General features: G+C 38.3%; 1 protein-coding gene across 1 annotated transcript; it reads right to left on the bottom strand.

Moving 5' to 3' along the window:
• Positions 1-91,161: 91,161 nt before the first annotated feature.
• VWC2L (von Willebrand factor C domain containing 2 like) lies at positions 91,162-243,126 on the bottom strand. Its single transcript, XM_068543789.1, has 3 exons — positions 242,737-243,126; positions 220,072-220,201; positions 91,162-91,310 (listed from the first exon to the last, which is right to left on the bottom strand). Exons 1-3 carry the CDS (start codon positions 243,124-243,126, stop codon positions 91,162-91,164), a joined length of 669 nt encoding a protein of 222 aa, XP_068399890.1.
• Between the last annotated feature and the right edge of the window lie 667 nt (positions 243,127-243,793).

Raw genomic sequence — 243,793 nt, forward strand, 5'->3', positions numbered from 1 at the left:
TTATTGAAATTTTTCTTTAAAAATTATTTCTTTTTTACCAAACACTCTCTAGATTGCTGGGCTGGCTGGACACCCGTGCTCTTAGTGAAGGCCACAGGGTCCGAAGTAGGTGTAGCTTGTCCCTTTCCCCTGCTGCCCTGCTTGGTATCTTCCTGCTGTCACTGTATTATTACACCTGGAATCTCTACAGTCAGCTCTGCTCTTAATTGCTCCCTTGACCCTTTACTGTGTTCATCTGTCTTCTTCTTTCCTACTTTTTTTTTTTAAATAAATTTATTTATTTATTTATTTATTTTTGGCTGTGTTGGGTCTTCGTTTCTGTGTGAGGGTCACTATCGCGGCCTCTCTTGTTGTGGAGCACAGGCTCCAGACGCGCAGGCTCAGCAGTTTTGGCTCATGGGCCCAGTTGCTCCACGGCATGTGGGATCTTCCCAGACCAGGGCTCGAACCCATGTCCCCTGCATTGGCAGGCAGATTCTCAACCACTGTACCACCAGGGAAGCCCTTCTTTCTTACTTTTTGTGTTGTTCTTCCCACCCATCTGGCTTTGGTGTTGAAAAGGCCTGATTTTAACCATTGCTATAAGTGTTTGTGGATTTCCTTCCTTATGGTTCTTGAACCAGCCAGCCACATGTCATCTTTTGTGGTGTTCCCATGTTTAACTTTAGCAGCGAATATCACCGATGATACTGGTTCATCTTTTGGCCATACCACTTTCTGCATGATGGATCTTGCTTCATGCTTGCCCCAGCATGGACAAAGATGGCTGCAGCAGCTCCAGACATCACACAGCAATCTCCCGTGTCTAGAAGAGTGTCTGTGCCTTTACAAGAGCAAAGAAGACTCCCCTACAAGTTACATCAACAGAATTGCTTTCTCATCTCAGTGGTCAGAACTGAATTGTTGGACCAATTCTGAAACCAGTCACTTGGGAGAGGAATGGAATTGCCATGATAGACTTATACTAAACAAGATTTTCCCACAGATCTGGGGAGGGGCCCAGCTTCCACTAAAGACGAGGATACAGATTCTTGCACAGAATCAAGACTTTGTTAGCAAGAAGTCAGAGATGGGATTGGCTATTGATTAGGCCACAAGTACAACTGCTATAGGAATGAAGATATTTGATTGAACATGTATTGACTGGAACCAAATAACTGAGATCAGACTTGAGGAAGTATTCTATCCAAAAGGCTTTTTGTCAGGCCAAACCACCAGTGTCCTTTTGATTTCTGAAGCAACAGTTGATATAATACTCACTGACAGCATATCTGAACTTTTGGAGTTAATTATCCTCTCATGTCTATGTTCCGTTTCCCCAACTAGATAATGGTGGTGGATAATATTTTGACATGTGGAAATCAGCAAAAGGACAATTTAGGGTTTAAGGTTATGACCTTGTTCCTAATCCCAGTCACACTTCCATGTACAGAGGAGAGCTTGGCCCTGAGCACTGAATGTCTCCTCTTGCCTTCTCATTCAGGGGCTGCAGACTGCCAGCTGTGGGTGTGTCAAGTTCACAGACATGCTTTGTTTCAGTATTACAATGTTTTTGAAAAAAATTTTCTGAATAGTTATTAATATTTACAAAATGAGAGATGTTATATAAAATCCTGATTTCTCACTTCTTTTGAAAGATCTGATGCTATGACACCACTGGGTCTGCATCCGTCAGGGCCGCAACTGGCTCGGGCTGCCCAGTGCTGGCCTTTTTAGAAGGGAGCCTGTGGTCTCCTTTCCTCCCACAGCTGGGTTCTCTTTACACTATGAGCATTTCATTCACTTAAGGTAACTGATTGGCCCCTAGACCATTTATATTTGAGACTCCTATTCCAAATCATTCTGTACAATACTGTCATATTGATTTTTAAAAACACTCTTCTGTTCTACACTTTTGATTTCTTCTAGTTGTCTTTAAATAGTTTTCAGCCTCCTTAGTAGCATTTTGTCCTACCACTTAAATGGAGATCTCCTACCTCCATTGCATAAACCCTTACCTCACCATTCCTCCAGTGGTGGTATCCCCACCTGCTTCCGTGCCTTTCGTCGGAAAACTTCTGTGGCCTGGAACACTTTCGTGGTAGGCTGAATAATGTCTCCCCTGCCCCAAAGATATCCACATCCTGATCTCTGAAACCTGTGAATATGTTACCTTATATGGAAAAGGGAACTCTGCAGATGTGGTTTAGTTAAGAATTTTGGGATGGGAAGATTATTCTGTATTATCCAGGTGTGCCCCATATATGCACAGGGTCCTTATAAGAGAGACACGGAAGATCACATTGGGAGAAGGTGATGTGAAGACAGAAGCAGAGATTGGAATGATGCTATTATGAGTTAAAAAATGCCAAGGTAGCCTTTAAAAGCTGGAAGAGGCAAGGACTGGATTCTCCTCTGGAGCCTCAAAAAGAAACCAGCCCTATTGACAACCTTGATTTTAGCTCTCTAATACTTAACGGTAGATTGCTGACTTCCAGAACTGTATTTACTTTGAGACAATATTTGTTTTGTTTTAAGCCACTAAGCTTGTGGTCATTTGTTACAGCTGCAACTAGAAAATCACTGTAACCTTCTTTTCTATATTTGCTTATAAATGTTACCTTCTTGAAGCACTTCTGGGTTTTCAAAACAATGCACAATCTCTCATTGATTTTGTGTGTATATATTTCTTAGTTCCCCTTCTGGGTTCCAAGCTCATTGACAACAGGCCGTTGGTGATTGAGTGCTGTGTTTTTCCCAGGACTTACTGACTGTGTGAACACAGTTAATAGTTAAGGACTATTTGTTGAGTGAAAGGGAAGACTAAGGATGTCGGTGGCTAAAATGGTCATGAGAAGCAATTGTCGGTGAGCGAGTCGATTAGGATGCTTAAATAACAAGAGTTTATATGCTTTAGTATCTTGAAAGGTTAGTGCATCTAGGTTACTTGCATTGGCCTGATGAACCTGAAGGAGAGGAGAACACAATTAAAATGGAGTGATTTCCTCTTCAGTTTGGGTGTGGTATGGATCCTGAAAAGCCTACGTTGCCTGTTGGATCCCAGGAGAAGAAATTTTACTCACTGAGTTTTAAATTCAGCTTCTATCGAGGGCTCCTCCCAGATGACATGGATTATGGATTGCTAAAGCGTTTTTTCCTTGTGGGAGCTTTGGTCTAGAAGGCTACTCCATGCTAGAAATTGTAGATTCCCTTAGCAAATGAGGTCAAGATAATTTTTATTTGTTTTTCTGACACAGTAGAGTAGGTTACAGCTATCTAAGTAGACAATGTGTTATTTCAGTTATACCTAGACAATGGCATCCAGACAGAATTTCTCCAGGGAAGGTGACACATTTGCATAATGTCACTGAAGGTTTGTGTTTCTGTATTAACTGACAGAGATGGGCAATGACAGGATGTCAGACGGTTGCAGTGATGACAGAGCCCTTGAAAATAGAGACTGCGTGTTCCTTCAAGATGACATCACTCTTCTGTTACAGGAAGGTGGGAGGACACCCAGAGGAAGGAGGCAGGGGAAGGTGGGAAAAGAGCTGCTGAGGACTTGAGAGGGTGAAGAGTAGTGTTTGATCACTGAAGGAAGGAGGGAAGCAAATGTTATAATTATGTTTGGCTTTTGATAACAGAATGCGAAATTTGGCACAGATGAGTTAAGCATTTTATATAACTAAAGTGTTAAGGAAAGAGGAGAACAAATAGATTAGGATAAGACTAATATATTGCTGTTGTTTTTCCATTCCGTCTGTTTGTTACAACTTAAAATCTTGTATTTTATATGTGTAACCAGAGTGAAATGCACCCTAAATCTCTGGACCTGTATAGGTTCACAAGAGCAATTTCGGCATTTGTTTTTTGCCTCTCCTAATGAGGAACTCAGCACGTGGTCAGTTCTTCAAAAGAATCCACTCATGTGTGTGAACATGTTAGTGTGTGACATAGACATTACTTGATATTTTACAGAGGAGATGACTTGAATATGTGTGTATGTGGGGGAGTGGTTATATCACACAAATACCAGCTCTGTCTCAGCAAAATTTAAATTCTCAAATCCACTGAAAGAAAGGGCTCTCCAGTTAATAGGCTCTGCCAGTTTCAGAGGGCAGATTGCCTTTTGTTACCTATGCATCCTTTTCTTGTTGCAGCCAACACTGAAGTGGCTCACTGTCTTAGGTTGGGTTCTCAGAAGCAAACCTTCAGATGAGAAGTCAAGTGCAAGTGATTTATTTCAGATGCTCCCAGGAGAAATTGGAGAAGTGAGGGAAGCAGAACATAGAAGAGGAAGAAGCCAAGCAAAGGTGTAACCTCAGGCGAAACCCTACCCTTGACATGATGCTGTGTGATACAAACTACACCTCATAGTTTGTGACTTAAGGCAAGAAGACTGGGCTTCCATGCGCTGGCACCATCGGTCATTGGCCAAGGGCCAACCTAAGGGTAATAAACTCTCATGTATTTGAGGCTCTCTGTATGTGCAGGCAAAGGACTCCAGGAGCCTAAGTGCAGTCCCTCAAAGAAGAGGTACTACCATGGGCCTTGAGGGGCAAGTGCACGTGGAAGCTGGGGTGAAGGTGCACAAAGAAACAGAATGAGGGACCCAAGAAGATGTAGGCTGGACACCAACAGTGTCTGCTACCCTATCAAAGTATTCTTTCCAAATAGTGACTGCCCTTTCCAAGAGGAATTCTTGATGACATCTTTCTCTCCTATTTTATCCTTATTGCCCTTCACCAGAAGACTTCCCTGCTCTTGAACATTATGATGGGAATTGATCAAGGCATATTGCCCTTTAAAAGTGGCATAGAGAGAGGGATGGGCTATATGGGTCAAAAATTTTCTTTCTACATGAGGTCTTCATTCTCTTGATTCCATTTGAGTACTCTGTCTAAACTGACTTTTTGGGCTCTGGTCCAGCACCCCCAAGTGACTTAATTGTGGTGCTTCTGCTGGTTTTCTAGCTAATCTAAAGCTTCACTGGTTTTGGAGTGACATCTTGACAAAATGCTTTCTTTCCATGATCTCTCTAGGTTTTAACCCTGCTCTGAATTACTGAGGTTCATTCCTCCCTTTTTAATGATCATGATGATGATAACAATAAAAGTGACAGCTACCATTTATTGAGTGCTTCTCAGGCAATTTAGATATAAATTCTCACTAAATTCTCACATCGGCCCTGAGAATGAGTAGTATTATCTTCCTTTTATGGGTGAGAAAACTGAGGCTAAGTAGGAAAAACAAAGACAAGAACAAAAAAACAACTTTCCCGAGGACCTTTCTACTCTTTCCACATGGTACACTGGGTTTATTATATCTAACAGCTCTTCTCCCCTCACACAGCCACTCAGTGTTCTCTCTTGGGCAAGTGACTTTTGAATTTTACATACTTGAGGCAAATTAAAGGCAAATACGTGTTTTTTCAAGATCTGTGGTAGGTTGTCTTCTTTAGATGAATGACAATCTATTGTTCAACCCCTATGCGTGGGCTGTAAACTAACAGCAGAAAGGATAGTTAGCTGTTCCTTTAGAAGCCTAATGTTTTTTGGAATTGATGGTTTCCTCGTTAGAGGCTCTCAGCATATAAAAATGCTGTTTTAAAAATCACTCTGAGAATCCAAAGAGCAAACACAAGCACATTTTGATGTATTCATAATGAGGTGAGCAACTTCAGTTAATAAACAGGCCACAGCACTATGAATAGAAGGGCCCCCACAGTGGTCCACACAGATGAATCTAGTGATGTGAAAGCCCCCTGAGAGCTCGACATTTCTACTAGGCTGGGACTCCCATGACACCACTAAGAGGTAAGAGCAGGGAAAAGACCGTCTGCACTGGGACCAATCTGGGCAGCTTTTCTTTTCCTTTTAAAGTCTAGATTAAACCAGTTTTAGATTATTTTTGTTTTCTTTTCAAAATCTAGACTGGGATTTGATTCATCTGTCTCTCAAAGCTGCATCCTCATTTGCCACCATCTCATGACGATCTGGTTATCAGTTGTTGTGTAGTGAACCAGGCCAAAATTAGCGGCATCTTTGAGAAAAAAATTTATTATATCTCACAATCTTGTGCATCAAGGATTAGGTCAGAGCTCACCCAGGTGATTCTTTTACACCATGTGGCATCAGTGAGGGTGAATCAGTGGTCCTCAGTTAACATTTAAGCTGTTGAAATAACTCAATGAATGAGATGAAGTGAAGAAAAAATGCAATCGAAGTAGGAATTAGTCAGTTGGAAGATCCGATTGAGGGACTTTCTTTTAAGGCATCAGAAAAGGGTTTTAAAAAAAATGGAAAGAATGAAAGAAAAGAGATATGAAGGCTAGATGTAGAAATGCCAAAACTTCTTTAATATTAATCTCAGAAAGAAAAAAAAGGGAAGGGAGAAAATATCTAAGTAAATAATGATGGATACAAGCTTCACATACAAAAGTCAATAACTTTCTTCTGCAAAAGAGAATAAAAACTAAGTAGAAAATATAAGAAAACAAAATGCCTTTCATAAGAGCAACAGAAACTATGAAATACTGAGGAATAAAACTAACAGAATGTACAACATCTTCAGTAAAAAAAATTTTTTTAAGCTTGTAAAGTTAGTAAAAGAAGACAAATAAGTCAATAGATATAATGTATTCAAAGATGAGATTATATGATATAGTAAAGACCTAGTTTCTCCCCCAATTAATCTTAAATTCAATGCAATTCCAATTAGAATTCCTAGAGGATTCTTTTATGAAATTTGAGAAGCTGGCTTTCTAAAATTTATGTGGAAAAATAAGTCTACGAATAAACAAACTTTTTTTAAGCACAAAATTGAGGACTATGTCCTATTAACCCTTGGGATCTAGTGCAAAGAAATAAAAACAAGATGGCACTGGTTCAGGAAAAGAGAATTGACTAATGGAAGAGTGTAAAGATCCCAGGGTTAGATCCACATATATATGGGTATTTGGTATATGACAGTAGGTATAGGGTGGATTATTAATAGATGATCTTGGAGAAACTGTCCTTCTATAGAGAGAAAAAATAAAATTGGATTACTACTTAATACCATATGAACCTCAGATGAGTTAAAGATTTAAACTGGTAAAGATAATTTTTTTTCCAATCCTTATTATTGAAATCACCAGCTTTTTTGTCTTTGTTTTCAATGTATTTATTTTTTTCTTCCAGTTTTATTGAGATATAATTGACATACAGCACTGTATAAGTTTAAGGTATACAGCATAATGATTTGGCTCACATACATCATGAAATGATTATCACAATAAGTTTAGTGACGTCTGTCATCTCACAGAGATACAAAATTAAAGAAATAGAAAACAATTTTTTCTTGTGATGAGAACTCTTAGGATTTACTCTTTTGACAACTTTAATATATAACATAGAGCAGTTTTAATTGTATTTATCATATTATATGTTACCTCCATAGTACTTATTTATCTTATAACTGGGAGTCTGTACCTTTTGACTGCCTTCATCCAATTGCCCTCCTCCTACCCCCTGCCTCTGGTAACCACAAATCTGATCTCTTTTTCTTCGAGTTTGTTTTTGAAATATAACTGACATACAACACCATGTTAGTTCCTGGTGCATAACATAGTGATTCCATATGTCTATAGGTTTCAAAATGATCACCACAATATGTCTAATTATGTCACCATACAAAGATATTACATAATTGTTGGCTGTGTTCCCCACACTGTACATCTCATATCTGTGACTCATTTATTTTGCACCTGGAAGTTTGTACCTCTTAATTTCCTATTTTTAATTTCACCTGTTTCTTTCCTCTTCCTACCTCACTCGCCTCTGGCAACCACCTGTTTATTCCGTGTATCTATAACTCTGTTTCTGTTTTGTTATGTTTGTTCATTTGTTTTTTTAGATTCCACATATAAGTGAAATTATCCAGTATTTGTCTTTGTCTGACTTATTTCACTTAGCATAATACCCTCTAGGTCCAACCATGTTGCCTAAAACAACAAGATTTCATTCTTTTTTTTTATGGCTGAGTAATATTCCATTGTGCACGTGCATGCACGTATGTGTGTGTGTACACACACATCTTCTTTATCCATTCATCTATTGATGGGCACTTAGGTTGCTTCCATATCTTGGTTATTGTAAATCATGCTGCAGTGAACATAGGGGTGCATATATCTTTTCTAATTAGTGTTTTCATTTTCTTAGGATAAATACCCAAGAGTGGAATTGCTGGATCATATGGTAGTTCTATTTTTAATATTTTGAGGAACCTCCATACTGCTTTCCATAGTGGCTTTCCAATTTACATTCCCACCAACAGTGCCTGAGGGTTCCCTTTTCTCCACATCCTTGCCAACACCTGTTATTTGCTGTCTTTTTGATAATAGCCATTCTGACAAGTGTGCGGTGATATCTCATTGTGGTTATGATTTGTATTTCCCTGATGATTAGTGATGTTGAGCATCTTTTCATGTGCCTGTTGGCCCTCTGTATGTCTTTTTCAAAAAATATTCAGATCCTCTGGCCAGTTTTTAATCAGGTTGTTTGTTTACTTTTTCTAGTGTTGAGTTGCATGAGTTTTTGTATATTTTGGATATTAATCCATTGGATATATCATTTGTAAATATCTTCTCCTGTTCAGTAGGTAGCCTTTTCATTTTGTTGATAGTTACCTTAGCTGTAAAGATAAAATTTTAAAGTTAATAAAACAAAACATATGAGAACATCTTTATGACTTTGGATTATGGAAGGATTTTTGAAAAAATCAGATTCCTCAAAGCATTAACCATCAGGTAAAACTTCATGTTTGACTTTTATCATAAATCAACTTTTTTTGTTTAACAAAGTTCACCATAATGAAGTTAAAATATGATGGTAGATTGAGAGAAGATATTTTCAATTTCTAAAATATAAGAAGGGATTAAAACCTAGAACATAAAGGAAATGTCTGCAAATTAACAAGGAAAAGGAAGGAAACCCAATCAAAAACTGGGCAAAGACAGTGAATAGGTAATACAGAGACAGGGAAACCAAACGGCTAAGAAGTATATGAAAAGATGTTCACTTTTTTTCAGTAAATAGAGAGACGCAACTTAAATTTATGAATAACACTACTTTGACAAACATCAAAATTGAGGAAGTCATGATGAGAGTGGGGAGGCCCTGGGTCAAGGGAAGCATCACATACAGTCATTTGGGGAATGTCCTGCCTGTGCTTAGTGACGTTAAATACAGATGTACTTGTAGACCCCACAAGCCCATTCCAGTGTATATACCTCAGAGAAACTGGCACAGACCCATGAGGGAATGTGTTTGACGAAGCTCACAGCTGCATTTCTATTGGGCAAAATTTGGTCCTTGATACATGATGTTCTTTAGGGGAATCAGACTCAAACTGTGGTAAAACCACATGGTGCAATATTATACTACCATCACAATTAATTAACTAGATTAACAACAGTGTGGGTTAGAACTCAAGAAAAGTGTAACCAGAAAAATTTAATAAATACTAAGATTTAAATCTAATATTATTTATGAAATTTTATAAAACACAAAAATATTTTAAGGGTACCTGTTTATCTAATATACATAAAGATGGTATATTAGGGGTATATTTTAGATACAGTAAAGTAGGTGACTGGAGACGAGAAAGGGAATGGGATGGGGACAGAGACAAAGCAGATATGTAATAAAATATAATGAAACAAAGTGAATAGCTAGTGATGACGGTGGGCCATGAGGAGAGCCTCATTATCTTAATTGTGTGTACCTGCGATAAAGGAAATAAAGACCAAAAAAAAAAAAAAAGGAAAATAAAGAGAAAAGACAAGAAGAGCAGAAGAGCAGGAGAGAGAATGAAACAGCATGAAGGGACCTTGTGGAGTGGGGACTTTGAGTCAAAATCCAGATACTGCACTGACTGGCCCAGCAAATCATCAGTTTATAATTCCCTAAACTTCTACAGTCCTTTCAATTCATTCATTCAATCCATAGGAAATTTCCTTCAAGCTTGTTGTTGATGAAATTGGGAACAATGACAACAGCTACACTTGGTACAAACAGCATTAGAAATATTGACAAAACAGGAAATAAACCCAATACTCTTGTTACTAGAGCCTCTAAAAAAAAAATCATACAATTCTGCTGACTATATTCCAACTTCTATTAAAAGTGCACTGTTTTTGAATTTTTTAAAATTAAAGTCATAGGCAGAAGAATCTATTTTCTAAAAACTGTTCTTAATCTAAATGTTGATTTAATCATGGGCACCAAGAATGGGTGTTTTATTTTCTCTGTGTTGCCCATCTTCACTTTTCACTGTCTTTAATGTGCTATCAGATGAGAAACTGAAAAGTCACTCGAGTGTGAAGTCACACCAAGTGTATTTTCTCCTAATGACTCTGCCATCACCTTGAATTTGGAAACTTGGGTATTGACTGACATGTGCTCAGAACCTCTTCTGGTGAAAGCCCATTGGCGACCGTTTTGGGAAATGTGAGATGGTAGATTTCTTTCCAAATAGGAAATAGACAAAGAGCATCAGTTGGAAATATTCGAGATTTTCAAAAACAAAACAACATGGCAAAAATCTGATGATTTTTTATACAGTTGTTTGGCTTCAAATTCTAGAGTCTAAGGGAGTCAGACCAAAATAGAAGACTGTGAGAATTCTAGTCTTGTTTACTTTTTTCATGAGATTATAATGACAGGAACTTCATACAGCTCCTGTAGCATATTTCTTTTAAGGATAGTTACATATAAAGAGGGAGGTTTGGGGACCAGATACGTAGACAGCAGACACCCAGAAACACTTAATGTAGCTCCTGCCTTCAGAGCCCTTTAAATATTCCACACTCTCACCTCTGCCTTAATGGGGTTCTGAGAAAGCATTGACGTCTGGGGTTTTCTTACTGTCCCTCATAATGAAGAACTGGACTCCATAAGGAAGACAAATAGCGCAAGTAGCAGAATTATTCTCCCTTAAAAAAGTCCCTCATTTTGTTCTTGGATAGCTGTGTATTTTGAGTACAAAGTGACATTAAAAACACATCTTAAATTGTTCCCAAAGAGTCTATGTATCTGAAATGGTGATCATTACTAAAAAAAAAATACATATATACATGTGTATATACACAAGTATATGTGTATACATATACACACGTATGCATACATGTATGCACGTATAGATGCATATGCATATGTACATATATACCTGTATATACATATATGCATACATAAGTATATGTACATTTATCTGTATTTACACATACATATATACACTCAAACTGTCGTGAACTGACCTAAGCCACTTGATCTGTCAAAAGTCCTTTTTGGAAGCTATCTGTGGCATCCAGTAGATAAAAGAAGGTGAGGGGCTATTGGTTCAGTTTGCTTGGACCAGATTCCATCAGTGCCTTTTATTCTAGTGTCCCATTCAGTTTAGTAGTTTAGCACTCTTAAAAGTGCCCTGCTTGGATGATAAATTATATGGTTACCCTGCTTTGGTCTCCTCCCCGACAACCTCCTTACCAGGTAGTATATTATATTGGAAACAAGTCTTGGGCCCAATTCTGTCACATATAAAAACTTTTATTAGCAAGCAGGCACAAAAACAGTCATGCAGCCTGTTCTGAAATCTTGATTGAGAGCCATCTCTGTTCTTACAGGCCCTCGGGCAGCACCTTGCTTAAAGATCGTGTGTGGCCCAAAACTTAAATACTTCTGAAAGCTCTTTTTTACAAATTTATTTATTTAATTTTTGGTTGCGTTGTGTCTTCGTTGCTGCGCGTGGGCTTTCTCTACTTGCAGCGAGCAGGGGCTACTCTTCATTGTGGTGTGCGGGCTTCTCATTGTGGTGGCTTCTGCTGTTGCAGAGCACAGGCTTCTAGGCACGTGGGCTTCAGTAGTTGTGGCACACGGGCTCAGTAGTTGTGTCTCACAGGCTCTAGAGTGCAGGCTCAGCAGTTGTGGTGCACAGGCTTAGTTGCTCCGCAGCATGTGGGATCCTCCTTGGACCAGGGCTCGGACCTGTGTCCCCTGCATTGGCAGGTGGATTCTTAACCACTGCCTCACCAGGGAAGTCCCTGAGAGCACTTTTTAAGAAAAAAATAGTACAAAACTCCAAATTCAAAACTACAGGTAAAAATAAGTATAGATTTAGAAAGAGAAAAGAAATCGCACAAAAAAATTATTCAGTTTTTGTGGAGCTGACAGATATCACAAACAGTAAAAAATTCAGACAAATAATATAATATCTTGCCTGACTCTTTGGACATTTCTTCATACGTAAATTTATGTTATATAAGTATATAAATTATAAATTATTTAAATTAATAGTATTTCGCTTTTTAGATTTATGGCTGCTGAATTTTTAATGGCTATTATAAATTGTATTTACTTATTTATTTTTGAATCGTTGAATATTTTATTTATTTTTTTAATACAGCAGGTTCTTATTAGTTATCCACTTTATACATACTAGTGTATATATGTCAATCCCAATCTCCCAATTCATCACACCATCCTTGTCTTGTTCGTGATCTTAGAGGAAATGCTTTCAGTTTTTCACCATTGAGAATGATGTTGGCTGTGGGTTTGTCATATATGGCCTTTATTATATTGAGGTAGGTTCCCTCTATGCCCACTTTCTGGAGAGTTTTTATCATAAATGGGTGTTGAATTTTGTCAAAAGCTTTCTCTGCATCTATTGAGATGATCATATGGTTTTTATTCTTCAATTTGTTAATATGCTGTATCACATTGATTGATTTACGTATATTGAAGAATCCTTGCATCCCTGGGATAAATCCCACTTGATCATGGTGTATGATCCTTTTAATGTGTTGTTGGATTCTGTTTGCTCATATTTTGCTGAGAATTTTTGCATCTCTATTCATCAGTGATATTGGTCTGTAATTTTCTTTTTTTGTAGTATCTTTGTCTGATTTTGGTATCAGGGTGATGGTGGCCTCATAGAATGAGTTTGGGAGTGTTCCTCCCTCTGCAATGTTTTGGAAGAGTTTGAGAAGGATGAGTGTTAGCTCTTCTCTAAATGTTTGATAGAATTCAGCTGTGAAGCCATCTGGTCCTGGACTTTTGCTTGTTGGAAGATTTTTAATCACAGTTTCAATTTCATTACTTGTGATTTGTCTGTTCATATTTTCTATTTCTTCTTGGTTCTGTCTTGAAAGCTTATACCTTTGTAAGAATTTTTCCATTTCTTCCAGGTTGTCCATTTTATAGGCACAGAGTTGCTTGTAGTAGTCTCTTAGGATGCTTTGTATTTCTGCGGTGTCTGTTGTAACTTCTCCTTTTTCATTTCTAATTTTATTGATTTGAGTCCTCTCCCTCTTTTTCTTGATGAGTCTGGCTAATGGTTTATCAATTTTGTTTATCTTCTCAGAGGACCAGCTTTTAGTTTTGTTGATCTTTGCTATTGTTTTCTTTGTTTCTATTTCATTTATTTCTGCTCTGATCTTTATGATTTCTTTCCTTCTGCTAACTTTGGGTTTTGTTTGTTCTTCTTTCTCTAGTTCCTTTAGGTGTAAGGTTAGATTGTTTATTTGAGATGTTTGTTGTTTCTTGAGGTAGGTTTGTATTGCTATAAACTTCCCTCTTAGAACTGCTTTTGCTGCATCCCATAGGTTTTGGATCATCGTGTTTTCATTGTCATCTGTCTCTAGGTATTTTTTGATTTCCCCTTTGATTTCTTCAGTTATCTCTTGGTTATTTAGTAATGTATTGTTTAGCCTCCATGTGTTTGTGTTTTTTTACGTTTTTTTCGCTGTAATTGATTTCTAATCATAGCATTATGGTCAGAAAAGATGCTTGATATGATTTCAATTTTCTTAAATTTACTGAAGCTTGATTTGTGACCCAAGACGTGATCTATCCTGGAGAATGTTCCGTGTGCACTTGAGAAGAAAGTGTAATCTGCTGTTTTTGGATGGAATGTCCTATAAATATCAATTAAATCTATCTGGTCTATTGTTTCATTTAATGCTTGTGTTTCCTTAGTAATTTTCTGTTTGGATGATCTGTCCATTGGTGTAAGCGAGGTGTTAAAATCCCCCACTCTTATTGTGTTACTGTCGATTTCCTATTTTGTAGCTGTTAGCAGTTGCCTTATGTATTGAGGTGCTCCTATGTTGGGTGCATATATATTCATAATTGTTATATCTTCTTCTTGGATTGATCCCTTGATCATTACGTAGTGTCCTTCCTTGCCTCTTGTAACATTCTTTATTTTAAAGTCTATTTTATGTGATGTGAGTATTGCTACTCCAGCTTTCTTTTGATTTCCATTTGCATGGAATATCTTTTTCCATCCCCTCACTTTCAGTCTGTATGTGTCCCTACGTCTGAAGTGGGTCTCTTGTAGACAGCATATATATGGGTCTTGTTTTTGTATCCATTCAGCATGCCTGTGTCTTTTGGTTGGAGCATTTAATCCATTCATGTTTAAGGTAATTATCGATATGAATGTTCCTATTACCATTTTCTTAATTGTTTTGGGTTTGTTTTTGTAGGTCCTTTTCTTTTCTTGTGTTTCCCACTTAGAGAAGTTCCTTTAGCATTTGTTGTAGAGCTGGTTTGGTGGTGCTGAATTCTCTTAGCTTTTGCTTGTCTGTAAAGCTTTTGATTTCTCCATCGAATCTGAATGAGATCCTTGCCGAGTAGAGTAATCTTGGTTTTTAGGTTCTTCCCCTTCATCACTTTAAATATGTCAGGCCACTCCCTCCTGGCTTGTAGAGTTTCTGCTGAGAAATCAGCTGTTAACCTTATGGGGATTCCCTTCAATGTTGTTTGTCGTTTTCCCTTGCTGCTTTCTGTAATTTTTCTGGGTCTTTAATTTTTGCCAACTTGATTACTATGTGTCTCGGCATATTTCTCCTTGTGTTTATCCTGTATGGTACTCTCTGTGCTTCCTGGACTTCGGTGGCTATTTCCTTTCCCATGTTAGGGCAATTTTTGACTATAATCTCTTCAAATATTTTCTCGGGGGCTTTCTCTCTCTCTTCTCCTTCTGGGACCCCTATGATGCGAATGTTGTTGCGTTTAATGTTGTCCCAAAGGTCTCTTAGGCTATCTTCATTCTTTTCATTCTTTTTTGACTATTTTGTTCCGCAGCATTGAATTCCACCATTCTGTCTTCCAGGTCACTTATCCATTCTTCTGCCTCAGTTGTTCTGCTATTGATTCCTTGTAGTGTATTTTTTTTGTATGTTTTTTTCTTGTCAACTTTAAATATTGCAATTATGTTTTTCAAGTTTATAATCTGCCCTGCATTGAGCAGAAATTCTTCATTTTGATATACTTAAATTCATCACATTTTCTAACCTTTTGATATGTGGGGTTTTAGCCTTTCCTCACCACTGTATCACAACTATTCCCCAACATTTTCTTTCATTAGCTTCCTAGTTTTTTTATACTTATATCTTGAATTCATGTGGAGTTCCTCTCTAAGTTGTAAGGTAGGAATTCTGCTTTATTTTTCTTCATATTTGAAGCCATTTTTCACCAATCTCTCTCTCTCTCTTTTTTTTTTTTTTTTTTTGGCTACACCTGAACGGCATGTGGGATCTTAGTTCCTCAGCCAGGGATTGAACCCGAGCCCCCTGCAGTGGAAGCGCAGAGTTTTAACCACTGGACCTCCAGGGAAGTCCCACCAATCGCTCTTAAAAAAACCTGTCCTCTAGTGTATTTTTCATTTCAGTTACTGTATTGTTCATCTCTGTTTGTTTGTTCTTTAATTCTTCTAGGTCTTTGTTAAACATTTCTTGCATCTCTCAGTCTTTGCCTCCATTCCTTTTCCGAGGTCCTGGATCATCTTCACTATCATTATTCTGAATTCTTTTTCTGGAAGGTTGCCTATCTCCACTTCATTTAGTTGTTTTTCTGGGGTTTTATCTTGTTCCTTCATCTGGTACATAGCCCTCTGCCTTTTCATCTTGTCTATCTTTCTGTGAATGTGGTTTTTGTTCCACAAGCTGCAGGATTGTAGTTCTTCTTGCTTCTGTTGTCTGCCCTCTGGTGGATGAGGCTATCTAAGAGGCTTGTGCAAGTTTCCTGATGGGAGGGACTGGAGGTGGGTAGAGCTGGGTGTTGCTCTGGTGGGCCGAGCTCAGTAAAACTTTAACCCCCTTGTCTGCTGATGGGTGAGGCTGAGTTCCCTCCCTGTTGGTTGTTTGGCCTGAGGCGACCCAACACTGGAGCCTACCTGGGCTCTTTGGTGGAGCTAATGGCGGACTCTGGGAGGGCTCACGCCAAGGGGTACTTCCCAGAACTCCTGCTGCCAGTGTCCTTGTCCTCACGGTGAGCCACAGCCACCCCCCGCCTCTGCAGGAGACCTTCCAACACTAGCTGGTAGGTCTGGTTCAGTCTCCCCTGGGGTCACTGCTCCTTCCCCTGGGTCCCAATGCACACACTACTCTGTGTGTGCCCTCCAAGAGTGGAGTCTCTGTTTCCCCTCAGTCCTGTTGAAGTTCTGCAATAAAATCCGGCTAGCCTTCAAAGTCTGATTCTCTAGGAATTCCTCCTCCAGTTGCCAGACCCCCAGGTTGGGAAGCCTGACGTGGGGCTCAGAACCTTCACTCCAGTGGGTGGACTTCTGTGGTGTAAGTGTTCTCCAGTTTGTGAGTCACCCACCCAGCAGTTATGGGATTTGATTTTGTTGTGATTGCGCCCCTCCTACTGTTTCATTGTGGCTTCTCCTTTGTCTTTGGATGTGGGGTATCTTTTTTGGTGATCTCCAGTGTCTTCCTGTCAATGACTGTTCAGCAGTTAGTTGTGATTCCAGTGCTCTCACAAGAGGGAGTGAGAGCACGTCCTTCTACACTTCCATCTTCAACCAATCTCCCTATTATAGAATTTATAATACCTATTTTTAGCTTATCAGAGTCTAACTTAAAATAATATTATAGTACTTCATATGTAAGAGCCTTAGAGTTATGTCCATTTCTCTCTCCTGTCCCTTTTGCTATCATTGTTTCATTATATTTTTTCATGTGTTATAAATCCCACAATATATTATTATTATTTTTAATAAGTCAAAAATTTGGAAAATACAAGTCATATATTATCTACACATTAGCTGTGTCTAGCTGTCTTCATTCCATTATGTACATTTGCATTTCCATGAGATATCCTTTTTTTTCAATTTGAAGAACTTCCTTTAGTGTTTCTTGCACACAGGTCTGCTAGTGATAATTCTCTCCCTTTTTTTGTTGTCTGATAAAAGCCTTTATTTTCCCTTCATTTTTAAAGTATAATTTCACTGGACATAGAATTTGAGGTTGATAGTTTCCTTTCCATCACTTTAAAGATGTCATTCTATTGTCTTTTGGAATGGCTTCCTTAAAGTGATATGTCGTTTTTCTCTGGTCGCTTTTAAGACTGCCTTCTTATCACTGGATTTCAGCAATTTGATTATGATGTGCCTGCTTGGGGTTTGTTGAGTATATTGGATTTCTGTAGGTTTTTGTTTTTCAATAAATTTTTAAGAAGTTTGGACATTAGTTCTTTAATTTCTCTTCCTTTGCCCCCTGCTGATTCCTCAATTTCGATATTTAAATTTCATGTATATTTTAAAGTCTTGATACTGTCCCGTAACTAACTGTTTGCTAATTTTTAGGTTTGTTTTTTTTTTTCCTTTCTGTGATTCAGTTTGGATGGTTTCTTTTGCCATAACTTCAAGTCAGTGTATGTGTCTTATCTGATATTAAGCACATATGGTGAATTTTCATTTCATACTTTTCATTTCTAGAAGTTCTTATTACTTCTTTTTTACAGGTTCCATCTCTTTCTTCATTTTGCTTGTGTTTTCCTTTAAATCCAAGAACATATTTATAGTAGCTGTTTTAAAGTTTTTATGTACTAGTTTCATTATCTCTGACATTCTGTGACTTTTCCTTTTGATTGATTTTTTTTCTTGGTTATTGATCACATTTTTCTGCTTCTTTGCATGTATAATAATTTTTAATTGGATGTCAGACATTATCATGTTAAATTATTGAGAATCAAGATTTTGTTGTCTAAGAAAGAATGTTGAATTTTGTTTGGCAGGCAGTTGAGATATTGTGATACTTTTGAGGCTTGTTCTTAAGTTTGAGTGAGTCTTGTGTAGCCCCTACTATAGGACTGGTTTAGCCCCATTACTAAAAGCATGGCCCTTCTGTGGTCTCTACTGAATGTGTAGGTGCTTCAGTGATGTCTCTACTTTGGCTCACTGGAACTTGGATGTCTCCCAGCCCTGTGTGAGCAGTGAAAGCTATTCAGCTTACAGCTTATAGTTTTTCTGACTCAAGAGGATGCCTAAGCAGGTTTCTTTGAGTTCTTTCTCTGTGTAGAAACTTTCTCTCCAGTGCTCTGCCCTGCAAATTTCAGCTGCCTCCATGACTCTGATCTTTGTCTTCTCTAGTCAGCAAGACCACTGTGGTTTGTTAGGGGTGCCCAATTTCTGTGCTACTGGCTGGAACGTGACTCCAGGCAGAAAGCGAGGGAAACATGTAGGGTTCACTTTATTTGTTTACCTTCCCTTAGGGTTCACTGTCCTGGGTTCCCTGTTTTTCAGTGTCTGTAAACACTTATTTGTATTGTTTAGTTTTCCGATTGTGCTGGGGGCAGGGCAAGTCAGGTACTATTTAATCCATCATGGCTGGAAGCAGAAGTCAAATCCACTAATCTTACCAAGAAAAAAAATTTTCAAAAAATATATTAGATCCCTACAAGAATATAAATCTCTCTTTTTTAAAGTGTTGTTGTTGTTCACTGATTTGGACCAAGTGCTGAAAATGCCTTTTATCATGTAGTTGCTCAATAAATATTTCTTTTTTTTTTTTTTTAATTAATTAATTACTTTATTTATTTTTGGCTGTGTTGGGTCTTCGTTTCTGTGCAAGGGCTTTCTCTAGTTGCGGCGAGTGGGCCTCTCACTATCGCGGCCTCTCCTGTTGTGGAGCACAGGCTCCAGACGCGCAGGCTCAGTAGTTGTGGCTCACGGGTCCAGTTGCTCCGTGGCATGTGGGATCTTCCCAGACCAGGGCTCGAACCCGTGTCCCCTGCATTGGCAGGCAGATTCTCAACCACTGCGCCACCAGGGAAGCCCAGTATTTCTTAAATACATAAATAAATCAATAAAATCTATTTTTTTTAAAACTAGCATGACCTTTGCTATTAATCAGAAAGCAAGATTGATGATGTGATATATTAGCCTATTTGTGGGATGCAGGCTTTTGATTAAATACTTTTAAATACAAGTTATTAATAATAATAGTTACTATTAATAATTATTTAAGTGTGTATTCCTGATTAAGGCACTTCAAATATTAACTAACCCCCCCAGGGTACAGGGATAATTTTAAAATATTGAATGTACACATCTATACCACACTATCTATGTTAAAGTCTTTTAGAGAAAAGTACAGAAAACATCCAACAGAGAAAAGGTAAAAATTCTTCTTTCTGCCCCTAATTCTTATTCTCTCTCAATTCTTTTCTGCATGATTATTATTTTTTATTACCAACTTATGCATAGACAAGTTATATATAAATATCTAATCCCTTTTTTGTCCCAAAAATGATTGTGTATTATATACAGTAAACTGCACCTTTTTAATTTCATGTAATTAGATCTGTTAAGGAGAATTTCATAAATCACTTCATTATTTTAACATTTACCTAGATTTCATTAAACAGATATGTCATAGTTTATTTAAAATATTTCCTGTTGATAGATATTTAGTTTTTCCCCATTTATTTTTGGTTACAAACAGTGCTACAATCAAAAGCCTTGCATGTATGTCATTGTGCTTTCATGTGCCACAGATTCCATCATATGATTGTACAAAGCAGGAATAAAAATGTACCCCAAACCAAGTAATGAACAAGTAAACCTTAAGTACAATAGCCTTTTATTGCTGCATAATAATTGCATATCCCCAATTCAAATTATTCTAATAAGGAAATTTAGGTGCACAAATTTCCACAAAACGTGAACACTACTTTGTAGTACACCTCTGCCTCTTCTCAATGGACTCTGTGTCATAATACCTGGTATTACTATGGTAAAAGTGTTCTTTTACTAAGAAAAAAATTACATGCTTCCACTTCTTTGGTCTCTGGATTAGAAAGAAACAAATTTGAAACTCTGAGCCTTTTGTGTGTGTGTGCAAAAAAAAGAGAGGGGGTTTCACATAAATCGAGTCAATCTTGTTTTCATTTTCATTTTTTGTCTACTGTGTAATTCATTAAATTAGCTGTTTGCAGTCACAAGAGAACTGCATGTTTCTTGCTTTATTTTCTCATTATGTTGTCTTGGGATGCTACCTCTGACAGAGGAAATTCTTTTTTGCAATTCTAAAACACACGATAGCCTCGTGCAGATAGAATTATGGCTACAGCAAGTTATCCCTAAGAAGATGAGGCACAACTATTTTTTTCATATGTTAACGAAAAATCCAAGTCTCCCCCCAAATAATTGTAGGGCATGAAGTCCTTCACATACGTTTCTTGTTCGCCAATTAATATCTTTGTGTATTGAAGAAATTCGCAGTGGAAGCCTAAAGATGTTATTAAAACAAAGCAGAAGGTTGGATTTTGTAATGTAAAGATTCTAGATAGACACATGAGAGCCTAGATGGGGAATAATTCTAAACTATTCCCAATTAAAGGTCATTTGGTAGGACACTGGAAAGGTAGTTTCCTTAAGGCTTTGATCCTTAATTGTTTTTTCCTTATCAACACCTGGAGGGTTCCCCAGACCTTGCATACTTCAGAGTGTTCCTTTTACAACAACTACCCAAAATGTTCAGAGCAGGTGAACTTAGAAAAGTCTTGTTAGGAGGGAGAAGAGCCAGAGGGCGATTTCTTTGGGAGACAGTCTGCTGGGTTATTCGTTCAGGTCACAGCACGTGCTAGCATTGGGGAGGGTTAGAGGGTGCCTGCAAGATGGGAGGGGAGAGAGACCCAGATTTTCTGGAAAGCCAATGGAGCCATGCAGTTGTGGGAAAAATAAGGTGACACTCCAGGAACCGCTTCTGTTGACATTCCACTTGTACCTTCACTGCCCTGGGGTCTATGGTAAACTCTGATTTGACTAGCACTGTGGTGTTCAAATAATTGGAACTTGCTGAACAAAACCTCTCCCCTGATACCCAGCTTTACAGTAATGACAACTATTAAAAAAAAAGAAAACCTGACAGCAAACCATTGTTATTATTTAGCATTTATAGAATGTCAACAGCATGCTTGGTGTTGTGAAAAATGAGGACTGCAATACTGAGATAGCTTGATGAGTTTATGTTGTCAAGAAAACAGCAGCAGTTAGAGCACTTAGGTTATCCCCATGAAAGGGACAGGACAAATTTGTTGAATTCAGTGATTTGTTTTTCTTTGCCTCTTTGCTCCTTCTTTGTTTTTCTTGGATGTCTCATATCTCACAGCTCAGTGTTTCTCAAACTTGGCTACCTATAGGAATCACCCAGTGAGCTTTTAAAAATAAGATGGTTCTCTAGAAAAATGGTACAGATGAACCGGTTTGCAGGGCAGAAATAGAGACACAAACGTAGAGAACAAACATATGGACACCAAGGGGGGAAAGTGGCGGGGGGGAGTGGTGGTGGTGGGATGAATTGGGAGATCGGGATTGACGTATATACATTAATATGTATAAAATGGATAACTAATAAGAACCTGCTGTATAAAAAAATAAATAAAATTCAAAAATTCAAAAAAAAAATAACATGGTTCTTGCTTCTTATGCTTAACGACATTGAGGTAATAGATCTAGGGTGTGTTCTGGGCAACAGGATTTTTAAAAGTCCCCTACATGATTCCCATCTGCAGCTAAGGTTGTGAGCCACTTTTGTGGTTTTGTTTTTGTTATCGTTGCGTGTTCATTTTTTTTAAACATTTATTTATTTATTTATATTTATTTTTGGCTGTGTTGGGTCTTCCTTTCTGTGTGAGGGCTTTCTCCGGTTGTGGCGAGCGAGGGCCACTCTTCATCGCGGTGTGCGGGCCTCTCACCGTCGCGGCCTCTCCCGTTGTGGAGCACAGGTTCCAGACGCACAGGCTCAGTAGTTGTGGCTCACAGGCCCAGTTGCTCCGCGGCATGTGGGATCTTCCCAGACCAGGGCTCGAACCCGTGTCCCCTGCATTGGCAGGCAGATTCTTAACCACAGCGCCACCAGGGAAGCCCCGCTTGTTCATTTTTAAATCAACTGCCCCTGATAGCAGCACTTTAGTTAAAACCACCTTGGTCTTTATTCTAGTTTTTTTCTTTTCTCTTTGTGCCTTTTGCAAAAAAAAAAAAAGAAAAAAAAAAAAAAGGAAGTTAACTGTATTAACAACGCCACCCTACTTCTGCCATAATATTAATGGAAGAGTGTTCTTGCTCCTCTCCCATGTGGCATGTGCATTTTAACTGGAGTCTTCTGGAGACAATGTCTTATTTCTATCCAAAGCTGTGGGTCTAATGGTACAGATTTTAAGTGAATTATTTGGTAATAAGCCTCTACTTAACTCATGAATTGTGTTCCAGCCCTCAGTATGTTTGCTTGGAACAAATATGTAAGAAAGACCTCTGTTAAAGTCTACATTTTGTGCTTCTCAACCAGCTTCAGGTATTTGTTCTGGATCAGAGGGATGTCCTTCCCTTACGCAGCATCTTTATACAGACCCAGAGAGTCCAGATCGAGTTACAGCTGCACTTTTGCCCACCCCACATCCTTCTTCCTTTTCTTCTATCATCCAAAGAGCATACTGGATCATCTTTAGGTTCTGGGATGCCATCCCAGAAGTAGTTCTCATGTTGGGGTGTGGATATCCTAAGACCGCGTATATACAAAATGTAGGCAATGTCTAACTCCCACGTTTCAGGAGTAGGTAGGTGTATTAGTTACCCTATTGCTGTATAACAAATTACCCCACAATTTAGCAGCTTAAAACAACAGACATTTATTATTATTATCTCACTCAATTTCTGAGGGTTAGAAATTCAGAAGTGGCTTAGCTGAGTGGTTGTGGCTCAGGATCTTTCATGAGGTTGCCGATAAGTTGTCATCTGAAGGCTTGACGGGCTGGAGTATCCTCGCTCACATGGCTGTTGGCAGGCCTCAGTTTCTTGCTGGCTGTTGGTCAGCTGTCTCATTTTCTTACCACGTGGGGTTCTCCATAGGGCTGGTCATTATGTGGCAGCTGGCTTACACCAGAGTGCCTGTCAGAGAGATAGAGAGAGAAATAAAGAGAGAGATCAAGATATAAACAGAAGTGACTGTTATAATCAGTATTGGAAATGACATGCCAAATTTCTGCTGTATTTTACTGTTCATACAGGTTAACGCTGGTATAATATGAAAGAAGACTGTATAAGGACGTCAGTACATAGAGATGGGATCATTGGGGGCCATCTTAGAGTCTGGCTACACAAATGGGCTGGACCAAACACAAGAGAATTGTATGAATTTTGTTGAGGTTTACCACCTATTCTCATTAAGCATTCTACCCAGTTGTCTAACTGTTCCAGTCCTGACCAATGAAAGGGGGCAGGCGAAAGTCAGTACTCTCACAACTGGGCATTTCTTGGAGGTGGCTCTCTAGGATCCAGAAAACCCATTCACACTGATGGGCACTTGCTAGGGCCTTAGTTTGAACAGCAGACTTTCCCCCCAATGATAGATGGATGAAGTGTATGTTCATCATCTCTGTACGGCTTTGGTTTGTTTGAAATATAAAGAAACACCTTGTGCCTTGTATCAAACCCTCAGAACTTGGACTCTGAATCTTCCATATAATTCTACTATATTATTTTCCATCTTAAGTGGTAATATATCATGCCTTGCCAGGGATTATGCTTGGAAAGGAAATGTTGATTATCAAAGAGATCATGATGACATTCTAAAGCTAGATTATGGTCCCTCTCACAAGCATGATATTTTTGAGTTAGAGAGGATTGTGAAGACTTCGTCTCATACCATAGGGACTTTTTTGTCATTGTCATTTGTCATTGTCATTCTCCTATTTCTACTGTTTCATTTAACCACAGTGTCTTGAGGGCTCTTTGGAAACAAACTAATTTGTGTGTCACAGTACATATAACACTCTATAGAAGCAAGGACTCTATAAAAAATATAAATTAGATGACACGGTTTAGATTACTTGATAAACATGTACTATATATTTTCATAGATTTTGCAAAATGAATGCAAATACTAGTATTTTAATGTTATACAGACTTGACCTTCGTGGTAATCTTGCAAAGTGAACTAGACAAATATTTTCATGTCATTAATATAGAACAGTCAGTGAGTGAAAATGCTAGACTCAGAACCCAAGACTTTTGACTCCTGCATTGTCTAATACTCTGTATACTACCTCCTTGGACAATAAAACATTCACTCTCAGAGACTCTTCTGATCAGGTAGCCTGATGAAAAAGATCCCTGTGGGATAAATGTCAAAATAATTATGTGAAGGAAAGAAGCCAGACAAGAAAGAGTATGCACACACCATGTGATTTCCTTTGTATAAAACTCTAGGACAGTGGTTCTCAATCAGAGCCAATTTTGCCCCTAGGAGACATTAGGCAATGTCTGGTTACATTTCTGGTGGTTATAACTGGAGCACAGGTACTACACACACATCTGATGGGTAGAGACTAAGGATGCTGATAAACCCCCGGCAATGCAGATAACAGCCCTCTACAACAAAGAATTATCTGGTCCAAAATGTCGATAGTGCTGAGGTTGAGAAACTCTGCTGTAGGAAATGCAAACTAATCTATAGTGACAAAGAGGAAATCAGTGGTTGCTTAGGGATGGGGGCCAAGGAAGGATGGGAGAAAGGGATTACAAAGACCACCAGGAAACTTTCAAGAGTGATGGAACATTCACTGACTTGATTTTAATGATCAGTTCATGGGTATAAACATACATCAAAAATAATCAATTTGAAAAGTTAAGTGTGTGCCATTCATTATTTGTCTATTATGCCTCAATAAAGCTGTTTCTTTAAATACTTGAAGAATGTAATGATTATATTTGGAGAATGTAAGTAGTTTAGAATTGATGTAGTATGAAAGAAGAGATTGGATCCAGTGGTGGGATATGAGCAAAAAGCAAGAGTCAACAAGAAGGAAACATTTTATCTTACTGATTAGTTTGGACTTTTGTTTTATAAATGGCAGGAAGTTAGTAAAGTATTTTAAGCAGGAAACACAAACTTGTTAGTATTTTGGAAAGACTGCTTTGGTGCGGGTGTGGAAAATTGATTTAATGCCTGTTCTCATTACTGAAGTCTAGAGATTTTTATTTCATCAATATTTTATTATTTCATTGTCATAAATTAACATTGATTTGTGCAATTATGTTTCATTACTAAGTGGCAAAAAATGACTCTTTAAAAAAGAGAAGTAATTCCTTAACATAATTTCAATGTAAAGAGCCAGATAGAGAATTTTTTTTTCTTTTTTTATTGGGGTTTTAGTTCAGTAATGACAGTCTGAAACTACTCTCTGCCCACATTAAGACATTAAAAGTCCCCAGTGGCTGAAGGGTCAGTGGGAGCAGGAGACAGGGTAAGCAAAACCGCTCCGGTCGTGATGAACAGCAGGAAGCCTCCTCTCAGGAGAGGGAAAGGGACATGCTGCCCTTTAGAAAAAATGAGACTCTCAGCCTCTTCTGTACTGAAGAGGGAAGCAGGATTTACAAGCCACAAAACTCTGTCAGTTTCAGAAAGAAAAAATTCTCAGCTAACAGAGATCATTAATATTTTATCCTCCTGGACAGATATTGAGACCCTTTTATAAATCTGCAATGTCCTCTTGTCCTGGACAAACACTGTGACCCTTTATAGATCCTAAATGTCCTCTTGTACAATCCTGTGACCTCCTTCCGATGTATGTTATTGGTACCCCTTTCATAAAGCTTTTGTGTTCTGTGCTAACGTTTAAGTACACACTGCATCCTTTCCTATTGAATGCCATGGTTTCTCATCTTTTTTTTTTTTTTTTTTTATAGTGGGTAATGTAAAGACTTCAGATGAAATAGATTGAGAAACTGATTGGAAATTGAATGCAAACTAAGACCACTTGACTGTTACTGAAATGAATAGCCCAGTTTGCTTTTTTTTTTTTTTTAAAAGAAATTCACGTTCTTTTATTTATTTATTTATTTATTTATTTATGACTGTGTTGAGTCTTCGTCTCCGTGCGAGGGCCCCCCCCCAGCTGTGGCAAGTGGGGACCACCTTTCATCGCGGTGCGCGGGCCTCTCACCATCGCGGCCTCTCTTGTTGCGGAGCACAGGCTCCAGACGCGCAGGCTCAGCAATTGTGGCTCACGGGCCCAGTTGCTCCGTGGCATGTGGGATCTTCCCAGACCAGGGCTCGAACCCGTGTCCCCTGCATTGGCAAGCAGATTCTCAACCAGTGCGCCACCAAGGAAGCCCTCTCATCTTTTTTTAACTGAATATCATGTCACCTCCCTGCCCTGCTGACTACAAAGCAAATCTTGGAGGGTCTTAGACTGTAGTCAGGTACCAACCAAAGCCTATCATGTAGATGTATTAGGAAACTGGATACGTTGGTTCATTCTTTCAGTGCTCTTTACTTCCTGCAGGACAGTTCGTATAAATAGCGAAGTCCTGTTTTTATATTCTTAGCCCTAATTGATTTTTTTCTATAACAGTATTGATTTAGCATATCATGTGGGGGGCCATTTATTCTCCCGGAATGGAAAACTGGATATTGGAAAACTTAAGACCGGAGGAGGAAAATCAGAATGTGAGAAAAAAATCTGGGTATGTAGGAATGAAATTTAGCCAGGCCCGAATCCTAGGCTTGCTGGGGAATGTTCCTGGAAACTTGACTTTTTAAAAGTCAGTCTCACAGTAAGCACTTAGTAAACACAGTAAACACTTAGGCTCATGCTACATTATTTCTTTGCACCTGTTGAGTATATAAACAAAGACTCCATCATAGGCAGGTTGAGAAGAGGCCATGAGGACATAACGTTTCCCCAAGAAAATGCAAAAATGAGTTTATATGCCTGGCAGAATCCTCACTCTGAGAAGAGGGGTAGGTGGTATTCACACCTATTACTTCCATGCAGAAATTTGGAGACCTGGAAAGCTCTGTCGCCATTCAGGAGCACATAATTTTGTCTCTATAAATTTTTAAATATGTGCTGTTAAAGGACTTCTCAAGCTCCTAACCAAAATTGTGGCTACTTTCCATTGATCATGTCACTATTCTGTTGAAACACACATGAGCATGTCATAAAATCTATAGGAAAAAATGGTACTCTAGGAAAACAGAAAAAATATGTGAGTGTGAACAAGAAAACATGATTAATGTCTTCAAATATTTGATGGGTTATCATGAGCTAGAAGGATTAGATTGTTCTATGTGGTTTCCAGTAGTAGAACTAGGACCAGAAAGCAGATATTGGGTCAAGACAGGGAAGATTTTTTTATATTAAGTGATTTAAGCTGGTCACAAGCAGCTTTTTACCATTGGATGTATTCAAATGAAAGTCTAATGACATCCTGTTAGGTCCAAATTGAGTCAGACTAGATATCTTCTATGTCTCTTGGAAATGGAATATTCTAGAATTCAAACAATATGATATGCTTAATGTTAAGATTGTAAACTATGATCTTCATATAATTTTTGTGTCATTTGGGATAATCAAGTCACTACTTGTTTTTGTTTGCATCATAAGATGTCCTTGTTTCTCTTCTGTGACTGTTACTTTTTGTATTCAACAGCTATTTAATTTGTTCTTTCATTTGTTTATTTGTTCATTCAATCACTTATGCAACAAACACTGTTGACTTCCTCATCTATAGTACTAGTTACTGTGTTAAGGACCCAAAGATGAAAAAGACAGTATATCTGCTTTGACCCCATGAAGATATGAGTCTATGCTCAGCTGCTATCAAACTTGGAGCTTTAACTTTAAATGTATGTGATGCTTTTAGTTTTTTTTATTGTTTGTTTAGACCCTTAAAATAAAATATCATCCATTCAACCTGATGGTTCCAAGCAAGGATGAACTGAAAACAAATGTTCCATGAGTTAAATGAGAAGGCATATGAGAGACATTATTCAGTGGCATATTTTAATACTTTCTCCTTGACCATGACTGGGTGGTTGAACTTGTTGATGGTCAGTGCTTAAGGGCAAAGGCAGGGTTCAAACAGCACGATTCAAATTCTGCTTCCTCTGTGGATTAGCTGTGAAACTTAGCTACCTAACCCTTCTCTGTCTTGATCTTTTCATCTGGCAAAGGGCATTATAATAGAACCTACCAATGAGGGTTCTTATGGGCAATAGAAATAATGTTTGTAAACTGCTTACCACAAGGCTTCACAGATAGTAATTTCTCAATGACAATAAGCTATGATTATGGTACCTTAGAGGAGGCTCTCCTCTGTGCTTATTTCTATTTTAGCGTTTATTGCATTGGATTTTAGTAACTGCAGTGGACCCTTGAACAACACAGGTTTGAACTCATGGGTCTACTTATATGCAGATTTTTTTTCAATAGTAGTTTAACAGTTTCAGTAACTGTTCTGTTGATTTTTTTTTCTGTTTTGAAAAGACTTCTACTCTCTAGCTCCATTCTTGTGCTTTAGAATTTAAATATTCTTTCTATGTTTTCTGCTTTCCAAATGTAAATCCTATGTCTTGAAATCTTGAGCTCCTTTCCCAAAATTTCCTTCACAGGAAATATGATGCCTGTCCAAATGCCTTGGAGTTTACAAGCTGGTTTAGGTTCTCAATTTCTCACTTAACTACCAATCACTTGCATGTACACACTAGTTTTATAAAGGATCATCAGGAGCAAGACATAAGGATATCTAATGTCTAGGTGAAGTTTCTATTTACTGTAGTTTAAAATTTCATGGCAATTGTTAGGGGGAGTTGCTTATTTCTCTACTTCTCTGTAGTCTATGGAAAGGGTTTTTTCTTAAATCTCTAAGCCTCTTGCCTCAATCATTAGTCATGGAGGTGAAATAAGCTAATTTGTTGCTGGGTGAAAGGCACTGATTCACAGCTTTCGATTGGGTGGAGCCAATATATTAAAAGTTCTCAGGCATAGAGGATCCTGTCCCTTGTAGCTGTCCTATTTTCCCCTAAACAGTGCTAGGCACTGATCCTCAGGAATTGCGTATACTCTTAGACTCCAACTTTTTCTTACGTAGACTGTTCCAAAATACAAACCAGAGTGGGGGTGGGGCAGGATGTTTTAGCGGATCTATTTGGCTCTTACACTAAGTCATTCCCTCCAAGATGGCTTTATCAGAAATCAGGTTGCCATTATGGCTTTCACCTCTCTGGTTTCTGTATCTGTATCTCAACTGGTTCTGAATTCAGGCAGAAAAGAGGATTGTCATTTATTAGGCCTTCCAAAATGCCAATCATATTCAATTGTTATTTATTGGTATTCAATTTGGATTAAAAAATAATCCTGAAAATAGAAGTGATATATATAGATGGTAAGACATTCCAACCATACACATGAATAAAGTGAAACATGAAATTCTCTTTGCTTCCCCTTGTCCTTCCCTACACAGTTAATCACTGTTAACTTTTCTGTGAATCTTTAGAGAAGAAAGCACATACGCTCACATACGTTTTTATGTACTCTAGAAAATGTAGACAAAACCTTGGGTTAGGCAACAATTTCTTAGATATGACATCAAAAGTACAAGTTATTTAAAAAAAGGAGATTGATAAGTTGTACTTCAAAGTTAAAAACTTTTGTGCTTTGAAGTACATCATCAAGATAGTGAAAAGACAACCCACAGAATGGAAGAAAATATTTGCACATCATATATGTGTTTAACGACTTGTATTCAAAATAAATGAATAACTCCTATAACTCAATAATAAAAGACAAATAACCCAATTGAAAAATGGGCAAAGGATCTGAATTGACATTTTTCCAAAGAAGATATATGAATGGCTAATAGCACATGAAAAGATGCTCAACATCATTAGTCATTAGGAAAGTACAAATTAAAACCAAAATGAGATGCCACTTTATACACAGTAGGATGGATGTAATAAAAAAGATGGACAGTAACAAACGTTGGTGAGGATGTGGAGAAATTGGAATCCTCTTACGTTGCCGGTGGGAATGTAAAATTCAGCCACTTTGGAAAACAGCCTGACAGTTCCTCAAAATGTTAAATATAGAATTACCATATGACCCAGAATTTCCATTCCAACGTATATAGTCAAGGGGAATAAAAATATATGTCCACACAAAAACTTGTACACAAATGCACTTAAGAAGCATTATTCATCATAGCCAAAAAGTGGAAACAACCCAAATGTCCATCAATGAACAACTGGGTATATAAAATGTGATATATCCATACAATAGAATATCATTGGACCATAAAAAAGGAAGGCAGTACTGATGTATGGTACAATGTGGATGAATCTTGAAAGCACTATGCTAAGTGAAAGAAGCCAGTCACAAAGGACCACATATTGTGCGGTTCCGTGAATATCAGATGTTCAAAATCGGCACATCCGGAGAAACTGAAAGTAGTTTAATGGTTATCTAGGTCTGGGGGTAGGGAGAAGGTCAGGGACTGTTAATGGGCGCAGAGTTTCTTTTTAGAATAATGAAAATGCTCTATAATAAGATTATGGTGATTAGGTGTACAACCCTGTAAATACACTGAAAATCATGGAATTGTACAATTTAAACAGGTAAACTTATGGTATGTAAATTATATCTCAAAAAATATGTTAGAAACAAAAATGTCCACATATATAGTTATGGTATACACACTGCCACCTTACTTTTTTCATTTAACACATCTTAGTGTGTTTTTTTCCATATAAGAACATATAAAGCTGCTTATGTTTTTTTTTTTAATTTTTTTTCTGATTTAAAAAAAATAAATTTATTTATTTATTTTTGGCTTTGTTGGGTCTTCATTGACATGAGGGGGCTTTCTTTAGTTGCAGCGAGTGGGGGCTACTGTTCTTCACAGTGTGCGGGCTTCTCATTGCGGTGGCTTTTCTTTGTTGCGAAGCACCGGCTCTAGGCGCACGGGCTTCAGTTGTTGTGGCACGTGGGCTCAGTAGTTGTGGCTTGTGGACTCTAGAGCACAAGCTCAGTAGTTGGGGCACACGGGCTTAGTTGCTCTGTGGCATGTGGGATCTTCCCAGACCAGGGCTCGAACCCATGTCCCCTGTATTGGCAGGCGGATTCTTAACCACCGCACTACCAGGGAAGTCCCAAGCTGGTACGTTGGGATTTTTAAACGTCCCATTTACGTTTTTAAATGGTTATATAATATTCCAAATTATGGGACACTTGATTGTTTCCTATAATTTAAATTTATATCACAGAGTTTCCTGAAGTTAAAAAAAGCTCCTTGTTCTTGGCCTGTCTGTATCCTACAAATGACCACAATTAGGGGATGAGAAGCATTTAGAACCAATACAGCAGAACATTAGGGCAAAGAGGTGAATAGGTTTTGTTGCTGTTGATGAGGCCAGGAGTACTGGAAAAGAGGCAGAATGGCTGCAGGCTGCTCATTTCTTTCTGAGAATCTTTCCTTGTCTGACCCCATAGTTTTCCAGATATTAAAAATGGACCACCATGCCTGCCCTCAATAAGATGAACTTCATCAGAGTAAACTCAGTGCACCGGTATGGCAGGTGATTTTGCTTTTTGGTTACACCTGTTTTGCATTTCTTTGTGGCGGTCTATAGGTTTTTTAATATTTTATATCTTATTTTAATATTTTTGCCTCCTTTCCCAGCTCAGGTCTGTCAGTTTATTTTTATTCATAATTGAGTCCTTGGAGGTAGTAACTATTCTTTTATAAATATTTAGAAATATATTTTGCTGTTGGTTTCTGATAAGTCCTTTTATCAGGTTAATGATGTTTTCTTCCATTTCTTGATGAATAATTTTTCTTAAAAATCAGGAATGGATGTGGAGTTTTACCCAATTTGAGGGGATATCCATCATAATGGTTTATTTTTTTCTCCTTTAATCCTTTCATGTGATGAATTGCATTAGTGCATTTCCTAATCTATTTTCAATCATTCATTTGGCATTCATTTCACACATATTTATTTAGTGCCTTCTACATGGCAGATGCTGTGCTGAGCACCAGTGATACAGTAATAAGCAAAACAGACATTTTTCTTTAAACACCTTGCTAAATGCAATCTGCTAACATTTAACTTTTCTTGCATTTAGATTTTAGAATCTATCTCAAGAAATATTCAAATATACACTCACAGATATATTATAAAGCATGGTTATGACAACATTGTTTTTAAATGTTAATATGTCCATTTATAGGAGAATGTTGAAATATATTTTAGTTTTTCCACAGTGTAGAATAATATATAGTAGTTCAAAAGAAGTTAGCTTAGTACACACAAATATGGAAAGATTAAAAAAAATCAAGTTGCAGGATTTATGTATATGTCATTATTGTAAAAATGAAAAAAAAAACCCAAACCCTGTGTGTTCATAGTTTCTATAGGCATGAAAAAATAACTGGAAGAATATGAAACAGCAAACTAGTAAACATGGATTCCTTTAGAATATAGGATGAAGGGGTAGGGAGCGTGAGGAGAGATTTTTATTTTTCAGTGAATAACCTTTGTATTGCTTGATTTTTTTAATTTATTTTTTTTTTACAACAAGCAGGTATTATTGTTTTTTCAACATCTTTATTGGAGTATAATTGCTCTACAATGGTGTGTTAGCTTCTGCTGTATAACAAAGTGAATCAGCTGCACATATACATATATCCCCATATCCCCTCCCTCTTGCAATCTCCCTCCCACCCTCCCTATCCCACCCCTCTAGGTGGTCACAGAGCACCCAGCTGATCTCCCTGTGCTATGCGGCTGCTTCCCACTAGCTATCTATTTTACATTTGGGAGTGTATATATGTCCATGCCACTCTCACTTCGTCCCAGCTTACCCTTCCCGCTCCCCGTGTCCTCACGTCCATTCTCTAGGTCTGCATCTTTATTCCTGTCCAAGCAGGTATTATTGTTGTAACTACAAAAGGAGAAAAATTAATGGTGGCGCTTAAGGACAGGAAGGAGGGCGAATGGGAACATTCTGAGCAGGACTCCATGGGGCAGGGCCCAAGTGTAAGCAGCAGTACCACTGGAGCTAGTTTTAAGCAGAATGGGGTTTTTTTTACTATGGATAAGACAGCTTAACGATATTCTTGGAAAAGCTGAAGGAACAGGTGGTAGGTGGAATTTCCAGGAGCACCTCCAGAATCACCCTGCCTCCCTTGTGATCAGGGCAAGTTACTACCACTGCGGCAAGAAGCTAGAGAGTCAGGACGCTGCGGAGTGGGGACCTCAGAGCCGCACAGCTTCTGCTGTGACCTGCTTCAGTCTGTGCCCCAAAAACTGCCTCCCTTCCCATTCAGCTCACTTTCAGATTCTAGCCTCACATGACGGTGTCTGATTGGCAGAACCCAAGTCTCATCTGGAACCCTAGCCGCCAAGGAGTCTGAGTTATAATTTTCAGCTTTCCAAACATTGCAGTGTAGGAAGCTGTACTAGAAAGAGGCTGGAATGCATATTACTCAGGCAAGCTGCACAGTATCTGCCACAATGAACAAAGAGCACCTTGCTTTTCAAATACAATAAATGGCTATTTTCCCGCAAAGGCTGGGAAGATCATTGATTCACTGGCAAAATCTTTTTTTTGCATTATATAAAAATATATTGATATATTCTTATTGTAGAAAAATGAGGAAATAAGCTAGCACAGGTCAGAAAAAGGTAAATAAAGCATCTGAAATCTCACCATAGAATGTTAATATTTTGATGTATGACCTTTCAAACCCCTGCATACGCCATCCCCGCTCCCCCACCCCACAGACGCACAGACTTAAAACAAATAGGGACTTCGCTGGTGGTCCAGGGGTTAAGACTCCGCCTTCCAATACAGAGGACGCGGGTTCGATCCCCGGTCGGGGAACTAGGATCCCACGAGCCACGGGGCTACTGAGCCCGCACTTGCCACTACTAGAGAGCCCCTGGGCTGCAATGAAGAGCCTGCACATCTCAATGAAAAATCCCTCGTGCCGCAACTAACACCCGACACAGCCAAAAAAAAAAAAAGGATAATCATATCACACATCGACAGAATCTGTTTTAAATGTGTAGGAAAGCTTGATCCAATGTATAAAAAGTAAAGTTAATTAAAAATCATAAAACACACATTGATGTAACAACTTGATTTATAAACTCATTGAGGTAATAGACACTGAGTTTTTTTTTTTAGACACTGAGTTTTAAAGAAAATGAAATTCACTTTTAGATCACTTTCATCAAGTCAAAAATAGGTTATCTTTTCTTCATTTTTAATGAACTCTAATTTTCAATCTAATCAGGTTTTGTTTTCAATTAACTTTTTTTAAAATTTGAAAAACATCTCCCTTCATACCTTGTTTCCTCCAGGATTGGGGGAAATTCTGTACACTGTCCAGTTTTGGTTTTTTAAAAAATTTATTTATTTATTTTTGTCTGTGTTGGGTTTTCGTTTCTGTGTGAGGGTTTTCTCTAGTTGTGGCAAGCGGGGGCCACTCTTCATCGCGGTGCACGGGCCTCTCACTATCGCGGCCTCTCTTGTTGCGGAGCACAGGCTCCAGACGTGCAGGCTCAGTAGTTGTGGCTCACAGGCCTAGTTGCTCCGCGGCATGTGGGATCTTCCCAGACCAGGGCTCGAACCTGTGTGCCCTGCATTGGCAGGCAGATTCTCAACCACTGCGCCAGCAGGGAAGCCCCACTGTCCAGTTTTAAAACAATGGAAAGAAATACCTCGGTCAGTTGTTAACTATCCACATGACCCACACCAGCCATAAAACCTCTCTGTATCTTTGTTTCAATGTCTGTAAAGTGAAGAGGTTAAACTGTACTCTCAGGTTCAGATCTACGAGACTGAACATTCTATGAAGAAATTTCCATTCTTGGGTAAAGGTTTCAGTCTGCAGAATCCTGGCTTTGATTTCCAGGCCTGCTTTTTATGGACCAGGTGACCTTGAGCTCATTATGAACTGCTGGATGCCTGAGTTTATGTATCTGAGCCCTGAGATTAAAAGTAGTTCCTATTTACTTCCTGGAGTTTGACAAGGGCTGCCAGCTCCCTTGCAGAGAATTCCTATATACATATTGTAACTAATTAAAGTAAAGACAGTAATGTGGTCCAAGAGACAGCTAAACAGAATTCTTTAATTTCGGTGTAGATTTTAATTTTGAGATGGCTCTGCGAGAGGTAAAAGCAACAGTGACAACATTTTAAGATAACAAAAGAGCACAGGAATTTGTTTCAGCTAATGAATGGATTAGATGATCACTCCAAAGGAAGAGTTTACCTAGCAACATATATTAGTCTACTGCAACTACCAATCTACTGACTTATATTCCATATATCTACACATATCTATTAGAAAGGCTTTTACTAATTAAGTGTGCTCTTCTCTGGGATGAACTTGCAAGTGATTTTCTGAATTTTCCAAGTTATTAATTAAATTATTTACCTTTAGTGAACAGAGGATATTTTTGTATCTAGAAAAAATATAATCAAGTATGTTTTTAAAATGTGTTTTAATGAAAAAAGTTGTGCTTTGCTGCATATATTCTAAGACTGCAGCAGGTAGTAACAAGGGAAGGAAGAGAATATACCTATTAAATTATTCTTCTCTGTTACAAGGAGACAGTGAGAGACCCAGTGGGTAGAGAGTTCCAAGGTCCTTTTAGTCATTCGTGACCCTAACTCCTCACCTGTCAGATGACCTTAAACTTTCACCTAGTTTTAGATTTATCTGTAGGAATCAATGTGGTCCTCTCAAAACTCATTTGTCTTCCTCAAGTTATATTTTCCAGTCTTTTACCAGAACTGGACTCATTCACTCTCTCCCTCATCTTCTTTATTCAACAATCATTTAATCCCATCCTTTTAGCACTTGTAGAGGTGGGTTCTGGGATTGCTAAGGAGCAGGGTGACACCGTCCCAGAGGAGCCTTTCTGCAGATGTCACCAGACTATTTCAGTAGACTCCTGTTTCTCACTGTCTCCAGTCCCTCCCCTAACCATTTTACAATCTCTTTCCCATTATTTTCTGAAGCACAGCTCTGATAGTTGCACTCCCTTGCTCAATAATCACAAGTGCATTCCCAGTATAGGAAAAAAACCAACTGAAACAAAAAAAACCAAACACAAAAAATACACAAAAAACCCAACAACAACAATCAACCAACCAAACCAAAAAACACCAAAAAAAAATCCTCCGAAGTATTTTTAGGTGGATTTTCAAGGCCTTCTCGTCTGTCCCAACCTATCTTTTCAACCTATTCTTTCTTCATTCTACAATCCCTCCCTCTCCTGCTCTTTGCCTCTGCTCTTGCCAGTTCCTTGGACTGCCCTTCTCCATCACCTCCACACATCCATCTCCTTGTCATTTAGGATTCAGCTCAAACCCCCAGGAAGCCATCCCCAATTCCCTTCCTTGAACTTCTCTATGCTTGCCTCTCTCAACTCCCGTAACAGTCCACTGTCTCTTTCCTTGGGCACTTGCTACCTTCTGCTGTGTATTGTGGTTATTTGTGCTCTCTGGGAGCCCAGCCATAAACACTCTGTCTCTGATCTGACTTGGTATTTTCTATTGAAGGCTTGTAATAAATATATGCTATTAAAGAATTGGATCCAACATTATTTCTGGGTTAGATCCCACCAGGGTAGCTATACAGTGGATGCCTATTGAGCTTTTGAAAAAAAAAATGAACTTCCCCAGGCCACAGAAGCACCATTTAGTGCATGAGGGTTACAATTTATTAAATGATCCAGACTTAGTTATTTTCTTGATGATGAATTGCCCATGGTTAACAATACACTGTCTTTTGAGGGGTTGTGAGCTCTTTCTTGGTACTAGCCCCTAAATCTGCATGGGTGCCTCTGAAACTAGAAAACGGAAAAGTCATTTATCACGGCTTTTGAAATCACAGGCAATGGAGTAAATTTTAAACTTATCACATTTTGCCCACTTTTCCTGCTTTGCCTCTTGCACCTCTGATTTATTTGTTTATACTTTTCTTTCTCATACAGTTTGGCTCTAGGCTATTTTTTAGAGTGATTCTGTTGGGGTAGCTGCCAACCTCTATTAATGACAACGTGTGAGTGCTTGAGGAGGTGGGAGCGAGTTTGGTGAGAAAGAGGCAGGGAAGGCTTTTTTTCTGAGGAAGGGGGTGTTTCATCAAGGACAGTGGAAGACCAGATTGCCCCACCCCGGGTTATGTAAGCCATCCACCCCATCTTGTGTGGATATCCTGAATCCATGAAGGTGACCCGAAATCAGCAGATGATCATGAAATGACCAATATTAAATTTCTCCACTCAGGACTTCCCCGTTGGCACAGTGGTTAAGAATCTGCCTGCCAAAGCAGGGGACATGGGTTCGAGCCCTGGTCCGGGAGGATCCCACATGTCGGAGAGCAACTAAACCCCGTGCACCACAACTACTGAGCCTGTGCTCTAGAGCCCATGAGCCTCAACTACTGAGCCCATGTGCTGCGACTACTGAAGCCCACGCACCAAGAGCCCGTGCTTCGCAACAAGAGAAGCCCATGCACCGCAATGAAGAGTAGCCCCTGCTCGCCACAACTAGAGAAAGCCTGCGGGCAGCAAGAAGACCCAATACAGCCAAAAAAAAAAAAAATAATAATAATAAATAAATTTAAATAAATAAATAAATAAATAAATAAATAAATGAGTAAATTTCTCCACTCAGCAACATGATGTTTCAGAATAGAAGATTAATTCAGATAGAGAACATAAAGTAACATTTCTTGAACAACTAGGTTTACGATCTGAAATTTGAACCCATTACATAGAAATCATTTGTCACTTTCAGATGATTTTGATTATTCTGAGTCTGAGAAATTCTGGAGTCCCTAATCAAGTTGATTTTCTAGACTGTGAAGAGCCGTGATTAAGTCCTGGATAATGGTGACTTCACCAGAGATGTGGTGTTCTTGAAGTCTTTCCTTTGTAAGCCTTTGACCTTATCACCACAACTCTTTAAATTACTACAGAAAATATTAATGGGGAGAGGAGAGGAGTGGCATTGATGTGGGCATGGTGACATGTTGTAGAGGTGGTTTGTTCTGGTTATTGATGCGGCAAAATTCTAAAAGAAGCTTGTAAATATTTTTATAATTATAAAGGGAATGATTCTATACTTTAGTTAAAAATAATATTTAAAATGTGTGTTGAACAAATATATGTAACTGCTGCTAAATTGTTTTGACAAAATTAGCCCTGGATACGCTTTTTAAAAATACTCATTTCTTTCTCTGATAGTGAAGTAATTCACATGAATATAGGAAAATTAAAAGAGAAAAACATACAGAAGAAAATAATGCAGCAATATGGTTAAAATGGTACTTTTTAAAAAAAAATCGTTAAGTGTCAGCAGAAACTCCAAAGGCTAAGAATAATACAATAGGTTTCAGGTACCCCACATTGAAAAGTGAGATGTGTATCACCTGTGCAGGATGCCTGACGAGATGGAGGGACTGGGCAGAGTGATCTCCCACCTGGAGAGCATTGAAGAGGTAAGAGCATTGAGAAGGTGAGTTGCTTCTTCCTCACCTTAGTCAAGTGAGACGAGGGATTTCAGAAGATTTGCTTGGAGGACTTGATATTCATCCCCTGGAGTCTGCTGAACTCAGAACTGGGGCCTGTTTCTTTCCAGGAGAAATCCTAAGGTAAGGACTGACCAGGGGATGCTGGGAGTGAACTGCGCTTCCTCTGAAGGTGGGACAAAGGTGTTTCTTTCTTGGGGACCAGACCCCATTGGAAGGAGCAGCCTGTCCAGAATACTATGTGTAAGGACAATAGGACCCCAGCCTGGATGTGGAGTGCTGGAAGTCCAGGGGCCCAGGGAGTGTCAGAAGTGTATTAGAGGAGAGGAATTGAGGGTGTAAGAGGAAACGGTAATCAGGGGTATCCAGGGATGAATGTCTGAGGAATTTGCAGAAGATCCCTATGAAAGAAATAGTCAGCTCTGGGCTGCCATTTCCAGGGCACCAACACCAGATTATGAGTGTGTCATTCTGGAAAGCTCTTCCCTGCACCTTTACCTCTCCACACGCTTCATCCTCAACCAACCCCCAAGAAGCACATATTTCAGTTAGCAAGCTGTGGAGGATGCAAAGGGAGAGGCTGAGCTGTCATCCCTTTTCCCCTGTGCAATCTTTCGTCAAAAGAGGGCCCAAGCAGTGGGACTGCTCAGGATACGTAAAGAGATACACTGAACATGAATTTGGAGCTTTAATAGTACGCCTGACTGGAATTGCGTGATTCATAGATTGTACCAGACTTTGTATTAGCTGGGAAAAGACTATTCCTTTATTATTTGAGTCACCATAAAAAAATATGGAAACTCTGCGAAATTTCATCCAACGGCGGGGCATAGCAGATTCGTAGAGTGGATTCATAGAAGCAGCACTGAGAAAACATGGCTGGTTTCTGTGTGCTCTTAGAGTACCAATCACCCGAGATAACAACCACCACAGATAACCAGTGCATCTCAGTTTCTTTCTTTCCAGCTTCTTTTCTTTGCCTACATACATTTTGTAAAAACAAAATTGGGATCGTAATCTGTTGGTTACAGTTACATTTTCCATCTGTTTTCCTTAGTCCTTCACTAAAGTTTTTTTAAAAAGTTAGACAACAATAGCAAAATCTTTTAAAAAAAATAAATTGGGGTGAATCTGGAAGAGGCAAGGCACTTTAATGCCATCAATTTTCCGTAAAGTTCAAGGCAATTGTGTAATTGTGGAATGATTATCATTAAGGACTATTACAGTGCTTTGCAAATCGGTTAGTTTTACTGGCTGAATCTTGTTGGCAGAAGTGAGGCATCACCGTATCTGAGAGTTTTACCCTCCATTTCTGTCCTGTGTCGAACACAGAGTGTGTGTGTCCCTGGTCTGCCCCCTTCACCACGAGTTATCAGTCTCTGTTGAAGTATCAGAAACACCTGATAATTGCAGCAAGACAATAATTTTGGCACTATTTCATTAATTATGTTTCCTTCCCAGCTGGTGTTTTTATTTCCAGAATTGTTTTTTCTTTCCTGTGTAGACTTCATGCCCCTTGGGCAGGGGCCACATTTTGCATTTTGTCTTGTCTTCTGCTATTGCCTAACAAACGCTGAAATATAATTTAAAAAATGGATTTGATTCACTTAGTTAGGATTCATCTACAGAGACTGGCAATGCCACAGGTGTTTTTCAGCCTTGTGTCTTATGCTCCAAAGTTTTAGCTTTTCCAGCACCTTCTGTCGTCAGGTGCACATGCGCAAAGGATTCATGACTTTTTTGTAAATGAGGATGCCAGATATTAAAGGTGTTCATAATCAGAAGGGACTACCACTTTCAACTAAGGTGTGACATTGGCGAAGTTGCTGGTTTTTTTCTCTATCACAGTTGTAAATTGACAGCCTAGGATAGGCTTGTTTTATTTGCTTTACACATTTTTTGTATAAGTTGAATTAATTGATAATATATACAAATCAAGAGGCTCACATAAATGTTTAAGATAAAACAAAACAAAATTGCTGGCAACTCAAGGCTCACTTCCTGCTTGACAACAATCAACCGAGTACCTATTTTGCTTGTGGATAAGGCTACAGTCTCTGCTACTCTGTACTGTTACCAACTCTGTGGCAATATATTTATCACTTAACATTGCTTGCATTTTTTTCTAGGCACAGCCCACTTCAATCATTCAGATAGCTTGCCTTGTCCCTGTATGCATTTTACCTTTTGGCTGTGCAGCGCAGCATGTGGGGGTCTCAGTTCCCCAACGAGGGATTGCACCTGTGCCCCCTGCAGGGGAAGTGTGGAGTCTTAACCACTGGACCACCAGGGAAGTCCCCTTGTTAGCATTTTAATTTTCTAAGTTCTGCTCCTTTCCTTGTCCAAGCCACCATCCTTTCTAGAAAACCCTCCTAACTTGTCTCTTTGAATGTCTGTTGACCTTCTCCAGGCAAGGCTTGGACAACAATGGCTTCCCATTATCTTCAGGACAAAATCCACTGTAATTAACATCTCTCCAAGACCCTCCACCTTCCATTCCAGCTGGGCTCTCTATCGTCTTTCCAGAATCCTTGTCTTTTTTCTGCCACCTCCAGCCTCCCTCTCCTAAGGACATCATGCATGCTCTTTGCTTGTCCTGGAATACTCTTACCCCCTCAATTTACTTTATGTTTACTTTTCATCTTTTTTTTTTTTTAATAAATGTATTTATTTTTGACTGCACTGGGTCTTCATTGCTGCTCACAGGCTTTCTCTAGTTTCAGCAAGCGGGGGCTACTCTTCGTTGTGGTGTGCAGGCTTCTCATTGCGGTGGCTTCTCTTGTTGCGGAGCATGGGCTCTAGGCACGCGGGCTTCCGTAGTTGTGGCACGTGGGCTCAGTAGTTGTGGCTCGCAGGCTCCAGAGCGCAGGCTCAGCAGCTGTGGCGCACGGGCCCAGCTGCTCCGCGGCATGTGGGATCTTCCTGGACCAGGGCTCGAACCCACATCCCCTGCATTGGCAGGCGGGCTCTCAACCACTGTGCCACCTGGGAAGCCCTACTTTTCATCTTAAACTTCCTTTCTCAGCCAGTGCCTCTTCATAATCGTGGGTACTCTGCTAGTATCCCACCATTGCCCTTTTGAAACAGCTTTCACATTTCAACTTCTTTGTTCAATATCTTGATCTCCACTAGGCTGTAAGGTTTATGATTCTATTTGTCTTATTCACAGTTGTAACTCCAGTACTTAACTCAGGGTCTAGTACCTGCTTTTTGTGCTCAAATACATGAAAGGAACCAAACATGAAGCCGTGAGTCTCTGTCAACATAAGAATTATGTATGAGAGGTGAAACACCTGAGTGAATTGGTTATTTAGCACTAGAAAATTGTGCAGTTTTGTTACAGGAGTCAAGTAGAAAAATCATATGATGCAGAAAAATAAAGATAATAAAAATCACTCCAAATCCTCCTTTCAAGATAAATGAGAACTGTAAATATTTCTGTATAAATCATTCCTGTGTTTGATTCTAGGCACATATAGATATAGGCATAGGTTGGTAATTTGATTTTTTCTTGAACGTATTATGAAACTACTCCAGTGCCATTAAATATTCTTTAAAATGTCATTTAATGCCCATGGTATATATGTTTCACAATTGATACCCACATTCTTGCCTATTATAGGATTTTTAGATTGCTCATATTTTAATTTTTGCTTTTGTTTATACCTTAAGCATTTGTTTATTGTATGTCATGTCATGGCTGTGCCCTCTGCTTTCAGAATACTGGGAAGGACAGTATATTTTTGAAAGGTCTTAATATTGAGAAGTCCTACAGCAGAATGGTCAAGAGCATGGACTCTGGAACTACATTTCCCAGACTTGGATCATGACTCTGTCATTAACCAGTTTGTGTGACTTTGAACATGTTACTCAACTTCTGAGTGCTTTTGTTTCCTTATCTATAAAATGTAACATAATGCTGAATCAGGCTTTCACTAAATCTCACTTGGGCTCTTTCAATGGACTTTTTTCCTACTTTCCTTTGATCCTTCCTTCCATTCCAATTTATCATCTGTTTTCTATTGACTCTTGAAGTACAGCTCTGATATTTTCATTCTGTTGTTCACAAATCACCAGTACCTTTCTATGTGGAAAAAAGCTGTAGACCCCTTTAGCTGAATAGTCAAGGCTCTCCAAGTCTGTGCTCCCACTCTGCCTCTTCACTCTTATTCTTTGTTTGTTTCTTGCTCTTCACCTTGGCTCTCGTCAGCGCCTTGGCTTGGCACGCTCTTCCTAGCCTCTACTCATCCCTATTCTTATAACTGAGGACTCAGCTCAAACTTCTAGGAAGTTCAAAGTCCTTATTTCCTTCCTTTGAAGTGCCCTCTTCCCTCCTCCACATGTGCATTACACTTTATCTTTACTTCTCCTTGGTCACTTTTGTTTTTCTCCAGTTGCGTTTTGGTTATTTGTGATTTGGGGAGCTCAGCATGTGGTAACATGTGCACCATCTGTCTCTGATCTGGTTTGATTTTTGCTACAGGACTATGCCTTTGTAGGCATGCAATAAATATGTGCTAAATTAATAAAGGGATTCCAAAGTGTCTGGGGACTCGATCCCACTTTGCTTTAGGAAAAAATTAACTTTTCCAGCCCATAGTGTTTAAATCATGCGGTTAAAACAAGAATTAGAGCAACAATACATGCAAAGCACTTTCATCTAATTTAGTTCTGCTTTATGCATCTTTTCCTATACCCACTATATTTTTCTCAGATATTCTATACCCATGGATTAAAAAAGCAGTATTTTTCAGCAGGGATTGCTAGCAGGTTTTGTCCTTTCATCACCTCCACATACAGTACTTTTGTTGTAAACAGGTCAATGACTATTTGTGGCTCTCCTCTTTGCTCTTTCACTATCACATTTGCTGCTGCCTGGCTGCATTCTGGAATATACTATTTGTCAATTCATAGTAAAAGATGAGGGTGAGGATAGGGTCATGAGTATAGTGTTTCGTTTGTCTTGAAGAACAGTACTTTCATGCAGTTGAAGGGTGGTTGCCCAGGGTTTTGGTTGGCATAAACTATAGAACTCTCGTGTCAGGAAACAGTAAAGGAAATCAACATGTCTTCTTACCTTAATTCATGCTGCCTGTGATTCATGAGGCACAGCCTGGGTCAGTTTTCCTGAGCCCATCATCATCAGCAGCATCTCACTCCACCTGCCTCAAAGTTAGGGCAGAGACCACTCAGATTCTGGCACTGGGCTATCCAATAGTCTTCACTGTGTTACTTGTGAACACTGAATTTAAGTGGAAAGTGGGAAGTGTGTACTTCAGGTGTTCCTTGGCAGGTGTCTCTGTCAATTGGAAATCATGCAAAATAATTTTTTAAAAAAGTTTAATTCTTTTCTATAATTGAAAGCGTGTGTATGTAGCTGGTATGACTCATTATGCCACAATAACAGCTTGTAACACCGTTTAAATGCCAAAGTCACGGCAACGGTCGGTGAAACTCCCTGTACAGATGGCATCCCACTTACTTGGTGGCATTTGGATATATATCCAAATACTTTCCACGTGGGGTAGCTTTGATCAGGATGAAAATGAGCCTTGTCAGTTGCATTTGGGAGGGAGAGTTCCCCTTCAGTTTGACATCGGATATGAAAGCCAGAAGGAAATGGGAGGAAAGAGAAAAGTTTGAGCCCAGAAGCTTAGGTCAAGCTCACCAAGCTTTCAGTGGTTCTGCTGGTGGAAGCCTAAGGATTGATGCAGAAACCAGGATTTTTCCGAGAAGTCAAACACAGAACTCCAGGTATCTATGCGTATATTTTTATCAAGACCCCGTTTGTCGACACAAAGAGAATGAAGGGAGGACACACATTGGTTTTAGAATTCAGGAGTCTGGATTTATTTTCTCTTAATTATTATAAGCCCTGAAACTTGCTTATGCTGCACTTTGTAGGATCATAAGACATACATACATTTCTCATGGCATAAATATTTCTCAAATATTAGCATATTGACTAACTGATGGTACTGAGTTAAAATTTTTAAAATCAAGCAATCAAGAGAAAAAAGGAAGTTGACATTATTGCTTCATAATGAGGGTTTGAAACTAGTAATTTAATCATTAGCTGGTTTGTGATTGCCAAGCAATCAGAAAGCATAAAGTTCTTGGAAGAAACACAGCGAAGTCAGACAGTGCCTTTTAAGTACATCATAAAGCAAATGCACAGATGTGGCTTGCAATTTTTTTTTAAATAAAGGAATAATTTTGGAAACTCTTAAAATATTGCCTGTTTAGTATAGAGCTTTATCTTCTGCCTTCCCTGGCTTCCCCGTCCAGGCATGTGATTTTGAAACTAGTGAACAGCGGCGGGTGGAAGCTGGCAGAAACAGCAGCGCCAGTCCTCTTGAGGTGTGAGAGGCATCTACGTGGTGCTGTGTTGCAAGGATCGCGAGGCCTTTCCTACCACACCGCCCAGGGCAAAGACACCCAGCTACTCCTGAGGCTGGGGCTTGCTCCTTTGGCCTCAGGCTGTAATTTGCAAATCCTGTTTGGCCACAATCTATGCCGGTATCTCTGGTTTGCATCTGGGTTTCCCTGGATTTGGTCAGCCTTCACCCAAGTTTGGTGTTGTGCCATCTACCCCCTCATCCTCTGTGGAGCTAGTGAAAACGAAGATTCCTGGTCTCCATTCCAGACCCACAGAATCAGGATCTCTGGATCCTGAAGTGAGGCCTAGGAATCAGCATTAGCAATTCCTTTGGAAAGATTTAAAAAACCCAAGCAAGTAAAATTAATATTTATCAAATACACGTATATCCTCCACCAGAATTAACAGACTTAATTTTATCACTTTTGTCTTGAATTTTTCAAAAAAGAGATAGCACATTTCAGGTACAATTTAAGCTTCTATTTCTCTCTCTCTACTCAACCCCCTGCCCCTTTTAGTTGTAATCACAGTTGTGAATATGGTTAATATTTCTTGCATCCAGGTTTTATATGTAGATTATGGTTTCCATGTGGGAATTCCTTGTTAGCATTTTTTGGGAAATTTATATGTATTTTTTAAATCCCAAATCTTGAGAAGAATCAGCTGAGAAATTGGGAAAATAGAATTCTCAGAGACATTGCTGATTGGAAGGAATTCATTCAAGTCGAAGGCAGAAGATACTGACAAGTGTTGCTGAAGGTTAAGGTTGACGCCTTCAGGAACGAGGACAGGAGTGGGTAGGAGAGAAGTGGTTGCCATTTGACCAGATAGCCTTGCTTCTGACTGTGGCCATATTAAGAGTGTGTGAGTATGAGTTTTCTCCCCTTTCTTAGTATATCAGTTATACTTCTTTTTATTTTATTTTTTACATTTCCTTGGGGTGCCTGAGTTTACAATATACATTTATAACTAATCAAAGTCCACTTTCAAATAACATTATACTAATTCATGGGTGTTGTGGAGTACCTTATCATAACAAAATAATTCTAATTCCTCCCTTCCATTCTGAGTATCATTGCTGTCATTCCTTCCACTTATATAAACAAGCATATATAGCATGCACATATATATATATATATGCATATACATATACACACATATATATATACACATAAGCATACATAATTGAATACATTATTGGTATTATTATTTTGAACAAGCTGTTATCTGTTAGGTCAATTAAGAATTAGAAAAAAAAATTTGTTTTACTTTCACTTATTCCTTCTTCAGTGTTCTTTCTTACTTTCTGTAGATCTGACTCTTTCCTTCTCTCTAAGAACTTCTTTTAACATTTCTTGCAAAGCAAGTCTACTGGAAACAATTCCTTTAATTTTTGTTTGTCTGAGAAACTCCTTATTTCTCCTTCACTTTTGAAGGATAATTTCACAGGGTACAGAATTCTAGGTTGGGGGGTGCTTCTCTCAATACTTGAAAATTTCATTCAATTCTTTCCTGCTTGAATCATTTTTGAGGAGAAGTTGGATGTAATTTTTATCTTTGTTCTTCTATAGGTAAGGTATTTTTTCCTTCCGGCTTCTTGCAAGTTTTTTCTTTATTGTTGATCTTCTGTAGTTTGAAAATGATATGCCCAGGTGTAGATTTTGTTTGTTTGTTTTTGTTTGCATTTATCCTACTTGTTCTCTGAGCTTCCTGGATCTGTGGTTTGGAGTCTGATATTAATTTGGGGAAATTCTCAGTCCTTATGGTTTCAAATATTTCCACTGTTGCTTTCTCTCTTCTCCTGGTAGTCCCATGATGTGTACGTTACACTTTTTCTAACTGTTCCACAGTCGTTGGATAGTCTATTCAAGTTTTTGTAGTTTTTGTTGCCTTTGCTATTCAGTTTTCAAGGATTCTATTAATACATCCTCCAGCTCAGAGATTCTTTTCTTAGCTGTGTCCAGTCTACTAATAAGTCCGTCAAAGGCATTCTTCATTTTATAGCGTTTTTTATCTCTAACATTTCTTTTTGGTTCTTTCTTAGGATTTCCATCACGCTGCTCACATTGTCCATCTGTTCTTGCATTGCTGTCCATTTGATCCCTTAGAGCCCTTTGCATATTAATGATGCTGTTTTAAATTCCTGGCCTGATAATCCCAACATCCCTGCAGTGCCTGGTCTTGATGCTTGCTGTATCTGTTTATGTTATGTTTTTTGCTTCTGGTATGCCTTGTAATTTCTTTCTCGTAGCTGGACATGATGTCCTGGGTAAGTAGGGCTTCAGTGATGTGGTGGTGAGGTGTTGGGGAGGAAGCATTCTGTAGTTTTATAATTAGGTCTCAGGCTTTCAGTAAGCCTGTACCTCTGCACTGTGTGTTTCACAAGTGTTTCTACTTTTTTCTATCTCCTTAGGTGGGAATGGATGCCTAGGACTCACTACAGTTGGGTATTTCCCTTCCCCCAGGGTAGTTAGGCTCTGATATTATCCCAGCAGGTCAGGCTCTGTTAATTGGTTTCTGCTGAAACCAGGCCTTATTTAAGAAGAACAGAGGGCGCTGATGAATTTCAAAATGGTTCCCTTCCCTTCCGCTGCTGGAAGCTTGACGGGACTTTTCTCCAGTATTTACTGGCTCTGCTTGAGCTCCTGCAGGTAAATCTCACTATATTGTAGGAGCCCCCCCCCCCCGCCCCGTGACTGGGCTCCCCTGTGACTTGTCTGCCCTGAGCCTCCAGGAATTCATCAATTACAGTCCAGCGTTTCCTTCCTGGAGCTGGCTCCCCCGCGGTTTCCCCTCCTTGAGAGTCTCAGCTCTGGTAAGTCACAACTCCCTGTGTTCCCCTGTTCGTCTCCTCAGTCTTGGGGGCTCAGGTTTGCTCTGTGTCCTCCCCTCCGTTATGAATGCAAGAAGAGTTGTTGATTTTTTCAGTCTGTTAAGCTTTTAACTTGTTGTTTGGACGGACTGGGGACCTTGCAGGCTCCTTAAACGGGCAACTGGAAACCCACCATTCCTATTCCTCTGTTGATGGCCATCTGTTTCCAGTTTTCCACTTTAGGAAATAATGCTACCAAGACCATACTCATATAAGTCTCCTGTAAGATACTTAGGTACATATAACTAGAAGTAGTATTTCTGGTTTATAAGATGCTGTGCTGTCAAGTCTACTATACTTTACCAAACTGTTTTCAAAGGTAAAACCAAATTACCCTCCCATGAGCGAGCAGTGCTTGAGTGTTCTTACTCTTCATTTTCTCCATAATACCTGGTATCATCAGGTTTTTGTCTTTGCTGGTGTGATAGATGTGAAATGGTATCTTATTGTTGTTTTAGTATGCTGTTATCACATTATTCTTATTTTAAAAATAGAGACTGTAATGTACAACAGAATTTAATAACTTAAAGTCATAGACCTAGAAGAGATTCCTGGAGCATAGAAAAGGAAAGTTTGGGCACTGATGCCTGTTGATAATTCTTGACTTGATAATTGACTTGACTTATATTCAACAAGTTATAGAAAAGAAAGTTGGCTAAAAGTAATCTGACTTTTGGATCACATGGACTGCAATCTGGCCACAAAGTGGCCTCCTAAGAATATGTAAGTGTTGTCATTAAAAAAAAAAAAAGTACTGGGCTCTGTAAAAGGTTCGGGTAGTACATCTGATTTTACCACCAGATAATTGCAGAGTTGGGTAAACACTTAATCCATCTGGTACTTAGTTTCCTCACCTGTAAAAATGAGGGAGAAGGACCAAATAATTTTCTCATTTCAAAAATGAAATTTTGGGTTTTTCCCCCAACTTATAAAACAGATAAAAGCTGAGCAACTTTGGTTAAAAAGGTGGGGGAGGCCTGCTTAGGCTTCACCTCTTTCTCTACATCATTTATGCCATCTCTCTGGAAGTTTCCCAGGATGCTAGGAAATACAGTTTTAAAACCACTGGGCAAAGTGGTCTCTGAGGCCTATTCCCAGCACTAATAAACAGCAAAAGTGCATATAGGTATTCTCAAAAATGGCTCAGTGTTGTCAAAAACAAATGTTCCCTCAACTTGTGACTGCTTTTATCTATGCTCTAGGCCGTGAGTCAGTTTGCATCCTTTAAATGCACGATGGCATTTAACAAAACTCATAATGCTGGTATTTATCCCATTGTCAGTTTTTAATTTACACTGGTAAAAGCCTTGGGGCAGGTGTTTTGAATTAACTGACCCATGAGAGATGTGTTTTCATACACATGAGGTCATTCTCTGGATTTAAACATTGGTTACCACTTCTTTACCCAAATAGCTATAGCTATAATGTCTAACCTCAAAATGTAGTAGATGGAATTCCAGAAGCATTTTTAGTACCAAATATGATGGTCGGTTCTAGTCTTTCTGTGCTAACTACTTTAAATGGTTCCTTCTTCAACTCTTTATTAAGAAAAAAAATGAATTTAAGGAAGCCAATTAGAATATATTTTGCTTTCTTCTGCCAATTTTCTTTCAGCTTTCATGCTACCTTTTCTTGTGAGAATAAATCAGTTTACATTTTGCATAGAGAGAGATCTTTTGCATTTTTAACTTTCAATTCGTAGCAAAATGCTCCTCCGTGCAGTAGAAAATTTATAATAATTAGTCCCATGGATTTGAAAAACATTCATGCGATTAAACCTAGTGATCAACGCGCAGGCACACATATTTATTAACTGGTATCTGAAGTATTATGGAACAGGAAAAAGTATATGTGGAACTGATAGAAAAAAATTACCCAGGGATTTAAGACTAAGCGACATGAAGAATAATTTACTGCCTTTGGATAATTTTATTTTTTTTAAGTTCATGAGAGCATGAAAAATTAAGCCCTGAACTATTTGCCTCCTGCTAAGGGAAAGAAAACAACCAAAGCCATTAATATCACATCACTTTAAGAGAATTGGACCTCAGCTGGAAGTGCTTGAATTTTCTAAACCAAAGCTTGGAATTTTATTGAGAGATGATTGTGGACTCTCAGACTAGGCAACTGAATGCAGAATGGTACAGTATAAATCTGTTTGTGTTAACTGGAAAAGAAGAGACAGTAAAATAATGAGAGAATAAGTGTTGCTTTTCCGAAAAATTAGATATTTTCTAGTCAGCTATTTTCAGTGTCGGAGGACACCCTCACACAGGAAAAATAAATAACTGTAAAAAACAATACATTGGGGAGGGCTTCCCTGGTGGCGCAGTGGTTGAGAGTCTGCCTGCCGATGCAGGGGACACGGGTTCGAGCCCTGGTCTGGGAGGATCCCACATGCCGAGGAGCAGCTAGGCCCGTGAGCCACAATTACTGAGCCTGCGCATCTGGAGCCTGTGCTCCGCAACAAGAGAAGCCGTGCTAGTGAGAGGCCCGCCCACCGCGATGAAGAGTGGCCCCCACTCGCCACAACTAGAGAAAACCCTCGCACAGAAACGAAGACCCAGCACAGCCATATATAAATAAATAAATAAAAATAAATAATTTTAAAAAAATACATTGAACAAGGAAGAGATTTAAAGAAGAAAATAAAGTTGTTACTTCATACAAGGATAAAAAGTAGAGAGAATACTATTTAGTCATAAAAACCATATTTTGGAGATGATCTTGGGATTCTAAGTATCAGAGAATCTCTTCAGTAAATTTTCATCCTTTTCTTGCCTTGAATAATTGAAAAAGCTGAAGTATTTTATTTTTGCTCTAGGACCTTCCTAAGGTTTATTAAAGATATTGTTTTATAATAGAAAAAAGTTAATAGCATAAACATTAAGCAATTGGGGAATAATTAAACTATTTTATAGCTTAACCATATGCTAGAATGTGCTCATTAAAATTACATCCAAAGAGCTACTAAGAATCATTTTTTAAAATAATATTTAATGATATGGGAAATGCTCATCTACAATGTTATGTGAAAAAGGAGCAGACCACAGAATGAAGTGGGAAGTATTTTCTCAGTTTTATAAGAAAATGCATATTTACATATTGTGTGTATAGAAAAAGGACAGGCAAGAAATAAACCACAATTCATTTTCCAATCAGTAAATATAAACATTACAAAAGTAGACAAGCAGTTTCTTTTGATTATGACTTTATTCTTTTATGATAAAATCCCTTAGACAAACTTTTTTTTTCCTTTTCTCTTTTTTCCCCTTAATTCTTTGTCCCATAGCACAGTGCCTGATATCTAGTAGATTCTTAATAATTACTTACTGAATATGGAAGTGTATTGTCATGAGTTTAAGACACTGGAAATTCAAATGAGAAATAAAATGTGATTAATTTCTTGGTCTTGCTACTGCGTTATCTTAATGAGGGGTTTATTAATTTTGTATGGACTAGTGCTTAAGAGTTCAGGCTCTGGAATCCAAATGCCTGGGTTCAGATCCAGTGCAATACTTTGCTGTGTGACCTGGGACACGTGGCTTAACCTCTCTATTCTGATTCACTTTTTTTATGGGTGTATTGGAATTATTGAATGAGATGGCCCTTGTAAAAGTGCTTAACATAGTCTCACACACTGTAAATGTTTACTATATGTGAGCATTGCTTTTATTATGAAAACAAACATAAATTCAGAAATGATTTAATTTAAAATGAAACTGGAAAAAGGCTAGTTCACAAAGCATAATAATTTTTTTTCTTTTTTTTAAATTGGAGTATAGTTGCTTTACACTGCTGTGTCAGTTTCTGCTGTACAGCAAAGTGAATCAGCCATATGTATACATATATCCCCTCTTTTTTGGATTTCCTTCCCAATTAGGTCATCACACATCACTGAGTAGAGTTCCCTGTGCTATACAGTAGGTTCTCTTTAGTTATCTATTTTATACATAGTAGTGTATATATGTCAGTCCCAATCTCTCAATTCATCCCACCCCCCCACTTGTTATCCATACATTTGTTCTCTATGTCTGTGTCTCTATTTCTGCTTTGCAAATAAGATCAGCTATACCGGTTTTCTAGATTCCACATATATGCGTTAACAAACGATATTTGTTTTTCTCTTTCTGACTTAACTTCACTCTGTATGACAGTCTCTAGGTCCATCCACGTCTCTGCAAATGACACAGTTTTGTTCCATTTTATGGCTGAGTAACATTCCATTGTATATATGTACTACATCTTCTTTATCCATTCCTCTGTTGATGGACATTTAGGTTGCTTCCATGTCCTGGCTATTGTAAATAGTCCTGCAATGAACACTGGGGTGCATGACAAAGCACAATAATTTTTAATGAGATGCTTTAAGGGGCTACAAGATTATTGTCACTAATATTTTAAGAATTTGACACATAGTCATTGCTCTCTTGTAAATATAAGAAAGATTTGTAGTATGTACATGTAATCCCATTTATATAAACTCTTAAAGTTATCTATCTTGTCTTATCACCCTCCATCCACCCACCCATTCATCCATTCATCCTCCCATCCACTTATCCATCTGTACAGAGATATATCTAGGGTGATGTTAATACTGGTTATTTCTGAGTGGTGTGATTTAAGTGATTAATTGCCTTATTCTTTATACTTTCTGTAATTGTTGAACATTTTATGAATATGTACAATTTTTTGGTAAAAACTATAAAGGTATTATTTTAAAAATCATAGAATAAAAATGAATGTCGGGCTTCCCTGGTGGCGCAGTGGTTAAGAACCAGCCTGCCAGTGCAGGGGACACAGGTTTGAGCCCTGGTCTGGGAAGATCCCACATGCCATGGAGCAACTAAGCCCGTGCGCCACAACTACTGAGCCTGTGCTCTAGAGCCCACAAGCCACAACTACTGAGCCTGTGTGCCACAACTACTAAAGCCCATGCACCTAGAGCCTCTGTTCCACAACAAGAGAAGCCACCGCAGTGAGAAGCCCGCGCACCACAACGAAGAGTAGCCCCCGCTCGCCTCAACTAGAAAGTCTGCATGCAGCAACAAAGACCCAAAGCAGCCAAAAATAAAATAATAAATAAATTTTTAAAAATCATATAAAAAGTGACTAAAAAATGAATGTCAATCCATCCTGTGTTACAATAATTATAAATCTAACTTAGTGGAACAGAATTAACAAAATTTTACTGTAGTTGTACCCTATAGGCAAAGAAGTGGTGGAATTGCATATGTGCTATTATCTTTTCATGGTGCAGAGTAGAAGTAGAATAAATTTAACAGAGAATTTGTAATAAGATGTAACTTTCACACACACTTTTAAGGCTTCATTTTGCATCAGAAGAGAAATATGCCTTATGTTCTGGAGGGTTTGAGCAAATATGTCCTAGCTACACATCAATCTAGAGAGAGTCTATTACAAAAAGATATTCATGTTGGAAGGAATTATTTGAAATTATTTCTATGCCATTTGTAACACTAATAATATTTTTAATACAAATGAGAAAGAACCACCTCATAATTACTGAGTGACCTAGGAAATATCTACATGACAAAAATTCCAATTATTGAGTTCCGTTTATATGAGCTCGGAGGTATGAAAGACAACTACAGCTGCTCACTGTAGTGGATGCTGTGGTGCCACGCCCACATCCCCTCCAGGACTGAAGTTCTCAGTCCCCAGCTGCTTAGCAAGGATTTGCCTTCGGCTCAAGAGCTGCTCTTCCAAAAAAGGTCCTGCCCCTAACTGGGGGGCAATAGGATGGATGTGTCTTGGCCTCCCTTCCCATTCCTACCTCCTCCAAAAGTTGGTTACCTCAGTAATGCTAAATGGCATACTTCTAAACTTATTTCTTGATTTGATGACTTTAACCTCTATATATTTACCACTGGAAAAACTGAGGAATTTAGTGTATATGTCCTATCCACTTCTCCCTTCTGGATTTTTTTAAGTTATGTTATTCTTTTTAGTTCTTCTAATTATTACTCTAGAACTGTAAATTACCTAAACCTCTGGTTTTTGAGCCATTAATTTTAAGCAGTGTTTAATTATGTAAAATTAGGAAATTAACATAACTACACTCTCTGCCACTCTTTTTCACTCCTCTGGTCAGCTATTGGTTTTTTGTTTTTTGTTTTTTTGCTTGTTTGTTTTATAGAGGAGAGGTGTATAAGGATATAGACATACATAGTATATACAGGTACAGTATGTGTTTATGTGTCATTTGTGCATGCATAGGTATATGGAAAAATGTATTTGTGTGTGTATATATAGGTATATATATACACATGTATATATATAATTTGAGAGAGATTTATTGTAGGATTTTGAGATCTGCCATAGGTTACTTATAAAAATTAAAACAATGAACATTACATATTATATTATGATTCTGTAAGTTGTATTCATTGTAAAACTAAACCAAGATGTTCACGTCTAGATCCAGAGAGAAGGAAATATAATACCAGATTTACCACCCTCTCTGGAGACTTTTAGAGCTTTCTCTTTAATTTCAGACCTCCAAAATTTCACCCAAGACCACGAAGTGTGAGCCTTTTGTCATTCAGTCTTCTTGACATTAGGTGACTTTTCCATCTGAAAATGCTGTATTTTTTTTTTAGTAACTTTTTCTTTTCTTTGCTCACCTTTCCTTTTTAATTCTCTCTGTATTTTCCTTATGGAATGCCTAGTAGACAGATGTTGTGCCTTCTGGATTGATCTTCTGTGTGCTTTAATTTTTCTCTGCTTCATCATTTTGTCTTTTAGCTTTAAATTTCAAGTGATTTATTTTTTTGTTATCTTTTGGATGTCTAACTTGGTCTTCAGCCATATTCATTCTAAGATTCAATCTCTTTAGTGAATTTCATATTTTGATAATTATATATAATTTCCAGGAATCCATTCTTGTTCTCAGAATCCTTAAAAAAAAAAAAAAAAAAAGCAATGCTGTGCTTATTTTACCGATGTAATAATATTCTCTTTATTATCTTTGGGGGTATTTACAAATTAATTAAAATAGAATTAAACTTAGGATGGAACCAAGTTATTTCAACTATTTGTATCAGTTCTGATTCCCTCAGCATTATCTGGTTTGTGCATCTTGGTCATCCACTTTCCTGGTTGGTTTTCATCCAATGTCTGACAAGAAGACTAGGTTAATTTCTGTAGATGGCTAGCATAGGTTTCCTTTGCCATTGAATAAATCTCCTATTAAAGAGGCCTTGACTGGGAAGGTGTGTTGGATTAAAAATGGCTGCAAATTCTTTGGTGTTCCCTTCCTCAAGAGGTGATGGTTGATGTCTCTGCCCCTTGATTCTGGATAAATTCTGTTACTGCTTCACTAATAGAATACAGTGGAAGTGATGTTGTGCCAGTTTCTGAGACCAGGCCTTAAAAGATCAGCTACTTCTACTTCCTGTCTCTTAAAAAACTAGTTCTTGGAATCCAGCCACCATGCTGAGAGGAAGCCTGAGCAGCCATGAGGAGAGGCCTATATGGTGAAGAACTAAGGCCCCTGACTGATAGCCCTGGGCAAGCTCTCAGCCAGAAGCCAGCACTATCTGGCCAGCTATGTTAGTGAGTCATCTGGGAAGTGAATACCTCCAACCCCAGATGAACTGCCCCACTGATGCCATGTGGAGCATAGATAAGCTGTTCCCATCAAGTTCTGCCATTTGGCTGACTCCTAAGGAAAATAAGTGCTTATTGCTATTTTAAATTTAGTTTTGGGGTGGTTTTGTTGCACAGCAATAGATAACTGGAACAGAGACTGTGAAGGTGGGCAAGCTCTGTTAATGGAGGAGTTTCCTTTTGATGTACATGGCAGGGAACGGCAAGGCAAAATCAAGCTCAAGAAACTGAGTGAGTTGAGCCAGACACAAAAGAATAAATACTATATAACTCCATTTATATAAATTTGCAGAACAGACAAGATGTATCTATAGTGATAGAAATCAAATCAGTAGTTGCCTGGGTAGGCAGTGGAGGGGCTGACTGGGAAAAGTCATGAGGGAACTTTTGGGGTGATGGAAATGTTCTATATCTTGATCAGGATGGTGGTTACACAGTGTATACTTTTGTCAGAACTCATCAAACTCTTAAAAAAACAGGTGCATTTTATTGGATTTAAAGCATACCTTTATTAGATTGATTTTTAACATATGATAACTTTTCTCCTGTACCATATATATTCAAGGGCTCCATGCTGCTTAAATATTGTAAATATATCCAAATTCTTCTCTCTGGGATTCCAGGCTTCCATGATCTGGCAAATGCATTTTCCGTGGCAATTCCTGATTCATCCCATGCTTACGCTTACCAATCTACTCACCATTCCCAAATATGAGTGTTCCTTCCTAGCATACACAACTTAGCTCTCCCTAGTCTCCCCGCATGAAAGGCTTTCCCACTATCATTTCTTAATTTTCAAAATCCTATCTTTTAAGGCTAAAGTCTAATAAGTCTTTCTGGATTCTACATTCTGAATTGTCTTTCTCTTTTTGGACTACCACAAGTTACTTGCCCCATTCCATAGAATGCATATGAGGATGCCTTACATTATAATTAGATTGTCTGTATGTTTGGCATATTGGTCATCTACGCCACCAGACCTAAGCTCCTGAAGGGCAAGGATGTTTTCTTGTAACTTCCACGGTTCTCTGTCTATGGTAAATGCTCAATAGTTGCTTGTTAAGTTGAATTATCTCACCAGTTCTAAAATACCTGGTTTTAGGATAAGTCTGATGGCTAATTATGATTATACTCTTCTTTTGTATAGCAATTGTTTTTCCTGGCATTTCAAGTTAGCTTTGTTTTCAGCTTGTCATATACACCTCTATCTACCCTGTAGGCTGCCTCATTTCTCATTTTCTTTACTGTTATGAGTTTATATTGAATACTAATATTTTAGTGGTATAAAGAAGAGATAGAAATGAGTGTTTAATCCATTATTTTAAACAGAAAATTCTGCTATAATATTCTAGCTATCCCAATTCTGTACAGTTATATACTATGTTCTGTTACTATGTTATCTCTGCAAACCTCTCTCTTTGGGACTTCACTTCCTCATCTATAAAATGATTGGGGTAAACAACATGAACTTTCAAACATTTCAGGTTTAACATTTTAGTGCATTGGGGTTCTAGGCAGATAGTTATTTTTCCAATATTGAGAATTATTTGTGCACGCCTACCATAAGATACAATTATAGGAGAGAAGAAAAGAGTGATGTAGATTTAAGTTAGTTTACAATGATCATTATTCTAGCAATGACTCCTGTTAGCAGCTTTTGAATGAGATAGGAGGACATCCTGTCTTTTTACATAGAAAATCCTTGTGTCTGTTTTTGCACAGAGATCTGATCGTCCTTCAAAAAGCCAAAACGGACGCTAGGAAACTGACTCAGTCTCTCATAATCCCAAATGACCCTATGTGTGCTGTGGCAGCTCTAATGTGTAGGAGTAGCTTTTTAGAATGATTTATTTATGGTGTACAAAATGGGGTGATCTTAACTGTTGTTCATTGAAATGCTTTACAAATAAACACTAGTAGTAACACATAAAAATCTACCATCCTGAACAAGCTGTCTCATATTATTTGCCAGTAATTATAACATTTACATTATTTTCTCCAGATTTCCAAAGATGTGTACCACTAAAACAGAAGTGTGAGGTACAAAACTGTGCTCATGAGAGAGGAAATCTGATCACGGTGAGTAGAATACATTTTGTTTTCTGGTGGGTTGTATTTTTCTGGGAACTTCATATGTGCACTTAGAAGATATTACTTTTCAGTTAAATTTAATTAAACCTACCTCCCATAATTCAAGGATGTAGGACTGTTACTATTGGAAATGTTACTATTGGAATTCAGCATAATACAAAGATGGGGGAAATAGAAGGAAAATAACCCTTCATATAGGGAGGGTGGAGGAAGGGAAATCACTGGGTAACTATGGAACGAAGTCTCTATTTCAGTTGAAGGCTGAGTCTGGGCTCCTTCTGACCTGTAAGGAAAGGGAGGAATCTGCAAGAAAATGCTAACATCCTGGTGCCTGAACTTCAAAGTCAGGAAACAGAATCAGAACCAGGGGGTATTGTCAGTGCTGTGAGAATACTCTGGGGAGAAGAGTTGCTTGCTAAGCAAGCACAGCAAACTCACTGTTAATATTAATGCCTTGGTTATATAGAAACAAGATCACATTTCTGCACCTTGGAATCCCCTTGAGGTGTGTTGTAGCTTGCCTTTCATTTTCCATAGAGACTCAAGAGATTAATTTAGTATGTAAACTACTCTGGTTGAGGACCCCCAGCCTGGAACAGCTAAAAGGTAAAATGGTAGCCAGTTCCCCTTTTGGAAAAGAGAACCTTAGAAGCTATTCTTTGTTTTTTTTCATTTTCTTCAAAATGACACAACAGCAAACAAGAAGGTCAAAAGGAATCCATCAAACACATCCACACATGTAACTTACTGAGTGTACAGTAGCAACATGAGACACATGCATTCTGAAAACTCACCCTACAACGGGAGTTGCAGTGAAAATAAAAAAAAATGCCGCAGCAGACATCTGAAGTTCATAACAGATGCTCTTTTGAGCTTGGTGAAGTAAAACCAGCAATCACCATCCTCAGGATCATTTCACTCAGAATCCCTTATTTTTCTCAGATGCTACTCAAGTATAACATGACACGTACAGTGAATAAACAATATATTCCCTTAATAGATCAAACGCTTCATTTTCTCCTCAGGGAGGTCTAATGGGAACCATGTAGCAATGGTTACCCTCTTTGTTCTTCCAAACCTCTAAATGTAAATTTTTGAATGCAGTATCATTCAGTTTTCAGAGTTCAAAACCCACTTTCAAAATGTTGTTCAGTTCTTGGATTGGAAGAATCAACAGTGTGAAAATGACTGTACTACCCAAAGCAATCTACAGATTCAGTGCAATCTGTATCAAACTACCAATGGCATTTTTCACAGAAGTAGAAAAAATTTCACAATTTGTATGGAAACACAAAAGACCCCCCAATAACCAAAGCCATCTTGAGAAAGAAAAACAGAGCTGGAGGAATCAGACTCCCTGACTTCAGACTATACTACAAAGCTACAGTAATCAAGACAGTATGGTACTGGCACAAAAACAGAAATATAGATCAATGGAACAAGATAGAAAGCCCAGAGATAAACCCACGCACATATGGTCACCTTATCTTTGATAAAGAAGGCAAGAATATACAATGGAGAAAAGACAGCCTCTTCTATAAGTGGTGCTGGGAAAACTGGACAGCTACATGTAAAAGAATGAAATTAGAACAATCCCTAACACTGTATACAAAAATAAACTCAAAATGGATTAAAGCCCTAAATGTAAGGCCAGATACTATAAAACTCTTAGAGGAAAACATAGGGAGGACACACTATGACTTAAACCACAGCAAGATCCTTTTTGACCCACCTCCTAGAGTAATGGAAATAAAAACAAAAATAAACAAATGGGACCTAAAGAAACTTAAAAGCTTTTGCATAGCAAAGGAAACCATAAACAAGGCAAAAAGCCCTCAGAATGGGAGAAAATATTTGCAAACGAAGCAACTGACAAAGGATTATCTCCAAAATATACAGGCAACTCATGTAGCTCAATATCAAAAAAACAAACAACCCAATCCGAAAATGAGCAGAAGACCTAAATAGACATTTCTCCAAAGAAGATATACAGATTGCCAACAAACACATGAAAGGATGCTCAACATCACTAATCATTAGAGAAATGCAAATCAAAACTGCAATGAGTTATCACCTCACACCTGTCAGAATGGCCATCATCAAAAAATCTACAAACAATAAATGCCGGAGAGGGTGTGGAGAAAAGGGAGCGCTCTTGCACTGTTGGTGGGAATGTAAATTGATACAGCCACTATGGAGAACAGTATGGAGGTTCTTTAAAAAACTAAATAGAACTACCATACGACCCAGCAATCCCACTACTGGGCATATACCCTGAGAAAATCATAATTCAAAAAGAGTCATGTACCACAATGTTCATTGCAGCTCTATTTACAATAGCCAGGACATGGAAGCAACCTTGTCCAAGTGTCCATGGACAGATGAATGGATAAAGAAGATGCGGCACGTATATACAATGGAATATTATTCAGCCATAAAAAGAAACGAAATTGAGTTATTTGTAGTGAGGTGGATGGACCTAGAGTCTGTCATACAGAGTGAAGTAAGTCAGAAAGAGAAAAACAAATACCGTATGCTAACACATATATATGGAATCCTAAAAAAAAAAAAAAAAAAGGTTCTGGAGAACCTGGGAGCATGACAGGAATAAAGATACAGACATAGAGAATGGACTTGAGGACACGGGGAGGGGGAAGGGTAAGCTGGGACGAAGAGAGAGAGTGGCATGGACATATATATACTACCAAATATAAAATAGATAGCTAGTGGGAAGCAGCTGCATAGCACAGGGAGATCAGCTCAGTGCTTTATGACCACCTAGAGGGGTGGGATAGGGATGGTGGGAGGGAGACACAAGAGGGAGGGGATATGGGGATATATGTATACATACAGCTGATTCACTTTGTTATACAGCAGAAACTAACACACCATAGTAAAGCAATTATACTCCAATAAAGATGTTAAAAAAAAAAAGTTCAAACCTCAGCAGTAAGACTCATTGTGTTGGTGACTAAGACATGTTTCCTAGGTCACATGGGTTTTATTTGTGAATGTCCTCATGAGATTCATGCTTTCCGAAGTAGAGGTGTTTTTTAGTGATTATTAAAGAAATGAAGGCAACCCTGCTTTTCCATGTTGGTATCATGATACTGCTGCTAATCACAGTTTCCAAGGCATACAATCACCTTCAGCTCTCCTACATATAACAAGAGAACTCAGGACCTATTTACACACAGGTAAACAGAAAGGAGCAGTCTGGTGAGGATAACTTAATGGCAGAGGGCAAGCTGAGAGCTCTTTCAATGCTTAGAGATCAATCACCTTTCCACGTAAGATGAAGTGGGCATATTTCTAAGCATTTTCTCAACAGCTTCATTACATCTCTATTTCCACCTTGACTGCACATGCCCTATTGGGTTTCATGGGGATGATAGCATAATTTCTAAAAGAGCCTTACAAGTCAAGATGTAGGTGACTCAGGGTTTTATAGGAAATCTGCTTTCAAGAGGGATGAAATGACTATGAGGGCCTGTTTCCTTTCCAAATTTATCACTGCCTAGAGAGCTTACTGTATTAATTTTATGCATGAGTGCCTTATTTGTTTCATATGAGATACAACATGAGGCTTCCGGAGCAAAATATCATTAGGTCTGGAAAAGGATTGGGTCATTAATGCTTTGTCAACAAGGATCATTGGACACAGATTTTGTGTAACTTTTCAAGTATTAAGTAATAAGTATCAAATGAAGTGTATTGGTATGTTGTACAAAGGAATGACACTTGAAATCTGTTAGTAAAGTGATATCCCACTTAAAAGCAAGGCACAGGTGCAGCTGTGTTTGTTACCAGTCTACGCCAGGGCACCTGTAACGATTGGTCTTCCTCTTCTAGTTTTGACTCTGCCATTGGTGGAAAACATAATCTTAGTCCAATTTCACTGCTGAGGATATTTTCTCATGGGTCTAGGCCTAAAGGCCTACTTAATACTTTGAAGAAAAGGGAGGGGCAGGGTAGGGTGTGAGGGATAGTTACAGGTGCTTCTGGATGTCTCTGCCTATCTATAGAGATAAGTTATTTTCATATATAATGTATATTGTTATAGCTTTATGTAGTAGTTAATAGCAGATTCAGATTGCTTGGGTTTGGTTCTCAGCCCTACAGCTTTAAGACCTTGGGTAGGTTAATCAGTCTCTCTGGTTCTCAGTTACCTAATCATCTCGCAATTCTACCTTATCTCGATTTTATTAATGGAGACACTCAGGTACAGAGGACTTAACAGTTTTCCTGACCTCATACATTTAATAAATGGTAACGCTGAGGCTTGAACCCAGGTTGTCAGTTTCCAGGTCCATGTTTTTTACACTACATTCTATTGCCTTCAATTTTTGTAAGCATTTAGAACAATATCTGGGACTTAGAAAATGCTTATTATGTGTATGAGAAAGTTAGCTGCTGCTATTAAAATTTTTGCAGAGCATTGTTATATGCCAGTCACTCTGCTAGATGCTGGGAGTATAAAAGTGAACTAAAGCTGACACTATCCCCGTGGAGATGATGGTGAATTTGCAGAGAATGATAATTAAAAAGGAGGCAAAAGTCTAATTATAAACTGTAAGAAAGGCTACAAAGTGAAGATACTTGAAATTCTAGTAGTATATAACACGGGAATCTGACACAAACCAACAGGAAGGGAAAACCTTCCCCAAAGAAATGATGTTTGAACTGAGATCGAAGAATGAATAGACATTAACTAGATAAAGCCAGTAGGTGGGGGAAAGAAGTGCGGTTGAAGGGCTGGCCTTTCAATCAGAAAGAGAAATAGGAAGCATAGCCACTTTGGGGAAACTGAAGATGGCTGGTGTGTTTGGAGGGTCATGGTCGTAGGAGGTGGAGGCATAACATGGGACGGGAGATGTTGGCAGGGAACAGATATTGCCAGACGATGCGGACAATGTTAGGGAGTTTGGATTTTTCCTAAGCGTAACGGAAAGTCATTGAAGTGTTTTAAACTGAGGAGTAACAGGTTTGACTTATAAAAAGATGGTTCTGACATCAAGATCTTCATACATCCCAACCCCCTATAAGACTTAATCTTCCTCATCCCTTTCTAATAATAAACTTTAAAACAAGTTATTTGCTCCAGGTTCTGCACATATCCTATGTACAAATTCTTGCCTATCTTCCAGAGAACTCTAAGCTTATGAGTTATAACCTGCTTACTCTAGTGTTGGAAATTTTTTTATATACTACATAGTAGTATTGCTGCTGCCTTTAGATGGTTTTCTTCCTCTTGCAAAGTATAATTTGTAGGTGTTATTTAAGGTTCAGTGTTTGATCCATTTCCTTAATTTCTACATCATTATACTTTGCTATCCTAGTCTTTTCCATTGGTTCAGCTATAATCTTTATTCTTTTATCGAACAACTATTTTCCCCCAGCTTTACTGAGATATAATTGACTTAAAACATTGTGTAAGTTTAAGGTGTACAGTGTGTTGATTTGATACACTTACGTAATGCAAAAAGATAACCACCATAGGTTACCTAACGCCTGAATCACGTGACATAATTACCATTTCTTTTTTGTGGTGTGAACATTTAAGATCTACTCTCTTAGTAACTTTCAAGAATATAATACAGTATTGTTATCTACAGTCACTATGCTGTACATTAGATCCCTAGAACTTATTCACCTTGTAGCTGGAAGTTTATACTCTTTGACCAACATCTCCCCTTTTCCCCACTGAAATATTTATTAAGTAAATACTCTTAGTAGTTACCAGATTATGTGTTGAGTATTCAACAGTGAGGAAAACAGACACAGTTTCTGTCTTCATGGAACTTAGGTTTAGGTCTGCAGGTGACTACCGAAGTCCAGACCTGTTCATCCAGTGGTCTGCTGGCCCGGTCTCTAAGATCAAGGCTTGGAAATTACACAGCCTATTCTCAGCAAGCTTTACTATGATGATTCCAAATTTCAAACTTCAGAGCTTTCTTGGCTCACTCCTTCCTGATGCCCTACTCTCCCATTGACCCCTGATCACAAATTCTCTCCCTTGAGACATTTGGCAAAACCTTCCTCTACCTTGTTCTTCAAATTCATTCCCTTCTTATTTCCAGAGCTGTCATCCTAGTGAAGGTTTGTTCCTTTGTACCTGGATCATTGCTTAATAAACTAGCTGATCTCGTGGATCTGTGGTCATTCTCTTCTCTAGACCATGATACTCCTGTGATGGCAGAGTCATTTTCTAGATGTACAGTTCTGATATGTCACTCTCCTTGTCGCAGCTTTCTGTGGTGTCCACATTCCTACTAAAAGAAACCCCAACTGTCTAGATGGACCCTCCAGATCCAAAGGTTCAGTACATTTTCCTCCTCTCCAGGCATCTTACATTGCAGTTAAACTGTATTACTGCTCTTCTCCAACACACATCATGTTTTCTTGCTTTTGTGTCTTTTGCTAATGAGGTTCCATCTGGAATATCTTCCTGAAATATGTCACCTGTCAAATTCTTTCAAGACCCATCCAAAATGCCATCCACTTCATTAAACTGTTCTTGAGTTCCCCAACCAGATATGTTCGCTTTTCTTTTTTTTTAGCTCGTCAGCAGACAAATACTAATAAAAGACAGCTTGTAAACATGTGTTCACTTTGGCAGCTATTTATTAAACTATCAAAAGAAAAACACTGTACCAGGCACATTTTTTTTGTTATTTCACATGTATGTACTTATCACATTCTATCTTATAATCCTGTAAACTAGAAGCTAGCTCATCCATCCATTCATCTTACAAATATTTGTCGGGCACCTGCTATGTTCAAGGTACTCTGCTCCTGAATGGGCTGAAATGGAAAGCCCCCAGGTGCATAGAGCAGATGCGTGTAAGGAGAGATGTCTCAGTGCTGGCCTGGCAGGAATGTTAGGGAACTGGACATGTGTTCCTTTAAGTGGCAGAATTGTTTTTATATAGTAAATAAGATGTGTCTGGGTGCTAAAGTGGGCAGGGGTGTAAGAGACAGCAAGCCCACTCACCATTCGAGCTCCTCTTAAGTGGTGGTTAGTTCACACTGCGTCTCAGCTGGTGGCACCCTGGGAGGTGATATAGGAAGCCATGCTATTCCTTTGTATCAGTGGTTGTATCTTTGTCCACTGTCCATCCCATGTTCTGCTTATTTGACAGTGAACCAAAGTAAAAACCCATTTTGAACTGTGTCCTAGTGATAATTCTCATGCAGGAGGTATCTGATAAGGTCTTGAATACTCTAGTTTTCAACAGTCACCCCTCACAAAGTAGGAAGCAGGCTTTGGTTTTCAACACTGTATGCATCTTGGCCTTACTTCATTATCTACAAAATTACACTAGACCCCCATGGGGCCTTTCTAGCTTCAGATGCTATAGCATCACACTTTTTAGAGCAGTAGAGGGAAGGGAGTCTGGCCATGTGACCTATGTAGACTGCACACATTTCTCCATATGTAGATAACCCCGAAGGCTGCCCTTCTTTTTCAGGAGAGCAAAGATTCTCCTCATTTAGTTTCCATCAGAAGGGATTTTTCCTAAAGTCTTCAGCTCTCTGTACCATCACCTTCTCCCACAGAAGTAGAATGAGTTACCTAGGTTATGGGTTGACTGGACAAGTTAATTTATCAAGTCTGTGCAAGGTGGATTTAGCAAGAAGTAAAAAAAAAAAGCCTTAGGCCCCTCCTTAGCACAGACCACTTCCAAGGCCCTGGTTAGGGCCTCTTCAACTCAAAGGGTGATTAAGATTAGTTGCTGCAATGAAATACTTAAAATGTCCTAAAATCCTACAGCTCATATGTGAATGAAACTTGACAGAGGTTTTTCCAAATTCAAGCCCGAAGACACCTTATCTAAACTCTCAGTTAAAAAGATCATCATTCTAGAGAAAAGAATGAATTATCATTTTTATCTCTGTAGAAATATTATAAAATTTTTATCCTATGCAAAGGCACCCAGACAAATCAGTGGAAAAAAAAATGGAGAAAAAGAGGGTTAGAGATGAATCCTAGGAAATCAATTAATAAAAGTATTATGTTATCTTGTAGTTTTTGATACTTGTTAGAGTTAAATTTTTGTTGAATTTGTTTCTCTGATTCTAAATGAATATTTACTTGCTACCTAACTTTGTATTTTTTTTTTTCCTTAAAAAAGACCTTGAAATTGTGTTGACTTCAAGTTCCCCAAAGCCTGGATCTACCCCCGCTTTCTGCACTTTCCACTACAGACAAGTGAGAGGTGGCGACTCTAGGTAAGTGTGTCTGCCCTGCAGATCCACACTTTCTCTGTTTGTGCTTCAAATCAGTGGTTCCTAAACTACAGCATTCATCAGAATCACCTGGATTGTCGGTTCCACTGCCCATCTCCCCCAGGGGTTCTAATTCAGGAGGTCTGACCCTGATTTGCATTTGTAACAAATCCTAGGTGATGCTGAGGTTGCTGTTCCAAGAACCCCACTTTGAGAATCACTGCTCTAATCCAGTGGTTCTCAACTTTGGCTGCACAGTGGAAGCACCTGGAGGGGGTTTAAAACTACTGATGCCTGGGGCAAGTCCTTAGTGAGTCTTCTGATTTCATTGGCCTAAGCATGGGATAGTTTATAAGTTTTCCAGGTATTTTTAAAGTACAGTCAAGGTTGAGAACCAGTGGTCTAGACCAGCGGTCCCTAACCTTTTTGGCACCAGGGATGGTTTCGTGGAAGATGATTTTTCCGTGGACGGGGGGGATGGTTCAGGTGGTAATGCGAGCGATGGGGAGTGATGGGGAGCGATGGCGAGCGGCAGAAGAAACTTTGCTCACTTGCCCGCTGCTCACCTCCTGCTTTGTGGCCGGGTTCCTAACAGGCTGCGGACCAGCACCGGTCTGCGGCCCAGGGGTTGGGGACCCCTTGTCCAGACTGTGCGACAGGAGTCAACCCACTTAGGTAGCAGATCTAAGCTATGCTCTCGCATTATCAGTAACAAGGGTGACATTTTACACATCGTTTATTGTGCCCATGGTAGTCCAATGATGATGACATATGAAGTCTATTAACTAAGAAGACTTTGTGATATGAAACAAGTGTACATAGCATTACGCCACCTATAGCTTTTTATATTTTTAAAATATAATGTCAATATATATATATGGAAAATCAACGATTAATATGTTGGGGAGATCATGATAGAATTCATTAAATGGAAGACTTTATAAGAACTCAGAAAATGAACAGTCTTCATCTTGGACTAGAAGTTGGATATTGTAGACTTTGGATTGGTGTACATATCACATGCATAATTTACCATGCTCTGGAAATCTGAACTAGCTTGAAGTTTCTCAGTAACATTTTTTGAATTATAATTTTATCTTCTTAAGTAATTTCATGTCATTTCTCGATTTGATCTGGCTTAGCAGCTCTAAGAAAATGTATTGTAATAGTTTATTTAATGCTCAATTTATAATTTTTTCTCACTGGAAACGAAATCTCCTATGATGGTATCTCTAAAACATAGCTGTTAGCCTCATTCACTAAGAACCAAAAGGATTATGGCATCTCTAGGTTTCTTTTTAACAAGGCCCTAAAACAGCTGGCCATTGATCCTCTAGTGAGCAGTGGCTTGAGAATGAAAGTAATTTCTTCCTCTGAATATCTGTGCCTCATGGAGATGGGAAGTCTTGAACTACATACTACATCTCTATACTTATTATCATGCCATTTGGAAAAACATGTCACACAGAGCCAAAGAGATCCAGTTAGGCTGTGGATTCTGCTTAAATGAATACCCGATGAAGTGATAAACCCGTCTGAAAATGAATTTACTGCTCCCATCAATTCTTTGCGACTCTGAAAAATGTATCAAATAATAAAACTTGATAATCTGACCCTGCTAAAATGCTGCAAGCAATGTCCCAGGCTGCACATATGGTGAGCTCTTTATTTATTTAATTCCTAAAAGAAAAAAAAAAAAAAACCTCTGTAAAGGAATGTCTTTTCCATCTTCCAGATAATGCATTAAATCTGGCTACACATGAAACTTAAACAAATTGTATTGGGTTATTTGGACAAACATGGAATTAATTTGCATTAAGTGCAGGGTGACACTGTCATTAATTATGATAGAACAGAGTGTTACAGTGGGAGCAAAAAATGCCTGATTCTTGTGGCCGACTTTACCACTGGACAGGTCATGGAAGGAGGTCAAGTTTCCAACAGGGGAGTTACCCTCATTGACAGTGGAAAGAGCACACCTAGTGAGGTTATCTTCTCTTTCACAGGCTTTTGGACTCCATGTGAATAGTCTTTGGGGTGAGGGAATGTATCTTGATCAAAAATCCATTATTAGGGCTGGAAATTCATGCATCCCAGAAGTACAACTTTTATCCAAGTGCCTCATTTTATCCCGGTGAGAGATTAGCGAGTCTCGCAGGAGCACTGAAACTAATTGTTACAACAAATTAATTAATGACATGTACAGAAGGAGTTATTCTCTTGCATGGAGAGGCCTAGAAAGGCAGCAGATATCATTTTTCTTAATAATTTAATTATAACGGAATGACTATGATAGCACCTTGTTTCTGCGGGTCTTCGAAAATTGAAGGCTTAGGTGTGATTTTATCGCTGGTTGGGGATGTGTTAAAGAACCTTTCAGTGTCACTCTTCATTTGCTGCTTTCCCATACCTACAGAGCAGCTTCCAAATGATAACTACTACTTACCATAATTACTTGTCTATATGACAGTGTAGTGTTGACCCTCCTGCAGTAGAAAATGGATTTTTAATTAATTTTTTTCCAGTTATAATGATGAGTTCGTACTGGGCTTGCCATGCTTCTTGACTTCACCGTCTTTGTGATTAATAGTGTTTTTTTCTGAGATAACAACTTAAGCCTTTGATGACTATCTCTTGGTTTTGCCTGTCATTTCCCCTTCTGATAATAACACTCCAGTGTTGGCGGGAGAACCAGCCCTCACCCATTTCAATCCATTTGGTTGAGGTGGTTGGTCCCTCTCCTAGACTCCGGGGGTGGGTACATGGACCAGACATGGGAGATGAGAGCCCAGCATGTGCTTAGATACACTGATTGGTTCAGGGATAGTCATGTGATCATGAAACCTGGGATACTTGCTGGAAATTTTAGAAAAGAGAAGTTTCATGTTTTTCTTCTGGTGTTGCTAAGCTAGTAGTATGTGATTTGAGAGCTCCTGTTGGACCTTTGTGTCATTATTTGAGGAGAGCCTATCTGAAGAAAGTAGACCTGAGAGATGGAGGGGGTGTGGTACAAATGCCTGAGGTTTGAGCACCTGAATCCAGCTATGCCTGAAGCAGACACTTGAACTCTTGAATTGTGAGAGGTTAAAAATCCTTCTTTTTGTTGGGTTGAATTGGGTTTCTATTACTTGCAACCAAAAGAGTACTCTTATACACATGTTCTGTGGTCATCATTCTGAGAATACTAACAGAGAGAAAAGTGCAAATAGAGTCCTCCCAAGTTATACCTGTGTAATGAAGAGTCTAAGGTATGGTGTTTCTAGCCAATTTCTCTGCATTATAATCCACATCAATTCTAAGTCTCAGAGTTCCTGAGGCGGGAGGGAGCTAAGAGTTTCTCACTTTAAAGTGGACAAACTTGGAAATCTTGAATGCTTTCATGAGAAATCGGGAACGTTGTTACTATCTTCTGCATCTGAACGTGAAAGCCCTTGTCTTTATTTACAACCAAGATTTGACCAAACCAAGCAAAAAACGAGAGGATTCATTTCTTTTTTGTAAAGTTTAGAATAGCTTTTTCTGTAGAATTCCCAGTCTTTTACAGAAGGGAAAGCTAGAATGGTTGATAAATGGTGATAAAATATTTGTGAGTAATGATTATTCAGTTTAAACTTTCCTGTAATTATTTCATTAGGTACAAAAGAAATAGTCACATGAGAACAGAGTTGTTAACCCCAGGCTATGATACCTCCAGATAGTTTTATTTGCGTTTGTTGCGCCTATGCATCAGTTTGTGTAGACTGTTCTGTTCTGTGAAGATTTTGTGGTTTTTTTTTTTTGCACAGTGTTAACCACATGGTCATGGAGGTCTGAAATAACATGGGAGAGTCTGTTTGAACTGGGATAAAGGTAGCCTCCCATTGGCTCTTTCCCGCTATTAGGCTACAGATTCTGGGACTCAGAAGTCAAGGCTTTGTGAACAGCCAGTGCCCTGTTTTTTATTGGCTTCAGTTGTTCCGTGGGTCAGTCGGCAACAGCTAAGTGGCTAATGATGTGGAGGGATGAGGGCACTAATGAGCTCTGACGGGAATCACGCGTAGGATCTTGGCGTCGCTAGCCTTATCCTCCAAACCCCTGAGCACACTGGACATAGAGTGACAAATGAGAAGCTGGCAGGTCCAGCCTTTTGTTTGGCCACAGAGCTCACCAACACAGGTGCCATAGCGCATCTGAAAAGGAAGAAGCTGAATTTAGAAACCTCATTCTATCATTCCTCAGCCCCCCTCCTAATATTTGACCGATGAATTAATATCAATAAAATAGTGACTTTAGTTGGGGATGAGCTTAAACTTCTTAAAGAAAACATTTTTTTCCTTTATATATTTTAAGTATTGACTATGGGCAGTAGGTGTTATGGGTTGAACTGTGTCCTCCCCAAATTCATTTGCTAAAGTCCTAATGCCCTGTATCTCCAGATGTGACTTTATTTGGAGGATAGGGTCTTTACAGAGATAATCAAGTTGAAATGAGGTAATTGGTGTAGGCCCTGATCCAGTATGCCTGGCGTGCTTATAAAAAGGGGAAGTTTGGATACAGACATGCATAGAGGGAAGACGATGCGAAGAGATACAGGGAGAAGACAGCCATTTATAAACCAAGAAGAGAGGTCTGGACCAGCTCTTTCCCTCACAGCCCTCAGAAGGATCTAATCCTGCTGACACCTTGATTTTGAACCTCTGGTCCCCAGAACTGGGAGACAATAAAAACCTGTTTTTGAAGCCAGGCAGTCCCAGCAAACTGATAACAGTCAGCCAGTATCCAAGGCCCTATAACTCAGGATATCTCATTTAATCAGCCCCTGTGACGTAGTCATTACATATCCATTTAAAAGTCAGGAGACTTGTCCACGGGAACACAGCTATCTAGTAGAAGAGCTTGAATTATAAACCAGGCACTTGATTGCAAGTCCAGTGGGTTTTCCACTCCCAGAAAAACAACTTCAGGAAGCTAAGGGAAATATATTGCTTTTCTGAAAAAGGCAAAAAAAACAAAAATTTAAAAGGGCACAAAGAATACTGCTTATAAACACCCATTTAGGTGCCATCCAAATTTAACAAATGTTAACATGTTATTATGTTTCCTTCAGACTTTTTTCTTCAAGATATAAATCATTATGAATATTTTTCTTGTGTTTCTCTTTATAGAGCATTCCTTTTTCTCCTCCCTATAGGCAAACAGAGCCATTAATTTAGTTTATATTCAGTCCATATTTTAATATTCTCACTCTATTTATTTTCTAGTAAAAATAATTCTGCGCAAAGTAATGCTTCAGTGGAAATCATTGAGCATGTCCCTTGTGTATGTTTGCAAGAGTTTTCTTTAGATTCATATAGCTGGAAACCAAATTGATGGGTTACCAGGTAGGCACTTCTCCATTTTTACTAAATATTGTCAAATTGATCTTCAAGTGGGTCATACCAAATCATACTCCCACTTACAGCATGTGAGAATTAGTTCTCCATGACCTTGGTATTATCAGACTTTAAGTTTTTAGCAATCTGTTGTAATTTTAAAATGTCATATATATACACATATAATATATGTATATGTACATCTATACATATATATTCATAAATAACATAGTATTGTTTCCATGTTTTAAAATTTATGCTAAATATATTATACTTTATGTATTCTATTGGAACTTGCTTTTTTTCGCTCAATGTATTTGTGAGATTTATCTAAGTTAATCTAAGTTGATGCTGTCCTTTTTTACTGTTCCAGTTCATTCATTTTCACTGCTATATAATATGCCCCTGTGTAAACATATCCCAGTTTATTTATTCATTCTCCTCTTGATGGCTATTGAGGATGTTTCTGACTTCCTGGCCATGGCAGTCAACATTGCTCTGAATATAGTTATATATGTCTCCTTGTACATACATGTGAGGATTTCTCTGTATGCCCTAGGAAAGAAATTGCTGAGTCATAGGATAAATGTTAAGCTGTTTAATATCATTATCACCATCATTGTTATTATACCTTGCCTTTTAAAAATATTTCTCTGTGCTTCAGTCCGGGTGAATACTTTCATACCTGCCTTCAAATGAATTATTTCTCACTTTGTATCCAGTGAATCATTTATAACCTATATTGAAATTAGTATTTTTAATTTCTAGGAATTCTAATTGGCTCTTTTTTATTCTAGTCTACTTATTCTTTTTAAAAAAAATTAATTAATTAATTTGTTTTTGGCTGCATTGGGTCTTTGTCACTGTGCGCAGGCTTTCTCTAGTTGTGGCGAGTGGGGGCTACTCTTCGTTGCGGTGTGCGGGCTTCTCATTGCGGTGGTTTCTCTTGTTGAGGAGCACAGGCTCTAGGCACGCGGGCTTCAGTAGTTGTGGCATGAGGGCTCAGTAGTTGTGGTGCACGGGCTTAGTTGCTTCGCAGCATGTGGGATCTTCCCGGACCAGGGCTCGAACCCGTGTCCCCTGCATTGGCAGGCAGATTCTTATCCACTGCGCCACCAGGGAAGTCCTAGTCTGCCTATTCTTGATTCATACCCGACTGCTTTGGTCTCACAATTTTTGTTCTTATTTTACAAAAGTTATTTCTTTATTTCTTTGAAGATATAAAACATATCTACTTTAAGGTCATTTTTGACATTTCCTATTTGGATTTTCTTCCCTTCGCTCTGTTATTTATCACATACTTGAAATTTTAGTTTGCAAGTTCATGTTGAGTGACAGTTCCTTTTCACACTCTGTGTTCATTCCTTCCTGTCTCTGGTTTTGTAGAGGCTTCTACACTGACTCTGTTTTCTCCTATCTCAAGCCAGGCTCCATAGTGGCGCCTCTGTGCTCTTGTCCCATGGTGATGCTGGAGAAAGTTCAGACCCAATTGTGAGCTTTTGGGCAGCCTGGCTGGGGTCCCACCTGCACGGCTGTCTCTGCTTCCTTTAGCCCCACTTCCCCCAGCAAAGTATATTGCTTCACATGAACCAATGTCCTGAGAATTTGCATAGCTTTCCCAACTTCTTTTTAATGCTTCTGATGCCTTATTTCAGGTCCCTGGTTTAATACAATTAGTCTGGTTCAGGCATTTCCCCACATTCTACAGTAATAAAAAAATCTCAGCTGCTGTTTCCAGTCTTCAATTCCCCATTAATTTATGTGTGTGTGTGTGTGTGTGTGTGTGTGTGTGTATAGAGAGAGAGAGAGAGACTGAACGTTTGCCCCCCGCCACCCCATTCATATATTGAAGCCCTAACCCTCAATGTAATGGTATTTGGAAATGGGGTCTTTGAGAGGTAATTAGGCTCAGATGAAGTCATGAGGGTAGGGCCCTCTTGATGGGATTAGTGCCTTTATAAGAAGAGGAAGAGGCATAAGAGCTTTCTTTCTCCAAGAGCATGCACTGAAACAAGGCCGTGTGAGATGCAGCAAGAAGGTGCCAAATGCAAACCAGAAAGAGGGTTCTCACCAGGAACTGAATCTGTTGGCACCTTGACCTTAGACTTCTCAGACTCCAGAACTGTGAGAAATAGAGTCCTATTGTTGAAACTACCACTCTACAGGATTTTGTTATAGCAGCCTGAGCTGTCTAAGACATGTACAGTGAATAACTCTGGAATCTGGTTGATCTGATTGGCTGTAGCCCCTACTTATCTCTGTTTCTGTTCTATTTCCAACTCTTGTGCATATTTATATATTTTTAAAAATGTCTGTGGTTTTAATATTTTTAAAAGTATCTCATCTATCAGTACTGTGTGTGTGTGTGTGTCACAGAGAAAGTTGAGGTATTAATTCAAGGCACCATTTTGAATGGAAGCCTTTAGGCTATTTCTCTAGGAAGTTCTGTTAAATAAAAATGTAAGCTCAAACGATAATACGACAGAGATCGAGGTATGGATTAAGATAGAGGTAGCATGTTTAGGACAGACGCTCATTATCCAAGAAACCCCTGGCATTTGCAGATTTAACATTTGCAGTTTTGAGTTTTCCCAAGTGACCTCCAGAGGGCCCTGGAATTTTGCTGCTCCCAGCAAGTGCATCTCAACGTGACTTGGTGGTCCTTTGTTCTTTATCAAGTGATCTTTACTGCATGTCATCATCAAGTGCTCACAACTGATTTTTTTTTTAATGTGTGTAAAATAGAGGTGAAATAAGATATATGACAATAAACAATTAAAAAGAGGTAAATTTATTGGTTAGATATGGAAAGGAAACAGGTGATTTTCAGTAGAATGTGGTTATGGAGAAAACTAAGATACTTTGCAAAATGTTTTGAAATAGTGAATTTAAGGATATGTAGAGGACCCTGGAAGTATTCATAATGAATGTTGGATGTCCATGGTAAATATTTGTCCATCGAAATACTTTGAATTTGTCTTGGAAGTTGCCTATGTGATATGATTTGAGAAACAATAGGAAGACTCCATTGTCCCTGAATTCCTCCCCTACTATCAGTGTCTGATATTCCATTGTGTGAGATTCATTACTTTGTGCTTTGACCTCTCTCCAAAGATCTCTTTTAACATTTATATCCGTTATTGTGAAAGGAGCAAGTACATTGTTACCAACACTTTAGGCTATAGGTTTTCAGATCCACAGACCCAGCATCTCTTGAATGTCTCTTATATGCAAGACTCTTCAAGGTACTATGAATGACACGAAGACAAAGCATAGATACTTGTCTTTTGGGAACTCATGGTCCAGTGGAAAAAGGGATAGAATGAAATATTAAACTATGATATAATGAGTGACATTAAAATGTATCAGTAAAGCTATCCTCTGGTAGCTTAGAGAAGGGAACAATGAATGATTCCAGGAGAAATAAGGACAATCTTTAGAGAGGAGGCCACATTTGTGTCTTATGAAGGACAAGGGGTATTGGCTTACTAGGAAGAGCTGGGAATGATTCTTCCTATGAATGAGAACCTTAAGTCCAGATCTGGAAGGTGAAAATATGGGTAAAGAAATGGGGCTCTGGGGGAAGGGGTACGTATGGCGTAGACAGAGTTCATTTCTCAACTGTATTGTTATCTGTTCCAGCCAGTTAAGAATCCTAAGAAAAATGCTTTATTCCGTAACACTAGGTGCTCTTCATAGTCTGAGTAAGACCTCAACGATTTTATTTTATGTATGTATGTTTATTGCATGCTTGGGGTAGAGTAAAGACAAAAGTTTGCCTAGAAGTCTGAAGACTTAGCTTCTAGACCAGTTCCACCATTTACTAATCATGTAATTCTGTGCAAACCATTTAACCTTTTGGAGCTTCAGCTGCCCCAAAACGATAATGCAACACTAAGAGCTGCTCTGTCACTACAGTGAGTTCTTGGGATAGAAAGTTAACTAGCATATTTGAAAATACACTGGAAATTACAAAGTACTACACAAATATAAAATTAAATATGAAGTATTCAGCAAGTCAATGGATCAGACTAATGCATGGATCACCAGGGATAAAGTGTTGGTAAAGGCTGAGTTTTTAAGGCACACAAGCTATTAAAATAGTATAGAAGATTTTTTGCCCAAAGATATTTTCTGTATTGTGTTTGAGCTGTTGCCAGAATGAGCATACTCTACACTTGGTTAACCCAACCCTAGTCCTATTCCTAATCTGCCATTTTGCAAACGAGGATATAAATATAGCTGGGCAGTTGCACTCTTGGGCATTTATCCCAGAAGAATGAAAACTTATATTCACACAAAAACCTGTGCATGAATGTTCCTAGCAGCTTTATTTATAATACCCCAAACCTGGAAACAGCCCAAATGCCCTTGAGTGGGTGAATGGTTTGTTTTAAACTGTGGTACATCCATACCATGGAATACTACTCAGCAAGAAAGAGGGACTAACTATTGATACATGCTACAGCGTGGATTTAATCTCCAGAGAATTATGCTGAGTTAAGAATGTCAACTGTAAGTGGAACTATACAGTTCCATTTACATAACATTCTTGAAATGACAAAATTATAGAAATAGAGAATATATGGTTGCTAGGGATTTAAGATGAGAGGTTGAGGGCAAGAGAGAGGTGAATGGGTGTGGTTATAAAAGGGCAACAGGAGAGATCCTTGTGGTGATGGAAACGTTCTATATCTTGACCATGGTGGTGGCTATAGGAGCCCACATGTGATAAAGCTGTATAGAACATTGGGCAGAGTTCCAGTTTTGAAAGATGAAGAGTTCTGGAGATTGGGTGCACGACAGTATCAGCGTATTTAACACTACTGAACTTTGCCCTTAAAAATCGTTAAGTTGGTAAAGTTTATATTGTGTGTATTTTACTAAACAAAAATTTAATTAAAAATGCATGGGACTAAACATACACACACTCAAGCACAAGTAAAACTGGAGAAATCTGAATAAGAGCTGTAGATGTAGCCATCTCAGTATCTTAGATGTGATTTTGTACTATAATTTTGCAAGATGTTACAGTGGGGGGAAACTAGGTAAAGGTTACGTGAAATCTCTCTGTATTATTTTTTTTTACAACTGCATGTATGTCTACAGTTATATTAAAATAAAAAGTTTATTTGAAAAAAAAATATAGCTGGGGATATGCAAACTCACGTTTAAGAATAAGGACCAGAGGGGCATCCCCTTTGTATACAGACAACCACCTCTTTAGTCACGAGGAAAAGTGAGTTGAGCTGTTCGTTCTTTAGCATGTAGTTGTTCACTTAGCAGAAACTGGAACCCACATCTCCCATCACACTGTTGTCTTTTGTATTTTGAGGAAAACAGCATTCCTACTCTTGTTTTTTGTACGTGATACAAAATTAGCTAGACTAATAAGCTAAAGCAGTAACCTTGAATTTTGTGAAAGTTAAGGAAAACCGAATGTTGAGAGTTACACATCCGCAACTGAAATTAGTCAGGACCCCCTTCTCCTCTCAGATTCTGGGCATACCAATAAAATACCCGAAGACAAGCAATACAGTGAAAATTGGTTCTTTGGGTATCGTAGCATCTTGACTTAGAAGGGCTTTAACCTTGGCCTCATGCTTCCTGGGGGGCCTGTTGCCGATGCTGTGTAGATGCTAGAATTATCAAGCAGCACTCAGAATGTTTCATCTGAGTAAAATTAAAAATGAAACCTTCAAAGTCCTATTGATTCTAGACATGCTCTCTGTGCATTAAATTGAACTTAATGGACTGAGAAATGAGCATTTCAGCACATATAGGTAAAAATTATTTGTATGAGAATCAATTACTCACATGCCCTTTATCCAGCAATATATGTATTTATCTACATAGGTAGGTAACACCAAAGCATCATGTTGAATCTATCTGAGATAACTGAGAATCACTTTTCATTCAAGCCACTTAAATTTGGCTCAACATTAATCCATCATTAGCTCTTGGCTTTGCTTCTCTAAAATATAAGCGACAAGATTTTATGAATATTTTGACCATTGGAAACACTGAGTAAGGGCTTTAGCGTGAATAGAATACAGAAGAATGTGTGGCTGTACGGATGGATGACCTCCTGATCATCGTCCCATGTATCTTCATTTGGCTTCTTTCTATGTGTTATAACTGATATTTTCCCAGCTCTATAGTCTTTACGTGTTCAAGCTTATCTGCTTCATGTCTTTTATGTTGTTAGGACTCTTCACCCTGTGTTCCTATTTTAAGCTTGGCCTTGAACTTCAAACTCATATATCCAATGGTCTGCTGGAGAAAGTGACTTAGAAATCTCACACAGTCACCTGTAATTTAACATGCTTAAAGTTGAAAGTCCTATTCCTACAAACCCAACCTCTTTTTCCCCTTGTAATTCAGCTCTCACTTAGACTACACTGCTTCCTCCTTTCAACTCCCATATTCAATTCTCAAGTCCTCATTTTACTGCCTAAATTTAGCTCAGATGGATCCATTTCTCTTTATCCCTATAAACAGTGCTCTAGTGTAGACTTCTGAGTACAGCTGCCCTCTAATCCTGCTTCAGTAGAGTGTCACTGCCCCAGATGCATTTTCACGGTGTAGCCAGGACCAGAATCCTCTCTCCAATGTGCACATTTGACCACATAGCTCCCCTCTTGAGAATCTCCCAGTGGTTTCCTAACATCGACCAACAGAAGTTTAAGTTCTTAACAGAGCTCACAAGATCCTTCCAGACTTGGTCTACACTTGTCTTATTAGCTTCGTCTCTCAGTCCGAGGGTACCATGGATTTGGTCGTAACTCTCCACACTTGCAGTGCTGCCTCACATTGCCTGTCCTTATTCGTGGTGTTTCCTTGGCTGCAACAGCCTGCTCAACCTTTTTGCGTCCAGTTAGCCCTTGTTCATCTTTCGAGACTCAGATGCAGTATCCTTTTCTCCAGAAAGACTTCTCTAAAATACAGTGTGAAGTAACCCTCTCTCATGCTCCATCACCTCTTATGCAAACCTCTGTATGTTGAAATTTTATTGACAGTTTTGTGTCTCTACTTCTCTAGGCTATAAAGTTTTTTGAGAAAAATACTACTTTGTATTCATCTTAGTACCCTCAACATGAAGCCCAGTGCCTTCCATTTGGTAAATGATTCAAAATGCTCATTAAATTGTCTTTGGGTAAAATTAACACATTTTAGAGTTTTATATAAGATTTCCTTTGGCTGAAAGTTTTAGGTAATTGGGTAGATTATGGAAAAGAACTTTGGAAGGATTCTTGATTTAGATACTCTCTGTGTCACTTATAGGTTGGAAACTGGTTTTAAGAGCAAGCATTGTGTTAAGAAACTCCCAAGGGATATACACCAAAGTTTCAGCTTAGTGTTTTAAGATACTGGCTAAAAGTTTCTGGGAACTGGTGGCACGGCCAGGATTATAGGATTGTTGCTATTGTGTAGTAACATGTACTATGAATGCATTTTAATTCTTAGAAATGTGAGTACCTTTATGTGCAAATTATCCGTAATAATTAATGCCCATTAGATTAAGGAATTCACAGCCTCTGAGGCCCTTCCAGTTTTGGAGTTCTAGGAATTCCTAGAACTCACCCCTAAAAAAAGTCAGAATAAAAATTGTTTTAACTTTATTGTACCTGCCAAATCAGACTGTCACTTGGTTCTGTTGGTTATCTATAACTGCAAAAACTGAACCCATCATGTGACCATCTGAATCACTTTTGAAGAAAGCACTTTGTATTAACATGCTCTCTTGGTCATTTTAATCAATTTCCTCACAGTCTAAGAGTCTTGAAAGAAGAAATCAAAAAGTCTAATTTCTCTGAAGAAACAGGAGGTTAACATAAAAACACACAACACTTTAACTGTCTCCTCTCTTTGCCAAATACTTCATCCTGAATGGATCTACTAGCTGTGAGGAGGGGTATGCACATTACAAGTTTTTTTTAAAGATGTCATTTAATACTCTCCATGGATCCATTTGTCTGAGATGGGGTAATATGCTTCTTCTTAAGCAAATGTGTTTGCTCTCCTGATTTTCCGTTCATTTGGTGGGTTTTGGCACCAAAATGCTGAGCAGTTGGACCTCTAATTTAAGGAACCTATAATGCACACATTCCTGGAAATGAGGAAACATTTTGTGTTTGGAAAGAAGTAGATTTATTCGACACTCAAGAGTTTCTGGTTTGTTTGTTTATAGAGAGACTTACATATTTCTCCTGACATGAGAATACCAAGAAGAAGGAAACAAATCATAAAGTTTAGGGATAAAATTGATTTTGTATCTTGAGGACTTCTGCAATATTTAATTTTGTTCCTTTATTAATTCACCCATTCAAAAAATACTAGATGAAAATCTGCTATGTGCCAGGAACACTGCTAAATGCCTCATCAACTTATAGTCTGGTGGAAGGGACAGCTAAAAAATGTTACTTATGGGGTCATAAATATTCCAAAAAGAGAAGTCCAGAGGGCTAGGGAAGAACATCCTGGGGACCTGACCCAATCAGGGTGAGAGGCTAGTGCCCTTTACACTGAGAACTGAGGGCTGGAAAAGAGAAGGAGTGGGGGTAGGGTGGGTCCAGGTGTGCCAGGCCAAGATTACAGAGCACACAGTTCCTGCTAGGATGAGTTGTCCCCCTTGGGAAATATTTGACACTCTCTCTAGTCTCCAGTGACCCCAGCTTGGATGTCATGCTGCTTGTTCCTTCTCTATTTCAGAGCTAACCTTTCTGAGCTCACTTTCTAAGCCAGCGTAAGACTCTATTGATGAATGAAGGGAGGTGGTGATAAATGACAAATTTGGTTAGAAGTGATGAAATACTACAATGAAGGACAAGCCCTCATCTTCAAAAATAGAAACTGACCTTGACTGCTGGTGCTTTTTAACATTTATTTCTGCTTTGAAGCAGCTCCCTATGTAGGAGTCCAGTACATTCATAAATTAATGTATCTTATTAAATCCGTAGAAGAAGAAAAATAAGTTTATAAGAGATTTTTCCCCCATCTCTGATCTCTGGGTGAGATTTTAGGTTCTTTTAATATTAATGATTACATTTCTCCCAGTAAATCGAGGGATGTAGCTCTGGCAATGAAATCAAATCTCCTTTTCATAAAGAAAATAAAAGAATGTAATAATATGGATGAATTTCACAACAAGATGTGGAATGAAAGAAGCCAGGTTCAAAAAATACATTTTGTCTGATTCTATTGAGTTTCAAAACAGGCCAAAGTGAGTTGTGCTGTTTGGAAGTTCACCATTCTTAGTGGGGGCTATCCTTGGTGGTGGTGAGGGCATTGACTGGAAGGGGGCACATGGGGACTTCTGGGGTGCTAGTGATACACCCTATATATCCCATGTCATAAGTATTATGTGTGTGCTTGAATGTATGTATAGTGGAAGTCAATGAGAAGCTTAAAAGATGTTCACTTACAATGAATCCTTTATACAAAGGAAGAAAGCATTTGGCTTTGCAAACGTGGTTCTGGGAATATCTACAGAGCCATTAAGAAGTGGGCCTTTACAAAGATACAGTTTCTTTGGTTCACCTCAGTAGCCATAAATCAGTTCTCAAAGAAAATTATTTTGGACTAGATTATTTAGTTCAACCCCAAGTCCGCTGATGCTAAAGATGCAATTGCTCAAACTAAGCAAAGAGTTTAAAAAAATCTGTATCTCATTGTGTGTCAGAGCTGAGGGTAAAAGAACATGTTTCTAGGTTGTATTTCACCACATGCGTGCTGCATTTCCAACATGCCCTTTTATTTCTCCGGAAGACAGCTAAAGAAGACTGTATGGTGCTATATACCCAGTCTATATACAGTGGATTTGTATGTCCTGAAATATAGATTTTATGGTAAACAAAGAATATTTTTCTGAGTTGACATAATTTCAATAGGCATGTGAGTTGGATGACTGACCTTCCATCTTCTGTAAGAGCAAAACAATGGGATGGAATATGTGATTACAGATGTACATTCTGGTTTTACTTCCACAAGTGCAAAGAAGGAATATATCACTGCACGCTACATTGGTGTTATGAAATATCATAATTCTGTGCATTCCCCTATTTTTTTTAAGTTACTTTATGCTTTTTGGATGAATCATTTCACAACTTTGCTACTGTGACCCTAGCCATCCCTGCTCACTGGAGGATAGCTAAAGGTTTTTTTTTTTAAAAAAAAAAAAAAAAGACCCAGTCAGAATCTCTTAATAAAGCTATTATAGGCTGCTGACTCTGGAGGCTGGGTAGCCAGTGGCCTGACTGCTGATAAAAAGCACATGCTGGAAGAAAGGGAGTGGGGAATGGACCGCTGCTGTCTCTGCTCTCATTCATGACTGATGCTGGGGCCTCTCCCTCTACTATTCATATCCAAAGTGGCCTGTGTAGAGCTGTTCAATCACTCATGAGCTGGAAGATACAAGTGGGTATCTAAAGCAAACTCAGGCAATTAAAGTCAACATTCCTGCCGTCAGAATACTTGTCAGGCTGAGAAACAGGCAGTTGAGTGGTGAGAACCTCCTGGAACATTGCTGAGTTCTCTGGAGAGCCCAAAGTGGCATCCAGCCCAGCCAACAGGATAGGAGCGTGCTTCATGTAAACAAGTGAAGCAGCCTGGAGGACGTTCTCCTCTGACCGCACGCAGGTATCCCCTGCATATCTGGATACTCTGGGGAGTCCTTCTCTGTTCATCTTATAGCAGTACTGCCCTGCAGGGCCGCAAGAGATAGTAAACAGAGCAGATAAATGGAGGATATGTCCTCTCGAGCAGAAAAAATGACTGCCTAGTTGCAAAACAGAAACAAACAGAAAACAACCCCAAAAAAGCAATCGAACAAAAAACCAACTATATGTTTATGTTAATATTTTACACATTTAATACGAAACTTTTCTTTTTTATATGTATAGCTCATTGTCACTGCAATGATTTTAGGTTCCACGCACCTTGATTTTCATTCCCCTCTGCAACTCTCCTTTGCTCGTGTTCAACCTCCCTCTGAAATCAATGTACCACATGAGACACAAATGATTAGGGATGGAAAATTAGATCTATGAGCAAGCAGAACTAATGAAATGCTTCACAGAAAGGCAAAGGTGGGATAAGAGTTACTGTAGGCTAAACAAGCCTGCAATTGTTAGGCACAAAAGTGGGAGAATGTTCTAGCTCTATGGAGACATAGCAAGTATGTGATCTTAATGACACAGCCATCAGTCCACCGTAATGTCTATAGCTTTTAAAATTTCTATCGATATACAGTCCTGTACTATTAACACATGGATACAAATACACATATGCACCTTAGACATTTTCTACTTGCAGTTTAGAAATCGTATGCCTTATATTTATATATCCAGTAACCACAAATCTTCTTTATAAGATGTTGCCTAGCATCTTTTTAATTATCTCTTTGTAAAATTTTAACCCAGGAAACTTATTGACAATTGGTTTCAAGGCTAGTCTTATGAGTTTATAGAGTGCGCGGTCATCCTTAGATTGTCATTTCTGAACATTTGGGAAGGGCTCCTTGCTCACCAGTATGTCTCCTGCTTGCTTTCTGATGCTTTAATAGGGGCCGCAGTCTTCCATTCCACAGTTGAGCCTGGTACCAGGTAGGACAAGTCAATAGGTGAAGCCAAAAATGTAAATACCATGGAAGGATGGCATTACCCAAATTCCTACTGAGATGCAAGGACAAGTTTTGATAAAAGGCAGTGTACTTGGTACCCCAGTTGGGTAGAGGACAGTGAATTCCACCGGTCAGTAAGTTGACTATAGAGCAAAGGACAGATGGCACCAAGATAAGTAAGTGATTCCTTCACAATAGGAAGGTGACGTTTATTTATTTGCTCAAAGTCCTTGGTTTAGTGTCAGGCACATATTTACTGATTTGGATGGATTTCATTATGAGCAACAGGGGGGCAGTTACATGGTCTGAGCTGTATCAGTAGAAAGTTCACCTTATATATCAATACTACACGAGGGCATTGGATACTTCCTCATTCTTTTGTCTAGTCGTTTCCTCTTTTAAAACTTATATTGCACATTCCATCTCCCAGGAAGCCTTCCCACAGGCCTGGGATGATGCCTTGCCTTGTGCAAATATTCCCAGTATGCCTGTTCATACTTGGAGCACAGCACGCCCCTCTCTGTCATTGTGGACTTGCCTCGCTAATTTGCCCCACCAGACTGTAAGGTCCTTGAGAGCAGGAAAAAATGCCTCATTTAGTTTTTTTTTTAATTAGTTATTTACTTATTTATTTATTTTTGGCTGCATTGGGTCTTTGCTGCTGCTCATGGGCTTTCTCTAGTTGCGGCGAGCAGGGGCTACTCTTCGTTGTGATGCGCGGGCTTCTCATTGCGGTGGCTTCTCTTGTTGCGGGGCACGGGCTCTAGGCACACGGGCTCGGTAGTCGTGGCACGCAGGTTGTGGCTCACGGGCTCTAGAGCGCAGGCTCAGTAGTTGTGGTGCATGAGCTTAGTTGCCCCACGGCATGTGGGATCTTCCCGGACCAGGGCTCGAACCCATGTCCCCTGCATTGGCAGGCAGATTCTTAACCACTGCACCACCAGGGAAGCCCTGCCTCATTTAGTTTTAACCCCAGTGTCTAGTTTCCTAGCTGGAACATTATTTATTGAATAATTGAATAAACTTTATTGAATATGACAAATCAAAGGAAAAGTCTGGATGCAGTGATTGGGTTAGCCACAAGGCAACATGGAGAAGAACCAGGAAACTTGAGCATTTACTTTATTAACATAATGCACTTTAAAAGGTCAAATCTATTTTTCTGAATTAAAAAATGACTTTATAGTCTTTTTGTCAGAGTTTGCTTGCATAATGAATTTGCAGTGGAGGAATCAGATAAGAGAGTCTGGATAAACTTTTCTGTGATAATTGAAAGGGCCCTAGAGAACAGTGGCTTCTGAAATGGCCACTAAGTCATGAGAAGAGTAGGTGGGTGAGGGCAGCTACTGCCTAGAAGCTAAATAACCTGTGAGTGTGCCTACCTTTCCCTTGAGATGGTAGCTACTGGGAGCTGGAGACAGACCTTTCAACAAGATTAAAGAGATGTTATTAATTGCTATCGATCATGGGTCAACAAATTAAATTGCATCTGCAACTGCATCTCTGAAAGGTCTAAATGAGAAATGCAGTTAATGGGTCTAGCTGACCCAATGTTGTGATTAATTAAAAAGTTTATGAAACCAAAAAACAAAGGCTAAGAAAAATGTATTGGGAACAGGGTGGATATCCTTGGAAATCTCAGATCAAAAGGCTCCCCCAGGAACTACTTTGTCACCTAATCCTGTATGTTCTGAAAGAAAAAAAAAAAGAGAGAAGGCCACAGCGGATGGTTGAAAAAGTTCTTTCTTTTTGAATTTCCAAAACCCTGGTGAATGATAATGTAAAAATAAAACTGACATTTATATTCTGAAGGGGCATGAACAGAGAGAGGTGTTGGAAATTTATAAGCAGTTTGTATCATACTATGCAAAAGAAATTATTTCACCATGGTGTGAGATTAATATTTACCACAAATTAGTAAAGAATTCTGTTGTTCTTTCGATGCAAACCTTTGACTTCCATTTTAAGAATACTGTGAAAACATATATGACCAGTGGAGGACTTTGGCTCTTCAAACTGCAATTATTCAGACCAGGATGAAAAAAGAATTGGCAAATAGAAACAGAGTGGGCTGCCCTGTAGACAAACATATCTGAGGTTAATCCTAAATACTTTGGTATTATCAGCATCTTCAGCGTAGAGTCTAAAGTGGGGTATGTGCCACCCCCAAAGAAAGCATGAGCTCCATGCTTTTGGTGGTTGTTATTAGCATCAATATCCTGCTAATCACCTGAACTAGAAATGTGGGCTATTTTAATTATTGACTCCCATTTGTTCCTCCATGAAGTCTTGTCCCAACCAGTCTGTTCGAGGGTCGCCACTACCAGATCAGATCCTCATTATTCCTTCCTGGACTCTTGTAATTGCTTCTCCTTAGCGTCCCCACTTCTCTCTCACTAGACCCCATCCCGTCCCTCATTCTGCTGTCAGAATTGTTATTCTAAGACTTACATGTGGCCGTGTCACCCTCTTTTTGATGTTAATTAATCCACAGTATCAATAAGAACCAAGTCCAATTTTCTGAGCATGATTTTCCATCACCCGACAGCTAGGTTTCCTTCCTGGACACATCTTTCACCATGTCCCACCATCTTCAACCTCACACTCAAATCACACCTGACTGCTTGTCACACTCCAAAGATACTATTTATTTTTAAATATGCCAATAGCAAACCCCAAATTCCTGCCTGTCTTTTACTCAAGCTTCACGATCCAAACCTAGGGCTACCTTATCCATGAGATTTCTTTTATCATACCATAACCTCATAATGATAGCTGACACATAATAGACTCTTCTTATGTGCCAGGCTCTATTCTAAGCTATTTTATGGGTAGCATTCTGTTTAATACTTACAGCCCTGATATGAAATTGGGCGAGCCTGTGAAAATGACTGAACTTCTCTGAACCTCACTGTTCCAGTCTGCAAAATGGGAATGCTAGTGCATGATTTCATGATAGTTATCAGAACGGTTGAGCTGATGAATGTAAGTCATTATCTCTTGTAAAGTAGCCAATATAGTATCTGATGCACAGAAGGGGCTCAAGACGTGGTAGCTGAATAGCTGAACTTTATATCCGAATTCCTCCGCCACCTCACATAACTATTGATTTGAAAGGCTTTAAAACTGAAAATTAATTTTAAAAGTACAGCTTTTCATTTTTATTTATTTATATTTTATTTTTTATTTTTTTTAGTACAGCTTTTTAAAAAGGGTCCCTACTCAAAGCCAGGGAGTAAGGTAAGCACTGGGATAAATTAAATTGAAGTTTGGGCTTCAAAGAACTATGAGTTCAAGATTTTCAAATTTAAAGAGAAAACCATTAAGTCATTACCACAACTGAAAATGCTTGGCATATAAAACAAATTTTGAATCCTTAACATTAAAGAAGCTCCTTTAACTCAATGTGTGTAACTCTTATTCTGTGAGAGGCACTAAGGCACTAGCTCATCAAAAGAACAATATGCCTTCTGGGTCTATAAGGTTGATCAGGGCGAATCCGGTGTTCATACCAGATAGTACAGTTTGAGGCTCACTGATAAGACTATCCCCCCAGTTGGAGGTATAAATCCCTTATAAACAGAGTAAGAAAGTATAGGTAAGGTTGCCAACTCAGAGATAGCATTTGTCCTTCAACATCATGAAGGTACCTTTCTTTAAAAGAGTAATATTACCAACATAAACCCTGAAATAACAACAAACCCAGGACTGTCTCAGTTCATAGCTTTCTCTCCTATGCTTTGAAGTGCCCTTCCATGAAAGTTGAATCAGAAATGAACTGTAAACAATCCTTTGCAAGGGGCATAGGGGGAAAGAGAGTTGGATGGATGGGAAACTGAAAAGCACGATAGTCTAATCTTGTTTTAAGAAAATGTTGGTGGAGCCGGGGGTGTGTAACCGTGTATGTGGGGATGCCATGCTTATGTTTTCTTAGTGGTTGGCTTTTTTCTTTCTTCCTCCAACAATGCAGTAGATGATGGCAATTTATAAAGTATTGTTCAGCTTTACTCTGTTAGGCCGTATGTTTGTCTCAAGGAGAAGGAGAATAACAGTTTGCTCTTACTCCGTAAGGAAAGCAAGCTTACACATGTATAAAAGGCAGCGTCCTCTGGGTGCTGGTCATTGGAAATGGTTCTCGGTCTGGGGCTTTGTTGCCCCTATTGGTAGAAAGCCTCTTGCCTACTGCTTGCCCTGCTTAGAGTCTAAGGAGGAGTTTAACATGGACTTTAAAAGAGTAATTTTCCCCAGCACAACCCCTCTGATAACAACAACAGACCCAGGCGTCTGTCAGAGTTCACAGCTGTGTGTTGGCAGGGTTCATATCCCTACTGTGGACTTAGGAGGCATAACGACCAAATGCAATGTTACAGATGGTTTGCTTTGGATCATGCAAACACCCCTCCTCCCCTGTAGTTTAGAAAAATCTAAGAAATTTGAATATAAACTGGATATTGATGATATTAAGAAATTATTAATTTTGTTAGGTTTGGTAAAAACTATCCCTTTTTTCAAGGAGATGATTACTCTCTTTGATGATGTAGGGATGAAATGATATGCCGGATGTTTGCTTTAAAATACTCAAGGGAAAAAAACAGATGAACTATTATGCAGAACCTTGAGAACTGTTGCATCTTGGCAATGGGTAAGTGGAGGTTCCTTATACGATCTTCTCAATTTTTGTGTATGACGGAAAACTTCTACAGTAAAAAATTTCTGCTTTGCCACTTAAGATCCTGTGACCTTGGGCAAAGCATTTAACCTCTTCGTATTCTGGTTTCCTCAACAGCAAAGCAGAGATAATAAGAGTCCCTGTCTCGTAGCTGTGCTGTGTGGATTGAATAGAAAAGGTTCAGGGCACAGCACAGGGCCTGCCACAGAGTAAGCCTTCAAAAATTACAGATTATCACTAGTAGTGTGCATGGATCTGGGTCAGGGAAATATTTTTCCTATCACTTACCCTCTCACTGCTGGTTTGGGTTCCTCTCTGATCCCTAAATCAGCCTTGCCTTCTATTATGAAAAATGAAAATATACTCAGACAAATGCTAAAGCTGATGCCTAATTCTAATTGAATATAGCTCTAACAACACATGTATTTTCAGATGATAGAAGTCACTGAGAATTAGTCATTAAGTGAAGAGTATGGAGAAGGGAGAAATTTAGGAAGGAAAATATACCACAAACCGTGTTTGCTGGTTAACACACTTTATATTTAACAAAATAGTTTTTTAATAATATATTCTTTTACACATCAAATATTGTTGCTAGAATCCCCTTTTTACAGTTGAGTGTTTAGTGTTTTTTTTTTTTTTTTCTCACTAGTTTTTCAGGCACACCATTTTTCAAAGATTTTAGAAACTGAATCGTTTTTTTAACAGGCATTAGCTGACAATCAGGATGTTGATCCCTTATTTAAACAGAGCTGTAGTTAAAGCCAAGAACCAAAGGCGGAGGAGATGTAGGAGGGTAGAGGTGATGGGGTAGCTGCAAACAAAGCTTTCAAAAGAAAAAAAAAAAAAACAACAACAGATGAAACCAGAACTCTGTTGTTCAGAGTTTGGAAAGGATATCTCAATGACGTGGGTAGAAGGAAGTTGTAAAGTGTTTATCAGTTTATGAGAAATTCTGTCACAGTATAGGTTCATCTCTCCCTAAAGGGGGAGAAATGTCAGTGCTACAAAGTCTTAAAGGAAACAGCTTGTAGTGAGATTCTGAGAGGGAAAAAAAAATCCAAGGACAAGAATAAAATAATCCCTCTCTGTGGCTGGTAACAGAGGCTGCTGAACAGCCTTCATTCTGCAAACTCTCTGAAGAGAGTTTCTTGGTGGGTATTATACTCCATTCTCGAAAATCCTTGTTGTGACTCTCACTGTGCCCAGCCTTTGATGCAAAATTTCTGTACCCTGGCTTCCCAGTTGCTCTCGCCTTCTGTTTTCTACAAAGGACATAGTAACTCCTTAATAATAGATAGGGTACTATGAAACATGGCTCTATTAATGATGTTTTCTGGGTTTCAAACCTTATTCCTGTCATTATTATTCTTTCTTTCCAAGAGTGAAGATTTTTGAGGCTGGCAGTAGGCAACCTCAGGGCAAAGAAAGCTCTATAATACATCTCTGTCTAGAAACAAGCTGAAGTGTGGAGTGCCTTTACTTTGAAGTGCAGGAATAAATCATGCAGAATTGTTCATGAATGATTCATGACTGTCTTTATGATGTATCCAGGGTGGCAACTGAAAAGCACCACCCTTGCTGCGAATTGGTGTTCTAAGGGAAGGCAGCTTGATGTTCTCCCTCGGATGGTGCCGGCCTGACTATGGGTATCAGAACACAAGCACAGTGTGTGTGAGAAGTGTCAGGTCCAACTCGTCAACACATTCATTTTGGAAATGGCGACTCTTTGTTGATGACGGGAGGAGCTTCCAGGGAGGAGAGGCTTGACGATTTTAAAGGAAAACCCAGTTGATGAGACTAAAGAGATGTGTGTCCTGAGGGTGGACCTGTGGCGGTGAAGCATCACTCCCTTTGGAGGAGACGGACCCATCCCCTCGGGGCTGCTGATGTGCCTGTCTGCAAGGGCTCAGAGGCTCACCAAAGCCACAGCCTCAGCCAGACCTTGCCTGGTACTTCCCCCACCCCCGGTAGAAAACCACTCTGTACTGATTATTCTAGACCAGTGCTTCTCAACCAGGTGAAATTCTGCCCCCTTGTAACACCCTGGGGACATTTGGCTACGTCCAGAGACATTCTGTTACTATAGTTAGGGTACTGATCTTGGCATTTAGTGGATGGAAGCCAAGAATGCTGCTAAACATCCTAAAAATGCACAGGACAGCTCCCAGTGACAATTAATTGTCTGGCCCCAAATGTCAGTAGCGCTGAGGTTGAGAAACCTTGTACAGGAATGCGGCAACTCCACTGGAGCTATGGCCAAGCCCAGGTGGGAGTGGGAGCAGGAAAAGAAAGAACATTGGTAATGAAGACAACCTTCAAGGTTCCTCAAGGACCCTACCAGATCTGTGCCAGGGTTTTCAAGACAGGAGAGTGGAATAAGTGACTAGCTATGCCATGTGGTTTCAGAATTGTTAAATTTGCACTTGAATAGAGGTGGCATCAGATACCCTGTGTATTTTATTTTTTCTGTTACTATACTAGCAGCATTACCAGGGCAACCTTGAGACTCTTCAAAGGTTCATTTGAATTGTTCAGTGTCTAATATATACATTTTAAAAAATGTTCAACAAATGGAATTGTATTGTGCAAGACTCACTCTACCCTAATCTTTAAATCAGCACTTGAGGTGGAAAGAGTGTCCTGAATCTATGTTTTAGACAGAGGGCTGAGCGGTCGTTACTGTAACATGGCAAACACAGTCCCGAACTAGAAAAACTGCCTGTGTATGTGACTGGCTTTCAGCCAAATCTGAACTCAAAGGCCAGAAGGATTCAGATTCACAGTGGGGCTATTCACCCTGGTTCTGGTATTTATCGTGCCAGGTGACAGAGTGGGTGTAGTGTGTTTCGTTATAAGCCGAACTTAAATTCAGCATCATGAGAAAGTCTGGTGATTGATGCTGCAATTTTGAATACCTGTCTCCCTTTGGATTCTTTAGTCAAGCTCATGGTATTCGTCACATATTAGTTTTTGATTGGCAGTTTCAAAATTTTGTGAATGAAATGTGTGGTTTGTAAGAATCAAATTGTGAGTCCCCGCGTAATTCACTGAGCCCCAGTTCCCCACCCAGCCCAGCAGTGGGTCCATATATGTGCACGTCTCTCTTCTGACCCTGCAGGGCAAGATTCACTCGAGGGGAGTGATTGCTTGGATGCTTTTGCATCTTCCTAATCAGGAGGGTCCTCACTCCTGACACTGCTTTACTGAAGCTTATTTGACACAACTCAAAACCTTACTGTGCAGTCAAATCTGGCCCCTTAGACTCTAAGGAGGAAAAAATAAATCACTCCAAGAGAAAAATGCCAGGTTTACAGAAGAGTAAAGATGGAGAAAGTCAGTAGATGGTGAGCTGGCAGGCCAGAGGTGTCACCAGAGAAGAAACCTGTACAAGGCTATTTCTTTCTTTTTGTTCCAGAAATCCAGCTGTCAAGTCACCATCAAGCATGGATAATTACAAAAGCAGTTTTGATAGCTATATGCTATATATATATTTTATATAGCAAGAAAGAAAGAGAGAAATTTCCTCTTAGTAAAATATTCACTTTTGTCAACCCTAAAAGGTTTTGCTGGTGACCCTGTTGTAGTTGGCAGGAGTTTGTTTTGTTTTCTCTTGTTTTAAACATGTGCGGTGTAGAAGCCATAGCAGCCTCTCCTAAGAGCTCGTCATCGGGTGGGAATCTTCTACACAGTCTGCTTGCCTTGGCATTCGCGTTTTGAACACTGAGCGGGCTTCCACCAGTCCCCGTTGTGACAGTGACAGATGTTACATTCATCCACTTTCACTTCAATGCCAGCCGGAATGATCGTAGTTCCTGCAAAGCAGTTTGGACCTGGAACACATACATAGGCTGATTAGTTGATTAAGTCTGAGAGGCTCCCTTTCTTTCTTCCCGACCCCAATAAAAAGAATCCAACCCCCAAAGCCATGAACGAGTAGGTCAGACTACTCTTAACAGTGTATCTTTAAGGAATTTTCCAGTCATCTCCCTTAAATGCAAACTTTTAACTCCTACTGTCTTTTGCATACAGCTCACATTCCCCATGTATGTCACGCATTCAAAAGAAAAAAGATCCAATGCTCAAAATGTCTTATGGTCTGTTACTAAGTACATGCGATTTTCTAAAGCAAGGTAAGGATTAAACTCTATTTGCTTTATGCTCTGGGGTGTAAATGCTGCCGAAGTGTCCCCTGAAACCATCTAGGATGGTCAGCGTCACTTGTCAGTACCCTGTGGCCTGTCCTCTCCCTTCCCATGGTGGGTTTGAGGCAATGAACTCACTCCCTCCCTGGTTTTAGCACTTCCCTAAGCCCAGTTCCTGGAATCCCAGCTTGTTTCTTGATAACAATGAATAATTCATGACCAGATGATTTATTCATGTCCCAAACAAGCTTTGTTAGAGGTTCATTTGATTTTTGTAAATGGAGTTCCTTTAATCTGCTGGCTATCTGTTTTTTTTAAAGAATGACCCAAAGGTTTGGCTTTTGAAAGTCAGCAGGAATTTTATTTTACTTTTTCAGATTCAGAAAAGCTTTACTGAAAATGTCACTTGCTCGTTAAAGATGGATGATTTTTAAAATTCACCAATCTGTTGTTTACTTCTTGTCTTTCTCCCCTTTCCCTTACTTTCCTTTTATTTTCTCTTTTTTTTTTTCCTTTGGTTTTTGTTTTCTTTTAACCTTCCCAATGTAGAAATGCACATGTTCGGTATTGGTGATATTATTTCTCAAATTCAAATGAGATAAAGTTTTCTTCCCAAGGTGCAGTGGATTATAGCAGAGTGATGCAAATTGCTGTTTCTTAGAAACGATTTGGTATAAGTCTCTGAGGTACGTATTTAGATAAAGGGAGGGAGCACTGAGTTGTGTCTACTAGTGATTTATTCATCCAGCATTATTGGCCACTTGCCATTACCACTACAAAGTAACATGGCAACATACATTGACATCAGTGCCCTACTTTCATTTGCTTACCACTTGATAAGAATTTACGAGACTATCTTTACCATGAAATAAATGAAATCGGGGTGGTTTGTAGTTCACTTCATAATTGGAATCTTGCCTTTCTAAAAATGGTAATTATTACATTACAATGACGATTTCTCAACACACAACTATTCAATATGCTACAGCTTTAATCACCATTGTTTCAGAGCTCCCGGAGCTCAACTGTGCATTTATTTACCAGCTGCGTTTGTATACCTATGCCTTTCCTTCACTCAGGTGGACAGACACCTGGGGCGTGTGCCTGGGCGTGAAGAGCCAGCAAGAATAGGAGGGATATAATGGGTCCACACGGATAAATTAAACAGCTTAGTGAACTGTCTTCTTTCGCCCAGGAGGTGCTTCTTCTTAAGATGCTGTGGTTATAAGCTCTTGGCCATCTTAATTGCCGATTATTTAAGGATCACTATATCAATTCCATAAGTCTTAGCGTTTAAGTCATTGTTTGATAGACTGAACTGTCTTTGGGTCTACACCTCCCTGAGAAAATTCCACACCAAATCATGAATTTGTTCTGTTATTAGAGAACTTGGCAAGGAGTTTTTTTCAGAATGTAGCTGGTTCTCCCATGGCTGCTGTTGACAGGACCTCTCTCAGCCCTGCTGGTTCTCAGCCAGACAGGGTCTGACCACAGCCATACTAGCTTCAGAAATTGAACTAGATGAACACTAACAACTGTTTTCCCAGAACTAGCCCAGAGAAGGCAATAGTTTCTCTCTTTCCACTTCTCCATATCCAACCAACTGTTTTTACCCTAATTGTATACTTTTAACTTTTCCAGATGGGAAAATAATTTATTTTTTCTAAATAGTGGCTCCAAAACAAAGAAGTCCCTGAAACAGAATATGTAGAATGTTACCCAGAAAGAGTTTTCCCAGCTTCTTGAAAGCATTTGGAAATGTGTCAGTAGAATCTTCACACACTCTCTCTCCTCTGTCTGTCTCTCTCTCTCTCCCCCTCTCCCCCTCTCCCCCCCCTGCTCCTTTTCTCTCTGTTTTTCTCTCTTTGTGTGTGTGTGTGTGTGTGTGTGGCACACTACTGGCTCACAGGGGGCAGGTTCATCTTAGTGGAACAATAAGAGAAAAAGGCAGGGAGGGATCTTGGTAAAAAGAGATTTCTAAGTCATCATACTTATCTTGAAGAGGGTTTTTACTAGAGCTCTGGTTTTCGTATCTGCCCCTTTTGGCATATGTTGGTACCATACAGTGATCAGCATGTATTTGATCAGCCTCTGTACATCATTTCTTAAAACTCATTTAGAATTCCTGCACTCTCAGCTCAGGAAATATTAATTTCTATTGATTGACAGAATGAAATGAAAGATCCTTTGCACTTTGCCAGGATTGACCAGTCAAAGGCGCTGCCTGTAAATGACATAGTAACCTCTGGACAGTCTACTTGGCAGCCAGAGGTATTGTACAGAATCAAAAACTCCTGTTTGATCTCATTAACAGTGATTTTATAAGCACCCGTCTGAGAACTTCAGGTGTAACTAAAGCAAGCCCCAAATTTGCTTGTTAATAGCCTTATCTGCTTAAAAGTAATTTAGATAATTGTCAAGCAAAATGGTTGGCACTGTTTAGAAATTCTTCTGGTCTTGGCCCTTTTTCCTTAATAGTGGTGACAATAAATGCTATTTGCTTGCAGCGTGTGAGTGTCCTACATGAATTCCTTACATAGGAAATCTGTCCTTCTGTCTACTCTCTTCCTTTTATTTGGGGGCTGCTTTCCTTTTGTCTGGGTTTACGTGAAAGAATAAGTTGCTTAGAAGAGTGAGGTCAATGGCAAAAGCAACAAATTTTAATGCTGAAGACTTGGAGAGACTCCAGAGGGTGCAGTGAAAATGATTAAACTGAAGGCTGGCAAATAGGACCTCTGAGAAAAGGTTAAAGGGATTGGAATTATTTAATCTAGAAAGAGAAGACAAAGGTATAACTCAATAACTCTCAGGGAGTGAAGGCTTATTATGTGAAGAATGGTGACCAAATGTTCTTTCTTCTGACACCCAGAATAAGAGGAAATGGAGATGCATTGATTCTCAAGGAATTAGAAGCACACACACAAATTACTCAGCGAACTGAGAATTGAGTGTGGCAGTTGCCAATAGTGTGGTGAGGCCTTCTCTCTCAGAGACCTTTCAGAACACAGGAGGTCTCCTTTGTCAGGTAGATTGAAATCATCAGTTCCTTGAAAACAGGAACGGAGTATCTGTTATTTCTGATGGTCCAGGCCTAATACTGTGTCTTGCAAATATTAAAAACTCAGTATGTGTTTGCTTAACTGAATGAAATAGTATGAACTAGCTAGTTATATATTGGAAGCAAAATTATTTTCTGAACTTATAGATCCAGCCTTACATATATATAAGGCCTAGCCCTAGTAATATAGAAATATTTGACCCATTGGGGAAGTTGGAAGTTGAAAAGCCAATGGGTTTAGAACGATGAGTGTACTGAGAAGTGGCTGGGAAAACAGGGGTGTTCTGGAACTGGGGGCTCCTGTTGGCTTGAGAGAGCCATTATTAAATATTCAGGAATTTTATAACCTTGTTGATATTATTTTGGTAGCTTGAAATTAACATTTGGGAAGTATTTATGCCACTAAAATCAGCAAATGCTACAAATCAGGATTTTTAACTGCCCCTCCCCCCACCTGAGAGCCAAATGATATAATCATTTATATCACTAGGTTAAGGCTCAGGATTCAGGGCATTACTGGGTATGTTAAAGATTTTGCTCCTCATTCTAAAAGCAATGGGAAGCCAATGAAGTATTTAGGTAGGGGTTCGTGTGTGTGTGTATGTATGCGCACACATAAGCATCTGTGTATATGCAGGCACGTCTATAATCATGAAGTAAAGACTGATTCCATAAACTGCACCAGGGTCACCATGTGATTGGTCCACAATGCACCCATCTTTGGACTGTCCATGATGTCTCAGTGGAGGTAGGACCTTTGAGATTGCAGACAAAGAGTAGAACCCTCACAGGCCCTGGCCACTGTGTGATTCCTTTCTCCTTTGCTCTGAGGCATTAAAAGTATCTGCGAAAATGCTGGGGTAATATTAAATTAGCATCAGCAATTAACACATCGGCTTGAATTAACTGATCAGATTACCCCTTATAGAAAGTAAGGTCCTAAGGGAAAAAGCACCAGGAAACGTCCAATTTGATCTGGGAAAAGGAGAAGGGTTGTTGGGGGGGAGCAGCTAATTGCTAGGAAGACAGTTTAGCTGGAGTCTCTTAGGGGACCAGGGTCACTTTTAATCTGATGGAGATACTGGGCTGTTTGGGGAATTGGAGGATCCTATCAGTCAAGCAACAAACCAGTCCTGGATAAGTCAAGCATAAAAGCACTAATTAAAGTTGTATCTAGAGAATATCCAGAATAGCCCAAAGAACCATGCTCGGAGGTAATACAATCAGGAGCAAGGGCCAATATCATGCCACAGATAGGACCCAGTGAAGACACACCTTGGGTGCAGATATAGCAGCCTGCTCCATCAGTATTCCCAACCCAGGACCCTGGATGCGGCTATGAGGACCATCAGCAGCGCTAGCTCCCTGACCAGTCCTGCCAGGATGAGGATTGTGTAGTTCTTCTTGAAGTCACTAGCTTTCAGCGGAAAGTGTGCAGTGGGTGAGCCTGGGGACAGAGCCCAGTCAAATTCCTGCACCCTAGCTGCAAGGGAGGCTGGGAGGTGGGTACCTGGCATTTGTAGCTTCTCTAGGGAGAGAGAGACTTTCTTCGTACATAGAGGATTCCCCAGTCACAGGAAGGAGGCAGTTGTTCATTTCGGATGCTAAGATGGATGGGGAGAGGGGTCAATGAGGGCAGATTTCATCTGCTTCAAAATGTTTTCTCTGGGGCTGACTGCCAGTACGCTTGTCTAGCAATCAGGTAACAAATATTCAGAAAAAGACCACTCTAAGCGTGAGTGATACAGCTGTTAAGACAGAGTTCCTGCCTTCGGGGAGTTGACATTCTAGTGGGGTGAATCAGACAAACAGTAGAAAAACAAACAGGACATTTCAAGTCATTCTGAGCTATGAAGAAAATAAACAAGACAGTGTAGTTGAGGGCCTAGACCCAGGGAAGGAACATTCGTTAGAGTTTAGAGAACATGTTCGTATATGTTTTCTTGTTTCATATTCACCGTAATGCTGTAAGGTGTCATCATGAATCCCATTGCATACATGAGGAAAGTAAAGCTCAGAGAGATTAAGGGACTTGATAAAAGGCAGAGAGCTAGATAATGGGAGAGCTTAAATACCAACCGTCTTATTCTGACTACTTTCCTCGAGGAGAGGCTTTTTTATGTGTCCTATCACTCCAAATGTCAGCCAGAATGGTACCCTTTCCTGTTCCTGACTCCCCAGCTTGCTCTTGTAGGAAGCTCAGATGAGATCCAGATCCAGTTGGCAACAACGAATTCAGTGAACACCTTGGGAGTTCTTTTTAAGAATTTTCATGCACGACCTTATTTCCTCCTCACATGAGCTACTATTTGCTGTGTATTATAGGTCAGACAATGAGACACAGAAGTGTCAATGACTTTCTCAAAGTCACACAGCTAGTGAGTGATTGAGCTGGGACCCAGAGCCATTTTTCTAGGCTATGTCCCAGAAGTCAGTCTTCCTGTGAGTAGGAGCTACTTTTCACTTCCTGCAAGTTTTAATAGCACCTGGGATGCTATGGGATGGATTAGAGGGAAAAGGTTAGGATGTTTAAATTCCTGTTTAAGTGTGTGTGTTTGTGTATGTGTGTGTGGGCATGCACACATGTGTAAGTAAAGGGAAGGTCTGGCTACACAGTCCCTGTGGGGCAGAGAATTGAGCCCCTCCAGCAGCATTATTCAGCCTCTTCTCCGTAAGTGCAAAGCAGGAATTGCTCCCAAGAAGCAGATGGAGCTGAGAAAAAGTGTGGCTCTAGCGATCGTCTCCAAAGGCCACCAGGCTGGCGCTGAGATCCTCAGTAGGAGAAGCCCTGTTCTTGTTGCCCCACGTCTCCTTTACAGCCAAACCTCCTCCTTCCCAGAGACTTGGAAAGCCAGGCTGGTCATGACCATTTTATAGGCGCTTCTGGATTATAAACTGGTATATGGTGTCCCTGAAAACCCTCCTTCTGACAACAATTTCATATTGCTTGACAGGCCTTTTTTGAGTATTGCAATTTCTGGCCTTGATTTGAAAATTTGTTATTGATGCTCGGTGTCTTTTAGAAATTGGCTGTAAACGATCTTCCTGCTGCATAAATGAGGCAGATTCCTATTGTGTTAGGCTATAAACATCCTATATTTATTTGGCAGGGCATCTAAATCATTGTTTCAGCAAATAGGAGGCTTGCAGGCATCAGTCTGGGATTGAATTGGATTAGATTATGTTCATCCTTTTAACTGATTTTAATTCTCTGCTTCATGAAGTCTGACAGATGTTATTGTGCTACCAAAAAGCAAATAGGCTTCCGATCAGGTGAACCCATTTCCGACTATTAAAATCTTGGAGAAAATGTTTCTAGCAACCAGTAATTAGAGCTGATTGCAGTGAAAATTGAACTAAGTGACTGAAACCTCCCCAGTAACACATTCCAATGGCCTTTTTAGGCCTGGACGGAGAGCAGAGATGAGGTTCAGGTTGCTAAGGGAGCTTGCAGACTGGAGAATGGGGTGCCGCTCTCTATCTGCTTCTAGACCCTCATCCCTACGTTACTTTCCAACTATTTTATTAAACTTGAGAACAAAAAGCTTCCTCGGATTAAGGTGGCAAGTCAGGAAGGATTGTTTTCTCAGAGGCTGCCCTAGAGCAGCCTGTTAATCAGCCTGTTAATCATTTTATTTGAAAATTCAATACTGCTGAACTCCCACACAAATTGCAGTGTGAGGGCTCTGGAGAGTTTTTCGGCCCTTAAGTATGTAAGATTTATAGCATGATGCTCCTATTAAGCCAAGTCCGAAGACTGGAGCAGAGAGAGGAAGGACACGGTCAGTCTACACAATAGAAGTAAAGGTTGGCTGCTTTTTTCCTAATTCCAGGCAAATCAGCAGCTGTGAGAATCTGGCGTCATTCACAGTCTGCATTAGCTGGCCCTGTATGTCCAGTCTCACCTTCACAAGAATATGTGTGGTCAGAAAATGGCTTGGTTTGCTGTTGTATAAAACACTATCTGGTTAGTTTTTGCTTCAAATGATAAAATAGTCTCAGCCCAATTTTCCAGCCTTAAACCAGATGACCTCCCCTTGTTAGAGCTTTCAGTGTTTTTCATGTTTCTTCTCAGCAATCCTAAAGGTAGGAAGAGCTGGTATTACTCTACCCATTTTACAGCTGAGGGCACTGAGTTTCAAACAGAGAGGAGGTGAGGTGATTTACTACTTACTTATTTCCCAGGTGAGGCGCTTTATTTTGAAGTGAGCAGATAGAACTCTGGAGTCATACTGTCTACATTTCAGTCCTTCTGCCATTTACTGGAGGTATCATCTCGGTGTCCTCAGCCATAAAGTGGGAATAATATTAAAATAATAAGAGTATTTACCTTATAGAGATTTTGAAGAAGCAAATGAATTAACATATGTAAAGTACTTAGAACAATGCCTATCATGAACTAACAATAAATGTTAGTTGTTGCTATTTATCATTCTCATTATTATTATTACTTGAGTTACCATCTGTGCTACTTTGGGTAGCTTATGGATTCCAGGACCTTTGATTCCTAGTCTGTGTTTCTTTTTTTAATTTTAAAATATCAGTGAAGAAATTAATATGGTTAATGTCAACCAATATTTTTTGCAAAGTGAGTAGATGTACAACAAAAAAATCATTCCTATGTGGATTTTCCCCAACTTTGTTTAGTATTTACCAGGAAGCCAGACAGTTGAAGAGAACAGCTGAGTAGAGAGAGCGTGACTGGGGAGAGTTAAGGGGAGATATATTAGTCTGAACCAGTTGTTGACTGTGGAAGAATTCATTAGGAAATTGATTTAAAATGATTTGCTTGGATGGTACAGACAACTGGTTTCATTTGTTGGAGAGAAAGAGCCCAGATATGGTGGGAGAATATCTAAGGTAAAGGCTAACAAAGAGATTGCAAGCTAACTTATTTATTTATCTATCTATCTAGTTTTAAATTTTGTTTTGTTAAATTTATTTATTTATTTATTTTTGGCTGCATTGGGTCTTCGTTGCTGCACGCGGGCTTTCTCTAGTTGCGGCGAGTGGGAGCTAGTCTTCGTTGTGGTGCACGGCTTCTCATTGCGGTGGCTTCTCTTGTTGTGGAGCATGGGCTCTAGGTGCGCCGGCTTCAGTAGTTGCAGCACGAGGGCTCAGTAGTTGTGGCGCGTGGGCTCTAGAGTGCAGGCTCAGTAGTGGTGGTGCACGGGCTTTGTTGCTCCATGGCATGTGGGATCTTCCTGGACCAGGGATGGAACCCACGTCCCCTGCATAGGCAGGCAGATTCTTAACCACTGCGCCACCAGGGAAGTCCCTGCAAGCTAATTTAAAGAGAGAGTAGGCAATGATAGCTATCTATGGATTGATCAATTTATCTACCTATCTATCTAAAGGTTTCTGCTTTTCTATAGCATTTTTGTAGTGCTTAAAAAAAGGATAAGGTGTAAATGCCCAGCAATAACAGAAATAATGAATGAATTATGGTACTCCACTTCATAGACTCTTCTGTAGCCATGAAAAAGAATGAACTATAACCTCTAGCTGACTTGCAGGGATTTTCATGAGTTATTATTGAATAAGAAAGGAATTATGCAGAGAAGTGGGTATAATATCCTATTTTAATAAAACAAATATAGACAAACTTCTGTGTGTGCATTTGTATAGAATTATATGAGGATGGAGGAAAAATAAAGAAGCACAAATACTAAGTTGTTAACGTGGATTATCTTGCTGGAGGAAAGGATTGCTGATGGGGGAGGAGATGGGGATAGGACACGTAGCAGGAGGAAAACAAGTGCATCATGAGATATTTAGTTCTATGTGCAAAAATAAAGAGAAGTTTTAGACTGACATGCATTTTAAAATCAATGTGTACATTTAATGCTGTAATTGTTCCTTTTTTCCTTAAAATCTGTTAAATCGATAATGTGTCTGACAGTCAGGTACATCTTAAAACTGAGAAAATGTAGTGGAAGTCATAGAAGTGGGCAGACCATGAAGAGCCCTCAATGCCCCAGTTTTCTTTCTTTTTTTTTTTTTTTTAATTTTTATTTATTTATTTTTTATTTATGGCTGTGTTGCGTCTTCGTTTCTGTGCGAGGGCTTTCTCTAGTTGCGGCAAGTGGGGGTCACTCTTCATCGCGGTGCGCGGGCCTCTCATTATCGCGGCCTCTCCTGTTGTGGAGCACAGGCTCCAGACGCGCAGGCTCAGTAATTGTGGCTCACGGGCCTAGTTGCTCCGCGGCATGTGGGATCTTCCCAGACCAGGGCTCGAACCCGTGTCCGCTGCATTGGCAGGCAGATTCTCAACCACTGCGCCACCAGGGAAGCCCGCCCCAGTTTTCTTGACTCTAAAGTTCTATGGCACTGCTGCCCATGATAGCAGCCACTGGCCATATACGCCTATAGAGCACTTGAGCTATGGCTAGTCCAAAATGAGATGCTCTGTAAATGTCAGAAACAGACATCAGACTTCAAGGAATTAGTAAGTCTTTGAACGTAAGAGAAAAAGAGTAAAATTACTCATTAATATCTTTTATATAAAGTATGTCTTGGGTGACAATATTTTGGATATATTGAGTTAAATAAAATGTATCAATAAAATTAATTTCATCTTTTTACTTTCTAATGTGGCTAATTTAGAAAATTGAATTTTAGAAAATTTACTTAAATTTGAAACTAAGTTTAGAGAATTTAAAACTCAGTGTACGTCTCACATGATAATTCTATGGGACAGTACTGGCCCTAAGGAATTACAAAAGGATGAAGAGGTCTTAGGAATGGCCAAGAGGAAACTAATTTTTACATAATTTGGGAGGAAGGAATGCTAGGTATTGTGGAAAAGGGCATAACTTTAAGACAGGGGTTCTCAAAACATGCGCCCTTGATCAACAGTATCACTGAGAATATCTTTGAAATGCAAATTCTCCAGCCCCACCAGACACCTACTGATCAGAAACTATGGGTATGGGGTCCAAGATCTGTGTTTCTGTGTTTTAATAAACATTCTAGGTGATTTTGATGCAGGCTAAAATTTGCTTTAGGATAAGGCAGAGCTTGGTTAAAAGCTGTAGAAGATAGCGTGGTTAGTCTGAGTTTGAGAAGATGCCTCAAAATAGGCTAAGCTTATCCCAATGGCAGTGAATTCAGCATGCTACATAGGCTTTTAGCAGTGGGTCATTCCTGAGGAGAAACTCTGAGCAAGAAAATGGTGGTTAAATGGTTCAATTACTTTCAGGTTTCAGCATCGGCCTCTGAGCTGTCATTATTGTGTTTCTTTGATAAGTGTGATTTTTATCCACACGATAGCTTTGAGAATCAGAGTCATGTGTGAAACTTGACATTTGAAACCATTTCGGATGCTTTAATGACCTCACTTTCCAAAACCAATTTGGTTATCACTGGAAAGAAAATAATATATATTTATCTTTGGGATAGAAGCAGGTTAGAAAAGATTGTACTACTCAGTTTTATCTAACTTTTGTATAAAAGATAGAATTTCTTTAAGCAACAAACTTTCTATCTCTGACAACGAATTTAGTATCATCTTTAAAACTGCCTACCTCATTGATGAAAAGATTGCAAACCTATTTTCATTTCCTTAAAATGCTTGAGTGAACGTACTAGAATGGAAGTAGCATCCTCACTGTGGGGGAGGGGCATGGGACGTGGGGTATGCTTGTCAACAAAGTGGGTACCAACACACACACACACACACACACACACACACACACACACACCCCATCCACACAGCATACTTCATAGCGGAGATGAAACAGAAAACTTTCCATTTTCATTTTCTATGTTCAAACACACAAAATGTCTTGCAACTGAAAAAAAAAAAAAAGGTGGTGAGCAGGTTAGTTCATTAGTGGATCATATGACCAAAGGTGCCCTATTGACATTTCCATGATTTTCATGGTCATGAATTATTAGACATGCCATGGGTAAATTAAGAAACAAAATGACATTTTCTTTAATGTTCATCTAACAATGCCTGTAGATAGCTAATAACTGTGGCACAGAAATGAGGACAAGATTAGTAAAAATAAATGTCCACACACTGTATACTGAGTCTAGTCTAGGAATATTTCTAGTCTAGAAATATATGTTTAGTAGGTGGGCATATTTCCTTCCTATATGGATGTGGCAAAAGTAGATACTGAATGTAAATAACAATGGGATAAAATTTGTAAAAAATAAAGAGTAAACATATTAAGGGGATTTAATTTGGTCTAGAAGTCAGAGAAGATGCCTTGAGGAGGTGATAGATGATAATGAGAGGGAGGAGGCAAAGGAGCTACATGTGAACATCTCCTTAGTGCAACAGAAGCTTGGCTCTTAGGGAAGCATTTAAGGTACTGCAGAGTAGAGAGCCAGTGGAAGGGGGGAACCAAAGATAAAAGAAGAGATCTAAGTATGAGCAATTTCTTAGTATTTAAAAAAAACTATATTTGGAGTTTTGGATTGCTTCTAGAGGGCCATTGAAACCATGCCATCATCAGATTTACTTTTCAACTAGATTATGCTGGCTTCAATGTAAATAATGAGCTGGAGCAGGGGTGAGGGCCCTGCTGCAGAAAGTAGACCAATTGAATCAGTTCTTACATTAGTCCAGGCAAAGGTAAGTGTGGCCTAGTCTAGGGTGGTGGCCATGGGAATGGAGAGAAGTGAATGGATGTGAGCAGCATTTAGATTGAATCAACATGATTTGGTGGTGGAGCGAATGTGTGGAATGAGGTAGAAGATGGTCCTCAAGTTCCTGATGCAAGCAAGGATATGGGACACTGATGAAGGAGCAGGATTTGGAGGAAAGAGAATGCAGTTAGTGTTAGAAACATTGAATTTATGCACACGAGTCATCTAGGTGGAGATGAATAGCAGAATAGAATTGACTGAGCTGCCAGGAAGAGTTGGGTGTCCCTGGCAAACGAGTGGTAATTGAAGCCAGGGGAGTGGATGAGGGGTCCCTGGAGCTTTTGCTGTAGGGCAAGAAGAAAGAGGGCCTAGGACAGCAGATGGGACAGTTGGAGCCAACTAAGGTGACTGAAATGAAGTCTCCAAAGGGGAAGGAGAAAAAATTAACAGTACATGGCGTCAGAAAAGCAAAGGAAGGGAAATGTTTCTGGTAAGGGCAGTGACAGCAGTGTTGAATGCAGCTGAGATGGCAAATGAGATATGGGCTGAGAGAGGTTTATTGGTGACTCACAAGAGCACTTTCTGTGGAGTAGTAAAGGCAAAAGCCCAGAAGGCTGAGGGAGGGGTGGACATAAAGGAAGCCGGGTCAGTAGCTGAATGAGGCCAGAGTTGAGGGAGGATATTTAAGATGAGAGAGAGAGAAATATGTTTAAATGCTGGTGAGAGAGTCTCAGGGAGAAAGAAGAGCTGAATGTAAAAAGGTGGGATGTGGGGGGAAGATAATTGACAGAACAGAGTCCCTGAGAAAGCAGGAGGGCACGGGATTCTGTGCTCTCAGATGGGAGAGGGGGAACTTCTTCCATTGTAATAGGCAATAGGAAGCTACAGGAGTTTCTTTCTGATAATTTCTATTTTCTCTGGGAAGTAGGAGGGACACTAATCTGCTGAGAGTGAAGGGAGAAGATGAGGATGAGAGAGGGTTGACAGAGTCATTCCAAGAATGAAAAAGATAGCAGCCTGGGGAAGCATAATGGAATTGTCGAACAGGGGGAGGGTCCAGATGAGGATGCTGACCATAATTTGCAGTGGTACCCATTTGATTGCTCCTGTGATCTTCCCACTGGAGCCCAGCAATATTGTGGAAGAGTGCCCCAGGCAGAGAGCATCATTGAATAGCCTCGTGACCTTGGGCGAGTCACTTATTCTCCATTTCCTCATCTGTGAACTGGGAATAACAAGAGTACACATCTGATAGGATTGCTGAGATTATTAGATGAGTTAATACACATAAAGTACCGAGAATAGTTAGTAGATAGTGTACCCTGGATATTAAGTGGTTAGCTATTCTCCAGCTTTGGGGTTTTGACAGGCATGAGATGATAGGAGCAAAGGAATGGGAAATATTAACAAGAGAGCGGTTGAAATTGTAGACGAGGAGTTAAACTGGAGAACAAGGGAAGTGAAGCCATAGATTCTGAAAATCACTAGATTGTTTTGTATTTACTGGAAGTCCTCCTGGTATGGATTCCTGGCCTAAGATTAGAATACACTAGTTTTGCTGACAGAATTGGAGTGTTAATGGAAAATGAATAACAGTTTCTGAGCTCTGTTATTCCAGCTCCCAGTCTATACTTTGGCTTTGGTACCCAATTACACGAGGAATTTACATCAAAAAGATGTCGCTGTTTTGAGAACTTTAGCTTGAAGCAGATCCTGTGTGTGATACTTTTCGTTCTGAATTCCTGTGAAATGGGAAAGTTCTTAAGAAAAGAAAAAAATTTATAAGAAGCAATATTAAGGGAATCCCCTCAAGGTAAGGTAATTTTGTTTAAAGGCTGTAAATTTGCCAACTCTTCCTGTTCTTTTCCTTGAGGTCCACAATGCAATTTAAGCCAGAAAAACAATCAGTTTGGCCCAAGCTTGAATTGCTGCAGCATATCAGCCTCCAAAAGTGAAATTTAAAAGGAACTCTCTGCATCGCTGATGGGCCTAGACACTCACAGGTGTTATTTTGTCTCCAAGAATAGATTTTGTACGGTCACTCAGATCACACACTGGGACCCTGGCCTTTAATCATAAATGTAAATGGACTTTAGACACCAACATTTATTTCCAGGTTGGAAAATGATTGAGGTTTTATATGGTAAAAGTATTACTGACAAGCCTAGTGAGCTCTCTGAAAATAGTTTCATGTGCTAACTAGCAAATAAATAAAATACAATTATAGACTAGGGCCTGCCCCCCTAGGAGTCTAGAAATCTTGATTTTATTCTTGCCCGGGCAAATGATTTTTTCTTAATTTAGAGGAGACATTTAGAGGTGGGGAGGGTGGAGAGAGGAGAGATCAGGGTGGTCTATCTCAGGTGCAGATACCACCATTCTTATCTCAAAAATACCCCTTAATCTGTTGCCTTCCCAGAAATTGCCAATGGACAGATGCCAGTTTGGCAAATAAACTATTAAGGATAGTTTATTTATTCATTTATTCAAAAGCATTTATTGAAACCTTCCTGTATGCCAGAGACTGTGCACATCCCTGGAGATACAGTGAGCACAAGACATATTCCCAAGTCTCAGTGGGGTATACTCTAGCGGGAGTGAGGCAAGTACAAAGTTAGAAATAGGATTTTACAGGAGGATGTATGAGGGAACCCAATCAAAACAGAGGAAGAAGGAGGCTTCCTGGAGATGCAAAGACTGAGTGGATCATGAGGGGTGAATGGGAAAAATTTTGGTAAAGAATCAGGACGGTGTGGTGGTGAGTGGGGAAGTTAGTGGCATAAGCAAAGAAGGGGTTATGGCCCACTGGAAAAATGTAAGAAATTGTGTAGAATTGGAGCTTAGGGTCCCAGGAGGAGAATAGGGAGCTGAAACTGGAAGAGAAGAAAGGGCAGTGGCCAGGTTCTGGAAGACCTTGTAAGCTGTACTGAGTAGAATGGACTTTACTATTACAACACTGTGGGGACACTGAAGAATTTTTAAATGGCGAGGGCTGTAACCATACTTACGCTTCAGCCAGATTGCTCCTGCTGCTGTGTGAGGTGGGGTTGGAAGGCCCCCAGCCTGGTGGAAGCAAGAGCAGTAATTGCTCCAGGAAAGAAATGGGGAAGGTCCACACGGAACCAGTGGCTGTAGGAATGGAGAAGAGGGGATAAATTGGGGTGATCTTAAAGGGAGAATTAATAGAATGTGGATGTAAGTGATACGGAAGAGAAAGGAAATAAAATAATGTCCATATTTTTTGCTTATGTACTGGCTTAGCAGGTGGTATCTTCCACGGAAAGAAGAAATATAGGAACGAAGGCAAGTTTAGGTGGAAGGTCCAGAGTTCAGTTCTAGATATATTGAGCTTCAAATGTCTTTAGCTTATAACAAGTGGAAAGCTTAGAGTAAGTAGTGGGATTTATGGCTTGAGATCTCATGGGAGATATTTGAACTGGAAGCACCAATTAACTTAAAAGTCTTCAGGATATAGATGGTGATTGAATACATGAAAGTGGCTTCTTAGGAAGAGAGAGAGTAAATAATGGGAAGATTACTATTGACAGAACCCAAGGAACTAACGTTTACGTAATGAGTAGAGGAATGGAACTCTGAGAGTGGTGTGTGAATGAATGGTTATAGAGATGGGAGTAAGACGGTATAACAGAAGTTAATGGAGAAGAAGATTTCAATAAGGAGTCAGTGCTGCTGGATGTTAAATAAAATAAGGGTTGGACATATCCATTAAATTTAGTATCCAGCAGGCCCCGGATGGCCTCGGCAAAAGCATTTCCACGTCATTGTGGGGATGAAGCTGGATATCAGTGGGTTTAAGGTGACGTGTGCACAAAAATATGTCAACTACACATACAAGAAAACTTGTTTTGAAAAGAAGGTGAAATGTAGGGCTAAGTGATGAGAGAGAGAGAACTTACTGGGCTGGAATTTAGTAATTCAGTCAACTTCTGAGTTTTGTTGTTGTTGCTGTTTTTACCACCAGGAGATGTGCCCATCTATGTGCTTAGAGGAGAAAGCCCCTAGTGAAGGGAAAATTGCAGGTTCAGAGAAGAGGAAGTTCTGGATGTTCTGGCAGGGATGAGTTCTAGGAGTTGTTCATCGAAGTACCATGATCTTAGGGCCAGCAGCAAAGACATCAGCAGAGAGCTTGTTAGAAGTGAGTAATGTCGGGCCCTACCCTAGATTTATGCAACCAGAATCCACCTTTTAACAAGAAAGCACATACTCCTGAGACAGGAAGATAGGAAGATAAGGACAGATAAGTTTCTTGATGTTGGCCAAGAAGGGAGTTAAAATGATGTGATGTCATTTTGCTGTGAGGGAGTGAAGTGATTTACTGAGAATAAGTAGGGGGCAGTGCATGTAGTAAAAGAGAGCCGGCTAGTGGGGTGTGAACGGGTAGCACGGAAAGTGACGGAGGAAGAAACCCTGAGCTTACTGTGCTCTGCACGTGAACGTTTGTGTGGATGTCTCTAACAGCCTAGGGCTGGTATAGGAGCGGGCAGACCCTTAGGTTGATGTAGGTTTGGAGTTTTAGCAAAAGTGGGAGTCAGCAAGAAAGAGGGTGAATGAATGAACCACAGGGTCTCTGCTGGAAAGAGAAGTCAATGAACATCAATGGGAGCTGATAGACTGGAAGGAAATGGGCGTCAATCATAGTTATTTATAGTAATGAGCACTATTACGCTGCCAGCAACAGGGGCCACTCATCCAAAAAAGCTCTTCCTTCTCACTGCAGAGTGTTTTTGTTTGTGTGTTTTACAAATAACACATCTAAAACATTCAGTATTCTCTCTCCCCTGGTCACCTATCGAACTAGAGTCTGAGCCTTTTCCAGGCACTGAAACTGCCCACTCAAATGGCATGCTCAGTATGATGTCGACCATGGCTTCTCAGTTCTTTAAACGGGAATAAGAAGACTCGTAAGACCTGGCTGAGGGCTTTAAAAGACCAGAATGATATTCTTTGCCACCTTGAATGCCCTTTTTGAAATAACTATTTGCAAAATTTATACTGGAAGTATGTTTTATGAGTATTACACTGATTCTTCACCCAAATGTGTTTTCTTTAACTTTTGAACCCCAAAGCACTTTGTTCTTCCCTTATGACACTATTTAACCATACAGTTGGCCCTTGAACAACACGGGTTTGGACTGCGCTGGTCCACTTATATGTGGATTTTTTTTCAATAATAAATACTATTGTACTTACACGATCCATGGTTGGTTGAATACAGATACGGAGGAGCTGCCTATATGGAGGGTCAACTATAAAAGTTATTTGCAAATTTTTCACTACACAGAGGGTTTATGCCCCTAACCCTCACGTTGCTCAAGGTTCAACTGTGTGTGTGTGTGTGTGTGTGTCTCTCTCTCTCTCTATTTTTAACATAGCTCAGTAGTTTCATCCCTTCTAAGAGACTGTAAAATTGTGAATATCAGGAGCTGTCTTGCTAATTTTTGTTGCATTGCTGAGCAAAGAGAAGGTTTTCTAGCTGAATCACAGGGTTCAGGAATAGGGTAGAGTATGCTAGAGAGACGACTGGTAGAAGATTATGAAATGCCTTTTGTACCAAAATTAAATGTTTGTATTTTAACCTCTAAGATAGGCAGTCACTAAACAGTAAAGTAGGGAAGTGATATGATATGCATCTTCTGGAAGCTCATGCTGTCCAGTCCAGAGAGTGGAGTACTGAACAGAGATGTGTAAGACGAGAGCAAGGACATGAGTTACAAAACCATTGTGTTCGTCCAGTTGAGAGACAAGGGTCTGAAATGAGGCATAACTTTAAATATGGACAGGAAAGCTTTCATATACTACATTGTAGGATTTAATGACCTTGGAGGGGGGATGAGACAGGGGAAGAAGCCTGTAGCTCACTCTGGGTTTCTGGATTGGGTGACACAGGTAATGCCATTCACTGAGATGGGCAGAGAGAGAAACAGGTTCAGGGAAGAGGAAGGGGATGGTTGATGATACGTGGAAGGTGGGGAGTGATCAATTTTGGAAATTCTAAACTACTTTACTTATGGTAATAAACATTGGTTGAATACGCTAGAAGAAAAATGAATATGAGACTGTTTTGAACTTTAAGGAAGAGCCAAGGTTGAAATGGAAACATGTTATTAAAAATGTTTACATTTATTTCCCCCAAGTGGAATTTATAAACCACTCCTACTGCCAAGTCTGTGGTGGGGAAGCAAAACATCTGGTTGAAATTCCACTGACCTTTAGATACACCTGAGTTTTTCTGTGATGCTCATTTTCATTCCGAATGGTACAGCAGAGCCCTAGGGACTGTACTTCTAGAGCATTTCACCAATAAAGAGCATTTGTGCAGCACTTGCATTTCACATGCAGGTTTTTGAGCCAACTTGGTTCTAAACACTGAATTGGGCACTTTTAAAACATTTATGTATCTGAGTTTGTTACTTCTTCACATCAGAAAGTTTGCAGAGTGATTGTGAAAGAGGTTAGGAAGTAAAGTTTCTGATCTAGTCAGTGTTTTTCTCTGAGCCTTAGCAGAGGCACAAAGATAAGGCAGTAGAAGGGGCATCAAGGATGTCCTGATCAGGAATCAAGAAGGAAGATTCAAGAAATGCACCCTGTATTTCTAGACAGGTCCCAATTTTTCACAACATAAATATGTGGCTAGGCCAACTTCTTAATACAGCTTGTTTCCAGTGGCAGAACTTAATGTTGTCCTAATTGCTTCTTTTCATTTGTGATTCTCTGATGCTTTTGAGGGGGGTATAATGTCCTAAGTACGTGGAGCTGCTGTTTTTGTGTCCTCTTTGCTATACCACCTGTGGTAAGCTGAATAATGGCCTCCTTGAAATGTTCACATCATAATCCTGGGAGCCTGTGAATATGTGACCTTATGTGATCAGAGGGGGTTTACAGATGTGATTAAATTGAGCATTTTGAGACAGGGAGATTATTATGGATTATCCACATGGGCCCAACATAATAACAATTGTTCTTGTACGAGGGGAACGGGCGGATAAGAGACAGTAGTAGGACATGTGATTAGGGAAGCAAGAGATTGGAGTGATGAGAGAAAGGGGTCATGAATCAAGTATGCCGGTGACCTCTAGCAGCTAGGAAATGCAAGCAAGCAGAGTCTTCCCTGATGCCCAGGGGAATGCAGCAGCCCAGCCTACACCTTGATTTTAGAACACCACCCCTTGAGTCAACTTGCGGATGATGCTAGAGCAGGAAGGGTCGATTTAGATATCAAGCAGTATTTCCCAATGGATTTTAAAAGAATTTCAAACTGTATATTGATTACTAATGCTGTTATTAGTGCTCTTAAAAAGAATCTCTGGAGGGGTACAAGTTTGGTCCACCCTAAACACAGAAGGTCAAAAAAGTTGCCCTTCTTAAGCAGGTTATTGTGGTGGCCACTTGACAAATTGTCTATGTTGACAACGTGGTTAGCTTTGACTGAAGCATTTGTTGTCTGCCCTGACCTGCTTTCTGTGTACTTAAACCAAGGATTCTTCAGTGCTCTCAGAATGGGACTTTGATCCACTGGATTTGGTTGAATTCCCTGCTCAGATCTGAATTTGCAGGCAGCATTTTAGAGTATTTATATCCTGTGGGGAAAACATGAAAATTTATCTATGAATTTAAGTCCTGGCTTGCCCTGTTCATTTTCAGAAGTCAAAAGTACATCATCTCTGCCAAATGCAGTTTTTTAAAAAAAATTGCCCACGCAGATCCTAGAGAATATTGGCATAACATTTTTTACAAATTTGTGTAAATGTTTTAAGCTTATAAATGACAAGCCTTGTGTTGTCAAGTAGTGATGAAACACCCATAACACAAGGAGAGACGGTGAGTCACATAGCTTAACAGAACTAACAGGTTCTGAGTAGTACAAGTGACTAATTGCTCTGCTAGTGTACTCCAGGCGACGAACCCCAGAGAGGAAAACATTCATGAGTCATAGGATTTTTGTAGATTTAATGACAACCCTAGAATTACGTTAGCATTGCCTCCAAATTGAGAAGACATTGAAGAAAGCAGAATTCAAATGAACTGGTGTGACTCAGTGTGAAACCTAAATCAATGAAAAAGAAGCTGGAAGAAGAAATAAAAACTCTCATGCATACAGAAGAGGAAAACCTTCATGTATTTATGGATTCACTCAACAAGCTCTACTCAGTGCCTACTGTATATCATGCACTGTGCTTTTTCAGGACAAAATGATTTGCTTCCAATTGTGAATATGGGAGAATGGTCATACTAAGCTGAGAATGAATGAGGTCTTGGCAAGACTGTTTTCCACTAAAACCCAGGTACTTAGAGGATGTGCTTTTACTTATTTGCATCCCATGAATTTCTGTACTTTTGGGTATCTGTGACTTTAAATGTACTTAGAACACTTTAATGATTGAGTCCTGTTACTAGGGGAGAAAGCTAGGTCAGATTTTGCTGAGTTTTGTTCTGCATGATCTTCAATGAGTGCTGCTCAATTGGTCTCTTACTCCCCAGTAACTTTCATATTGAGGCTGGTATTTATCATTAAAAAAATTAATTGTAGCATTTATTTTTAAATAAAGCCAGGAGCACAGATGTTAAGAATCACAGATCACTTGGTGAAAAATCTTTGAATATCTCCTCTGCTGTCAGCCCTCGTAAATTTTACCTTGTCCCAGATTGTGTATGTAAAACGTTCTCCAGCCTACTCTAGGCTGGATTCATCTACACCTGTCTGTTTTGTGCTACTCTTGCTTGAGTTCTACTGTTGATTCAAGGATTTTAGGACAGTGTAAACTCAAAGGTTTGAGGATGTAACCCCAAGAGTTCTATTTGTTTTCCTAGAATTTACCCAAGCCCTCAAATCACTGCTGGATACATATAGTGGCATTCAAGGGATTCTTCAGACCCCAATTAACAAAATGCCACCAGTTCCAACTGTCCATCCTCCCGATAGGGCCTTCCCTGCCCTGGGTTCTGTTTTCTGTTGCGGCATCTGTCACAGAAGGGTATTTATTTACAAGTTCATGTCCATGCTAGACTTTGAACATCACAAAGGCACTCAGCACAGTGTATAGAAGGAGTTCAGTAAATGATTGTAGCATTTATCTAAATGTACTCCTGAAAGGAGGTTTTGCCTTTGGTATTAAAAATAGGGTATCATTCTCCTTGGGATTCCTTCTGTGACTCTTGGTTTTGGCAAAGAATCACTTGAACATGCCAACTCTACCAATGAAAACCCTTCTCACTCAGCCACTTACATGGTTTGTGACATTCAATGCTCTCAGTGTTTGCTAAAAATGATGTTCATAAAAACTGGAGCTTCAGGGATGGAAGGATGACATTCATTACAAATGTGCCAACATGATCATGTGTCAAATGACAAGGTTTCCAAACATGGCATGAATTCTTCTGTTGTTAAAAATCTGATATTTGCAATAATTACTTGGCCTGCCTGTAAATGCTACACTTCATTTTTATGAAACTAATGACATCTGCCGCGTAGAAGTGCACTATTACTCCTACTGTGGCCATTTCTAGAATAAAACAGAGCTTTTGCATGTTCCCCACTAGAACGTTACTGAGAAAGGAAGGAAAATGTTAGAATTCAGGAGAATCTAGGAGATGCTACAAGATTCAGCAAACAAGATCTAGAGAGCGTTTGGTTGAAAGAAAAATAGCACAATGAACATATGGTAATCAAACTGAAGTTTTGTACCTCTTAGTACCTTTGTGCCAAATGCCACAGCGATTCCTTCTCACTGCTTAGTAAATGGGCCCAACCATAAGAGGAAATGAAAGATTCAACATCACGAGAAAGAAGAGATGAGATTAAGGCTTAGCTTGCTAGATGGTTTTAGGGGCAGTTAATTTCCTAGAGCTATGCTAGGGTTGTTTCTCTCTTGTTATACAAATTACCTCCCCCATTCAACCCCAAGCAGGCTAATATTTATGCTCTGGCATGGGATTGCAAATCAAATCCAAAAGTTAGTGAGTAGGGTTAGAGATGGAGGTGAGAGGAGAGTGAATATAGAAATAGCTTACAGGAAGAGAATTATTTTTGGTGAGCATCCCTCAGTTATTTTTGTTAGTTCCAGTGTAAAAAATTCGAATCAGTTGATGCTGAATGATTAAGTGATTTCACGGATTATTTTCCCTCTAAGGTGTAGGAGTATGGAAAATCAGGTATTCCTCAAATTGTATCGTGAGGACCAGCGGGATATCACAGTTGTCTTTGTGGTGAGATTCTTGGAACATAGTTGTCAAGGATGTTTATGGAATTTCTTGTTTTCTCTGATCATCTACCAAGAAAATTTTTTTTTAACCATATTTTCAATTTGGCTGAAATTTAAAAAAAAACAACCTTATAAAATTGCCACAGAGATAAATTTTTTTCAGGAGAGGTATCAGTGCTTTTAGCTTTCTGCTAGCTCTGAAACAGAAATATCACATTATTTTAAAAAATGTTTTGTTTCATGTAAGATGCAATGTTTGTTTAGACTTAGTATTACTGTCACAAATACGTTTTGTGTTTTGAGCAGAACGATGTCTTGTTCAAAACACACCCTTTACGATGATCGTGTGCTACTATGGTACTTGGTTAAATATAAGTTATGTCATTAATCCACCAGGCAACAGCCATGGATCATTCTATATTTTCTACAACAGCTTGGATAGCACTGTTATTCAGCGTGTTGGCAGAGATATTACTTAAGAATGAGCAATTAATAATAACAGCTTTCAAAGTGAGAGTATACACAGATATAGCACATGCCAGTGCATCTAAAGTACCTGGTAGGTTTTTTTTTTCCTATTTAACTAATCTTTACAAAATACCTGTGCTGTAGGTAATTTAGCTTTCCAGACTGACTTTGACTATTTTACTACTTTGCTTTTATCGTCTATTTTATAATTCTCCAAAGTTCTATTGAAGAATGCATACATCCCATACTCTTCATAGCAGCTACCCTATCATTGCTAGAAGATGCATTTAGCGATGAATTCCTGGAGACTGGGCATTTTACATCCTGCTATCCAGAGTAACAAACATTATTTTACAGTTTAAGTCACATGGAGTATGTGAAAACTCAGGATAATTGGGAAGCAGCATAGCATAGTGAATTTGGGAGCCTGGGTTCAAATCTCAGTTTTGCTACTTACCTAGTTGCATACTCTTGATCAAGTTACTTACTTTGTCTATGCTGTAGTTTTCTCGTCTTGCAAAATGGCATAGTACTAGTACTTACCTCATAGGGTTGCCAAAGGACATAAAATAATGCCTGACCCATAGTATAATCTAAGAGATTAGTCCATTAAAGTTCTGTAATCTTCTCAGAAAATTTGCAAAGAATGTAGTAATATCTCCCATTATAGACAAGAAAATTGGAACTCAGAGAGGTTAAAAGACTTCCCAAAGGTCCATGTCAGATCCCTGCACCATTCACCATTATTCAGTCACCTGTTGGTTACCAAGTCTTGGCTCGAGAGTCTTTACCCAACTATGAGGATGGAGTCGGGGGTGGGTCAGGGAACATCAGGGGCACCAGTCTTAGGCTGGAATGTCCTAGGAAAGACAGCCAGGTGTAAGGGGGGTTCCTGGAAGGTTACCAGGCCTAAGGAACTTGTAAGTTACAGAGGGGCTAAAGAGAGGCACGGTGCTATCCAGTTTGGGTCAGTGGCTCCAACTGGCTGCTTGCTGGTGGCAGCTACTACCTTCTTGAAGGCTTTACAAGCCAGATCTTCTCACAGCACTGGGTTCTAGCTACAAAATGGACCAGCAACTCTGAGGATACATCTCTATGCCTGTGCAGGCACATGCCCCGGAATATTCTGAATGCTAGGCCTTGGCTGTTCATGCCTGGAGTCCCTCCCCTGTCCCCTTAAATGAACACAAAGCAACGGACTTGGAATCAGAGGCCAGGAGCTCTAATTTCGGTTCTGTGTCTTTTCAGCTATATAATCTTTCTGAATCTTAAATCCTCATTTTTAGACAGGGATAGGAATATCATTCCTGTATTTTTATCCTCATAGGGCTGCAGGTTTATCAAATAAAATAAGTAAGAAAACATTCCCATAACTTGCAGAGTGCTATGGTATTCTTATTTCCATAGTCACAATATTGGCAAATAATCACACTTTCTGGGTGCACCGTAAAGACTCCAGGTTTTCCTCTTACCCAGAAACACAGTGAAACTGAAACCATTTGGCAGGTATGGCTGAAAGCCAGGATTTCTCAATGCCCTGTAGGAACCACTTAGCACTTTGGAATTAGCCAGACTGGTTTGGATTTGAGAGGGCATGTAGGACACTATTTGGAATTCCCTTGTTTATTCAGTTAAGTTGAGACCTTGCCAACCATCTTTATTTTCCTCTCTCTTATTTCTCTTGCTTTCTTTGGTCAGTGTATTCTGCTAGAGGATGACTATAACCTATAAGTTTTCTGGGAGCAAATACAACATAGTTTGTATTTCTGGAAAGTGCTCTGGATAAGACAAATACTTTTTGTTGGTTATTCAATAACTATCTTGAAAAGCCCCTGTTTATGAAATGAGAAGGGAAGACCCTGATCATATTGATTTGGTTCGCTTGATTAACTTTTTAAGTTGTGAAATCGAATTAGGTTTTCCCTATAATTTCTATTAAATTGAACCACACCCACATGAAATTACTGTCATGATCGGTATAGTTTTTGTAGTTAAACCAAATATATTTCAAGGAAAACTCCCTGGAGAATTGAGAGGCCTCAAAAATGAATCAAATTTTGGCTCGGTAGGAAATTATGTTTGAACACATCTGAATGAAATAATTCCTGTTCAACCTTTTCAAGAATTCTGGAGGAACATGGGGAGGGGTCTTTTTGTAATTTAACTTGGAAGTCAAATTTTCACATTAACCTCAAAGGGCTGCTGTCACGAGGTTGCTCGTGCTACTGAATATCTGTCAGAGAGATGCACGCTAAATACTGCATTCTCTTAGGTACGAGTCATTCTATGAGCAGGATTTAGAGTTTTTAATGAGAGCCATCAGGAACTTACAAAGAAAAGGACTTAGTGTGATACAGTGACAGTCTAACGCGGGACGGGTGTGCAAGAAATGTTTGCTGAATAAAGGAACCTCAAGTTGGCACATGGTTTCTAAATTGTGCACATGTTTCGGTAATGGGAAGGTTTATATAAAACCTTGTCTTGGATGAAAGTGTACGAAAATTGTACAGCCATTAGCTATAATCACCCCTGGGATAAATCCATTCCTAGAGTGGGAAAGGCAGACAGAGGATGAAGGTTGAAAGATTGGAAAGGGCATAAGAGAGACACACTAGGGGGATAATCAGATGCAGGGAGCTTGTTTTGATGGATGCCCGCAGCAATTTTCGCTTGCCTGGGGCACCCGGTCACCCCGTGGTGGACACTCGCTAAAATAGGAATGGCCTCCGCAGCTCTAGCACCGGCATCTGGATCTTGCATTAACTGCACGTTTCTGAATGATGTCAGGGTCAATCGGAGCCAGGCAGCAGCAGGAGAAGTTTTCAGTCACTTCAACTTTGCTCCCACCCCTGTGTTAGGACCATCAAGTCTTGTCAGCGGCAGTGATTGCTCACTGATGCGCCAAGCGTGGAAGTTGGAAAGGCACTTGGTGATGCTTGTCCCCAGACAGGCTCGTCCCCTGAGAGGTACTGCGCTCCTGGTCGGGTTTTGAAGGTGCTGATGTTATTTTCCAAGCTGCCTGGAAGCTTGGGGTGGGTTGTGTACAAATGATCAGATGCAGATCGTCCCCAGTGATCACAGCTTGTTTTCCCCAGATTTTACTCTGCTGCACTCAAGGACAAGCTGAAGGGACTGTTACTAATCTACCGCCAGAGCCACCTAAGATGCCGGGAAGCCATTAAAGCCAGACAGACTGTCATGGGCATTCTGTTCGCCCCCGGGAGCCAACACTGGCCCATAATGAATGCCCTCTCCCACCCGAGCAAAATAAAACAACCACACAGCTCTTCTGCAGCTGAACTTCCCTTCTGGTGGCTGTTTATTATTGTTCTAAATTAGATGGAGCACTTCTACCTCAGGAAAAGGAAAGACTCAGCAGTGCTTACTCTTCCCCAGGACGCTAATGCTATTCTAAAATTCACCTAGAGTGTAGGAGGGTCAATGACTCATATTAAAATCTCCACATTATGAGGGTTAAATGCATTAACTGTTTACCACCAAAAAAATAAGCAGTGCTATTATTGTATATTTGCTTGGTGTCAGGCACAGAGCTGAGAGAGCCTGGAACAAGCTAATTGTCCCAGTTTTAGGGATGGGGAAGCCAAGGTTTGATGGGGTTGAGTGACTTGCCCAAGTCCCCAGCAAATGTATAGTAGCGCAGGGATGCAAGATGAAGACTGCCCTCCCCCCAAAGCTGGAGTCCTTCACCACGATGCATGCTGTTAGTTTTATCCGTGCACCACTCAGAAAATTCTTCCATTATAAATTGCAAATTCATTCAATTACTTCCTTGACAAATGTCGTTTGAGTTCCTATTCTACGCCAGGAGCAAGCTCATCCATGAATCACCACTACCTGGAGTAATGAGGCAGCTCTCCTGGGGATGGGGATAAGCAGCCCCCAGGAGGACATGTGCCTGAGACGCTCGGCTTGATGTGGAAATAGCTAAATGTCACTCAGAGACACGAACAAGGAGAACACACACAAGGGAGAGTTTTGGTTTTTGTTTGCCTCTTAGGGTGGTACCAAGACTGGAAACAAAATGAGGGAATTAAAAGGGATGAAGAATAAGGTATGTAAAGAGCCAAATGGCCTTGATAGGTGATGGCAGAATAGAGGACATGTAGCTGTCCATCCGAACCCAGGTAGTTGTCTTTCACAGCATCCCACCACTCTGAGCCAAAGTGTTTCTGAAGTTGGTCTGAACAGAACACTGAATTTTACTAGCTGAAGTGCCAATTTGCTGTGATTTTATCCCAAGTATTATCATCTAACTAGCATGTTAAAAAAAAAACTAAAAACAAACAGAAAAACCCAACAACGACAAAGTGCCACCTGAGATGGGAGAGGAAAAACTAAATTTTGAGACATGAGGAGGTAAAAGAAAGTGAAATATTTGGTGGCGGGGTGCGGTGCTTTATTGGCTTCTTTCCTGTGTTGTCTAAAGAAAGGGGTTTGGTCCCATTTGCTCACTATCTGGTAAAGGAGAGGACATTCTGACAATGCTGAGGGCGCATGTTACAGCATCATAAAATCTACCCCAGGTCTCTCCCATCTTGCTTTTCAGTGTGTTGTTTACAGATGCTAGGCATTTGAGAAGAAAAGCTCTCTTGTTTACCACACATTTCTCAAGGGGCAAATTAATTTCCCTGGGATTCCTCTAACACAGATGAGGTCTGGGTTCCTCTCATGCAAATATTAGTGAAAGTTTAATGTTGAAAAACATGGAACTCTGAAAATAAATGTCTTCCATCCAGGTACAGAAGATGTTGGTTATACACAAGAAATAAAGACACCAACTCTCCGATATGTGCCCACCATATATAAGGAGAAACCATCTCTTCTGGGAAAAAATAATGTTTCATTCTTAGACGGTATTGCACACTGGTTCCCAGTGGGGGTCATAGGGCCACAGTGCTTGGGTTTGGATCTGGCTCCAGAATTTGCTACCTGTAGGATCTTGGCCAAGTTACCTCACTTCTCTGGGCTTCAGTATACTTAGTTGTAAAATGGGATGTCCTGCTCTTAGGTTATTGAAGATTCAAGAGATAATGCACATAAAGATTCTACTAAGTGCCCATTAAATATTGTTTTTGTTGTAATAATCTATTATCTTTCTGATTTTTTCCGACACAGGTGGCTTATGTGGTATCCTTAGGACATGTAGATTCTATTCAATAAGCATTAGAGATTATCTACTATTTCATATGAGCCTCTCACCAAACAGGTGTCAACACTTCCAGCGAGACACTCAATTCTAAGTAGGCTTTCTTAGGAAGGATGAATCAGAAGTGGTAGGTTCTAAATTTTGTACCTCATTCCTTTAGCTAATTTATCTGATATTTTGAGTTTTCTGTGAATTCTGCCAATGCAAAACATACACCAAAAGCCCTAGGTAGCATTAAAAAATATATACCCCGAATCAAAATTGTTTTAGAGGTGAAATTTAAACTGTTTTAATTAAATTGTGCAATACGTTGTATTAGCCAGTATCAGTGATGTTTAAAAGTTGTAGTTTATTTTCAATGAAGATAAAACAGTCTGTTCCAGGAAACTTAGTATCTTTGTTAAAATACTAGCTGGAAAAAGTTTAAGCAATTTAATCACAAGTTGCCTATCAAAAAGAAACAGTACACCAGGAGAATACAGAATACAAAGCAAAACCCTCAGCTTATATTAGCTACTTTTAAACAAGGTCAGGATAACTTCGTTATTCATTAACAAAGTTTGTGGATAAATATGGAATTTAGAGGGTCTCGATTTAATGGTTCAGAATAATAAGTAGTCAGACAGTAATGGACCTAAAAGGTCTCTTTCATTCTTATTGATCTTTTTTTCCTAATTGGTACAAGGTACACACAAAGATTTCAGCTGGCAGTGACAACTTTACTAACAGTGAACTAATCACAGCATTTATTTTGCATTTGCATTTTGATTGTGGCAAATTTTGGAAAAAGGAATGAAAGGGCTACTGAAATAATTTTATAAGCTTTTCAGCAATTGAACTGAATACATTTAAGGAACAAACAGTTTTCCTTGATGCCAACTGGGCTATGCTTTTTTGCACCTCTAAGTTGATTTACATCTCCTTTGCAGTGTTATCAAGTGTTTGTTATAGTTCTTAGCCAAGCATGGTAGTCCCCAAACAAATCAGAGGCAGTATGGCCGCCAAGGAGAGCACTGTCACACTGCCTTTTAAAAAATTTAATTGATTGAATAGTTGCTTCATTTTATGAGGAGGCATTTACAGCAAAGCATTGCTAGATATGAAACCAGAGATCCATTCAGGCAAGGAAGATCTATAGATGCAATTTAAAAGTGCTCAGTTTAGAAATCATGAGGGTTTGTCCCCAGTGGAAATTTTAACGTGTGTTGTGCAAATAGCCTAGATAGCTAATTCCTCTCTCAAATAACTGAGAACTGAGGGTTTTGAGAGAAGTGATCCTGCATTCATCCACTTAACGTCTACCTCTTAAGTAACTTAAAGTTGACAAAGCAGAGTATTAAAATTAAGGTAGCAGGAAGTAAAATATTTTATAAATGTACTTGGGAGAAGGTGGAGAATGCATTCCATTAAGGCATTTCTTTAACTAAAAGTATACTGTTACACTAAATTATATATACTAAATATCATATATACACTAGTATATATACTAAATTATACTAAAATTATACTGACAGTGAACTCTAAGGATCTGTTTGAATTTTTGAGCTTGCATTGCAATAGTCACCCAATAAAAAATATTTACTTTAGTCAGAATATTTTTATTTAGAGTATGTCCTCAGCCACAGCATTTGAAGCCACAAAGTTACTTGCTCAACACACTTTTGATGAACTGATTGAATCAGAGACGTTTGTACGTGATAGTATTTGTTTAACTTGCATAAAATAGGCTAAGCATCTCACAGTCTTTCTACTCGTACAAGGAGCCAACTGTACTTACCTCCAGAGTAGGAGGCTGTCTATGGGTCTAATCAAACTGATAATTTTCTAGAGTGATAACAGCTTCCAAGTATGTGAACAAATTAGTAGTTCATGAGGAGCCATTCAGCAATAGTCAATGAATAGTACTCAGTCTGTCTCTCAGTCTTTTATTTTGTCTCTTGTGGTCATTCTGATATTGGGATATATGCTTCTCACGTTGTTTGCCGCATCTTCTTGCAATCCAGTTCTGAGCAAAATCATCGCATTTCCTACAGTACTCTCATGTAAAATGGCAATAAGAATACACTTGCCCCCCCAAAGGAGAAAACTGCCTGGGGAGAGGGGATGGGCATGCATGATTACATACAAATTTACCCAGTGTCCAGTTCAAAATCCTATCCATAGCAAGCTCACCAGAAAGTCCACCACCAATCCATTTGGAAGCAATCTGCTTGTCCTTGGTTGGTTGTTTGGGTTTATTCATTGAGTAAATAGGTTCAATAAGAAATCCATGTAGAATCTTTCCGGGAGGAAGTATAAAATTAAAAAGGCATGGATATATTCCTTTGTTCCATGAAGTTTTGTTAAGTTTTGATTATAATAATAAGTATTATATTGGAACCTGGGGCTCCAAAGACATTAAGACTCAAACCCTGCCTTCCAAGAACTTACAGACTACTAGGGAAGGGGTGAACTGGCAGATGAGTTATGATAGTGAAAGTTTTCTTTAAGAGGGCCACCCAACCCAGCTTATGGGAACGTGTGCTGGGTGATGACTTGTATGTGCTTCTGGAAGACTGATCCCTGAGCTAATTAAAAAGATGAATAGAGATTAGCCTGGTGTGTGTCTCAGATATGAGTTTGTGGGTTTAGGAGAGAGAGGCATTATTATACAGAGAGGACAAGAGGGAGAAAAAAGAAATATGTATTTAGGAACTTGAAGTATTACAGATTTATTTTGGGGGTGGTGGCGGTTACTGTTGGGAAGAGTGCTAGGGCATGAGCTTGCAGAATAAGCAGGGGCTGGATCATCAAGCTTTTGGTAAGTCGTACCATGAATCTGGATGTTATGCTGAAGGCATTTGTGGGAATTTTAAGCGTGGAATGAGAAGATCAGGTACATATTTTTAGAAAACTCTCAAGAGGCAGTGAGGGTAAAACGCTTTTTTAGGATCATAAGAACAATGATAATAATTTTTGTTCTGTAAGAAGAGGTATATATTTTTTTCTATAAAAGAGATAAATGATAAATCTTTGTTTCTTTTTTCTATTTTTACCCACAAATTTTAAGTGTTTGAGCCTCCGTTGGATGTCACCAAAGTTTGAAATTTCCCATAATGGTTTAAGTAGGTACTGGCCAGGAGGAGGCAGTCTCTTAGCTGGCTGAAAAGAATACAAACAGTACAGGAGGTAGCCAAGGCCATGAAGTTCACTCCTACTCATGGTGATCATGGGGAATATAGAAGGCACTGCTGGTCTAAGAACTGATTTCAAGTCCATCTAAGGTATTTTCTCATCCTGAAAGCTGACCTTGAATTGAAAGTGCACTACAACTTAGATACATGTTTATTGAGTGCTACTATAGGCCGGGAAGGCCCTGTGGCAGTTACTCAATAAATGTGTATTTCATGAAAGAAAAGAAAAAAATGAACTCTTTTTTTCAGTAATCCAAAAAATATTTACTGAGCCTTTGCTATGTATCATACAACATGCTAGCCAATGGGACTCCAAGGTGGATGAAAATAGGTTGTGGGCTTCCCTGGTGGCGCAGTGGTTGAGAATCTGCCTGCTAATGCAGGGGACACGGGTTCAAGCCCCGGTCTGGGAAGATCCCACATGCCGCGGAGCAACTGGGCCCATGAGCCACAACTACTGAGCCTGCGCGTCTGGAGCTTGTGCTCCGCAACAAGAGAGGCCGCGACAGTGAGAGGCCCGCGCACCGTGATGAAGAGCGGCCCCCGCTCGCCGCCAACTAGAGAAAGCCCTCGCACAGAAACGAAGACCCAGCACAGCCAAAAATAAATAAATTAAAAAAAAAAAAAAAAAGTTGTCACGGGAGTCAGAGTGTAGTGTAATAATGAATGGGTAAGAAAACAGAATAAACACATCTCTTTTCTTATACCAATAAAGGTACTGGAGAGTATTTAAATGAGTGTGCCAGGAGGACTGTCCAGGGCAAAGATTAGCCTTGGATGGAATGCCCGAGAAACTGAGACAACGTATGCCCATTCTCTTATAGAAAAGGGCATAAGTTACTCACTTTGTAAGGTCAGAGCCCTGTCTTCTCTCTTGGATGTTCCCAGGTATAAAATATCGTGTGTGTGTGTGTTTTCATTTTTGTGACTTATGTTTGAATTTCTATGATGATTGTTAACTTCTGTTATAAAACTCCATTTACCAAATTGAGCTCAGTCCTGTGTAGCTGCTTCCAGCCTGAGTTAGGCTGACAGCCTAATACCTAACGTTTCAAATTGGGACGACTTGCACAATTTTAAGAATCACCTTTCTGTTTATATTTCTAAGATAAAAACACATGGTTTATAAGCAATCCTAGTGCCACTTAGATTATGGTTTTTAAAGTGGATCCTAAGTCTGTTTAAATGCAATAAACCTGGTGTTTTCCATCAGGAAACCAAACTCGGCTCACATTTCAATAGGCCAATGTGGATACAAGGGACTCTTGATTGGGAGGGGTGGCCTCACGCAGTGTGAGAATCTTGGACCTGAGGAGTTGAGAGGGACATGGGAAATTTTACAGAAAACGTATCTTCAGTATATCTATTTCATAAATCAAATGACAGACTGTAAAGCTCAGTAGAAAATTTGGATGGTGGTGTGCAAAAGTTAGTTTGAGAAAATGGGAAAGAACAGAGTTTTGTATATGTGTGTGTGTGTGTGTGTGTGTGTGTGTGTGTGTGTATGTGTATTTCACTCTCCCAAATCAGGGATGTTGCTTTGTTTGTGTTTGACTTAAAGCAGATTTCATTATTTAGCTCAAAGAATATACCTCCAGCTTGGGGGAAATGAACCTCCTAAAATCATTTTTGAAATACTGCCTATACTACTTCAATGAAACTTTTCTTTATGATTCCATTTTGTCTTTAATTTTTATGTAGTATTTTCATTAGTTGTGAGAGAAACTAAACTGGTCAGCTGTCCAAGGATTTAACCTCTTGCCAAAGGCCTACTTCAAAACAAACACGATGATTGGGAATTTCTTCCTGTTTTCAGTAATATGACACTAGTTACAAAAACACTGCTTGAAAGAGGGAAACATTTGCATCAGTCCTATTACTTGATGTTTATGAATTGATCTTGACTCAGGATATGAGTCTAAGAGCTGGAGTTAATACTGGAGATGATCTCATGTAACCTTCTTGTTGAAAATGAGAAAAGTCAAGACCCAGAGAGCAGAAGAAGCGGCACCTTTGTCTCCTAAATGGACATTTCTAATTTATTTGAGTCAGTTTTTCTTTAGGAGGATTTCCCTAGGGATATCTGTGAACTTGCAGGATTTCTTCACAGCACAACTCCAGGGGGCACTGTTCACATTGTGATCTGAGTGAATGGTGCCCCTTAGGGATATGCATCAACTTGAAGTCGTATACTCTCTGCAACCCCTACCACTGCTTTCTCGGTGGTGGTGACGTTATCTCTGTTTAAGTGGAAGGTGCTCAAAAACAGTCCCTAAGACTCCATCCGTATCACAACTTCAGTTTTGAAATGTTTCTGTCAGAGGATCCAGGGGTACTAGGCAGTGATCTGGAAACACAAGGAATGCAACAATTTCTTTTAACTCCTAAATTTTAATTGCAGCGTGTGCAATGAAAATGTATAGCACCCAGGACAGTGGTGACCTGAGCAGGATGCAGTGCTGTGAGATGGGCGTTAGGATGCGACATGGCTTTTCAGTACAGCTCAGTGTTGGCTCTATTTCACCATCTTGGCTGCAGTATTATCAGTACCTCGGACACTTACCACACATCTCAGAGATACACGGTGTGAATCGGAGGGTCCGATTTGGCCCTAAGTATGTCACCTCTGTGAACCTTTTCTGGGGCTTGGCCCTTGATTTCAGCCACCAATATCTGCAACTGAAGGGAATCAAGACGCGCTAGGGTTCTGAAGCTACGACCAAGAAAGAGAGAGAGAATTGAAAGCGTTCCATCCATTTTATTGGCAATGAGTCAAGGAAAACAGCTTAGAAATCTTTGTTCGAAGAGGTACTCAAGAAGTCATGGTTACGTGGAAGGTTTATGGCTAAACTCTGCCTGCCGTTATCCATGGATAATCCCAACAATTTAAATTATAGAAGCCTCATACAGATGATTCAGGGCAAAGTTATAGGCAGTCCCTAAAACCTCCTGTTTTTCACTTAGTTGGTTAAAACCAGAAAAATATCTGTGACTTAATAGACAAATGCCCTAAATCAGAGAATTCCATGTGATTTTACTCTTGGGCTGAATTTGCATTTATATGAACAGAAATAACAAGTGTGCATTTGAGGGATATAACCTGTCTCTTATCTGTTTTTTTCAATTACACTTATTAAATCCCTTGGCTTTTTTTCTTTTTCCCCTCCCTAGCCTTTTAAGGGAGTTCATCACTCTAGATTGTTTTAAGGATGCGTGTTGAGGCAGGGAGAATCCAGAGTGGAAGTTACACAGTGCAAGTCGGGGGTGAGGGTAGAGACCTGGCAAGAAAAGCTCTAAGTCAACTGCTCGGTACCAACAGCCTCGTGTAGAGCAGACTGTGACAGCTGCAGGCTTATTCAATTATTCTGACTTTATCTTTAAATATTGCTACAGCATCTGATAAAGCTAGTGCTTTAAATATATATGTATGCACACATATACATATGTATTTATAATGACTGCTCAAAACAATCCCATGAGGTAGATTTGCACATTTCTGTGTTTCTGGGTTACAAGAGAAACTGGAGCTGGGTGAGGTTAAGTGGTTTATCAGGTAATTGTGAGCAGAGCTGTGAATCAGGTATAGTGAGGCAGGCAGAATTCTATTCTGCTCGCTTGTAGAGTTTGTGGGCTTTCCTGGGTTTTGTTCTATAAAAAGAGCCATGACTCTGGAAGTTGGTATATGTATCAGAAACTACTTTGGGTTGAGGGGAGGGGGTCATGAAAATGAACATGGAAGTCAGCCTACCAGGGACCAATGCCTCCAGCACAAGGTCACTGGCTCTGGCATCTAGTTCCCCAGGCCAGCCTCATGGGTTTTAATGGGGTTGCCTCTGGCTCTTCCCATCCAGGCTCAGGTGGCAGAGACTCAGGTGGGAGAAAGTTTGAGGTTTGTAGCCTGACATCTGAAGTGAACGCTGCCTGTTGCTCCCCACCCCACCTTCTATTCCCAGTTAGTTGAAACCACCAAACAGATAAGGTTGCCATTGTCAGTCTCTTATGTTCAGAAACATGTGACTTAAAAACAAAACATACAGCAGCACACAAAAAATTCGATCGTTTCGTAAAAGCCAGTAACATTACCGTGGAGTTAAAAATCTCCTTCTCTCCTAATTTTGGTACCAACAGAATAGAGATGGATTTAAAAGACATTTCAACATATTCATAAAATTTTTATTAGACCGTTGGAAGAAATGGTAGGAATTTGGTTGATCCTACATGTCAGTGGAAAGGCTACTCATGTCGCATATGTGGGGTCTGTTTCTTAGTGTGGATCCAATGAAGTGAGTTATAATTTTTTTTTCCTAGTATACTTATCGAAAAACGCACATTCTTACCTCAGTATCCATGTGAGTAAAGCAAGAAATCAGATTTTATTGCCAGTTTTTACATCTAGAATCTGAAGTAATGATGATACGCCTAATATTATTACTACCCTTACTGTGACATCTGGCTATTTATTGCTTCCCTACTATGTACCAAGTGCTCTGCAGGTGTTTCACTGTGATTGGAAGTGGATTATGTCAATCATAGAGCAGGTTTTTGTCAGTCCCTGGTCTGTTTCCTATCTCCATGGCTGCCTTTGCATTCTGTGATCTAAAGGTTTATAACCATGCTTTGTGGAAATTCCCAGAGAATTAGATTTCTTTTTCTTCCCCTAATCTTACTGAGCCTACAGAGAAATAGCAAGTATTAAGGATAGCTCCTTTTGGAGGAAAGACTGTGCATTGCAGAAATATAAAATTAGTGTGTAAGGGGAAATATAATAATATTGCAACTGAGTATGTTACTATAGTTTTCATTTCTTTTTTTTTTTCTTTTAACATCTTTACTGGAGTATAATTGCTTTACAATTGTGTGTTAGTTTCTGCTGTATAACAAAGTGAATCAGCTGTACATAAACATATATGCCCATATCTCCTCCCTCTTGCGTCTCCCTCCCACCCTCCCTATCCCACCCCACTAGGTGGACACAAAGCACAGAGCTGATCTCCCTGTGCTATGTGGCTGCTTCCCACTAGCTATATTTCTTACATTTGGTAGTGTATATATGTCCATTCCACTCTCTCACTTCGTCCCAGCTTACCCTTCCCCTCCCTGTGTCCTCAAGTCCATTCTCTACGTCTGCGTCTTTATTCCTGCCCTGCCCCTGCCCCTAGGTTCTTCAGAACCATTTTTTTTTTTTTTTTTTTTAGATTCCATATATATGTGTTAGCATATGGTATTTGTTTTTCTCTTTCTGGCTTACTTCACTCTGTAGGACAGACTCTAGGTCCATCCTCCTCACTACAAATAACTCAATTTCATTTCTTTTTATAGCTGACTTATATTCCATTGTATATATGTGCCACATCTTCTTTATCCATTCATCTGTTGATGGACACTTAGGTTGCTTCCATGTCCTGGCTATTGTAAACAGAGCTGCAGTGAACATTGTGGTACATGACTCTTTTTGAATTATGGTTTTCTCAGGGTATATGCCCAGTAGTGGGATTGCTGGGTCATATGGTAGTTCTATTTTTAGTTTTTTAAAGAACCTCCATACTGTTCTCCATAGTGGCTGTATCAATTTACATTCCCACCAACAGTGCAAGAGGGTTCCCTTTTCACCAAACCCTTTCCAGCATTTATTGTTTCTGGATGTTTTGATGATGATCACCATTCTGACCAGTGTGAGGTGATACCTCACTGCAGTTTTGATTTGCCTTTCTCTAATGATTAGTGATGTTGAGCATCCTTCATGTGTTTGTTGGAAATCTGTATATCTTCTTTGGAGAAATGTCTATTTAGGGCTTCTGTCCATTTTTGGATTGGGTTGTTTGTTTTTTTGATATTGAGCTGCATGAGCTGCTTGTAAATTTTGGAGATTAATCCTTTGTCAGTTGCTTCATTTGCAAATATTTTCTCCCATTCTGAGGGTTGTCTTTTCATCTTGTTTATGGTTTCCTTTGCTGTGCAAAAGCTTTTAAGTTTCATTAGGTCCCATTTGTTTATTTTTGTTTTTATTTCCATTTCTCTAGGAGGTGGGTCAAAAAGGATCTTGCTGTGATTTATGTCATAGAGTGTTCTGCCTATGTTTTCCTCTAGGAGTTTTATAGTGTCTGGCCTTACATTTAGGTCTTTAACCCATTTCGAGTTTATTTTTGAATACGGTGTTAGGGAGTGTTCTAATTTCGTTCTTTTACATGTAGCTGTCCAGTTTTCCCAGCACCACTTATTGAAGAGGCTGTCTTTTCTCCATTGTATATTCTTGCCTCCTTTATCAAAAATAAGGTGACCACATGTGCATGGGTTTACTGGGCTTTCTATCCTGTTCCACTGATCTCTATTTCTGTTTTTCTGCCATCATCATACTGTCTTGATTACTGTAGCTTTGTAGTATAGTCTCAAGTCAGGAAGCCTGATTCCTCCAGCTCCGTTTTTCTTTCTCAAGACTGCTTTGGCTCTTCGGGGTCTTTTGTGTTTCCATACAAATTGTGAAATTTTTTGTTCTAGTTCTGTGAAAAATGCCATTGGTAGTTTGATAGGGATTGCACTGAATCTGTAGATTGCTTTGGGTAGTAGAGTCATTTTCGCATTGTTGATTCTTCCAATCCAAGAACATGGTATATCTCTCCATCTGTTTGTATCATCTTTAATTTCTTTCATCAGTGTCTTATAGTTTTATGCATACAGGTCTTTTGTCTCCTTAGGTAGGTTTATTCCTAGGTATTTTATTCTTTTTGTTTCAGTGGTAAATGGGAGTGTTTCCTTAATTTCTCTTTCAGATTTTTCATCATTAGTGTATAGGAATGCAAGAGATGTCTGTTCATTAATTTTGTGTCCTGCTACTTTACCAAATTCATTGATTAGCTCTGGTAGACTTCTGTAGCATCTTTAGGATTCTCTGTGTATAGTATCATGTCATCTGCAGACAGTGACAGCTTTTCTTCTTCTTTTCCGATTTGGATTCCTTTTATTTCTTTTTCTTCTCTGACTGCTGTGGCTAAAACTTCCAAAACTATTTTGAATAATAGTGGTCAGAGTGAGCAACCTTGTCTTATTCCTGATCTAAGTGGAGATGGTTTCAGTTTTTCATCATTGAGAATGATGTTGGCTGTGCGTTTGTCGTATATGGCCTTTATTATGTTGAGGTAAGTTCCCTCTATGCCTACTTTCTGGAGAGTTTTTATCATAAATGGGTGCTGAATTTTGTTGAAAGATTTTTCTGCACTTATTGAGATGATCATATGGTTTTTCTCCTTAAATTTGTTAATATGGTGTGTCACATTGATTGATTTGCATATATTGAAGAATCCTTGTATTCCTGGGATAAACCCCACTTGATCATGGTGTATGATCCTTTTAATGTGCTGTTGGATTCTGTTTGCTAGTATTTTGTTGAGGATTTTTACATCTGTGTTCATCAGTGATATTGGTCTGTAGTTATCTTTTCTTGTGACATCTTTGATTTTGGTATCAGGGTAATGGTGGCCTTGTAGAATGAGTTTGGGAGTGTTCCTCCCTCTGCTATATTTTGGAAGAGTTTCAGAAGGAAGGGTGTTAGCTCTTTGCTAAGTGTTAGAATTCCCCTGTGAATCCATCTGGTCCTGAGCTTTTGTTTGTTGGAGGATTTTTAATCACAGTTTCAATTTCAGTGCTTGTGACTGGTCTGTTTATATTTTCTATTTCTTCCTGGTTCTGTCTCGGAAGGTTGTGCTTTTCTAAGAATTTGTCCATTTCTTCCAGGTTGTCCATTTTATTGGCATATAGTTGCTTGTAGTAATCTCTCATGATCCTTTGTTTTTCTTCAGTGTCAGTTGTTATTTCTCCTTTTTCATTTCTAATTCTATTGATTTGAGTCTTCTCCCTTTTTTTCTTGGTGAGTCTCGCTAATGGTTTATCAATTTTGTTTATCTTCTCAGAGAACCAGCTTTTAGTTTTATTGATCTTAGCTATTGTTTCCTTCATTTCTTTTTCATATATTTCTGATCTGATCTTTATGATTTCTTTCTTTCTGTTAACTTTGGGGGATTTTTATTCTTTCTCTAATTGCTTTAGGTGTAAGATTAGGTTGTTTATTTGAGTTGTTTGTTGTTTCTTGAGGTAGGGTTTATTGCTATAAACTTCCCTCTTAGAACTGCTTTTGCTGCATCCTATAGGTTTTGGGTCATCGTGTTTTCATTGTCGTTTGTTTCTAGGTATTTCTTTATTTCCTCTTTGATTTCTTCAGTGATCTCTTGGTTATTTAGTAGTGTATTGTTAGTCTCCATGTGTTTGTATTTTTTACAGATTTTTTCCTGTAATTGATATCTAGTCTCATAGTGTTGTGGTCGGAAAAGGTACTTGATAAGATTTCAATTTTCTTATATTTACCAAGGCTTGATTTGTGACCCAAGATATGATCTATCCTGGAGAATGTTCCATGAGCACTTGAGAAGAAAGTGTATTCTGTTGTTTTTGGTTGGAAGTTCCTATAAATATCAGTTAAGTCCATCTTGTTTAATGTATCATTCAAAGCTTGTGTTTCCTTATTTATTTTCATTTTGCATGATCTGTCCATTGGTGAAAGTGGGGTGTTAAAGTCCCCTACTATGAATGTGTTACTGTCGATTTCCCCTTTTATGGCTGTTAGAATTTGCCTTGTGTATTGAGGTGCTCCTATGTTGGGTGCATAAATATTTACAATTGTTATATCTTCTTCTTGGGTTGATCCCTTGATCGTTATGTAGTGTCCTTCTTTGTCTCTTGTAATAGTCTTTATTTTAAAGTCTATTTTGCCTGATATGAGTATTGCTACTCCAGCTTTCTTTTGATTTCTCCTTGCGTGGAATATCTTTTTCCATTCCCTCACTTTTAGTCTGTATGTGTCCCTAGGTCTGAAGTGGGTCTCTTGTAGACAGAATATATATGGGTCTTGGTTTTGTATCCATTCATCCAGTCTATGTCTTCTGGTTGGAGCATTTAATCCATTTACATTTAAGGTAATTATCGATATGTGTGTTCCTATTACCATTTGCTTAATTGTTCTGGGTTTGTTTTTGTAGTTCTTTTCCTTCTCTTGTGTTTCCTGCCTAGAGAAGTTCCTTTAGCATTTGTTGTAAAGCTGGTTTCGTGGTGCTGAATTCTCTTAGCTTTTGCTTGTCTGTAAAGGTTTTAATTTCTCCATCGAATCTGAATGAGATCCTTGCTGGGTAGAGTAATCTTGGTTGTAGGTTTTTCTCTTTCATCACTTTAAATATGTCCTGCCACTCCCTTCTGGCTTGCAGAGTTTCTGCTGAAAGATCAGCTGTTAACCTTATGGGGATTCCCTTGTATGCTATTTGTTGTTTTTCCCTTGCTGCTTTTAATATTCTTTCTTTGTATTTAATTTTTGATAGTTTGATTAATATGTGTCTTGGCGTGTTTCACCTTGTTTTTATCCTGTATGGGACTCTCTGCACTTCCTGGACTTGATTGACTATTTCCTTTCCCATATTAGGGAAATTTTCAACTATAATCTCTTCAAGTATTTTCTCAGTCCCTTTCTTTTTCTCTTCTTCTGGGACCCCTATAATTTGAACGTTGTTGTGTTTAATGTTGTCTCAGAGGTCTCTGAGACTGTCCTCAATTCTTGTCATTCTTTTTTCTTTATTCTGCTCTGCAGTTGTTATTTCCACTATTTTATCTTCCAGGTCAATTATCCCTTCTTCTGCCTCAATTATTCTGCACTGATTCCTTCTAGAGAATTTTTAATTTCATTTATTGTGTTGTTCATCATTGTTTGCTTGCTCTTTAGCTCTTCTAGGTCCTTGTTAAACGTTTCTTGTTTATCCTCCATTCTATTTCCAAGATTTTGGATCAGCTTTACTATTATTACTCTGAATTCTGTTTCAGGTAGACTGCCTATTTCCTCTTCATTTGTTTGGTCTGGTGGGTTTTTACCTTGCTCCTTCATCTGCTGTGTGTTTCTCTGTCTTCTCATTTTGCTTAACTTACTGTGTTTGGGGTCTCCTTTTCACAGGCTGCAGGTTCATAGTTCCTGTTGTTTTTGGTGTCTGCCCCTAGTGGGTAAGATTGGTTCAGTGGGTTGTGTAGGCTTCCTGGTTGAGGGGACTGGTGCCGGTGTTCTGGTGGATGAGGCTGAATCTTTTCTTTCTGGTGGGCAGGACTAAGTCTGGTGGTGTGTTTTGGGGTGTCTGTGACCTTATTATGATTTCATGCAGCCTCTCTGTTAATCGATGGGTTTATTTTCCTTTCTTGTTAGTTGTTTGGCATAGGGTGTCCAGCACTGTAGGTTGCTGGTCGTTGAGTGGAGCTGGGTCTTAGTGTTGAGATGGAGATCTCTGAGAGAGCTTTCACTGTTTGATATTACGTGGCGCCGGGAGGTCTCTGGTAGACCAGTGTCCTGACATCGGCTCTCCCACCTCAGAGGCTCAGGCCTGACACCCGGCCGGAGCACCAAGACCCTGTCAGCCACATGGCTCAGAAGAAAAGGGAGAAAAAGAAAGAAAGAAAGAAAAATAAAATAAAATAAAGTTGTTAAAATAAAAAATAAAAAAATATTAAAAATTAAAAAATTAAAAAGTATTAAAAAAAAGAAAGAGGGAAAGAAGATAGAAACCAAACCAAAAAACAAATCCACCAATGATAACAAGCACTAAAAACTATAGAAAAAAAAAAAAAAAAAGACAGAACCCTAGGGCATATGGATAAGCAAAGCTATACAGACAAAATCACACAAAGAGGCATACATATACACACTCAGAAAAGGAAAAATATATGTAAAAAAAAAAAAAAAGGAAGAGAGCAACCAAATCAGTAAACAAATCTACCAATGATAATAAGCTCTAAATACTAAACTAAAATAAACATGAAACCAGAAACAAATTACATGCAGAAAGCAAACCCCAAGTCTACAGTTGCTCCCAAAGTCCACCGCCTCAATTTGGGGATGATTCGTTGTCTGTTCAGGTATTCCACAGATTCACGGTACATCAAGTTGATTGTGGAGATCTAATCTGCTGCTCTTGAGGCTGCTGGGAGAGATTTCCCTTTCTCTTTTTTTTTTTAATAGCTACTTTATTTATTTATTTTTGGCTGTGTTGGGTTTTCGGTTCGTGCGAGGGCTTTCTCTAGTTGCGGCAAGTGGGGGCCACTCTTCATCGCGTTGCGGGGACTGCTCTTCATCGCGGTGCGCGGGCCTTTTACTATCGCAGCCCCTCCCGTTGCGGGGCACAGGCTCCAGACGCGCAGGCTCAGTAGTTGTGGCTCACGGGCCCAGCTGCTCCGTGGCATGTGGGATCTTCCCAGACCAGGGCTCAAACCCGTGTTCCCTGCATTAGCAGGCAGATTCTCAACCACTGCATTAGCAGGCAGATTCTCAACCACTGCACCAGGGAAGCCCCCCTTTCTCTTCTTTGTTCACACAGCTCCTGGGGTTCAGCTTTGGATTTGGCCCTGCCTCTGCGTGTAGGTCGCCTGAGGTCATCTGTTCTTAGCTCAGAGAGGACGGGGCTAAAGGAGCAGCTGATTAGGGGGCTCTGGCTCACTCAGGCTGGGGGGAGGGAGGGGTAAGGAATGCAGGGTGAGCCTTCGGTGGCAGAGGCCTGCATGATGTTGCATTAGCCTGAGGCATGCCATGTGTTCTCCTGGGGAAGTTGTCCCTGGATCACGGGACCCTGGCAGTGGTGGGCTGCACAGGCTCCTGGGAGGGGAGGTGTGGATAGTGACCTGTGCTTGCACACAGGCTTCTTGGTGACTGCAGTAGCAGCCTTAGCTTTTCATGCCTCTCTCTGGTGTCCGCGCTGATAGCTGCGGCTCGCGCCCGTCTCTGGAACTCATTTAGGTGGTGTTCTGAATCCCATCTCCTCTCGCACCCCGAAAGAATGGTCTCTTGACTCTTAGGCAGTTCCAGGTTTTTTCCCGGACCCCCTCCCAGCTAGCTGTGGCGCACTAGCCCCCTTCAGGCTGTGTTCACCTAGCCAACACCGGTCCTCTCCCTGGGATCTGACCTCTGAAGCCTGAGCCTCAGCTCCCAGCCCCTGCCTTCCCTGGCAGGTGAGCAGACAAGCCTCTCGGGCTGGTGAGTGCTGGTCGGCACTGATCCTCTGTGCGGGATTCTCTCCGCTTTGCCCTCTGCACCCCTGTTCCTGTTCTCTCCTCCGTGGCTCTGAAGCTTCCCCCCCGCCCACCCCCCATCTCCACCAGTGAAGGGGCTTCCTAGTGTGTGGAAACTTTTCCTCCTTCATAACTCCCTCCCAGAGGTGCAGGTCCCATCCCTATTCTTTTGCCTCTGTTTTTTCTTTTATCTTTTGCCCTACCCAGGTAGGTGGGGAGTTTCTTGCCTTTTGGGAAGTCTGAGGTCTTCTGCCAGCATTCAGTAGGTGTTCTGTAGGAGCTGTTCCACATATAGATGTATTTTTGATGTATTTAGGGGGAGGAAGGTGATCTCCATGTCTTCCTCCTCTGCCACCTTGAAGCTATCTCCTAGTTTTCATTTCTACTCATCCTTTTAATCTGCTAGTAAGGTAACTGAGGGAACCTGAATCCTGACATTTAAACTGGCTCTGTTTCACTAACAGAGTATGATAGTGGGAGCTTCCACTGACGTATTCCTGTGTGGGCTCTACCCCCGACAGTCAGTAACATGAGAAACTGCTTTGGTTGTGGTGTCCCATGGGCCACTTGTAGCTCTGACTCTGCCTTAATGTGAAGCAAGCCACTTCTGCAAAGAGCCCACTTAAGAAATGGCTTTGCTCGGCATCTGCCTAGTGAAGAGTTCACCCTCCCCCAAAAACAGAACACTTCACTCCCAGGAAAGTTGATTACCTGCAAAATGGAGCTAATACTCCAATATAGAGAAAATGCAAAACTGCTTCTTTTATTTCCACATTTTTCTACTGTGCCAGAACGAATTACCTGTTCCTCTATACATTTGGAAGAAGGAAGGGCAGACTAAGGAAAAAATAACTTGATCTAAAAGGCATTTGTTACTTCCAAGTAATAATTATTTGGCACTGTTTCTTCACATCCTCAACAGAAAAATAGGTCCTGACTAACACAATCAGAACGTGTTGACATGTGGAAAGTCCTATATATATTTGCTGGAGAGAGAGAGCATGCTAGTTGTTTTGCTTGTTTTCCTGCATTGCTTGCATTTTTTATGTTTTCTGTGATCCCAACATGATCCAAGATTTGTAGAGGTGTCAGTTGGAAGGCCCTTGGGGAGTAACCACTTTGCTTTTCAATCTCATTGAGTCTACAGAGAAGTAGCAAGATCAGTGCCAAAACACAGCAAAGTTCACTTAAGAATGAGATCAGAAATATCCTAGATTTGGGAAACACTAAAATTACTTTGTCGGTGGCAATATTAAACCACCCCTCTTGCAGATGCTACTGTAGCTTTCATTCTACTTATTCATCATAACATGATTACCAATGCCTCTAACTAAAACACACAAAGTTAATATGGCTGTTTAGGCAATGGTTTAGAGATTTGGGGGTCTCCCTTTTATACAGGTGCCATGTTTTATTTTGTGTTTAAAAATTTAAAATTTTATTTAATTTATTTTTTTTATACAGCAGGTTCTTATTAGTCATCAATTTTATACACATCAGTGTATACATGTCAATCCCAATTGCCCAGTTCATCACACCCCCACCCCCACCCCCCACAGCTTTCCCCCCTTGGTGTCCATACATTTGTTCTCTACATCTGTGTCTCAATTTCTGCCCTGCAAACTGGTTCATCTGTACCATTTTTCTAGGCTCCTCATATATGCGTTAATATACGATATTTGTTTTTCTCTTTCTGACTTACTTCACTCTGTATGACAGTCTCTAGATCCATCCATGTCTCTACAAATGACCCAGTTTCGTTCCTATTTATGGCTGAGTAATATTCCATTGTATATATGTACCACATCTTTATCCATTTGTCTGTTGATGGGCATTTAGGTTGTTTCCATGACCTGGCTATTGTAAATAGCGCTGCAATGAACATTGGGGTGCATGTGTCTTTTTGAATTATGGTTTTCTCAGGGTATATGCCCAGTAGTGGGATTGCTGGATCATATGGTAATTCTATTTTTAGTTTTTTAAGGAACCTCCATACTGTTCTCCATAGTGGCTGTATCAATTTACATTCCCACAGACAGTGCAAGAGGTTTCCCTTTTCTCCACACCCTCTCCAGCATTTGTTGTTTGTAGATTTTCTGATGATGCCCACTCTAACTGGTGTGAGGTGATACCTCATTGTAGTTTTGATTTGCATTTCTCTAATAATTAGTGATGTTGAGCAGCTTTTCATGTGCTTCTTGGCCATCTGTATGTCTTCTTTGGAGAAATGTCTATTTAGATCCTCTGCCCATTTTTGGATTGGGTTGTTTGTTTTTTTTAATATTGAGCTGCATGAGCTGTTTATATATTTTGGAGATTAATCCTTTGTCCGTTGATTCTTTTGCAAATATTTTCTCCCATTCTGAGGGTTGTCTTTTCGTCTTGTTTATGGTTTCCTTTGCTGTGCAAAAGCTTTGAAGTTTCATTAGGTCCCATTTGTTTATTTTTGTTTTTATTTCCATTACTCTAGGAGGTGGATCAAAAAGGATCTTGCTGTGATTTATGCCAAAGAGTGTTCTTCCTATGTTTTCCTCTAAGAGTTTTATAGTGTCCGGTCTTACATTTAGGTCTCGAATCCATTTTGAGTTTATTTTTGTGTATGGTGTTAGGGAGTGTTCTAATTTCATTCTTTTACATGTAGCTGTCCAGTTTTCCCAGCACCACTTATTGAAGAGACTGTCTTTTCTCCATTGTATATCCTTGCCTCCTTTGTCATAGATTAGTTGACCATAGGTGTGTGGGTTTATCTCTGGGCTTTCTATCTTGTTCCATTGATCTATGTTTCTGTTTTTGTGGCAGTACCATATTGTCTTGATTACTGTAGCTTTATAGTATAGTCTGAAGTCAGGGAGTCTGATTCCTCCAGCTCCGTTTTTTTTCCCTCAAGACTGCTTTGGCTATTCGGGGTCTTTTGTGTCTCCATACAAATTTTAAGATTTTTTGTTCTAGTTCCATAAAAAATGCCATTTGGTAATTTGATAGGGATTGTATTGAATCTGTAGATTGCTTTGAGTAGTATAGTCATTTTCACAATATTGATTCTTCCAATCCAAGAGCATGGTATATCTCTCCATCTGTTGGTATAATCTTTAATTTCTTTCATCAGTGTCTTATAGTTTTCTGAGTACAGGTCTTTTGTCTCCCAGGTAGGTTTATTCATAGGTATTTTATTCTTTTTGTTGCAATGCTAAATGGGAGTGTTTCCTTAATTTCTCTTTCAGATTTTTCATCATTAGTGTATAGGAATGCAAGAGATTTCTGTGCATTAACAGGTGCCATGTTAATGCTGTTTTTTTTTTCTTTGTAACAAGCTTTACTCATGAATATGCATACATTTTATGTATCCTTACATCATTAACTTGCTACAGGATGGAAACATATAACAGCTTCTTCTGAAACTAATTTACTTTCAGAACTTGCACAAGTTATGCATAATTTACTGAAGTTGATTTCAATCCCTAATCTCCTCTTTATCCTCTCACTACCTGAAAGCTCCAGATTGGATTCCCCAAGTGGCTCCTCTTCTGGTGTTTTTCTCTTTACTCTCGCAGGTGGTCATGAGCGCATGAGCCAGGAGTGGGTGGCCAGGTGTGCCTATCTTTGCAGCTTCATCTGTGCTAAGAATGTGCTTATATTAAAGGACCAGCTGCTATGGCATTGGGGCAGAGATAAATGTTACCTCTTGTATATTATAAACAAATGGCTAAGTGGGGATCAATATTAATATTAGAAAATGAGGACTCTGCCATCACTCACAGCTGAACTCAACAGCAATCTTGACCCCCTCCCCCCTGCTTTTGGCATTAACTTGCCCTTCTCATGGAATAATTGCTGGTTGTCTGTGTTACCCACACACCATGAGCCATGGGAATGATGCTGTCATGACTTCCGCATTTTAACTAAGGAAAGGTGAGCTGTGAAGGAGAGAAGGTTTGGCTTGAGCCCCACTTGGCAGGAATTCATTTTAAAAGTACTCCGCAAAGAAAATAGAGACCTAAGTACAGAGTAATTTCATTTTTTCCCCCATATGGTTAAGTTATTTTCTGAGCTACTGTAATTCTCATGACTCTGACATGGTTATTGCTGTTTCAACTGCTGGTGCTGTGAGATCTGAAGAACTACCGGTTGGGAGGAAGCTTGTTTTTTTAAATTTACGATGCTATTGAATTTACTGAATTGTATGACTTTATAATGGAGGCTCCTGGAATGCCAGTCCGTCACCTGATAGAAGATCAGGGATAAAACTGTCAAATATCTAAGCTTAAGCATGAATCACTTTAATAGATGCACAGACACGATTTGGTAATTCCATCTATCTGAGAGAAATTAAAGAAACCTGAGTGACTGTTTGACTTCCTCACACATGGATGCCCTATGCAGGATCCATGCAATAATGGAAATGACTCAGCACTTTCCCTCTGAACCCAGTTTGTAGAAAACTTTCATAATTTAGATGTAAACCTGCGATGGAGCAAAACCTGAACCTGGCGATGGCTTTGGTACAAGTGCTTTGTGCCCCACAAGCTTTTTCAAATTATCTCCATGGGTTCAACTGCCTAAAGATGTAAAACAAATAGGCTTTCTTGTGTACTTGGAGGGAGAAATGACTTATAAAAAAACATACATTAAAACGAGAAAACAGATTTTGGTCATTTTGCTCCTATTGACTTTTTCAAGTTAAAAAAAGTCAGGAAACCCCTCACAACCAGGAACTATTAATAGTAAAGGCGAATGGTAGCAGTGAAATAATGAAACTGTCACACTTAGTCAGAGCCCCCGTGTTTCAAGTCCCAGCTCCCTGATTTGTGATTTTAGCTAAGGTAATAAACTTCCCTGAGATTCAGTTTCTACATTTGTTTAATGTGGAGAAGATGATGGAATCCGCCTGGCAGTATAACACATTCACTTCGTCTCTAGGAATCCGAAGGGCTGCCCTCAGGTAGAGACTGTGTGATACGGTGACAGCAGCATTGGCTCAGGAGTCTGGCTTCTGATCCTGTTCTTGTCACTACCTGGCTTGTGATCCCGGGCAAGTTACTTACTCCCCACTAACTAATTTCTTCACCTGAACAATGTTGATAGTGTACTTTGTTCTTATATACATGATATAGTGGGTCGAGTTCTGAGAAATCACTATTTTTTCCAGCTTTATTGAGATATAATCAATATATAGCATCTTGTAAGTTTAAGGTGTACACCATGCTAATTTGGTACACTAATACATTGCAAAATAATTACCCACGTATCGTTAGCTAACAACTCTATCATCTCACAAAATTACCATTTCTTTTATGTGCTGTGAATATTTCAGATCTACCTTTTTAGCAACTTTCAAGAATATAATGCAGTATTGTTAACTCATCGCTACGCCCTACGTTAGATACCCCAAACTTATTCATCTTGTAACCGAAAGTTTGTACCTTTGGACAAACATCTCCCCATTCCACATACACCCCCTTACCCTCTATCCGCCGCCCCTGGTAAACACCATCTGGTCTCAGTTTTTAGATTCCACATATAATGATATCATACAGTATTTGTCTTTCACTGTCTGACTAATTTCACTTAGCATAATGCCCTCAAGTTTCATCTATCTTGTCACAAATGGCAGGATTTCCTTCTTTCTCATGGCTGAATAATATTTCATTGTGTGTATATATACATATACACATACACTACATCTTCTTTATCCATTCGTCTACTGTCAGACACTTAGGTTGTCTTGGCTATTGTGAACAACGCTTCAGTGAACATGGCAGTGCAGATATCTCTTCAAGATCCTGATTTCATTTCTTTTGAATATATACCCAGGAGTGGAATTGTTGGATCATATGGTAGTTCCATTTTCAATGTTTTGAGGAATCTCAATACTGTTTTCCATAGCAGCTGTACCAATTTACATTCCTACCAACAGTGCACAAGGATTCCCTTTGCTCCACATCTTTGCCAGCACCTATCTCTTATCTTTTTGATGATAGTCATTCTAACAGGCATGAGGTGACAGCTCATTGTGGGTTTGATTTAAAAATTGCTATTTTTGTAAGTTAAAATAACCACATATTGGCAATTTCATGTAATTTGAGCTAAGTAGGATTTTTTATCTTTATAAATTTAGAGAGACTGTCATAGTGATCTCCAATTTAATTGCAAAAAAAGGAAATAGAGAGACAGGAAATGATTAGAGAGTGGTGGAGGTTTGGGGGGTAAAAGGGAGGCCAGTATTTTCCAGATTCTTTCCTTTTATTGTTTCCCTTCTCTGTGTTAAACTCCTAGGTGGTTTTATATATTTTGTTGTTGTTGTTTTGACAACATGAACATAGGTTTCGACAGATTGTTTTATTCTGCAGTGCTCAGGTCACTTGTGGCAAGAGGTTCGTTTCTGGGCTCCACCTGCTAAGAGGACTCTAGAGACAGTGGTGTAAATTAAGAAGATTGCCCCCAGTGAGAACTTGAAACAATGGCATGTTAAGAATAGTTGAAAGAACTAATGATGATATCCCAGAGAAGAGAAAAGTTAAGGGGATATTACAATTGTCTTCAGAAACATAAAAAGCTATTGTGTTTAAGAGAGATTAGGTTTATTCCACTGAGATTTAAGATACTGAAATCAGACCAATGGGTAGAAGTTAATGTGATCCTGTCTCATCTCATCTTTTTAGATTTTCTAAAAGTCAGACGTCTCCAAAGAAGAAAGGGTTACCTTAAGAGGCTGTGAATCCGTTATTAATGGAGGACAAGTACTTTGTAGGAACATTATGGAAGGGATTCAAATATTAGATGACTGGATGGTTCTAAGGCTTTTTCATGGTTTTCTAGTGCTGAAATTGTATGACTTCATAAAATTTTGATCCTTTCAGGGTTGTTACAGGATCAACCAAAAAAGCAGAGAGGCCCATTATTTGAAAACTGTAAAACACTTTGCATATGAACTATGTAAACTTTAGTTTCTTCTATGTGTTACCATTATTCCTACACCAAAGGAGTGTTTTAAAATTAATGTTGAGATATATACCTTGCAATTTACTGTGAGTCATAAAAAATGAGTTAATGTTTATCTTAGTGGCTGGGACTTATAGGTCAATAACAATAACTAAATAACTTCCATAAAGTTAGAACAGATGAAAGATTTCCCTTGTGCTAGTATTAATTTATTAATGTCAAATAAATATTGGTACTTTAAGGGAAATAAAACTGGTGGTATGATAGACTTAAGTAGGGAGAGGAAGAGTAGGAGGGCTACCTTAGATTGAGTGGTCAGGGAATGCCTGTTGGAAGACATGTCATTTATCATCTCCTACCAGCTCAGATGGTAAGATGAAGTCAGGTCAGGCTTGATCTGGGGGATAAACATCCAGGCAGAGGCAATGGCAAGTGCAAAGCCTCCGAGGCAGGAAGGAGCTCGGTTCAAGGAACAGAAAAATAGCAGGCCAAGATGGGGAAGAGTGATGTGAAATGAGGGGTCAGAGGCAGCAGCAGGCCATATCATCTGGGGCCTCATAGACTGAATTAAGGATTCCCTTCTAAGCATAATAAGTCACTGGAGAGTAATAAGTAGGGGAACAAGCTGGCTATCATGTGGTAAGTGGGCTTTAGTGACAAGCAAAGCAGTGGGAAAAGGGAGACCAGTAGAAGGAAGAAGAGACTTTCCCCAGTCCCTTCTAGTTGGGTTTATGATAATGAATCAGGTCAAAGGAGAACTGAGTAGAACTAAGTAGACAAAGCAGAACTAAGCTAGGCTTGAGTCATCTGTCATCCTTATGCTTTTTGTCCTTATATCAATAATAATGACTTTTTAAAAAAATTGTGGGCTGTGGTTTTGCCATTAAATACCTCAGACCCTAATTGTGTCATCTATTTCATTTTACCCTAAAAAATTAACTAATGCAAAAGAACTGTCGTATGAAGATGGGGCAATGCTGGCAGGAAGATTGATCTGTCTTTATTGCGTCTTTAACCAAGTATCTAAATGTTGATGTAGCTCTGCGTTATCTGTACAGAACAAAATGGAAATGTATCCAACTCTCTGGATAGAAAATGGATATTTTCCCAAATATCTGACTTTCTTCCCCCCCCCAAATATTTCAGTTTATATTCAGATACTCTGAGAAACAGTAGCCACTGCCTGCTTCTGAAAATACTAATACTTATCACCTCTCTCTGACTATATAAAATATTCTGAGCCGATCGAGCAATACTTAAGCAGCAAAATATATTAATGTAGCCACAGAAAATAAAACTTATAGCTAATATTTATTGGGCACTTCTCTGCTGGACACTAACTGAAGTGCTTTATGTGTATTAACTCATCTAATTCTCACAGTAATGGCATACATAGTAGGTACTATTTTTCACCCATGTTTAACTTGTGGGAAAACTGAAGACGAGAGAGGCTTGCTTAGAAACATGCTCTAACCACACTCACGTTACGTTTAAAAGGCCAAAGGTTTCGATGAACAGTAAAAAGTTCCATCAAAATAAGGGGACACTTACCTGTTTTTAATACCTACGTCTCAACATTCACTAGTAGTGTTATTGATTGACTTTTTCTCATAGGAGATGATCTCCTTCAGCCAGATTCATTGATGGATCTAGGAGTGTGGTAGGGACATGAGGAATAACTTATTTCTCAGTGTTTCGTAGACCACCAGTTAGAAAAGGCAATTCAAGGGTGGCTGTTGAAAGGGGGTTCCGTGCTCAGAGCACTCAGGGAACGGCTCCACATACAGCATCTTTTCAGGGAGGTGCGGTGAACGTTAATTTACTAAAGCATTTTTAAAAATTATTTTGAAGACTCATTTTAAGTCCAGAATTTTCCAGACTCATTCACTATGGAGACATTTTCCCTTCAAAGTAATAGTAATACCAGTTTTTGTAGAACACACATAATGAAGTGCAGTCTTTTGTAGAATATAACTGTCAACTTGATACTCTGATAGGAGTTGATTAACTTGGGATCCACGAACTTCCTAAGACTAGCTGCAAAATGGTGTATATATGTGCTTATTGCACATATGTACTGCCCACCTTTTCTAGGCCTCCCTGCCTCCCAGGTCTCAGGTTCATTGCCTTCCTCTGATTCTCAAAGGGACCTCTGACCCTCAAAGGGATCTCTGACCCCCAGAATGGTTAAGAATCCCAGACAGGGATTTTCGCTACAGAAGAACATACTTGATAGAATGAAATCCTTTTTAGCTAGTGTAAAAAGAATGTATAGAGGGACCAATGAGCTCACTGTTTATTTAAAGTTAAGAAAATGAAAGAGAGAATGCTGCTCTCTCTGACCCCTTCCAATTCCAGGCTTTTAAAAACACAAATCAATAAGTGTATGGCTCTGTCTTGTACTTGGCATTGCTAGAAAGCATAAAGTCAACTGCAGTATGCTTTCCTCTGAAGCCATCAGTGAAAATATGAAAATGAAATCTCTTTGTGTTCCTCTAAACCTTTGTTTGAGCCAAGATTACATGATAACTGTCTGTAATATATATATATTTAGTTTGATGGTCAGATGGTCTGTGAAAAGTGGAGTCTTGCTCTTGAGGAGACCAGGACGTGAGTGAGAGAACAGCGATAGTGGAGGTCACAACACAGCATCACATTTCCCTCACAAGGGGGTAAGTGAGGTGCAGGCTGGGACCCTGTGCTGTGCTCCCCACTGTGTTGTTGGTACTTAACACAGTGCCTGGCACGTGGCAGTGTTCACTCAATATTTGTGTAATGAATAAACAGAGGGGCTTAGAAACAGAATAATTTTCATTTTATTGCCCAAAATGTTCAGGGAGTCCTTCTGGCTTAATCCTTTCATTTTTAATATATGAGAAAACCTAGGCTCTAACTCAGACTAAGGGAGAAAAATTCTCAGAACTTGGTGGAGATCTAATAATTTTACAGAAGGTAGAAACTCTCAGAAAAAGAATTTCCAGAACCAGGTCTGGTTACCTTTAGAAAACTGAGATACTGTTCGTTCTACTGTTAAGGTGACATTATGTGATTGAACTTCAACATTTAACAACTGAGAATAACTTGGATGGATAGAGCCAGGAAACTGAGAGGTTGACAAGACACAAATCAGACAAAGAGGGACCAATATAATGTGAATTTTATTGCTGTTAGGTGAAAAAGCATGTATTATGATAACTTGCTTTTTAAAAATGACTGTATAACAGGATGTGGTATGGTTCAATCTATTTGAAATTTTCTTCTTTCATTTTGCTCTCCTGTAATGAATAAACAATGATTTACTTAAAATAAGCTTATGGCTATATGAACAATGAATTTCTTAATTTTCCTCCCCAAATTAACCTTAAATCATTCCATCCACCATGCTTTCCTTCATAAGCATAGCTAACCCCAGGAAGTAATTATTACCAGTAAAGGCAGGCAATTTGGCAAAACTTGAGTCTCTTCAAGACTTTAACAGTAATTTCATATTCATTTCTCTTTGGTGTCTCAAATCATTTCTTTTTCCATCTTTGAAAAAAAGATCTCAGCTTCTCAGTTAAAGGAAGTAGACGTTAGGATTTCTAAAATACTTTTCTTTTCTAATGAGGAATCCTCACATTTAAAATGCAAAGGATACCGGCAAATTAGAAGCTTGTCAAACTATTGTAAATGTGTTGGACATCGTAGGGAAATGGGAAAAGCAAAAACTTATCAGATTCCCAGGCTTTTACTGGCTCTTGGAAAATGAGAAATAGGTAACTCAGACCCATAAAAAAAAAAAAAAAAAAAAAAAAAAAAAAAAAAAAGGAAATAGGTAACTCCGTGGCACTTTTCTCAAGAATGTGAATGCCCCAGAGGCTTCTGTGCTTTGATTCCTGTTGTCATAGAGGTCAGAAAGTTAGGACATGACTGGAGTTAAAATGAAATGAGGTGATGGTGTGAGACCAGGAGAACAAGGCCTGGACATTGACACTGTAGCCTTAGACAGAAGTCACTGCTAAATGATAGAATTATGATGAAGTTATTCCTTTTCTGACAAAAGTCAACAGAAGATGTTCACCTGGTTCCTTTCACCTGAAAGTTTATTAACAAAGTCTGATTTGTTAATGCTTATTTCTATATGGATATAATGTATGACGATGTGTCTGAAATATATTACATTTACAAGCAATCAGTGTGTTTCTTGAATATTAAAAAAGTTAGCTTTGGGACTTTTACCTTGCATACAAATGTTCTTTATTTCTTTTTTATTGTTCTGTGTGTTGTGTCTTCACTATAAATATTTAACGTATCAAGATTTAATAAAACCCAAAACAGAGATAACATTTGGAAAAGTAGCTTCTTAGTCTATAAAATAGCTATGGTATTTGTCTATGTGCAAACTTGTATTTTCATAGCTCATAATGATCATTAAGTAAAATGTTTTTAAAAATTTACTCAAACGTTAGGGGTGTTTTTTTGTTTTTTGTTTTTTTAGGTAGGTAATATATATTTAAAATACTGTGTGTATGTTTAAGGACTACCATAAAAATTGTCTAGTCGTTATCTGGATTTTAACAAAACTAGAGGCGAACTTGCCATTTATAAACACGAGAACATATCACATTTACATCATTGTTTCCTGTCTTCTATCTTCTTAAAATTTATTAAACTCAATACTAATACAGAGAAAGTACAATCATCCTATTAATACAGGAAGGACAATAGTTTGTATTTTTTTTGGGGGGGGGGCGGATAAAGTCTTTATTGATAAATAGGTTAAATAGAATAAATAGAATGGTGGTTTGTTAGGGAATAAAAATGCAAGCAGAATCTCAGTGTTTCTCCACCTTGGCCTCTAGCTCTTGGCTTCTGCTTCTTACTGGACCCTTTGGACAGTGAGGCCTTGCTGGGCAAGCCAGGCCTTCTTGGGCCCTTGGGGTCTCTATCTTCCTGGCCAGTGATACTAAGCGCCATCTTGGACCCACTGCCCTTAGGAGGAGCAGTAGCCTTGGCTCTTGGCCTCCTCAGCTGCTTGGATAGTGACCTCTTTAAGGACCTTGGCTTCCCTCTTTTTTTGTCTGGGGAAGCAGCTGCATTCTTGCCCTTGGTGACCATGAGTTTTGAACTCTGACTCTCAGCTTTTGTTTTCCTGTGGGCCTTGGCATCTCAGCGGCTCCTTCTGCCTTTGACCTTTGACTTCCTGCCTGGTTTGTTGGCACTGGGAGGGGCCTGGGTAGCCTTGACTGGCTGTGGGGAGGCCTTCCTGGCCTTGCCCAAGTTTCCCTCGTGGTCTTTGGTCTGGCTGCCTTTCCTGGGGGTCTTCTCCTTAGGTACTCCTGGTTTGGAGGGAGACGTCCTCACCTCTGCTGGCTTCTTTTTTTTTTTTTTTTTTTTTTCCACACGCACACTGTATTTTATTTTTACAAGCGATAAACAGACTGACTTTGTCTCCCTAATGTAGCCACTTTGCTCACAGAGGTGGCGTTTCTCATGGACAGAGTACAGTGTTAGACGCCAAGGCCCGGTTAATGCTTACTGAGATAAGCAACTCCCAATGTAGTGTAGTTTCAGGGGTGTCAGGAAGTGATGCTTCAAGTTATAACAATGCTGATCCCTTGCATTTGGGCAACCCACGGTCATTGTGGGACACCCAGAGTATCTCATCTTCATATCTTCTTGAGCTAGAGGATAAGATCTTTTTCTGGGAAAGCTGGTCAAATTTTATTGACAACGGTTTTGGTAAGGAACCCTTTTATTTCAGAAGGGCTGTAAAAAACGTTTACTGCTTTTTATGATTTTTTAAAGGGTTTTTTAAAAAAATTAATTTTTATTGGAGTATAGTTGATTTACAATGTTGTGTTAGTTTCTGCTGTACAGCAAAGTGAATCAGTTATACATATACATATATCTACTCTTTTTTCGATTCTTTCCCCATATAGATCATTACAGGGTATTAGGTAGTGTTCCCTGTGCTCTACAGTAGGTTCTTATCTATTTTACATATAGTAGTGTGTATATGTCAATCCCAATCTCCCAATTTATCCCCCCCTTTCCCCCTTGGTAACCATAAGTGTGTTTTCTACATCTGTGACTCTATTTCTATTTTGTAAATAAGTTCATTTGTACCATTTTTTAAGATTCTACATATAAGCGATATCATATGATGTGTGTCCTTCTCTGTCTGGCTTACTTCACTCAGTATGACAATCTCTAGGTCCATCCATGTCACTGCAAATACTCGTTGAACAAACACTCATTGACAAAAAAGCAAAAATGCGGTAAAGTAGGAGGAAGAAGAGGAAAAAGCAGGATCTGTGGAATTAGTTTAGCTTGGGTTTAAATCCTGGCCTGGCCTCTATCTAGTTTTCTTGCCTTGATTATGCTCTTCTGTAAATGGCATATTAAAACTTTCTAGGGTTCTGAGGATTAAATGAGATATACTGCATGTCAGTTACCTAACATGTTTCCTGAAACATGCAAGCTTTCGAATAAATAGTACATATAGTATTATTAATATTATTACATGAAAATAGCTGTAATTTAATATTCAACCACCAAGTGCTGACAATTCTAACATTTTCATTTATTTCCTTCTGTTCATTTTTTTTTTTTAGAGTTTTAAAGTTTTATTTCTTTGTAAAATGCTTATCAAGAGTTCAAACAGTGCTTGCATTATTCTCATTGTATAACTTATTTTTTTTTAGTATATCTTTATTGGAGTATAACTGCTTCACAATACTGTTTTAGTTTCTGTTGCACAACAAAGCGAATCAGCCATATGCATACACATGTCCCATATCCCCTCCCTCTTGAGCCTCTTTAGGCATACATTTACATTGTTGAGATCATATTGTATATACAGTTTTTTATACTTTGTTTTATTTAACACAAAAAGAGATAGTTTTTCATGTATCAAGAAGAGATAGTTTTTCATGTATCAAATTGGCAATGGTGATAAAAAGATAACACTTGAGACTGAGAGTTACAAGCGCTGTTGTTTATCATCGGTGAGAGTATCAGCTAGTATAACCTTTCTGAAAAGCAGTTTAGGAAACATATTTCAAGAGCATTAAAAATCATTTTTGTTTGACCTGGTAATTTTACTTCTATATAGCCAGTCTGAGGAAATAAGTGAATGTATGAACTCATGGTCTCATGGTCAAGGAAGTTCCTTGAAGCGTCATTTATAACAACAGGAGGATAAAAATCATCACTTCCTACCATAAGGAAACTGCTAGATAAATTATACTACATTAAAAATATAAAAATAAAATGTACAAAGACTAATTAATAACATGGAAAGAGTTCTTGATATGATGATGCATGGAATGAACATAATGCATGCTGCAAGACCCCAGTATTTTGATTCAGTTTCTAAAAAAGCAAGCATGTACAGAGAATGGCCTGGAAAAATATATGCCTAAATGTTAGTAATGATTATCTCTGGCTGTTGGGATTATATATGATATTCATTGAAGTATTTAGTTATTTATTGTATTTCTCAAATTTTCTACTTTGAGTGTGGGCTTATGTAAACATAAAAGGTGAACAGATATGTATGTGTGTATATACACACACATACACATATACATACATGCATGTTTACACACACATATTCACCTTTTATGGTTACAGGTATTCAATGCCAGTGTTCAATGCAGAAAATTTGAGAAAAATACACATGTACACACACACGTATATACGTATAAATGCACATATACACACATATGAAACAGAAGCAAACATCATATCCTGAGAATTTTCCCATGCCATTAAATAGTCTTAAAATTTCAGAACTATGTATTTTTAATAGCTTTATAGTGTTTCATTTTGAAGATATACCATAATGTCCTTAACTTTTTTTTGGTATTGTTTAAAATGTGTAAATAATGGCAATGTACGTCTTTGCCTATAAATATCTTTGTTAGCATTTCTAGGCCATTCGCTTTGTGGTGCAAAGACATCGTTGGGTCACGTAAGCAAACCTGGGGGGAGTATGCTTGGGCGTGTGCATACACACACCTAGACGTGCACCTCCAGGAGCAGGAGGGAGGAAATGAGACCAACCCTTCAGAGAGTGGAGAGAAATGACGTGGCATTGCTGGGAAGGAAGGAAAAGGCTTTTCTAATTGGAGACCGGGATATTCTGAGGATGACCTGTTTCTTGGCAGAGAATTTAACCAGCAGGCTGCTGTGGCCGCTTCATGTTTTTAATTTTTTTAATTTTTTCTTTTACATTGAACTTTCCTTGAAGATTTCTTTGCCTGGCTAGACTCTTATCTTTCAAGACACACTTGCGCTCTAATGGTTTCCAATGTGGGCTGAGGGCAGGGCTCTCACAGCACCCTGTGCCCACTTCCATCTTTGCAATTTCTCTTCTATGTTGAACTGATCTATATACTTAAGTGGTCTCCATACCCTGCTCTCTTGCATGCATCTCAGGGGCAATCTCAGGGGTAATGAGGCAAATTCTTACTCATTTTTATGTCTCCAGTGCCCTGAAAGGTGCTTGGCGCATAGTGGGTGCTCCATAAATGTTTTTTTGGGACCAGCAATACATTGGTACGAAGTGGAAATCCCAAATGGAAGGACAGTGGAGAGGGACACGTGTAACCCTGTGTTTCCTCTCTGCCCTTTGCTCCCTTATCACACTGATTAGGAATAAATCAGCATGATGTTCATGTTAAGCCTTTCTAAAAGAACAGAAACTTTCCCAAGCTACGTGCAAACCCGCTTTTTGCCACGATGCTCACTGTAGCTTATTGCGGTCACGTGTTTTTTCTATAAGCTTGCATTAATGTGCCGCTAGTGAGGAACATTGGCCTTCCAGTAAGATCCAGTATTCTCTTTGCCGAGCATGTGGCAAATAAAGCAGGATATTCCCCTAAGGAACTCAAGGGCTTTGTAGAAGTAAGTTATCCAATGTGAAGGTTAATATTTGTACTGCAGTTTATAAATTAAAAGTGATTTCATCTACATTATCTCACTTAATTTGCTGATAGCTAATATTCCTTTGAGAATAAAGCTGTTCATGCCACAGTTTCAGATAAAACTTTAAGATAGAGTCCTACTGGGAAAAGTAATCCCCGTAATGGTACTGTTTTTGCGAGTGGACAAATCCTGGTCTTGAAGGACAGGAAGGGGGAAAATGACATAAAAGAGAATAAGCACACCAATCAGAGAGAAGTTTTTCATGATTCACAGTGTTCCTTGCGGTAGCTCAGGTTGGAGGAAGAAAACCCAGCTTAGCATCTATCATGGTTCTCTTAAAATTGAAAGCACAATCATAGGCCAACTTCTCAACTTAATTCCCCTAACTTTTGCAAAGGCCTGCATCATCATCGTAATCATCATCATCATCATCATCATCATCGTAATCATCATCATCATCATCGTAATCATCATCATCATCATCGTAATCATCGTCATCGTCAAATGTGTTTGCTATGTGTCAGATGCTGCTCTAAGAGTCATATATGAATTATCTAAATAAATCTTCTAAGAAATTTATGAGATACGTTTATTGTTATGTACATATTAGAGATGAAGAAACTGAAGCACCTTGCCCAAAGTCAAAGAAAGTGGTGAAACAGGAATTTAAATCCAGCCAATCTGACTACAGTTTCCTTATCAATTGATACACAGCACTACTTCTCCTCATTTTTATCTTTATATTCATCATGAGCCCAAATCATCTCTATTTGCTCTGAATCTTTTAAGTACTAGTACTTTATAAGTATATATTTTATGGCATCTTTCAAATGATATTGTCTTGTATTATAGCCATTGGTGTACAAATATTATATTCTTACTTTCTTTGCTCCAATATCACTAACCTTTCTCCTCTTTGGTATTTACTTATCTCCTACCTTCCCCATGGAGCCTTTCTATAAACTGTTTCCTCCCCTTGGGATTTGATTTGACTTCACCTTCTTCATCTAAATCAGTGTTCCTCAGTGTTGGTTGTACATTGTAATCACCTGGGGATCCTTAGATAATACTAATGGCTGGGTCTCACCCCCAGAGAGTCTGATTTACTTGGTGTGGCCAGGATAGCAAGATATCCAAAAGCTCCCCATGTTATTTAAATGTGCAGCCAAAATTGAGAAACACTGGTCTGAACATTTACTACTCATTTTTCATATCTTAGTTGCAGCATTTTCACCTCCTTCACTAGGGTTCAAGGTCCCTATTACAATCTGTCATAACACGATGTAGTTATAGCCCATAGACCCCTGGAATCGCTAGTGCCCATGGGGAGGAGGGGAGCCCTGAGAGTCTGGGGTACCGAAAGCAAAGTGAAGAAAGTATATGAGCGAGGAGGGGTTGATTAGCTGTATCACATGCTAAGTCATGTAAGATGAGAGCAAAGACTTGACCAATGGATTTAGTAACATGACGTCACTGATAGTCTTGACGAGATCAACAGAGGCCATTGGAGTGGTGGGAAATACAACCCTGAGTGGAAAACAAAAAATTGATGATGCAGGAGAGAGAGGGAGACAGTCGCCAGGACAATATTCTTGGGTAGGCGGGAGGGATGGGGTTTAGTGCGCTTCATCTCATTTAATCCTTGCCACAGTACTAAGAGGCAGATATTATTTTTATTTCCATTTTACATTTGAGGAAAGCGAGGCTTAGAGAGGTGTCTAACTTGTCCAAGTCCACAGAGCTCACAGTTGTCAGAGCTGGGATCAAATGTAAGTCTACCTGCCTACAAAACCCTTAGCAACTATATCCCCTTGTCTCTTATTGGTAAGAAATATCCTTTTATTTGCAGCTAAGTCAGCTGCATATGGATTTCTTCCTGAGCTTATTATTTTCAAGAACCTGTTTCTCCTAAAGCAAAATTCTGCTTAACGATACACTCTATACAATCTATATAAACTAGATACCAGTGTACTCTTTAGATTAAAAGAAAGAAATCTTTGGGACCTGAAGCTCTGACGAAACTATTGAGCATATTAGCTTTCTCTAAGTCAGTGACAAAACTGCCTGTTCAGGTATCTCCTGGCTTCAGGAGTCCTGGTAGAGCCCTGATCCCCTGACACAAGTAATTCCCAAGATCTCTTACACTCTTGAAGGAGCCTCATAGCAGCTTCCCACAAGCTGGGCTGTAAATGACTGAGAGTCGGTAGCTGGAGACTGAGGTAGAGGATGAGTGTTGGTAGGCGAGAGCAGTATTACACCTAATCCTTGATGAGCTAACTCCTGGGGTGATACAGTAAGAGTAACGTGCTGATAAGTATTTAACAACCAGCTCTAGGAAAAAGAAGAACCCTGATTTGTAGTACTTGCCCACTTCTGTGGTGTAAATACTCTCACCATGGCTAATTTCAGGCTATCAGCTTGAAGTCACTAAATGGTAGTCAGGAAGAGATGAGAACAATAGACCATCAAGAGTCTGTACAAAACTGGCTCCGGCACAACCATCAGATAAGAAAAAGTTTTCCCCTGTATCGCTCAGTGGACATTCTTGCTTCCTGAAGCAGCATAAAGTGAAGCAGCATGAAGAGACAGAAAGAACATGGTATTCACATTTCCAGAGAATGGCAGTCTGGTTCTGATTCAATGATTAGCCATGTGACTTTTGCCAACTCGCTTAGCTTCTTTGGACTCTGAGAAATGAAGCAGCTGGCCCTTTAAGGCTCTTGAGAGTTTGAATATGCTGTGATGCAGTAGCACATAGGATGCTGGAAGTCAGCCCTCTCCTCCGTAGAGGTGGAGAAAATCTCCCGTAAAACGGTGTGCTACATTGTGCTTTTGGGTTTCAGATGAAACCTTGCCTTTCCTCGGTAGCTTGCCCATGCTGTTCTCTATCACTGTGGTCGTTGAGATTTCTCAAAGAGACCAGCAGGGATGTTTGAGGCTGTTCAGTGAGGCTGTCTAAATAATGAAAAGGAGTATGCAGTCACACCAGATAACTTCTCATTCTGGGGATAGATAGAACTGCAGTCTTAACCTTTAATTTTACGCCTTTCCCATCTTTTGCTAACCCTTTCACATTATATTAACAAAAGATGGACTGGGCAGGAGCAGGGAAGGGCTTAATGCTCTTTATGATCTATTTTAACATTTTTATCTCTCTTAAAACATAAATTTGCCGTAAGAATTAAAACTGTATTTTATCCTTTTAAATGTAGCCTTAGATGATGTAGATGACTGTGCTGGCAGCCAGTCAAGTCTACACAAAGTCCACATTGAATCTTCCTTCTGACTACAGCTGTGCGTGATATTTTATGCAATTTTTTATGCGGGTCATAAATGAGGTGGAAACCGTGATTATGCCAATTATGGAATAATACATCTCCACCAAAAAAGCAACTGCCGGTTTTCAGACGTGTGTATGTATTTACAGGATCCAGCCCTCCTTTTCTCATCACTAGATGGCACGTTGTTGACCTGATAAAAGATTTCTGGGTGAAGTTCTGTAGGCACTTACTAACCTATCGCTATAGAACCTAGGATTGCAAAAAAGTATCACGATTTCCTCTTACAGCACTATCTATTTGGTAAAATGTAGCCCTTTAGCCACTGATTATTCTGAAGTAGGGGGTGGGTTTTAGCTGTAAAAACCTATTCCACTACATATGTAGATGGATCGGTCTAGCTATCTTAACTAGACAAAGACCAAAAATGAATGGGAAGGGAAGTTTAAGAATACAGAAATATCATATTTCACTGTGTTACATGAAATGGGGTCAAGAAAGAAGAAGAAAAGTATTCCCTAAAGATGAGGGATTGATGCTTTTCTGCTTCTCTTGCCTATGCTTGACACAGTATAGATGCTTTCTATCTGCATCTAGTATTAACACAGAGATTATCTTTAAACAGTTTAAATTGGAAAGTTTGAGAGGGAAAAATTAAAATGTTGAGTAAATGATTACAGAATAAAATAAACCTTGGATGTGAACCTTAACAACTGTTTATCCAAATTAACATGGCATTACATTTCAGGCTGTAAAGATGAAGCTATTAGCATGAGTGTGTGTATATGGGCTGAACCATCAATCAGTTCTCACTGACAAGTAAAACCCAGAGCCAAAGATATTTGCTCCACCAGCACTTTGCTGTCATCCTGCGGACCACTTCTGGCAGAATGACAGCCCTTCAAGTTGCTGGCTGAACTGAGCCTGCCATGTGACCAGCAGAGAGCACTGTAGCTGCAGGCGATCATAGTAGGGGGCAGATTTCCTACATTTGAGAATTTGTCTTTAGAGCTTTCTGGAAGGTTTTAACCAGAGACTGGATGACCACTTGCTACGGGTGCTGAAGATGATACTATTGCATTGGATAGAGGGTTCTGTTGTGTAACTTACGTGTTTTTTTCCCCCAACTTTGTCCTTTATTCCATAAAAAAGAGAGAATGTGTCTCATTAAGACCATCAGTAGCAACTTTTGTTTGGCACTGAGCAGCTCTCCAAAATTATATGTTGAATATTTGAATGAATGAATGAATGAATGAATGAATGGCAGATCTGGCCAGATACCATGTTGAATTCTGTGCCACTATGTCATACTTCCGAGGAACGTCAATAGTGAGAACCTTCTCTGCCACATTATGAGTGTTCATATGTAATTCTTGAACTGCAGATAAAATGTCAGGTGTTAAGGCCTAATGTCATCTTGGCCTAATGTCATCTTGGCCTAATGGAAGAATGGATTGGGATTTTGCACATCTTCAGAAACATTACTCGGGATTGTAATTTTGGCATCTTAGGCATCATTTAATAATCAATTCACAGACACATTAGCCTGGCTTGCATAACGTTGGATGTTCCTGATTGGGAAGGCTGACTGATTAAATTTCAAGATAAAGGCATTAAAGCTTGAAGGTCAGATTAAAGGTCTAGTGTACGTAATGATTGGGGAGATACTGATGGCTTTCCTTGACCTTAAGGGAATCACTTGTCTGACCAAAATGACATTCATTTTTAAGATGTTAGCATCAGTTCTAGGACAATTCTAAGATTTCCCTTGTTTGTAGTTGTGCAATAATCTTTTATCTAACTGAGTTTAATGACCAAGATGCAGGCTTCTTCTTCAAAAGGGCTTTGCTGCCTTTGTCCACACATTATAGGTAAATTACCACTACAGTGGATTCTAGGAGCATTCAACCTTGAAAATCATATGTCAGTAGATTCTGTGAGGAGTCAGCCTTGAAAACCACTGATGTTTCAGGAGGAACTTTCTAGCACATATTTTACTGAGGTACTGTAGTTTATGTGATCATCTTCTAGCTATGATTCATCTTGCCAACCTTCATACATAAAGTCATAAACAATTCAGTTTCCAGTTATGTTCACATTATACATTCTTCTTATGGTCTATCACTGTTGTACGGGGAAACTACCTCTTTTGACAGCCTTTAGATTTGAAATTCTTAGGTGTTGGATTTAATGCATCTCCTCTTGAATTTTGTATTTTGACCTGATGGCACTGGCTTTCGGCTTGCAGCATAAACCCTATTATTCATCAGCAGGTACCTATCACATTGATAACAGAATTTTAGAAGGGGATAATGATTGATTTTGAAATGCATATGACTCTTATCACACTTCAATAGAAGAGGTGCCGTAAAGATGGAGTAAACAAGGCAAACAAAAGACCTGCTGACCTATTTTTGCTTGAACAGGTAGAATACAGTTTCTTCCCAGCTAATTTGTTGTAAAAAGAAAAATTCATTTCAATTCCTCTTGCGTGCATTACACGAAACCATAATCAAATGAGATCAAGGCTATAATCAAATGAGATGAAGACTATAATCAGATGAGATCAAGTGAAATGGATGGTCTATTTGTGAGAGAGGGATAGTTTGTAAATAACGTATCTCAAAAACAGAAGTGCAAATGGCAAGGATAAGGATTAAGTTCATCACCCCTTGGGAGCAAGACCAAAACCATCATATATATATATATATATATATATATATATTATATCTTTTATTTCATCCAATTCAACATCCTTACATCTTTAAATTATGCAGGATTTCACCAGATTATGTACATCTTATGGAGAAATGCCATGTGATGTCTTTTCCAGGTGTGTGTATTAGTCTGCTTGGGCTGCCATGACAAAATACCATTGACTGGGTTACTTAAACAACAGAAATTTATTTTTCACAGTTCTAGAGCTGCGAAGTCTGAGAGCAAAGTGCTGGGGGAGGTTTCTGGTGAGAGTTCTCTTCCTGGCTTCTAGTAGTGTTCTCCTGTGGCAGAGAGAGATCTCTCCCTTCTTTTTATAAAGCCACAGTCCTATCAGATTAGGGCCCCATCCTTATGACCTCAGTTAACCTTAATTACCTCCTAAGGACCCTTATCTCCTGTCCCACTGGAGGTCAAGGCTTTAACATAACAGAATTCAGTCCACAGCAGCAGAGTTATGGGTTTTCATTTCCTGGCCACTTTAACAAATATTTACATATAGGTTCAAGGTGTTATGTTGGTGCGTAAAAATATAAGTAAGACAGGATTCTTAACCTCGAGGATCTTACGGTAAAGCTTATTGGCTTCTTGCTCTCGAGGGACTTACAATGCAAAAACAGGGTAAGAGACACAAAAGAAACATCAAAATAGGCCATAAAAATTTATGAAAAGGAAAGATCAGTTCATTTGGCGAGGAGGAGACGTGAAAAGGTTTCATGTGGAAGTGGCATTTAAGATGGTTGCTAGAGGATGGATAGACTTTTTGACAAGCAGAAACAAAAGTGAGGATATTTCAGGCATAGAGGCCAAAGACATTATTTTCTACTGCTGCTGAAACAAATTACCATAAACTTAGTGACTTACAGCAACACAAATGTATTAAATCACAGTTCTGTTGGTTAAAATCTGTCACACTTGGCTAAAATCAAGGTGTCAGCAGGGCTGCATTTCTTTCTAGAGGCTCTAGGGGACAATCCATTTCCTTGTCTTTTCTACCTTCTAGAGGGCACCAGAATTCCTTGGCTTATGGTCCCATCTTCCATCTTTAAAGTCAGCAAGATTGCATCTCTCTGACTTTAGCTGGGAAAAGTTCTCTGCTTTTAAGGACTGATGAGTATATTGGGTCCAAATCAAGGGTAGTCTCCCTATCTCAAGGTCAGTGACCTTAATTACATTTGTAAAGCTCCATTTGCTTTGTAAGGTAACATATTCATAGGTTCTGGGGATTAGGATGTGGCTATCTTTGAGGGAGCTATTATTTTGCCTAGTATATGGGCCAAGAGTAGAGCTATTCTAGGATTCATTCTTTTATTCAGTAATTATCTGTTAGGGAATGAGTGCATGCCAAGCAATATACTCAGTGGGTGCATACTTAAATGGCTGAGGGTGGAATTCCAACTGAGTAGAGGAGCCATTAGAATGTGTCTACAAGGATCAGTAAAAGTCTCAAGTAAGATTAACCTTTCTTTCAGTGTTTTATATTACATTAAGCAGCCCTTCCCAGAACTATGAGAGTGGATACTAGGAGGAAGTTAATTTACTACATGACGTCTCCTTTTAAATAGAGGGGAAAAAAACCTCGGAACCACAAATACCTTGTCTGCTTCACCTAGAAGGATAAATTGAAGAATAAGATGTGGAGGAGAAACCAGAAATAATATAGATCTCTCAGGAGACTTTCTAGAACTAACTGAAAGCAGCTCCAAAAAGAAGAGTTAGATAACATGTGAATGAATTAAGTACTTAATGCATAATACTTAATGCATAAGAGGAATAAATTAAAATTTCTAAACATTTCAGCAGAGCCATAGAGAGCACCCAGAAATATAAACATAATTGATCATCACAATCTCTGATAGTCAATTCAGCTTACATCTGGATCCCATTAATGAGTTATTAGGATTCAGAAGTTTCCAGAATGAGTGTCAAATGGCTTTCTGATTCTGAAGAAAGAGAGACAAAATTATAATAAAGATTGGGATATAATAGAGATTTAATTAAAAAGTAAGGCCCATCAAAATTGAGCCAGGTGCTTTCTGCACCAAAATTGTATATATTTTATGATCCTCTAGTCACAAATGGGATCTTATTTTAATAGTTCATAGTTATATAAGGTATAAAGTACATTTTGCTGATAACTTTATTAATAAAATGCAAACAGCTAGCATCTATTTTAATATGGCACTCTGATCACATGCATTTGTTTCCTTTCCTTCAAGAGGCCATCCTTAAATTGATCATAAAGTGACTGATATAAAAATGTATAAACCTACAGTCATGAGAATAGGAAATGAACCATCTTCAGTAGGAAATTTCAGCAATGATCTGGAAGAAGGAGAATAAATGAGCTTTAAAGTGGAGCAGAGAAAGCTATTGCTGAAATTATGCAGTAAGAGGTTAAAGCCAAGCAGAGTCACTATGCCCTGCAGAACCCCAAAGCAATTCAGCTCTCAGATACACTGGGTAGAGCAGAGGAGACACTGAAGAAGTAGGTAACAAGGTCGTCTTCAAATCAATTGTATCCTCCTTGCCACCTCCCTCCCCAACACCAACCCCACCATCCAAATCTGCAACATCCAGAAGTGAAGACGTTTACCTCCCAGGCAAATTCAACATCAGCAGCTAACGAACAATTGTTTTTAAAGTAGTATATTTTTTCTTTAAAGAAAGAAAACTCAAATGTCTTGGCAGTGTGTGGGCAGTGTCTTAGGAACTAGAGGCTATGACAGGTAGTAAGGGTATTCACGCTTAAGAGCAAAAACATCTAAATTGGTTAAGTAGGAATCCTCCAACAAAATGAATGCCTTATGACAATTTAATCAATTACTTTACAGTTAATGTGAATGAACAGTCAAAGATCTGACACACTTTAGAAATTTACTGTCTTTGTTTCAATGCAAGTACAGTCGGGCCTTGGTATCCATGCGTTCTGCATCCACTTGGGGTGAATCCGAGGATGCAGAACCCGCAGATACCGAGGGCAAACTGTACTATGTGATTTTATGTAAGGAACTTGAGCATACGCAGATTTTGGTATCCATGGTGGTCCTGGAACCAGTCCCCTGCGCATACTGAGGACTGCAGTTTATTTAGGAGGTGATCTCTAGAAACTCTAGTGGGAGAGTAGGGGAGTGAGACAAGGAAAGGAAGGAGGTGATAAAAGCCTGTGTACAAGTGGGGCCCAATCTCACTGAGGACCTCTGGGACACTGAAAACTTGTTACAGAGTGATCAAACAGAGGGCAGGGATGCTGTGAGCTGTTATACCCAGAAAGTGAAAGAGAAAGACAAGAGAGGGAGGGAAGAGGAAGAAAAGAAAGGAAGGAAAGAAAGAAAGGAAAGGCTTATGACTTCATGTCTCCAAGGCTGTTCAATACAAAAAAAGTTAGAACTTCCAAACTAAAATTCAGATTAAGTTCTTAAGTAGAGCTGAGAAAAAAAAGAAACTTCATTAGTAAAAGAAAAAGAGTATACTACATAAAAAGTAAAATCAGAAAACTTGAAGAGTTTCTGGAAAGTTAAAAGTGATTATGATTGGGGCTTCCCTGGTGGCGCAGTGGTTGAGAATCCGCCTGCTAATGCAGGGTACACGGGTTCGAGCCCTGGTCTGGGAGGATCCCACATGCCGCGGAGCAACTGGGCCTGTGAGCCACGACTACTGAGCCTGCGCGTCTGGAGCCTGTGCTCCGCAACGAGAGGCCGCCACAGTGAGAGGCCCACGCACCGTGATGAAGAGTGGCCCCTGCTCGCTGCAACTGGAGAAAGCCCTCGCACAGAAACGAAGACCCAACACAGCCATAAATAAATAAATAAATAAATAAATAAATAAAAAAAAAAAAAAAAAAAAGAACAGATTCGCAGTTACATCACCACATGCAAGGCAGGTTCAAGTTAGGTTTAAAAAAAAAAAAGTGATTATGATTAAAAAGAAAATCCATGGAAGTATTAGAAGAAAAGTCAAAGAATTTTATGAGAAAAAGGAAAAATAGGGGGAAAAGGAGATGGGAAACTCCAGGTCAAAATGAACATATACTAGTTATGCAGGAAGGGAAGTGGGATTATAGTAAACTACTTGGTTGTTAGTGAAAAAAATATTATGTTGTCAGTTATATTGTTACCCTATTTCTAGTTCCATCATTTAAAGTCACCCTATGAACGAAGCTTGACAGACAGATTGTAAATGTCACCACCTTTGATCATGTAAAAGTAGAGATGGCAGTCATAAGAAGTAGAAAGGGAAAGGTAGGGTGAAAAGAAGGGGGAGACACACTGATCATCTTACCAAATGAGAAATCCACAGGTCATTTCTATAGTTTTGGAAAAATAAATAAAGGTATATCACTTAAAAGTTCAAAAAAGTAGTGATAATTTAAGCCCTTACATTAATTGGCTTTTTAAACAATGTTCATGTAATTATCTGTTAAGATTTTGATTACATTTAAAAATGTGACAAATTGCTGCAAATTCTTTGAAACCCACTCATCAGGCGAGAAGTAGGCTGTATGCCATCTAGTGGAAATCTGAGCCCACTTCAGGCTCGTGACTGTCTCCAAGGCTGTTCAATACAAATATGTGTTGTTCATCAAACTCACCGGTTACAGATGATGATATACTTAACTTTAAGAGCAAATATTTTTGGTAGAATCACATGAGTGGATAAGAGAGAGTGATTATTTTAGGGTGCCAGCATGGAATATTGGCACAAACCGTGGACTTTGGTCCAGGATTAGAAATCAGAGGAACAAAGTCAAAACTTGGTTCTATCACTGATTTGCCAAGAGACTTTGGGCAACTTCCTTAATTTTGCTCTAACAAATTTCTCCATATCTCTAATCAGAAAAGCACTATTCCTATTTATAAATATAAGGGTAAGATATAGTAATGTATATGAACATGATTATTAATGACTATTAATCTTTCTATGATCATTTTATACCTGTCATTATTCTATCTGATTCACTAATTAGTGGATTTCCAAATTATTTAGCACAGAATTAAGGAATCCAAATAAAGTTCAATTTGAAATTAAACTCTATCTGATTATGTTGGGTAGATCATGACATTTGTCACTTTAAATTTATTAGTGAATTCCTTAATAATGTTAATATATCTATGGTTTGAATATTGTGCCTTTATGGTCTTTAGATACACAGATTAAATATTATAAATATTTTCAGTTACATTTAATTGTGGCAGGTCTAATTTTAAAAACATGTTTCTGCTCTAGTACTTATTGCTTCAAAAAAACATATTAATCCTGACCTTGTTTTTTAAAATAAATTTCATATTTTACAATCATAAAATAGAACTTATTACTTGTAGGGCATTTTACAAAAATTAGAGAAGAAAATTTCCAGTGATTTCAACCACCTAGGTATAATTCCATTAATATTTTAATATATTTCTATTCTTCTCTCTGTATACTTAGACATAATGTTTAAAAAAATTTGGATAATATAGTTTTATATTTTGTTTTCCACAAAACATTATATCATAAGTATTCTCCATGTCATTATATATTCTTCAGAAATAGTTTTATTGGCATAATATTCAAGTAAATGTGTGATTAATATATATTTCAAATTTTACTGTTGACATTAGATTATTTCTATTTTTTGATGTTACAAATTTACTGTGATATTTGTTATGATAAATAACTTTTTATGTAAGTCCTTAACTTCATCTTTGAAAATAATTTTAGAAAAAATTCTTAGAAGTAAAATTACTAAGTCAAAGCATGTGCTCATTTCCAAATATCAGTTTTACCCTAGCCTCTCCAAATATCGGGTATTATGATTTTAAGACATTCTTAAAAACGATATAGGAGTTAAGGGTTATTTCATTTTTTTAAATTGCAGTATAGTTGATATACAATATTATATGTTACAGGTATACAATATAGGGATTCACAATTTTTTAAAGGTTATACTCCATTTATAGTTATTATAAAATATTTGCTATATTCCTTGTATTGTACAATATATCCTTGTGGCTTATTTTATGCCTAATAGTTTGTACCTCTTAATCCCCTTCCCCTATGTTGCCCCTCCCCCATCCCTCTCCCCCCTGGCAACTACTGGTTTGTTCTCTATATCTCTAAGTCTACTTTTTTTGGTTATTTTCACTAGTTTGTTTTATTTTTTAGATTCTGCATGTAAATGACATCATACAGTATTTATTTTGTCTGACTTATTTCACTTAGTATAGTGCCCTCCAAATCCATCTATGTTTCTGTAAATGGCAAAATTTCATTCTTTTTTATGGCTGAGTAGTATTCCATGGTGTGTGTGTGTGTGTGTGTGTGTATATATATATACACACACACACACACACACACACACACCACATCTTCTTTATCCATTCATCAGTTAGGTTGTGTCCATATCTTGGCAATTGTAGGTAATGCTGCTGTGAACACTGAGGTGCATGTATCTTTTTGAATTAGTGTCTTTGTTTTATCTGGATATATACCCAGGAGCAGAATTGCCGGGTCATACGGTAGTCCTATTTTTAGTTTTTCAAGAAACCTCTATACTGTTTTCCACAGTGACTGCACCAATTGACATTCCCACCAACAGTGTGCAAGGGTTCCGTTTTCTCCACATCCTTGCCAACATTTGTTATTTGTGTTCTTTTTGATGATAGCCTTTCTGAAAGGTATGAGGTGACATCTCATTGTGCTTATGATTTGCATTTCCCTGATGGTTAACGATGTTGATCATCTTTTTATGTGCCTGTTGACCATCTGCATTTCCTTTTGGAAAAATGTCTTTTCAGGTCTTCTGCCCATTTTTTAAACAGTTTTTTGGTTTTTTTTTTTGATGTTGGGCTGTATGAGCTGTTTATATATGTTGGATATTAACTCCTTATTGGTCATATCATTTGAAAATATTTTCTGCCATTCAGTAGGTTGTCTTTTTGATTTGTTGATGGTTTCCTTTGCTGTGCAAAAGCTTTTAAGTTTAATGAGCTCCCATTTGTTTATTTTTGCTTTTATTTCCTTTGTTTTAGGAGATAGATCCCAAAAAATATTGCTCTGATTTATGTCAAAAAGTGTTCTGCCTATGTTTTCCTCTAGGAATTTTATGGTGTCCAGTCTTACTTAGGTCTTTAATCCATTTTGAGTTTATTTTTGTATATGGTGTTAGACAGTGTTCTAATTTCATTCTTTTACAAGTAGCTGTCCATTTTTCCCAGTATCACTTATTGAAGAGACTCTCTTTTCTCCATTGTATATTCTTGCCAAGGGTTATTTCATTTTGATTTGTATTTCTTTGATTACTAGTGAAATTGACCTACTTTATGTTTATTAGTCATCAGTATTGTTTGTATGTGATTCTGTTCATGCCCCTTGCCTGCCTGCATTGGTATTTTTGTATTATAGACTTGTATAAGCTTTTTATATGCTAAACATATATGTCATTAATCTGTCATACTTGTTATAATTGATTACTATTTTTTGGCCAAATATAAACTATTATACATCATTTAAAGTAGAAGGATAAAGTTTATGCATGTCCATAGAAAACAGTCTTGTGAAAGACTAAAGATGGAAGCATGAGATAATCTTTTCCAAATTCTTTATTAAACTGCCCTTCATGAGACCTTGTTATTGTTAGAATTAACCATATGTATAATATTTCCATATATATTATTAAGCAATAGAGTCAGATTGCTCGGTGTGAAAATAAGTCATCATGTTTCCAACACTTTTTGCTGTTCCCTATCCACACCCCCCCACCCATTATCTGTAAGAGATTTGGAGATTTAAAAAATCTCCAAAATCTAATGTCACAGCTGAGAGATTTGATCATTTTAAACAATCTTACTGGAATATGGATTTATACCTCTTTCTGCCCTTCCTCTCCCACCATTCTTATGCATTTAAAAAAATATTAGTGATTGGGAATGTCATTGAATTAAATACAGTGACAGAACATGATCTACAAAAGAAGATAGTTTTATAAGACAGTTAAGATTTTCTCATTGACATTTTCTATTGTAACTCACATTGCCAATTAATTTCTTAATTCATTATCAATGTAACAGAAGAAAAGACTTTGAAAACACTGTTCTTTGTGTAGATGTCTTTTAATTATGGCTAATTAAATACTGTGGAAGGACCTGATTATAACTTTGAGTATTTCTTAGTCTGAAAAAAGGAAAAGAAGAAAAAAAAAAAAACCACCAAGACTTGTAATCATGAATACATTGAACAAAAGCTGAATTCAACAACTCTTTTTAAAAAACAAAAACTTCAAAAAAAGGAACAAATTATAGAGCAGCACTGGGGGAGTATCCTCTAAATATGCAGATTCTCTATGGAGGCTTATGCACCTCTGTTTGTTTTGGTTATTGGGCAGAATCTCAAGTAAACCCAAGTAGAAATCACACTGATTCTGAAAATGAAGAGCAGTGCCAGTGGGTAAACAGTTTCAGTGCAAACTGAAGCAATACTCCTTGGAGTTAGGAACAGATTTTTCCAGATGGCCACTGTGCATATGGCTGGGGTACTGTGGTAGCCAAAATAGGAAACGAGAACATGATTCTTTCCAATTAAATCAACACTGTCCTTGAGAAAAGAAATTTCACAGACCATGTCCAGGGGGATGCGGGCAGATAAGAAATAGCATTCAAGTCCATCAAGACATCTTTAATTTAACTAATTATACTATCTTTTTAAATGTTCAGAACAGTCAAATCTATTTTGGGATTTTAGGCGAGCAAGGCAATGAGCTAAATGATGCACTAGAAATTCACAGCTCAGAATTCGACTTGTCTATCCTCTTTCAATCTGGAACATTAGGTGAGTTACTTAATCTCTCTGTGATTGTTTCCTCCTGTGTAAAATGGGAATCATATCTCCAGGCTGCCTAACAGGCTTGTTGTAAAGATAAAATAATACATGTTATTAGGCACTTTGGAATCATGAAACACTGGATTGTATTTTCCAGGACTTGGAGGGAATAACCAATGACTTCAGTTTATGCTGTGGCTCACATCATGGTCTCTCTTAGGGAAGATGTTACTATTTATAATGGGGTAGGATTTCTAGCTTTATTTAGGCCCTGACCCCTGACAAATTCTTTGGTGGTTATTCAATTCATCTTAATTAAAGAATAATTTACCAGCCTCTGTATAATCAGCTTGGCTGGAAGCTGACTTTTGCTGGACAATCTGGTTGAACTTCTTAATAAATTTCAGGTCCCTAAACCATCAGCCACATATGCTACTGTTACACACCCTGTCATAAGTGAGTAATCAGGGGGAGACTCTAAATACTCGTACACGGAAAGCAGCCCATTCTTGCAGGACCTTTGATACATCCAATGAGTGCAGGGATCACAGGTGGCTAGTTTCCACACCAGTCATTCCAACCCAACTATCTCTTTTTTTCTCTTTGCCTTGTACATCTTGATTTCACCCTTCTCTTAGGGAATCATTTAAAGCTATTTAAAATGAACAAAAAGAAACTTTCTCTCTTCTTGCTTTGAAATGTACATTTTTTTCATTTTTTGCTTAGTATTTCAATCTCTACCCAATTGGTCCCATTTGTACACAGACCCAGCTACAATTTGTATAATGCACTGGAATCTCAGCTTTTTTCAAGGCTAATCTGATATATTTTGTTTGCCAGTGTACAATAGAAGTGGTTGTCTTGTAGTCAATAAATTGTGATCCTCTTCTGTAGAATAATCTACCCACAGATAGAATTTCAAAGGAATATCAAGTAGTTGCTGATCATGGAGCCAACAGCTTAATATTTTCCATACGCACGTGGTGAGAACAAATCAATTAGGACAGAAAAGTTATAAAGCAACATACTCATACCTTATTTGTCCCATGCCTCAACTCTGTTCCGTAGAGACAAAAACTTTCATCATTTCTGGCTTTACTTCGTTAGTTTTCCTCTAATTCAGTGTGTAGTAGAATTACCTAGATTGCCCATTAAGAATGCAGATTCCTGAGATTTATTCTAGCCTTGCTTAATGGAATCGCTGCTACTGTCTCTGAAAATCCATAAGAGAAAGATCACAGGAAATTCTAATGCCTTCTAAATTTTGAGAACGATTAGCCTAATAAAGCTTAGGCCACATTATGACTTTCTTGGGCTCGAGGCACTTTTGCCTTCATGGGTCTCTTCCTCCATAAAAATATTTTAAATTATATTTTACTACTGTGTTAGTATATGGATGAATATGTTAATATTATAATATTAAAATTTTTTCTTCAACCTAAGTTCATTGTTTCTTCTGATTGGAAAAAAAAAAAATTTTTTTTCATTGGCCCCTAAAAGTATTGTGGGCATTAGACATTGTGCCTCCTGTTTCTCCTACAGCCCAGAATGAATCCAAGAGTAGTCAACCTAGAAAACTGGCAATCAAATATTCTGAAAATTTAGATCCTAAACGTATCTTTGACATATTACAATGAGATCCAGATCAAAATTTGTTGGAGTTCAGAGGATACAACTTTGCATGAAGAAAATTTGCAGGTTGTCTTTTTGCTCCCAGCTGGATGCCTAGAGATGAAGGCAAGCAGAAAGCTTTCCACTGACTTCTCAATACTGGCAGATGCAAAAGGGGAGGAAATACTGGGTCACCAGTTTGCCCAAGTATTACCATCCTACTTGTTAATACTAACAAATGCATTCGACAGCTACATAAAATACAAGTTTATGGAATATTAAGCTATAGGAATAGCAACTATTAGGGCCCAGTGGCTGCAGTCTAGAAAAGCTTCTTATCAGAAGCAGCAGAATGGGGGGAAAGAGAAAGGGAAGATGAAAAACACAAGTGTAGATAAGAAGGAAGTTCATAATATATGATAGCACTCATGAGAACTTCTAAGAGGAAGCAAATAAGAAAGACCGCCTGATGTTGTACAGAAATAGAGGGGAGACTGCAACTGATAGAAGACCATAAAAATGACAATCTTGGATCCCTAAGAAGACTGGGTATCATTTTAGAGTTTCGAGAAGACAACAACAAACAGTGCTTGAAAGTGGTTATTACTCTGAATATTTACACTTACTCTTACATTTGCCATTTACAAAGTGACTTACAAAATAATAGCTAATATTTATTGAGAACTTGCCAATATTTCAAGTTCAGTGGGAATACACACTGAAGCCAAGACTAGATAAGGAAACAGTATAAAAATTATAGAAGAAGAAATAGCAGGGTGTAATTGCTTTGGTTATTGATTGTTCTGTAACAAACCACCCCCAAATTTAGCAATCTAAAACAACCAAGACTTTATTTGCTTCATTCTTGCCATCTGGGCTGACTTAGGTGAGCACTCCTGCTCACCTCGTGGGTGGTCACTCATGGGGCTGTAGTTAAGCAGGTGAATCAGTAGGGACCTGGCTTAGCTGAAACCCTGGGACAGCTGGATTTCTCTTTCTTCCTCTGTAATCTCAGGTCCCCTCCCTCTCTAAATGGCCTTTCTGGAAGGGTAGCTTGATTCTTACAAATTGGCTCACAGGTTTCAAGAAAGCCATCGAAGCAGCAAGTGACCTTTTTAAGTTTTAGGCTTAAGGCTGATGCATTCTTTTGGTCCAAGCAGATTGAAGGGAAGGGTATACACAAGGGCCTGAATTCTGAGAAGAATGACTCCCTAGGGCCACAAGTAGGCTAGATACCACAAGTGTCAGGGAGAACTTTTCCCCCACACCTCAGATTTCTTTCCAGGTGGTGGTGACAGTGAAATACTCCACTACTGGGTGGCTTATCTGATTGCTAAGTTTGTGAAATATAACAGCATATTGGCCTCTTGGAAGTGAGCTTTTTCTGTAGGAGTCCAGCATTGCCAGTAGGAAGGTCTGTATTATTTTGGGGTTCAGTAGTAGCTACTGACTGATAAACCTGAAACCACACCTTCCAACTTGGTCTCTACGAGTAACCAAAATGATACTTGGCCTCCATCTGCTACTGCTTTGTTTTATTTCCCCAATTCAGGGAAGAGAGATGCTATTTGTAGACTTCCTCAGGGATTATAGCAACCTGAGGAGATTACAAATGATGAGATATGTGTGGAGACTCAAAGAAAAGGAATGAAGAGTAAGTGATGAATATGCTGAGAAAGGTATTCTATAACCTAAGGAGGATAAACGATTGACAGGATTATAGAAATTCACTCATATTTGGCTATCAATTGGAGGTTGATCATTTGTTTACACCTCTTATAACTGAAGCCATAGTTATTTGGTTTTAGTAGTCTACTAATATTGATTTTCCCCTTCATCCTTATATAACTCTGATCTTGTTGAGGATAGCAATGTATCCAAGTAAAAATATGTCTCCTAACATTCCTTGTAGATAAAGGGGCCATATGACCAATTGACTTGTGACAGAAACGGTTAGGTGAGGGTGTGGGAAAGTTCTCCAGAAGCTGGCAGTTAGGGGTAGAGACCAGGAAAACAAATTCAGATAGGAGGTGCTTATGTGCTCTTGTTTTCCTATCTGGAATTTAGACATAAAGCTTAAAGCTGCAGTCGTCATATTGTGACCATGAAGTCAAGCTGTAGATGAAATCCATGCACTAAGAATGGAAAAGCAAAAAGATAGGAGGCTGAAACCTTGAGGTTATGGTGGAGCCCCTTTTCCAGCCCTCCATCACCTGCTCCCCGACTTAAACTGACATGAAGGAAAGAAAATACCCTATCTTGTTTATGCGCCTGTTTTTTGTTTGTTTGTTTCTATTACTTTGCAGTGGAACACGGTTCCTGAGTGACCATTTTATCAGAGCAGACAAATAAAAGTATGTGGTTAATGCTTTATCCAAGAAAGATGATGCCATTTAGGTGACATATTTATTCAAAATCATATAAGAGAATTTTCTTAAATGGGCACATGCTTGAGATTTCTCATATAAGATAGACTCTTTCATCAGAGCATTAGCACTTTTTCTTACCTTGCCTGATACTCTTCTCATGAATATTCACGTGGCACAACCTTCCCTTCACTGGGGTTTCTATTCAGATGTTTACAGCTCGGAAAGGACTGTCCTGTAGTAACAGCCCCATAGCACTCTATAGCTTTATTAACTGCCTACTCTTGACATTTTTTACTTTATGCTTGTTCATTATTGTCTCCTCAGTGCTTAGAGGAGTGTCTTATACTTAGCAGTTGTTCAGTGAATATTTGTTAAACAATTGACTTAGGAAATGGAAAAGGCACAACTAATGCACGTTTGATTCTGAAAGTTTTCTGAGAAAGCTACCAACAAAACAATGTGTGTATGATGAATTAGAACTTACAGCCCATTTCAGGTTGAGAACTTCAAATATACTGTTAAACTTCAGGATAGCTCTGTGCCTATTAAAATAATGTGTCTGTTAAAATTGTTCAGTGTAACTGGCAACGTTTAAGTGAGAAGGCAATTTTTCAAACTTTGCTGATTTCACTTCAATTTTATCTGAAAGAAATAGAACAGTGAGATATAAGCCTCAAAAGGCACATGAACGTATTCGTAAATCACCTTTATGTTGACTTGGTCACGTACTCCTTAATTTTTCCTGGGCAGGTATACCCTATGTCTCCTTAGCATAGAATGAACACAAAGCAGTGGTTTATGTTCATGAAAACTATATCTGTTACACAACAAAATCCAGCTGCAGATATACATGTAATGCACATATATGAAAATGTATATGATGTGTGTGTATATATATACAATATGTGTGTGGGTGTATGTGTGTGAACAGGAAAGTTGTACACATACACAACTTCCTTGTTTTTCAATATCAGGAACATATTGCTTTACCCACCAACTTTTATGTATTATAGTATTCATATAGCTCATCTGCAAAATATCACAAAATCTACCTGTGTTTCTAGATAACCAGGGAGAAATGTTAAGAAAAAGAAATAATGGAGGATTCAAACAGGTCAAGAGAGAAGCTTTGAGGGGATCCTGGTTTTCCTCCTCACGCAGGAAGTTCTGGAAATGGGGGTCTTTGAATAACAGAGCTCCGATACTTCTTAACATGTTGTGGAACTATGCACTTTGTTTCTTTTCCCTCTGGGTGGCGTTAGTGGCAGAGATGCCAGGGTCCAGTAGAGTGTTGCTCAGGGGTGCACAGTGCAGTGCACAGTGGTTTCTGGAAATTGGCTGCCCAGGGCCTGCTTTCCCTAGCACTTTCCAGGCCTCAAGGTGGAATCTCAAGTTCATGCCATGGGGATATAGACCGAAGTGATGGAGGCCACTTCTAGGACAGGCCCATAAACATCTCCTAGGGGGCCTTCCACTCTCGCTTCCCTAGTTGGCTGGCTGGATGTTGATATGCAGGGTGACCCTGGGAAACATGGAGTGAAGAAGCAGAAGCCTGTCAGGCTCAGTCCCACAATGACTGTCTAGAGCAGAGCATCTCTCCCTGTATGTCTATTGGGTTAAGTCACAGAGATTTTGGTTTTTACTGTTATAGCACTGGGCACTACCTCAATTACACATATGCCACAGCTTTAACAGAGGTTATGAAGTTACCATCATTAGAGAAAGCTGGCTGAGCAGAGAGCAATAGTTCTCAAACTTCAGAATCTCCTGGAGAGAGTTTGTTATGAATACGAATCCCCAGGCCTCTCTTCCAGATTCTGATTCATTAGACTTGGGATGGGACCCAGAAATAGGCCTTTTAATCCCCACTCCAGGTGATTTTGATGCACATTTGGAGGAATACTAGATTTGCAGAAATGGCAGCTAGGAATCTGGGGTTGGAAATGGACAGCAGGTTATATCCTGAGCCAAAGTATGAGCCGGATGAATTAGAAATCAGTGAGTAAGTGGAAAAATTGTCAGAGAAACGTTCCCTACTGCAGCAATGAGTACTAATACTTGGGCACTTATGACCCTGCCATCTCTCAAGGAGGAGAAAGTCTCAAAGATGGGGTGGCAAAATGGGGTGAAGCCAAAAAGGAAGCACTTGACATTTAGAGAGGCAGGAGAGGATAGTTTCAGTATAAACATTTGTTGACAGAAGCCCCTTTAAACCGGCATAGCAAAAGTGAAATAGATCATTTAAGGGAAGCAATGGTTTTGAGGCCAACACCACTATCAACACCAATTCGCCTCTCAAGAAGAACAATATGTTGGAAAAACAAGAGCTTAAAATGAATGTTTTTTTTTTCTTTCCAATGCACTATCAAATAAAAATGTTACAGGCCTAAGGCCAGAGACTATTCTTGGATTGGATCTTTTCCAATGCTCTAAATTTAACCAGCTGTGATTCTGTAAGTACCAGTCTATTCAATCTTTTGAAATGCAGAATTTGCCTTTTAGTGGGAAATCTGCATTTCACCTTAAGTGGAACAAACCATCTTTTCAACTCAAAGAAATATAGTCTTTTGGTACTGTATAATTAGCACAAATAAAAGAAAGTTTGTAGTAAGGGGTGAAAGGACCAAAACATACAAATCAACACATGTAATACTAAGGACCATGAAAAATGTACCTCTCTTCATGGTTAACTACAGGCCATATCATGAATACTTATTAGGTATGTTCACCATCAGGTTTTTACTAAGAAATATGTATCTGGTGAGAAGAGAATTTGAAAGAAGTGCACTTTTAGAATAAATGGTTGATAAAATTATAACTTTTTAAGTTAAAGCATCACTCATTTATTGAAGATTGAATTGGTCAGCAGCAACTTTAGGCAATCGTATACAGTTGCATGGGTTGTCTCTTCAATTGTGCTTCTTTTGGGAATTAGATGCTCTAGTTAAAAACATCTTTGTGCTTGTGAAATCCAACTCCAACGTGGACGAAGCAGAGTGGTGAACCTGTTCTTAGAAATAGCAAATTATTTAAGGGGCTCCTCAATGCTCTGAAAGCCAATGCTCTTGTAGATGAACAGGTCTGGAGACCTAAGCATAACTGATATTGTAAAATAATACAGGATAGCACCGGGTGTCATGGTCTGTGGGAAGATACCTGATAGCTTGCGTAAGGTTAAAAACAAGTCACGGAGACGATGATATTTCCTATGCTTGCAGCTATTCTATTTCGTCTTTCTTTTCAAATATGTACGATATTCAATTCATGAAATATCTGAACAAACTTATTGGCTTTTTTGAAACCTTTCTTGTAATTTACATGTTTTGAAGCTGGTCATGAGGATTTCAGAAAGAGGTCATGCTGCTGTTCAGGTTTATATCTCTTGCCTGTAAAGTAAGAGTTTGAATGTGAATGTTTTGGGTGCTTCATACTTTCAGAAAAATGGTCATAGCGTTTTCAAGTTGATCAAATACTTTGACAGAGATAATTCGTTTGACACCCACGACAGCCCCGTGCAGTAGGTGCTGGAACTGTATTGGTTCTCATTTTACAGATGAGGAAACTGAAACAGAAAGAGATTAAGTAATCCCACTAGACTAGAGGGACAGTGACGTGCTCTGGTGGTGGTTCCCGAATACTGGTCAGTCAACTGAGCAAAGCTGATGTCTGAAAGACCCCCCGGTTCATTATTTTTGAAAGAAACAGAGAAATGAAATCATTCGAATTAAGAAATGTTTGTTGAGAAGCTACTCTGGCATTTCAAGTGAAACAAAGGTGAGAAAGCACGATGCTTGCCATCGAGAAGCTCACAGCTTTCTGGGGAGAATAAGGCAAATACTTTCAAAACAGGCAAATGTTGGGTAGCAGTTCAGCAGTGACAGATCAGTAAATGATGAGGAGCGGGGATAGGCTCAGCACCTTATGTACTTTCACCTCTGCAACCCTTGGTGACTTGATAGCAGGAGGAGAAAGTCAACAAAGATGTCCTCCTTGACCAAATTTTAGTCAGGCTCTTAGGAGCCCTCTTCCCAACCAGGCCTTGACCTTTGGACTTACATGTCCATCTTTGCATTGCCCAATTTTGACACAGTCTTGCTAAGCAAGTTTAGCAGAATCCCCACCCTGGATGTCGTGAGTACCCACCACCTCTGATCCAGTTCCTCATTCCCCAACATCTCCCAGGTAATATTTCATCACCCTGGTCTGCCTTCAGCAAGAATCCTGTCAAGCCTGTTTAGTCAGAAATCTCCCTTTACCCTTGACATACCTCTTAGTAATTTTCCATTCACTGACCATCCTCCCCACCTCCACCCCCCCACCCCCCCCTCCGCCGGCCATAAGCTCTTCCTTGGCTGGAAATCCCCACTTGTCCATGTTGTATTTAGAGATGAGGCCAGTTCTATACTGAGGTCTCTTTCCTCCTATTCCAATGGTTCCTGAATAAGTTCTGTTTTTACTACTGTACTACTGTCAGGCTCTTGGTTGTGTGTGTGTGCATGTTGTTGTTGTTTACAAAGTATTAGCAGAATATTTTTCCAATCCAGATAAGTATAAAGTCAGACTAATGTAAAAAAAAAAAAAAAAAAAAAAGTAAAACACATCAAAAATCATTAAGCTAGTCATCAACGTAAAGGTATGCAATACTTAGTTGTTCATGAAAATTCTAGATAAACCAGACCACTATGAAAACATTGTAAAGACTATGATGCATTAGAAGATGGTTCAGAAGTAAAGACCTTAGAAATCTAAGAGTTGTTCTAGATGGAAACTTTAATGGGCAAATGAGAGCAGCAGTGTATTTGTCACTTTTCCAGAAAGTTTTTTATACTTGAAGTCTGCCCTTGAAAGGAAAAACAAGAAGAAAACACCCAGCACACCAAATTAGAAGCTAAAAAACAAAGTACCTGGTGCTATAAGTAAACATAGTTGTGTAACATTTCAAGGATGAATTTTAAGCACATTCAAGTCTTGAGGCAGGCAACACTTGCCTAGTTCTGATAAACTTTAATTTCTGATTTGACTTTAAGAACCTCTGCGAGGAAGGGGTAAACAAAGCTGATACGCAGAGACTTTGAGACTCAAAGATGGGCTGAGATTTTCTTTTGAAATGGAAGAGACTGTCACAAATGTGTGAGGTCAAAGAAGACTGGCTCTGAAGAAGGTGAAGGTCAAAGTCGTTCCCAGTGATCCTCAACTGGGAAACTCTTCAGCAACACACAGAAATGGAGTTTCATTGTTTGGATTGCTGCTAAAATGCTTTTGGCAGTGCGATTGGCAATATTTATCTGTCTTAAGTCATTCTAATAGCCCTGTGCTCGCTCTGCATGGGAAAGCAGTTTTCTTTGCTAAAACATATTCCAAATCAGAATAATTGAGAAGTACTTTACTTCATGTCTATGAGAATAACTTATAATATTTTATTATACCTAGGACTGGATAAATAATTGAAGGCATTGTAGCAAGAGACAAAACCTGAGATAAGCAATTTACAGCATTCCCTGTTCATCTGGGGGTGAGGTTATGCTAAGTAAGATGACTGCAGTCTCACTGTGTAGTGATGAAGATATGGTGGGTGCATTTAGCATGAAATATCATAACTAGCAAAGTAGAGTGGACCTCTCCACTGTGTGGTGGTACTAGACAAGTACATTATGGAGACAGAATGAGAGAAAAAAGTGGGTGAACAGGGTAAGAATAACCTCACCCCAGAATGCTTACAAGTTGAGGATTTGATGTACTTTGCTTGCTTGCTTTCTGTGCAGCAATTCCTTGGTCAACAACCTCTTTGTCATCTCTGTAACAATCCTATTCAGTTGATGAGGTCCAGGTAATCCCCCGCTGCTTGCCCCCTGCCTCTAGTACCTAAGATGGAAGGTGACCAGGGCCTAAGCTCAGAATACTCTCATTTTTGGTTTCAGAGGTGGACTCATGACTCAAGCTCAGTCAGACAGAATTCTCTTCAGAAAATTTGTTGGAACTATTAGAAAGGCATTTCCTTTTTTTTTTTTTTTTTTTTTTTTACTGCAGTTGCTAGGTTGGTAGGTTATAAAACTGATCGTGGCTGTCTTTGCCACAAAAATTGGTGGGATGCCTAAGAGTGAAGGGACTAGAGAGGAGAGAAGTGCCAAAGTCCAGAAAGACAGAGACAGGATCCTTAAGATATTTCTGGACCTCTGGATCTAGCCATGCATGAAACGATACCTATCCTTAGATTTTTTTCAGTTCTTTGAACTAATAGTTTTCCTTTGGATCTTGTTAACATGGGATTAGGTTTTGTCATGTGCACAAAGTTGGCTGCCTAATTGAGTAGAACAGGGGTTAAAAGAAATAATACTTATTGAACTACTCATTTAAACCCTGCCTTTCAGAAGCCATAAAGTTCTTCCCTGAGTTATTCTTTTGTGGTGGTAAGGTGTTATATTTTCCCTGGCTTTCTCAGAGAAGCTAATCTAATCTAACCTGAACCAGTGAATTTTTTCTTTTTTTAGTGTGCTAGCACTTTATTTTTTTTAAATTGAAGCATAGTTGATTTACAACGTTGTGTTAATTTCTGCTGTACAGCAAAGTGATTCAGAGATATATATATATACACACACACACATTCTTTTATATATTCTTTTCCATTATGGTTTATCTCAGGACATTGAATATAGTTCCCTGTGCTATACATTAGGACCTTGTTGTTTATCTATTCTGTATGTAATAGTTTGCATCTGATAAACCCCAAACTCCCAGTCCATCCCTCCCCCACCCTCCCCCTTGGCAACCACAAGTCTGTTCTCTACGTCTCTGTGTCTGTTTCTGTTTCATAGATAGGTTCATTTATGTCACATTTTAGATTCCACTTATAATTCTTTCTGACTTACTTCACTTAGTATGATGATCTCTAGTTCCATCCATGTTGCTGCACATGGCATTATTTCTGAACTAGTGAAATTTTAAAAGTTTAACAGATACACATATGCAGATATACTCTATATTAGGAATATACGTTATGATAGATTTTAATATAGTTCTCAATTATTTATCTCCTCTCCCTGTAAAACAACTCTATTTTCCTCCCCCATTAGCACAGACTTGGCCAGATGATTTGCTTTGACCCAGTGGAATGTGAATGGAAATGATGAGCCCCATGTGTGATCAGAACCTGTAAGAGCCCTCATTCTTTCTGCCATTGCTTTTTCCCTCTTCTGCCAAGAAAAGTATGAGTCCCAGATAGAGACTGCTCCTTCAGCATAGGCTCCAGAATGAGGAAATTGGGAGAGGCAGAGTCATAGCCAGCTCACATCCAACATGTAAATGTCAACAAGAAATAATAGCTTGTTGTAAGCTCCTAAGATTGTGGGTTTGTTTGTTACAACAGCGAAACCTAATAAACACTGACTGGTACATTAGGCATAAAAAAACCTTCAAGTTAAGAAAAAATGATTATATATTTAAAAAAAAATTTTTATTTTACAACTTTTTAAAAATAAATTTATTTTTGGCTGCATTGGGTCTTCGTTGCTGCATGTGGCTTTCTCTAGTTGCGGCAAGTGGGGGCTACTCTTGGTTGTGGTGCGCAGGCTTCTCATTGTGGTGGCTTCTCTTGTTGTGGAGCACGGGCTCTAGACACGTGGGCTTCAGTAGTTGAAGCACGCGGGCTCAGTAGTTGTGGCTCATGGGCTCTAGAGCCCAGGCTCAGTAGTTGTGGCTCACAGGCCTAGTTGCTCCACAGCGTGTGGGATCCTCCCGGACCAGGGCTTGAACCCGTGTCCCCTGCATTGGCAGGCAGATTCTTAACCACTGCACCACCAGGGAAGCCCGAAAAAATGATTATTTAAAATCAGTTATTCATAGGATCAGTGGATGTCTTCTCTAAATTACAAGTTCCTCTGGTGCATTATAATATTCAATTTACAAAAAAACAAAATTTATACTAGATAAATGAACACATTCATTGTAAAGCCCTCCCCAGTCCTGAATGTATTGTAACTCCATTTTCTTCCTTGGTTGTCTTTTCTGGGCTCTGGTGGTTCTTGTATGTCTCACAGATACAGTAGTCCATGGAACTGAACTGTTGCTTTGGTAGATCTCTTTGATGCATTGTTGTTCTGACAGCTCCTCAGGTGCTCTGCCAACAAATGTCACAAGAGAAGGCACTTGTCACAGCTGCACCTCCTTTGTAATAACCTTTTGTGATCATGGTTGATGGCCAGTGGAGTTCTTTGAACACCTGTTCCCAATTGTCACACATCACACTCTGAATGCTGTGCACCCCTGGTACCAACGTCTACCTCTAGGAATAGTCATCATGCCCTCTTGCTTCCAAGAGGCTTTATGTTGCTTAGTGGGTTACCCCATGTCCTATCATGCATCCCAGAGTTACACACAGAAAATCACTCTGACTTCTCCCTCTTTGATTTGTTCTTCATGTTTAATTTTCTAAGATCAGCTGTCATCATGCTTACTTTTATCCCTCTGATATTATGTTCCCAAAGCCCTAAAGTATTTGAGTTGTATTACTTTCCCTTTCATATTTTTGGCAAATATATACATGTAAAATAAAAACATAATACTCCTTATTAGTTGCCAGATTTCTACAAATTTCAGTATTTCATAATTGGGAGGAAACCAGAAAGTGAGGTTGGAATGCAGGAAGAAAAGGGGGGAGAAGAAAGCTTATTATGCGCCTATTATTGGGCTAGGAACTATAGTGACTAAAAAGTAGATATTATTTTCCCCATTTTACACATGTGGGAATAAAACTCAAAAGGTTAAGTAAAATGACCAAAGTGCCATAAGTAATGGTGCTGGGATTCAAACTTATTTCCATCTTGCAACAAAATTCTTTTCTTTCTTCTATGTGATGCTGTTTCTTAGCATTAGGTGAGAAAGTTCTCAGGGCATGAAGGAAAATTCATAATTTGGGGAAAGTTATTTAAGCTTCCTAGTTAATGATGAGGTTGAGAAAAAATTGCCATAAGGAATCATAACACCCTATGAATCTAAAATGGTTGACCAAAAGCCTTTCTAAGCCAAGGTCTGTTCCTGGAGTTTGGCTACATCCCTGCCCTTGAGATCCAACTGATCCATTCCCAAATATGTCATCGGCTCAAAATTTGTTCTGTATGTCCATTTGCCTCTGAAAACTCTGCTCAACAATTTGTGTCAGAGACTGGCTAGATAATGGCTGTTTCTTCTTCTCAGGCACGCAGCTAAACTATTCCCAACCTCCTTGCATCCAGTGACTAGTTCTTGCCAAAAGAATGTGACTGAAGGTGATATGTTAACTTCTGGGCTTAGATGCTTAAGAGTAGGTGTGCTTTCTTCACTTTTTCTCTTCCCCCATCTAGTGTGGGACACTGTCAAGATGACCTTGAAGCCACATATTGAAGATGAAAGGTCCTAAATGATTGCATGGAGCGGGTCAACCTCCACCCCAAGGCCACTTGAACAAGAAATAAACTTTTATCGTGTTAAGTCTCTGAGATTTAGGAGGTTTAGCTATAACAGTTGTAACAATATTATTTACCCTGACTAATGTGTTGTCTCACAGCCACTTCAAATTGAACACGCTTAAAACCTCATTTATAATCTTCCCTTTCTCTCCAATGCCTGTTATCTTAGGGAATGGTTCTGTGTTAGGAAAAACCCAGCCTTCCCTTCTGTGTTTCTCCTTCACTCACACTACAACCACACTCACAACACTTCTGACCCCAGATGTGTGAGGGATTTTCCCCCACCAGATGATTCTCTGTGACACCAGCTGAGCGTCCTACAATTTAACTCAATTCTGACCCTATTTACCTGGAGATAGTATCAGATTCCATAGGTTAAGGGCTCAGTTCCACAAGACTGCTCCCACTCCACTCTAGGTGCCAATCACAAGTCCCGGTTATTACCTGTGCTTCTGACCGATTGGCTATAAGTCTAAGGTCCCCATAAGTGTTGGGTTCAATTTCTTTGCCTCATTGGCTCACAGAACTCAGGAAACACTTACCTACATTTACCGGTTTATTATAGGATATGCTAAAGGATACAGAGGAACAGATGAAGAGATACATAGGGAAGATCTCTGGGAGGGCCCCAAGTGCAGAAGCTTCAGTTGCCTTAGAGTTGGGGTGCCTCACTCTCCCACCCTCCCATTATGTGGGTGTGTTCGCTAACCTGGAAGCTCTCTGAGATCCATGCTATTGGGATTTTATGGAAGCTTCTTCACGTAGGAATGTTCAGTTATTAACTTTATTTCCAGCCCCTTTCACCTCTCTAGAGAAGTGTGTGTGTTTGCGGAGGGATGCTGAAAATTCCAAACTTATAATTATGGTTTGGTCTTTCTGGTAACCAGCCCTCATCCAGGAGCCCACCCAGAGTGGCACCCATAGAACAAAGGACGCTCCCAGTACTCTAATCACTTGGGAATTTATAAGGGTTTTAGGAGCTCTGTGCTAGGAACTGAGAGCAGAGACCAATATACATATTTCCTTTCATTTCACGAGTTCTACTGTCCATTAAGCCAGAAATCTCGGCATCATACTTGATGGCTCTATCTTTTGTAATTTCTGATTATAGCTGGTCGGCAACTACTATTAATTTAACGTATTTAAAATCTCTCCATTCTACCCCCTTCTTGCCATCACCACTGTCAGTGCCTTAGTTCTAATCTTTGGCATCTCTTGCCAGGTTACCACAGAAGCTTTACAACTAGTCTCTTTAGGTTATTTCACTTCAAACCACTCTTTCCTTTTGCTATACTACAGTTAGCTTTTTAAAAAAAATTCATGTTTTATTTCTCTTAATCTTTTAATGACTCCTTAACATCTTCTGGATAAAATCTATGAAATTCCATTTACCTGGCACTGTCATAGCCCACTTCTGTAGTGACTGATTGGAATTATTTCTTTGAGCACTAGTTGATATGATTATGGCCCAAGGTGATTAGATGAGGGATAGGAGACTGAACCAGCAGTGGACTTCTGATTAGTGTGTAGCAGCTAATGAAGTAGCCTAGTACTACAACTCTGCCCAACGGGGTTTCTCTATCTTGACTTGTGACTTATCAATCCAATCAGACTCTCTATCCAGTGGGTTTAAATGTGAGGCATGAGAGGAACATAAATAGTAAGAGCATCACAGATAATAGACTTATAGTGAAGTGCATCAAACGAAGGCATCTGTGAGCAAAAGCTATGAAGCCATAGAAGCTGCAGTAAACAAGATCCATGGATTGGAGAGACAGGAAAGAATTGGTGGGGAGAAGATGTAGATTTAGGCACAGTAGAATCGCAAGCCTAGGGGAGTAAAATCTAAAGTGTAGTGAATCCCCGGAGGAACAGTAACAGACACGCATTTTGGAGGAGATGAGTTTTGCTAAAGCAGCCAGAATATCAATAAGCCGAGAGCCGTTGTTGCAAGCTGATCAACACTCCACTTTGCTGGTGAGGCCTGATGGTTTGGATTATGAGATGTTTTCTGTGTTTCTTCACTCTTCCACCTAATCTACTAAAGCCTTATCACTTGATTTAAGCTGAGTATGCGTGGTTTAAGCTTGGTTGCGTGCAACCAGAGATGTCATGGTCTACAAGGCATCCTGACTTGCCGTCTGCTTGCTTCTCCAGCTTCCTCTCCTAATACTTCCATTCACATCAGACGCTTTAAGCATGCTGGCTTCACAGCATTCCCCAATGCACTGTGCTTGGGGACACGAATTCTCCAGTGCAGCTCCTAGTGTCATGGCAGGACCCTCCATCATCGGCTGATTTTTACTCATTCTCCAAAACGTAATGGTTACAAACATCTCTTGGATGACTTGCTTATCTCCAGCATGTTTTGGATTGTATGTCTCTCCTCATACACCACACTGGGCAAGACTGTTTCATTGCTAATTTATCACACTGTGTGATAATCCTCTCTTCCTCTGTCTATCTCCTCTTGAAGGCTTGCAACCCTTCTAAGGCCAGCAGCTATGTCTTCTTCACCACTGTATGCCCAGCAACTGGATAGAGCCTGGCACATAGTAGGTGCTCAGTAGTGAGCACAGTAGGTACTTACTAAGTGATGGATTGAATACCTTCAGTTCTTCGAGCCAATGCTTGCCAGTTAGTAGTGAATATAAAATTACAATTACTAAATGTATTAGTTTGCTAGAGCAACCATAAAAATGTAGCACAGACTGAATGGCTTAAACAACAGAGATTTATTTTCTCACAATCTGAAGTCTGGAGGTCTGAGATCAAGGTGTCAGCAGGGTTGGTTTCTTCAGAGACTTCTCCTTATGTTGTAGATGGTTGTCTTTTCCCTGTGTCCCTACAGGGTCTTCCCTCTGTGTGTGTATCCTAATTTCCTCTTATAAGGACAGCAATCATATTGAATTAGAGTCCATCCTAATAAACTCATTTTAAATGAATTACCTCTTTAGAGACCTTATCTCCAAATACAGTTATATTCTAAGGTACTGGGGGTTAGGTCTTCAACAAATGAAGACACAGTTCAGCTCATAACACTAACTTACCAAATTTGGTAAGTTGTTTCCTTAGAAGCTCTGAGTTCCACTTTAAGTGCAAAGTAGATTAAAAGCAAACTAAGAGCAGCCTAAAGCAGACCCAGTGATTACACAGAGAAGCTGCAGCTGCCAATGAGGGAAAAAATAAATGAAAAATAAAAACTCATGGTAACTAGACTTATTGTGGAGATAATTTTGAAATGTATAGAAATATTGAATCACTATGTTATACACCAGGAACTAAGATAGTGTTGTAGGTCAATTATACTTCAAAAACAAACAAACAAAAATTCATAGAAAGAGAGATCAGATTTGCAGTTAACAGAGGTGAGGAATGGGGGGAGGGGGAATTGGATGAAGATAGTCAAAATGTACACACTTGCAGTTGTAAGATAAATAGTAGGGATGTGATGTACAACATGATAAATATAATTAACACTGCTGTGTGTTATATATGAAAGTGAAGGGAGTAAATCCTAAGAGTTCTCATCACAAGAAAAAATGTTTTTTATTTCTTTAATTTTGTATCTGTATGAGATGATAGACGCCTACTAACTTATTGTGGTCATTACATTTCATGACGTATGTAAGTCAAACCATCCTGCTGTACACCTTAAATTTATACAGTGCTATATGTCAGTTATATCTCAATATTACTGGAAGAAAAAAATGTGGCTATGTATTACGGAAATAAAATAGACAAAATATTTTTATGAAATAAATAAAGACAAAAGGCCCAAACTGGACATCACATGCAAAAAAATGAATCTAGACACAGACTTTATACCTTATACAAAAGTTAACTCAAAATGGATCATAGACCTAAATTTAAAATGCAAAACTTTATAGTTTTATAAAGTTTTATAACTCCTAGGAGGTAACACAGGAGAAAACCTAGATGACCTTGTATATAGTGATGCCTTTTTAGATAAGACACCGAAGACATGATAATGAAAGAAATAACTGGTAAGGCTAGACTTCATTAAAATTAAAAAGTTTTGTTCTGTAAAAAGACAATATTAAGAGAATTACAAGACAAGCCACAGACTAGGAGAAAATATTTGCAAAACACATATCTGATAAAGAACTGTTATCCAAAATCTACAAAGAACTCTTTAAAGTCAACAATAAGAAAAACACCAACCCAATTAAAAAATGAGCCAAAGACTTTTACACACACCAAAGAAGACATACAGATGGCAAATAAACATAATAAAAGATGCTCCAAATCATATGTCATCAGGGAAATGCAAATTAAAACAACAGTGAGATACTACTACACATCTATTAGAATGGCCAAAATTCAAACACAGATAACATCATATGATATAGTAAGGATATGAAGCAACAGGAACTCTCATTCCTTGCTGGTGGGAATACAAGCCACTTTGGAAGACAGTTTGATGGTTTCTTATAAAACTAAACATACTCTTCCCATATGATCCAGCAATCATACTCCTTGGAATTTAGGCAAAGGAATTGAAAATTTATGTCCATGCAAAAACCTGCACATAGATGTTTATAAGCAGCTTTATTCATAGTTGCCAAAACTTGGAAGGAACAAAGATGTTCTTCGGTAGGTAAATGGATAAATTGTGGTATATCCAGACAATGAAACACTATTCAGTGTTAAAAAGCAATGAGTTATCAAGTCATGCAAAGACATAGAGGAACCTTAAATGAACATTATTATGTGAAAGAAACCAATCTGAGAAGGCTACACCCTGTGTGGTTCCAACTATATGACATTCTGGAAAAGGCACGAAGACAATAAAAGATTAGTGGAGACAATATAAAGATTAATGTTTGCCAGGCATCGGGAGGAGGGGAGGGATGAATAGATCACAGAGGATTTTTACGGCAGTGAATATACTCTTTATGGTCTTATGATGATGGATGGATGTTATTATACATTTGTCCAAACCCATAGAATGTGCAACACCAAGAGTGAATTCTAAGGTAAACTGTGCACTTCGGGTGCATCGTCAGATGCTCTATCAATGTAGGTCCATCCTTGGTAAAAACAGTATCATTCTGGTTAGTGATATTGATAATGGGGGAGGTATGCACGTATGGCGGCCGGAGGTATAGGGGAAATCTCTATGCTTTCCTCTCAGTTTCACTGTAAATCTAAATCTGTTCTGGAAAAAACGAAGTCTTTAGGAAAAAAACAAAGTACAAACAAACAGAAAAACCCAAAGGCCCAGCTAGCGAAGTCCCTGGGCAACAAATATCAAGATCTCTTCCAGGCTTCCTGCATGTAGGGGCCAGTAGGGTCCTCTGCCCTGCCTCCCTCATCATGGCTAATTTCTACTCATTGATGCAGAGGTATGCACGTAATTACCAGAGTAGTATGAGTGCTGTTCTGAGCAGCTCTCTGAAGCTGCCAGATGCACAAGAGAGTCTGTTTGGGGCATGAGAAGAGTTAAGGGGAGGTGGCAGCCTGTCTCAGATCAATTTTCCACCCCAGTCTCCTAAGATTTCTTGTAAGCACATACTATTACAAATACTGGTGTTAACTCATGTGCAGTGGTGCTAAGCGGTAAATAGAGGATTCGAGAGCTTCGAGCTCTAACACCTGCTTTGCCATTGATGGACTGCATGCGTCTCACTAAGCCACTTAACCTTTTTATGGCTCACGGTCTTCTCTGTAAAAAATGATGGTCTCAGTGTCATTCATCATCAGGTTGTTGTGATACATAAGCAATTAAAAGGGCTCTGAGTATATAAATATACCTTAATATAGCAATGGCCATTTCCTGTTTACACACACACACACACACATACACACACACACACACACACACACACACACACACACACACACACACACACACACACACACACACACACACACACACACACACACTACACTCATACATTACATGACATGGGAAGGAAAAAGACCTCTCAGGATTATTCTCCGATGAAACGGTCAAATAACAAATTCATTACTAGGGGTCAGGGCGTATGCCAACTGTACCTTTACTAATTTATTTCTATGAAAAAACTCTTTCAGGTTTTATTATATCTTTTAATATCTACGAACATAATGATAATTTTCCTAGTACTTTTTTCTTTTAACTCACTTATTCATTCATTTTGAGGCTGTTGACTCTGCTGGGTACGAGAGAGGAAAAGATGAAAGAGACATGGTTGTTATTTGTCTTCAAGGAGAAGAAACATGAGAACAGTTACAATCCTAAATTCTGAGTGTGGGTAGAGATATATGTAAGGTAGTGCTGGCACAGAGGAAGGAAAAACACAGGCCCTAGGTGGGTGAGGCAAGGGCGTGAATTTCAGCTTCCCACCACGTTTTGCTGTCGGGTTCTCCTTTTTCACCTCTGTGCCAGATACTGAGCTAAGTGAGTTTCATACATTATTTCTCATGTCTTATGGCCACCCTATGGAAAAAATATTTTTTTAGCCTTATTTTTCAGATGAGGAAAAAGAGACTCAGAGAGGTTAAATAACTTGCCTAAAGTCACAGAGCTAATGAATGGCAGAGCTAGAAATCAAATCCAGTCTTATCTCTTTACGACTGCACACTATTTCTTCTCCAACAAGTTGTGTTTAAGATACAGAGTTCTAAAGGTAGAAAATGTTTGTTTTTCATATCTCAGCTTCAAACAACCCCTTAATAATTTTCATGATGACATATTTTTTATGTTTATAAAAATATAGATGATCCAGGAAAAGGTGCTGCTTAAAAGTTCATTGTATGGAATTATCTCTATCAACATTACTCTGGTGCCAAGAATTTGTGAGAACATGTAGCTTGCAAAAAACCAAATTCAATTGTGAATAAACAAAACAGGTGTTATCATGTCGTTTCAGTTTCTACCATGCCTTAGAAAAGCTTTTCCATAGAATTTAAAATAAGCATGTTAGGAATAAAGCATATTTTTTGAGCTGTAAAAACTCCATCGATTTCTATCTGATGCTGTATCTTAAAGTGGAATTCACGTGAAGGCCAAATGGAAACTTGCACTCTCACTGACCGAGCTACCTGCTTACCATTGCTCTGTTGCATGAGCATTGCTCCCCGCTGGCCAGCTGGCTGATAAGTGTGTGCCATTGTTCATAAGGGGAAATTGGGACGGCTGACACTGAGCACATGAGAGAGTCACAAATGGTAGAGTTTTGGAGGGCACTCAGAGAACATCTAGTTCAAAGCCCTTCATTTTAAGGCAAGGCACTGAGGCTTAGAGTGGTAAAGTGAGTTGCCCAGTGTCACACAATTAGCTTGTGACAAGTCTCAGGGAAGAATTCAAACCACCTGAATCCCTCTCTGGCATCCCTGCACCGGGTTGAATAGTGTCTCCCCGAAACTCATGTCCACCCAATACTTCAGAATGTGACCTTACTTGGAAATAAGGTCTTTGCAGATGTAATCTGTTAAAATGAGTTCACACTGGATTAGGGTAGGCCCTGATCCAATGATTGGGGGTTTTTATAAGATGAAAAAACAGACACAAAGACACATAGGTGAGAAGGCAATGGTGGCAGAGGTTGAAGTGATGCATTACAAACCAAGGAACACTAAGGATTGCCAGTAACTACCAGAAGGTAGAAGAGGCAAGAAGAATTCTACGCTAGAGCCTCTGAAGGGAGGATCGCCCTGCCAACCCCTTGATTTCAAACTTCTAGTCTTCAGACCTGTGAGAGAATAAATTTCTGTTATTTTAAGCCACCCAGTTTGTGGTCAGTTATTTTAAGCCAGCTGGTTTGTATGGCAGTCCTAGGAACCAAATACAATCTCTTCTGCCTAACCATGGCTTATCTTGGGCATCCTTCTAGATGAAAAGCCCAAAGTGTACTGCCATTGTCAGTACACTTAAGGGTCCTAGCTGCAAATATGAAGGGCAGCATTTTAATCTGTAAACTGACGGCTCTTACGGTCACACCTGACAAACACACTTACTGTTGTTTTTGTTCCAATTAGCTGTAAATCACCTTAAATCTCATCATAGGAAGCAGTGATCTATTTAAATTGAATGTAAATATATTGCTGCTTGCTTTTCTACCAAACAGAAATAGAACATGGACAAATTACTTACTAGGTGTTATGTGTCTTGAAATCTAGAACTGATAAGAAAGAATAGATGATTGGAGGTCAGGGTAAGAGAAGTATTGATATTCTGGGTACTAAATCATCATGGAATTGACTGTCACGTTGCAATTTTCAAAATCCTCTTTAAAAAAAAAAAGCCAGATACATTGTTCTGATTTTTACCAAGGTCATCGAAGGTGAAAGTAACAGAAAAAGAAATAGTTGAGCCGTTAACTCAGATGACTATATTATGGTTTATCAGAGTCTAAACTCATCTCTAGGGTGTCCTCTGTTTGCCTTCTTGGACATTGTAGCAATAGCTGATTACTCTTACTTTGCACTCAATCTGCAGTCACACGGGAGTAAGGTAGAGTTAAAAGCTCAGGCTCTGTGACCAGAAATGTCATTTGAGACTGAAGCACTTAGGTTTTGTTTACATGACACATAAACAGCCAGCCAGTTAGAACTTCACATTTCAAGCCCCCTCATTCTTATGCGAGAGAGAGTATATTGACTTCAAGTCCACTGCTTGGGTACTGCTGCTTGTGATCAAAGGAGAAAGAGAAGGAGGGGTAGATGCTTTGCTGTCAGGAGTGGGCTGATAGACTGAACACAAGTGCTTTTAGTGCAAATGGTCTTTTGACATTGCTATGTGCCCCTGGAATGTGCAGATGCTCAGAATCCAGGACAAGAGATCATAGGGAGAAATAGGGGTTGGGGGGGGGGGAAACCTGGCCATCAAGTAGACTAAAATCAATGTTGAATGAACATTTAAATTTTATCTTATTTTTTTGTCAGTTTGGAGAAACGTGCAGACATAGTTATTACTCTTGAGTAAGAGAAGAGGAGGGAGACGTAGAGAAAATTTTCTCCAAGCTGGTGCTGGGGTCAGTGAGGTAGGGGATGGTTCACATCCTCAGTAAGGAGTTGTGAGGAAGGAGGAATTGTGTAATATGTTTTAGGAGGAATCTGGTCAGCCTTACATCTCCTTTTGGGTCTTTTTAAAGCTTTATTAGAATTTTAAAAAATCTTTTCATATACTCTGGGGTATCAAATGCTGTTGGTGAGCATTGAGGAGGATGAAAGCATAAGGTTTTGAAGGCTTTTCTTAAGGTTTTGACTATATGGCTGCCCCTTTGGTCTTTGGCTGTCCTTGACTATTCAGGGTAGTCATTCTGCCATGTTTGGTGTGTCCACGTAGCTGTTTATGTATTTTTGCCCATGTTTCGGTTGTCAGTATCCCAGACCCTAGTATTATTTGCGCCTCTTGCATATGTGCTATAAACTAAGAAATTGGTTTGCTTTTAGTCATGTCTCCCCACCCCCGACCCCTACCACCATTTATTGCATTATCTTTTTTGTATTGAACATTTCTTCACCTTATTAATCAAGACCATTTTTTAAAAAGTTATACTAGGCACCAGTATCTGGGAAGAGGTTGCACAAATATGGAAATGAGGCTTTATGTTACTTTTATTTTCAAGAAGCCAGTAAAGTATTATGTGATGCCTTGATGGTACCAATGCTGTCATACTCCAGAATTAGAATTCAAGTTAATATTTTCAGTATTTGGCACAGAGATGATTTAACATCAGGACTATAATATAGTTTGTGTAAAATTTAACAGCCAGCATCTCAAGGTGTGTCAGATATCAAACTGCTATTCTTTGTGAAGATTTTCAAATATACTGTCGTATCAATTGTCTGTTGCCACGTAACAAACCACCCCAAAGCTTCGTACTTAAAAGAGCAATGGTTTATTATTTCTCATGTTCTGTGGATTGACTGGGCCATGGGCCTCTTCTAAGCTCACTCACAAAGTTTAAGCCAACTGTCAGCTCAGATGGTGCTGGCAGGTCTAAAAATAACCTTATTCACAAGTCTGAGATCCTGGTGCTGGCTATCAGCTGGACCTTTTTCTCTACGGTCTCTCATAATTCATTAGCCTAGCTGGGCTTCCCCACGTGATGGTAGGAGTGTTGCAAGAGGATGAAAACAGAAGCTCTGAGGTCTCTTAAGGCTTAGCCTCGGAAGTCTCACAACATTGTTTCTGCTTCATTCTGTTGGTCTAAGCAATTCATAAGGTCCACTCAGATTCAAGGGGTAGAGAAATAGACTCCACCTCTGCTTGGTGGGAGGATGAAAGAGTCACATTAAAAAGGGATGTGGGGCTTCTCTGGTGGTGCAGTGGTTGAGAATCTGCCTGCTAATGCAGGGGACACGGGTTCGAGCCCTGGTCTGGGAAGATCCCACATGCCGCGGAGCAACGAGGCCCGTGAGCCACAACTACTGAGCCTGCGCGTCTGGAGCCTGTGCTCCGCAACAAGAGAGGCCGCGATAATGAGAGGCCCACGCACCGCGATGAAGAGTGGCCCCCGCTTGCCACAACTAGAGAAAGCCCTCGCACAGAAACGAAGGCCCAACACAGCCAAAAATAAATAAATAAATTAAAAAAAAAAAAAAAAGGGATGTGTACAGAGGAGGATGTTGGGGTTATTATTGTGTATCTCTATCATCGTTTTCTAAGCCAAGTCCTTTGGGAGTTTTATCTCTCCCTGTCCCTGTAGTCTTCTTCCTACTTGGCTGAGTACTCTGGATTTAGTTTTAGGTTATAAGAGTAAATAAATTAATTTATCCTTCTATGGCAGAGACTGCTAGTTGTCCTTCAAAATCCATTATTTCCTTCCTCATCAGAAATAAATACCCTATTTTTTTAGGTAGGCATATGGACCTCTGAATCCTTGACCCCAAGAAATGCTACACAAGCTCTGGACTGATTGCTTCTAGGTTTCTTGAATGTAAAAGAGAAATACATTTCTAAATCATCTGAGCACTATTCTTTGAACACTATCTTCAAAATAAACTTCATGAATATATCTCCCTTTATTTTATAATTAGAGAGCCATTCAGAATGTACTGAACCCATCATCAAGTTGTCGTCTATTCTTCTTTTGATATCATACAGGAATGGGAAGCTCATTATCTTCTTACTTGCACTTATTCATCTATAACTTTAATACAACACTAAAATCAGTGACTTTGGGATTTTTCTAATTTTGTTAATTCACCTGTCTTTTTTATCAACATAGAAAATGAGCTAGTTATTATTTTTAAAAATACTAAAACATGAAAACTAATAAAATGTAATTGGATCTAATGTTCTTACTATTTGCTCTACTTCCAGACAATTAAAAAAAACAGTTTAAGAACACTCAATTCTTTGAGAAAGTAGATCCTTTAATAGGTTAAAAAATTTTTTTGATTACTTTTTTTGGTAGATGCAAAAAGAGATGAAAATTCAAAGTTTTATAATCCAAAAGATCAACAGCAGGAAACACAGAGGTAAATATGGAAAACAAATAAAGAGGAATATTATGCAATCATGGAGAAGACAACACAATACCCATAACAAGAAAGGAAATTTTTATAGCTAATGTAAAGTCGTAAAATATAATATTTTTGGTATACTATGAATATATCTGTAAAAAGATATAATGGGAAGTTTGTTCCATCAGTTTAGAATTCCGTGATATCATGATAACAAAGATGAGTTTGAGATGACCTTACCCATCTGCAGAATTTACAAAGAGAGTAAACTGCTCCATGGCTTTTGGGCTCCTCTGCGAGATCAGGGATATTATAGGGTGTCAGAAAGTGGATCAGAGTGGGGAGGGGACATTGCTGAAGAGACTTTTGTGGAAATGGCTGTCCTACCTGAGTCCTCACACCACACTTTGGAAGAGGGATATGTGGTGTACTAGCTCCTGACTCCAAGCCTAATGAAGGGGACTAATTGAGAGCTTTGAAATATGTTTCCTGCATTTTGGGAAATATATAAGACTGATGCCTGACCTATACCTGGGAAAGGGAGGTCACTTAGGGATTAGGGACTGGGAAATAATGAGGGCAAGTGAATGGCTGACTGGCTTTCTTTTGTGGCAGAACCAAGAAAGAGCTGCTGCTTAGAAATATTTGTCAGAGAAAGAGGGGTTGAGTATTTCCCACTGCACACTTGTGGGCTATATGAGAAAGTGAATCCATGTGGGGTTGTCTTGGGTTCTGCTTAATAGTGTTACATGGAGGTGAGGAGAACTCAATGGAAACCAAAATTCAGGAGTAGGTGGAGGAGGTAAGCATGGAGAAAATCACAGAGTAGGACCACACCTTCTCCCCCATTTCTGGCTTCCAGACTGAAGCTAGAGAAGTGGAAAGTTGACATTAAATAAGGTTTAGAGTTTTGATTAATATCTTGGACTAGACATTCTAATTAATAAGTTGAGGCTATGTTTATGACTTTAAGTGCCCAAAGCCCTGGCTGAGTTTTCATCTAAGCGCTGGGAAAGGTAACTTACACCAAGGAAGTTCAAAGAGAAGGTAAGCGTCAAAAATAAAGTTGCATTTGTTCATAATCTATGTTAGCCTTGATCAATAAACTATATGCAGAACATCATCTGGAAAAAAGTGATTTTTTTTTTTTAAGTTTTTTAAAACTAATTAATTTATTTATTTTGGCTGCATTGGGTCTTCATTGCTGCACGTGGGCTTTCTCTAGTTGCGGTGAGCGGGGGCTACTCTTCCTTGCAGTGCGTGGGCTTCTCATTGCAGTGGCTTCTCTTGCTTTGGAGCACGGCCTCTAGGTGCTCAGGCTTCAGTAGTTGTGGTGTGTGGGCTCAGTAGTTGTGGCTCATGGGCTCTAGAGCGCAGGCTCAGTAGTTGTGGTGCACAGGCTTAGTTGCTCCATGGCATGTGGGATCTTCCCAGACCAGGGATTGAACCCATGTTCCCTGCATTGGCAGATGGATTCTTAACCACTGCACCACCAGGGAAGTCCCCAAAAAGTGACATTTTAAAGCAGCTATTTCGAAAACCTCCGAACAAAGAAAAGCCCAGCTCCCAATGGCTTCACTGGAGAATTTTACCAAACATGTAAAGAATTAATACCAATCCTTCTCAAATTGTTCTAAAGAGTTGAAGAGGAGGAACACTTCCAAAATCATTTCGTAAAGCTATCACCACCCTGATACCAAAGCCAGACAAAGACACCACAAGGAAAGAAAACTACAGACCAATATTCCTGATGAATATAGATGCAAAAATCCTAAACAAAATACTAGCAAATTGAATCTAATAGCACTTTAAAAGGATCATGCACCATGGCCAAGTGAGATTTATCTCTGGGATGCAAGGATGGTTCAACATATAAAAATCAATTAATATGATAGGCCAAATTAACAGAATAAAGGAGAAAAATTATGTGATCATTTCAATAGATGAAGAAAAAGTGTTTGGCAAAATTCAACATCCTTTCATGACAAAAACTCTAACAAACTTAGGAAGAGAAGGAAATTACCCCAATGTAATAAAGACTATGTATAAAAAGCCCACAGCTAACATCATACTCAACAGTAAAAACTAAAAGCTTTTCCCTTAAGATCAGGAACAAGGTAAAGATGCCCACTCTTATCACTTCTATTCAGCAGAGTACTGGAAATCCTCCTCGGAGCAAGTAAGTAGGCAAGAAAAAGCAAAAAAAAAAAAAAAAGCATCCAAATCAAAAGGAAGAAGTAAAATTGTCACTGCTTACAGAGGACATGAGCATATATATGGAAAACCCTAAAGACTACCTCCCCTGCAAAACTGTTAGAACTAATAAATGCTCAGTAAAGTTGCAGATACAAAATCAACATAAAAATGTCTTTGCATTTCTATACAGTAACACTGAACTATCTGAAAAGGAAATTAGGAAAATAATCCCATTTAAAATAGCACCAAAAAGAATAAAGTACTTAGGAATAAACTTAACTATTGAGGTAAAACACTTGTATACTGAAAACTACAGACCACTGATGAAACAAATTAGACACAAACAAATGGAAATGTGTTGTGGATTGGAAGACTTAATATTGTTTATATGTCCATGCTACTCAAAGTGATCTACAGATTCAGTGCAATCCCTATCAAAATCCAAAGGGCATTTTTCACAGAAATAGACAAAAAAAAATCTAAGATTTTTACAGAAGACCATGAATAGCTAAATCAATCTCGAGAAAGAGCAAAACTGGCGGCATCGCACTTTCTGATTTGAAGCTGTATTACAAAGCTATAGTAATCAAAACAGTATGGTATTGACATAAAGGCAGACATATAGACCAATGGAACAGAATAGACAGCCCAGAAATAAATCCATGCATGTTTGGTCAACTAATCTTCAACAAGGGTGCCAAGAATACACAATGGGAAAAGGATCGTCTCTTCAACAAATGGTATTGGGAGAACTTATATCCACATGCAATGAAATTGGATCCTTAACTTATACCATACATGAAAATCAACTCAAACTGGATTAAAGTCTTACACATAATACTCAACTGTAACCCTCCTAGAAGAAAACACAGGGGAAAAGCTTCATGACATTAGTCTTGTTCTTCATGGACATGACACTAGAAGCACAGGCAATAAAAACAAAATAAGTGGGACTACATCAAACTAAGAAGCTTCTGGACAGAAAGAAAACAATCAACAGAGTGATAATGTAATTTGTGGAATAGGAGAAAATATTTGTAAGCTATGTATCTGAAAAGGGGTTAATCTCCAAAATATATAAGGAACTCCTACAACTCAATAGTAAAAAAAAAAATAAAAAAAAATAATAATAATTACCTGATTTAAAAATGGGCTAAGGACTTGAATAGACATTTTTCCAAAGAAGACATACAAATATTCAACAGGCATATGAAAAAATGTTCAATGTCATAATCAGGGAAATGCAAATCAAGCTACAATAAGATGCCACTTCACAATTGTCAGGATGGCTATTATCAAAAACACACAGAAGATAGTAAGTGTTGGCAAGAATGTGGAAAAATTGGAACCCTTGCACATTGTTGGTAGGAATGCAAAATGGCACAGCTGTTTTAGGAAACAGTGTCAAGGTTCCCCCCAAAATTAAAAGTAGAACTACCACATGATTCAGCAATTCTACTTCTGGATACTTATCCAAAAGAATTGAAATTAGAATCTCAAAGAGATATTAGCAATCCTACATTCATAACATCACTCTTCACGATAGCCAAGATGTGGAAACAACCTAAATGCCCATCAGCAGATAAATGGATAAAGAAAATATGGCACAGATGTACAATGGAATACTATTCAGCCTTTAAAAAGAAGAAAATTCTGCAATATGCAATAACATAAATGAACCTTGAGGACATTATGCTAAGTGAAATAAGCTAGCCATAGAAAGACAGATACTGCATGATGCTACCTATATGAGGTATCTAAAATAGTAAAATCATAGAATCAAAGAGTAAATTGGTGGTTGCCAGGGGCTGGGGGAGTGACCAATCAATGGGCATAAAGTTTCAGTCAGGCAAGGTGAAAAAGTTCGAGATCTGTTATATAACAGATATAGTCAACAATAATTCATTTCACATTTAAAAATTTATTGAGAATAGATCTCACGTTATGAGCTCTTACCACAATAAAATAAAATACAAATATGTATATAAAAAAGAGAAAAAACAAGCAAACAAATAAACCCTAAAAACATCATAGCTGGGAAATAGCTTAAAGAGTTCCTTTAATATTGCGGTAGTATTATCTAAGAATGAATGAAACTCAAGGCAAGATGAGGCCTTTCATTGTACCTTCAGCATAACATATAGGGATTAAGAACAAGCCTGCCTAGGTTCAAATCCTTCCATATCATTTACTAGTTGTGTGATTTTACGCAAGACACCTAGTATTTTAAGCCTTTGTTTCCTCAGCTGTAAAATGGGGATAATGATAATTATAGCTGCCTCATAAACTTGTTGTGAGGATCAAATGAGCTCATCCATAAAATATTAAGTGTTCTATACATGTTAGCTGTTTTTGTTATGGTTCCAGGGACAGTGATGAAATGAAGCAGGACTGTCTGCTTTTCTGAGGTTGTGGTGAGAGGAGCAAAGAACATTTTCTTATAAATCAAGGGGGTGTTGCAAATCTCCTAGCAAAGATTTGTGCCAGAGCAACGAGTTCCCACTAGAGTTGAACCAAGGATGACTTCTGCATCTCTCTCAAGGCTTGCCTGCAATTCGAAAGCACAGCTGTGGCTTCCAGGAACGTGATGGGTTGAAGGAGAGAACATCCTGGTCCCTTCCATACCTTGGGGAATTTTCCAGCGTTGATATAGGACAGTAAGAACTCAGTTCACAGCCTCATTAGGGAGCGGAATGTTCACACAAATGACATTTTCTAATTCATTGAGGTCTATCCATTTTTGTCCTTACATAGGTATTCCTGATGCTTCAGTTCTGAAGGGATGGTATTAGCTGCAGGTGTCGTGTAGCTTTAGCAGATGGAAGATATATTAAATTTGGCAGCCTTTACCTTTTTTTTCCTGTCTTCAGAACTTCTGATTTTATCACAGCATAAAATTCAGTCTCTCTGAGTACAGGGTTCTAAAAGGGGTTTAGACCTTAAGGGAAGTTAATCAGTGCCCTTAGATGTGGAAAGAACACCTTGGTTTCAGCTACATAACCAATTGACAAAATAAATGTTTGAAGTTCAGCTTTTCTTACTGAGTTTCCACACAGTTAATAAGTAGACGAAATACAAAAATACGTCAATAGCTCAAAAGGAAAAAGAGAGAGAGCATGAAAAAGGCAGGGGAAAAATGTGGTTTCACTTCCAAATGTGCTGAATAAAAATAATTATGGATGTAAGGAGGCCAGCTTTAGGTTTTAATCATTGTTTTTCCACTACCTAATAATTTGTTATTCAGCTCCTGCTGTCATATAGCTTTTGGGTTGGGTGGCATAAGCTCACCAGGTAACCACAAGTAATCTCTTTAGTTTAAGCCTGTGGTGCATCAGAGCATGAGAGGCTGGACCAATTAGATACACTATGTAAAAAAAAATTTTTTTTTCATTAATATTTGGCATTTGATGCCCTGATCTGTAACCAAATGAGTCATTTTGCCATTGTTATGCTGTATGGAAACTATCATTTTGACCAGAATGTCGATATGTGGTCTTTAAATTTCATACTGGGTATTAAAAACTATGCAAGCTAGCAGTTAGAATGTGCGTGATTTTGTTCTGAATGTATATCATTGAAAATATTGATTTAAATGATGCAATATGTGCTGCTTGTACCAAATCTCTCTGCGTATTGGCTGCAGTATATTTCCTTAAATCTACCAAGACATTAGCTATCAAGCAGAAGATTGCTTTCTGTGAGTGGGGGCATTATTATCACACTAAGAAAGGAGAAGAGGGGGGTCTTATCACGTCCTAGATAATACATGAGAAAAGGGGGAAATCTCTTGAGGAAAAAAAAAGAGGAAGAAATAATAAGAACATGTATTTTTAACTGGTCTGTTCTATTTTCATGAATTCTGCTGTCAATAACATTGTGACTTCTTTAGATGTGAAAAGACAGACTGACTTTCCTGGGCTGGGGGGTCAGGAGATCCAGGTTCAACTTCTGGCTTTGCCAATATCAGTGTGACCTTGACCAAGTCACTTAGCCTCCTTTGCAATCTGTTACTTCTCTGAAACAGAGGCTCTTGCAATTGTCAGCAATCACAAAGCCACATTTGGCCTACAGATATTTTTTGTTGACCTGCATTGTTTGTAAATTTCTCCAAGCCAAGCCAACACTCAAAAGTTGGGAGATTTCACTTAAAAACCAGGTTTCTGCCCTCCATTCGAAAATTGGAAGACTTAATACCAGCCTCACATTCTTACATGGCAGAATAGACTAGAGCAGAATGGTGCCTCCAATTCAAATGGCATCTGCTTCCGCCATTTGTCTCAGTCTTCACCACTCCCTGTTTTCACCCCAATGCAGGGACTAAATGCTAGTTCCACTTGCTATGCTTATTGTTGATTTTCTTCTAGTATGGGTATATATTTCAGTATCCACCACCATCTCTGTCTAATTTGGAAAAAATAAAAGTCAAGGCATCTACAGGTTTCAAAAATATATGGGAAGACAAGGCATCTACAGGTTTCAAAAATATATGGGAAGAGTACATTTCCTTTTTAAATGCAGACTACCTCTTTGTTTTTAATATGCTAACAAAGCAATTCCTGTTAAAAGAATACGAGCCCTACTTCACTTGTTTATGTTACTCTCTCTAGGCATTTAAATTTGTCATCCCTGGGCTATTTAGGAATAAATGCTATAATTCTATAACTTCATGAAGAAACTTCTCAAAAGATGCCTTCTTTTAAATGTCCCATTGATGTACAACAAAGAGAGAATTTCTCTGGGAAGATGTCTGGGTCTAATAGCCAGTAGAAGGGCTTATACAAGCTGTAAAGCTTTCAAAGGAAGGGCTCTGGGGGCCAGACAGTAGCTTGCTGAACAGTTACAAGCAATTTGCATTAGTTCAGGGGCCTCGGTGAGACTGCTGTGTGCTAGAGAGAATGGCTTTCCCATACCAGATTCCATTTCTTCCTGTATATTCCTTCATTTCCACCATGAACCAAAGATTTCTGTTCCTCTTGGCACTGCATTGAGCTTTTTTGGCAATCAGAGTGACCTTGAGCAGGGTGGGAAGCCGACAGAAGCAAGCCTAAGGGAAATAGCATTTCATACCCTTCCTGATAATAAATGCCGGTGCCGGCAAATTACTGTGTCTATTATGTGCCAGGTGCTATACAGAGTATTTTACATACATTATCTCATTTAATCCTCATAATTAGTTTATTAGGAACATATTATTTTCCTCAATACACATGGGGAGTCTCAGGTGCTGGGAGGTTAAAGAGCTGGTTCAAGGTCACACAAGCAGCACTGGGGAGTTGGTCTCCCTATTGCCACAGGCTCTGCTTGAAGCCACTTCACTGGATTATATCAATACAATGGCTGCAATGGTTTTAAAAAAGGAAGATCAGGGAATAAAATGAATGGTTTACTTATGCAATAATAGAAAGTATTTTCCCCCTCAAATGTTGTAATATTTCTCTATAAATACACTCTTTTGTCTTCCTGTAATTCATATTTGACAAAATACTTTCGTACGCATTTAGCTCTCACAACAGACTCAAGAGGCAGGCAGGCCAGGTCTTAACTGACTGCATTTTGCAAGTGAGAAAACCAAGTCCCTAGAGGTGAGGTGGCTTGCTCAAGGTCACGCTGCTAATTGAATTGAGGGATAGTTCTCAAGTGCCCCGTGCTTGTCACTCCCTAGGACGCCATGCTGCCTCCTTCTTGTAGGTAGTAGGTTGATAAATTTTTATGTATGAAAGAGCCTCTCCTCTCACGAAGTGAGGAGAAATGACCTGCTCTCTATGTAAACTATTCAATATAAAATTATTTTCTTCTTTCTCAATTATTCTTTCATTATTACAATGCAGATGGTAATAAAACAAATATTATTGGAAATTGGGTTATACTGATAGAGCAGTCTGTTCATTTTGAACCCTCAGATTCTTCTATCTGCCCTGGGTAGACTTTTCAGACTGGCATGACATCTTTGAGAGGTGTCTGTGATGATTAAATTCGTTCCTCATAGTATCAGGGACCCCGTTAATAATTGATTAGCTCACTTAGACATGTGTTAATGAGACCAAGATGATGATGTAGCTTTGCTCATGTCCATAGGTACAGATTGTCCCCTGACCTTGACTATGTTTCCCAATGGTTGTAGGAAGGACAAGAAAAGTGAGCTATTTTTTTGATACCACCAAAATTGTAAAACTCAGTGCTTTCTTTCCCAAACTCAGCATATGAAAAAGCTATGTGTTATATATGGAATCTAAAAAAAAAAAAGTTCTGATGAACCTAGGGGCAGGACAGGAATAAAGACGCAGACATAGAGAATGGACTTGAGGACACTGGGAGGGGGAAGGGTAAGCTGGGATGAAGTGAGAGAGTAGCATGGACATATATACACTACCAAATGTAAAATAGCTATTGGGAAGCAGCCGCATAGCACAGGGAGATCAGCTCGGTGCTTTGTGACCACCTAGAGGGGTGAGATAGGGAGGGTGGGAGGGAGACGCAAGAGGGAGGGGATATGGGGATATATGTATACATATGGCTGATTCACTCGTTATACAGCAGAAACTAACATAACATTGTAAAGCAACTATACTCCAATAAAGATGTTAAAAAAAAAAGCTATGTGTAAACTAGGTGTAATTCTCTATATATTCCTACATGAATATTCATTGAGGGGGAGGCATAAAAATGCAACATTTCTCAAACTCTGTTCCATGAAATGCTAATAGATATTCTGAACAAATGAGATTACTGCCACCATGGTGACATGGAATGCCAGTCTGTTGAAGATAGGACCTGTGTTCTAGGTCTCTTCCATCTGTTGACTGTCTTTGGGTGATGTTCTATATCAGGATTCCTTGTATACAAAGGTGGTTCTCACTATCAGGTATGAGTTAAACGTGCAGAAGCATGACCATGATATATTTTCTATCAATGTTTGCTTGGTCTTAATTATCCTTGATGTGTTTGTCACTGTTATTCGCAAACACCTATAGCTTTGGTGCCTGTGCATGAGACGTTTTCATAGAAAATACTTGTATTTTCTTCTAATTCTGAACTGTAATAGAAATGTCATGTTTTTTGACATTTAGGAAACATTAACCTTGTTTTCTGAGTATAGTACTTTTATTTACCTTGGGAAAATACCCACTGTCACTACCCTGTGACTCTAGTAGTATTGTCTTCATCCCCACCTTCAGGAATGGGAATGTGGCTCCAGCCTGGCCAACTGAGTGTCACGTTCTTCTGTCGAGGGGGATTGGTTCAGGAATTTCTTTATTTTCGCCAATGTGAGTCACACCAAATACTAATGTTAGATAAAATACCTATCCATTCCTTCATCCTCCACTAGATCTAGACATATGAGGAAGTAAACCTGAACCTGCTGGCAGCCATCTTGTCACCATGAAGGGCCTCAAAATGCAACCAACAAGAGAAATGCAGAACAGAGGAATGACAAAAAATCAAGTCCTCATATTGTCTGAGTCCCTTGATTCATCTAGGTCTAGAGCTGGTGCCCTTGGATTTTTCAGTTAGGTGAAACTTTTTGTCTGACATCAGCCGGAGCTAGTTTTTTGTTATTTGCAACTGAGCAGGTGCTCACCAAAGCAACCAGGGAAAATAAGGAAGCTAAAGGCAGAGGGCAGAGCGCATCTATAGTATTAAAGCCTGTAGAGCCCCATGAGTTTGCTCTAAGGCCCCAAGGCCCCATTCAATTCTCCTTTTATTAATGTAAGTATATGAATGATAGTGTTACACCCAGGAAGTCTGCTTATAGAGTACATGTTGGCTGTGTGGTTTAGTGGAAGGGGCATGGGCTTCGGACAGGAAAGAGTGGTGAAAATAAGTGCTACAACTTCCTTCAGATTTCTGAATCTCTGGGCCTCCTTCTCTTCTTAACAAATTCTTGTTCTTAGTGTTTGGCATTAATCTGAGTAACAAAACTACCCACTTTATATTCTTTTCATTTTATCACTTTCATTCTTGCAATATAAATTTTCTTTCCCTGCTGATCTACAGGAAATCCCTTTTAAAATTCTACTAGTCAGCTAAATCTTTTAAGGTGGTAAGTTAGAAATGTTTTAATATCCTCAGCTGGAAAGCACAACTAGATAATCCATTATTAAATGTCCTATTTCTATTTTATGGTACATAATAACCACAGCACTACGGAAAGTGAAAAGTCCTTGGAATCAGAATCGTCTGAATTTGAAAGCTAAATACATCGCTTACTGCGTATCCGGCGCATTATTTCACATCCCTAAACCTAATTTCCCTCATTTACATAAGAGGTAAAATAAAAAGAGAGGTAAAACGTCATAATGTGTTATTAGGAATAGAAATAATTAGTGTAAACCATCTAGCAAAATGGCTAAGACGTAGTAGGTACTCATGATTTATTGAGCGACAACCATTTGGCAGTTATTAAGAGGGCAGTGGATATTACTATTTTAATTTGTTTAACTGTGAATTGCTCAGCACTGTTGTGACAGGTAGAGATTGTACAAGCGTGGGTCTCTGTTGAAAAATACAAGTTATGAAATTAAACTGTGCTCTTCCAGTTATGTCCAAGGTAGAGTAATTGAGAAGATTTACACCCCCACTAGAAATCATGAAAAACAAATACAATATGTGAAACAATCATTTTCAAGACACTGGATATTGGGCAAAGAAGGACAGTTACCCCTGAAAAAAGAGAAGCAAATAAGGGGAGTTCTATGATTGCCCTATGTTTCTGCCTTGGGAGTTTCTAGTTCATAGTGCTGGGTAGTGAAACCCAGGTGACTCCCAGTGTTGAGGAAACAGAGCTAAGGTTTTGTGGAGACCAAGGCACCTTGAGTTTGCAGGACGGAGTACTGGTGAGGGGACAGCTGCCCAGAGACACAACTCCAGAGACCTGCAGATGGTTTCCCTCAAGCATTCAGCTGAGTACTGGTCAGCGTATGCATGTGAGGAAACTACCCAAGGCAGGGAAAGAACTAACAGAGGGAGTAGGGCTGGGAAAAGTACCATCCCCACCAGCCAGACTGAAAAATCATATGGTTAGCAGGGTATTGAGTCCAGTAGTCAATAACTTTTACCTTAGTAGGGAAATAATTAGTCCTGGACTAAGCACTGTTCTAGTCCTGCTGAACAATTCTTAAAAGCCAGATGTAAAAGGAAGAAAATATTTCCAAGTAACTTAACTCTGTACTGCAGCAAATCTCAAAAATACTTATAGAAATGCAAAATGTCCAGCACTTAACAAAGTAAAATTTACAATGTCTGACATTTCAATAACAAGAGAAAGAAAAACGAAAAGGATCTAGAGCTAACATGTATTAGAATAAGCAGGAAAAAATAAGTTATAACTTTTTTCCATATATTAAAAAAAAAAAAAAAAAAGTTGAAGCCAGGAATGCAAATCCAAAACCAACAACAAAAAAATCTACCCTCTAGAGAGGAAAAGTACGAAGTGTGAATATACTAGATACGGTTATTGTTAGATTAGATAATGCAGAAGAAAAGATTAGTAAGTTTTAAGACGTAACAGTAGAAGCTATACAAAATGAAAATCAAACAGAATGGAGAATCAGAAAAGGTGAATAGAGCATGATGTGTGAAACAATTTTTGGCAGCCTAATACATGTTTACTTCGGGTTCCCAAAGTTAAGGGACAGAAAAAAAATATTTGAAGAAATAAAGGCTGAAATTTTTCCAAATTTGGACGAAACTATAAATCCAGAGAAGTTATTGAAGCACAGGCATAAGAAACACTAAGAAAACTATGTCGAGATATATAATAATCACATTGCACAAAAACAGTGGTAAAGAGAAAATCTTAAAAGTGGTGAGGGGGTGATGTTGGAGGGAAACATGTTCACAGGAATAAAGATAACAGCTGACAGCTTGTCCGAACAAAAAAAATGCAAGGGAAAATACAGTGGAGCAATGTCTTCAAAGTACTGGAAAAAAAACACCCCAAACTCATCAACCAAGAATTCTATAGACCACTAATGATGATCAGATTGGACTAAAAAGCAACACCCAATCTTATTCTGCTTACAAGAAAAGGACTTCAAATATACAAACAGAAATAGATAAAAGTAGAATGACAGAACAAGACACAGCATCTAACACTAAACAAAAGGAAGCTGGATTAGCTATATTAATGTCAGCACAAAGTAGATTACTGAGCGAAGAATATAAAGGCATGAAGAATGTCATTTAACAAGTAGAAAGAAGTCAATTTATGAAGAGGTCATAATAAATCCTAAATATTGATACACATAATAAAAGAGTTTCAAAGTATATGTGACAAAGCTGATAAAACTGCTAGAAGAAATAGACAAGTCCAAGTAGAGTCAGAGGTTTCAATACCCCTCTCTCAATAATTAATAGAACAAACTAGACAGAATAGCAATAAGAGTATGAAAGACTTAACACTATTAATCAACTTGGTTTAATTAATAGCTATAGAATCCATACTCAAAAACAGCAGAATATATATTCTTTACAGGCACACATGGAATATTTCCAAGATAGAATGTATTCTTGGCCATAAATCAGGTCTCATTAAAAATTTAAAAAATTGAGTAATAAACACATGTTCTTTCATCTGTGTGAAATTAAATCTGAAATCAATAACATAGATTCCTGGGAAATGTCCAATATTTGGAAACAAATTAACACATTCTAGATAACCTATGATTCAGAGAAAAAATTAAAAAGAACATCAGGAAGTATTCTAAATTTAATAAATGTGTGAACACGACGTATGAAAATTGGCAGGTGATGCTGAAGTAGAGCTTGGCGTGTTTATAGAAACCTATATTAGGAAAGGAGAAAGGTATCCAATTGATTATGTCAGATCCTACCTTAAGAAATTAGAAAAAGAAGAGCAAATTAAACCCAAAGTAAGTAGAAGAAAGGAAACAATGAGTAGAACAGATATCAATGAAATATAAGAGAGGAAATATTAGAGAAAATCAATGAACCCCAAAGTTGGTTTTTTGAGAAAATAAAATTGATAAACATTTAACTAGACTAATCAGAAAAAAAGTAGAAAGGATAAATTATCAATATCAGAAATAAGAACGATGAAATACCTACAGAATTTGAAGATATTAAAGAATTCTAAAGGAATAGTAACAATCTTATGATTACAAATTCAGAAACTTAGATGAAATGGTATATTCCTTGAAGGCACAAATTTCCAATGATAACTCAAGATGAAATAACCCAGTCACCCTACATCTATTAAATAAATTTGTGTTAAAAACTTTTCCACAGAGAAACCTGCAGCTCATAAAACTTCATAAGTCATTGGTGAATTCTGCCAAACATATAAGGGAAAATTAATACTAATTCTATACAAACTTTTCCAGAAAATTAAAAAGAGAGACTATTTTCCTAACTTCTATGTGGTCAGCAATACGTTGATACCCAAACCTAACAAAGACATTATAAGAACAGAAATCTACCGATTAATATGCCTCATAAACTTATATAAAAAAAACTTAAACACAAATGTAGCAAATAAAATCCAACAACATTTAAAAAGGATAGTACTTCATGACCAAATGAAGTTTATCTTAGAAATGGAAGGTTGGCTTAATATTTAAAAATAATTAATGTAATTCACTATATTTATAATTATAAAAGAAAATCACATGATCATCTCTATAGATACTGAAAAACTCTTAACCAAACTCAGTCTCCATCCCTGATAAAATCTCTTGGCAAAGTAGGAATAGAAAGGGAGTTCCTCAGCCTGATGTAGGCATCTGTGAAATAGCTACAGGTAAAAACATATTTAATTGGGGAAGACTGAATGAGTTTTATTCCCTATCTGGAAAGCACAAGGATGTATGGTTTTAGCACTTCTATTCAATACCGTATAAGATATTCTAGCAAGTGTAATAAGATAGAAAAAGAGAACTAAAAGGCATTCAGATTGGTAAGAAAGGAATGGAACTGTCTGTCTTTGCTGGTAACGTGCTTGTCTACGTAGAAATTCCAATGGAATCTACAAAAAAAACAAACAAACAAAAAAAAAACCAACTAGATTTAATAATTGAGTTTAACAATGTTTCAGGATCCAAAATCCATATACAACTATCAATTTTATTTCTATATATTAGCAAATAATGAGATTTAAAAAAATGTATACTAACTACAGTAGCATTAAAAAAATAAAATACTTTGGAATAAAACTGACCAAAACACTGCTGAGAGAAATTAAAGAACTAAATAAATAGACATATCATGTTCATAAATTGGGAGGCTCAATACTGATAAAATGTCAATTCTCCTCAAATTGATGTAAAACATTCAACATAATGCCAATCAAAACAGACTTTTTCTTTTGTAGAAACTGATAAACTGATACTAAAATTCAGAAAGAAATGCAAAGGCACTAGAATAGCCAAAATAACCTTACTGGAACAGAATGGAGAGTTCAGAAATAGATGAAAATGTATATAGGCATAAATAGACAACTGATTTTTAGCAAATGTACAAATACAGTTCAGTGGAGGAAAAACAGTCTTTTTAACAAATGGTATTAAAACAACTGGATATCCATATTAAAAAAAAAAAACAACTTCAATTCCTTGCATCATATTCACAGTATAATGCAAAATGAATCATCATCCTAAATGTCAAATCTAAAATATTTCTAGAAGAAAACAGGAAAAATACTTTTGACTCTGGGTTAGGCCAAGATTTCTTCGTTACAACACTAAAAGCAAAATTTATAAAAGAAAACACTGATAAATTGGAATTTGTCATAATTAAAAACTTTTGCTCTTCAAATGACACTGTTAAGGGGATGAAAAGACATAGCACAGACAGGAAGAAAATATTTGCAAATCATATGTCTAGTAAAGAACTTGTCTCTAGAACATATAAAGAACTCTGGAAACTCAACAATACAGAAACAAAAACCCAACTTTAAAAAATTGGCAAATGATTTGAACAGACATTTCTCTAAAGCAGATATATAGATGGAAAATTAGCATATGAAAAGATGCTCAACATCACTAGCCATTAGAAAAATGCAATTTAAAACCATAATAGAATAATAATACACTTCTATTAGAGTAGCCAAAATTAAACAGGACTGATGATCCCAAGCACTGGTGACAGGTACAGGAATTGGCATTCTCACACATTTTTGATGGAAATTTCAAATAATACAGCCACTCTGAAATAGTTTGGCATTAAAGAAAAAATAGTGAAATATACACATACCATATGATCAAGTATTCCACTTCTAGGTATTTTCACAATAGAAAATAAAGCATATATCCATAAAAAAGACTTGTGCGAGAATGTTTGACAGCTTTATTTGTAATAATCAAAAACTGGAAACAGTCCAATGTCCATCAACAAGTGAATGGGTAAACTATATGGTGGTATATCTACATAATTGAGTACCATTCGGAAATAAAGAAGGAATGAACTAGGATACACGCTACATGGATGAATTTCAAAATAATCATGCTGAACGAAAGAATTCAGACAAGAGAGTACATATTGAACAATTACATGTATACCAAGTTCTAAGAAATGCAAATTTATGTATAATGACAGAAAGCAGAACAGAGGTTGCCTGGGATGGGATGGGGCAGAGAAGAGCTAAAGGGAAGGATTACAAAGGAACATGAGGAAAGTTTTGGGAGTGACAGGTATGGGTACTTTCCCAACTATAATAATAGTTTCACAAGTATACATATGTCAAAACATCAAATTGTGTTTTGATTAAAAAATGTGGAGTTCATTTTCTGTCAATTAGACCTTGACACAGCTATTTAAAGGGATTAAAATATTCTTAAATATATTTATGACTTATAAAATGTTAATTGTTATCATAACTTAAATTCAGAAAATAATTTGCTTGAAACGATCACTTCATAGTAGATCAGTATCTCACGTTGCCTTTCCTTTCATTACTGTGCCTTTCTTAGTGACTCTTGCTGCCTTTAAAAATCAGTTGAATTTCGTTCTCAATGATCACGGCTTTGTTATTAAGAAATCTCTTTGGGTGTGACCATTCTTGACAGCTTACCTTGAATATCATCTTCCTGGTATGTCCCACCTACATCACTTCTAGGCCCTGGGGGACCTGCCTTTGCCCCTATTGGGGTTTACCATTCCTGGATCCTCTCCAACCCTAAGTGCCCTTGCTTTGACTCCAGGGCATTTTGTGTCTAACCCTTCCTTTCCAGCCTTGTCTCACTTCTTGTCCTGGTATAACATTATCTCCGATACCACTGACTAATAATTATTCACCTTTTACTCCCCTAGCTTCCCCCAACACACACACAGCCTTTATTTGAAAGAGAACAGACTTCCTAACAGACACCTGTGAAGAAGTCCATGGTTCTCAAACTTTGAGCATCAGAATCGCCTGGAAGGCTTGTTACGGCACAGAATGTTGGGTCCCACTCCCAGAATTTCTGCTTCTGTAGATTCGGGATGGGCTCAGAAATGTGCATTTCTGACTAGTTTCTAGATAACGGTGATGTTGCTGGCCCAGGGCTACTTTGAGAACAACTGGTTAGACACTATGGCTTTGAAGTTGGATAGAGCATGGTTCAAATCCCAGCTGTATATCTGACGGTAATTTATATACTTTAGTCTCAGTTTTCTCCCCTGCAATAAATGAAAGCTAGTGCTACTCTTAGTAGTTAGGTTAATTATTATTATTAGATCAGTCATTGAGGAAACATATGAAAAAGGCAACTATTTCCCTCAACATGCACCATCAGCAGACATGTCGGTTCATTTCAACCTCCCAGCGTTCATGGCTCCCTCTCTCGTCCTAAAGGCACCTGTGTCAGGCGTTCTTTCTTTCTCTGGTCCAGTACCTTCCTAGGGTCTCCCTGTTATCCCGGGTTTACTCTTCCCCACATTTAAACTAACTGGGCCTATGTTTGATGATCTAGTCATCTGATAAACCCAAGAAAAATATATGTAACTTAATTGGTGTCATTAATACCTGATGTACTAGCTATTTTTCTCAAGTGTTTAGTGACATTAATTATGAAAATTTTTAAAATAAAAGAAATTATGACCATGAAAGTATGTACGAATGTGTATGTGGACATGTACGTTGGCGGGCTAGAAGGGGCACTACTTTTGATGGGTTGAACAGCTTTCAGTACATCTCAGATGACATTGCATGGTGGCTGATTACTTCACTGAGCTTAGGGATCTGACTATTGCATTTACTGGGAGTTAAAACAGAATCCAGTCAAGTTTTTTGCCGTCCACCTGGCTTGAGAGGCTCACGGGCCCTCCTCCACACTGCAGTTTTCTTCCTTTGCTGCTGCTTACTGTCATCTATCTCCGTTCTTAAAGAAGTCATCAAATCAAATCAAAGCGGGTAGGATAAAACAGACACTGAGAATCCCACATCTTAAACACAGGCCATCAGCCCCTAGTGCCCTGCATCTTACCTCTGTTTTAAATCCCAACACAGTAAGTTGGAGTGAGCAGGCTTTTAAGATTTGGATACAACACTGCCAACTATTTTGTTATTTAATGTTGTTGGAAACGAACTGAGCTTAGCCTTCCAGAAGGCAGGTGTGTTGCTTTATGCACCTTTCTGCAGAATGCATAAAAGTGATGGGTGAAAGGAGGAGAGGACTCAGGCCTGGCTAGTTACTACCCTGACCAGCAGCAGCACTTATGGCTGCACTTTGCCATCACCTTGTACAAATGAAGCTAGTGTAAGCAAAATAAGTATGCATGCAGGAACTTCCCATTGCCTTTTTCTCAACTGAGGGGCATCCAACCATAAATATGTTTCAAAAGAGGTTTAACATTTCTGATAGTTGGATTTGAAGCAGCTCAGAGCTACATTTAAACATCAGAGGTCTTACTGCAAGGGCTTCCTACCTCAGCCTCCGCCATCCTTAGAGAGTTTCCCAATCACTATATGCCAGAAACGATACTGGTTAGCAAGTTTCCTTTGTCCCTGTTTTATGCCATATTTCTGATATCTTTTTCGGTTGCACAGTTTGATTTCTAAAATTAAATATTATCCCCTGCAATCAGTTCTCCCTCTGTCCTGATACCAAGTCCCATTTTCCGACTCTGTTTACCAAATACTGACAAATCACATATTCAGTCAATGCTCGAGGCTTCCTTAACTCGTAAATAGTCCAATCCCTATTGTTAGATGAAATACATCATTGTAGATAATACCGGCTAAAGCATTACATTAATTTTGTACTGAAGTGACTCATACGTTACATGCAGTCATTTCTTAAGAAACAGAAGCTTTAGGTGTCCCTAGCAAGGTTATAAAGCAGTAAAATATCAAGCTGACTCAGTTTCCCCTGGAAACCAGTCTGTCTCTACTAGATCACCTTGATACGCCTCCTATCAATGTATGTACCACTAATCCTAGTGGTAAATTAAAGCAAACTTAATTAGGAAAAAAATCTGATAAGCACCCTCCTTCCCACCACACAATGCCTCCTAAGCTCTCCATTTGAAAGCTCTTCTCTGTGAAATAGAAGACTGAGACTTTTCAAAAGAGAAGCTAAAAGAACTCAAAGAATCAATTTTCTTATTTAATTTCGGCCCTTCCAAAGGCACAATACAGGTGCGCATTCATTCATTTATTCACAAACATATATTTGCACCTACAATGTGTTGTAGGTAGTGGGAATACAACAGTGAACAAAAGAGACAAAAATCTTTGCACGAACTTTGTACTTCTGTGAGCAGGGGAGACAAGCAACTAAGTAAGTAAAATATATACTATTCAGGTGGCAGTAGGTGTGATGGAGAACTAAAAATCAGGGGTCAGGGCTGGAAAGTGGTGACTTGGGGTGTTACCTCTCAGCTCATAGCACCATATGGAGATCAGAGTCCCAGGGATGAGGGGTGACCTAGTGGTCCTGGGCTCCTGGTGGGGTCTGAGCTAAGCAGGGAGAAATCAGTCCTAAGTGCCTCAAGCCCAACGATGAGGACGAGGCTGTGACTGCTGGCCGGGGAGGTGTTAGGATCTTTTCAAGAGGACCCAGAACTCTGGATCCCATCTTTACCAGTGACGTGGGATGTAGAATCCCAAGAAGTTTGGTCTTATCTGTCAGAAAGAGAATCTGTGCCTCAGAGATGAGTCTATTAGATGCTCTTGCTTCAGACCTCTGAAACTTCTGAGGAAGACAGAGCAATACCTTCCTCGAGGCCCCCCAGGCTCATCTAGCCCAGTGCTTTAGAAGACATTCAAATTCAAAGCAGGTCAAGGAACACAATTTGCATGGCAACGTTGTTTTGTTTTTGTCTGACTGCACAAGGTTTACATTAGTAATTAGTGAAGGGGAAAAGGGGTGCCGGTGGATGGACATGGCTTTTCCTGCATCTGAAAAGCATGAGTTTCTACATGGCAAAGACATGAGGTAAAGGAGGGAACGCAACTTTCTAACGCGCCTACCTCAGGAAGGAGGTTTGGATGAAGGGAAACTCTGCCTTACCCTCAGGGAGGCTCTCCCACGGCAGACGACTCAAGCCTCCCTTAGATAAGACTTGGCAAGACCAAATGCCTTGGCTTTCCCATCAGACCCCACCCCATTCAATTAACTCTTAGAATCAAATCCAACCCCTAAGGATTGCACAAATGAAGCTAGTGTAAGCAAAATAAGTATGCATGCAAGAACTTCCCATTTCCCTTTTCTCATTTGAGGGGCATCCAACTATAAATATGTTAGTGATCCCAATTGCCCTTTTGCCATCATCCACAGTTCAGAGGCGTTTTATAGAGATTACTGTATACAATCCAGAAGTCAGCACTATTCTGTAAAAACATAGTTGAAGAGAGGCTCAAGAATAAGAGAGAAGGTGGGGTTAAGAATAGAAATGCACGGGCAGTGTGGGGAGATGTATTCAACCCTCTGCCAAGCTACTGTTTTTGAACCAGATTATCTGTGAGGTTATCTGAATGTGTAAGAATGAGACATTCAGTACATGTGTGTGCATTACCCTTCTTCGGGGCCCTTAGGCTCCCTTTGGGGTGGTGCGCTGAACATCAAAGTACTACGTGGCACTCGAAGGAGTGAGGTCTACTTCTTAACATGTCTCTTCTCAACTAGGAGTGTGTGCTTAGTGGGAGGACCAGACCCAACATTCTAGATGATTACATAGGGAAAAAATAGTCCCGAAGCATTTTCTATATGTTGAGGAGAAAAAAAGAGAAAAGTTCTCATTTTTGCAGATGTTGGCCTTCTTCCCTTCATTTTCTGAAGGACTTGGGGGCCCCGATAATTAAGTAGAGATGCAATTAGCAGGAAATGAATGTGGCATTAATTTTCATTGTGTCAACTTTGTAAAATAATCTTTTTGAAATCTAATTTGCTGATGAATTGAGAGGGAATCCTGTTGGTTTAAGACAACATAAATAAAAATATTTCCTTTCATACTTTGGAGGACGCTTTATGAAAGCAATAGGAAATTGTGGCTCATTAAAATAGCTATTTATAATTACTCTGTTTTGATATCTACTTTATACGAATATGATAATTCTGACTTTCAGTTATGAAGTCAGTGAAATGCAGGCTTTGAAACTGCCCTTCATAGGGTATGCTTTCATCACAAACTATTTCAGGGGCTCTGTAGCCAATGGATATGTGCAAGTGCCAGAAATTTTTTCATCTTCAGTGTGTTTGTTTAATGTCTGTGTTTCATTTGTTACTAATTGTCTCCCTAAGAGGAAGTGAGAAAATATCAAATTAAGGTGAAAGACTTGCATCTAATTTTCAAACTTAAAAGGCTGAGTTTGCAAAATAGCTTCATGAAAATGTAAATGCGTAGACTTAAGTGAATATTTTAACCATTACCCTAATAGGTACATAAAATGGGCAATGATGTTTTCCAAATTCTTTGCAAAGAATCTCACAGTTAAAGGATTTGAAAGTCAAGTGGTAGAATTATTAGTCGGTTTATTAATTATGGAGTACAAATTATAACAAGGAATCAGTGCAATTTCTAATAAGTGGCACGTCATTGATTATTAAATCATAAAAATAGAAAAATTTTTACACTATCTTTTTAAAGATTTTTTCTATTTTCTCCTTTAAATAGTAATTTTAAATCACAGGGATGATGCAGATTTGTTGTAGGAAATTTAGAAACTAGGGGCTAGCAAGGGGAAAAAAGGTAAAAATCATTCATTAGCCTACTACTATTCAGAGTTATGTGCCATTAACATTTTGAAGTATTTTCTTCCAGTGTTTTTCTATACATACATTTTCTTTTTAACAAAATTATTTTAAAAATAGTGCTTTCTGGCCTACTGGTTTAATTTAATAATATACTCTGAACATGCATTTTTTGTTTGTTTGTTTTTTGTGATGTCCTTAATTTTTTTTTCCATGACATCATTTGTAATAACTTTTTAGTAGTTAGTCCATGTAGATATACTATGGTTTTTTAAACAACCTCCTTATTGTCAAATATTTAGGTTTCAGGTTTTCCAAGGTTTTGCTATTATAAACAACTCTGTAATAAATACCTCTCTATATAACATCTTTATATTCTTATCTGATTATTTTTGATCAATTTCTAGAAGCCACATTGCTGGATCAAAGGTCCACACACTTTTACTGCCCTTCAGAGAAGATATATTGGTTTATACTCTCATCAGTAGTGCTTGAGAGTGCCTGTTGCATCTTACCTTTCCAAAGTTAATTTATTAAGAAATTTAAGGATAAAATTATATGTTATCTAATTTGAATTTGAATTTTTCCTTTTATAAATTCTTTATTTGCATTTATGTTTAGGAAAACCATCCTGATCCTAAGAGTAAGCTAATGTTTACGTTAAAAACAAATCCCTTTATGATCTCATGTTTTAGATTTAGATCTTTAATCCAACTGATAGTTACTTTTGTATAATGGGTAATACAGGAATGTAATTGCACTTTTGTAAAAAATGATTAACCTTTATTTTTAGAATAACACATTCTTTCATCAGATACTTGGTTGTCACCTTAATTGTATGCTAAATTGTGATACAAATGTGAATTACTTTCTGATTTTCTGTTCTATTTATCGATTTATTTTCGTTCCACTATCACACTGTTTAAAACTATTATACCTTTACATATTATTTTAATATATCTGGTAGATTGAATTCCCCAAACTTACCAAGTACATTCTTTTTTTTTTGTTTGTTTATTTTTGGCTGCGTTGGGTCTTCGTTGCTGAGCGGGGGCCTTCTCTAGTTCCTGTGAGCGGGGGCTACTCTTCGTTGTGGTGCATGTGCTTCTCATCGTGGTGGTTTCTCTTGTTGCGGAGCTCCAGCTCTAGGCGCGTGTGGGCTTCAGTAGCTGTGGCACATGGGCTCAGCAGTTAGCTGTGGCGCACGGGCCTAGCTGCCCCGTGGCCTGTGAGATCTTCCCGGACCAGGGATCGAACCCGCGTCCCCTGCACTGGCAGGCGGATTCCCAATCACTGCGCCACCAGGGAAGCCCACCAAGTACATTCTTTTTCATGTATTTAAATTTTCCAACTTTTTCCAACTTACAGAAGAAAATTACATTACATGGAAAATTTGATAGATTTCCATTTATCATTAGAAAAATAGCATTCTAACAAATTTCAATTTTCATATTTAGAAATCAGTTATGGCTCCTTACTTACTATTTTAGAAAATAGTTCTTAGTAAGGTTTGTGACTTTTTAATCTCTCTCTCTCTCTATATATATATCCTCCACACATTAATATCTATTTTAATGTTTTTAAGTAGCCTATTATCTGTTGATTCTGAGTAGATTTCTATTAGTTTCACAGTTTTGAGCCATTTGAAATTAGTTTAAAATATATTATATGAGATGAAAAACATAAAGGTAAATAGAAGCTAATAAAATGATAAATCATTAAAAATATTTGAGTATTTAAAGAAAGAAATTATCTCTTTTTTGACTATCAACTAATAGCATGTTAAAAGGAAATTTAAATCTATAGTTATTTTTTACAAATTTTCTGATTATTCTTTATTAGTAGTAAACCTGAAGTACAACACAGAAGATGAACAACATTATTTGTCATTTCACACATCTGTAAAGAGAAGTGGAATTGCTGAGATAAAAGATATATGTACTTCAATTTTGACATATATTGTCAAATTTCCTTCCATGGGAATTGTACCAATTCATACATTCACCAGTGATGTGAAAGACTGCCTGTTTTACCACAGGTATCAACAACAAAGTAGATTATTAAATTATAGGATATTTGGCCAATCCATAAGTAAAAAAAATGGCATCAAATTTTAATTTGCATTTTCCTTTTAGCAATTTTTTGTATGTTTTAGGAAATTTTGTTTTTTGTGGAGTAACTTTTGAAGTCCTTTGCCCATTTTTAAGATTGAGTTGTTGATCTTTTTCCTTATTAGTTTCAAAGAGATCTTTATCTATGAGAGACATTAACCCTTTGCGATATAAGATTATTTATCCCTTAGTTTTTTATTTGTTTACAGTGGTAAACAAATTTGTTTGCTTTGTGGAGATTTTTTTGTTTGTTTTTAAAATCTAGCCACTTCAGGATTAAAAATCAAATGTCTAGGTTTTCTTCTTGTACTGTTTGGGAAAATAGCTTATATTTAATCTTTGTTGAATCGAAAGTTTTCTTGAATTATGAAATAATGTAGGACTTTAAAATTATTTTTTTCAGACAACTATCCAGTTGTCCCAACACCATTTCTTCTACAAATTAACTTTCCCCCATTGATTTGAAATGCTATTTTATCTATCATGTATCAATTTTCATATGTATGTTAGGTCTGTTTATGAAGTTTCTTATATTCCATTGATATCTCTGCATCATGTACCAATGCCACAATTTTATTTTCATAATATACGTACCTATACATATATATATAGAGAGAGAGAGAGAGAGAGCTCTGTATTCTCATTTTGTACTCTGCTATATTACTAAATTTTCGTTATAGCAGTTTTCAGTCTATAGTCTTGGGTTTTTCAAGTATACTCTCATATAATATGCAAATGGTAGTAGTTTTGGCTCCCAATTTTTCTCCTCTGAATTCTTTCTTTTCTAATTATACTAGCTAGTTCATATCTACAATCTGAAATTTTGAATAATAGTGGACAGCCTTGTCTAGTTCCTGACTTTATCAAGAATGCCTTTAATGTGTACCTATTAAGCATGATTCTGTCTTTGGGGCTGAGGTAAATATATTTTATATCCACTTAGTCTTATTTTATCAAGAGTTTTAGTCATCTTTATATATGTGTGTGTATATTTATATAGAAATAATATGATTTTCTCTTGAATTTAGTAATAGGATAAATTATATTAATATAGAGTTCCTAATTTTGAACTATCTTTGTGAACTCCACTTTTTCAGAATGCACAATTATTTTAACCTACTGCTAAATTCTGTTTGCTAACACAAATATACAATCCCTTTCCCACAGTCTCTGAAAACCCAACGTCTTTTCACAATTTTGATACCAAGACTCAGCTGAGATTGAAACCTGACCTGAGACGATGGGAGACTCTATATTTATTCCATCTCCTTAGTATAATTATCATATATTTTGTGGCAGAAGGGTTCATGTGATTGATTGAAGAATGCTGCTCTAGACCCATTGGGTGATATAATATATGATCAGGGATTTTTGTACTTTAATAGATCCCCATTACTTTTTCTTAGTTTGTAATCTTTGGTTTGTATCAGTATTGTACTTCAGAAAAAAACTGTTCTTGTCTGTCCTCTGGAAGAGTTTAAATGACATTAGAATTATCTTTTCTTTAAAAGTTTGGTAAAACCTTTTAACTTATAAAAAATAGTTTTTTGAAAATTCATTCAGTAAAGAGGCCCATGAAATAAAAAGTCAAAGTTCTCTGCTTCTACCTTCTCACTTCTACTCTTTAATTACTCTTCTGATCACTGGATCACTGTTAAAAATTTGGCGTGTGTTCTTACAGAACTTTCCCTATGCTACATACAAACATAATAAAGAAGGGTTTAAACAGTAAAAAGCAAATTTGTTAGTGAGGTTGAATAATTTTTATATTTTTTGAACATTTGTATTTTGTTTGCGAACTGCCTGTTTGTATACTTTTCTGCTGTTTTTATTATCAACCTGTAAAGATTTAATATTTTAAAGAGATTAACTCTTGTCTCCCCTACTTTTACCTTCACACTTTTATTCCCTAAAAGTAATCATTGAATCATTGTTAATATTCTATTGTGTATCCACACTTGGCTCTTTTCCTATGTACATATAAATGTAATATCTATTTAAAATTATATATCAGTTAAAAATAAAAATGTCTTACATATCACTTAAAATGTACAAATTATATATAGAACACATTACTATATTATGTATAAAATATTTGTAGTCTACTATACACTCCTTGCTTATTTTACACAGCAGTGAAAAATGTTAGTAGGATCTTTTTAAAGGCTGCAATATATTTTCACTACTCCATTGAAGTACTATTACATTTCTCCGACCTTTATGCTCTTAAAATGCAGTGGAAATTTAGTGCATGAATGTGGGACAAAGTACAAAAAGTAGAACTGCTGACTTCAAATTTCTTAAAAGTTGTTCCAACATTTTCTCAACTCTTAGTATCTTTGCTGATTTGAGGTATCATCAATCTCAAATTATTATCAATGCAATATTAGTATCACATTGTTTTAATTTCGATCACCCTGATCCCTTGTGTGGTTAAGCGTATTTTCATATATTTATTAGACATTTGGTTTTCTTCTCTGAATTTTCTTTGTATACCCTTTTCCTATTTTCTTCCCTGTGGAATTATTTTTCTCTCTTATTTATTTCAAGGGGCTCTTTGTATATTATATGTGTCAACACAAAGCAGCGTTTTACCCAAGCACCTTTAGAAGGCGTTGGATGGCTCTAAAGTCCTCTCTCTTATTTGTGCACTTCCCATCCCTTTGCTGTCTTCTTTCCATTTACCTTTTGGCTAGTCTATTTCCTTCTTTATTTGTATCACTACTAAACTGGAAGAGAGTAAGGGATATGAAATTAAATATTTGAACAGGGCTTATGACACCTTCAGTTTAGTTGAAAAGGATATGAAAACTCCTCACTTAATGTGCATGGAGGATTTTGTGGGTGGTTCCTCTCTATTTCAATTTTTCATGAAGTGACTTTTTTTCCGAACCATGAATAATGACTGACTATATATTTCAATGAAAACAGAGAACTCACTGACGTACTGACAGATGAAATGTAAAAAAAAAAATGCAGTTAGTCATTTGGATGATCTAATGATCAAATACTTCACTAGTTAAATGAAGGGTCAGTTACCGAATATTTCAAATATTTACATGACACTCCAACATAGAAATATTTTCTTTAAGTAGGTGCTGTGCTAATCTATTTTTCATATTATAAAAACAAAAAAACATAAAGAATATTAATTCCCATGGAAAGGACTGGAGCTGAAAGATAGGCCAAAGTAACACAATCTTGGAGGAAGAAAAACAATCTAGAAATGTTAGATCTTTCAGGAAGGCATTTGGATTGCTAGCTCATGAAGATATATAGAGAAGGGAGAAGCAGATGCTTAATAAAATTGTTTAAAACAATAAATTCCTATATCAATCACCATAATCCTCCCCAAATAAAAAATTACTTTCCTCCTTCTCCTCCTGTTTTGTGTATGCCCAGCCATTCACATCTTTCCTTAACGTTTCTCTTGTATTTTATTCAGACTAAATTAATAGACTTTTCTTGGTGCTAAACTAACTTTAATAAGAATGGAGTATTTTTAATGGCTTGGCTATATTTATTGATAACCACTGGAAAATCTTGTTTGAGGTAACCATTGAGACCAAGAAATTAAAAATTTTCTTTCTTTTTTTTTTTTACATCATTAGAGAAAAATTTTAGAAGTATAAGTCTTTATATTTATTCTTACAAATTGTATTATGGAGAATAAAGAGGTTATCATTATTTATCTAGGGATCAGATTACCTTGCACTTTATAATATTAAAAATATTTATTTGTAAGGGCAATTGTTACATTTTTCTTGGTAAACTACTGTTTCCTGGGAAAACTTCATATACCTGCATATATATCATTGTACTTCCTTTTTTTTTCTTGCTCTAATCTGAGAACAAAGATTTTGATATTAGCTGAATACTGTTTGTGGTAGATTCTATTGCTTTAAACTTTCATTTTATATCTTTAATGTCTCTTGCTCTTGGCAAGTTATAATTCAGGAAGGCGGAAAAATCAATCTTAGTATGAAGAAAGAGTTTGGCAGCCAAGATAGTCTGCGTTTGTGCAAACTAAATTTTTTCAACATTTATGAAGATTTAAGAAAATATAGAAAATATTATAGGACTGTTTACAAACTAGGATCTATTGCCTCTACCTTGAATCCTGAGGGTAGATGTTTATCTTCTTGTTGTTTTTTTTTCAAAATCTAAGAAAATAGTACAGTACTTTAAAAATAGTTTACACTATACTGGGCAAATGAATCTTGTCATTTAGAATAAGATAGTCTTATAGTGTGTTGGAAATTTAAGAAATTGTTCTAGTTATATTCTGTCAGAGTAAACATCTGTTTCCCACCTGGCTCTTCTGCACATGGGTCATCTGTTTCTGTTTTCTGAACTAAGAGTGAGAGTCAGCAAGCATTGGGGCTCAGTCTGTTCACTCAAAAATACTGGTACGTGGTCACAAGGATTCTCCAGCAGTCCTCAATATGCTCTTCTTTGACAATGATTATACTTTACTTTTGGGGCATAAGTGACTAATTAGTGGCATTTAATAATAAAAAAAGATAACATGTCATAATGTTATATTAAATTCAGAATTAGTCTTTGGGCTAATTTTAATTCAGGTTAATTTTCCTTATTTAAAAAAGAAAAAAGTTTGCTTGGAAATGGCAAAAGGGAACAGAAATGGTTGTTTTGTAGTGCTTCATGAACAAAAAATTGGAAAACCTAACTAATATATTTTGTTCTCTCAACATGTGCTTTTTTCAGGAACACTAATGGGTTACTAATTAATTACCTAATTAATCGAACAATTAAAGTTCATTCATTATATATTTTTGTACAAAGAGAGTTTCATTCTAGGACAGATTTCTACTCTGGCATGTGACAGAAATAGGATAACCCTGGGTGACATAAAATTCAGTGTAACTAGTTTGTAGTGGCTGATTTAACATTTGACATAGACATCAACTCTGGATATACTATTGGTTTGGGTGGGGAGTACCTAGGATGATATGGCAGATGCACGTGTAAAACCTGTATTCTAAATATACAGTCTAGCATGCTTTAATTCTCTGAGTATTCTGAGTATGTCCAGATGAGAGTTTTAAACTTTCAGTATAGTTTTGTTTACCCTAAATGTGTAACATAGCCAACCAGGGCCTTCCAGGGAAGACAAGATCCTCAAGGACCTGTTTAGACAGTTGCTTCTAGAAAAAAACGGTCTTTAGTCAAAGACTTGTCAATCCTAGTTTTAAAGATTGATTAGGTAGCTGATTTTTTCTTCCTTCTGTCCTTGGAGAAGACGAAAAATAACAGGTGCTCTTCTACTTTAGACTAACCATTCATATACTTTATGACAGTTAGGTCTCCCTGGAGCCTTCTCTTTTCCAGGACAAATTATGCAAACTCCTTCAGTCTGTCCTCATAGGTCCTATTTTTCAACCATTAAATCATCTTATTTTTCTTCCCTGTATCTTTTCCAGTTTCTTCAATATCCTTTTAAAAATATAAAGTCTTAAATTTGATATCTTTGCATATATTAGATCAGCTTGAACTTCAGGAGGATATTTATCTCCACCTTCTAAGTCAGAGAGATGGGCACTATGACACACATCAGTTGGATGAGAGGGATAAGAAGAAAAAGAGAAGCCAGGTGTGCAGTAATATTAGACTCAAGAGATTTACACAATCAGAAAGAATAAAAACTGTGTCTGAAGAAATGTCATAAGGGTTCTTTATAAGTCATTTGAGAAGATACCAAAACACTACAAGTATTATAAAAACAATCAGAGTTGCTTGTGTTTTTTCTTTGGCTAAATAACCTGATACCTCTTTTCACTAATTATAATCCTGCAAGAGAAAAAGATTAGTAGGTGACCTCACATAATGCCAAATTCTGGACAAAAAAAATGTGTAATAGAGAAGATGAGAGCTGCTAATTCAAGGAAGGGCATAGGGATTCAGCATTACAGTGACCTCAGCTTAATTAAGAGCTAGAACTACTTTTTCAAGCATATATTAATGCCAAGTGGGGGCATTTGTGGAATGTTACACTGGGAAGCTTTATTTTTTGGTTGGTATATGACCAGTAGCAAGAGTGTGATTTTGGCTTTGCTGATATGCTGTCCTGGGTTAATGGCATTGCATTGTCTTCTCTACAGCCTCACCTGGATTTTGGGTGATTGGCATGCCGTAGTCATTTCAACCTCTCCATCCTATGAGGGCCAAAAGGAACCCATAAACTTATAAGCCAAGTTCCCCTCTATAGCAATTACTCTGAGAGCAGGTTTCCATTGTAATAAAAACCTAGAATAAAAGCCCTAAACTTTCTAGTCTTCCTTACTTCAACTTAAGTGTATGAGTAATTGAATTCTGTAATTCTTTGGTAACTTTAAGCCTAAAGTCTTATCTATGCCCAAAGCAAAATACCTGGCATTTATCCTACTCTCTGTCCTGGGTTATGCACTAGGAACTGCTTCATAGCCTCCCCAAGAGAGAAGTTCAGTCACTATAAAAAGATGGTACTGCGTTCTTTCCAAAATTCTCCGTATAGATCAACAATAAGTAATAGGGACCACAACAAAGTCAGCTTATAAGAGCTTTAATTCTCCAGATGGAAAGCTTCACGATTCACCCATTGCTGGCTTATTTTCACTTTAAGATGGGATAAAACTATTAATTGGCCATGCCCACGTTGCAAAACCACAGGCAGATCTTAGAGGGCTTTTGCATTGAATGGTGTGCAGTGGTGGAATATCTGTATTTTGCACTAACCCCTCTTTGAAAGCTAATGCAGTACGGTCTTACCATTTTTGCAGACAGGACAACATTGTTCTGGTTCATAGACTGGGTTGACACACTCAGGAACTGCGCAGTCTGCTACAACACAGTGAACTTCATTGCTGGGCTCACAGCGACACCATTCACATGGAGAGGGCTAGGAACAAATCTAAAATTAGCCCCTTTTCTCCTATAACTTAATGCTTGCACATTCATATGCTGTCAGAAGACAAAACATCAGTGTTTATATTGGCTTTACTGTATTAACTCCATTTACCATGTGTATGATCACTCTTCCCCCATGGAAGGCCACCTGGACATCCAAGCAAAGGTGGGTTGCCATGTGCAGCTCAGGTTGCCATGAGCAACCAGAGTGCTCATGCATGACTTTTCTTATGTCTTATGTTCCTACTTTTCAAAGAAAGGTTTGGACAACAAATATGTCACCTCCTGGTTTGGTTTCCAGATGCACTTATTGCTCTGCCTTCCTCTGGGAAACAGGAATGACACTGGAGCATGTGAAATAAGTTTTTGCCATTTTTCATTTTATTTCCTAAGAAAGAAAATTATTTCCTATTTTACTGAGAAACAAGAAAATAGTAAATGGAGATCTGTACCCTTGGTAGAAACTCCTTTTCAAGCTAACCTAGCCTCTAAAGGGCATTTTTTTCCGTTGTGAATTTTAGAGGAGATTGCATTTGGGATCCAAACATCCAGGTACTGCCTCTTGAAAGATTTAGTGAATACCTTTCATCTTGCCTGCTTGCTTTTATGAATGGACTAAAATTGATTGACTTAAAAAGTCACTATTTAAGAGTCAGAGACTCTAAAAATGGAATTGAACAGTGATTAATTTAGAGAAAAAAATTAAAAAGCTGAAAATTTTTGTCTTCACAGTACTTACCAACCAAGAATGAGTTTGGGGTTTTGTGTTTCCTTTCTAGAAACTTTCTATACCACAAATAATCTAAAGCAGTGGCCACTCTGTGACTATCTCATCCTTTTTTCTAGGTTTCCCTTCTCATAAAACAGAAATTGAGAATTCTGGAATGAAAACTTAGAGGTCTCAGCAGTTATACAGGTCTATACTTCTCAAAACAAGCCATTTGTTCCTGGAAAATTCTGTCTCCAATTCTGTGCCACAGTGCCACAGTGCCTCACTTCAAAATTGTGTTAATTAAAGTCCACAGCCTTTATCTCAGTGACTACTGTCCATAATGCCTGCCAGCTCTTGTTTCTTCATGAACTTGACAGTTTGGGTAATATCAATGTTTCTTGACTCAGGTGGTCTGTGAGAGTGGAAGCCTTTCAAACTAATTATTTTTAAATTAATTTTCTCTTTCTGCTTGAAGAATGATGGTCTAGCTTTCAATGAACTATTTTACTTTCAAATTTAGTAGAAACAAGAGAATTAGCCATAGAATCTGTGGAAGAAATATTGCTATTTCTTAGCATGGTCAGTAAGTTTATTGAAGAGTACAGTTAAGCTCTTTACCATGTGGTTGGGTTGTGTTAAGTATTCCAGAAAAATCTACTGGATCATCCCAAGGGCGGGAAGTTTCCTGAAGCTCCCTCCACTGAAAACCTCAGTAAATTAAGGAAAAGATTTGTTACCACAACACATTATTTGATGAAGGAAATTTTGAGTGAGGAAACAGCGTGAGAGATGGATATTCAAGCTGCTATACTGCCTCTTATTTTGCAAGTCCCATTGTGATATCTTAAATTCCCAAGCAAAATTGTCAGAGGTGTCTCCCTGTTCTTGATTAGTTGCAAAGAAATATTTTTGCCCAGGCTTCTGAAGTACAGCAAGGACTTGGCCTGCATTTATTGCTAACATGAGAGAAAAAGGGAGTGGCTAATATTGTTTCTGCACCTTGCTCTTCCACAGCTGTGATTGTTCTTGCTGTTTCCCTTCTTGCTGAAGGAGGGGCTGATCTATGCAATCTAGTGGACTGATTTTGGCACTAAAAATCCCAAAGAGCCCCTAGATTTTCCAATGCAAAATGTCTACCTCAAAGTAACTGTGGTCCTTGAGAAAGATTTGTTGGATTATTAGATTCCCATCACAGACTGAGGAAGAACACCATTCTGACTCAAACAATGTTTTTGAACATTATTAACTACTGGGTATCATGCTAGAGCAATTTACTTATATCAACTTACTTATTTTTCATAATAACCCTATGAAAGAAGATTTGTTATTATCTCCATCTCACAGATAAGGAAATAGTCTGAGAGAGGTTCGGTAGCTTTCCCAGGTCCTGTAGGCAGTAGGAGCAAGGGCAGGATTTGAATCTAGGCATCCTAACTGCTATATGGTGCTGCCACGTGATAGCAAGTATGCCTATTCTGTGCACTCCCGTATGAGTAGTTTATTGTCCAATGTGTTGTACACTTCTTCAGGCAGACCAGATCCATAGGAATAACCATTAGCAGCTGAATGATTGCTTTATAGAGGATAGATACTTCCTGTTAAAGAGAATTTCACTAACTAGGGTAGTTAGTGCATAGATTATTATGGAGCTGTAGAGCTTTTAAACTTTTTGCAAATGTGAGTTCGTAGAAAATTGTAATAGGCTGAAGTTAGGTTGCCATGAGGCTCATGTTCTTGGGCACTTTGGCATCTTCAAGTCTTGTAACCTGGTAGCTACACTCATGGTAGTTATCCGGGAGAAGCAATAACAGATAGTGGTCCAGTAAAGACTCCAGGGCCTCTGCCTGAAATCAGTGGAGGCTGGATGTGTATACACTGGAGTCCTGAGAAATACTCTGAGGAAGAACTAAGACTATAAGGCTTAGTGATAAAAGGATGCCAGATTTTTAAAAGGGATTTTGAGTAATGAGAAACATAAATTAGAAAAATTAGGCTATCACTCTAGCCATTGACAACTTCTAATCAATCCTTCCCTGAACCTGGCTTTATTCATATACCAGTCTCTTTCTTCCTGGCCCAGAATCTCTTGTCAGAAACACGTTATTTCCTCTTTTGTTATCATTCAGTTGTTTTTAGAAAGAATGCCTCTGTTAACAGCCTATTTCTTCTCATCTCAAGCCTCTGTGTGCCCGCCTCCACCCCTGCAAACACTCTATCAAATTTAATCTACTGACCTCACACTAAAGCCCCCTCTGTCCTCTCCAGCCTCGCCAAGTCTCTTTCCTTTCATAAACTGGCCAGCTTGCACATCATTGTTTTCTTGCCTCGCTTGACTTCCTCTACCACCCCTGCTTCCCACTGTGCTTCTAAAAAGGTGTTGCTTATACAGCCAGAAGTTCCTAGGGGTGGGCAGTGTGCTACTTTGACATTAACATTACTGTAAAAATCCTTCACATTTATTTGCATTACCGTAAAAACCCTTCCCACCTTACAGCGTAAAACTCTGAAAGGTTTGATGCTTTGAATAAATCTTTACATCTTAAGTGCTGAGCTGGTTACAAATTTCCTTTCATCAGGCTCTTCAATGTGATAACTATAGATTAAATCTGAAAATATGGCCTGTAAAACCAAAGATTAAACAATAAAGCTATCCTTAGAGGAACAGAGAACACTGGAACAAGTACTTGAGGAAAAATTATTCTTACTAGCTTTTTTTTTAGACGAACATGTGAAATTATGACCAGTACATAGCTTTTGTCAGCGATCTGGTCAGTACAGTAAGATGATTAAATGACACCATCCTAAAATTTTATACATGGAAAATCTTTTTCTAAGAAATCTCACAGAGCATTTTATTTCAGTGAAAGCCTTGAAAAATAAAGTAACATTCAATATATATACAAACATTAACAAATAGTAACATTACTTTTTAATTATTTAACAAATAATTAACAAATTATTTGTCAACAAATTTGTTACAAGTTATTAATGTTAATACAAACATTAATAAATAATTATTTGTTAATGTTTGTATAAGATGATCTGAATATTGTATGTCTGTTATGAATCTGTATGCCTTTAGCTTAGTGTCTTTTGAATATCTAACGTGGGACTCTGTTTAATCAGAAACCGTATATTTTATCTGTAGTTCTCCCTGTCACTGAATATATTTGCATGGCAAATCCAAATGCTGTCCCAGCTGTTCCTAAAGTTCAAGGGGTTTCCTGCTAGATATATATTTATTTTAAAATTAATAGAATAAAATGGGGCTCTTTCTAAAATATTGGTTTAGGTGACTAGAATTCAAATCTTCCTCCTTGGTATTAGAATGGAAACATGGCAATACACATCCTTTAAACTGTGGTTCACTTCTGAAGACCTTGAAGCTGAAATCCCAATGCCACTGACTGTGACTTTTGAGAATTCTAAAAGAACTGGAATTCCAGAATCCCAGAATCCAGGAAACAGTAGAATGCTCCGCAATTTAAAAATGCAAAAAAGTACCCTGAGAACTAGTAATTTAGATTAGCAGAGTGACTGAATAACTCCAGAAAAACAATCAAATATGTTCTTTGTGAGAATTTGGAATCTAATGGAGTCATCAAGCGTTAACATAGGATTATTAGAACGTGTTATTGGAGACTGGTTGCAAGGAAGTTTCCAGATGTTTATAGAAAATACACCCTTATCTTGTACTCTGAATACAATGAGACTTACTTATCCATACCTGAGGAGAGGCTGGATGTTTGGTCCACACAGTAGTACCTCGTGGCATTGTTATTTATGTGATGGCTGTTACTGGCATTTTGCATGTAGGGTGCCTGGGAGGAAATGGCCACAGTCTGTAAGGTTTGTTATACAAACTCAAACCTCAAAGTGACAAGGGACATGGCAGTGTTCAGCTTACTATTTTAATTTGGTAAGGTTTAAGATAACATTCTTACAAGTTAAGGAATTCTAAATTAGGAAAAACTGAAAAAAATTTTCATTTTGTTGGCTTCATTTCAGTGGCTGTGGTATCATGGTTAAAAGCAAGTTCTCTATAGCCTTAGGACTTGAGTTCAAGTCTCAGATGCTTTACTTTGGTTGTGAATCTTGGGAAAATTACATAGCCTTTCTGTGCATTAGTTTCTTAATTTATAAAACAAAAGAATAACAATATTACCGGCCTCACAGAGTTACTGGGAAGCACATAAAATATGTAAGAAATATAACATTATTATTATAATTCACTTGCATACTTAGCTAGTGATGGCTTTCTGAAAAATAATTCAAAAAATATAAAATTGGAAGCACACAACTGTATTTAAAAGAATATTCAGGTTATTTCTCTTATTCAAAGTAGTATATGATTGCAGAGGTGGTTGCAATAAAGTTTTATAGGACTTGGTTTGGTAGGGAGATTTGTGAACTAATAGAATTAATCATGTCAGAAACACACTGAAGAAAAATTCTTAGTAGAAGCCTCTAGATGTAGAGTAATTGTGAATGGTTAAAATGACCATTATAAATCACTCAGAAAAAAAAAGAAAGGCAACAAACCTATTTTCTTTTCTTGAAGTCTCATCATTTAGGTGTCAACTCAAATGCCGTCTCTCCGGGGAGCTCTTACACGACTATTCCTCCGTCATCTTTCTCCAACACATTGCCCATTCAGTGCTCTCGTCAGTTTATGAAATTACCTTATTGATTCGGTTATATTTGTTTATTTTTATCTGCCTTCCCCATAGTTTATAAGCTCCTTACAGTATACTGTTCTTGGCTGTATTCTTGGCACCAAGAAGATATCTTAGTACATAATAGATACTCAAGAAATCTTTGTTAACATATACATAATTAATTGTGCATATTCTATGTTTTCTTATTTGTTAAACCATACCTCTGGGCAGTTTCATCTGTGTTTATCATACATGGACAGGATTCTGATTCAGTAAGATGTTTGCATTTTACTTAAATGTTGTAAAGGGCACTTTGAGGGGGAAAGGTTTCTGATTATGAGTCAGGAAATAAATATTTGGGTTTCGGCATTATGGCAATGAACAATAAACTTACTTTCTATAGGTAATTTGAAATTCCTTGAATATCCATCATGTGGATCACCAGTTAAGTCAATCTTCAAGCACTCCACTGACTAGACTATCTAGCAGTTGATGATTACAGACTTTTATTGCACTAGAAAATACCATGATAACTAAGATGAGAATACATGTAGAGGTACTGTTAAAGGGTCTAAGAAAAAGCTAGCCTCATTTTATAGTGTGTGTCAAGTTTAATGGTTACTTATTAAACAAAATAATTTTAGTATATTATAAAATATTTTTCAGAAAGAAGCCCTGATTTTTTTTTTTATTGGAGTATAGTTGCTTTACAATGTTGTGTTAGTTTCTGCTGTACAATGAAGTGAATCAGCCACATGTAAACCTATATCCCCTCCCTCCTGGACCTCCCTCCCCCACCCCATCCACCCATCTAGGTCATCACAGAGCACTGAGCTGAGCTCCCTGTGCTATCCAGCAGGTTCCCACTAGCTAGCTATTTTACACATGGTAGTGTATTGATGTCAAACCTAATCTGTGAGTTCATCCCACCCTCCTCTTCCCACCCTGTGTCCACACGTCCGTTCTCTATGTCTGCATTTCTATTCCTGTCCTGCCCTGATTTTAAACATGTCCTTTTTCCTAAAGGATGAGTTAAAGTACAAAGTCCAACAAAACACATGCTGAATACTCTGAGAAACAAAACTTGATTCCTAGAAAGTCCTCTGTGAATATTGTTGAAGATTGAATGGATGGATACATAAATGGATAGGATATATTCTTTTTTTTTTTAACATCTTTATTGGAGTATAATTGCTTTACAATGGTGTGTTACCTTCTGCTGTATAACAAAGTGAATCAGCTATACGTATACATATATCCCCATATCCCCTCCCTCTTGCGTCTCCCTCCCTCCCACCCTCCCTATCCCACCCCTCTAGGTGGTCACATAGCACCGCGCTGATCTCCCTGTGCTATGCGGCTGCTTCCCACTAGCTATCTATTTTACATTTGGGAGTGTATATATGTCCATGCCACTCTCTCACTTCATCCCAGCTTACCCTGCCCCCTCCCCATGTCCTCAAGTCCATTCTCTATGTCTGCATCTTTATTAATAGGATATATTCTAAGTGCCAAGTTTTAGCACAGTAACTATATCGATGGCTTTCCTTCTGTCCAAGTGATAGTGGGCCTTGGACCCACGTGGCACTCCATTTCTTTGATAACGGGCAAAAATTTTCAGAGAGAACATAGCACAGACTGCTTTTCCAAAAACTTCTTATTAAACAACTATTTTAAATCTGATCTCTACCAAGGAAATGTTTCTGCTTTAAGAAGCACTCTTCTCTTAGAGATAATTTATGGCATAAATTTCATCACTTTGTGGAACAAATCTCATTACTTTCAGACTCTATGAGAAATTTAGAAGACTCTGTTTCAAAGTTGCTGATGCCTGTCAGAAATCTCACTGTTCAGTTCATTAAAATATACATTAAATTACAGAGTACAAGAGTATTTAACATCCACTGCCAATCCTGTAGCCAGTAACTTGCATGTGGCGGATGTCACCTAATAATCAATGGGTCCAATGGATTTTAACCAAAATTCACAATCATCTGAAATAAGACCCATTGTGTCACTGATTAAAATGCTCCCCATTGTCCTATGTCTAATGGGATTGCGGTGACCTCTTCAGTGATCTGTCCTATTGATTGGAGCATATTTGAAACACTGAGGTTTTAAGTCTAATCAATTTATGGATGTAGAGCTGGAACTTCTTTATGAATTTCAATACTGCTGAAGCAAATAAAAAAACAGATACATAGATTTTTTTTTTTATAATCACCTCCATTGGTCAGCAGATGTGTATGATTGTATCATTTGAGTAACAAGTTAAGTAGTAGATATTCTTTATGAGAAGTTGGTATTTTGATAATATATGCTGGAATGTTATTTCTATGGTGTCTGTCAAAAACTACTTCATGCTTGTTGAAAACACAAACATTTTAGTCAAGCAATTGTAAAGAGTGCATGCACATAGCTTTGCCCATGTAGATACAGTAAACTAGGTAGGTAATAAACTAAAATTCAGAAATGATACAAATTTTAAAAGTTATTTATTCAGCATATTTATTAAATGTGTATTTACACAAAATAATGTATATAAGGTATACTAAGATGAACTCCATAGCTAGCCTTCCCTCAATAAATAGCAAGAGTGATAATCTAGATGTCTATAAAAATAAGTTTTGAGTTTTTAAATCAATTGATTATTTATAAGAATAACTGATGCTACTATTATAATGGAAGACAGAATTATTAAATTTAATCCTTCTACTCATTTGCATTTACTCTGAGCTAATGTAAAACACACGAATATTGCAAAAACAGTTGATGAAATAACCAGTCTAAAATTATTGTCAAGTACGGAAAGTTTACTCATTCTCGAAAACTCATAATTATAGTTGCAACACAACAATGACATTCTATTAATGGGTTTTTTTTTCTCTAAAATATTTTCTTCTAAAAATTATTTAAATATATTTTGGCATTTGTTTTAAGGATAGGCAACTCTACAATTATATATTGCCTATTCTGATAAACTGATGGTATATAGAACCATTTTTTTAATCTGAGTATTTTCAAGGAGTTTTATGACAATAAAACATAGCTTTTTCTGAAAAATGAAGACCAGCATAGAGAAAAATAAAATATAGCTAAGGAGAAGGTAAGCAAAAACCACTCTTCAGTTGCAATCACAGATGTATTGTTTTAAGTAGGCAAATGCACACTTAAGAAGAAATATCAGTGTGTATTTAAGAGGAAAATAAAGGATGTTTTAGTTGCCTCTAAGATCTTCAAAGGAGAACCCAAAGGTGTAGACAAAGGCTAGCAGATTCAAGATAAAGATTTTGATAAAGTACTGATATCACACCTATACTTGTGAAATAGCCTAGAAAAGCAGCAGTCTCTAGTTCTTCACTGATACTCTGGATTGACAATTGCTTTTAGTACAAAGGTCTTTGACAAGGAACTGAATATTTCAAGTAGAGCCTGTATGTCTCCATGCTAAGGATGTTCCATTTATTACACATTTATGCAACAAGGGAAAAGTGAGCAACTGTATAACTTCAAAACTTTCCTGTTGACACTGTGAAGGACAACTGTTGATATCAGTTAAAAGCCTATCATCTACAACAGCATTAAAATAAGGTCATGTGTGGGTGGGGGAGAATACATCACCGTGAGAATTCTACAATGTGAAAGTTCACGTAAGAGACAAATACAATCAGTTCTATTCTACAGGAAACACTGAGCGAAGGTGATAACAGAGAGGGCCATAAACTCTAGCCTTCTAGCCTTGCGTGGATGATACTGAGTTCACAGCTTTTCAGGGTCTGCGGGATGGGAGTTATAGGCACACCTATACAAAAATCCATTTGTATTGGGAATGCCAATCAGATTATTACTTAACAAATCTTTTCTTCATTTTCCATTTACTAGTAATATTCTTTTCCATGTTATAAATAGAGAGTAATTAAAAATTAATAAAGTGCTTTATAATTGCTAATATTGAAATATTTTCATTTTAAGTCCAAACAGCAATTTCCTACTATATTTTATACTACACTATTTGATGCTTAATTCATAGCTTACACCTTATTCCACAAAAATAGATTGGGATGGCTTATGGGCAATAATATGAAAGAATATTGTAATCGAAAATTACAATATTGAAATTGAAAAAATCTTGAGTAATTTCTTGATAAACTTTCTGACTTTAGTGTGTATCTTTTGTGCAAGTAAAGCAGAAGCAGTCAAAACTTTGTAGCCATGTATAAAAATTGTTAGTGCTACGGACCAATGGAATTCAGCCCAATTCCACTGGGCTGAAAGGCCCAATGGAATTCAGCTATTGGAAAATGTGGAGTAGGCACGTTTGGAGCTCAAGTCCTGCCATCAAACACTGCTGTATTACCTTGGACAGGTTATTTAAACCCACTTGACACTGGGTTTTCTTATTTGTAAGATGGAGTTAATAATAACATAATATTAAGGGAGCTCTAATTTTCCTCATTGGATTCTTATGAGACAAAAAGGAAATAATGTAATATTTGAAGGAGCTTGTAAATTATGCAGCATTGGGTAAATGACTGTCATTGTCATCAGAGCTTTCAACTTGACCAGTGTTTTTTTGTTTTTTTTTTTAATTTTAATTTCCCTTTGTTCATTTTCAGTGGCTGTGTATTTCTCAAAAAGTATATTGATCATAAATTATTTTTATTACATCATCACATAATCATTTCCAATACGAATTATTTGAGATATTAAGTTTGTAAAGAATATATATTTTAGTTTTGAGAGCAATCTGTGTTGCATCTCTAAAATGTAGCAATGTTTGCACTCAGATTGTGTTTAGACTAAGAATGACATTGGACAACATTTTTTCGATAGTTTATTAGATTCTTATTTACAGTGATGAAACTTCTATCTTTAATCAGAGTCTTGCCAAAAACAGACTTGCAACAGGGTAACTTGAGCTCTCATTTTTTGGAGTCCTGATTAAAGTATCTTCTACTTTCAATGTGAAAGGCCTAGAGTCTCATTAACAAAAGGAAAATTCTCTGTGATTGTCCTGTTTCTCCCTAAGGAAGCTTTCTAAATCTCAGCAGTCAAAGGTTTGCTATTTCAGCAGACTTTTATTTTTAATGTTGGGAAAAAAATTAAAGTTAGACTGAACAATTTTAATTTTTTCTCTGTCCTATTTAACATACAGTGAAAATAAGTGGAGTTTCAGGGAGCTGGGCTGTCCTCTCCTCATACAGAAATAGGACTGAATTTGGTAACCACTGGGAGTTTCTACAATGACTGTGGTATTTCTAAGGCTGCGAAAAAGCACTTTCAAGGCCCACGTTTTCTTTGTTGTTGCTTTTAATTTGTGTTTTCCTGATGCAGAAATTTAAAATGAAAACAATAACTAAATTTGCAATATTTGCAATATTCCTGGTCAATCCTTACTGCATTCAGAATGTAGGTTTTTTTTTTTTTTTAATTTTTATTTATTTATTTATTTATTTATTTTTAATTTATGGCTATGTTGGGTCTTCGTTTCTGTGCGAGGGCTTTCTCTAGTTGCGGCAAGCGGGGGCCACTCTTCATCGCGGTGCGCGGGCCTCTCACTATCGCGGCCTCTCTTGTTGCGGAGCACAGGCTCCAGACACGCAGGCTCAGTAATTGTGGCTCACGGGCCCAGCTGCTCCGCGGCATGTGGGATCTCCCCAGACCAGGGCTCGAACCCATGTCCCCTGCATTAGCAGGCAGATTCTCAACCACTGCGCCACCAGGGAAGCCCGGTTTTTTGGTTTTTTTTGTTTTTTTTTTTAAATAAATAGTAATGCACCTTAGATGCAACCTTCTTTATTGCCATGGGAGTTTTTAAAGTGAAGCCAATTGAGCCATGTAAAACATGGAGCAGGCAAAGAATTTCCTAATTTTCAAATTTCCTAATTTGCTAATTTTCATGTTAGCAGTGTACTACATTTCCGTCAGAAAGATATGAGACTTAACATGAAATATTTCAGAGTTATAATTGAACAGGTATTTCAGAATATAGGATGTGCACACTCAAATGAAAAATAAGCCATCTCTATCACATTTCTTTCATAATGTCCATAGTATACTCATGGAATCTGGGCAGGTGTAATGGAGCATTAGAATTAGAGTCAGAAGCGTCCCTTCTTGTTTATAACATGAGAATAAAAATATCTTAGAAGTAAATCATTCAATGAAGGAACAAAGATGCAAAATATTTCATAAAATTGTCAACAATTATTTGTATTTCCCTCAGGCACAAATCTGGTTGTGTCACCTCCCTGACTCAAGCCATTTGGTAATTTTCTACTTGGTCCAGGCTTTGCCCCAAGCTCCTGAACCTGGCATCCACATTGTGAGCGGGTGCCACACTCCCTTCTCTCTCTTATCTCTCACTTTGTATCTTCTCTACACCCTCTGCTCTGGCCACTTGGGTTAACTCACTTTTCTCTGAACGTGCTTTCCATTGACTTTTGCCAATTTTCCTGTTTTGTCTAAGATGTTTTCAGTGCACTGAAATCCTCACTCCTAGGATCTTCCTAAGCTCTTCAGACTGAATTATTTCTTTCTTCATATGAGTTCCTAGAGCAATCAGCCCACGCCATCTGCTATTAGTGGTACCTGTGTTATTCATTTTGATAGACTAGGCGTACCTTGAGGGTCTTATACATTTTTGTACACCCACCACCAAGACCTATCGCCTCTCTACATGTCAGAGACACTTAGGACATCTAATGGAATCAAACCATGGATTATATAAGTTGACTTGAAAAGATGTTAGTGAACTTAATAAGTGAGCAGACAATATACATATTTTCATTTATTAATATAATAAGAAATATATCTATTATATTACACTAAATGAAAAATACCTACTTGTCACACTGTCAAAGGAGAGCAGATGGGATATCAAAATATGACATTTTTATCATCTTTGCTTATCTATTTCATCCGAGAATTCTCAGTAAGTGGAAAGTTATTAAATTATTATACATCAATGCAAAGAGCAAAGCCATACTCCTTGGAGACAAATGTGCAAAGAGACTTAACACGTCTGCTGTTAAGTATGTATAATACACTTAAAATAGGCAAATTTAGATGCCTTTGAAGATTTACACACGTGGAAAGACATCCCCGAGACCACCTACAAATGAAGTAAAACCTATACCTAACAGTACCCAAAGACTTTGTAACTTTGAAGAATGCGGGTTACATGAAAGTACAATTTGAGGGAAGTAGAAAGGGAGGGAAGAAGAAGAATTTGATCCTAGATCAGAAGTTGGCAAACTTTTTCTACAGAAAACCAGACAGTAAATATTTTTGACCTATTTGGGTCATATAATCTCTGGAGCAATTACTCAGGGCTGGATTGCAGCCTGAAAGCCACTATGCACAATACATAATGAATAAGCATTGCTATTTTCCAATAAAACTGTACTTATAAAAACAGGTGGTGAGCTGAATTTGGCTAATGGATTGTAGTGTGCTGATCCCTGTCTTAGATTTTTGGTTATATATGTAACTGGCATCATCATTATTATTTTGAATAAGTCATTGTCCATTTAAATTGTTTTATGTAACACAAATTAATAAATTACCGTAAATAACCACATTAACTGCAATTTTGGAAACTTTAAAAAGGACCAGGCAATAAAAGATAAGCTGAGATATATAGATTTTTATCATTAACTGCCCATCAGAGTCAGATAAAGGAATAAAGGATGATCTTGGTCATTAACAAAATACTTCTTAAACTGTTTCATTGAACGCTTAGGAACTTTAAGATGTTAATAGATGTTCAGAGAAAAAGTATTCTGCTGTTACATAAATCTGTGAAATACTGGACTTAAATACAGGTAAGTAGTAATAGTAGTAAAAATGTCAGGTAACTTTTATGAATCCCTTATTGTGTTCCAAGTAGTTTTTACTATTATCTCTATTTTAGAGATGTCTGCACTAAGACATAAGAGGTAAAGTAATGTGTGCCTGGGTCACTTAGCTGGTAAGTGGTAGAACCTACTGTAAAATACAGTTTTCACCATACTGTTGAGCTCTTAGCTGTTGAACTGTGTACATACTGACTCTCAAAGCTTTAAAAAATGTTCAAGCACTGTTAGTATATATTAATATATACATTCAAGCAGTGCACATTTCCAAGAGATAGTAAAGGACGCATCATTTCTCAAATTTACTTGACCATGAAAAAAAATAAAAAATCCTTACTAAAATTCCAGCTGATCATTAGAATAATCTGGGAAACTTTAGAAAAATATAAATTTAAATAATTTCAGTTGGCACTGTTGGCATTGAAGAGAGAGAGGTCAAGGGATGTGAATTTTTGCAGCATTCTTGCCTTAGATGATACTGATCATATGCCAGTTTAGGGATATCCTTTTGTTCTAATGCCATGCAACTAGAGATTTTTGTACACTCCATCCATTTTTCATACTCCATTCCTGTCATGTAGTGAGAGGTGGGAGTTTGCAGAGTGAAAAAAATCAAGAACACAGGTCCTCAGTTCCTAAAATCAACTATACGGCAAGAGCAGCTAATTTAGTTCCTTTGTTACTTCCTAGTATAAAGTAGTCTCCGTGAAAATAAATAGGCAGTGTTTAATATATTATAATTTTATTTTGGCCTATATTGTTTGGTTTAATTACAGAATTTTTCATTTTTAGACAAAGGATCCTCTTTTTGTTAGAGCCTTTGTAAACCTAGGCTCCTTTTGCAAATTGTCCTCTATCTGTGTCAAAGACAGATTTTAGATATGGCAATGTTTTATTGTTCTTGTCTACTTGTAACTCTGGGTTGTCATGGAGCTAGGTCCTGATATCACATTTCTATAGACAATTGGATGAAATAAATGTTTGCATCCAATGTATTTACTGGAAAGGAAGATGCAAGTGAGCATTAAACCTGAAGGCTTAAAATGTAGATAAAAGACCACAGGAAAGAAATATATTTATATTGCCTTTGCAAATAGTAAGCTATGCCAGCCGTTGTGGTGTTTTTACTAAGTTTCTGTTGGTCTTTGTTTTATCATCTGTAAAATAAGTTCAAAGTTCTTTTCCATATCCAAAATTCTGTTGTCAGCTCTTAAGAATAGGAAGGACTTAGATTTAAAAAAAAAAACAACCCATAATGCTTGCCTTTTATAAATAGAACTTGTATAAACTCAGATACTAGAAATCCAATCCCATGCCAAGAAATAACAATCATAATCAAGGGTCAATATTAAAACAAAATGATTTCAAAATCCCAACCAAGTAATGTTTAATTAAAAAAAAAAAAAAACCACAAACTTTTGAGCAGTCAGAATTGTTAATTATAAATTGATATGCAATACTTTAATTTTCAAATTCCCAATACTATTAATTCTTCATAAGACATATGATGACATTATTGTATCCATCCTATAGATAGAAGGATTAAAATTATTTGAGTTTTGTTCATGGTCTCATGACATAATAGGGAGGAAATTAAGAGTTGTGTTCAGTGGATTTGTATCCACTTTAAACAAATTTATACAGTCATAAAATAATATCATCTAAAAGCTTTTTCAGGACATAAATGAATTTTTTTGTCACTTTAGTACTTTATTCACTCTTTTCGTGGTGTCATTAGATTCTTGCAAAGATGGCTTTATTGTGATGTGCTGTATGGCAGGCTGGAAGCAAGGAAATCAACACTGGTGATATGTGAGACTGAGATTACTGATGCTAATCAGTGGTGATTAATAGTCCAAAGTACAGACTCTAAAATAAGCCAGTCCCCAATTAGTAATGACTAAGGCTTGAGAAAGATCACCGGGATAAGCAAACCCACTGATCACTTCACATCGCCTCTAGTTATTTGTTTCAAGCTCTTCCTTGAAAGCTTGACAAAATACAACTAAAAAATAGACCAATAGTTTTTTCTTGTGCTGTCCTTCATAAAACACACTGCCTGATATATAAATCAAGCTATAGGAAAACAAAACAAAACAAAAATATTGTCAGGGAGAATAAGGAGGAGTAGAAAAAGATTTTCTTAAAGTCAGAGCATTTCCCAGCTCCCTCAAATTTCACACACATACACATACAACGCATGTATGAAGCAATTTCAATTTAGACTGTATAGATTATAGATTAATACACAAAATTTGCATAAAATATGTAGACCTAATTTATGAAATAAGATATAAGAGACAGAAGAAAACATGCTTGTTAGTATCACACCATTGACTAATTATGTGTTTTGGTGAGTAAAACCACAATTAAAAATAAGCAAATTTCTGACATATTCAGAATCTTGTACAATTAAAGTTTGGAGGGGAGACTACCAGGTCACTCTCTTTTCAGGTTCATCTTCTCACAGTATTGGAGAGTCAGTAAGGAATGGACAGCGAAGTCTACACACAGCTCATGACTGACCTCAAGTGTGAGGTAGTCACTAGCAGTGATAAGGTCCGCAAATCTCAGATGTGGCCTCAGATCAAACACCAATCTCCTGGTGTGCCCAGGGAACAGAAGCCCATACACAAATCTCTGTAGTCATGCTTATCACACAGTTATCACCATTAACGGCAGCATCTTGCCATACGAAGGACAGTGATAAAAATCAGTGGGTGAGTCTATATATAACTAATCAAAGGGCCAGCTGACCATCAAGTCTCTTAAAATTTAAAGCAAGAGACTTTTTCAGACTATTTCATCCTTCAGGGGTTAATTTGGAAGCCATTTATTCCTACAATTCTAATCCCTCGTTCTAAAAAGTGTTGAGGGTCATTTCCAGTTCTCATCGGGGCTTTTAAAAAATTATTTCAACAATCTGGTCTCTTTTCTAGATTTAATGTAGTTTTATAGAATTAAAACATGTTAAGTGAGCACAATATAAAAAGAAAGAGAAAGGTTTGAGGAACTTTATAAAGTTTTAACAAAATTGACTTCTAATCTTTGAAACTGGTCAGACATTATACAAATTGAGCGGAGGCTCCCTAGTTATTTACAAAGATGGACATCCCCCATTGAGAATTATCCACTTTGAGCGTGTTTGTTGTACAGGCTGAGGGCTGAGCTCCAGAGGAGCAACTGTCATTACTGATTAAGATTACTTAATCTCTGTTATTTTGTAGCTACTTGAAAGGAGAAGCCATTCTTGAATTCACTCAAAGGCAGTTTCAATATTAACAACTACAGCATGTTCCACAAAACAAAAACTGCATTTTGCAGAGTCAGTGATTGTGGAATTAGTCTTTTCAATCTCCCAACAAAGACCTCAATTATCTTTGTTGTATGAAATTATGATGTTTTCTAGGACTTTCTTTGGATGAAATCTTACAAATGCCCCTGTTTGTTCCATTAATCATTTGTTGAGAACTTGTATATCCTCTCTTGGGAAAAATATCTTTAAAAATCCCACCCATATTCTTAAAATTCACCCATTTCTCTGTTATTAAAATAAATACAGAGGGTCAAAAAATAAAAATAAAAAAATAAAAATAAAACAAAAAAACCCCTTCCAGTTGTTAGGATGAAACTTTCACTGCCTTGCCTCTCATATTTCAGCAGGACATAACACATTTGATTCCATTTGGTGGCATTAAAATACATACATACATACAATCTTCATACCTCTGGAAAGATGCATTCTGTACCCCTCTGTCCTAGTACAAACATCTTAGTTTCTGTGCCTCTCATAGAAACTGGTGCCATGGCAGATGAGTGGGTGGGGTACAATAAGTTGTATTTCTGCAAGGTGTTAACTATTAGTCCCCTCAACTGAGATTTCTTTACAGACCCCCATGTTTTCCTGTTCTTTCACCTATTTGGTTATCAGTTCCTAGAATGTGTTACTTTCCATTCTTTCTCTGTATTAAAACAAACAGACATAAAAAACAAACAAACTCCCAGTCCTAAATTTAAAAAGCCTTTCTACTCACTTTTACAGATTTAATGTTAGATTTAATGTCCATTAATGTTAATTGGACATTAATGATGGGGGCATAGATTAATGAGAAAGTTGGGAAACCTGTCTTCCTGTGAATGTACCCATTGAAGAGCAAGTCAGTTCTAAACCTTAGTTGGCATCGACATTTTTTATGGGTGTGATGATTTGGCAGAATACTCTGATTAATTTTCTGTCCTCTTTGCTGCTTTCCTCAAGATTTAAATGTTAAATCCAAAATTCAGGGCAAAAACTAGGCAGCTTACCACAGCATGAAAACATGTTTTTTTTTTTTTTTTAAAAAGCAACAACATATTTACAAAATGTGCAAAATGAGAAAATAACCACACTGAACCTATTAAAAATAAAAACCAGAAACCTGATCAACTGTCAGTGTCTGAAATAAAACTAAAACACTACAAGTTTTAAAGTATAAAAAAATCCAAAAAGGCTAATTCTAGCTGAGTGAGAGTTATAAAAATACTGAGCAAAATAAGAAATTATGTCTCCATTTAAGAAATTCAGCATGAGATAGTTATCACAGAGCCAAAGCTGATAGAACCTACATTTCCAATCAAGTTTTTCTGTAGGAAATGCTATTGTAATTTATTATTTATACTTCTTATTTCTCAAAAAGTAGGTTCCAGTGTCATTTTGCCTGAGTACACATAAAAGAAAGATGAGAAAACCTACTATACAATGACCTTTAACTTAATACAATATTACCAGAACACTGGAAAATTTAGAGTTCTCAAAAAGGGTAGAGAGAAATCCATTTTCAAAGCTTGCATCAGTAAGTGTTGAAAAAACCCCAACGTTTATAAATAACATTATTTTTTCCATCAGGTGACACATGTATATCAATTTTTTTTTTAACCACACTAAATGTTTATTTTTTACTGCGGTATAGTTGATGTACAATGTTATAAGTTTCAGGTGTACAACATAGTGATTTACATTTAAATTTAGTGATCAGAAAAGACTGAAGTAGGGACTTCAGTATGTTTCTGTAACTGTATAGAGTGAGACCACACAACTAAAACACTGGATGGTCATTACAACACTTGGGATGGAGATGCAATCCAAGATGAGTATTGGTTAGGAAGGGGTAGGGAGAAGGAGTAGAAAGTAGAAGCAGTATGGAAATATGTGCTTTATGAACAATGCGTGTCATCTTTGGGGGTCCAAAGAGCACTCTTTACCTGAAGCTTGAATGCTTCTCTAATTAAAATGGAGAGGTCAACACATAAACAGAAAGAAATGAAGGCATTTTAAAGGAACTTGTTTTACTCTATGTGTTCAGTTATAACCTGACTCATTTTGTTCACCAAATATATTAAATGCCTGTTATGTGGTTTATATGGGGCTAGGGTTGGGAACAGAGGAGAAAAAAGAAAACACCGTCCCTAGCCTCAAAGGGTTCACTGTCCAGTGGGAGAGACAGGTCCTTTCACTTTATGTTATTGCAGTGTGACAGAGGTGGTAAAGGTGGTGAAGAGTTTATATTCTGAAGCCAGGATGCCTGGGTTTGAATCCTAGTTCTTCTACTTTAGATATGGTGTTGGGCAAGCTGCTTACACTTTGGTGCTTCAGTTTTCTTGTCTGTAAAACAGTGCTAATAAAAGTGTAACCTCATAGTGTTATTATGAAATGTGCTATAATACATATAACGGCCTTAATGGTGTCTGGCTATGATTATTGTCCTTGTTATAATGGTGTGAGACGCAGCCCAGGATACAGAAGTAGGACAGTCAGAGAGGGCTTTGCAGTTGAGATGAGATTTAAATGGAATTCTGAAGCAGTCTAGTAAGACTTATACAGGTGTGTATAAATGGTGAAAAAGTGTGGGACAGCATGTGCAAGCACACAGGGAAGAGAAGTCACTGAGAGTTTGAGATGCTTGGAGAGGTTGATGTGTAGAATCTAGACTATACTAGGGAATTTAGATTTTTATCCTCAAGACTGCCCTGAATGTTTTTGTCCTTTGCATGCTGGTCATCTCCACCTCCCCAGCCATTAATATCTCTTCACCTCTATTCAGTTATATACTTGGCTATAAAGTCATTTTTTTTAAAAAACATATTTAACTAGGTCATCTTTATGTATAAGAACCTGCATTTTGTCCCTTGTTATTCTTTAGACTGAATCTAAATATTTTGGCCCAGTACTCAAGTTCCTCTTTCCACGTTCCAAAAATGCTAGGCAAATTTATGTCTCTCTCCTTATAATGGCATTTTAGTAAGATCCATCTTCCTGTTATTCTCATCTCCCTCCTCTCCTTGCAGATTTTATTCATCCCAATCTCTGATTTTGCTCAAGCAGTTTCCTCTTTGGAACTTTAATCTCCCTGGATAAATTTTAATTTTTTAAGGCTCATCTGTGACCATCCTGAAGAAAAAGAAAGTTTGTCTGACCAAACCTCACACCATGTTGATAAGCTTCTGGCACCACAATCCCTTGGTGTTGACCTTCACAATCACACACTTTAGACTTCCTTTTTCCCCACTTCTCTCTCCACGTTGTTCATGCCTTCCTTGTGGGTGGAGATTTTGCCTTCTAGATGCCTTACTTTCTAATGTATGTACAGTACACCTACAGTGTCTTATATATCAAAAAGCCCAATAAATGCTTGTTGGATGAATATATATACCATGTAAAAATATCTTGTAGTACAACCTTCTTAATAACATGCCAAGATTATTATGTGAAAGTTGCATACAGCTTTAAAGATCAGCTTACAAGAGACAAGAAACTAAATTAGAAGACAATCAGATGGCTGATATTTACTTAGGCGTACATAGTTCACATAGATAAGTAGAACATTTAAAAAAAGGTGTTGGAATTCTTTCACTTGAGTGACTTTTAAAATCGAGCTTCCGTCATAAAAATGTAGGTGAAGACATGGAGGAATGGAGAATTTAGAGTAAATCCCTGGACATTAGAGTTTAGAAGGAGTGAAACAACCATTTGTTCAATATCTATTGTGTACCAGTCATCACAAGACTGCTAACTTCATATAAATTATCTCACAAAATCTTTCCAACATCTCCTCCCATCAGAAGTAATGATCATGATGGCCATTTTGTAGCGAATGCTACTGTGGCTCCAAAATTTAAGGACTCCTTCCAAAATCTTACATCTAAGTGATGAATTTGGGATATGAATCCAGGTCTTTCTGACTCTAGAGTGCTTTGATACAGGCTTTCTTGTTTGAATGTATTTAGACATAGGTTAAATAACTTGACAATTTTGGACAGGTAACAAACTTTCTTGGTCTCAGTTCTTCATTCTTATTAATGATCTCTAAAGCTCTTAAAACTAAATCCTTGTGAAAAAGTGGCATCTGTTTTCTTTTTTTAAATCACATTGATTGAAAACCAATGATATTGAAAGTCAGGGAAAAAGTTGTGCATATCAACAGATTAAATATTAACTATAGCAGGGACAGATAGTTGGAGTAAAGGAATTACTAACTTGATATGTCTTTATTGTTTGACATGGTAAAATTATTATTACCTTTGAGATAAAATAAAATCTAATAAAAACAGGGAAAACTATAGCATTTTAAGTGGTGAGCTAAGTTAAAAAAAACCAGTCAGTATCTTTTCTTCTTTTATATAATTTGGTAATCAATATGTAATAATCTCACATTTTATCTTGGGTACTTTTTGTTTGGGCTAGGCTATCTTAAAATGTCTTTTTGCATTCTACTCTAGATAAATATGTATGTTAGAGGAGAGTGACATGATTCTAGAACCACGTCTAGAGTCAATCACGTGTTGAGTATTTGCATTTACTTTTGTTATCCTAAGAGTAAAAGTAGCTAATATCAAAATGTGTTCAATATGTTAAAGACCAGAAAGGTATTAATAAATATATGATACTCAACTATTATTTGATGTCAATAATGGTAATTTTACTAGACTCTCAAGCCTCTTCTCAATATTGTGCAACAAAGTATCATAATGCGTGAAAAAAAAAGTCTAGAATAACACTTATGTGTAAGAAAGTTGAATATGATAATTATCATTAAAATTTCTCTCGTGTCCTGAGGAATCTAGTTAAAATAAACGGGTTCCTTGGGTAAATTAGAACTGGTTTGAGCCCATAACTTGGAATAGACCAAATGCAATGAATTGCCAATACACAGGAAGTACTCTGATCATGATCAGTTAAAACCTTTTTCCACGTATTGACTTCTTCCACCATTTGATTCTTGTAAAGAAGGAAGCTGGGTCAGTGCTAATAACTGAACATTTCTTCTCTCAAACATAAACAGTCTCACTGAAAACTAACTATATCTTCTTTTGCCTACAAGATTCTGAGCGCCTTGTCACAGAACTTAGTTAGGTGAAATGAAAATCTTTATATCAAGCCATCAGTATGACAGAAACTCCAAGGCACAAACTGCCATTACATTTGAGGACACGTTGATATATTAATTTATACCTAAAGGGTTCATACCTGGCTGTAGGAAACACTAATTAAAACTAGCCATTAGAGAAAAGAGACTCCAATAAGAGGTAAAAGTGAATTGCAAGTTACTTGAAAATATGACACAAGCATAAAAGAAAGACTAAGAAATACCATGGTACCATGGAGGCTGAAAGGCTGAAAAATTAGTCTTTTTTTTTTTTTTTTAACTACCTTTTACAAGGGACTATGATAAAAATTCAGTTCTCTCTGGGGTCCTGTAAGTAAAAAAAAAAAAATCTAATGAGCAGAGAACAGAATGGGGACCATGCTCTACAATAAGTAAGTCCAATGTATATTCTTAATATAAAGACCACAGCTCAGAAGCGTGTCTCTGTAGCACTTGCATTTCCATACACTAAATAGATAATTCTAGACTATAATTAAATGGCTCCAACTACAGGCTAATAAGCCACACACACACCCACCCAAAAGCTCACAAAATTTAAACATTAACTTAATGGACACATAGCCTTTAAACAAAGTTGTTTCCTTCAGAAAACATATTTTCTTATAACACCAAAGAAATGTTTAAGGGCAAAAATAAAAGATGCTAACATGCTCCAAATACTTCTGAAGGAAAAAGTTATTGTGAAACCCTACAGATACTGATCAACAAACCAATTACCTATTTGTTGACCACACTGGTACTTATGCTAACTGGAGTCATATTTTTGTAAATCAAAGAGAAATTTAAAACTGTGTTTTTCCAACTGTCATTTTAATGTAGTAATCTAAGTATGTGGTGTAAAAAGTTAGTATTCAATAAATAAAAAGGGTAACTCATACCTTAAATTCCTCCAAGATTTTGTAATTTTTCCCATGATATTCACAAGAGTTTTTCACTTCTTTGCACTCAGGACAGCATCCATTGTGTTCCACTTTAGTACACTTTGGGTGAATTTTAGGGCATTCTGGCTGGTCACAAACAGGTCCATCCAGAGCACAGACACATGGACAGTTGGAATGCCCTGGGAAAAATCGTTCTCCCAACTTGTATACAAAGCCGCTGTCATCCACACACCCTTTCCCTCGATAGTCATCAAAAATCAGATTGTCATTACTGGAAGTCTGGTCACCTTCATCAGCAGGATAGTCTTCATGACTGATGGCAGCAGAGGTGACCAATCTGGGGATGACCAACAGAAGTATGCAAGCTTCATGAATATGAAGAGCCATCCCCCTCCTCAAAGGGTTCTGGATGTTCTCCTAATATTAGATATACTCAGCTCCTTCCATGAGAATACAAGAGGGGTAGGCTGAAAAATAAATATTTAAAAAGAATAATTTGACATATATAAAGAGAATATAGATTCATTTAAACCCATGCTCTTAACATGTTTATTTGACATCTATTGGGAAGCTACTAAGACCTCAACTCAACTAAGTTCATGCAACTATCTACACTTTATTATGAAGTTTGGAGGGTTGATCCTTGGCCATATATGCATTAAAATTGTCCTTTATGGACTTATTTCACCTAGGAATCTTCAGCTTAGATTTACCTTCTGAATTTCAAAGGTCTAGCTTTGTCTAAATTATAAGAAGTGGTTTTACCGAGACTCAAAGGGTGATCTTACTAATAGTTACAAATAACTTGAGAATATTTGAATTCACATTCTCTTTGAATTCACTGATTAAACTAATGAGTGACAGAATGTATATATGTTACAATCATCTGAAAGAAAACTCAAGAGATTAGTGAGAAGACATTCTACTTCTAAAAGAAAGGGAAGAAACCAACAGCTGAATGTAAATTATCATTGGATGCAGCTACTACAAAGGTCTTCTTACTTCTTTATGCCCATAATTGGAGAACAATGGTCTCAATATAGGTGACTTGTTT

Source organism: Eschrichtius robustus, chromosome 5 (assembly GCF_028021215.1).
Source record: "Eschrichtius robustus isolate mEscRob2 chromosome 5, mEscRob2.pri, whole genome shotgun sequence".
In the NCBI taxonomy this organism is placed as follows: Eukaryota; Metazoa; Chordata; class Mammalia; order Artiodactyla; family Eschrichtiidae; genus Eschrichtius; species Eschrichtius robustus.

What these genes read in the sequence shown, in the direction of transcription:
- VWC2L (XM_068543789.1), bottom strand. Translation starts at nt 243,126, where the DNA reads ATGGCTCTTCATATTCATGAAGCTTGCATACTTCTGTTGGTCATCCCC. An exon ending in AAATCTTGGAGGAATTTAAG is followed by an intron (nt 220,202 to 242,736) that starts GTATGAGTTACC and finishes ATTTGTTCCTAG; the next exon opens with CCCTCTCCATGTGAATGGTG. An exon ending in TTGTCCTGTCTGCAAAAATG is followed by an intron (nt 91,311 to 220,071) that starts GTAAGACCGTAC and finishes TATGTGTTCCAG; the next exon opens with GTCCAAACTGCTTTGCAGGA.